Source organism: Wallemia mellicola (genome assembly GCF_000263375.1).
Source record: "Wallemia mellicola CBS 633.66 unplaced genomic scaffold WALSEscaffold_2, whole genome shotgun sequence".
NCBI lineage: Eukaryota > Fungi > Basidiomycota > Wallemiomycetes > Wallemiales > Wallemiaceae > Wallemia > Wallemia mellicola.
Window position 1 is genome coordinate 1 of NW_006531959.1, and position 233,270 is coordinate 233,270.

The 233,270-nt window shown below is 40.2% G+C and overlaps 130 protein-coding genes across 130 annotated transcripts in view; 61 read left to right on the forward strand and 69 right to left on the reverse strand.

Moving 5' to 3' along the window:
• Positions 1-388: 388 nt before the first annotated feature.
• WALSEDRAFT_49907 (amino acid transporter) lies at positions 389-2,046 on the reverse strand (the record flags this gene model as incomplete). The annotated part of the gene is made up of 4 exons (XM_006956085.1): positions 389-509; positions 557-1,230; positions 1,276-1,953; positions 1,987-2,046. The coding sequence occupies 4 exons, from the start codon at positions 2,044-2,046 to the stop codon at positions 389-391; spliced, it is 1,533 nt and encodes a 510-aa protein (XP_006956147.1).
• An 883-nt stretch (positions 2,047-2,929) lies between these two features.
• Positions 2,930-4,110, forward strand: WALSEDRAFT_56093 (Clavaminate synthase-like protein; the record flags this gene model as incomplete). Its single annotated transcript, XM_006956086.1, has 3 exons — positions 2,930-3,200; positions 3,248-3,394; positions 3,440-4,110. The coding sequence occupies 3 exons, from the start codon at positions 2,930-2,932 to the stop codon at positions 4,084-4,086; spliced, it is 1,065 nt and encodes a 354-aa protein (XP_006956148.1). The 3' UTR covers positions 4,087-4,110.
• Positions 4,111-6,310: 2,200 nt separating this feature from the next.
• On the reverse strand, positions 6,311-7,011 carry WALSEDRAFT_59208 (hypothetical protein). The gene is made up of 5 exons (XM_006956087.1): positions 6,762-7,011; positions 6,631-6,715; positions 6,534-6,585; positions 6,376-6,489; positions 6,311-6,318 (listed from the first exon to the last, which is right to left on the reverse strand). The coding sequence occupies exons 1-4, from the start codon at positions 6,901-6,903 to the stop codon at positions 6,388-6,390; spliced, it is 381 nt and encodes a 126-aa protein (XP_006956149.1). The 5' UTR covers positions 6,904-7,011; the 3' UTR covers positions 6,311-6,318; positions 6,376-6,387.
• Positions 7,012-7,208: 197 nt separating this feature from the next.
• Positions 7,209-8,384, reverse strand: WALSEDRAFT_59209 (hypothetical protein). Its single transcript, XM_006956088.1, has 3 exons — positions 7,691-8,384; positions 7,547-7,645; positions 7,209-7,494 (listed from the first exon to the last, which is right to left on the reverse strand). The coding sequence occupies exons 1-3, from the start codon at positions 7,753-7,755 to the stop codon at positions 7,260-7,262; spliced, it is 399 nt and encodes a 132-aa protein (XP_006956150.1). The 5' UTR covers positions 7,756-8,384; the 3' UTR covers positions 7,209-7,259.
• Positions 8,385-9,456: 1,072 nt separating this feature from the next.
• Positions 9,457-10,413, reverse strand: WALSEDRAFT_14767 (inorganic pyrophosphatase; the record flags this gene model as incomplete). Its single annotated transcript, XM_006956078.1, has 3 exons — positions 9,457-9,858; positions 9,903-10,031; positions 10,078-10,413. 3 exons carry the CDS (start codon positions 10,411-10,413, stop codon positions 9,457-9,459), a joined length of 867 nt encoding a protein of 288 aa, XP_006956140.1.
• Positions 10,414-10,451: 38 nt separating this feature from the next.
• WALSEDRAFT_59211 (RNA-binding domain-containing protein) lies at positions 10,452-12,021 on the forward strand. The gene is made up of 8 exons (XM_006956089.1): positions 10,452-10,502; positions 10,550-10,625; positions 10,672-10,864; positions 10,912-11,119; positions 11,166-11,310; positions 11,354-11,392; positions 11,440-11,562; positions 11,609-12,021. Exons 1-8 carry the CDS (start codon positions 10,487-10,489, stop codon positions 11,925-11,927), a joined length of 1,119 nt encoding a protein of 372 aa, XP_006956151.1. The 5' UTR covers positions 10,452-10,486; the 3' UTR covers positions 11,928-12,021.
• A 13-nt stretch (positions 12,022-12,034) lies between these two features.
• On the reverse strand, positions 12,035-15,028 carry WALSEDRAFT_59212 (ras GEF). The gene is made up of 3 exons (XM_006956090.1): positions 14,795-15,028; positions 12,691-14,744; positions 12,035-12,644 (listed from the first exon to the last, which is right to left on the reverse strand). The coding sequence occupies exons 1-3, from the start codon at positions 14,980-14,982 to the stop codon at positions 12,154-12,156; spliced, it is 2,733 nt and encodes a 910-aa protein (XP_006956152.1). The 5' UTR covers positions 14,983-15,028; the 3' UTR covers positions 12,035-12,153.
• Positions 15,029-15,302: 274 nt separating this feature from the next.
• On the reverse strand, positions 15,303-16,885 carry WALSEDRAFT_59213 (cysteine proteinase). The gene is made up of 2 exons (XM_006956091.1): positions 16,754-16,885; positions 15,303-16,703 (listed from the first exon to the last, which is right to left on the reverse strand). Exons 1-2 carry the CDS (start codon positions 16,876-16,878, stop codon positions 15,311-15,313), a joined length of 1,518 nt encoding a protein of 505 aa, XP_006956153.1. The 5' UTR covers positions 16,879-16,885; the 3' UTR covers positions 15,303-15,310.
• A 188-nt stretch (positions 16,886-17,073) lies between these two features.
• WALSEDRAFT_59214 (B-cell receptor-associated 31-like protein) lies at positions 17,074-18,185 on the forward strand. Its single transcript, XM_006956092.1, has 10 exons — positions 17,074-17,118; positions 17,170-17,186; positions 17,236-17,256; positions 17,303-17,461; positions 17,512-17,601; positions 17,652-17,683; positions 17,734-17,755; positions 17,815-17,884; positions 17,934-18,000; positions 18,048-18,185. The coding sequence occupies exons 1-10, from the start codon at positions 17,113-17,115 to the stop codon at positions 18,140-18,142; spliced, it is 579 nt and encodes a 192-aa protein (XP_006956154.1). The 5' UTR covers positions 17,074-17,112; the 3' UTR covers positions 18,143-18,185.
• Positions 18,107-19,602, reverse strand: WALSEDRAFT_31005 (hypothetical protein). Its single transcript, XM_006956093.1, has 6 exons — positions 19,495-19,602; positions 18,979-19,447; positions 18,778-18,933; positions 18,600-18,725; positions 18,381-18,553; positions 18,107-18,336 (listed from the first exon to the last, which is right to left on the reverse strand). Exons 1-6 carry the CDS (start codon positions 19,587-19,589, stop codon positions 18,153-18,155), a joined length of 1,203 nt encoding a protein of 400 aa, XP_006956155.1. The 5' UTR covers positions 19,590-19,602; the 3' UTR covers positions 18,107-18,152.
• Positions 19,603-19,635: 33 nt separating this feature from the next.
• WALSEDRAFT_35025 (farnesyl cysteine-carboxyl methyltransferase, mediates the carboxyl methylation step during C-termin) lies at positions 19,636-20,599 on the reverse strand (the record flags this gene model as incomplete). The annotated part of the gene is made up of 5 exons (XM_006956094.1): positions 19,636-19,735; positions 19,783-19,913; positions 19,959-20,088; positions 20,134-20,253; positions 20,299-20,599. 5 exons carry the CDS (start codon positions 20,597-20,599, stop codon positions 19,647-19,649), a joined length of 771 nt encoding a protein of 256 aa, XP_006956156.1. The 3' UTR covers positions 19,636-19,646.
• Positions 20,551-22,560, forward strand: WALSEDRAFT_59217 (NADH dehydrogenase, alpha subcomplex, subunit 6). Its single transcript, XM_006956095.1, has 8 exons — positions 20,551-20,828; positions 20,881-21,087; positions 21,134-21,140; positions 21,191-21,227; positions 21,277-22,179; positions 22,248-22,334; positions 22,385-22,390; positions 22,435-22,560. The coding sequence occupies exons 1-5, from the start codon at positions 20,724-20,726 to the stop codon at positions 21,296-21,298; spliced, it is 378 nt and encodes a 125-aa protein (XP_006956157.1). The 5' UTR covers positions 20,551-20,723; the 3' UTR covers positions 21,299-22,179; positions 22,248-22,334; positions 22,385-22,390; positions 22,435-22,560.
• On the reverse strand, positions 21,320-22,888 carry WALSEDRAFT_59221 (STE3-domain-containing protein). The gene is made up of 4 exons (XM_006956096.1): positions 22,371-22,888; positions 22,008-22,325; positions 21,544-21,961; positions 21,320-21,498 (listed from the first exon to the last, which is right to left on the reverse strand). Exons 1-4 carry the CDS (start codon positions 22,570-22,572, stop codon positions 21,336-21,338), a joined length of 1,101 nt encoding a protein of 366 aa, XP_006956158.1. The 5' UTR covers positions 22,573-22,888; the 3' UTR covers positions 21,320-21,335.
• Positions 22,889-23,329: 441 nt separating this feature from the next.
• Positions 23,330-24,258, reverse strand: WALSEDRAFT_14687 (ribonuclease CAF1; the record flags this gene model as incomplete). Its single annotated transcript, XM_006956075.1, has 5 exons — positions 23,330-23,449; positions 23,498-23,675; positions 23,720-23,881; positions 23,928-24,118; positions 24,163-24,258. 5 exons carry the CDS (start codon positions 24,256-24,258, stop codon positions 23,330-23,332), a joined length of 747 nt encoding a protein of 248 aa, XP_006956137.1.
• An 18-nt stretch (positions 24,259-24,276) lies between these two features.
• On the forward strand, positions 24,277-25,277 carry WALSEDRAFT_59226 (hypothetical protein). The gene is made up of 4 exons (XM_006956097.1): positions 24,277-24,550; positions 24,595-24,687; positions 24,732-24,962; positions 25,005-25,277. Exons 1-4 carry the CDS (start codon positions 24,313-24,315, stop codon positions 25,256-25,258), a joined length of 816 nt encoding a protein of 271 aa, XP_006956159.1. The 5' UTR covers positions 24,277-24,312; the 3' UTR covers positions 25,259-25,277.
• Positions 24,867-28,039, reverse strand: WALSEDRAFT_59228 (Metallo-dependent phosphatase). The gene is made up of 13 exons (XM_006956098.1): positions 27,727-28,039; positions 27,613-27,680; positions 27,495-27,568; positions 27,369-27,448; positions 27,245-27,323; positions 27,160-27,198; positions 27,021-27,112; positions 26,914-26,975; positions 26,801-26,868; positions 26,676-26,750; positions 26,576-26,627; positions 25,481-26,533; positions 24,867-25,438 (listed from the first exon to the last, which is right to left on the reverse strand). The coding sequence occupies exons 1-12, from the start codon at positions 27,958-27,960 to the stop codon at positions 26,527-26,529; spliced, it is 930 nt and encodes a 309-aa protein (XP_006956160.1). The 5' UTR covers positions 27,961-28,039; the 3' UTR covers positions 24,867-25,438; positions 25,481-26,526.
• Positions 25,382-26,300, reverse strand: WALSEDRAFT_62153 (hypothetical protein; the record flags this gene model as incomplete). Its single annotated transcript, XM_006956099.1, has 5 exons — positions 25,382-25,438; positions 25,481-25,825; positions 25,870-26,042; positions 26,090-26,197; positions 26,243-26,300. The coding sequence occupies 5 exons, from the start codon at positions 26,298-26,300 to the stop codon at positions 25,382-25,384; spliced, it is 741 nt and encodes a 246-aa protein (XP_006956161.1).
• Positions 28,013-29,334, forward strand: WALSEDRAFT_42623 (PEMT-domain-containing protein). The gene is made up of 5 exons (XM_006956100.1): positions 28,013-28,219; positions 28,268-28,280; positions 28,331-28,436; positions 28,480-28,818; positions 28,863-29,334. The coding sequence occupies exons 1-5, from the start codon at positions 28,049-28,051 to the stop codon at positions 29,023-29,025; spliced, it is 792 nt and encodes a 263-aa protein (XP_006956162.1). The 5' UTR covers positions 28,013-28,048; the 3' UTR covers positions 29,026-29,334.
• Positions 28,873-30,388, reverse strand: WALSEDRAFT_35040 (rRNA adenine dimethylase; the record flags this gene model as incomplete). Its single annotated transcript, XM_006956101.1, has 8 exons — positions 28,873-29,160; positions 29,207-29,313; positions 29,362-29,479; positions 29,523-29,822; positions 29,867-29,938; positions 29,982-30,143; positions 30,188-30,241; positions 30,288-30,388. The coding sequence occupies 8 exons, from the start codon at positions 30,386-30,388 to the stop codon at positions 29,118-29,120; spliced, it is 957 nt and encodes a 318-aa protein (XP_006956163.1). The 3' UTR covers positions 28,873-29,117.
• A 267-nt stretch (positions 30,389-30,655) lies between these two features.
• WALSEDRAFT_62157 (Adaptor protein complex beta subunit) lies at positions 30,656-33,164 on the forward strand (the record flags this gene model as incomplete). The annotated part of the gene is made up of 10 exons (XM_006956102.1): positions 30,656-30,670; positions 30,714-30,779; positions 30,823-30,978; positions 31,024-31,269; positions 31,317-31,656; positions 31,702-32,081; positions 32,130-32,321; positions 32,365-32,544; positions 32,586-32,817; positions 32,869-33,164. The coding sequence occupies 10 exons, from the start codon at positions 30,656-30,658 to the stop codon at positions 33,162-33,164; spliced, it is 2,103 nt and encodes a 700-aa protein (XP_006956164.1).
• A 73-nt stretch (positions 33,165-33,237) lies between these two features.
• Positions 33,238-41,304, forward strand: WALSEDRAFT_31019 (hypothetical protein; the record flags this gene model as incomplete). Its single annotated transcript, XM_006956103.1, has 16 exons — positions 33,238-33,419; positions 33,493-33,985; positions 34,031-34,667; positions 34,714-37,702; positions 37,753-38,122; positions 38,169-38,448; positions 38,494-38,887; positions 38,940-39,343; positions 39,390-39,677; positions 39,729-39,866; positions 39,912-40,072; positions 40,120-40,242; positions 40,291-40,407; positions 40,453-41,092; positions 41,140-41,215; positions 41,261-41,304. Coding segments are annotated over exons 1-5 (4,519 nt in total), but the record flags the coding sequence as incomplete, so codon positions are not given.
• Positions 39,608-40,383, reverse strand: WALSEDRAFT_27004 (hypothetical protein; the record flags this gene model as incomplete). Its single annotated transcript, XM_006956104.1, has 5 exons — positions 39,608-39,677; positions 39,729-39,866; positions 39,912-40,072; positions 40,120-40,242; positions 40,291-40,383. 5 exons carry the CDS (start codon positions 40,381-40,383, stop codon positions 39,608-39,610), a joined length of 585 nt encoding a protein of 194 aa, XP_006956166.1.
• Positions 40,698-41,280, forward strand: WALSEDRAFT_62160 (ribosomal protein S12; the record flags this gene model as incomplete). Its single annotated transcript, XM_006956105.1, has 3 exons — positions 40,698-41,092; positions 41,140-41,213; positions 41,258-41,280. 3 exons carry the CDS (start codon positions 40,698-40,700, stop codon positions 41,278-41,280), a joined length of 492 nt encoding a protein of 163 aa, XP_006956167.1.
• A 1,041-nt stretch (positions 41,305-42,345) lies between the features above and the next one.
• Positions 42,346-45,664, reverse strand: WALSEDRAFT_59229 (hypothetical protein). The gene is made up of 6 exons (XM_006956106.1): positions 45,455-45,664; positions 45,405-45,409; positions 45,272-45,356; positions 44,549-45,229; positions 42,476-44,503; positions 42,346-42,428 (listed from the first exon to the last, which is right to left on the reverse strand). The coding sequence occupies exons 1-5, from the start codon at positions 45,648-45,650 to the stop codon at positions 42,666-42,668; spliced, it is 2,805 nt and encodes a 934-aa protein (XP_006956168.1). The 5' UTR covers positions 45,651-45,664; the 3' UTR covers positions 42,346-42,428; positions 42,476-42,665.
• A 56-nt stretch (positions 45,665-45,720) lies between these two features.
• On the forward strand, positions 45,721-46,659 carry WALSEDRAFT_59230 (SFT2-domain-containing protein). The gene is made up of 6 exons (XM_006956107.1): positions 45,721-45,768; positions 45,815-46,043; positions 46,087-46,173; positions 46,222-46,339; positions 46,386-46,427; positions 46,474-46,659. Exons 1-6 carry the CDS (start codon positions 45,747-45,749, stop codon positions 46,582-46,584), a joined length of 609 nt encoding a protein of 202 aa, XP_006956169.1. The 5' UTR covers positions 45,721-45,746; the 3' UTR covers positions 46,585-46,659.
• On the reverse strand, positions 46,621-47,602 carry WALSEDRAFT_67160 (hypothetical protein). The gene is made up of 3 exons (XM_006956108.1): positions 47,426-47,602; positions 46,770-47,371; positions 46,621-46,716 (listed from the first exon to the last, which is right to left on the reverse strand). The coding sequence occupies exons 1-3, from the start codon at positions 47,586-47,588 to the stop codon at positions 46,678-46,680; spliced, it is 804 nt and encodes a 267-aa protein (XP_006956170.1). The 5' UTR covers positions 47,589-47,602; the 3' UTR covers positions 46,621-46,677.
• Positions 47,603-47,836: 234 nt separating this feature from the next.
• WALSEDRAFT_62165 (HlyIII-domain-containing protein) lies at positions 47,837-49,276 on the reverse strand (the record flags this gene model as incomplete). Its single annotated transcript, XM_006956109.1, has 3 exons — positions 47,837-47,971; positions 48,016-48,580; positions 48,624-49,276. 3 exons carry the CDS (start codon positions 49,274-49,276, stop codon positions 47,837-47,839), a joined length of 1,353 nt encoding a protein of 450 aa, XP_006956171.1.
• A 47-nt stretch (positions 49,277-49,323) lies between these two features.
• WALSEDRAFT_59231 (electron transfer flavo protein, alpha subunit) lies at positions 49,324-51,164 on the reverse strand. The gene is made up of 4 exons (XM_006956110.1): positions 49,925-51,164; positions 49,645-49,880; positions 49,512-49,598; positions 49,324-49,465 (listed from the first exon to the last, which is right to left on the reverse strand). The coding sequence occupies exons 1-4, from the start codon at positions 50,544-50,546 to the stop codon at positions 49,370-49,372; spliced, it is 1,041 nt and encodes a 346-aa protein (XP_006956172.1). The 5' UTR covers positions 50,547-51,164; the 3' UTR covers positions 49,324-49,369.
• Positions 51,165-51,505: 341 nt separating this feature from the next.
• On the forward strand, positions 51,506-53,461 carry WALSEDRAFT_31024 (hypothetical protein). The gene is made up of 7 exons (XM_006956111.1): positions 51,506-51,890; positions 51,942-51,991; positions 52,038-52,161; positions 52,214-52,456; positions 52,502-52,545; positions 52,590-52,776; positions 52,825-53,461. The coding sequence occupies exons 1-7, from the start codon at positions 51,528-51,530 to the stop codon at positions 53,332-53,334; spliced, it is 1,521 nt and encodes a 506-aa protein (XP_006956173.1). The 5' UTR covers positions 51,506-51,527; the 3' UTR covers positions 53,335-53,461.
• Positions 53,462-53,465: 4 nt separating this feature from the next.
• On the forward strand, positions 53,466-54,343 carry WALSEDRAFT_59232 (hypothetical protein; the record flags this gene model as incomplete). Its single annotated transcript, XM_006956112.1, has 4 exons — positions 53,466-53,652; positions 53,697-53,933; positions 53,981-54,106; positions 54,155-54,343. Coding segments are annotated over 4 exons (688 nt in total), but the record flags the coding sequence as incomplete, so codon positions are not given.
• A 2,348-nt stretch (positions 54,344-56,691) lies between these two features.
• WALSEDRAFT_31030 (hypothetical protein) lies at positions 56,692-60,058 on the forward strand. The gene is made up of 5 exons (XM_006956113.1): positions 56,692-57,511; positions 57,563-57,742; positions 57,790-58,267; positions 58,316-59,029; positions 59,090-60,058. Exons 1-5 carry the CDS (start codon positions 56,867-56,869, stop codon positions 59,761-59,763), a joined length of 2,691 nt encoding a protein of 896 aa, XP_006956175.1. The 5' UTR covers positions 56,692-56,866; the 3' UTR covers positions 59,764-60,058.
• On the reverse strand, positions 60,028-62,164 carry WALSEDRAFT_59236 (glycyl-tRNA synthetase). Its single transcript, XM_006956114.1, has 3 exons — positions 62,039-62,164; positions 60,521-61,992; positions 60,028-60,473 (listed from the first exon to the last, which is right to left on the reverse strand). Exons 1-3 carry the CDS (start codon positions 62,133-62,135, stop codon positions 60,093-60,095), a joined length of 1,950 nt encoding a protein of 649 aa, XP_006956176.1. The 5' UTR covers positions 62,136-62,164; the 3' UTR covers positions 60,028-60,092.
• Positions 62,165-62,330: 166 nt separating this feature from the next.
• WALSEDRAFT_31032 (acetolactate synthase) lies at positions 62,331-63,537 on the forward strand (the record flags this gene model as incomplete). The annotated part of the gene is made up of 5 exons (XM_006956115.1): positions 62,331-62,537; positions 62,587-62,625; positions 62,671-62,866; positions 62,910-63,330; positions 63,377-63,537. Coding segments are annotated over 5 exons (970 nt in total), but the record flags the coding sequence as incomplete, so codon positions are not given.
• A 211-nt stretch (positions 63,538-63,748) lies between these two features.
• Positions 63,749-68,785, forward strand: WALSEDRAFT_59237 (hypothetical protein). Its single transcript, XM_006956116.1, has 5 exons — positions 63,749-63,859; positions 63,905-65,676; positions 65,725-68,103; positions 68,149-68,242; positions 68,292-68,785. The coding sequence occupies exons 1-5, from the start codon at positions 63,760-63,762 to the stop codon at positions 68,612-68,614; spliced, it is 4,668 nt and encodes a 1,555-aa protein (XP_006956178.1). The 5' UTR covers positions 63,749-63,759; the 3' UTR covers positions 68,615-68,785.
• A 59-nt stretch (positions 68,786-68,844) lies between these two features.
• Positions 68,845-69,453, forward strand: WALSEDRAFT_67165 (putative transthyretin-like protein precursor; the record flags this gene model as incomplete). The annotated part of the gene is made up of 5 exons (XM_006956117.1): positions 68,845-68,875; positions 68,927-69,008; positions 69,056-69,191; positions 69,243-69,281; positions 69,328-69,453. 5 exons carry the CDS (start codon positions 68,845-68,847, stop codon positions 69,376-69,378), a joined length of 339 nt encoding a protein of 112 aa, XP_006956179.1. The 3' UTR covers positions 69,379-69,453.
• A 475-nt stretch (positions 69,454-69,928) lies between these two features.
• Positions 69,929-71,285, reverse strand: WALSEDRAFT_14707 (Pkinase-domain-containing protein; the record flags this gene model as incomplete). Its single annotated transcript, XM_006956076.1, has 4 exons — positions 69,929-70,453; positions 70,499-70,623; positions 70,669-70,717; positions 70,761-71,285. The coding sequence occupies 4 exons, from the start codon at positions 71,283-71,285 to the stop codon at positions 69,929-69,931; spliced, it is 1,224 nt and encodes a 407-aa protein (XP_006956138.1).
• Positions 71,286-71,540: 255 nt separating this feature from the next.
• WALSEDRAFT_67167 (hypothetical protein) lies at positions 71,541-72,047 on the reverse strand (the record flags this gene model as incomplete). Its single annotated transcript, XM_006956118.1, has 4 exons — positions 71,541-71,687; positions 71,735-71,878; positions 71,931-71,971; positions 72,020-72,047. 4 exons carry the CDS (start codon positions 72,045-72,047, stop codon positions 71,631-71,633), a joined length of 270 nt encoding a protein of 89 aa, XP_006956180.1. The 3' UTR covers positions 71,541-71,630.
• On the reverse strand, positions 72,034-73,397 carry WALSEDRAFT_59238 (mitochondrial carrier). Its single transcript, XM_006956119.1, has 7 exons — positions 73,185-73,397; positions 73,125-73,139; positions 72,903-73,071; positions 72,469-72,857; positions 72,305-72,421; positions 72,212-72,255; positions 72,034-72,161 (listed from the first exon to the last, which is right to left on the reverse strand). The coding sequence occupies exons 1-7, from the start codon at positions 73,385-73,387 to the stop codon at positions 72,085-72,087; spliced, it is 1,014 nt and encodes a 337-aa protein (XP_006956181.1). The 5' UTR covers positions 73,388-73,397; the 3' UTR covers positions 72,034-72,084.
• A 43-nt stretch (positions 73,398-73,440) lies between these two features.
• WALSEDRAFT_56116 (hypothetical protein) lies at positions 73,441-74,885 on the reverse strand. The gene is made up of 3 exons (XM_006956120.1): positions 74,760-74,885; positions 74,645-74,709; positions 73,441-74,595 (listed from the first exon to the last, which is right to left on the reverse strand). Exons 1-3 carry the CDS (start codon positions 74,851-74,853, stop codon positions 73,468-73,470), a joined length of 1,287 nt encoding a protein of 428 aa, XP_006956182.1. The 5' UTR covers positions 74,854-74,885; the 3' UTR covers positions 73,441-73,467.
• A 16-nt stretch (positions 74,886-74,901) lies between these two features.
• On the forward strand, positions 74,902-76,257 carry WALSEDRAFT_42666 (structural constituent of cytoskeleton). Its single transcript, XM_006956121.1, has 2 exons — positions 74,902-75,015; positions 75,066-76,257. The coding sequence occupies exons 1-2, from the start codon at positions 74,940-74,942 to the stop codon at positions 76,181-76,183; spliced, it is 1,194 nt and encodes a 397-aa protein (XP_006956183.1). The 5' UTR covers positions 74,902-74,939; the 3' UTR covers positions 76,184-76,257.
• Positions 74,925-77,253, reverse strand: WALSEDRAFT_56118 (hypothetical protein). Its single transcript, XM_006956122.1, has 4 exons — positions 76,763-77,253; positions 76,346-76,716; positions 75,066-76,301; positions 74,925-75,015 (listed from the first exon to the last, which is right to left on the reverse strand). Exons 1-3 carry the CDS (start codon positions 77,202-77,204, stop codon positions 76,263-76,265), a joined length of 852 nt encoding a protein of 283 aa, XP_006956184.1. The 5' UTR covers positions 77,205-77,253; the 3' UTR covers positions 74,925-75,015; positions 75,066-76,262.
• A 270-nt stretch (positions 77,254-77,523) lies between these two features.
• WALSEDRAFT_59241 (hypothetical protein) lies at positions 77,524-78,968 on the forward strand. The gene is made up of 4 exons (XM_006956123.1): positions 77,524-77,577; positions 77,622-77,662; positions 77,706-78,333; positions 78,391-78,968. The coding sequence occupies exons 1-3, from the start codon at positions 77,540-77,542 to the stop codon at positions 77,897-77,899; spliced, it is 273 nt and encodes a 90-aa protein (XP_006956185.1). The 5' UTR covers positions 77,524-77,539; the 3' UTR covers positions 77,900-78,333; positions 78,391-78,968.
• WALSEDRAFT_62181 (ferredoxin reductase-like protein) lies at positions 77,948-78,794 on the reverse strand (the record flags this gene model as incomplete). Its single annotated transcript, XM_006956124.1, has 2 exons — positions 77,948-78,342; positions 78,392-78,794. The coding sequence occupies 2 exons, from the start codon at positions 78,792-78,794 to the stop codon at positions 77,948-77,950; spliced, it is 798 nt and encodes a 265-aa protein (XP_006956186.1).
• A 30-nt stretch (positions 78,969-78,998) lies between the features above and the next one.
• On the forward strand, positions 78,999-80,495 carry WALSEDRAFT_59242 (hypothetical protein). The gene has a single exon (XM_006956125.1). It carries the CDS (start codon positions 79,273-79,275, stop codon positions 79,648-79,650), a length of 378 nt encoding a protein of 125 aa, XP_006956187.1. The 5' UTR covers positions 78,999-79,272; the 3' UTR covers positions 79,651-80,495.
• Positions 79,322-80,474, forward strand: WALSEDRAFT_31038 (hypothetical protein). Its single transcript, XM_006956126.1, has one exon. The coding sequence runs from the start codon at positions 80,022-80,024 to the stop codon at positions 80,373-80,375; it is 354 nt and encodes a 117-aa protein (XP_006956188.1). The 5' UTR covers positions 79,322-80,021; the 3' UTR covers positions 80,376-80,474.
• A 134-nt stretch (positions 80,496-80,629) lies between the features above and the next one.
• Positions 80,630-82,671, forward strand: WALSEDRAFT_49940 (P-loop containing nucleoside triphosphate hydrolase protein; the record flags this gene model as incomplete). Its single annotated transcript, XM_006956127.1, has 4 exons — positions 80,630-81,249; positions 81,294-81,484; positions 81,530-81,612; positions 81,658-82,671. 4 exons carry the CDS (start codon positions 80,630-80,632, stop codon positions 82,669-82,671), a joined length of 1,908 nt encoding a protein of 635 aa, XP_006956189.1.
• A 179-nt stretch (positions 82,672-82,850) lies between these two features.
• On the forward strand, positions 82,851-86,692 carry WALSEDRAFT_27024 (hypothetical protein; the record flags this gene model as incomplete). The annotated part of the gene is made up of 6 exons (XM_006956128.1): positions 82,851-83,651; positions 83,694-83,833; positions 83,878-85,259; positions 85,310-85,497; positions 85,544-86,460; positions 86,512-86,692. The coding sequence occupies 6 exons, from the start codon at positions 82,851-82,853 to the stop codon at positions 86,690-86,692; spliced, it is 3,609 nt and encodes a 1,202-aa protein (XP_006956190.1).
• A 154-nt stretch (positions 86,693-86,846) lies between these two features.
• On the forward strand, positions 86,847-90,862 carry NCA-2_31041 (calcium-translocating P-type ATPase). The gene is made up of 4 exons (XM_006956129.1): positions 86,847-88,177; positions 88,223-88,440; positions 88,488-89,617; positions 89,662-90,862. Exons 1-4 carry the CDS (start codon positions 87,972-87,974, stop codon positions 90,856-90,858), a joined length of 2,751 nt encoding a protein of 916 aa, XP_006956191.1. The 5' UTR covers positions 86,847-87,971; the 3' UTR covers positions 90,859-90,862.
• A 118-nt stretch (positions 90,863-90,980) lies between these two features.
• WALSEDRAFT_27026 (hypothetical protein) lies at positions 90,981-91,902 on the forward strand (the record flags this gene model as incomplete). The annotated part of the gene is made up of 3 exons (XM_006956130.1): positions 90,981-91,032; positions 91,076-91,133; positions 91,182-91,902. 3 exons carry the CDS (start codon positions 90,981-90,983, stop codon positions 91,900-91,902), a joined length of 831 nt encoding a protein of 276 aa, XP_006956192.1.
• A 548-nt stretch (positions 91,903-92,450) lies between these two features.
• Positions 92,451-93,535, forward strand: WALSEDRAFT_59244 (hypothetical protein). Its single transcript, XM_006956131.1, has 3 exons — positions 92,451-92,763; positions 92,810-93,102; positions 93,157-93,535. The coding sequence occupies exons 1-3, from the start codon at positions 92,642-92,644 to the stop codon at positions 93,414-93,416; spliced, it is 675 nt and encodes a 224-aa protein (XP_006956193.1). The 5' UTR covers positions 92,451-92,641; the 3' UTR covers positions 93,417-93,535.
• A 33-nt stretch (positions 93,536-93,568) lies between these two features.
• WALSEDRAFT_31044 (ATP-citrate synthase) lies at positions 93,569-97,428 on the reverse strand. The gene is made up of 5 exons (XM_006956132.1): positions 97,403-97,428; positions 97,278-97,309; positions 96,844-97,144; positions 94,516-96,798; positions 93,569-94,466 (listed from the first exon to the last, which is right to left on the reverse strand). Exons 2-5 carry the CDS (start codon positions 97,301-97,303, stop codon positions 93,639-93,641), a joined length of 3,438 nt encoding a protein of 1,145 aa, XP_006956194.1. The 5' UTR covers positions 97,304-97,309; positions 97,403-97,428; the 3' UTR covers positions 93,569-93,638.
• A 551-nt stretch (positions 97,429-97,979) lies between these two features.
• WALSEDRAFT_67176 (AAA-domain-containing protein) lies at positions 97,980-101,220 on the forward strand (the record flags this gene model as incomplete). Its single annotated transcript, XM_006956133.1, has 6 exons — positions 97,980-98,066; positions 98,112-98,270; positions 98,314-100,271; positions 100,319-100,423; positions 100,470-100,563; positions 100,613-101,220. The coding sequence occupies 6 exons, from the start codon at positions 97,980-97,982 to the stop codon at positions 101,129-101,131; spliced, it is 2,922 nt and encodes a 973-aa protein (XP_006956195.1). The 3' UTR covers positions 101,132-101,220.
• WALSEDRAFT_42674 (phosphoglycerate mutase-like protein) lies at positions 101,191-102,364 on the forward strand. The gene is made up of 4 exons (XM_006956134.1): positions 101,191-101,251; positions 101,299-101,412; positions 101,463-101,623; positions 101,674-102,364. The coding sequence occupies exons 1-4, from the start codon at positions 101,209-101,211 to the stop codon at positions 102,025-102,027; spliced, it is 672 nt and encodes a 223-aa protein (XP_006956196.1). The 5' UTR covers positions 101,191-101,208; the 3' UTR covers positions 102,028-102,364.
• WALSEDRAFT_59245 (hypothetical protein) lies at positions 101,669-103,294 on the reverse strand. Its single transcript, XM_006956135.1, has 2 exons — positions 102,413-103,294; positions 101,669-102,363 (listed from the first exon to the last, which is right to left on the reverse strand). Exons 1-2 carry the CDS (start codon positions 103,287-103,289, stop codon positions 102,131-102,133), a joined length of 1,110 nt encoding a protein of 369 aa, XP_006956197.1. The 5' UTR covers positions 103,290-103,294; the 3' UTR covers positions 101,669-102,130.
• A 573-nt stretch (positions 103,295-103,867) lies between these two features.
• WALSEDRAFT_67179 (pseudouridine synthase) lies at positions 103,868-105,538 on the reverse strand (the record flags this gene model as incomplete). The annotated part of the gene is made up of 2 exons (XM_006956136.1): positions 103,868-105,128; positions 105,176-105,538. The coding sequence occupies 2 exons, from the start codon at positions 105,536-105,538 to the stop codon at positions 103,896-103,898; spliced, it is 1,596 nt and encodes a 531-aa protein (XP_006956198.1). The 3' UTR covers positions 103,868-103,895.
• A 51-nt stretch (positions 105,539-105,589) lies between these two features.
• Positions 105,590-105,930, reverse strand: WALSEDRAFT_67180 (hypothetical protein; the record flags this gene model as incomplete). Its single annotated transcript, XM_006956137.1, has 3 exons — positions 105,590-105,663; positions 105,711-105,793; positions 105,837-105,930. 3 exons carry the CDS (start codon positions 105,928-105,930, stop codon positions 105,607-105,609), a joined length of 234 nt encoding a protein of 77 aa, XP_006956199.1. The 3' UTR covers positions 105,590-105,606.
• A 133-nt stretch (positions 105,931-106,063) lies between these two features.
• Positions 106,064-106,688, forward strand: WALSEDRAFT_62193 (cytoplasm protein; the record flags this gene model as incomplete). Its single annotated transcript, XM_006956138.1, has 2 exons — positions 106,064-106,507; positions 106,554-106,688. The coding sequence occupies 2 exons, from the start codon at positions 106,064-106,066 to the stop codon at positions 106,686-106,688; spliced, it is 579 nt and encodes a 192-aa protein (XP_006956200.1).
• A 31-nt stretch (positions 106,689-106,719) lies between these two features.
• On the forward strand, positions 106,720-107,283 carry WALSEDRAFT_35095 (glutaredoxin). Its single transcript, XM_006956139.1, has 2 exons — positions 106,720-107,109; positions 107,156-107,283. Exons 1-2 carry the CDS (start codon positions 106,725-106,727, stop codon positions 107,224-107,226), a joined length of 456 nt encoding a protein of 151 aa, XP_006956201.1. The 5' UTR covers positions 106,720-106,724; the 3' UTR covers positions 107,227-107,283.
• WALSEDRAFT_59246 (hypothetical protein) lies at positions 107,177-108,364 on the reverse strand. The gene is made up of 3 exons (XM_006956140.1): positions 108,279-108,364; positions 108,188-108,229; positions 107,177-108,135 (listed from the first exon to the last, which is right to left on the reverse strand). Exons 1-3 carry the CDS (start codon positions 108,324-108,326, stop codon positions 107,311-107,313), a joined length of 915 nt encoding a protein of 304 aa, XP_006956202.1. The 5' UTR covers positions 108,327-108,364; the 3' UTR covers positions 107,177-107,310.
• Positions 108,365-108,766: 402 nt separating this feature from the next.
• WALSEDRAFT_59247 (hypothetical protein) lies at positions 108,767-110,253 on the forward strand. The gene is made up of 2 exons (XM_006956141.1): positions 108,767-109,189; positions 109,235-110,253. Exons 1-2 carry the CDS (start codon positions 108,832-108,834, stop codon positions 110,146-110,148), a joined length of 1,272 nt encoding a protein of 423 aa, XP_006956203.1. The 5' UTR covers positions 108,767-108,831; the 3' UTR covers positions 110,149-110,253.
• Positions 110,241-112,135, forward strand: WALSEDRAFT_31048 (hypothetical protein). The gene is made up of 5 exons (XM_006956142.1): positions 110,241-110,322; positions 110,365-110,889; positions 110,939-111,121; positions 111,167-111,846; positions 111,900-112,135. Exons 1-4 carry the CDS (start codon positions 110,251-110,253, stop codon positions 111,518-111,520), a joined length of 1,134 nt encoding a protein of 377 aa, XP_006956204.1. The 5' UTR covers positions 110,241-110,250; the 3' UTR covers positions 111,521-111,846; positions 111,900-112,135.
• Positions 111,578-111,966, reverse strand: WALSEDRAFT_62198 (hypothetical protein; the record flags this gene model as incomplete). The annotated part of the gene is made up of 2 exons (XM_006956143.1): positions 111,578-111,846; positions 111,900-111,966. 2 exons carry the CDS (start codon positions 111,964-111,966, stop codon positions 111,578-111,580), a joined length of 336 nt encoding a protein of 111 aa, XP_006956205.1.
• Positions 112,136-112,145: 10 nt separating the features above from the next.
• On the reverse strand, positions 112,146-114,610 carry WALSEDRAFT_42693 (homocitrate synthase). Its single transcript, XM_006956144.1, has 3 exons — positions 114,452-114,610; positions 112,503-114,403; positions 112,146-112,453 (listed from the first exon to the last, which is right to left on the reverse strand). The coding sequence occupies exons 1-2, from the start codon at positions 114,588-114,590 to the stop codon at positions 113,253-113,255; spliced, it is 1,290 nt and encodes a 429-aa protein (XP_006956206.1). The 5' UTR covers positions 114,591-114,610; the 3' UTR covers positions 112,146-112,453; positions 112,503-113,252.
• Positions 114,611-114,739: 129 nt separating this feature from the next.
• Positions 114,740-116,568, forward strand: WALSEDRAFT_42695 (UPF0061-domain-containing protein). Its single transcript, XM_006956145.1, has 3 exons — positions 114,740-114,988; positions 115,033-116,321; positions 116,372-116,568. Exons 1-3 carry the CDS (start codon positions 114,919-114,921, stop codon positions 116,507-116,509), a joined length of 1,497 nt encoding a protein of 498 aa, XP_006956207.1. The 5' UTR covers positions 114,740-114,918; the 3' UTR covers positions 116,510-116,568.
• WALSEDRAFT_35107 (TFP11-domain-containing protein) lies at positions 116,479-119,250 on the reverse strand. Its single transcript, XM_006956146.1, has 3 exons — positions 119,009-119,250; positions 118,296-118,959; positions 116,479-118,248 (listed from the first exon to the last, which is right to left on the reverse strand). The coding sequence occupies exons 1-3, from the start codon at positions 119,233-119,235 to the stop codon at positions 116,548-116,550; spliced, it is 2,592 nt and encodes an 863-aa protein (XP_006956208.1). The 5' UTR covers positions 119,236-119,250; the 3' UTR covers positions 116,479-116,547.
• Positions 119,251-119,270: 20 nt separating this feature from the next.
• WALSEDRAFT_62202 (hypothetical protein) lies at positions 119,271-122,789 on the forward strand (the record flags this gene model as incomplete). The annotated part of the gene is made up of 11 exons (XM_006956147.1): positions 119,271-119,346; positions 119,394-119,483; positions 119,527-119,589; positions 119,636-119,768; positions 119,816-120,056; positions 120,102-120,290; positions 120,334-120,432; positions 120,478-121,641; positions 121,687-122,248; positions 122,298-122,566; positions 122,613-122,789. 11 exons carry the CDS (start codon positions 119,271-119,273, stop codon positions 122,787-122,789), a joined length of 3,063 nt encoding a protein of 1,020 aa, XP_006956209.1.
• WALSEDRAFT_59248 (hypothetical protein) lies at positions 122,752-127,007 on the reverse strand. The gene is made up of 7 exons (XM_006956148.1): positions 126,969-127,007; positions 126,828-126,924; positions 126,705-126,778; positions 123,831-126,660; positions 123,129-123,784; positions 122,983-123,086; positions 122,752-122,933 (listed from the first exon to the last, which is right to left on the reverse strand). Exons 1-7 carry the CDS (start codon positions 126,994-126,996, stop codon positions 122,895-122,897), a joined length of 3,828 nt encoding a protein of 1,275 aa, XP_006956210.1. The 5' UTR covers positions 126,997-127,007; the 3' UTR covers positions 122,752-122,894.
• Positions 127,008-127,064: 57 nt separating this feature from the next.
• Positions 127,065-127,790, forward strand: WALSEDRAFT_59249 (hypothetical protein). The gene is made up of 6 exons (XM_006956149.1): positions 127,065-127,084; positions 127,131-127,157; positions 127,204-127,312; positions 127,357-127,385; positions 127,433-127,562; positions 127,612-127,790. The coding sequence occupies exons 1-6, from the start codon at positions 127,070-127,072 to the stop codon at positions 127,626-127,628; spliced, it is 327 nt and encodes a 108-aa protein (XP_006956211.1). The 5' UTR covers positions 127,065-127,069; the 3' UTR covers positions 127,629-127,790.
• Positions 127,791-127,794: 4 nt separating this feature from the next.
• WALSEDRAFT_67191 (OPT superfamily oligopeptide transporter) lies at positions 127,795-130,260 on the reverse strand (the record flags this gene model as incomplete). The annotated part of the gene is made up of 6 exons (XM_006956150.1): positions 127,795-129,264; positions 129,309-129,428; positions 129,475-129,634; positions 129,682-129,848; positions 129,952-129,982; positions 130,028-130,260. The coding sequence occupies 6 exons, from the start codon at positions 130,258-130,260 to the stop codon at positions 127,795-127,797; spliced, it is 2,181 nt and encodes a 726-aa protein (XP_006956212.1).
• An 11-nt stretch (positions 130,261-130,271) lies between these two features.
• On the forward strand, positions 130,272-131,677 carry WALSEDRAFT_67192 (hypothetical protein). Its single transcript, XM_006956151.1, has 5 exons — positions 130,272-130,356; positions 130,407-130,454; positions 130,509-130,595; positions 130,641-130,995; positions 131,043-131,677. The coding sequence occupies exons 1-5, from the start codon at positions 130,301-130,303 to the stop codon at positions 131,166-131,168; spliced, it is 672 nt and encodes a 223-aa protein (XP_006956213.1). The 5' UTR covers positions 130,272-130,300; the 3' UTR covers positions 131,169-131,677.
• Positions 131,224-134,727, reverse strand: WALSEDRAFT_62207 (hypothetical protein; the record flags this gene model as incomplete). Its single annotated transcript, XM_006956152.1, has 5 exons — positions 131,224-131,681; positions 131,730-131,964; positions 132,011-134,450; positions 134,493-134,613; positions 134,658-134,727. The coding sequence occupies 5 exons, from the start codon at positions 134,725-134,727 to the stop codon at positions 131,224-131,226; spliced, it is 3,324 nt and encodes a 1,107-aa protein (XP_006956214.1).
• A 63-nt stretch (positions 134,728-134,790) lies between these two features.
• WALSEDRAFT_31052 (hypothetical protein) lies at positions 134,791-136,793 on the reverse strand. The gene is made up of 8 exons (XM_006956153.1): positions 136,650-136,793; positions 136,569-136,604; positions 136,400-136,525; positions 136,149-136,354; positions 135,771-136,104; positions 135,609-135,723; positions 135,020-135,561; positions 134,791-134,971 (listed from the first exon to the last, which is right to left on the reverse strand). Exons 1-8 carry the CDS (start codon positions 136,765-136,767, stop codon positions 134,832-134,834), a joined length of 1,617 nt encoding a protein of 538 aa, XP_006956215.1. The 5' UTR covers positions 136,768-136,793; the 3' UTR covers positions 134,791-134,831.
• Positions 136,794-136,822: 29 nt separating this feature from the next.
• On the forward strand, positions 136,823-137,421 carry WALSEDRAFT_59251 (hypothetical protein). Its single transcript, XM_006956154.1, has 4 exons — positions 136,823-136,846; positions 136,894-137,065; positions 137,106-137,162; positions 137,208-137,421. The coding sequence occupies exons 1-4, from the start codon at positions 136,836-136,838 to the stop codon at positions 137,361-137,363; spliced, it is 396 nt and encodes a 131-aa protein (XP_006956216.1). The 5' UTR covers positions 136,823-136,835; the 3' UTR covers positions 137,364-137,421.
• WALSEDRAFT_59252 (hypothetical protein) lies at positions 137,384-140,785 on the reverse strand. Its single transcript, XM_006956155.1, has 3 exons — positions 140,632-140,785; positions 138,184-140,587; positions 137,384-138,138 (listed from the first exon to the last, which is right to left on the reverse strand). The coding sequence occupies exons 2-3, from the start codon at positions 140,341-140,343 to the stop codon at positions 137,437-137,439; spliced, it is 2,862 nt and encodes a 953-aa protein (XP_006956217.1). The 5' UTR covers positions 140,344-140,587; positions 140,632-140,785; the 3' UTR covers positions 137,384-137,436.
• Positions 140,786-143,432: 2,647 nt separating this feature from the next.
• On the forward strand, positions 143,433-144,256 carry WALSEDRAFT_31055 (translation initiation factor eIF-5A). Its single transcript, XM_006956156.1, has 4 exons — positions 143,433-143,449; positions 143,498-143,536; positions 143,643-143,764; positions 143,819-144,256. Coding segments are annotated over exons 1-4 (480 nt in total). The 5' UTR covers positions 143,433-143,448; the 3' UTR covers positions 144,137-144,256.
• An 817-nt stretch (positions 144,257-145,073) lies between these two features.
• On the forward strand, positions 145,074-145,592 carry WALSEDRAFT_27046 (hypothetical protein; the record flags this gene model as incomplete). The annotated part of the gene is made up of 1 exon (XM_006956157.1): positions 145,074-145,592. The coding sequence occupies one exon, from the start codon at positions 145,074-145,076 to the stop codon at positions 145,590-145,592; it is 519 nt and encodes a 172-aa protein (XP_006956219.1).
• A 364-nt stretch (positions 145,593-145,956) lies between these two features.
• WALSEDRAFT_56136 (hypothetical protein) lies at positions 145,957-147,213 on the forward strand. The gene is made up of 2 exons (XM_006956158.1): positions 145,957-146,905; positions 146,941-147,213. Exons 1-2 carry the CDS (start codon positions 145,991-145,993, stop codon positions 147,190-147,192), a joined length of 1,167 nt encoding a protein of 388 aa, XP_006956220.1. The 5' UTR covers positions 145,957-145,990; the 3' UTR covers positions 147,193-147,213.
• Positions 147,214-148,235: 1,022 nt separating this feature from the next.
• On the forward strand, positions 148,236-153,039 carry WALSEDRAFT_59254 (DEAD-domain-containing protein). The gene is made up of 7 exons (XM_006956159.1): positions 148,236-148,585; positions 148,630-149,245; positions 149,292-149,394; positions 149,437-149,496; positions 149,543-149,565; positions 149,616-150,397; positions 150,446-153,039. The coding sequence occupies exons 2-7, from the start codon at positions 149,128-149,130 to the stop codon at positions 150,542-150,544; spliced, it is 1,185 nt and encodes a 394-aa protein (XP_006956221.1). The 5' UTR covers positions 148,236-148,585; positions 148,630-149,127; the 3' UTR covers positions 150,545-153,039.
• WALSEDRAFT_59257 (hypothetical protein) lies at positions 151,026-153,081 on the reverse strand. The gene is made up of 3 exons (XM_006956160.1): positions 152,919-153,081; positions 151,197-152,870; positions 151,026-151,150 (listed from the first exon to the last, which is right to left on the reverse strand). The coding sequence occupies exons 1-3, from the start codon at positions 153,037-153,039 to the stop codon at positions 151,092-151,094; spliced, it is 1,854 nt and encodes a 617-aa protein (XP_006956222.1). The 5' UTR covers positions 153,040-153,081; the 3' UTR covers positions 151,026-151,091.
• Positions 153,082-155,120: 2,039 nt separating this feature from the next.
• Positions 155,121-155,451, reverse strand: WALSEDRAFT_62217 (hypothetical protein; the record flags this gene model as incomplete). The annotated part of the gene is made up of 4 exons (XM_006956161.1): positions 155,121-155,229; positions 155,277-155,309; positions 155,356-155,361; positions 155,408-155,451. The coding sequence occupies 4 exons, from the start codon at positions 155,449-155,451 to the stop codon at positions 155,121-155,123; spliced, it is 192 nt and encodes a 63-aa protein (XP_006956223.1).
• A 782-nt stretch (positions 155,452-156,233) lies between these two features.
• On the reverse strand, positions 156,234-157,475 carry WALSEDRAFT_59258 (hypothetical protein). The gene is made up of 4 exons (XM_006956162.1): positions 157,381-157,475; positions 156,885-157,332; positions 156,672-156,836; positions 156,234-156,646 (listed from the first exon to the last, which is right to left on the reverse strand). The coding sequence occupies exons 1-4, from the start codon at positions 157,434-157,436 to the stop codon at positions 156,494-156,496; spliced, it is 822 nt and encodes a 273-aa protein (XP_006956224.1). The 5' UTR covers positions 157,437-157,475; the 3' UTR covers positions 156,234-156,493.
• Positions 157,476-158,343: 868 nt separating this feature from the next.
• WALSEDRAFT_67203 (hypothetical protein) lies at positions 158,344-159,829 on the reverse strand (the record flags this gene model as incomplete). Its single annotated transcript, XM_006956163.1, has 3 exons — positions 159,804-159,829; positions 159,422-159,753; positions 158,344-159,375 (listed from the first exon to the last, which is right to left on the reverse strand). Exons 1-3 carry the CDS (start codon positions 159,808-159,810, stop codon positions 158,344-158,346), a joined length of 1,371 nt encoding a protein of 456 aa, XP_006956225.1. The 5' UTR covers positions 159,811-159,829.
• A 506-nt stretch (positions 159,830-160,335) lies between these two features.
• WALSEDRAFT_14923 (hypothetical protein) lies at positions 160,336-164,281 on the reverse strand (the record flags this gene model as incomplete). The annotated part of the gene is made up of 8 exons (XM_006956081.1): positions 160,336-160,378; positions 160,431-160,549; positions 160,602-160,854; positions 160,898-161,034; positions 161,084-161,924; positions 161,972-162,102; positions 162,150-162,275; positions 162,323-164,281. 8 exons carry the CDS (start codon positions 164,279-164,281, stop codon positions 160,336-160,338), a joined length of 3,609 nt encoding a protein of 1,202 aa, XP_006956143.1.
• A 50-nt stretch (positions 164,282-164,331) lies between these two features.
• WALSEDRAFT_59259 (hypothetical protein) lies at positions 164,332-165,076 on the forward strand (the record flags this gene model as incomplete). The annotated part of the gene is made up of 1 exon (XM_006956164.1): positions 164,332-165,076. A coding segment is annotated over one exon (701 nt), but the record flags the coding sequence as incomplete, so codon positions are not given.
• WALSEDRAFT_56141 (hypothetical protein) lies at positions 165,076-166,222 on the reverse strand. Its single transcript, XM_006956165.1, has 5 exons — positions 166,184-166,222; positions 166,074-166,137; positions 165,957-166,028; positions 165,267-165,912; positions 165,076-165,240 (listed from the first exon to the last, which is right to left on the reverse strand). The coding sequence occupies exons 1-5, from the start codon at positions 166,191-166,193 to the stop codon at positions 165,169-165,171; spliced, it is 864 nt and encodes a 287-aa protein (XP_006956227.1). The 5' UTR covers positions 166,194-166,222; the 3' UTR covers positions 165,076-165,168.
• A 103-nt stretch (positions 166,223-166,325) lies between these two features.
• Positions 166,326-169,512, reverse strand: WALSEDRAFT_59260 (hypothetical protein). Its single transcript, XM_006956166.1, has 4 exons — positions 168,535-169,512; positions 167,769-168,488; positions 167,102-167,721; positions 166,326-167,057 (listed from the first exon to the last, which is right to left on the reverse strand). Exons 1-4 carry the CDS (start codon positions 169,502-169,504, stop codon positions 166,422-166,424), a joined length of 2,946 nt encoding a protein of 981 aa, XP_006956228.1. The 5' UTR covers positions 169,505-169,512; the 3' UTR covers positions 166,326-166,421.
• A 9-nt stretch (positions 169,513-169,521) lies between these two features.
• On the forward strand, positions 169,522-170,542 carry WALSEDRAFT_56143 (hypothetical protein; the record flags this gene model as incomplete). Its single annotated transcript, XM_006956167.1, has 5 exons — positions 169,522-169,891; positions 169,936-169,941; positions 169,990-170,027; positions 170,071-170,169; positions 170,214-170,542. The coding sequence occupies exons 1-5, from the start codon at positions 169,821-169,823 to the stop codon at positions 170,540-170,542; spliced, it is 543 nt and encodes a 180-aa protein (XP_006956229.1). The 5' UTR covers positions 169,522-169,820.
• On the forward strand, positions 170,514-171,720 carry WALSEDRAFT_53349 (hypothetical protein). The gene is made up of 3 exons (XM_006956168.1): positions 170,514-170,840; positions 170,883-171,518; positions 171,562-171,720. Exons 1-3 carry the CDS (start codon positions 170,643-170,645, stop codon positions 171,649-171,651), a joined length of 924 nt encoding a protein of 307 aa, XP_006956230.1. The 5' UTR covers positions 170,514-170,642; the 3' UTR covers positions 171,652-171,720.
• Positions 171,721-171,750: 30 nt separating this feature from the next.
• WALSEDRAFT_67209 (hypothetical protein) lies at positions 171,751-176,528 on the forward strand (the record flags this gene model as incomplete). The annotated part of the gene is made up of 6 exons (XM_006956169.1): positions 171,751-171,829; positions 171,876-172,142; positions 172,188-173,064; positions 173,108-175,242; positions 175,291-175,420; positions 175,465-176,528. The coding sequence occupies 6 exons, from the start codon at positions 171,751-171,753 to the stop codon at positions 175,985-175,987; spliced, it is 4,011 nt and encodes a 1,336-aa protein (XP_006956231.1). The 3' UTR covers positions 175,988-176,528.
• Positions 176,068-176,679, reverse strand: WALSEDRAFT_62227 (hypothetical protein; the record flags this gene model as incomplete). The annotated part of the gene is made up of 3 exons (XM_006956170.1): positions 176,068-176,389; positions 176,435-176,534; positions 176,586-176,679. 3 exons carry the CDS (start codon positions 176,677-176,679, stop codon positions 176,068-176,070), a joined length of 516 nt encoding a protein of 171 aa, XP_006956232.1.
• A 946-nt stretch (positions 176,680-177,625) lies between these two features.
• Positions 177,626-178,729, reverse strand: WALSEDRAFT_67211 (hypothetical protein). Its single transcript, XM_006956172.1, has 3 exons — positions 178,427-178,729; positions 178,199-178,373; positions 177,626-178,153 (listed from the first exon to the last, which is right to left on the reverse strand). Exons 1-3 carry the CDS (start codon positions 178,595-178,597, stop codon positions 178,071-178,073), a joined length of 429 nt encoding a protein of 142 aa, XP_006956234.1. The 5' UTR covers positions 178,598-178,729; the 3' UTR covers positions 177,626-178,070.
• WALSEDRAFT_59262 (hypothetical protein) lies at positions 177,626-179,211 on the reverse strand. The gene is made up of 2 exons (XM_006956171.1): positions 178,778-179,211; positions 177,626-178,727 (listed from the first exon to the last, which is right to left on the reverse strand). The coding sequence occupies exons 1-2, from the start codon at positions 178,895-178,897 to the stop codon at positions 178,650-178,652; spliced, it is 198 nt and encodes a 65-aa protein (XP_006956233.1). The 5' UTR covers positions 178,898-179,211; the 3' UTR covers positions 177,626-178,649.
• Positions 179,212-179,316: 105 nt separating this feature from the next.
• On the reverse strand, positions 179,317-179,838 carry WALSEDRAFT_62229 (hypothetical protein; the record flags this gene model as incomplete). The annotated part of the gene is made up of 3 exons (XM_006956173.1): positions 179,317-179,402; positions 179,448-179,622; positions 179,671-179,838. 3 exons carry the CDS (start codon positions 179,836-179,838, stop codon positions 179,317-179,319), a joined length of 429 nt encoding a protein of 142 aa, XP_006956235.1.
• Positions 179,839-181,516: 1,678 nt separating this feature from the next.
• Positions 181,517-182,704, reverse strand: Met22p (3(2),5-bisphosphate nucleotidase HAL2; the record flags this gene model as incomplete). The annotated part of the gene is made up of 4 exons (XM_006956174.1): positions 181,517-181,699; positions 181,743-182,209; positions 182,256-182,531; positions 182,575-182,704. 4 exons carry the CDS (start codon positions 182,702-182,704, stop codon positions 181,517-181,519), a joined length of 1,056 nt encoding a protein of 351 aa, XP_006956236.1.
• A 204-nt stretch (positions 182,705-182,908) lies between these two features.
• Positions 182,909-186,495, forward strand: WALSEDRAFT_27061 (protein transporter; the record flags this gene model as incomplete). Its single annotated transcript, XM_006956175.1, has 12 exons — positions 182,909-183,775; positions 183,821-183,942; positions 183,989-184,260; positions 184,307-184,413; positions 184,456-185,134; positions 185,183-185,271; positions 185,320-185,509; positions 185,555-185,707; positions 185,755-185,951; positions 185,999-186,260; positions 186,307-186,438; positions 186,488-186,495. 12 exons carry the CDS (start codon positions 182,909-182,911, stop codon positions 186,493-186,495), a joined length of 3,078 nt encoding a protein of 1,025 aa, XP_006956237.1.
• A 127-nt stretch (positions 186,496-186,622) lies between these two features.
• On the reverse strand, positions 186,623-188,345 carry WALSEDRAFT_62232 (Sodium/hydrogen exchanger; the record flags this gene model as incomplete). The annotated part of the gene is made up of 6 exons (XM_006956176.1): positions 186,623-186,871; positions 186,919-186,992; positions 187,040-187,716; positions 187,762-187,998; positions 188,050-188,083; positions 188,129-188,345. 6 exons carry the CDS (start codon positions 188,343-188,345, stop codon positions 186,623-186,625), a joined length of 1,488 nt encoding a protein of 495 aa, XP_006956238.1.
• Positions 188,346-189,142: 797 nt separating this feature from the next.
• Positions 189,143-190,871, reverse strand: WALSEDRAFT_59263 (Arp2/3 complex 16 kDa subunit ARPC5). The gene is made up of 4 exons (XM_006956177.1): positions 190,657-190,871; positions 189,927-190,608; positions 189,760-189,877; positions 189,143-189,713 (listed from the first exon to the last, which is right to left on the reverse strand). The coding sequence occupies exons 1-2, from the start codon at positions 190,803-190,805 to the stop codon at positions 190,293-190,295; spliced, it is 465 nt and encodes a 154-aa protein (XP_006956239.1). The 5' UTR covers positions 190,806-190,871; the 3' UTR covers positions 189,143-189,713; positions 189,760-189,877; positions 189,927-190,292.
• On the reverse strand, positions 189,557-190,152 carry WALSEDRAFT_31069 (hypothetical protein). Its single transcript, XM_006956178.1, has 3 exons — positions 189,927-190,152; positions 189,760-189,877; positions 189,557-189,713 (listed from the first exon to the last, which is right to left on the reverse strand). The coding sequence occupies exons 1-3, from the start codon at positions 190,095-190,097 to the stop codon at positions 189,574-189,576; spliced, it is 429 nt and encodes a 142-aa protein (XP_006956240.1). The 5' UTR covers positions 190,098-190,152; the 3' UTR covers positions 189,557-189,573.
• WALSEDRAFT_67214 (hypothetical protein) lies at positions 189,987-191,317 on the forward strand. Its single transcript, XM_006956179.1, has 4 exons — positions 189,987-190,609; positions 190,660-190,836; positions 190,885-191,212; positions 191,259-191,317. Exons 2-4 carry the CDS (start codon positions 190,828-190,830, stop codon positions 191,294-191,296), a joined length of 375 nt encoding a protein of 124 aa, XP_006956241.1. The 5' UTR covers positions 189,987-190,609; positions 190,660-190,827; the 3' UTR covers positions 191,297-191,317.
• WALSEDRAFT_35132 (hypothetical protein) lies at positions 191,279-191,747 on the reverse strand. The gene is made up of 4 exons (XM_006956180.1): positions 191,684-191,747; positions 191,557-191,630; positions 191,423-191,506; positions 191,279-191,373 (listed from the first exon to the last, which is right to left on the reverse strand). The coding sequence occupies exons 1-4, from the start codon at positions 191,715-191,717 to the stop codon at positions 191,308-191,310; spliced, it is 258 nt and encodes an 85-aa protein (XP_006956242.1). The 5' UTR covers positions 191,718-191,747; the 3' UTR covers positions 191,279-191,307.
• Positions 191,744-193,922, forward strand: WALSEDRAFT_42723 (pseudouridine synthase). The gene is made up of 2 exons (XM_006956181.1): positions 191,744-192,140; positions 192,240-193,922. Exons 1-2 carry the CDS (start codon positions 191,759-191,761, stop codon positions 193,160-193,162), a joined length of 1,305 nt encoding a protein of 434 aa, XP_006956243.1. The 5' UTR covers positions 191,744-191,758; the 3' UTR covers positions 193,163-193,922.
• WALSEDRAFT_11260 (hypothetical protein) lies at positions 193,300-193,662 on the reverse strand (the record flags this gene model as incomplete). Its single annotated transcript, XM_006956072.1, has 1 exon — positions 193,300-193,662. A coding segment is annotated over one exon (363 nt), but the record flags the coding sequence as incomplete, so codon positions are not given.
• A 108-nt stretch (positions 193,923-194,030) lies between the features above and the next one.
• Positions 194,031-195,334, reverse strand: WALSEDRAFT_56148 (alpha/beta-hydrolase; the record flags this gene model as incomplete). Its single annotated transcript, XM_006956182.1, has 4 exons — positions 194,031-194,623; positions 194,673-194,893; positions 194,942-195,248; positions 195,292-195,334. The coding sequence occupies 4 exons, from the start codon at positions 195,332-195,334 to the stop codon at positions 194,046-194,048; spliced, it is 1,149 nt and encodes a 382-aa protein (XP_006956244.1). The 3' UTR covers positions 194,031-194,045.
• A 195-nt stretch (positions 195,335-195,529) lies between these two features.
• WALSEDRAFT_62240 (nucleotide-diphospho-sugar transferase) lies at positions 195,530-196,695 on the forward strand (the record flags this gene model as incomplete). The annotated part of the gene is made up of 7 exons (XM_006956183.1): positions 195,530-195,540; positions 195,586-195,616; positions 195,665-195,849; positions 195,896-195,947; positions 196,001-196,149; positions 196,191-196,511; positions 196,557-196,695. 7 exons carry the CDS (start codon positions 195,530-195,532, stop codon positions 196,693-196,695), a joined length of 888 nt encoding a protein of 295 aa, XP_006956245.1.
• WALSEDRAFT_42729 (DUF803-domain-containing protein) lies at positions 196,679-200,042 on the reverse strand. Its single transcript, XM_006956184.1, has 3 exons — positions 197,780-200,042; positions 197,410-197,733; positions 196,679-197,364 (listed from the first exon to the last, which is right to left on the reverse strand). The coding sequence occupies exons 1-3, from the start codon at positions 198,302-198,304 to the stop codon at positions 196,723-196,725; spliced, it is 1,491 nt and encodes a 496-aa protein (XP_006956246.1). The 5' UTR covers positions 198,305-200,042; the 3' UTR covers positions 196,679-196,722.
• Positions 196,736-200,036, forward strand: WALSEDRAFT_31072 (FMN-dependent alpha-hydroxy acid dehydrogenase). The gene is made up of 6 exons (XM_006956185.1): positions 196,736-197,364; positions 197,410-197,733; positions 197,780-198,617; positions 198,662-198,720; positions 198,767-199,512; positions 199,562-200,036. Exons 3-6 carry the CDS (start codon positions 198,502-198,504, stop codon positions 199,955-199,957), a joined length of 1,317 nt encoding a protein of 438 aa, XP_006956247.1. The 5' UTR covers positions 196,736-197,364; positions 197,410-197,733; positions 197,780-198,501; the 3' UTR covers positions 199,958-200,036.
• A 27-nt stretch (positions 200,043-200,069) lies between the features above and the next one.
• WALSEDRAFT_31073 (peptidase A22B, signal peptide peptidase) lies at positions 200,070-201,438 on the forward strand. The gene is made up of 3 exons (XM_006956186.1): positions 200,070-200,169; positions 200,212-200,545; positions 200,592-201,438. The coding sequence occupies exons 1-3, from the start codon at positions 200,077-200,079 to the stop codon at positions 201,341-201,343; spliced, it is 1,179 nt and encodes a 392-aa protein (XP_006956248.1). The 5' UTR covers positions 200,070-200,076; the 3' UTR covers positions 201,344-201,438.
• WALSEDRAFT_62244 (hypothetical protein) lies at positions 201,403-205,225 on the reverse strand (the record flags this gene model as incomplete). Its single annotated transcript, XM_006956187.1, has 6 exons — positions 201,403-202,427; positions 202,478-203,198; positions 203,246-203,342; positions 203,389-204,932; positions 204,975-205,072; positions 205,120-205,225. The coding sequence occupies 6 exons, from the start codon at positions 205,223-205,225 to the stop codon at positions 201,403-201,405; spliced, it is 3,591 nt and encodes a 1,196-aa protein (XP_006956249.1).
• A 39-nt stretch (positions 205,226-205,264) lies between these two features.
• Positions 205,265-205,766, reverse strand: WALSEDRAFT_62245 (hypothetical protein; the record flags this gene model as incomplete). The annotated part of the gene is made up of 2 exons (XM_006956188.1): positions 205,265-205,384; positions 205,428-205,766. The coding sequence occupies 2 exons, from the start codon at positions 205,764-205,766 to the stop codon at positions 205,265-205,267; spliced, it is 459 nt and encodes a 152-aa protein (XP_006956250.1).
• Positions 205,767-205,772: 6 nt separating this feature from the next.
• On the forward strand, positions 205,773-206,454 carry WALSEDRAFT_59268 (hypothetical protein). The gene is made up of 5 exons (XM_006956189.1): positions 205,773-205,852; positions 205,900-205,983; positions 206,030-206,174; positions 206,220-206,307; positions 206,354-206,454. Exons 1-5 carry the CDS (start codon positions 205,785-205,787, stop codon positions 206,431-206,433), a joined length of 465 nt encoding a protein of 154 aa, XP_006956251.1. The 5' UTR covers positions 205,773-205,784; the 3' UTR covers positions 206,434-206,454.
• A 501-nt stretch (positions 206,455-206,955) lies between these two features.
• On the reverse strand, positions 206,956-207,703 carry WALSEDRAFT_14949 (hypothetical protein; the record flags this gene model as incomplete). The annotated part of the gene is made up of 2 exons (XM_006956082.1): positions 206,956-207,106; positions 207,159-207,703. Coding segments are annotated over 2 exons (696 nt in total), but the record flags the coding sequence as incomplete, so codon positions are not given.
• Positions 207,704-207,966: 263 nt separating this feature from the next.
• Positions 207,967-209,871, reverse strand: WALSEDRAFT_31078 (ketol-acid reductoisomerase). Its single transcript, XM_006956190.1, has 4 exons — positions 209,233-209,871; positions 209,118-209,187; positions 208,977-209,067; positions 207,967-208,930 (listed from the first exon to the last, which is right to left on the reverse strand). Exons 1-4 carry the CDS (start codon positions 209,329-209,331, stop codon positions 208,018-208,020), a joined length of 1,173 nt encoding a protein of 390 aa, XP_006956252.1. The 5' UTR covers positions 209,332-209,871; the 3' UTR covers positions 207,967-208,017.
• Positions 209,233-211,824, forward strand: WALSEDRAFT_59270 (uricase). Its single transcript, XM_006956191.1, has 3 exons — positions 209,233-210,124; positions 210,173-211,161; positions 211,210-211,824. The coding sequence occupies exons 1-2, from the start codon at positions 209,953-209,955 to the stop codon at positions 210,931-210,933; spliced, it is 933 nt and encodes a 310-aa protein (XP_006956253.1). The 5' UTR covers positions 209,233-209,952; the 3' UTR covers positions 210,934-211,161; positions 211,210-211,824.
• WALSEDRAFT_59272 (DUF28-domain-containing protein) lies at positions 209,946-211,824 on the reverse strand. Its single transcript, XM_006956192.1, has 3 exons — positions 211,210-211,824; positions 210,170-211,161; positions 209,946-210,121 (listed from the first exon to the last, which is right to left on the reverse strand). Exons 1-2 carry the CDS (start codon positions 211,774-211,776, stop codon positions 210,952-210,954), a joined length of 777 nt encoding a protein of 258 aa, XP_006956254.1. The 5' UTR covers positions 211,777-211,824; the 3' UTR covers positions 209,946-210,121; positions 210,170-210,951.
• A 7-nt stretch (positions 211,825-211,831) lies between these two features.
• Positions 211,832-214,284, forward strand: WALSEDRAFT_56155 (WD40 repeat-like protein; the record flags this gene model as incomplete). The annotated part of the gene is made up of 7 exons (XM_006956193.1): positions 211,832-212,065; positions 212,113-212,570; positions 212,596-212,784; positions 212,830-212,902; positions 212,947-213,085; positions 213,134-213,631; positions 213,677-214,284. The coding sequence occupies 6 exons, from the start codon at positions 211,835-211,837 to the stop codon at positions 213,220-213,222; spliced, it is 1,179 nt and encodes a 392-aa protein (XP_006956255.1). The 3' UTR covers positions 213,223-213,631; positions 213,677-214,284.
• WALSEDRAFT_42742 (RNA-binding domain-containing protein) lies at positions 213,191-214,380 on the reverse strand. The gene is made up of 2 exons (XM_006956194.1): positions 213,673-214,380; positions 213,191-213,603 (listed from the first exon to the last, which is right to left on the reverse strand). The coding sequence occupies exons 1-2, from the start codon at positions 214,122-214,124 to the stop codon at positions 213,264-213,266; spliced, it is 792 nt and encodes a 263-aa protein (XP_006956256.1). The 5' UTR covers positions 214,125-214,380; the 3' UTR covers positions 213,191-213,263.
• On the reverse strand, positions 214,358-216,585 carry WALSEDRAFT_59275 (hypothetical protein). Its single transcript, XM_006956195.1, has 10 exons — positions 216,520-216,585; positions 216,443-216,471; positions 216,356-216,389; positions 216,300-216,309; positions 216,232-216,250; positions 216,070-216,185; positions 215,962-216,027; positions 215,862-215,914; positions 214,628-215,806; positions 214,358-214,575 (listed from the first exon to the last, which is right to left on the reverse strand). The coding sequence occupies exons 1-9, from the start codon at positions 216,540-216,542 to the stop codon at positions 215,566-215,568; spliced, it is 591 nt and encodes a 196-aa protein (XP_006956257.1). The 5' UTR covers positions 216,543-216,585; the 3' UTR covers positions 214,358-214,575; positions 214,628-215,565.
• On the forward strand, positions 214,456-215,514 carry WALSEDRAFT_14675 (PLC-like phosphodiesterase; the record flags this gene model as incomplete). Its single annotated transcript, XM_006956074.1, has 2 exons — positions 214,456-214,552; positions 214,595-215,514. The coding sequence occupies 2 exons, from the start codon at positions 214,456-214,458 to the stop codon at positions 215,512-215,514; spliced, it is 1,017 nt and encodes a 338-aa protein (XP_006956136.1).
• A 35-nt stretch (positions 216,586-216,620) lies between the features above and the next one.
• On the reverse strand, positions 216,621-217,738 carry WALSEDRAFT_62254 (carbohydrate esterase family 1 protein; the record flags this gene model as incomplete). Its single annotated transcript, XM_006956196.1, has 7 exons — positions 216,621-216,674; positions 216,718-216,727; positions 216,774-216,889; positions 216,935-217,349; positions 217,395-217,463; positions 217,510-217,622; positions 217,670-217,738. 7 exons carry the CDS (start codon positions 217,736-217,738, stop codon positions 216,621-216,623), a joined length of 846 nt encoding a protein of 281 aa, XP_006956258.1.
• Positions 217,739-217,777: 39 nt separating this feature from the next.
• WALSEDRAFT_59277 (FAS1 domain-containing protein) lies at positions 217,778-221,984 on the forward strand. The gene is made up of 3 exons (XM_006956197.1): positions 217,778-218,496; positions 218,541-219,395; positions 219,443-221,984. Exons 1-3 carry the CDS (start codon positions 217,791-217,793, stop codon positions 220,771-220,773), a joined length of 2,892 nt encoding a protein of 963 aa, XP_006956259.1. The 5' UTR covers positions 217,778-217,790; the 3' UTR covers positions 220,774-221,984.
• WALSEDRAFT_59278 (Formate/glycerate dehydrogenase catalytic domain-like protein) lies at positions 219,443-222,045 on the reverse strand. The gene is made up of 2 exons (XM_006956198.1): positions 221,839-222,045; positions 219,443-221,793 (listed from the first exon to the last, which is right to left on the reverse strand). The coding sequence occupies exons 1-2, from the start codon at positions 222,003-222,005 to the stop codon at positions 220,839-220,841; spliced, it is 1,122 nt and encodes a 373-aa protein (XP_006956260.1). The 5' UTR covers positions 222,006-222,045; the 3' UTR covers positions 219,443-220,838.
• Positions 222,046-222,736: 691 nt separating this feature from the next.
• WALSEDRAFT_31090 (hypothetical protein) lies at positions 222,737-223,606 on the forward strand. The gene is made up of 2 exons (XM_006956199.1): positions 222,737-223,270; positions 223,321-223,606. Exons 1-2 carry the CDS (start codon positions 222,994-222,996, stop codon positions 223,431-223,433), a joined length of 390 nt encoding a protein of 129 aa, XP_006956261.1. The 5' UTR covers positions 222,737-222,993; the 3' UTR covers positions 223,434-223,606.
• Positions 223,607-225,142: 1,536 nt separating this feature from the next.
• Positions 225,143-225,912, forward strand: WALSEDRAFT_31092 (hypothetical protein). The gene is made up of 2 exons (XM_006956200.1): positions 225,143-225,603; positions 225,654-225,912. Exons 1-2 carry the CDS (start codon positions 225,327-225,329, stop codon positions 225,764-225,766), a joined length of 390 nt encoding a protein of 129 aa, XP_006956262.1. The 5' UTR covers positions 225,143-225,326; the 3' UTR covers positions 225,767-225,912.
• Positions 225,913-225,994: 82 nt separating this feature from the next.
• Positions 225,995-228,151, reverse strand: WALSEDRAFT_42757 (hypothetical protein). The gene is made up of 4 exons (XM_006956201.1): positions 227,964-228,151; positions 227,809-227,919; positions 227,438-227,762; positions 225,995-227,391 (listed from the first exon to the last, which is right to left on the reverse strand). The coding sequence occupies exons 1-3, from the start codon at positions 228,114-228,116 to the stop codon at positions 227,592-227,594; spliced, it is 435 nt and encodes a 144-aa protein (XP_006956263.1). The 5' UTR covers positions 228,117-228,151; the 3' UTR covers positions 225,995-227,391; positions 227,438-227,591.
• Positions 226,018-228,162, forward strand: WALSEDRAFT_31093 (actin-like ATPase domain-containing protein). Its single transcript, XM_006956202.1, has 4 exons — positions 226,018-227,391; positions 227,438-227,762; positions 227,809-227,919; positions 227,964-228,162. Exons 1-2 carry the CDS (start codon positions 226,123-226,125, stop codon positions 227,531-227,533), a joined length of 1,365 nt encoding a protein of 454 aa, XP_006956264.1. The 5' UTR covers positions 226,018-226,122; the 3' UTR covers positions 227,534-227,762; positions 227,809-227,919; positions 227,964-228,162.
• Positions 228,163-228,172: 10 nt separating this feature from the next.
• Positions 228,173-230,741, forward strand: WALSEDRAFT_14803 (terpene synthase; the record flags this gene model as incomplete). Its single annotated transcript, XM_006956079.1, has 10 exons — positions 228,173-228,349; positions 228,393-228,444; positions 228,491-228,683; positions 228,727-228,848; positions 228,892-228,988; positions 229,032-229,089; positions 229,132-229,587; positions 229,633-229,883; positions 229,928-230,582; positions 230,628-230,741. 10 exons carry the CDS (start codon positions 228,173-228,175, stop codon positions 230,739-230,741), a joined length of 2,175 nt encoding a protein of 724 aa, XP_006956141.1.
• Positions 230,742-230,865: 124 nt separating this feature from the next.
• WALSEDRAFT_62262 (hypothetical protein) lies at positions 230,866-231,065 on the reverse strand (the record flags this gene model as incomplete). The annotated part of the gene is made up of 2 exons (XM_006956203.1): positions 230,866-230,974; positions 231,019-231,065. 2 exons carry the CDS (start codon positions 231,063-231,065, stop codon positions 230,866-230,868), a joined length of 156 nt encoding a protein of 51 aa, XP_006956265.1.
• A 63-nt stretch (positions 231,066-231,128) lies between these two features.
• On the forward strand, positions 231,129-231,430 carry WALSEDRAFT_3761 (hypothetical protein; the record flags this gene model as incomplete). The annotated part of the gene is made up of 2 exons (XM_006956068.1): positions 231,129-231,204; positions 231,255-231,430. Coding segments are annotated over 2 exons (252 nt in total), but the record flags the coding sequence as incomplete, so codon positions are not given.
• Positions 231,431-231,743: 313 nt separating this feature from the next.
• On the forward strand, positions 231,744-233,116 carry WALSEDRAFT_31094 (hypothetical protein). The gene is made up of 4 exons (XM_006956204.1): positions 231,744-231,813; positions 231,858-232,010; positions 232,054-232,626; positions 232,674-233,116. The coding sequence occupies exons 2-4, from the start codon at positions 231,892-231,894 to the stop codon at positions 232,897-232,899; spliced, it is 918 nt and encodes a 305-aa protein (XP_006956266.1). The 5' UTR covers positions 231,744-231,813; positions 231,858-231,891; the 3' UTR covers positions 232,900-233,116.
• A 78-nt stretch (positions 233,117-233,194) lies between these two features.
• WALSEDRAFT_67236 (FAD-dependent thiol oxidase) overlaps positions 233,195-233,270 on the reverse strand; it is a 647-nt gene continuing 571 nt past the window's right edge. Inside the window, exon 2 of the mRNA XM_006956205.1 lies at positions 233,195-233,270. This exon is cut by the window's right edge and continues 126 nt beyond it. The gene's annotated coding sequence lies outside the window, so the exon portion shown is untranslated.

The window sequence follows — 233,270 nt, forward strand, 5'->3', positions numbered from 1 at the left end:
CCTAACCTAACCTAACCTAACCTAACCTAACCTAACCTAACCTAACCTAACCTAACCTATGTCCAACAGAAAAGCCATCTGTGTCACTTGGACGTCCATCAGGGCTATATTCAGCTACTTCCGGTCGGCAGATCGACTGACGTCATAGGTGAGCATTTCCATATCTCAGCAACTAGGGCAGCTACAGCCACAAGAATACTACCAGGTTGTTCCTGCACGTCCATTTAGTGGATACCTGCTCTTCTCTCATTTTCGAGGATCACGTTTTTGTGGCCTAGATTCGGACTGTATGCTTGACGATAGCATTTATATTTATTTCAGGCCCAATTTATTTATTCATTTCATTTGTTAAAGTTGATTACATCTCAAACTGTATTATACATTTTAATTAATTAGTAGAAACTTTTTGATATCGCGTCACCCTTGACCCATCAGGTAAGTGTCTTACTTCTGGCACAAGCTCATACTTGAACATTTTTGGAAGTAGAATAAAGCGAACAAGGTAATACCTACAGAATCACTATCAATAGCAATTAAAGAAATTGCATATACTTACGGTATACCGAGAAAAGCTATTGCCAAAGCAACAACACTTGATAGATAATAAGGTATTTTTGAGCTGTTGTGTTCAGGTGGAAGGAAAGGTGCAATAAGAAGAAAGAGACTGGCTATAATGAAAGAAACAATGATTATCAAAGGGCTCTTGAATGGAGGATCCCAATCTTTGTCATAATACCTCAACTTTAGTATTCCCAAGCTACACAGAAAAAACATCAGTGTAGTTGGGTAGCTAGATAGCGAAGTAATGAAATCGAAAGCTTCGTTAGCTGGCGGTGCCACGACAAATATGATTGTGACTATCAAGTGTAGTGCCAGAGCAGCTATCGGTGTGCCATATGGTTTTGATGTTGTAAAAATATTATTAAACAACAAAGCACCCTCTTTTGAAAGTTCCTGAATGATTACTGGGATTGTCTTTGATATACCTATTAGATGTCCTAAGGCCGATAGTGACACCAATGCTGGTAATGCTCTTGTACCTGCGTTTTCGCCGAACACATTACTGAAAAGGCTTCCAGCAACTGTTACACTGGAATTATGGAACTGGTCTAACGACACACCAGAGAAATATGCAACATTGGCCAGTATATTCAATATAGTCACCATTGACATTGCCAGAGGAAGAGCTATTTTAAGGGTTCGAACTGGGTTCTTCACTTCACTCAACACCTGTTAATGTTATTAGCTTATTATAACAAAGGGATGGCAACATACCGCATTAGCATTATCATAGCCTTGATAGGAATAAATTGCACTCAAAAGTGCAGATGATATATTTGACGCATTATTAAGCGTTCCATCAAACAAAGTACTTGTGTTGAAATTGTCAGGTTTATCTACCTTGATGGCCCCTCCAAGAGCAGCAAAACCAGTAGCAATAACAAACAATAACATAAACACCTTGACGACTCCGAGTAGATTGTTGATCTTCATAGCAATTTTGGGAAAGAAAGCAAAAAGTAATATTGCAAATGATATCCCAGCGATTCCAACGCCGCGCAGCTTCCATGTTGTAACCTCAGTTTGCGTAGCGAGGAGTAAATAATTTGAAAACGTAATACAGTTTCCAGCTGAAACCTGCAATATTATGCAGTAGAATACATATAGACATGTTCCAGCTAGGCGACGAGACGGAATGAATCTTTCAAGATAGTTTTTTACCCCACCAGACACAGGCACACCTGTACCCAATTCCAGTAACACAATACTACCACAGGCGGAAATAATACCACCTACCAGCCACAAAATCAAGGCAAGGCCAACGCTACCTGACTTCTTGAGCACCGTTCCAGGTGTAGAGAATATACCTGCGCCTATAATCTTGTTAATTATCAAAAATACTGCACTGGGCACCCCCAATTGGCGTTCAGCGAGTACGTCTGAGCCAGTATCCTCATTAGATTGGGGATTTCCTGTATTTCTTACGTCTGGTATTACTTCCTCAACGGTTTTTCTATCAAACGAGGAAACAGACTCTATAGACATTATTGCTGAGGTAACAGACTAACTCTAGTTTTGCCATTTAATCTTATTGATTCTTAATACAGTTCCTGCGCGAAATGAGTTGCGAATGTCAATAACGTGATATAGTTTGATAATTGTATGAATAATTAGTGCAAATGTTGTATCCGAATACATTTTGAGCTATACTTGGTTAGGTAAGTACAAGATAGATGCTGTATGCTCTAGCTGCTAATTTGGAATGTAATCAGCAAAGTCAAAATATAGAGATATGCTAAGGGCGAAATCTGGTTTGTCAGGAGTGATATTAAGATTTAGTTCTAGCCTATTTTAAATCTCAAATTCACCTTCTTATTGGATATTGTTTTTAGAATTAGTTTGAAATTGTATCTATTTAAATAATTGAACGTCACAATCTCAAGTTCAAACTTTTAGCTGGGGAACTTTTTTTATAGACGATAATGCGGCATTGCGTGAAACAGGCAGTCAATATAAGATTTGAAGTAGGTGTTAGCTTCGACATGAATGGTTAAAGATTTATCGTGACAGCACATGTCTTACATTATTGCAGCTGTATAGGATGAAGGTACAATTAATACTATAATACTACTGAAGTGATTCTAATATGCGCGTTTGGTAAGTGTACTCTAGAGACCTTATTATTAGCCGGTGTCAAAATATTTTCCATTCCTTTTTTCATTCACTCAATTAAGTCTACTAAAATAATTACTTCATTTGATGTAGGGGACCCATATGATGTGATTTTCGTTACAAAAAAAGGGTTTTCAGGCATCTGAGGATTTACTATTGCACAGTGCTATCTAATATGGCGCAATATGGACATCATGATTAAAATTGTACTATTGTCTTAACAAAAACCTTATCAAAATATAACTACACGTCGAGTATGACCAGCGCCAAAAACTTTATTCCTTTACATCTTCAAGAGGCTAGAGACACAAAAATTGGCAAATTACCTTTAACTTTGAAATACACAAAAGATGTGCCATTGGAAATAGCTCTAACTGATTTGAAAGAATTGAATATATATGACCTTCTAACTCGAGGCGGTGGTGGTGTCTTAATTCGTGGTTTACCAACCAAAACGCCTGAAGCAATCAGTAGCGCTATCAAATGTTTGGGTGTTGGTGAGCAATTTTCGCAGCTTGGCGCATCAGGTGAGTAAACTGTATTTTGTAAGTATTTGCAAACTAAAGTACATCAGGCAAACGTTCTACTTTGGCATCAGAGTTGCAAACGAGCAACGAAGGACCCAAGACTCTACGTATGTGGCAGCACAATGAGAGAGCAAGGTATACAACATTTCCTACTCATATTATTTTCTCTGCCTACCGCTTTACACCATTGTCAGGTAAGCTTGATATTTTGAGATAGCAGAAAATTTTAAGGTGGACAGGCGGTAGAACTCCGATTTGTTCCAGTATTGAGGTATTTGAAAGAATTGAGAAGGAGCTCCCGGAATTTCTAGATGAGCTTGTCAAGCGCAAGTTAATAACCAAGCAATACTACCCCCACCCAAGTCGCGTTGGTAAAGACAACCCTTTCTCATGGAGGCAAGCTGACACATTTGGTCACAACATACTTCCAGAGGACGATGACGCTACAGCTCACCAAAAAGCCGAGAGTAAAGCTAAGGAACTCGGAGAAGTTACGTGGGATGAGGATGATGCACTTACTGTAACAATGAAATTACCTGGCGTGAGACGTATCAAAGGCCACGCTACCTTCTTCAATGGTCTGGGTGGAAGATGGGGTATGATCAAACAACGCGGCGCTGTGGATTATCCACATATTGGAAGAGACGGTATGAAGTATTTGCCACCACTTTACGGGGACGGTAGCAGTATCCCAATTGAGTATCTAGATAAAGTGCTGAAGATTCAAGAAGACGTCACCATTTATATCCCTTGGCAAGAAGGAGACATACTGGTTTTAGATAACTTCAGAGTGCAGCACGCGAGAGAGCCTTGGAGTGGTGAGCAGCATGACAGAATTATCTTAGCAAGTCTCCGAGATGATGGAAGTAAAATAGACGACTTCTAGTTATAACAAATGATTGTATAGTTTTGTTATCGAGAAGATGCAGATCCCTATGGTGTATTTATGTATTATAAGGTCATTCTCGCTATGACAAAAGTAGATATTTAGCGGATATTTAGACGCGAGTGTGTTGTGTCAGTAGATAAGAATTGTTTTATTTGTAGACTAGTTTGGATAATGACACTTCCATCCTTGGAATTATCTTCTGTGCACGTCTATAAAAAGACAGAAACGACTAACGAGATATGGGCAAAGACGAACAAATCTCTTTTGATACCCAAAAATTAAATTACATACACGTAGACTTTGGTTTTCATTATTTCTTTATTTCTGGCTCGCGATCTGGATTTCCCATCCTTGCTAGCATTTTCGCTTCTTCTACAAATATCTCGAAAGGCTTCTTGAATTACAGAAGTACGATACGGTAAGTTTAAATGGAATGAAGGTGATATTCTCTTCTTCGATAAATTCAACATGCACGTAAGCAATGGATTGATAAACAAGTGATAAGGTCTTTTTTGCAAGTCAAAGAGACGATGGAACAGAATAAGTGTATATAAGATGTTAACTCAAATTATCAATAAACAATTTGAAGTTGGAATTCCAAATTCCAATTGTTGTTTTTTTAATGATAATGATGAGTACTACTATTTGTGTCGCCAATGTCACTAGACTAGAAATTTCAATATAGCTATTCAACCATAAAAGCTTAGATGCCTATAATGCTTTTTTAAAAAAAAATTTGATGATTTGGCTCTAGAAGCTGTGAAATGTTACTGCAAATCCATTACCTCTGATATTAGTAACAGTATTTAATCAGTATGAACTCCAACTTTGCCTTGTTTTATCCCAAAAATAGATATGTCAATCATGGAAGGTTTAGATATTAAGACATTTTTAATGCGTCTCTGCAGCGACTTCAAATCACCGCGTTTTTTTCCCAATTTTAACTCTGAAAAGCAGGAAGTAGTTTATATCAATATCGTTATGTGACAATAAGTATCTATCTTAAATTCTGTCAACGCAGATAGACTGATGTCTTGCAGTAAACCATGTACCACTCAATGTTTTAATAGAATGCTATATCTCCAATGATTACCGTGGGATCCAATTTCTCTAAGATTTTTTTTAAAAAAAGAAAGGCTCCACTAAATCATGTACGAAGATGCGAATATTAGGAAAAAGCCTAGCTTAACTTACATATTTTTCAAAGCATTTTCGCTTTTTCTTTATAACACAATTGATTTCACAAGTCAACAAAAACTTAGGCGTTAATTTTGCATCAAGCAAAAAGTCTATCACGAATTCAGTATCTGTCGGACCTGGTCTCGCAATTCTACAAGCAGACTGACGTAACTATGTGTCATAATAATCAAGGTAATCAAACGACTTCTATTTTTTTCCAATATTCTATGTCAGCATCACGTGTGACAATCGTTGGCTCTTTTGGGAACTTGTCAGAAAAATACTTGGCTAAGGCTTTATAGATCTGGCTGGCTTTTCGCCCGCGAATGAGCTTCTCGAAAAGATTCCTGGTGTAGGTCCATAAAGTCAAAAATAGTAAGATTGAGCTGTATCTTTAAAGGCTCAAATATCTATATTTGAAGTGCGAAATACTAATGGTGGTGTTTGACAAAATAAAAATAGCCGATAGCCTAAAATGATAACACATTTAGGACTTTCGAACAAGATTTCATAATTTCCAGAGAACTACCGTAACAGCCCTACACGAGAGAATACCCTGGTCGCAAAGAAGATCTACAATACGTCGACGATTTTGCAACTAAACGCGATCTCTGTCATCGAATAATGGTAGAGAAATGCGTTACCAGAGTCAGACGTTCTGTATCAGCCCAACCAGTTAAAGATGCAGTCATGCCCCAACCGCTCGAACATAATGAAGAGGGTATTTGGGAACTAACAGTGGTAGTGGTAGAGTTACATAAAAATGTAGATACTTAGACCTTCACGTCCTAGTCTATTGACGGCATCATGATATTACCAAATATGTTTAAAGATCTCTAGTGCAAAATTACACTGATTACACTGAAACTGTACAGATCAGATCAGCAAAGTAAGTAATAGAGACGATAATAGGCTGTATCTGTACTTCTTAAACGGCAGATTCTTTATGTGACGTATGGCGTAATTGCTTTGGTCGAGATCAGTGTGCAGAGTTTTTCGGAATACTTCAACTGGATTAGAAATAATATGTTAGGCATAAAATGTAACATGCTAGGATTAATGTAAATCGTACTATATCATTATTGTACTATAAAAATTCGAGCGTACTGTTATATATTATTAAGCGACGCAATTGTTTGGATCACAACCACTCGTAATGAAACGATAAGAGTAGCCACCTTTAGGCAGTTTTACGCATCCCGCAGCGTCATACTCTCCACCCTTTTTAGTCGTCAGTGAGAATACAGAACAAAATATCTAACTACGGTTACGAGTGCCCCTAAACACTGAGACTGACAACTGCAACTGTCATGTGGACTGAAAATTCTAAAAATCTGAAATCCAATCTGAATGTATACTCACGTGATAACCAGCGATGTTTGTTCAAAGAATGGGCTACCGGTACCATGAAATTTGATTGATCCACGCCCTGGCTCCTCCAAGCATCCTATGTTCGCCTATAAGTATTTCTAGTAGTAGAAAATGTCACCAACCGGGATTTTCAGCGGAGACAGCAATACCTGGATTGTCTTGACAATTATCGTCATCATAAAACACCGCGTACCCTGTTGATATAACACTTGTTGTTAAGGCAAGTGCCGTTAAAAGTGTGAGGCATGAAACGGATTTTACCATATTGATGAGAAGGTTTCGATTATGTAAAAACAATCTAAAGAATGTTTATTTAATTTACTCAAATAAGCTGTGCGACCATTGTGGAAAGATTTCGATAAGGTATCATTTGAAAATAATCGCGAGACTTATGATCAAGGGTATCTCAAAAGCTAAAAATAAATCTCCTCGTGTCCCTATAGTGAAATGTTCGCGTGATTTTCCGAAAAAGCTATGTCTTTGTGTCATTGACAGGTTTCTCAAATAGAGCATTCTCCATGTTGACGTAGGAGTATTTGCAGCAAAAAAAGATCGCATATAAAGTATCGTATAACTGATTATATATTCATTCAAAATGTTACAATTATAGTGCGAGACATTTATTGGACGCTACCATCACATGTGTTTTCATCAGTACTGCATCCGCCAGCCAAATCTACGTTTACAAATCTGAAAGACTTGAAGTTGTGCAGTGGATCTTTCAAGTCCAAGCAGTCATTTGAAGTTGCTAATGCTTTCACAACGTGTGGATAGCAAAATGCCTGACAACTGCATTGGTCGTTGTTCGTGGCTATCAAGCTCACAGATCCGAAGTTAGTATCATGGAACTTTACACTTTGAGATGGTCTATTAGACTGATTTGCAAATCAATTCGCTTGATACTTACCTTCCACGCCCATTTTCTACCAGGCAAGCTGAATTGTCGACACTAACACTGCCACCGCAACCTTCTTCACAGTTATTGTCATTACAGAATTGGGCATATCTGTTTTGTTTAACTTCGTTTACGTTTGTGTGTGACTCGACTTACGTTGTGGCTACTGCACTATGGAACAAAGCTCCTGAAGCTAAGATGATTGAAGTGACTTTGACCATTGTGATTGTGGAATGGTTAAAACCCCTGTAAACTAGCCTAAAATTAGATTTTGAAGCTGTGCTCCTCTGTCTATAGCTTTTTGATTGATTCAGGGTCGCATATTATCTACTTCCGATTGAATCTGAAGCTTCTTAATACGAAACAAGGCACTCTAGGAAAATGTAGTGCTAGTCTTTGTACCGACGATATCTCTGTAATATTTAGTATTTTTGCCATTCTATGGCACTTACTCGCGATATAGTAAATCACATGTGGTATGACTTGTAACATGTCCATGTTTATTTTTAGACACTTAAACGTTAATTAAAACCTTTTACGTCAAACTAGGCTAATTGCACTGCTATACTTGACCCTGTGGTCATAGCTCAATCACTAAAAAGCCCGATCGAACGCTTCAATATATGTGTCAAGATTAAAACATATATATCATTCAATCTAATAACCCCTTTGAAGCCACATCGATATTAACCTTTGTTGTTCAGGGAGCTTGCTTATTTTCCAGTGGCTGTTGTTTATTTTGCAAAAGCTATAGTTAAAATCTTTGATGATTCATTAGGAGAGATAGAATCGAAATAGTGACCGCAAGAATAACAAGTATTGGACAATTGATGAATTGTGACCCCCCTACTACAGATTTCGTTCGAATACGATTGTATCATTTGGGAATGAAAACGACTGGAAATGATTTGGAATAATTTGTGCATCTCTAGAGCTTGTTGTCCATATCTTTTGTTTCTCTAGGTGTTAATGATGACTGAGCTTTTTGTTCTACGAGTTACGTGTAGCAACGAGAACTATCGAAGAATCTTGATATCCGCAATATAGATCTATTTCCATCAGATGAAAAGCAGCATATATACTTGTTGATAATGAGAACTAAATATAATCCAAGATTCTTACCAGAGAATTAGGAGATACTATTATCGAAGCGATCTAATTACGTCATTTTACATTAACCCGAATAGTAGTAACTCTTTTCCTTGATGAGTGCAAAAAATTACTCCAATGCAGAGAAAACTTTCGCCATTCCTTTAATGGTCCATAGTACCTGTATCACTGAATTCTTAACTGGAGATCAAAGTTATGTTATATCATCTTATGTTGTTTTAATTATTGAATTTTTGAACAATAATCTATCTACCCATCCATTCTATATTGATTTTTTTTGACTCATCGACTAATGTCACATACAATAACAGCTTCACCAATATATTTATAGCCTGTTATTCAAGAGCAACTTTGTATTATCCCCCTATGCTCACCGACAAAGATATTGTTGCCATATCTCTTATGCTACAATGAAGTGAACATTTTGTGTTGATTTTGAGTTAGGAATACAAAGCTACCCATACAATTTACGTTTTGAACCTGCACTGACATGCTGTGTTGCCAGAGAGTACTTCTCGTAGATTTAATGCCTGCGCAATTAAGCGAGTGACACAAATGCTTGCTTCAGTTGCGTGCTATTCCTGAACACCTCTCAAAGATTGTGTCTATCACTCCATCCATAGAACAATCACATAATTTGAAGGATTTTACCGATGGCGAAATAAATATATGTTATCATAAGAATATTATTTTAAATCACTCCATGCAGTCTCCAAATTTGCTTTGAACGTAATAAAATGGATGTACGATAATGTACTATAGATTTTTAAAAGCGATATATTTCAAATTTTTGATCGATATAAGCCATGTATTTAGGCAGCAGAGATGAAGAACCACTTGTCAATGGATGGGTCAACTGGACCATCTGCTTCTGGTGCATGAGCTGGGATTTGTGCATATTGAGCATCACTGGTTGAAATCTTGTCTTGTGATCCTTCAACCGAGACGTTTGCGCATGAGACACCCTCCTTGTTAACCTTTCCGGTCAAAAGACCTCTCCATGCTTCGTGACATTCGTGTACGATCTCAGTAGCGTACTTCTTGTTCTTAGCTTCACCGGAGAAAGCGAATTGGTTCTCTGGCTTGCCGTCTGGGATCTTGTAGATTCTGAACCATTCGTTGGTGGCACGGAGAAGACCTGGAAGGTGACGCTCGACGTCTTCGATGTCGTTGATCTTTGAAGCGAGTGGGTCGTTGACGTCGATGACGATGATCTGTGCGCTTATTAAGCATGTCGATGGAAATAGAATATACCCACCTTCCAGTCAGTTTCACCTTCATCAAGAAGTGCAAGGGTACCTAAAACCTTAACTTGCTTGACTTGTCCAATGTAACCGACAGCTTCACCAATTTCACAGACGTCAATTGGATCACCGTCACCCTTTGCCTATCGGGTGTTAACGGAGAAGACAAGAAAATAAATAAAAACCCACCTTGGTCTCTGGGTGGACGCTGTCTGGGTCCTCGTAGGTTTGTGGGAATGCACCATAGTTCCAGATGTAACCCTTCCATGGGAATGAGTTTCTAACGTAACGGAGCTTGCCCTTCTTGGTGTCTTGTTGGATGGAGTTGAAGTAAGCAGACTTGGAGATCTCCATCTTAGCGTTCGACCACCTTGGGATTTCAACAACCATGTTCAAGATAGTCTTTGAGTCATCTGCGTATAAAGGCAAATCGTGGAATGGGGAGATAACCTTGTTGTCCTTTTCTAAGAAGACTTGGAAGTTGTTAGTGTTCTTAGCGCCAATTTGTCTTGTAGAGAATGACATTTTATTAAATTGATTTGAAAGTTTACTTAAACGGTGAACGATCATTGAAAAGAAACCATCAAAAAAATAAAAAATGTCAGACAACGGTGGTATGTCGTTATTTTGTTTATCTATTACTCTATTAACTCTCAATTAGAATGGTCCACTCATCACGATAGCCAGGATGTTGATTTTGAGAGAACTACTCCACCGAGGGATTTCATCGAAGACGAGTAATTAACTATTTATCAATTGTTCAATATAATAATCGTTCAATAGAAATCACCATCAACAGTCAGACTATCACGATGAACAGCACAGTCGTCAGCCTCATCAATCAGACTACAGTCACGACGACAGCCAGTCTCAATCTTCTGCAGCTTCTAACAAAGGTAATATTGTTCACGTTTCTCACATGCACGTCGGCGTCGATGATCAATTACTTACTGAGCATATGTCTTCATCTGGAAAGGTATCTTTTCATACGTTCAGTCATTCACCCGCTCAATCACAATCTAGGTACTTAAAGTCGTTATCATGTTAGACCCTCACACTAGGGAATCTAGAGGTTTTGGTTTCGTCACTTTCGAACAGCCACAGGAAGCTGATGACGCTATTGAAAAGTTACATTTATCACAAATTTTAGGTAAAACTATCACTGTCGCTAGAGCACGTAGACAACGTCCACGTGAGCCAACTCCAGGACAATACATTGGTCCACCAAAGTGTCAGTAATTCAAACTTTCACTATACACTCTTTAACTTATTCACAGATGACAAGTCAATGTCTGCTCCATATCAGAGACCTCAAAGACCTCGTTACCAACCTTATCCTAGAGAATACAGCTCTTACGACCGTTACGAACGTTATCCTCCACGGTACGCTAGTTATCAACGCCCATACAATTATAGATATGGGTGTGTATATCTTTACAGTTTATCTAATCATCTCAACTCACAGTGATCAAAACAACAGGTCTTACCCACCACCACCACCACGGTGAGAATGATAAAAACTCCACCAACTAATTAACTGATCGATTAAAGTGATTACAGAGAATACGGTCCACCACCAAGGGACTACTATGGCGGTAGTGGCTATAAACCTTACCCACCACGCCCATATAAACCATACAGACCAATGCCTCCACGTGATAGATATGATTATAGGTCTGTTCTAATCTATTTCATGGGTCATATTAACACCCTTCCACAGACCACCTCGTGATGAGTATTCAAGAGGTCCTCCAAGAAATTACCAACAAAGAGACTATGATAGTAGACCACCACGTGATGATTTTGATAGAAGACCTCCTAGGAACTTCCCACCAAGGGATGACTTTAGAGGTCCACCAAGAGAAGATTTCAGAGTACCATCTAGAGATGACTTTAGGGGTCCACCAAGAAATGATTTTAGGGGTCCACCAAGAGATAATTTCAGAGGTCCACCGAGGGATGACTATAATGCCCCACCTAGAGAAGGCTTCAATGGCCCACCACCAGCTGACTTCCCAGCGTCACCAAGAGATTACTGAGGGTTACGAGAAGTATTAAAACTTCCGATGAAGCCAAACGTTTAACTATTTATATATAAATAATTGTACAGAAATTCATGCCTCTTCTTTTCAAATGTTCTTGCCCATCGTAAATCACTCACTTTTCATATGTAAACATCTATCGTATATAACATAAATAATCGTACATGTATTTCAGCGAAGGTGTTAAACCATCGAGTCTCATCCTTATGCGCTTCTCGTCATTCTATTCTATTACTCTACAATCTAGGCGTAACTTAAGACACTTTCTATATAAATCACCATCGAGATACGACCGATGATCAAACTGGTTCGTCGAGTATGTCTGGAATAATTCTATCGTTTTTCTTGTTGAATGTATCAAACGAAGCTTCTGTATATTGACCATAACTTCATTACTATCACGTTCAAGATAATTTGGTGAATTATTCGCTTGTAATAGATCATTCAAAAATATACCTATAAATGGTATACATCCATTTATGTCACCAACTCCACTGCCAGTCACAGAAGACGAGGATCTATCCCTAGTCATCCTCCTCTCCGAAGTGGTTTCTGAAAGATTCTTATTCAGTTGATTTAATGAGGTATGTCTCAACATTGAAAAGTTATCAGCGTTACTACAGAACTTTTTTAACGTTGTTAACATCCTCATAGATTGCTTTGAAACATGTGGCCAAGCGTCTGCCATTCTTTTCACGAGTGGGTGTTCCAAACCTTTTTAATAGCGTAAGTAAATAAATTACAAAAACGTTCTCCTCACCTCTCAGAATCGCCATCAATGTCATAAAGTTATTTTGTTGTTGACACTTAAACGCCAACCTTATGAACTTTCCAATAACAGACGTTCTATCTTCAGTTGACGCGGTGATTAAAATTTCAGACGCTACCCATCTCACTGTCATATTAAATCTGGCTATAATAACTCTAACTGAACATCCATTCGCGTCTCCTATCACCTTTTTGCGTGCGTGCTCTTTCATGAATGATATCCAGCTAATAATTGTATCAAATTTATAATAATCTTCCTTCCAATTGTTGAGGTTCTCAATATGTTCGAACTTAATCTCATTAAATAAATCCCTTTCAATTAGTGTAAATTGTTTAGCAATCATTTCAGTTCTGTATTGTAAAATCCAACTTCTGGTACCATTCTTTTTAGCCTTATCTATAATGACACTAGATCCTTGACTCAAACCTCTCTTTCGATTAGTGTGTTGTGTAGCCCTCGATGGCGTTGTAATAGCAACCGAGTGTGAACGCGGTTTATGTGTTATTACTTCCTTTATCGTATGCACATTGCTATTGCCATTACCAACACCATTCGTACTGCTCTGAAAGACACTCTTTGTTCTGATCAATGGTGATCCTGCAGGCGAAGATGTATTTGAATTTCCACTCTGACTTAACCGTTTCTTCTTCGACCTCTCCATCATTGTTTCAACTTTACGTAATTTCTCTTCTTGTTTTACCTTATCTATTTGTCCTTCTAACGCACGTAAAGCTGCATCAACATCACCGTCTTCTTCTTCATCAGATTCTAAGCCTTCGATCGTAAAATTATTCTGCCAGTTGGCCTCAATTTGAGATTCTGTTGAGTTCATTGATTTTACCGTGCTCCTTGAACTTTTCCCACTATCCCTATCCTGTCTCACATGTGGTAACTTTTTAGCTTTTGCGAATGACTCTTCTTCATCAGTATCACTGCTGCTACTATCATCACTATAGTCTAAGTCATCTAATTGCATTATTTTTGTCATTATTGAATCATTTTCTTTATTTTTTATTTCATTACTTGAATTATCATTATTATTTTCTATTGGTATCTCTTGTAATTGACAAAATTCTTCAAATGTTAAGGAAATTGTATATTCATTCTTCATCGTATCATCCTCTTCAATTGTCTTTTGTGGTCTATTTGATATAATCCTTTTACCAAATTTACCAAACTTATTAAACGTTTTAAAAAATGTTCCTGTAATTGAATCATTTTGGCCAACATTTGCTGTACTAGTTGGATTCGTGTTCATCGTAAATTTACTACTATTACTTGAAGGTAATGTAGTCGGTGGTCCTGGATCAAAATCTAAAGACAATTTACCATCTGTTTGACTCAGATTGCTATCAAATGATGAAATACTCTCGTCTAAACTATACTTTTTGTAATTCTCATAAACGTTTTGTCTTTCTCTAGCAACATTTATCATCTTTTCGATCATTTTTCTTGACTTCTCATTATTTTGCTCTCTCTGATGGTTTATCCATTCGGACAACCTCAGGCGTAATTCTAAATTTGGTACGAAATCATATCCAAAATAGTTACTCAACCATCCTCTAATCATGACGAATGTTCTGACTCTCACTAATTCAAGTTGTGATTCGTCAAATTTATCACTATCTTCAAGCGTCCATTCGAATCTCTTAAACAATATTTCAGCTAATTCCATTTGATTGAGGTATAAACGATAAGTGTTGTAGAATAATTCTAAATCATCGAATAAAAATTCTGAGCTTAATTGTGAAATCCAGCGGTGTATTGATGCAGCTAAAACTGTTTTATCATTAGAAAGGCAAATCTCTTTATCCTTGTTTATTTGATATTCGTCGAATAATTCAAATAATTCCTTCCGATTAGATATATTCGTTATTTCACCATCAAATGCAGTCAACTTGTCATCATTTAATGGTAAACTGCCACCAAAGTAATTTCCACTCGGTGATTCAGATTCAGGTAATAATTCCTCCAAATAATTTTTCAATTGACTGAAGCTATTCGGTAACTGCAATCGCAAATCCATTTTACTCGAATCCTTCGGTCTGAAAAGAAAGATGAGCGAATGACTATCATAAAAGTAAGCTATACCTACTTAACTACATACTCATTTTCACTTTTTATCTGTATAGTCAAGCTAGATGACTTTATCTCCCCATCGACGACAGCCCCGACATTGTACTTCAAATCAAGCATTTTCTTTAACTTTCTCGCGGTATCACCATCTCTCGTTACGCAGTAGTTGCCATCTAGGCTTATTTTTATTTCGTATGTTTCTTCCATTGGCTTTTCAACGAAGACCTCAGTTGGTCTTCACTGGTTGATATCGTCGTCAACAATGAAGAGATGTGGTTTGTAGAAAAAAAGTTAAAAAATTTGTTAAGTTTTTCTATTAAATAGTAGACAATCACTTTCATTACATTCTTCTTATCTGACTCGTATGATAACAACATCATAAGCTACATCTAAACTGATTTATAAGAGCAAAGAAGGTGTTTACTATTGATACAATTCTTGTAAGCCATGTTACCGACTCAAGTCATCCAAAAAATATGACATCATCAGGGACTTTGACTTTTTGGTAGAAGTAAAATAAAAATATACCATTCATCTACATTTTAGCTTTGTATAATAACAAGTAAGCCACACTATCTTCACCTCCACCTTCTAATTGCGCAATTTTCTCCTTTGATATCTTGCTAACCTTGTTATCATCGAATTTATACCAATCATCTTGGTGTTCTTCACCTTTGTGTACATCTCCCCTAACCCAACCGATGTAGTGACCACCATCTGCGTTGACACCTTTGTGTGTAACTATGCCAACCAAATCGTACAATCCACTCTTTGAAGAACCAATGTCATTCTTCAAGTCCTCATCAACTAACTCATCCAGTTCCTTCTTCTCCTTCGCTTGATATACTTCTTCACTGAGTAATTCTGCATCACCAATCTTGTTTTGTTCATCTTTTATCTCATCGATTAACATCTCATCATTGTTCTTTGAATTGTTAGCCTTCTCCTCCAAGTCGTTTCTCGTCTTGATGCGCTTCCTCAATCTTCTTCTTTCTTCTCTATCCTTGTTGATCGAATAAAGTTTCTTATTGACTGGATTGATCTTGGCTTTCAAATCGTCACTAACTAATTCGCTCGCATCGTACTCCATTGGGAATTTTACTTTACGGAGAATCTTGGCTTTTTTACCTAAGTCAGCTCTCCAGTAGAATCTCACCAGATGAACGGTAAGATAGCTTGGTAGACGATTTATTCTGGACTTCTGAACATATTGAGCGTTCCTGTTAAGAGTTCCAGAATATTTCTCAATTTGTTCATCTAAGCCTTCACTCAAGCCTTGTTGGAGGTAATTGGTATTTGAAGAGATATTACAGCCCAGTTTGGTGAATTCCTCGATCGAATAAGTAGGTTCTTCCTCTGGCGCTTCAGGTGTCGACATTTCTTTCACATAGCTACCTCTCATGTACTGATCGACAAATGACTTGCCTTCCATACCAGTGGTGCCTGCTAATGAGCTGAGTATCGCACCCCAGGCTTCTTCTGCATCTTGTTGGGCAAACTGTCCGAATCTGTCTCTCTCTGTGAACTGTTGGTAGTTTGATCTTAACGTTGTCAAGAATGAAGTTGGTGTTATTGCGTCAGTTGAGTTGTTAAGTGAGCTAAAAAGCGCTTCTAAGGATCTACTGAGACCATTGTTCTGTGAGTTGTTTAAGTTGTTTTGTAATTCCGGTATAGCTCTCAGAACCTGAATTGAACTGTTCAAATAACAAGTGTTACCAAGGTTTGTCAAACCAACTGGGTTCTTCAAGGCTTGTGACAACTGCTTATCATCGAGATCTTCCATGAATACGACCTTTTCTGTAGGCGCCGAAGGTAATGGACCTGCTGCACCAATAACCATGAACAAATGACCTGGTTTTATTGTTGATCCGAGCTTCTCCATATCAGTATCATCCTTTAAGATACCGCCTTTTATCATAACTTTTTGTCTAAACTGAGTGTTAAATGAGGTATACTTCACTAAGGTTCTTCTACTTACCTCTCTGGTGCCACGCCAGTTATAGCGTAGATATCATTCTTAAAATCTAAACCAGATGCTTGTGTATTTAAATCTAAATCTAATTTCTTCCCTGCGTGCTTAATTGATACTGGTATTTTAGTCATCTCTTCGTAGTAGTTAATAGAAAAATGACGCGTTCATTTAACTGTCAAATTATGTATTTTTCTGTGTAAAAATAATAACATGGATTTATTTATGCTATATTTAAAATGTAAAAACCAAAATATTCTAATCATCTCTAGATTAAAGACTCATTGAAATACTGACGTCAACATTTCGTTTGAACTCCTCTCTTCTACGAACGTCGATTATCTAAAATAAAAAACTAGAGAAGCAAAATGACAGTGAGTACTATTTTATAGCGTTATAATATTTTACTAACACTCACTCTTTAGCTTTATTACAGCTTAGTGTGGGTAATCAACTATCAATTAGAGATAGATAATTAACAGTTTAAACAGTTTCGGTTTACTCTCTGCTGAGTACGCTTAATTCGTCATAATATTTATCAACTCATCACACTCATAGAATCGTCACTTTCTTGGTATTAGTAGCACCAATGCCATTTGCGTTTAAGCAAAAGTTCTTTAAATTTTTAAGCACAAACCCATTAGTTGCTAAATTACAATACTCCTTGAAGATTTCTCTCATATTCACTTCCATTCTCTTCTTTGATGCTGTACAAAGGTGAGTTTAAGTGTAATAATCAGAAATATCATTACTTACATTATCAATAGAATGCTTAGAGTCGTTAAAGAAGGTCAAACAGCCAAAGAGGAACATGCTTTCACAGATGTACGCTCAGAAACTAACTTTGCCGCACGCAAGTACGTCACTTTTATATTCTAAAGATCTAAATTATTCACACACTTTTTAGGTTTTACTCACAACGTAACGTTTATCTCACCGGTATGTCTCACCTTTCTTTTCGTCATCTTTACAAAACTCATTTTCAAAAGGTTTCACCCTCTTTCTCAGCTTGTGGGTATTACTGCTACGTATTTTAAATTATCCAACTAATTCATTCCTTCTTCCATTAGAATTCTTTCACGCGTATTTGGTATTATCATGGACCTTATTCAATCACAAGAAGAATTGGGTTTGATGAAGGTATTCATTATACAATTATATTTAAACAATTTACTTACATTCTTCATAGAAAGATGGCCAATCATCAGCTGCTCAAAACTTCAAGAAGCAAATTGAAGCTAAAGATCGTGAAATTGGTTAGTATTATTAACAAAACCTTTCAACTTGTTTACAAGCTTTCCAGAAATTCTCAAAAAGCAATCTACACAAAACAACAAAGCTATGAACGAACTCGTTGATAACGCTAATTCTTCATCAGGCTCAAAGAAGGAGAAGTAATAATGATACATTATGCAAATAATTCAGGTGCTTGACTGTTTACATCGACTGCCACATTCTCTACTTTAGATCTCCATTCGTTTAGACGTGAAGCCAATGATTTGACTTGATTTTTATCGAGGACTCTTGGTTGTACCCAATTGATGCTAGCTGAGCTTGAGACTTGGTCAATAGTACCACGGATAAGTTTAAGCCTTCTTATTTTAAGTTGAGACAATTCAGTAAAGAGATTACTCACGATAATGCTTTCATAATTAAGTGTTCTACTTCATCAAGTGGAAGCTTAGTTTCAGCACCGATCGTTGAGAAAGACATGTCACGATCTTTTGATGACCTTTTGAACACGCATTCGATCAATGCCATAAGGCATATCTTTTGACGAAGGAAAGCTTGACTGTCGTGTAAGATTGGCTTATATAATGTTACTTTTAGTGTTCTAAAACGCTATTACACCCACTTCATTTGCCAATTTAGAGGCATTAACCTCAAACTTGGTTATATCACCTTCGTTGAAAATGTAAATAATATCTTTCAACCATTCTAATTCGGTTCCATCAAGAGCATGCAAGATTGGATGAGTCAACTGAGTTTAATTAGAAAACTACTATATATTATTTTAAAGTGAGTAAGCTTACCAATTCACCGAAATTGTAAATTGTATCACCTAATAAGGCAGCGATGGCTAAATCGTGACTTCTTTGGATTTGCTCAGCTTTGTCAAGTTGGTCCATACCAGCACATGAGATATACAGTAATGTTGTACGGTAAAATGCTGCATATTCCGCTTTTGACTGATTTTTGATTAGGTCAATTTCTGAAGAGTTCCAAATACTCACTTTAAAGTAATCACCACTAACGCGTAGCCAAGCACCAGTGACACTGGCTTCTACGCCATCAATTGAATCTAAAACCCGCTCACAAACATCCATAGCTTCTTTAGCTTTGTCTAAGTTACCAAGTAAAAGGTCATAATGTGCTATTGAGATTTTTGCTAAAACGTAAGCCTCAGATTCGGTTTTAGTTGGTGGTTGCTCCTCATCGAACGATTTTGTATTGGTTGGCTTCAGTGCAGGTGGTAATGCAGCTCTTGGAACTGGTAGGGTGTCCAATAAAGATTCTAAGAAGTTTAGAGACTCTTGTGGAATCATCTCCTGTGCTACTCTAACGCCAATTTCCACTAAACGTAGTTGATTCAACTTATCCTTGAATGTTGAGATAAAGTTATTCCACAAGTCAACCAAATACTTAGAAATATCATCCTTCTGTATGATTTCTTGTAGTGTTTTAGTAAGCTGGTGGTATAAACTTTGGTGGCTGGTTAGCAATTATCTGATTCCTCGCGTAAGACGCACCGCTTGCTATAATTAATTTCTAATTTAGTCAAATCTTCTGTTAATGAAGCTGGCGCCTCTGCTTTTACTTTATGAATGAATTCTGTTGGACTCATAATGATAGTCGTGGTCAACGACTTGCACGCACACGTCATTGAGTGTGGATGAAATACTTAAATAACATAAGGGAAGAAAGAGTACACATTATTTTTATAAGATTGATAGTCATTTCCGAAGAACTTTACGAGATAAGTTTCTTCATCTGCGAGAATTAGAAGAATGTCTTAAGTGAGGAAGAGAAAAACTTACGTTTAATTCTATCAGTGAAAAACCTATGCAGAATAATAGCAAAAGCTATGAATGATAAAGGATTTGTCAAAATCATCTGTGTTCCCAATGCCCATAGGTAGAAACCTAAATACGAAGGGTGTCGTACGATTCTGTGGAAGTTTAACGAGAAATATTTTATAACAAAATACTCTTACCTGTAAACGCCATTAGTCACTAACTTATGATCTTTTTGTTTAAAGGATGCGACATGGTGTGAAAAGCTTTCACTCGCGTGTACCATAGCAAGCGTACGCAAGACCTGACCTACGACAACCAAGGCGAGACCTTAATTTATGGTAAGGGTAATTAAATGGTTCATACCACACTTACCTGAGATGATTAAGTAATGATTTTGAGAAATTGAAGGGTAGAACAATATCAAAAGGTAATGAGACACTAGACCGAAAGCGTGTGCAGCAGTGTAGCTATATCCATTGTTTAATAAGTAAGCTGTTAGTTTATTAGATTGCATATTCAATTAAGTATATGACTAACAATCGACTGATGTCTTTGTCATATTCCAACCTGCTGTACTGAGGAATTCCCAAAGATGAAACCAACAAAGTATGACTAAATATAGGGAAACTTGGGTTGAATGTAATGCTGTTGGAATTATAGCACTCAAATTTAAGTTGATAACTGATAAACCGGGAAGTAAGCTCAAACCAAAGACAGCACCTAAGGTAAAAGCAATAAGAGATATAGAAAAGGCAGAGTTCGTTAGACTACCATTGAGTCTTGGTGGGCTTTCAATTTGATTTGCGTATAACGCTGTACTGGGTATCTTAGCGGACATCGAGGACGAAGATGAAGAGATATATCGTATGAATAAATAAATATGAACGATTAATTGAATAAACTATACTATTACAGATTTTATCTATTAGTTCTAGCTTCTTATTATCTCTTGATTCCCGACGATGACTACTATCCCTTCAAGATTGGCACACGTAACAAAATCGTCAACTTCATTCGCAGAAGCTCACGCTAGAGCTAGAACTCTTTATCGTGACTTTTATCGTAGCGTGAGTGATAGAATAGATGATGGTTGATTGCTTTATTAAGATATACTTATAGGCACCAAGTATCTGTGCACTTTATTCATTAAATATTCCACCATCACAGATTAGAGCAAAAATTCGTCAGGAGTTTGAAAAGAACAGAAATCTCGACGATTTGAATGTGATAGACTTAGTTTTATTCAAAGGTAGACAGGAATACCAAGAAACAATGAACGCATGGAAGCAAGAAACTCACATTATGCGCTGGTTTGCATTGGAAGAAGTGAGTAATCTTTCTACTCTCATTCGCTATATCTAACTTTACACAGGCACCACGTCAGTTTGATAACTTTATTATTTATTCAAAACTAACATAATACTCACAGCTAGACCACAAACTTTCCTTGAAAAATTCTACGCTGGGTACGTCTTTACTGTCTATCCTAACTCTTCTCTTACACATCCTACTCAGTCGCGATGAAGATCAAGTATAAATTTAATACATGGCTTTTACATTAATAATGTGATTTTCTATGTTGGTTTTCTGCTTTCTAAATATGAGGCTCTCAGAACAGGAAGCTCGTATTCTTCAGATTGACCCCTACTACAGTCTTTCAGCTTATCAAAGTCATCGTAGTCTTGGCTTGGTGAGGAGGAGATAGTTGACACATGACCATTGTTTGGAATAGTTGATCTTAGTATGCTCAATAAAGTATATCAATCGTATCCCTATACTCACCGTTGAAGTCTTGCTCTGAGGAATGGAAAGCAAAAGAGTAAGCAACGGACGTACTCTTTCCGGGATTCTTCAGCAAATCCGAAGAAAAAAAAGAAAATAATAGCTGTTATGATTGGCAATAACCAGCTTGCTATGTTCGCACCTAACTGATGTTCGTTTAGTTCGGAAAGTTTTACCTGGTAAATCTTTGAAAAATAGACATGAACTTGGTCCCAGCTCTTGTAAGGCAATAGCCGTCCACTGTTTGCTTGAAGGTTGACGACTAATTGTACTACTGCAGCAACGATGGTGAGAATAAAAATCGTCATAGCAAGGCCTATCAGTCTGATAAATTTACTTTTCGTCAACCCGTACTTCTTCATTTTAAACAAGTCCATGAAAGTTTCTCGATATTTGTAGAACGCCCTGAAAGTCTTAACTATTGAGTGTTAAACTAGTTCAACATTAAGTGTGAAAGGACACACATGAATAATAAGCCGCTACTATTGCGCATATGAAAGGAAGGAGGGACGTATGAACAAGAGAAAGCCAGGAAGGCCAAATGACTGGCATACAACCTATACCCTCAATAATGTTAAACCGACGATCTTGAATGACCACATGTAAAGCCATGTAGATGATAGGAACTACTACACCGTAAGTCAGATCAAGATATAATTTTTTTCTCATATCCTTTCGTGAGGTGCTGACAACGGACGCTGTAGCTATACCAGATAAGTTGCGTAGAAGACAAGCGGCGGTAGCCGGAATTGCGATGTTTGCGCCAATAACCAATTTCGTCGCTATGTCAGGTGAGGTTATTGATTCCAAGCAAGTAAATCACTTACTGATATCACACCAGACGGGAGTATGTATGTCCACATTGTCATGCCAGATGATAGAGTTGATGAAGTAGATAAAATTGACGCCAATAATCCATACTGTAAGTATAAGAATGTTGGTATTGCCGACTCGATAATGCCACGAGCAAGGGAGAATCGTTATAATGACTGCTATTATAGATATTATTGGGATTGCTACCAGGGACATTTCTGTTTAAATATGATCAAAATCGTATTTATGGCTTTTTCTGGTTCGATTCATTGTCCTTCAAATATTTCGCCTCAAACAATGAGTTTTAGGCAGGAACGCCATTGTGCGGATAATCATGCATAAAAAACTCATTGTTCTTGTGATAATAAAGAAAATGAATTCGTGAACAATGGGAGATAAACTTGATAAAGTTCTGATAAGAAAATTCTCAGAGTATAAATAGAAAGCAGTTTGCTTGTGCTTCTTCAACAATCAAACAACAAGCATGATTTCGGATCTCGAAGTTCCAACTCTCCAATTCGACCCAGTACACATTGATGTTAAAAGAGAGCCTCCAAACGAAACAGAGAAGGACCCAATTGGTAATATACCTAATTGCGTTATCACATAGAATAGTGAGTTTTCTCAAATATGATATTGAAAATTGAAACAATCTTATCTGCAGCTACTTCATACTCCTACTTCGTCTGATTAAATTGACTTTATATATATATGTACGGAAAATGAATGATACTATACAATAAACTATGTGATTTTACCTTTCTCCAAATCCGACATTTGTTCGATTTGGATAAGGTGCTATGGGTTGAGGACCCACGTAAGGAGTTGGGATAGGATTGCTCATTGGTGTGAAAGGTGCCCCTGGGGTTTGTATAGCAGTTGCTCCAGCTCCCATACCTATACCATAAAGATATCCCATACAATGAGGTCTGATGGTGAAATTAGCAAAGTAATAAGTTTCGGAAAGAATGTCTTACAATTGTCTATCTCTTTCAGATGTACCATCGAAGAATTTTGTACGCATAGAGAAGAAGGAAGCTGATGTGACTAAGGAGTCTGAACCTGCTTGATGTTGAGGGCCTATTCGCATCACCTAATGAAAGTCAGAGCGGCTGATATAATGGAACATGCTTATTATTACCTGTAATTCATCTGCAATATCTTGTAAACCACCCTTTAACAACCTATTGATTTTCATAACGTATTTTATGTCAAAAATGCAAGGGAACCAAATGCGAAGTAGATCAAAGAAGTCGTTTTCATTTGAAGGTAAGGGCAATGAAGTGAGAACTTTGAGTAAGTAACCAAAGTCATAGCCACTATATTGAGTTTGTAAACGAGTTACATCGCGCTTGTTACTCACCTGTGAAACGATATCCAGTGAACGTGATCGAACAGAACAAAACCAGAAGTGACCAGTTTCTCTCCAAATTCTTCAATATCAATACCATTAGCTTCTAGCCTTTTAAAATTAATACCAGATTTTGTGAGTAAATCTATTGAATCTGGTGCATACATATCATCGCTATGTAGATATTAGAATGATGAATGATATGATAAAAGAGGCGTACTTTAAACTGAATTTAAAGTTGAATTGCCAAGTAGGATACTCAGGCATATTGCCGTCTGCGTCAGCGATAGTGATACCTAATTGTATTATCTTCAATAAATCCACGTTGCATCGCAGCGTTTGATAGTGATAATCTGATGAATTCTTAAAATTTCCAATTGGTCTAGCTACAACGCCAGGGAATTCAGTATCCTAAAACCGTCAGTTTGGATGTCAAATACGTCGATTGAATTCACCATAGAAACGTAAGGATATCGATCGACTAATTCACGCAAAATATCTAGCTCTGCGTCTAGATTATCTGCCCAGACTTCACGGATCTGAGTTTGCATTTCTTGACTGTTGCTAACCAAGTCGACGAATTCGTCAAAAAATAAGAAATTTGAATGGTTTTACAAGATAAATATAAAGCTAAAGCTTCAAAAGCATGGAAAGCTTCAAGAGGTTTAAGTACCGCTCCAAAACCCACCACACGACGTCTACAGCCACCAGAAGTAGATAATCAAGCGGAATTCCCTGATTTAAAGAAATCTGATAGCTCAGATGGCAGTGGTAGCGAAAATTATAGCTCAGAAATTAGTCAAAGTGAAGATAAGCTTGCAGTTCCATCTGCTAGTAATAACAGTGAGTTTACAGGGGATACATTTAGATAAAGCTTACTTTATTAGCCACAAGGCGTTCAACGAACCCAAAATACTCTAGGCGGAAATTAGTTGATAACTCCAGTAAATACGATGAACCCGCGACCGAGCAAGAGGAAGGTATGAGAGGGAATATGTAGATCCATTAGACTGACTATACGCAGTTTCATCAGAAGAAGAGCCTGATCTCTCGTCCATCACAATGAAACTTAAGGTAGATGACGATTTTGAACAATATATAAAGCGACCTACAGATGCAGACGATGATGATATAGATTATGATTTGGCTAATAGACACAAGAAGAAAGAACCCCAATTACTTCCTATTGATTCAGAGAGTTCAAAAGCATTGGAGGAGATGCGTAACGATAGGATGAAGGCAGAAGCATCATGGAGTGAGTAACAGCAATCTTTTACATCTTTTGACATCCTTAAAGATCTTAAATCTCGTCTGAGAGGTGATTCAGGTAGACAATACATCCAGCGATACGAATCGTCAAGGAGAGACGTGAATCATTTAGAAGACAACGATTTCTTTGAAAGTGTGGGCGAACCAAAAAGTAGCTCACCAACAAAAACAGCGCATCGCGTTAAAAGTGAAACAGTCGCTATCGAACGCGATAATCAGCCCGTGAATATAAGCACCATAGACACAAGGTCTGATCAAAATTTTTTGGATGAATTAATATAAATATAAATATTAATAGATATACATGATATATAACAAGAACAATTAAAGTTCAAAGATATCACAAACAGCAAAGTAGATATAATTCTCAATGATTTGATAATCACTTAAAGCAAAATCATTGGTTTACTTCTTCAAGAGTTCCTTTTCTACTCTCTCTTTGAGATAAGCTTGTTGGTATGGCTAAAAACGTCAGATTAACACTTTCCATCATTAATGACTAACCTCTTTCTCATCATCAGTAAGCTCATTCCATTGTTTAGATGCAGCTTTCATTGCTTCTTGGGAATTACCAAGCTCACGTGAAAGTGATGGAATGACTTCCTTCATGAATCGGATGCGGCTGTTGGCAATGCCCTTTGGCTTGAGAGACTTCTCAGCTTGACGAGCTTGACGTTCATTTTCACGAATTTCTTTCATGTATTCTTTTGGAAATGAAAGAGGCTTCATACCATACAAGCGACGCTCCTCATTGATGAGACTGATATCGGAATGGGTCTTAGACATCCACCAATCTCTCTCCTTTGGCTTATAAAGCTTGTAGTCGTGCTGATAAGCTTGCTCGAAGGGCTACGCTCAATTAGCAGACATCATCTTCGACAACAAATACTCACTTTCTTGTCACTTTCAAAAAGGCTTTCCCATGAAGGCGCAGCAACTTGTTGACCGAACTTGATAGTATCAATCTTGAGTAGTGGCTTGCCTCTTTTCTCTTTCTGGATGAGATGGTGCATAAAACGTAGATAAGGTGACTTGGGCTTTGCAGGTGGCTGGAGTGCTGGGTCACCTAAATATGATGTTAAAAGTATCTAAGCAGGTTTGAAATTTGCTTACGTTCACGCTCTCTCAACTGGGTAGCTGTGGTGAAGAGTGTGCGCTTGAGTAGCTCAGGTGAAGAGCCAAAGAGACTTCCAAAGGGTGCAAGATTTGCCAAAGCTATTACTATAAGTTATAATTGTATGGCGATAAGTTCATCGTTATACTTACCTTTGGTTGAGTTGGATGCACATAATGCCGTGAACTTTGCGAGGGCTTTGATAAACATCGTTGATGGAAGAAACTAGTCAAGAGCGAAAAGAAACTCGGTTTTGTTTTTAAGGACGTAACTTAAAAACTTAAAAACTCCTTGTCTTTGTCTTTATGCATGAGAGTGACGTCATCTTTCAACATTTCAATCGCCCATTGGCCGAAGCCCCATTCACACATTCTAGAATAAACAATTATGTTATTAGAATAAACATGAATAGTTATCGCATAATTTACAACAGAATTTACAAGCTGGGCATATCAGTGAGATACAAGAAGGTCATGCGTACTTACAAGTATTGAGAAGGAGCGACTCTCGCAACAGCACCTCTGTCCTGATCTGCTACTATAGTAGTTGTAAGTAGCCGTATTATTTCTTCATAGAAATACGTACCTGCATCAAAAATTGCAAAATTGTTTTCTGTGACAGGTTCATTCTCTTTCACTTTAAGAACGCTGGCAACGTTTCCTGGTCATTAATTAGTATGACTGCGGACCAATTTCAGCGTTCCAACTAACCGCATCTATAACAGTAATTAGGTGCTGACCAGACAGTCACAAGGTCATTGTCCGGAAACATGAATTTGCTAAGGCGAGTAAGTAAAATATCAGCTACGATGCTTGGTACATACAAGCCCTCTTGAATAAGCTGATGAGCACGGGCGATCATGTCTAAACCATTTATGTGATTAAACTGCATATAGTTGGAATATGATCATAAAATTAAAGCCAATCTTACTTCTTTTGTAACTTTGCTACCAAATAGCCAGCCAGCCCCTCTGGGACTTATGCTCCAATGTTCTACATCGTCAGGATCCGACCACATGAGGTCTAAATGGTCGCATTAGTGAGAAAACCACAACAAATACCTTTCTTACCACAAAACGGTCCATCATGAGGTATCTCTTGAGCTCGTGCTTAAGGTGTATAAGTTTTAAATTGAGTGCTCCAACTGAAGCTCACCAATTACGCGAATTTGATCTAGAGTTCGTACGTCTGGTGACAAACCTCCATGAACACATAAGATTTTACCATCAATGATCTTTGGCCATTTAGCCTGTGACTAATTGAATGGCGTCAGACTTACAGCAGCTAAATTGAGATAGTCGAAGACTTGACAGCATGCTTTCCATACACTTGCATTGCCATACTTTTGTTGACATTCGTCTAGACTCTCGGTCAATACTATAGCTCGACTATGAAGCCAGCTTACCATAAAATCCGTATACCTGAGTGATCTGCCTAGATTCATGATTACCACGCAGTAGAGTTATCCTATCAGGATACCTTATAGCTGTTAGATGAACCATAATAGAATTATGTCAACCAACCTGGCTTTGAGGGCCATAAGGAGGGTAAAACTCTCTAAACTTTGATGACCCCTATCAACAAAGTCACCCTACCCATAATCAGCATCATATTTATTAATAAGTTTGTCTCCTAACCATGAAAATGTAGTTGGTATCCCTGCAATCACCACCGACCCGCAGAAGCTCCAGTAAATCCCAAAACTGACCGTGTATATCTCCGCAAACGGTGACAGGGCTTGATACGGGTTGTATATTTGATTCCTCTACCAGTAATCCTAGTACTACATCGCATAACATCTTGATTTGGGATTCAGCAAGATACTTTCCCGATAAGATAGTGTCGAGCCATTGTTGAGGGTCGACTGTCATTAATAAAAGACTCTAAGGATACTTATGTTTTTATAAAGTATTTCGTCCTCGTGGTTTGCACAAAACTCTCGCTTTACACGTTACGTCGATGGTCGCTAAGCAACATCCGTTTATTAGAGGGCTTTCTGAGCTGGTTCCACACCCTTCACCGTTGTTATCTGTTTCACAGGACAAGCCAGAAGATTGGTTCGATTTCAAGCAACCTTCACTTTGGATCGTAATCGCATCAATTGTATTCAACCCCTTATTCTGGAATATCGTGAGTATAGAGACACTATTAAGCCTTTGGTTCTGATTCTTTTCATAGGTTGCTCGCCAAGGTTTGTACTATCTCGTTAGACATGAGTTTTGAACTTACACGTTGAAAAAGAATATCACAATAAGCTACTCACAAAGCTCGCTGGTGGTAGACCATATCTTGGCTGTTACCTCCTTGCTGTTACCATTTTCTCATTAGGTATCTTGCGTGATCATCTGTACGTGCAGTATTATAGTAGAACTTCTTTCTCATCTTTCTAGGTTTCAGAGTGCTTTAGCTGAACAACCAAACTTGGCTCCACATCCATACTACCCAACTGCGCATGTATACATTGCTCTCGCTTTGTTCCTCTCTGGCCAAATCTTAGTTATAACTTCTATGCTTGCGTTAGGCGTTACTGGAACCTACTTGGGCGACTACTTTGGTATACTTATGAGCCACCGCGTTACAAGTTTCCCATTCAATGTTGTTGAGGATCCAATGTACATTGGCAGTACACTTTGTTTCTTCGGTACTTCCATTTGGTACAGGTCACCTGCTGGTATCGCAATCAGTGTATTCGTCTTCATCGTATACCAAATAGCTCTCAGATATGAAGGGTGAGTGGTGCTTCTTATAATAATTCTATACTCACAAAATCCAGTCCATTCACTGCTATGATTTACTCAGCTAAGGACAAGAAGACAGAAGAAGCTTCACCAAAAGCAGCGCCAGTGAAAGCCCCAGTAGAGCCAGTAGAGTCTTCTCCAAATAACTCACCTGCTTATAGGACTAGAAGTCGCGCTAGAAAGGTCATTGACGAGTAAAATTTTCAAATGTTTTGGTTTTCTCAACAAAATCGAATAGGATTGTAGTGTATGAATAAAATTAAATATCTATCTAATCATTTATAAATTAATTAACCAAAGTGAATGTTCTCATCGTGGAATGCACTAAGTAATCTGAATCCCAAAGTTAGCATGTATAGGAGGAACGGATCGCACTTACTTAAGGAAATCATCAACGTCCATTTTCGCGGCACGGCTTTCTGCAAAGCCAGTTTGTACTAATATCCTTTCGACTCTGCTCTTAATGTTCTCTGAGTCGTCTATCATCTACATACCAGTCAATTGATTAATATCTCTGGTAGTAATCCAACATACTTCATTTTTCTCAGTCAACCAAGCTTTCCTATTGCTTTCTAGCATATCATAAACTCCAGCAGCGGTAAAATTTGATCTGCATGTCTTGTTCCTTCTTGTGAAAAGCACTCTGGTGAGACTATGAAACAGTTAAATAGTTAAAGTGAAAAAATAAGACGTACCCGTCAAATTCTTCAAACTTGACTGGTGGTGGGGGATCTAAGGGGACAATTCGTACAACGCTACTTTCGACTTGTGGCGGTGGTCTGAAGTTGCCCTTGCTGACTTTCATAATATGATCGATTTTTGAATATAACTGGGCGTTGGCACTGAGGCGACACCACATCTCAGTACCAGGTCTTGCGCATAATCGCAAGGCGAATTCACGCTGAAACATCAGTATCGCGACCCTACAGATAGGTCTATGGGAAAGAATACGAAACACGATGTGTGAAGAGATTGAGTATGGGCAATTGGATATTCTGCCTATGTCAGACATGTGTGCTTTTTAGAGTTCTGAACTCACACTACGTCAAAGAAAGGCAAATCTGCCTTGACAAAATCACCGATGACGATTTCTAATCTACGCTGCTCAGGTCTACTATATTTAGCAAGTATTGATGATTTCCATTGATACTCACTTTCCCTGAAATCTTTTGCTGAGTTCGGCAGCCATTCTAGGATCCATTTCTATTACTTGACAAGACTTTGCTTTTTCAAGTATTCTAGCAGTCAAATTTCCAGTACCTGGACCGATTTCGAATACTTTGTCTGTTGCTCGCAAAGAAGCTTTATCAACGATACTTTTGAGAGTTCAGAAGTGCAGTAATAATCTAATGATACCCACGCTTGAGCTACTAGGGGATTCTTGAGAATATGCTGACCGAATCTGTCTGTGTTACTGTCCTAAATGAGTGATTGTAGATGCTGATAACAGAATTGCCTACAAAAGTGGATTGCTGGTACCGCCTGAATTGCTATCTGATTTAGCAGCAGGCTGATGGCTCCTGGAGAACTTCTCTGTAGCTGATTTCAATGCTTTTGGCATATTTTAGATGACGGCCAAAATTAAAGAGGAGAGCTACGATCTTCTTTCTATCACAGCAACGCAGTAAGAAATCAATTTATTCGCCTGAACTGGCGTTGCAATAAAAAAACTACTTAGCTACAAAATGTAGGTGGCCATATCTCCTTTCCCAGCTTTCCTAACCCAGCGGCAGGAATACGATAAGAAGAAACGTCTTCACAGCGAAGAAAGGTGGGTAGAACAGCTATCCCAAGTAAGCAGCTCTGATCTATTATTTAGGAGAGAACTATGAGCTCCGTGCAGGTATGCTATCACGATATCTCCACACTACCTGCAGTTAACGTAGCCAGACTTAAATAGTGAATACCGCGACAAAAGAAAGGATGCTATTAAGCGTGTTATCGCGAATATGGTTAGTTATTTCTTATAGTGCGTGCATCTCTGATATCTCTCAGACTGTTGGAAAAGACGTATCGGGTTTATTTCCAGACGTACTGAAGAACATGCAGACAGAAGATCTGGAGCAGAAGAAGCTCGTTTATCTTTATCTTATGAATTACGCAAAAACACAGCCAGAGCTCGTTATACTTGCCGTGAACACATTTGTCAAGGTTGGTGAGACAATTGGCTGTGATTTATCGCTTAACAACACTTAGGATGCTTCCGATCCTAATCCATTAGTCCGTGCATTATCTATAAGAACTATGGGATGTCTCAGAGCAGAAAAGATTATCGACTATCTCTCAGATCCACTTGCTGCAGGTCTACAAGATGATAACCCATATGTACGCAAAACAGCTGCTCTATGCGTTGCCAAAATGTACGATCTTAAACCATCACTTGCGATTGATCGAGGATTTGTTGAAACGCTTCAAGAACTTGTTGGTGATCCAAATCCGACTGTAAGAAAATTACTGTCGTATTATTCAATCATCTCATTATTCCCCAGGTTGTTGCAAATGCCGTCACTGCCTTGACTGATATTCATAATTCCCCTCATCCAGATTCACCAGGTTTCATAATTGATAGGGACATACTTAACAAGATCCTAGTTGCTCTTAATGAATGCACCGAATGGGGCAGAATATCAATATTGAGCGCGTTGTGTCGCTATACACCAACAGAGGAGAAAGAAACTGAATACATTTGCGAACGTGTTTTACCACAATTTCAACATGCCAATGGTAGTGTTGTTTTGAGTGCTATTAAAGTCGTTATGATTAATTTACAGCGTTTACAAAGGGAAGACTTTATAAGACAGCTCGTTCGTAAGATGGCACCTCCTCTAGGTAAGTACAATGCATTTACTACTTGGTAATTTGACAATTTTTCAGTCACTCTTGTGGCATCAGAGCCTGAGGTACAATGGGTAGCTCTTAGAAACATAAATTTGATATTACAAGCTCGTCCAGACGTTCTTTCTTCAGAATTGCGCGTCTTTTTTTGCAAGTACTCCGATGCACAATACAACAAAGTTGAAAAATTAGACATATTGGTTAAATTAGCTAATGAGAACAATGTCGACACTCTATTAAACGAGCTTAAGGAATATGCTAGTGAAGTTGATGTTGATTTCGTTCGCAGATCGATAAGAGCTATAGGACGGTGCGCAATCAAAATTGAAGATGCTGCAGAGCGTTGTGTACAAGTTCTCGTTGACTTGATCAACACAAAAGTATCATATGTTGTACAAGAAGCAGTCATAGTCATAAAGGTGAGAAACACCATTCTCGAACTTGGATTTTAGCTGACCTTTATCTAGGATATATTCCGTAAATACCCACACTCATATGAAGCAATTATTCCAACACTTTGTGAAAACCTCGAAGAAATTGATGAACCTGAATCCAAAGCGTCATTGATTTGGATCCTAGGTGAAAATGCAGAGAAAATAGTAAATGTCGAGGAGTTATTAGAGACGTATCTGGATAGCTTTATCGAGGACTCTTACCCAGTGAGTGAATATATTAAAGCATGTGATAAGCTCATAATGTTAGGTTCAATTACAAACCTTAAGTGCGATAGTAAAACTGTTTTTAAAGAAGCCAGAGGGACCTTCTCAGTCATTGGTTCAAAGGGTTTTGACGACAGCTACAAGTGACTGTGATAACTCAGATGTACGTGATCGTGCATTTATTTACTGGAGACTACTTTCAACAGATACTGGAGCAGCAAGAGTGAGTGCTAATTAAGTGCTAGAACTGACTAACGATTATAGTCAATTACTATAGCGGATAGGCCACCTATCGTCATTCCAAACTTAACAGTCTCGCGGGCAATCCTAGAAGAACTAGTCCAAGAAATTTCTTCCCTTGCAGCCGCATATCACAAGCCAGCATCTACTTTCGTTGGTAAAGGTCGTCTTGGTATTGAGTCAATAAAGAAGATTAATCCGAATGAAGAAAATGAAAATATTTCGAAACAAAAAGCATTGAACACGGTGGCACAAGGTAAGTGTCTATGAAATTTGTGATTGCGCATTCTTCTAAACTCTCATGTAGGTGTTAAAGCAGAAAATTTATTAGACCTTGATGAAGATGCCTCACCATCCACGACACAAAGTCCACAAGAAAGCTTCAACAGTTTCACAGCCAATACGGCGACAAGTAATATTAACCATGCACCAAGTCCCGCACAGTCTAATCCTGTCGATGACTTATTAGGCTTATTCGGAAATGCCACCGTTTCGAGTCCTAGTCAGTCCGTCGGCGCAAATAACGACATTTTCGATATGACAACAACAAACAACACACAAGGGCAGAATAAGAATAGTGGTTTAGAAGATCTCCTTTTTTAATGTAATTTTTGTTCTCATACACTTCCTCGCATTTGGCCCTATCTCTAATTTCAACCATCAGGAGTGAATTATTAATTCGAGAGATAAAGAAGAAATAACTCTCGTAAATAAATAAAATTAATATACGTTAAATACAAGTACTCGCATAATCGTACTAGCGACTCGTAAAGCTATATAGGAAGCTTCTTACAATGATTGCGGCAGACGTAGTAGTACATAACGTTTTAAATGAGATCTCAGTAGATGGTGACTGGGGTACGTCACTTTCGTTATCAGGCGCCGTCTGCAGGTGCCGGTGTTCGAATCTCTGGTTGCTAACAAATCATAGGCTCCGATATACAAACTCTTGTGAAATACATCAAAGCACAGTTAGATCCTTCGGTAGATATCAACAATGGTCCGTTACTTGAATTCTTCTGGAGAATTCTCACTCAACAATCCTCATTTCAAATTGGCTTAGCAACAGAACAGTTGAAGCTAGCCTTAAAGGAAAAGGCCCCTCCGATATCTTCTAAAGATGGTAATCAAGTTATCATGTTTGAGCTACTCAACTTCGATGATACACAAACATCTCTGGCCTCCCTTCTTGAACGATACGGTAACGATATTCGCGTTCGTACTGATAGTGACATGAATTGGTTTGTGATAACTGGTCTTAATCATAAACCAGCAAAACTTAGCCAAATGGTATTGAGTGTGCTCACTTTTATCTCTAGAAGTAGAGAAAATGGTATCACCTTTATGCAGATCAGCAAGATGACCGGTTATGACAGCAAAACTGTATTTTATTGTGTCAAAATACTTATAGAATTGGATCTTGTGTAAGTTAACAGTCTGATCTAGCCCTCAATTGACAGTATCATTAGCGTAAAAATGCACACTGTCTACAGAGGTAGCACCACAAATGTTGCTATACATCGTAAATTTTTGGCCAGCTCACCACACTACCGAGCACATGCACTCACAGAAGCGGAACCTGCAAAAAATGATTCCGACAATGAAGCAATAGATTTTGAAGAAACAGTACAAGGTCGTGACGCCTCAGGTCTACCAGAATTCTCAGAATTAAGTAAGGAACATCTCACCAACAACAATTTGTTGAAAGGCCGTATCTTAAAACTTATCAATAGCTGTCCGAACAAGATTATTCAACATAAGTATATATTTAACAAAATAGGATTTAAAACAAATAGTAAACCTATTCAAAGACTCGTTGCACGTCTCATAGGCAGAATGGTTGCAGAGGGTTCACTCGAAAAATGTGCTACCAAAGTTGGAGGTAGGGACACACGTGTTAACTGTTTGCGAATTGCAGATGATGATAACGGATCAAAGTCGTCTGAGAAAGTCATTGAGGAAGATATGATTAAATTAGAATCTGATGATGAAGATGATGATGATGACGTTGTTTCAGATAATTTTGGAGCTGGGATTGCTATCACAGTGGAAAAACAAATATTAAACCTTATACATGAATCAGGTATTGAAGGGATGACTATCTCTGTAAGTTGAAAAGGTAAACAGAATGTATTGTTTAACATCTTGCTAGTCAGTTATTAGCGCGCTTCCTACTATCAATAGGAGAACTGTCGAAAACATCCTTTTGCGTCATGAGACAGATCATGATCCAGCTAGCCTCACCGACCTTGCACTAAAATCAACCACAGAAATGAATGGTCGAGAGCGCAGGCAACGATTTTTTACTCGCAAGAATTATATACTTTTAGCAGAAAAAGAAGGGTTAGATATTCCAGTTGAAGACTTGGTTTCCGATCAATCTGGTTCATTGAACGTTATTAATTCTGCCTTGGGGTGTTCGTCTCGTCAAGAGTACCAGGCGTCAGCAACTCGCATGATAGGATCGATCGGTGGGCAGGTGGCTACTCCTAAAAAACTTGGTAGACCTCCGAAAGCGGAATCATCCAAATCAGCAATGCCTACACCAAAGCCTAAAGGTCGTCCTCGTAAGTCTGAAGCAAGCCAAACACCATCAGAGGTACCGAAGAAGAGAGGCCGTCCACGGAAGTCCGAAATCATCGAAGATCAACCTAAAAAGAAAGGTCGTGCTTCAAAAAATACAATAGAAATAAATGATGATGATGATGATGATGAAAAAACTGTAAAGGACGTGACAAAGAAACATTCTGAATTACAGGAAAATGTATCTGAAAGCATACCATTGAATGCTACGCCAGAAGAAACACAGCCCCCATCTGAAGTGTCTTTAACAACATCACAAACTGCACCTCAAAGAGCTTATCACAATCCTGAACTTGATATGGTCGGTGACGATAATAGTCACATGTCAACGCCTAATAAAAGACAACAACTAAATACACAAGAAGTCGCACATAATACTATCAATGTTACAAACGATGTAGATAAGGATTCATACCTTAAAAAACGCAAACTTAGATCAAGGAAAAGTGGGATCGCTCCTATTTTAATTGATGTCGAAGATGTTAGTCAAGATCATATATCAACAAAACGAAAAAGAGTTCAAAGTCCACAAGATAGTGATGAGTCCGATGCATATGAACCAGGTGAAGACCATGATGAAAAGGAAGACGGGACTTCCGAAAATCAAGGTGTCGAAGATGAGAAGGGTAATATACAGGAGCCTCAACCAAAAGTCATAACTGAGGTTGAAAATCAAGTAAACAAATTACAATATGACACATCTCAACAACAGAACGCATCCGAAATTAACGAGCTAGATGTTAAGAGGGATGTAGATACTGCCATTTCAGATAATCAAATGGAATCAACTATGACATCAACATCAAAATTAGCAAATGGAATCCCTAGAAGCAAGACAACGAAGAAAGCTATTCAACAAATGCGAGCATCAAGAACAGATCTTTCACAACATCGTAGAATTCAAGATTTATACAATGCAATAAAGGGTGCTGGTGGTATGGTGGAAGCGGTGCGCGAATTGTTTGATGTGTATCAGAAGTATGTACATGGCCCCAATCACGAAACTGCTGCACAAATCGATAGGCCAGTTGTTAGAAAAACTCTCAATGTGTTGTTTAATGAAGGTAAATTGAAAGAAACAAAGGTATCCAGTAGAACTTATGGAGGCGCTTCAATGCAGAAAAGACTTATTTACGTATCAGATATTGATACACATTCGGAGGCTTTTCGCAAAAAGAAAGAAGAGTTGGGGCAAGATTTAATGAAGAGATACCAACCTAAAGCGTCTTTCAAAGAAGTAGACACCGAAAATATCGGATATATTAATTTTAGGAGGAAATATGCTGCTGACAATTTACCTGAAAATTGCACTGATCCATCGCAAAAAGAAAATATCAGAAACCTGATCTTGTCTGATGTTAAAGCAATGGCTAGGCTTCATGGTTACATGACCGGAAGGTTTGCAAAAGCACATACTTTGTACTCCCTTCTATCGCAAGAAATGCAGCAGAAGGATCAGTTATCTAGTAAAATGAGCGACGATGAGCCTATCGTATGTATGAACTACTTCAAACGTGACATACCATTGAATATGTACATGAAACTAATTCCTTGGACAACATTCGATGAGATGGCGTTTGAATACAAGAATGATCCTTCAAAGAGTAAACTGAGGATTAAAGACCTTCCAGAGCATTTACAAGAACTTGTCAGTCTATCATTTTCAAAGAGACGTCACTTTATTACTGAATGTGTCCGTATCTTATGGCATTTGAACCTTGTCGAGCTCATGGAGGAGATCGAAGTAACTGATGAAATAGTAACTGATGTTAGTAATCTCAAGGGTGTAAGGGAGTTAAAGACACCAAACAGGCTCCTTTATTTTAGATTGAAGAAAGATGGTCTCTTTCTATCTTTTGAAGATAAACCCGTACTTATCGATGGTATGACGCTCAACACAAACGAAGATATAGATAAGTATTTTGAAAGGTTGAAAGTGCTTGCGTTGAGCAGTCAAGATGCTTCAATGACAGCAAATGAGAAATCGAAGAATCCGGATATGACGAACTTCTCACATTTTGCATCGTATATTCAAAAGCATCAAAGTTGGCAAAATGACATGATGTTATCAGCAATGCAAAAACGCCTCCTTGCTAATTATACTGGGAAGAGAAGTGACATACCACGCCCAGGTACGGAGGAGGAATACAAGGAGATTGCCTATACCTGCGGAGCACCTTTACCACTTGTGAAACGTTATATAGAAGAGGAAACTTCCAAACAAGAAAAACTTAAATTGGGAGTAACTCTTCATAGACCTAAGAAGAACAAAAACACAACGAAAAAGCTTAAAAAGTCTTCGAAGTATAGCAGGTCCATTGATGCGAAAGTAAAAAAAGCGCGTTCTCGACACATGAGAAGCGAAGAATCTGAAAAAGATAGCTTTGAGGATGCTGAAGATGCAGCAATAGTGGAGCAAATACGCGAGTTTAGAAAGAAAAACGAGAAGAAAAAGAAAAGTAAACCAACAAAAGAGAACCCCTATAGGCTTGATCCACCTCTTTCTGAACCACCTGGTAAATCACCTGAGGAGCTTATAGAAGAGCATAAGAGACTTTGTAAGTACTTTCATTTACGTACAGATGATATACTTATTAAACTGTTTAAGTCCCTGAAGGTACAAGTGCACGTCAAACGAAGAATTACAGCTATTGGAACCCTGAGACTGATGAATTATTGCGTGATTCAATTGCTATCATAAAAGCTCGTACTAGGAATCACAAGAATCCATCTTTGTCTGCAGCTTTACACGTTTTCCCGAGATTTAAGACAGGTCAGTTGAGAAATCATGAGAAGACGTTACTAGAGAATCGTGAAGAACATGTCTATATAGAGCGTTTGGCAAACGAATATGAGAGTTTATGCAAAGATCTTGTCAAAGAAAAGAAAATGGAGAAGAACAGGTCATTATCTCTTGATAAAATTGATTTCATTGAGCATTTAAAGCTAATCAGAATCTATATTGATAAAAGAGCATTGTAAGTGCTAGAGGTTTAGTTGAATGTTTTAACTAATGATTGGCAGATATATTAATACAACCTCCACAGGAAAAGGCTCGAGCATTTTGGAAGTACCTGATGATGTACAGAGCTTCTTTGATCAATACGATATTGCTGAAGAAACTCATCACGCTCAGCAATATCAAGATTTACAGTCAGTATTATTTGACACGGCTCAAACTGAAATTGCAAGAGAACATGCTTACTCGAGAATGGTACTCTTCGATTCATATGAGAACTGTATTTCAAGACCAGTGAATACAATTGATGAATTAAATATTAGGCTCAGTGAAGTTGCTATTAAAGTGAGTTTTATGCAATTAATCAATATTTTACTAACACATTTGAAGATGTCAACACATGATAGAAGTGAAGGACACATGGAAAGGTCTCAAGAATTTCTTAAGAAGATACCTGATGAAGCCTTTCAAATTTCATTCAAGAGAATTAAAGATGAAAATATCCTTTATTTACCTGCAAATAAAAGTGGTCCAACGGCTTTATATGCTTTCTCTGATATATACAAACATGATAGTCACGGACCTTGGCAAGCAGAGTTTATGCAAGACTTCTTTGATGATATAATGAGTGTTCAAAAAGGTGATGTTAATAATTGGCCAATAGTTGTTCAGGAGTCGCTTCAAGCAGCGCTTTTAAGTTGTATATCCTCAAATCAAATCAAATGCAGCATCAATATTGAAAACTTTAGTGCCAGAATTGATAGTATTGGTAGTCGTGACGTTCGTAAGTAAAATGATAACCTAATATTGCTGTGACTTACGATAATTAATTACAGAGGATGATGACTATGAAAATATTATCACATTCACTCCCAGCAATGCAGCAGGTATTCAGTTACCATCAGTACCGCAATACGTATACACACCGTCTATGGAAACTGATGAGTGTGATGACATTTTATTGGATCAATGTGGTCCGATTGGTTTACTAAAAGGTGAAAAATTGACAGACAAAGAAGTGAAAAAAATGTTGAACACGTCTTCGGCTTTTATTACAGGTTATGATGCAGCTAGGCTTGTAAAGTCAAAGTTCGAAAAGAATTGGTGTCTAGCTATAGGTGACAAATTGGTTCATCCGCGTCAATGGATTGACTTAAAAGGAAACACTGTGATAGAAATATGGAATAACGTGTTATTCGCAATAATCGGTATCCTGATGATCTACCCTGGTATTTCGATGGTAAGTCATATCCCAAAGATGGCTATCAAACTAACTCGCCATGTAGGTACAGCTAAGAAAGCGGTTCGAAAAAGCTTATGATAGGCTTGAAATTAGCGATGCACTTAATGGCTTATTGAGGAATGGGTTTGTTGAAGGAAGATCTCAAAGCATTCATGAAGGCATACAGTTACGTAGCCTTGAAGATGAGAGTACTACATATTTATTCTTGAGAGAAGCATAATTTAATTAGTTGTACAATATCAATACAGTTCGAATATTTATTTAATTGTCTTCAGCGTCAATTTGATGGTAATGTTCCTCTTCAGCATCTCTACTAGCGATTTGCTGTACTCTTGTGACAAATAATTAAGCGATCGAAAGGGAAAATAAGTAGAAGACACACCTCTTAGCTAATCTATGATCTTCTTTCAGATCACGCATTGCAATGCTACTTCTACAACCACTATAGGGGCATAGCTTTGTTGAACCATTTAGATAGGCTTTAATTGATTCAAATGAGTAGGAGTGATTACATTTCGTGCTAAAGTAGATTTAATGGGTTTGCTTATCATTCAAGTTGACTTACGAAGTATATGGATTCTGGAAAAGACCGAGCGTGATAGGGTCATTGAAATTTTGACGCATACTACCTATCTCGATATCAGAGTCATCGTCATCTGAATCATCATCCTCCCTAGGTATCAGTTTCTTAATATTTGGTACAACCTCGTCAGGTTTGGATACAGCCTTTGCTTTGTTAGACAATTTACAAGACGCGTGCGCTTGAGACATACCCAAATAGCATTGTAATAAGATTGAATTTTACTGTTATTTGTATACTTTTGACGCGCAGTTTTATTATCGTATTGCGCCTGACGACTATCAAACTTCTGTTGGAAGACATTCGCTGGTTTGACCTTGATAAGCAATAAGTTGTAGGTAAAGCGCAACTAGAAGCTGCTCACAATCTTTGCGTCATTTTCTATCTCATTTACTATTTCATTAGCAGTCTCTTGCTTCATTTGAAGGCGATTTTCGAGATCTACGAGAGATCTCATATTATTATCTGCTGTAGTTTCTAGCTAGATAATTGTGAGCTGCAAAAATTAAAATAGTAGAACACAAACATGCTCCCAGCCACCATTTGGGTCATACCGTTTACAGTATTGAATCTGAGTGATGAGATCAACGACGTTCTCAGAGGCTGCGTCTATCGGCACTCTCTTCCAAAGAGAATTTAAACTTCTTATGGAATTTCTATCGTTTCTCCCGATATCTGCGTCTTTATCATAATCTACGCTCATCGTTATCACTTTTAAAGCGCTCTTCTCTCTTGAGAGTAAACGACCATCAATAAATTGAATAGAAGGAAATGTCGGTCATGAATTCCTTCTTAAGATCTTTTACTAGGTTAAACCTACGCACCCAATATCAGCAGCCATCCACTGTTTTCACTCGGCGGTCAATCTCATCAACTCCTACCAACTTTGCTACTTTAAACCAAATTATGAGAGGAGCTCGTAAATCATTCACAAAAGTTTCTAAAGCACCTGCATTAGAGAATAATCCACAAAAGAAGGGCGTTTGTACAAAGGTTTATACCACCAAACCAAAGAAACCAAATTCTGCCATTCGTAAAGTTGCTCGTGTAAAGTTATCAAATGGTAGAGTCGTTAGAGCATACATCCCAGGTGAAGGTCACAATCTGCAGGAACACAGTGTTGTTTTATTACGTGGTGGACGTACTCAAGATCTTCCTGGTGTTCGGTAGGTTGATAATATCTTCCAAAGGATAACTACTTATCATTTATTAGTTACAAAATAATAAGAGGTGCTTTAGATTTCAGTGGTGTCGTCGGTCGTTCATCTGCGAGGTCAAAATATGGGTGTAGGTGCTCCTTTCTTTGACTTACTTTATACTAATTTCAGCAGCTAAAAAACCTAAAGATTTGTAATCGCGTTAAATAGTAGATATAATGAATCATTTTTTTATAGATAAGAGCAGATAGTATTGCAAGGTCATCCAAGTTTCTTTGTTTGTAAGTAAACATCAACATCATGTCATTGCAAATGTACGTAAAGAAGTCATTAGAATCATCCAAGCACAGATTAAATATAGCTTGGATCATTTACTCGTGCTACTTCGAAGACCTATTTTTTCGCAAGTACTTGAATAGAGGGATTTCTTTGGGTCCTTTTATTGAAACTTTTAAGAAATTTAATACAGAGTTCTCTTATGAACTAAATATCGGTAGACTCTCTAGATTTGTTATTGAAATTATCCTTAATCTCATTGTTAGAATTACCCAAACAAGCAAGGCTATACAAGTTGAGAGGTTGACAAACGAAGAAAAGCGGGAATCTTTCAAACCTAATAAAATGGCCAATATTCATCGGATTGAAGCTCAACCAGCCTTTCAGCAACGCAAGTATGCTTTTTGTCAACAGTTTTTCGTTGATAACATAACTTATCCATATCCTGTCGACAAGAATAGTAAGGAGGCAATTGCTATAAAAGATGGTGTAACTATAAAACAGGTGAGTTTGGCCATCACGCATGTACAACATTAAAAATAGTCAGGTTGATCAGTGGTTCAGCAACCATCGCAAGCGATCTGGTTGGAACGACATCTGTAATATCACTGAAAGCAAAGAAAGGGCTTCCACACTTGTCAAAACAGTTCTAATAGGAAACAACGATTTTATTCTGCCACAACCGGTAAGTATGATTGTTGTTGCCTATATTCAGCGTGCAACAAATAACTCGGAAAGTATGCCTAGTGAATGGCTTGCAAAAACACTAGCTCATTTGAGCTATGATTATCCATTTCTAATGAAAAAAAGTAAAACGAACGATAAGACTCCTGAATACCTAGCGAATTTCCAAGATTCGAAGAAAAGTATTCGCTCAGTAAATAATAAATTGATTTCTGTTTAATGTAACTTGCATTGTATTACTTTTAATATTTATATTTTTCTTTAAAAGACTGCTAAGTGAATGGAACAACGATGGGTACAACAAAAAAAGAAAAGAGAATAAGTAATTGCGAAGAGCAGAGGAAATGGGTGCTGTAGGGAGATATTACAAAGCTCTGCTGTGCGACTGAAGTGAATGGTTAGTGGAAATTTGAAATCCAGATATTAACACACTTAGAAGATTAGTTGTTATCCACTTTTGTGAGTCATATCATAGAAATAGAGATGATGAATGCAGTGTTATATATATTTTCTATTGATAAGATGAAGTTTGATTGATGTGTTTTCTTTGTTCATATGCTTCCATATCGTGCGTGTAATTTGTTATATATAAAAAAAGAATCCTTTTTTTTGTGAGTAAAACTCATTTAGTTGATTGTGATGAATTATTTCTTTGATGTTGTTTATCTTTGTTTGACTTCTTTTTAGAATTATTCGACTTATTTTTACTTGTTTCGCTACCAACACTAGCAGACCTACGTTTTTCTTTATGACTCTGTTGTTGCTGTTGTTGCTTCTTCCGTGATGCTTGTAAACTCGCTGAGTAGAGGTTATTCAGGCTTGAAGAAGTCTTGAATTGTCCTTGTGAATTGTTATTACTCAATGCGGGAAAACCTTCTTCTAATCCAGTCGTCAAATTTGGTTTAAACGGTGGTGTATCCTCATCGACATTGGTTGCATCACCAGCTTTATCATCTAACAGAGGTAAAGTTGCGTTTGGAATTATTCTTGAATACGTTCGGCCACCACCTACTGACTTCTCAAACTCTCTACTTGATATTCTAGACGTTTTGTTGGATACTCTCGGAGTTGAAGGTACTGAACGTGATCGAGTAGGTAATTTACGACCCGTTGTAGTTGATGGAGTTGTTGCCGTTGTTGTTGTTGCTTTTGAAGGCGTTTGTGTATTCCTGGCAGTAGCTTGTTTCTGCAATTTAAGCCAACGTCTTGCTGACATCCTTGGTGGTGGTACACGTACATCAGCTGCCAGAGTTAATGCAGACGTAGTTAGACTTTCCGAAGCGACGAAAGTGTTCTGACCGAATGTATAACGTTGTGCTAGTGGGAATGGAGGGAATCCTAATCCTAGTCCTACTGTTTGCTCTTTCTCTTCTCCATTTCTAGAAGGTTGAGCGGTTGATGTTACTGGCGCACTCAATGTAGATGTTGTCGACAAAGGTGGTGAATTTGTAGGTGTACCAGACTCAGACGGTTGAGTGAATGTTGATGGTGTTATTCTAATTTGCTGACCAGCTCCATTTGTAACAAACGTCGGCACTCGTATTTTCATATCACTGTTATTAGCTGCTATTTGTTTTTGGATCAATTGTGAAGGTGAAGCATTCACACTATTAGCGGTTGTTGCTGCTGCAGCTACCGCTGCTGCGCTGCTCGATGCACGTGAATGTAAAGCAGCATTGGCTAATCTCGGAGAATGCCTCAATGGTGCAGGTATTGGTACTGGTGGCCATCCAATTTCAGCTTGAGTTGTTGCATCAGCGTAGGGCCCTGAAACATTAGGAATTGTAGCTTTAAGATGATGTTTTGGTGCATACTTCCTCTCATGTAATCTAGATAACCAAGTTGGTCCCACATTTGCACCTGAACTAGCTCTTCTTGGTATACTACTACTTTGTTCGGTTCTTGTGGATTCATCTGAAACTAAATTTTCTGCTTCCCAGAAAGCACTACCTAATGGTTTAGTATGTGACTGAGGATGTTGATACATCAGATGCTCTTCATGTGCGTTCCTCATCCTTTCATTTTGAGCAACATTTAATGCTATTGATAACGCTTGAGCATGTGATGATGATTGTCTACGTCTATTAAATGTAGCTGGTGGTGATGATATTTGATCGCTGACTTTTCTTGAAGGGAAGATTGAGGATTGCGATTGAGTAGGTGAATATGATTGTTGAGATGCAGTTTGAGTCATATGCGTATTGTGAGAATGCGTTTGTACAATTGGAGGTGGTTGTAAGCTAGGTGGAGGATGTAATGAAGGTCCTAGCGTCGGTCCTAAAGATGGGTTCGTGAGAGGTCTTGGTGTGCGATTTCCAGCGGAGAAAGGAGCAGGTACGAGGGCTTCTTCTCTTTCCTCACATAGATCTACGAGTACTTGTGAAGGTAAAATATCGGTTTTTCCTACAGTTTGTAACATTCTTGAAGCACGCATGAATTCGCCACGGATTGTGTATAAACCTGTGGTTGTTAGGAACGTTTCATTCAAAATTTTCTAAAACCCACCATCAGCTGTTACCGTTCTAGCTACGTTATAGGTAGTATCAAATGGATCCTCTATGCAAAGTCTATTCCTATCACGAGCGAATTCACTGGCACCATCGACTTCTAAATCTTGTACCCAACCTTTAGCGTCCTTAGAGAGAATACCACCTTCAGTTCTAATAGAGATAACATCGTGGGTATAGTTAAAATCTTTTGCGTAGAATCTAAAGAATTCCCATAATAATTCACCGACAGATTGAGTATTAGCGGATGACCATTCCTGACGAAGTAAAGCAACATCATCGAAGAAGTAAATATTTCTACCTTCATAACTTGCTGATTCTGGGCTTACTGGTCGTAATGGAGGTATTCGCTGTAAGTTTGGTAGAACGGGTGGTCGTTTAACGTGAGCCAAGAAGAAGATGACAAGAAGGGTGAATCCGTAACTACTAAGTGTTCCCCTGTATGCGCTGTTAATTTTACGCCTTTTACTCCAAACTTTTATGAAAAGGACGAGGGTTCTCAAACGAGGAGGGTCTATGGAGGCGTAACCAAGAAGTAAGCGAGTATTTTCTAATGCTAGCTGACCACCAAAGCCGATATCACATGCTATACCATACGGCAGAGCAGGAGTGGGTGCCAAGGTGAGCTTTATGATAGGAATACGAGCTTTCGGGAGTGGTTTGACGTGAAAGTTAGTTTCTATGGACTATTAAAAGCGAAATAATAAAATAAAGTGCCTACCATGTCTAATTAATTCGCCAACTATTGTCGTTAGTTCTGAGGATGACAGTGGTTCAGACGCCGGGTCTAGAATGCATTGTAGATCCTGTAAATTGTTATTAGACGAATAAATGGTCGGTAATTAATAAGATACCATATCTGTAGTCGTTAGAAAGCGTCACAACGTCCGCAAAAGACACCTACCTGAATTCCTCAAAGCGAAACCGTTTGCCATAGAACCAAAAGCTATTAGTCTTGCACCGGGACTGACTCTATCTATCAACTTCTCTAATAACAGCCTCGTCTGTTCTTTTATCGCGTACTCTTCTGCAGTCGGGAGAAGAGGCAGTATGAAACTGAATAAGCAGCCAGTTAGGTCCTGTGACAGAGCTTCCCTCATTGAGTTAGAAGCCCAATTATTCGCCATTTTTATTTTCTATGCTGTAGTATGAGTTCAAGAGATGATCCCTACTGTGAGCTACAGTGAGAAATCAAAATGTCTAACCCTCAAGCTGAGTGTGAGTTGTATTTATATGTAATAGCTTCTTATTAATATTACTCTAGCTAACTTTAGACAATCCCTCGGTGCTTTCAGATGGTCACAAACGTCACAGTCTGACCAACAACCTACCAGTATATGGTCTAGAATACAAAACACAGTATCCGATTACGTGCCGCTGAACTCTGAAGAGCGAACCAATGAAGAGGAAGCTTACTTTGCTCTAAACAGATGGGAGAGATTCCTCGGTTTCATAATTTGCTTACTTGGAAGTGCTGCATGCTTCGTATTAGCGTGCGTAGTATCTACATACTCTGGATTATCTAAAAATCTTTAGATTCCTCCTTTTCCTGCCTATTCTCCCAATACGGCCGCATAAGTTCGCATTGGCGTTTAGTATGGGAAGCGTATTAGTTATGGCAGCGTGAGTAGAGGCATAATATTCTACAATATCATTATAACAGCTATACAGCTTTGCGTTACTTGTTGGTCCCTGGAACCACCTCAAACATCTCCTCAGCAAAGAGAGATTGGTTTTCTCTATTTCCTATCTCTCTTCACTCAGTTTGACGATATATTTCGCTGTCTTTGTCGGTATTTTTGTTTCTTTTCCACCATTTACTGACATGGACATAGGCAAAATCATACATTGGAGTATTAGTTGCAGGTCTCGTACAGGTAATTGAGAGCTCTTATAATATACATTGCACTAATAATTTCTCAGGTAGCTGCTCTATTGACTTACATCTTCCAATACTTCCCTGGTGGTCTCACAACACTCAAATTCGGTAGTAGAATGGCTTTCAGAGGTGCTAGCAATCTGCTTCCTATATAGATAAACTAGTAATTATCCTAATCTAATTATATGTAATACATTTGTAAAAATTCATCTTTATGTTGCAATCATGACCCAGGTATCTTATATATCTTACATTTGTTGTCTTCTAGCACCAAGTTTGGCAGGATCCTGAGGTCAGTATTAGAGGAATACAACATGGCTGAATAATAAATATCACTCACAAATCCTAATGCGTATGCTTTAAGGTGCTCATCTTCCTGATAGGCATCTTGCTTATAAGGTTGAAGTTGGCCTCCGGATGAAGTTCGCATATGCATAGCATCTGATGGTGGAGTAAGGATATCGCTCGCGTCGCTTGTAGTCTGACTAATGTGACTCTGACTTGTGTTAGGTGAGAGCGTATCATCGCTATTTTCAATTTCCGCGTCCTCTTCCTGTATTACCTCTCCGACATCCTCAAGTTTCTTCTCATCTCTTCTTGGATTTCTAAATTGCTCTTTCTCTTTGTCTGAGGTTTTGTCTTTCGAATCGCGTCTGCCACGTAGTAAATTAACGAATTTCTTACCAGCGACAACTGCAACATCACCCAAGTCGACTACATTCCTCCCTTGGGATTCTTCAAGTTGTTTCCATTGTTCCGGGGTAAATGTCTTTACCATACTACCATCCGGGTTTTTATGTACGTTGGTGGCACCGCCTGCATTATTGAAGAAGCTAGACCGGGCGGCTACTCCGAGTGTTATCGAGTTCCGCCGAGGCATGGTTGTTGGTCGTTGTGGGAGCGGTGCGAATGAAATGCTATCAACCGACAACTTCCTTGGTGCTAAAAACGAATGAGTTGTGATCTAGGTATTGTATAATATACGGTTAGACTCACACTCTTTCTGATTATAGTCACTAGACCTCTCGTGCGACGGTTTGTACTGTTTTTCAGACGAGTTCTTGAGGATAGAAGGGCCACTAGGTGGACCCAATTGACGTGCTTCTTCAGGCGGTTCTAACTTCTTTGCGAATTCATCCTGTTTGAATAGGTTGCTCATCGACGAATTTAAAGAAGAACCGGCGATATCGTGAGCTGAATGAAACCGATTGATGATATTTCGTTTCAAAGTTTCTATGAAACTACTATAATTGAATTATAGAGTAAATTTATGTATCATCCATTTAGTTATTCTAAACCAGCTTCTATAATTGGATAGCACATGACCATCTCGGATTACTAAGTGGGGTCTCGGTTTTTCTTTTAAGAGGGAAATGTATATGGATATATGATATTGTTTATGACAATTTAACATGCAAAGAGATATCTTGATTCGTACATACTAACAATCGCCTTATAATGCAAGAATATCGCGGCAGCAACTGCTATATGCCATGCATTATGACTCGCGAATGCAAAGTCAAATCTACCTGGAGCGAAGCACTGAGATGGCGTTAGCGTGGAAACCCCATTAAAGTAACACTTACTTCAGGTATTTGGAATGCGTAGATAATTAATCCAACAACGTAGAATAAAAGTGATGGTATGATGGGTGCCAAAAATGTCAGCGTATTGTCCAGCCCATGATATGAAACCATTGCTAATATTGGTGCCAGGCCACAAATAGCCATGTAGACAAAAAATCCAATTCTGAATCCTCTACTTTCTTTCTTATTGAATGAATCCGTGAATGGTAAATAACTTCCAACGAATGCGTTTGAAATTATAAATGTGAGAAGTGTATTTCTGGTAATATTGTCGCAATATAATCCATAGAATGTTACTCCCGTTATACTAGCCGTTATCAAGGATGAAATTCCTACATAGTCTACACAAGCGTAATGTTCGAAATACTTTTTGTCCGCACAGCCTGCGTGGATATGCCATAAACTGGAAAAAATAAGGCACTTTAAAGATGCCAACAGGAAGCTGACCATCACTAGCTTATCTGACCATGTACTATCCTCTGCTATCCAAACAGGGTGTGGTGCTACTACGTGGTAAAGGAGTAGCATTGTGACGCCAACAGCTGCCCATAGGTGTGTTTGAACGCTATTTCTTAGTCAGTAAAATAATATGAAACCATTTCACTCACTTAATCGTCTCATTGTGCCATTTAAACGCCGATAGGAATAAATCACGCTTATTATCAATCGGAATAAAGCGATAACCAGTAAGGATATGCTCGTTGTTCTTCCAAGCATCCGGTAATTCATTAAACTTAATCAATTTCGCACCATTTTGCGCTCTAATTAAGGCTCTTTCTATGGATTTTTTCGCTGAATCAAATGAATGCTCTACTACGCTATCAAATAGCTGAGCTTTATCTTGAAATTCCTCTTCAACTAGTCTTCGTATCTCATCCCACTTATCTAATACGACCTGATCAGGGGATGAAGCCATAACTGACTTTAATTTAACTGTAATGTATTCAATCTGCGACTGAACAGATGGTAGTCGGAGCTTTTCTATGTCCATCGTACGTAAATCAGTCAACATCTTAAGTAAATCTTTACTAATGGACGTTGGATTAGATTCAACAAATGTTTTTACTCTGTTCTCGACGTCAAAGAAACACCTCTGTAGACGCTCTCCCGCGCTCCAGACTGCATCGACAGTACCGTGTAAATCTAGGTAATCAAGTGCAGAACTTGTGGCGGAAGGCAAATGTGACGCTATTTCTGAAGGTAAAAAACTCTTTATATTACTAGAATACGACGCCCTTCGTCTGATACCCCCTTCACTCATTCTGGCATTGATAATTGATTAAAACGTACCTCTCGGCTTAAAAAGACCGTGAAAAAAAAAGAAATTATATCTAAATTACAATGTTTATAGAATTTATGTGTCTATCTTCTTTGTTATTTCTGGTACTGCTTCGAATAAATCTGCGACAAGTCCAACGTCAGCGATTTGGAATATTGGTGCCTCTGGGTCCTATAGGGGTGTTAGGGCCATCAGGTGATTAAAATGATACACCCACCTTGTTGACTGCAACAATCAATTTTGAATCTTTCATACCAGCAAGATGTTGGATGGCACCAGAGATACCAATAGCCATATAAAGTTCCTAACAGTCGTCAGACGGAAGCAATTCATATTACCGTAATACCCACTGGTGCGACAATCTTACCAGTTTGTCCAACTTGCAATGAATTGTCGGCGTATCCACTATCAACGGCAGCTCTAGATGCACCAATAGCAGCGCCAAGCTTATCGGCGAGGGGTTCAATAATTTGGTTGAAGTTCTCAGCTGATTTGAGTGCTCTTCCACCTGAGATTACTCTTGATGCGCTGCCTAAATCAGGGCGAGCAGTAACTGTCATTTCGGAGGAGACATATGGAGCGTGGTCTGGTATATATTAATAAACATACATTTCTAGATGATCTACCCACCTTTTGCATCAACTGCTGCTATTTCTTCAACCGCAACCTCACTTGAACCAGCAACAGCAGCATCAAATGCGGTTCCTCTCACAGTGACGACCTTCTTAGGCTCATCGCTCTTTATAGTGCTGATTGCATTACCAGCATAGATACCTCTTGTGAATTCAGTACCGCCATTTTCCAAGTTAAGGATATCGGCGATGATCGAAGTGTCGAGCAAGGCAGCAGCACGTGGGAGGACATTCTTTCCAACGGCGCTGTGAACAGCGAATAAGTGTGTAATAGCGCTGTCATTCTCGACTATTGATTTAAGTAATGGTGCGAGTGTACTTGGTGAATGATGGTTGTAAATATCCGACTTAGCGAGCAAAAGCTTGTTAACAGGTAATTTCTTAGCTTCTTCTACTACACTATCTACATTCTCGCTGCCTGCTACTAAACCGACTACTTTTCCGTCTACTTTCTGGGCTGCAGTGAGGGCAGATAAAGATCCAGGGTTGATTTTACCATCACGATGTTCGAGGTATACTAAAGCATCTAGCTTTGCTCTGCTAGTGCTGAATGTGCGTCTGCTGGTAGCTGAAAATGCTGATCTGAGTGCTGGGATGTTCATCGTTATGAGGGAAGTCATCTCGTCGTTTCGGACTATCAGATTATCGAGAGTGAGGGTTTATCTTTTAAAACATCGAGGGGTTTTATATCAATAAAGAAAGACTTATACGTTTTTACTCTTATCTAGCTATAAGAGCTGGTTTTGGAGTCATCATTCGGAGATCAGATGAAATAGAACGAATTGAACAACTTTTAAGATAATTACTATAGGTTTATTGTGTGACATACGATGCCTACTTTCTCATACTTATTCCGATGTAGTCGTCATTTCGAAGTAGGGTTAGTATCCCACTATCGAGAGAAATGATCTAATGTATAATATAATACAATCATCTGGATACACTAGAAATAACCCTCACTCTCCATCACCTCCTATTAGAGTTTTACCGATGATGCCATGGCGTGTCAGCTGTCTAAAGCCAAAGCAACCGCGAACGGACTCAAAATGCCTCCACATGGGCCCTCAAGTTCAAACTTTGACAGCTGCTGCTCGGCACGTCACATGTTGAATGAATCTCTACGTCTGAAGAACATTGTTAGCGGAGCATAACTGAATTTTTATAAGACCTCGACTAGCCTTATACTGCTATGAATATACATCACAAACTACTCTAAATGGTAAGAAACGGGACACACGACGATCGATCAATGATTGACGTATGAAACGACTTATAATCTAAATTATTAATAGATAAAAATAAACCATCTCATTCTATACTTAGCCGACCTTGTATCTGAATGCCAACCTTGCGGTGTCAAAAATAACTCAATTTAGCGCGGCGAATGATCAAACTTTAAAATCTAAAACAAATCTGTCTCACTTTGTGAACGAGTTTAGTTGCGAAAGAATGCATGAATAGGATTAACTATTATTCCTTAAATGACACGAGGTATGCATATGCACAGACCACTCCTATGCAGTGCCTTAATTGAAGCCTAAATTGAGAATGCAAACTTGGCAAACCATTCTATCCAATTAACTATCATCAATAATAAAAAGATGGCGGATAAATTAGAGAATAATAATACCGCACAACCAGTTGCTGATGCTTCTTCACCTGCTGAAGATTCGTCGAAGAACGTCAGCTCATCAAATAAGCTAGACACAACTGACACAAGCAAGTCAGTAACTAATGAGCCTTCTACAGAGTCTCCTGTGCAGGATTTGGCAGTAGCCAATCGTATTCAGGGCCTTCCACCTTTCACAATAGAAGATAAGCAAAATAGCACACCTATGCCAAAGCAACAGAGAAACACGAGACGTTTGATCATTTGTTGTGATGGTACCTGGCAAGATGCTATGCAAACGCGCGCTGAGGACGAATATACCAATATTTTGCGTCTCTCTAGAGCGATTAAGCAGGTAAAAAAGCCAGGGATGCCTGTATGAGACGTTGACTGACAATACGACTAGGAGGATAGAAGACAAGATCCACCGATTCCACAAATTTGCCACTACATTAGGTATGTCTTGGTTTATTGCTAATTTTAAATTTTAACAAAATTTCAGTGGTGTAGGAACAGGATGGTCAATTTCCGACAAGATTATTGGTGGTGCTACTGGTAACACCCTTGGTGTTAAGCTTAGAGATGCTTACGCATTCTTGTCTCAAAATTACTGTGACGGTGATGAGGTTAGATAGCTGTTCTCCTTCACGAGAATGTACACTGACACCTCACTTTTAGATATTCTTATTTGGTTTCAGTAGAGGTGCATTTACCGCCAGAACTCTCGGTGCACTCATCAATGACATTGGTATTCTCGACAACAAGGAAATGGAGCATTTCTTCGATATTTTCCAAGCTTATAACGATCGTAACAACAAACTTGACAAGAAGAAGGCTGAAGAGGCTCAAAAATTACTCGATCCATGGCTATTGATTAACGAGAACAATCAACGTCACAAAGGTAGACAATTTATCATAAAGGTAAGACAGCTGGTTTTTTTTTAGTAAAACGCTAATAGTCAATAGTGTATTGGTGTTTTCGATACCGTTGGTGCTTTGGGTGTTCCTACGTGAGTATTAACGATGATTTTGATAATTGCTGACATCGTTTCAGACTTGGCTCTACACTCTTTAAGATGCACAAGGGTGAAAACTACCTTGGTTTCCCTGATACAGTTCTTGGTGACAAGGTCGAGCACTGTTACCATGCTCTTGCTTTACACGAAAACCGTCCTAACTTCATCGACACTCGTTTCGAAGTTAAGAAGAACAACCTTGAAAGAGGTCAACACTGTAAACAAGTGGGTAAACTGTCTAGTTTGGTGAATACTTTCTAATGATCAATATAGGTGTGGTTCACCGGTTGCCATTCTGACATTGGTGGTTCTTACAAAGAACATGAATTGAGTGACTTGACACTCATTTGGATGTGTGCATGTATCGAATCACTCCTCTTACTTGACATCGAGTATATCAAGACCATCCCAGACCCAATGGAAGGCTGGGGTAAGCAAAAGCCACACGACAGCAAGACTGGTATCTTTACATTCAGTATGCCAATCAAGAGAAAGCCAGTATTAGAACTTAGTAGCACTGAAAGACTTCACCCAAGTGTTTTACAAAATGACTGTAAACTTGCTAAGTCAATTCAAGATAAGATTGACGCTGAACCCCACCTTGTCGCACATTTGTTACCACTTGAAGAACAATTCAAGAGCGCTTGGAAGGTTGCTGCTAATGCTCAAAAGCGTAAGGATAGCTCAAAGTACCAAACCAGCAAGGATCAGAAGTCTTTCGACGAGTTGGAAGTTGAGACTCTATTCAGAAAATACTGGAACAAAGCTAAAAGTTTCTTCTAATTTTCTAATCTAAACAAAGGAGCGAAACACGAGACCAATAATAATAACATTAATACTTTATTTAATACGCCGTAAGATAATTTTCTATACTTTATTGTTATACGATGAATTAATATTCCTCTTTTACATACGATGACCACATTATCGGAGTTACTGCCGTCGAGAAGTAGATTGACGATTATTAGAGATGAGCCTGGCTGTTTAGGCCACTTTATCCTAATAGATCAGCTTAAGAATGCACAGATGGCACAATATCCAACTACTATACTAGCAACTGAACACTCGAAGGAGCATTGGATGGCCTGTGTAAAGAAATTAGTGAGTAATTCAGTAAGTTATAGAAGTTTATTTATAAGTCTAAGGGATCTCCCTTCCATGCATCGACTAGCTACATTGATGGCTTGAATAAGTTAGCAGAAGGCAAGGAGAATACACTCAAAGAACTTTTAGAGGAGACTACGAATTCGTTGCGGGCGCACAGGCAGTCTGACACACCTTCTAAGCTCTTGATAGATGATCTAGCCTGCTTAAGCTGGTTAGGCTTCCCAGATAGCGATATTGAATGGTTTGTTAAGAGTTTACTAAAAATGGCTGAGGAAGTGAGTCTCTGTTGTTGTTATATACTAGAAATACTCAGACTAGCCAGATTGATGCAGATATCGTCACGATAGTGCACTCACCACATCATGCTGCCCTCGTCGAGTCATTCTCGAGTATTGCCATCGTCACTGAACCATTATCGACTGGTCCAAGTGCTGAAGTTACTGGTCAAGTGAGTTCCTGCATATGAATGCTCTGAAGTTACTAATCGGTCATTCAGATAAAGGCATATAGAGGTCCGTTATGGGACTATACAGATAGCAAACCTACTGGTTGGATTGGCTGGGAGAAACAGTTCCACCTTGGTGATTCCAGCGTGGATATATTCGCGAAAGGATTAGGCAAGAGTGTAATATAATCTACAGGCTATATAGATTTTGTCGCTGTAATTTTAATTTATTATATTCCGTTATTTTAAGATACCCGCCTCCCGGTTTGCTGGCAATCACTCGTCTTCGTTCATCAATCACCGCGATAAGAGAGCGAAATAGAAATCTCTAACTTTTATGGTGAGGAAACCAAACAGCGCTAGCAATCTCAAGAGGTCAGACAGCGGCGTTATTTTACACTACCGTAGAAGACGTAGTAGCAGTTCATTAAGGAAGTTGAAGTCACTCTCTAGTTTACGCGCAATGGAGAGGTGGGACGATCGCAGCGGCAATTGGGCTATGGGTAGTACAGACGCAGACGGACATTCAACAACCTCAGAGAGTAACTTATCTGTCGGCGATAGCAGCACAAACGTAGATTTGGATAGCGCACCGAAACTTCGTCAGAGCAGGAGATTACTTGATAAACATCGAGACGATAAAAGAACAAGTTCATTATCGGTGCAATACGCAGAGACTATTTTATTATTAATATCTATAATCCTTGCTTCGTACAAGCTTCTTAACGAATTTGCTCAATTCGGCGTTGTTATCCCAGCCGCGGTTGTAGTAGCCTTTTCGGCTGTTATACTCACATTTAACAAAACACAGTATGGGCATATATATGGCACTTCCGCAAATGAGTACAGAGACAACCCCGATCCAGGTTTAGCAGTTGCGTTGCTGCTACTTCCTCTCATGGCCTTGAGCTTACTCTATGGATCGCTATCAAGCAAACGAGATGGTACTACAGCTGAATGGGTTCTCAAATACAGCTTTATTGAGAATCCACAGGATCAACTTATCAATTCGAGGCGATCCCTTGTTGGACTATCTATAATTATGTCATTTGCAACGGCCTTACATATTCTTTTCACCAACGTCGTGAGAACGCAGAGCAAAAGCGGTGGACGTCGTTTCTTGAACTTCTCCTCCTTCTCTATTCTAATCGGTACTTTGATTACGACAGTGGTCAAGCTTGTCAAGGTGTATTCTGATGGAGCTTTCTTCAACGAGCTGGATAGCCTGGAGTGCTTTTCAGCGACTATTTTCTTTCAGTTCACACTATTGGTTATTTCCAAACTCGCGAAGAAGGGATTCACAATGGGTGAACTCGTCGTTAGTAGCGGTTTGGGTACTGGTTTGTTTATCGAAGTACTCAATCTCACGAGGTGGAAGGTGGGTTGTGCACTTTTCAAATCAATTTTTTAACAAGTGACTTAGATTGGCATACTCTCTCCACTCAAGACATACAGACTTCCGACGCCCTTCCTGGTTTTGCAACTGGCGCTTATTCCAGGATCTTTTCTCATTGGCTTTCTACTCTCCCCGCTACTGGTACTAAGTCGTAATATATCCCAAAAACCGCTACACAGACTCAGATGGCCAGAGCAGAAAGACATCCATAGAAAAATACTTTCCGGTTCTTTCTACATTCTCTGTGTAGTACTAGAACTCAGTTTAGTTGGTATGTGGCTCATCTGGGTTCTCAAGTGGAGAAACCCTATCGATCTGATAAAGGAGATAATCTCGAATGATGGAAGATACCTCCGTCGATTCGGACTTATAGGTTATTGGCTAGCATTAATCACTATAAGTATAATAGGTTGGGTGATGCAACTCCGCCGAGTACGAAACCCTATTCAGTTTAAGAATATGCACCCTGAGAGGGTTCGCGAGGGTCGGGAGATCGTCGGTAAATTAGTTACGGCGGCAAATAGAACAGCAGGTGGAATGACATTGAATGCTAGGAGGAAGTACTTTCATTTATTAGTGACGGCTATTATAGTACCCGGAGTGATTGTCGACGTGCGTCTGATGAGCTATTTTTGACATCTGCTGACATAGAATGCCTTAGCCATTATTGACACATTTGGGTGCAAGTGCAGCATTCGGAGTGTTCATATTCATAGAGTATATGCGCTACTTTGCGTTATACCCCTTCTCGGCGAAAATCCATGTTTTCATGAGTGAATTTATTGACGAGAAGGATAGTGGAGCTGCTATTCTAAGCCACTTTTATTTACTCACGGGGTCGATGATGTGTCTCTGGATGGAGAATGGACGAATTGCGGATAATCTCTCTGGCGTGCTAGTTCTCGGTGTGGGTGATGCAATGGCGAGCATAGTGGGGAAGAAGATAGGGAAACGTAAATGGACAAATTTATCAAATAAGAGTATTGAAGGTACTATAGGATTCGCTATAAGCATGATGATTGTCCGGTTGTTCGAGTCGCAGCAGCTAATACCGATATTACTGACAAGTCTGATGGAGGGTTTTAGTCTACAAAATGATAACCTGATAATAGGTTTTATGTTTTATAGTATTTGTATTATTTTTTAAATTGATTTACTGTGCAATCCTGGGTCTGCTTATAACAGTGAGGATGTCGACATCAACGACAACAGCACGAAAGAAATCTATTAATCAACAAGATCATACGCAGATAGAACAGCCAGTTGCATCAAAGTCTCAGATCAACAGGTCACCCTTGCAGACCCAATCTGTCTATCAGAGATGTTTACTCCTGAGATCAAGATTATTGAGAGTTGAAGGTTTTAGTATGTTTTTAGATAGCGTACACTCTACTAATTGCGTTAATCTTCTCTGGGAGTGCTTTAAACTGGGAAATTCGCTCTGCCATCTTTTCAATCAGCTTGGGCTCGAGCAACAGTTGGAAGTTTCAGACAATTACGACATAAATAAGCAATCAATTTGTAAGAAAGGTGTAGCCAGGTTTATTATCAGCTGTAAATTACTGGGGGACACAACCACGGGCTGGACCAGTGATGACCTCTTCACCGTCACAGACTTATATAAGCAAGACACCAGTGGATTCATTAGAGTTTTACATACTGTTAACTTAGTACTCAATGAATTAGATAAAAGAGGTAAATTAATTGAAGTTACGCCCACTCAAACCGACGACGCACCGATCCTCCAATCAACTAATCAATCGAGGGTTAAAATCACTCAAGAGTTAATCGAATCAGAGAGAAAATTTATTATGGACATGGAATTACTTCAATCATTCTCAAATGAAATTAGGCAATCAAATATATTCTCACATGATACACATCATTCCATATTCACTAACCTTCATGCCCTTGTCGATTTCCAAAGAAGAGTTCAAATTAGTCTTGAAGAGGCTTTCGAAGTTGATCAATCCGGTGGTATTGGTTTATGGGGTAAAGCCTTCACCGATCATGTAATCAGGTACTTTTTTAGTCCGTCACCCTGACTAACACCCCTTTTACAGGAACAAGACTGGCTCGTTTATGCCCCTTTTGTTATTAACTACAATCACGCTAATCAAATTGTCTTGGAACAAGCTGATGCTATCCAAAATGGTACTCCTTCCGGACTTTCTCATTATGAAGTTCAAGCGTTACTTATCAAGCCTACTCAACGTGTGTGTAAATACCACATGTTCCTTGATGTGAGTGTTGTTTTTCTTGCGGAATAATTCTAATACGTTCATTTTAGGAAATTAGAAGAAAGACTGACGAAGAATCACCTTCGTATTCAGATTTATCAAATGGTTATGACGCCATGAAGAGAGTCACTGGTGAGATCAATGAACTTCAAAGACAAAAAGAGAACGTTGAGAAATGTCAAATTCTTGTCAATAGAGTTGAAGACTGGAAGGGTCATCATATTGGCTCATTCGGTAATTTGGTAATAGAGGATATGTTTAACGTAAACAAGAATCAAGTTGATAGAGAATATCATGTTTTCTTGTTTGAAAAGATCCTCCTTTGTTGTAAGGAAGTACCAGAGAACAGAAATCAAAATGGCAGTGATAAAGGTGGCAAGGAGAGGAAGCCATCTAAATCTAACAGTTTGCTCAAGAGAAAGGACAGTTCTTTCCATCAATTTGACCCTCTTCGCCGTAATATTCCTTTACAACTGAAAGGTAGAATTTACCTCAACAACGTCACGCATGTCATTCCATATTTCAGAGGTGAGAGATGGTTTACTAAATAGAACTATCTTTTCTAACAATCTTTAGACATTCAACCTGGTTCACATAACCTTGAAGTATGGTGGAGAGGTGACGACGACCTTGAGTCTTTTACCTTAAAATGTAGAACAAGTGAACAGCTTGAGTTATGGAAAGCGGCATTAGATAAACAACTTGGTCAAGTCGCTATCAGAAAGCAAGCAATGGAAGATGCCATTGCTAGAGGTGAAATGCCATCATCAGCTAGAAAACAGTCTGTTTCTTCAGCAGGCTCACACTCATACTCAGCATCTTCAAGAAGACCATCTGGCCAACAATCATCACAATGGCCTCAAACTCCTATCTTGGACACTAATTTGATCTCACCAATGAGTAATGTTAGTATGGAAGATAAAATACCATCACCCATCTATCCAGCTAGCGCAAGACAACAGAGAGCAAAGACAGAAGATTCAAATGCTCACTCATTCCAACAGTGGAAGTTGCAACAACAACAGCAATTCCCACCAAGATCAGTATCACAACAGGGCTTAAACCTCTCAGCTGGCGCCGAACGTGCTTTAAGAAGTCAATCGTCTAAATCTGCATTAAGACAGACACCAGTTGGTGCACCGCCTGTACCTTCAGTTAGTGCTGCTATGGCTAAGGCTGGTAGTCTTGCTTCACCAAGCACTCAACCGCAGTTATCTCCGCATAATAGAAATAGATCATTATCATCACCAAATACTTACACGCAACAAAATCCATTTGATGAACAAAATGGTACGATGCAACCACCACCTTTACCGCATAATCCGATTAGCTCACAATCAATGCATACAGTTTCTTCAAATAGTTCGTTTGTTGGATTATCAAATGCTCATCAACAAATGGTAGCAAAGCAGCAACATATGGCTCAACAGCAAGCACCTCATGAGGATGAGCTTCATGATGGTAGTAAAGTAAGCCTCGGTGCAGGCAGTTACTCTGAAGCACCAACCCAACGGTCATGGGTTTCAAAGAGATTCTCAGAAAGTTCAACATTGACGAATAGTTCACAAGATTCTAGCGCAGGTGATAAGAGAAAGGTTGCACCTATTTCAACGTCAACAAATTCAACATCATCTTCTTTAGCTAGTTCACCAAATAATGACAACCCACCTACTCCAACTACTTATTCAAACGGTGGATTATTGAGTGATAAAATGAAAGTAAAAGTTAGGTACAATGAGGACTTATTCGTTCTGAATTTACCACCGTCAATTGATCATTCATCACTTGTTACACAAATTGCAAGGAAAGTTAGATTGTGTACTGGATTTAGATCACATTTACCGTACTCTGATAATCTAGTTACAAGTGCCAATGATACAGATGATGGACTTATCACTTTTAAACTTAAATGGATCGATGAAGAAGGTGATCAGATTTTGGTTTTAGGTGATGAAGATGTTGGAATGGCTATGGATTGGGCTAAAAATCAAGGTGGTGGTGCTGTTGAACTTATAGTAACATAATTTTCTTTCAAGTAACGACCACTAGATAATTTAGTCATCTTCTTTTATTTCACGGTGATTAATTATTACATAACAACTTTTTAGTAAAACCTTCTTGGATTTTATTTGACTTTTTAGTTTTACAATGCTCACACACTCATTCTCTGGTTTTCACGTTCATCACTTCATTCATTTGCTGCATTATCAATCTGTTCAAGTTAACTTTTACTCTCGTTTGACTTTTTTCCTTTTCACAGAATTTTGACAGTCTTACTTATCATTATTGTTGTATTAAAAAGATTTATATGATTATAGTTTTTTATTTTAATTCTAAGAATATGCGAATAAATTTAGTCAGCATCTTGTACACCTGAGTAAGCTGGGAGGTCAACTTGTGACCATTCAATTTCACTTTTACTAAGTTTAACGAGTGTATCAATAACTTGATCGATGGTACCAATCTTTTGTTCAGTTGTGTCACGTTCACGAAGAGTGATGGTTTTGTTCTTGACAGTTGCAAAGTCGACAGTGATACCGTATGGGGTACCAAGTTCGTCATTTCTTGCGTATCTCTTACCAATAGTTGCAGATGAGTCATCAACTCTAGATGCAACACCATTTTTACGAAGCTGTAATGAAATATCCTTGATAATTGGCTCGAATTCTTTAGAGTTTGAGATTGGTACGACGAGTGCCTTGATTGGAGCGACAAGTGGTGGGAATCCGAGAACCTAATATAATCGTCAGTTAAAGAAGTAATTCGAAAAGAAGTACTAACTGTTCTACTCTCATCTTGCTCACGAGCATAGAACGAGTGTTCAAGCAAGGCGTAGAGAATTCTACCAATACCAAATGATGGTTCAATAACGTTTGGTGTGAATTCTCTCTTGGTTTCCTTGAATGTCTTCTTCTCAATAGTGAGCAATTCTGGTGTGAGTTCATACTTGTTACCGTCAGCTGCTTGTACATCAGACTTTCCTTGCTCATCAAATTCTTTCTTGATACATTCTAAACGTGGTTGATCGAGTGCGAATATGGTGCTTTCAACGATCTTTTGGTTCGCCCTAAAGGTTGGACCGAACTTCTTCTTGTTAATTTCTGGTGCCCATTTCTCCTCAATCTTGATTTCTGGAAGTGGTTCACGAACGACAAGTGGTTGACCTGTACGAACGGCGTGTACAGTCAAATCATAAGCTGATCTGTCAGCGCAACCAACACACTCAATCCATCCATAACTGGTGTGTATTTCAGCATCCCAACAATCTGATGCGTAGTGAGCCATTTCGTTTGACATGTGTTGTCTAAATCTTAATCTATCCTTATTGATACCAATTTTTTGTAAGAAGAGGTTAATTCTTGCTACGAAGTAACCAAGTGTTTGGTTGTCAATGATACCCTTCTTAACCGCTTCACCAACGGTTATAGTAGTTAAGTCAGTTTTACCTTCAACTTGAACTTCCTTTGGTAAAATTTGAAGTTCGACGTTTTCAACTTCTGAAAATCTTGGGTGATCCTTCTTGAGTGGATCAACGTAATGTTCAATTTCAGCCATCAAGAATTCTCTAACTCTAAGTAAACCTTGCTTTGGTGAAATTTCATTACGGAAAGATTTACCAATTTGAGCGGAAGCGAATGGAACTCTACCGTTGTTGAATTCTAAGAGTCTAGCGAAGTTGACAAAGTGACCTTGAGCGGTTTCCGGACGTAAGTAGCCCTTAACTTGACCTGTTGGACCGATTGAAGATTCGAACATCAAGTTGAATTCAACAGGTTTTGTCAAATCATTTTGAGTTTCAGGCGATTTAATAGTGTGCTTAGCAATCAAATCAGCTAAGCCTTCACCGTCGAAGTTGTCAATTTGTGCGAGAATTGTCTCATATTGTTGAACAACAGCGTCATCTAATTTGACAGCGGTTGACTTTACTTTCTTCTTCTTCTTCTTTTCATCCTCCTTTGGTTGTTCGGTTTGTTGTACACCACGAGCTTCTTTGTCACCTTTGAGACGTGCTTCAAGGACAGCCTCTATGAGATGATCTGCTCTGAAAATGTCACCGGTTTTTGTGTCTCTAGTCATCCAATCGGTGAACTTATCAACGTGACCTGATGTTTTGAGTACTTCGCCTAAAGTGACTGCAGTTGTGTCAACTTCCAACATTTCTTCTTCGATAATGAAATGCTTGCGCCAAGCGTCAAGGATGTTAGCTTGAAGAGCAGAGCCAGGTGGACCATAATCGTATAAACCAGCGCAACCTGTGATGTTCTAAGTATAAGATTCGTAGCTCACTAGTTGACTCACCACCGTAGATTTCAAAGGCAGGTGCAAAGAAGAATCTTCTCAAACAAACTGCTTCTAACTTTGCTTTATCAAAACTGTGAGCTACTCTATTTGACATTTTGCTATAAATTCTAAGTCGTTCGTTAGAGAGTAATTTTAAAGAGTAACGCATCCACTGACAGAGATCAAGGTGTAAAATAAAGAAATAACTGGAGTGTAAAAAGAATAAAATTTTTGTATTTAAACAATTATTTTAAATTATATCATCAATTATTGTCTATCGAGTCATCACAGCTCATCTTCTCCCTACGACGATGTCTTTAATTTATAGATCGCTGAAACCTAGGCAGATTAGCAAATTATTAACACGCTCATACTCACAGCAGCCAGCCAACTCTGATCCTGATTCCACTTCGGCTTATCAGTACAAGTTAGAGCACTCACCGAGAAGACCACCACCTTTGCCTGCCCAAGAGCCTCCAAGAAGATGGACAGCAGAGGAGTCCGTAAAGAACATCCTGTACGTTTTTTATTACGTCAATCTATCTCAACTAATCAGCTTCTCTCAGTTATAATACTCCTCCACCTTTGACTCAACCATTTAAGAGGTAACTCTTATCTTTTACTAGCATTTTATTATTAACGCCACCCAGACACATCTTGAATGCACTCGTACAAAATGAACCTGGTGTTCTTAGTCGTGTATCCGGTATTTTAGCCGCAAGAGGTTTTAACATCGACTCATTAGTCGTCTGTCGTACAGAAGTTCGCGATCTTAGTCGGATGTGCATCTGTATCAGAGGTCAAGACGCAGTCGTAGAGCAAGCGAGAAGACAACTCGAAGATTTAGTCCGTCGGCTTATTATTCCGTTACACATCTAACTCGATATAGGTACCTGTATGGGCTGTACTTGATTACACTAACACTAGTGTCATCGAACGTGAACTTTTGTTGGTTAAAGTTTCCCTCCTTGGTCCAGAATACTTTAATGAACATTTCAAACCATCAAGTTCAGATCCCTCATTTAGCTTAGAGTCAGCTAGGACATACGATGAAGCTATCACTCAATTCTCGAACACCCAAAGACCTTCTGAAGTTCAAGAAGATTTGACCAAGATGTCATTATCTGAGGCATTACGCACAAAGCACGCACATTTGTCTGCGTTGAAGAACCTCGCTGAACAATTCAGTGGTAAATTAGTTGACGTTAGCTCAGATAGTGTAATTGTTGAGGTTACCGGTAAAAGCACCAGATTGGACGCTTTCCTCGGTTTAGTTAGAGCTTTCGGTGTACTTGAAGCTTCTAGAACAGGTAAATAACCTTATTTTTAATTATTACTCATCTAACACAGCACTAGGTATGATGGTCATGCCTAGAACACCATTACCAGCTAGCTGGGCGGAGGAGATCGACGCAGCAGCCGAAATTGATGAAGTCGACAGCTCACTCTTACCTCCAGGTTAAAAGTTTCCTATTTACTGCTTTTCTTTTATTTTAAATACATTTCATTGGGATTCCAAATTAGGCAGGCGTGCATAAAATTATTATGACGTAGTTCAGCCGGTCACAGAGTATGTAGTATTAAGTTTATATATCCGTAAAAGATATAAATATATCATTGTTTTAGTTAGGAAATATTTAAGTTTTTATTATTTTACTATTTACATCAGCAACAGACTGTCATCCATCATCTTTCATCTAGACAACGAGGACTACATCATAAAATAATTTTTAGTAGAGATGCCAGGTGGTAGTAGAGATAAGCATAATATCTCTCAATCAATCCACTCTCACACCTCTCCCGCAAGATCTACTAGCGTCGCTGTGGATATTGATAAGCGTGAGTATAAAAACTAAATTACGCGTTTAGCTAAAACTTCAATAGCTTATCTACCCTCGATTTATACTGGAATGAATACATCCACAGATGATGATCATCTCAGCAACCCCGACGAATACGATTGGGCTCTTTTTATGTCTGCATATGCAGCCGGTAGATGGGATCCTTTTGAGATACCTAGGCCACCTTTGAAAACAAACTCTGCTACTTTATCGGTTGATAGTCGCAGGACTTACTCAGCTCATAGAGCTCTTGATAAAATTGATGGATTCACAACAAGCAGGAGGAGGTCCTCAATTAATGAATCATACCTACCATCCAATCCATCTACTTTCTTAGAACCTCAATCACCTTCAAATTCTACACCAGTTTCAGGTCAGAAAACCCGATCAGCTCCAATGTCACATGCATCTTCAGTCTCTGAAGATATAGATGATAACGAAACGTCTCTGTATCCTATCAATTTGTCCTCTACCCAACAAAATCTAGCTTTTGGTCCAGATTTGGCGGTACAAGTAGCGACTCATTCTCTCATACATTCAGATGATATTAATAAAAAGCTTTTCAAAGGAACTGAAGATGCAACTGATAGACCTGCTAGCGCACCGGAAGGTTCAAAGCAACGTGATCTCAAGAGTGCTTTACCCTCACAAACTTATGACGATACAAAGCATTCATCGACAGGTTATATGGATTATGTATCACCTACCCCACAATCAAAAGTAGCTCCTTTAAATACAAACGATCGTCAATTTTCATACGAATCGGAGTTATCAACTGATACTTCAACACCAACGAATACCAGACCACATTTCCTTAACAGAGAGGATAGCGATAGGACGGTTATGAATGATACAACTCCTTCACGACAGCCTGACCAACCTGATTTGGATAAATTAACTGAGGCTTTTGATCATCAACACATCATTGATCCTACGTCACCAGTGACATCAGTGAAAGCCTTACCCATTGAGATGAACTCAATTAAGGATCCTATACCATCAAGATTAAGTTCTGATCGTATACAAAACTTAGCTGAGAAACAATTCAGTGAGCTTTCGTATTTAGTGCCACCTTTGCCTTTAAATGAGGATGCAAGAAGGAAGGAACTTTTCAAGTTTGATTTGTTAAGAGGAACTCCTGATCTATCATTGGATAGGATATTACATCTCGTCAAGTTGGTTTTTCAAACTAAATGTGTCATAATTAGCCTCGTTAATGGAGAAAATGTCGTACTTAAAGCTCATACTGGCTATGAGGAGATGTTTGAAACTGATATAAGGGTCAATGAACCAAGAAAAACTGCATTGAGTTCGCATGCAATTTTACAACAAAATGATGAACCGTTAGTTAGTTTAGATATAACGAAAGATTGGAGATTCTCGAAAAATCCTTCATTTTCACCAAAAGCTAGATTTTATGCAGCTGCTCCAATAAGAACATATAATGGTTACAACATTGGCGCACTTGCTCTTATAGATTCCCAGCCAAGAACCGAATTTACACCTAGACAACGTCATACATTGAAGGAATTTGCATCAATCGTTCTCCGTGAGATGGAACTATGGAGAGATAAATGTCAAATGAGAACTAGGGATTTAATTCAAAGCTCTATGGAACAATTTAATAGAGATATTTTGGAAATGAATTCAGCTGGTAACACAAAATCAAGCAATGTTAGCGATATGCAAAAGGTTTATGATAAAGCTGCAACTTTAATCAAGGATACTCTTGGTGTTGAAGGTGCTTTAGTGCTAGATATCTCGCAGTTTGAGATCGCTGAGAATTTAGGTGACGATAATGAGCTATATATGCCAGTAAGTGTGAACAAAATTGAAGCTTCTTTCTTTATCTAACTGGCTTAGGATCCTATCACACAATCTCAAAGAGAGACGCCCACACGAACTAGCTCGTCTTCCAACCTTAATGCTTTAAAAAGAGAAAATAGGTCACAATCTCAATGGCCACCAATAAACAGATCTGGTTCGGATGATGCATACGCTCGTTCAATACCAATACTCGCAGCAGCTGAAGATGGACCTATTCCATCAAACCGTTTCCAACCAGTTAGCGAAGAGAACTCAGAAAAACTTGCTTGGTTTTTGAAGCGAAACCCTGATGGATACATTTTCGACTATGGCTTAATCCCAGGTGTCTTCAGACAGTTCGTAGGTGTCAAAGAAAAGTATGGTATGGCTATCGTACCGATATTCAATCTCTCAAATGACAAAGACGGTCCTTTTGCATTACTCGTAGCTTATACTGGCGATCGTAAACTTCTTCTTGAAGGTTATGAAATTCAATTCTTACGTGCAATGGGTGTAATAATCTTATCTGCCGTACTTAAAGAAAGAATCTTACTCGCTGATAAAGCAAAGCAAAATTTCATCAGTAATATTTCACATGAATTGAGGACGCCATTACATGGTATTCTTGCGGCTGCTGAATTACTCCAAGATACTGAATTGGATGAGGTACAAGTTGAGTTTTTAGATACAGTCAAAGCATGTGGTAGATCACTTAGTGAAACACTCAATCATGTTCTTGATTTCACAAAACTTTCAGGATCAAATACGAGCGCGGGTGTTGAAAGGGGTATCAAATTATCGAAGGTTAACTTGAAGAATTTAGTTGAGGAAGCGGTTGAAAGCACAATAATTGGTTACAGGGGAAGATTCGCCGCATCAAGCGAAGGTTTAGGTGATATTTACGCACCCCCATCAAGCTCATCCTCTTCTTCACCTTCACTTACTACTCAGAAAGTAGATCAGATTTCTAAATCAATCCCTGTTGAGATATTAGTCGACGTTCAATTTAGATCAAATTGGAATTGTAAATGTGAGAAAGCCGGATTGAGGAGAGTTTTACAAAATTTAGTTGGTAATTCACAAAAGTTCACAAAAAGCGGTTATATTATGGTCATTTTAAGGGAAGCTCCTCATTCACCAGGATCCAAGAAATTACCAATCGAGATAGTTGTTATTGATACCGGTAAGGGAATGTCAAAAAGTTTCTTAGATAGTCAAGTATTCCAGCCATTCAGTCAAGAAGATCCTTTACAAGCCGGTACAGGTTTGGGTTTGGCGATCGTTAGCTCAATTATTAAATCACCTTCCGTTAATGGTCAGATTGACATTAGAAGTCGTGAAGATGTAGGAACAGAGATAAAGATGACTATTCCCGTTGAGATGATAGACAACAAGTCAGAGGAAGAGGAGAAGTCACTTACTCAAGAAAATATAATTGAGAAGCTTGGTTACAGTTCAAATTGGAAACCAAAAGTGACATTACATGGATTCGACACAAATTCAATGGGTGGGGAAGCTTTAATAAACGTTACCAGTAACTACATTCGCAGTTGGCTTGGCTTAGAATGTGCTTTATCAACGCCTCAAAACAACGTCTACGGTGATATATTAGTTATAAATGAAGCACAAGAGATGTTACTTGCGTTGATACAAGAACGTGAATTCAGCAAACCAATAGTTCTGATATCATCATCTCGAGCTGATAAGCAACTCTATAAAGCTAAGGTTGAATATGAAAGGCTTGGTGGAATTGCAAGAATAATATACAAGCCAGCCGGTCCAACGAAATTTGACTCAGTGATGATAGCTTTGATAAACAGTTTAGCTCAAAGGAGTGGTCATGCAAGAACAGAAAAGAGGTCGAATAGCAATTTTGATTTCTTTAGGAATCTACCAATGCCTTCCCCTGCTGAATCATCTGGATCTAATAAATCGGATTACTTTAGTGAAGCTAATCAATCTTATAATAGCTCATCTGGGGGTACACCTGACGATCATTGGCGTGAACAAATGTCAGAATATCTCAGTCCATCTGGTCAAAGAACTAATTCTACCGAGAATCTTATGTCAATTCAGAGAAGAAACTCTGATAAATCAACACAACCATCGGCGAACTTACCAACCAGACCTAGTATGACACCTAGAAGTGTAACTTATCATGTTAGTCCAAGTACTAGTCAGTTGAATCATAATAGATCAGTCTCTGGTACTTGGTCCACCTTTTCAGGTCATTCGAAGGATAACAACAGTGGAACTCATAATGGTAGCTCACCATCAACGCCTGGTTCTACGATAAGTATTTCGGGTGCTGGTGCGATCTTGAAGACCAGCGCTGAGAATGAGCCAGTTAAGGCACATGGTCAACCATTTAGGGTTCTATGCGTTGATGATAATGCTATCAACCTGAATTTATTAACCAAGTTCCTTAAGAAGAAGGTATGTGTCATTTTTAGTGTTGGCATTATTAACGCTTCATAATAGGGTTGCGAATATGTTGAAGCAACGGATGGAAAGCAAGCAGTTGATATTGTTAACTCAACCGGACCAGGTTACTTCTCTGTCATACTAATGGATGGTAGGCATTGCTACACATTGATAAAAAAAAAGCTCATTACGATACCTAGTTTCTATGCCAGTTATGGATGGCTTGCAAGCAACTTCTGAGATCCGCGAAATAGAACACCAAAGAAGGAAGGAAATGCGGGAACAAAAAGACAAATTCGGACAAAAATCATACTTGAATGCGAAATCTGGAGAAGTTACACCTCCTGCTAAGATATTCGCATTGACAGGTTTAGCGGCAAAGGAAGATCGTAGGAGAGCTTTCGCTGCTGGTGTTGACGGTTATCTCATAAAACCTGCTTCATTCAAGTCATTGGATTTACTTCTCTCAAGAATTGGTGTTAGTCATAAAGCGCCAGCGCCTACACCTCCATCTGTGGCTTGAAAATGGAATTACTTGAAGACTTTTATTTTTAACCATTTGCACAAATTTCACGGTTTCCGCGATTTAACGTATTTCTCTATTATTGTACTTTCTGGGCTCCAGTCTGAGGTCAAAACTAATTATTTACCTAACGATTACCTTTCCCTTGCATTCTTATTGTAATTTAATGCCACGAAAATTTCTTATCTATGACATCTTCATCGGAGATAGGCTCTTAACTTAAATCCATCATGAGCGTCAACAGCCAGGTAACAACACATAGTAGGTTATGCGTTTGATCTAAAAGAGTAATGCTGATTAGTTGTACTTAAGTTCTAGACACCAGCTCAGGTAGACCAGCTAGAGATGTAGCAATTGAGCTATTCACCGGACAAGAAAACGACGACTACAAGAGGTGAGCTGTTCGGTGATACTAGATACCATCTAAAAACTAGTATACAGTACGACAAACGAGAAAGGACGTTGCGAGGATATCATACCTAATCGCTCATTATCAAAAGGCAAGTACCAGCTGAGATTTCATACTGGTGAATACTGGGAGAAGCAAGGTATAAGACCATTTCATCCAATTATCGACGTGAGTTATTTTCCTACAACCTTGTCTCAAAACTTATTCGCTTTCTTAAAGGTACATTTTGAGATTTACGACGAGAGTGAACATTATCATGTGGGTTTAGACTCTATAAAAAGTTTAATCTAATATACACCTTTAGATTCCTTTGCTTATCACGCCAGCAAGTTATACAACCTATAGAGGTTCATAATTTAGCAATAATACATATGTTCATTTAACAAATTTGAGAATCCTTTCGAAAATTTAAATTCGCCATTAGAAATATTCCCTTGATGTCATTCTGTTTGTGCATGTCTGAACTCGCCAATAAAAAAATAAACCTACAATTTGGCATTCAAAAATGCCAAATTAGTCTATAATTACAAATATCATCAGCATGCAGTATTAAAGAGTTTAGGATTGACGTTGCCCTACTTCATACATGAAATTTTGATCTGTCTGATACATTCCTTCTCCAATTACCGTTACATCTTAGCAACGTGGCTTATTTGTTAGAATACTCGTATTATAACTCTCTTAGTGGCTTGAATCATGTATCATAGCTCCCAATATACAGTCTGAAGAGTGCTTACGCGAGTATTCTTCAACGTTATAAACTATCTACACCTAAGTGATGAGAGGATGTGGTAATCAAACTATTCTACATCCTTGTAATTAATCTTAGAAGGATGTGTATATATATTACATATGAATTTTCAAATATTTAAAATATATAAATGATTGATGATTACAATGCAATTTTAATTGTAGTTAAGATTGTAAAATGTTTGTTGTTGTTGTTGTTGCTGTTGTGATTGTACTTTATGAGGTTGTTGTTGTCTTACCGGCTGTTGTATTTGGTGGGGCAATGGTTGCCTTCTTTTGATTGGCTTTGCTTGCCTTGGTATACTTGGCATCTCCCATTCCCAAACCTGTGCAAGCCATACTGATAGACGATCAGCTGGGAATTTGTAGCAAGTCTTTTTCACCCAGTTGTCTTGTAATAACTCAGATGGTGATGGCCTAGTAGATGGATCCCTATCAAGACACTTCTTTATAAATCCTTTTATACCGGATGACCATTTAAGTCCAATTTCAGGTTCATCTGATAACTCAGGTGGTTTTGATAGTGTTATCATGTTAATCAATTCTATTGGACCAACTGGTTCTTCATTGACTTCTTGATATGGGTATCTATTCAGAGCAACTTCTAGTAAAGTTAATCCCAATGACCAGACGTCGGAGTTTACTCTATAACCTTGACCCTTAGCGTCCATTCTTTCAGGCTGTTTGCACGTTAGATACGGCTTTTAGTAAGACGTGAAACCCACAGCCATATAAAATTGTGTTCCAGTGAATGTCTCTGCTACGCTTCCTTCTAAGACACCACTAACACCGAAATCACAGAGTTTCACTTGACCATTTCGCGTTATAACTATATTAGATGGTTTTATATCTGTTATATGTCAATAATGGAACTTCGTTATATGATATACCTCACCTCTGTGGATAATTTTCATACTATGAAGGTATTCTAATCCTCGGAGAACCTAATTACATGAGCGACTGTACTCGGCCAAGAAGAAAACTCACACTACCAGCAATATTTCCTAGAGGTTTCTCACCAGTTCTACCTTGCCTCCGACGGATATGCTTGTATATCCTATCAAGACTACCACCTTCTGCGTACTCCATGCAAACATCAACTTCAGTATTCTCATTTGTGAGGAATGCGCCGTAATATTTTATAATAGTTTCATGTTGACATTGTTTAAGGAATTGTAATTCACGTAATAATTGTTTGTGGATAGCTGGATCTGGTGAAGTCGACATTGATTTCTTGGCCATAATCAAACCAGAAGATTTATGCTTGACTTTAACTACTGATCCACCTGCACCTTCACCCAATTTGTCTATAATGATCAGATCACTCTCTTGGATATCACTATTCGACAAATCCAAATCTTGTGGTTTTGGCGGACGTGGTGGTGCTGACGGAGTTCTACCGGATACATAGACAGTTCTATCATTATCTACTGTTGAAGAAGAAGGTGCTGAGGATGACGATGTATCCGAGGGTATGGCGAGTGATAGGCTGGGCTTTTGTTGATTGTCCATTTGGTAGCTCATACCGGGTGCATTCTCGAGCTTTGGTATTTCAAGTTTAGGTAGTAATTTACTCTTTGATGGCTTTCCTGTTGGTAAAAATGCCATCGTCGTTCAAGATATAGAGTGAGTAGGTGTCTAGAGCGTCTATAATGTATTTATATGGTAATTAATATATCTAGATTCTATTAATCACTCTATCAAACAGCCTATTATAAATATTATTCCACTCGGCCTCGGACATCTCAGTGAGTGATATGCATACAGATTATACAAGTACATTATATAGCAATTCGCAAACTCCAAGATATAGCCGATACACTCTGTCGTCCTAGCTAATAGATTCCAACTAGCTTACTATCTTCTTGGTGATGACCGGGCGTGTGCGTAATTGACGCGTATTCTCCTGCCGTCCTAGTTGTAATATGTCAAACAGGATTATATTTTAAGAAAGCGCTCACAAGCTCAACTTCATTCATACTCTCTAGTGCACTAGACGCTTCCCTGTCGTTTGCGTAGGTAACAAAACCAAAACCTCTGGATCTACCCGTTTGTCTGTCTTTCATGACAATGTAGTCGCTTATCTGCCCAAATGGACTAAACGCCTGTAGTATCACTCAATGAGAACGTGTGTATTACCTTCTAGATCCAACTCACACGAGCGAGATCTTCATCGTTTGTGCTCCAACTAAGGTTGGCTATATTTATTTAGGTCGCTCTCATTAATAAGAAGACTCTCAACTAACATATGTAGATTTTACTGTTATCGTTCATCGATGAACACTGTAAAGAAGCATACAATTAGATAATTCTATATATATTCTATTGGTTCTAGCAGCTCTTTTACTAACTCGTATGTGTAGAAACTGACACCGATTGAGGGTGCGACTGTTTTGTATTTTGGTTAGAAAATTTTCATGAAGATGACAGACACTTACCCTTCATCCAGTTAGCTACTATTCCTCTATATAGGCCCTTGAATCTGGTACGTCTATTAGCTTTGAGTAGACCAGTAGAACAATCACACATACCCTTCTGCTCTAACTATCTGCTTTATTGCGTCGATAGATCCATTGTATTTTGGTCCCAATGCATCTGAGCGTATACCATTAACTTGCATTTTCCGTCTAAGAACGTCGCAAGGATAGCTACCTTTTATCAACACACTATCAATATAGATCAAAATAAAACTCACGTTAGGGTTTGAGAAACGGTACCTGACATTGCACCAATAACTAATGCCAACCATTTAGAGCCATCTATAGGTATATAGCTCTTGAGCATCTCGTATGTTGCAAAGTTTATAGCGACATATGGAGCTACACCCACGCTAGTGGGCACTAAACCCCTATATAGACCTCTATAACCACCTTCCTCTCTGTATACTTTCTTACCCATAGCCCACATACTCAATTTTGCATCTTGCCTAGATGATTCCACCCCTAAACTTGCGGTAGCGATTGATAACCTAGACCGTACGAGATCGAGTGGGTATGTAGTAGCGACAGAATTTATACCTGCTAAAGCGCCAGCTGCAAGTTTCTGCCAATTTTCTAATGGACGATTTGAGTCACCGGCGAATAACTACATTTGTTATCGATTATGATATGTTATAAGTAAATTACGCACAATTTTAAGAAATTCGTATGTAGAGAATTGTACAGCGCTATAGGGAGCTATTCTCAGGCAATTTATACCATTACCTCTCATAAAACCCTTAAAGCCTTCCTCTTTGTACATCTTTTTCAAGCTGGACCATAATCCCGTGTATTCTGCTTTACTAAAGCTTTGTACTTGCCTATAATACGTAGATATGAGATCATTGTCGCTTAGATCGGCGATTAAACTTACTGAAGTATCTTCAATCTAGATAGAGTAAGTTAGGGATTTGAATATAGATAAACTATTTACCTCTCTATGGGACTAACTGCCGTACGTGAAGCTACACCGCTTGCACCTCCTGCTATAAACCATTCCATCATTTTCTTACCATCGTAGCTTTTATGGGGACTCTTTTCTTTATTTTCGTCTATGCTTTTATCACCATTCTCATTCACACCAGTTGATACCTTCTTAGCTATACCTTCTACGTCAGAAGTACTCGTACTCTTCATGGTATCACACAAGATAGTAAGAAATCAAAGGTTGAAATTATATTTAACTTTTTCTTTACATCGGTAGTCTATAAATAGTTTTATTCAAGTGAATCCCTCAAACTTCTTGTGAATGCTTTAGGTGAACCACCAGACTCCGTGAACTTGGATAAGAGAAGTTCATCAGACATTGGGTTTGAAATACCTAAGGATTTACCAAACGATTCGAATACACCAACTGCTTCAGCGAATGTGAGTTCTTCCATTTCAATCAACTTCAATCCGTTTGCATTGTTGAGGTGTTTTGTGTTCCATTTCTCAAACGGATTAATTGGCTTCTCAGGTTGCAAACCAAGTTGAGCCAACAACAGGGATGGTATTTGCATAGTAGTTGGTGTGCTTGATGTAGCTCCAAGGATTGCACCCCTGTTGAATTGCTGTCTACCGCTCAAGAAATCTAATATCTTGGCAGTTACTGATAACTCGTATGGGTGTAATTTGTTAAAGTGTTGATCTTTATAGAGTGTTGGTTGATACATCGCTTGAATTGAATCCATGGCTAATAAAACCGGGTGGGCTGTCTGCTTTGACAATTCGTTCATAACAACGTCGAATGTTTCAACAGCTTTGTTTTCATATTTGGTAGCATGTATACAAAGATCATAGATCTTATCACCAGCCTTAAATTGATCGTAATCTTGCGAAATTTTTACGTCATTCAATTTCTCTTTGTTAGTTTCAGCAAAAATTCTGAGAATTTCTGCGGAAAGTGATGGTTGAGTCCAAATACCACCACTCTCTGATGGAGGATTATATGCATAACTGCTATCAACGAGGTGCTGAGACTTTGGAATGTAGAACACCAACCAATTTGATTGTTGGGCATAAATAACACTTTGCAACAAGCTTATTGATCTTCCACTACCAATTTTACCATGTAATACGTATCTGTTATCCTTGCTGGATGTTTTACTAGCGCTATCGAGCTTATTGATAGCATTGATTGAGGATTTGCGTATAACAGTATGTGCTTCTCTCTCAGTAGCAAATTCTCTGGCTAAGGTTGGTGGTATTCCCGTGAACTTTGTGATGTTGAGTGCATCCTTTGTGAATCTAAAAGGTGTGCCGATTGACTTATCAGTTATACGCTCAGGAAGGAATTCAGGCATGAAAGAGAGATCTGGAGGTGTAGCCTGTAACTTTTCATAACGTCCAGAGTGTGATACTGCCTATAAAACGACCAGTCAAAAGGGAAGAAGAAGGTTTCTAGAGACTCACTTCAGTTTTAAGTTTATTACCGCCTTTGTTCTTCTTTGTGAAGCTGTTTGCAGTCTTTTTAATAGCTATAAATTTGTATTTAGAGTGTTATCGCTGTAAAAGTGCCTATACCCACTTTGGCCCTTCTTTGGTGGGAGGTGAGCTACTGCAGAGGTTGTAAACTGCCTAGATGGATAACTGAGGGCTATTCTAGCTGCTCTCGACGCCATTTTTATTTTTTTATTCCTCGTGGACGTTCTCCAAGATATCTCAGTCTCATACAACCAAGAGTAGACTGTTAGTCCTCAGAAATAAAATGTCAAAACCAGAAGTTCTCCCAATCGATTTCGCTGTACCTGTTACAGCTTACGCATTCAACGCAGACAGATCTCGTAGGTCCTCGAGCGCCCGATTTGAGATACAGTACAGCTCACAATCTTAGAACTCGCCGTCTGTCCAAATTCAAACGTATTGCAAATCTACCAGAAGAGTGCAAATACCTGGACACTCTCCGCTGAGTTGAAAGAGCACGACAAACTGATCACCAGCGTTGACTGGGCACCGCAATCAAACAGAATCGTCACTTGCTCACAAGACCGTAACGCATACGTCTGGACATTCCAAGCCGGGCAGTGGAAGCCTACCTTGGTTCTCTTGCGTATCAACAGATCAGCAACTTTCGTTAGATGGTCTCCACTCGAGAACAAGTTCGCAGTCGCATCAGGTGCACGTGCTATCGCCGTCTGCTCATTTGATCCTGAGTCTGATTGGTGGGTAGCTAAACATATCAAGAAACCATTAAGATCGACCGTTTTGTCACTCGATTGGCACCCAAACAACGTCTTGTTGGTCGCAGGTTCAGCGGATTCAAGAGCAAGAGTCTTCTCAGCTTACATTAAGGACGTCGATTCGAAACCTGCCCCAAGTGTTTGGGGTGAGCGTCTCCCATTCAATACCATCTGCGGTGAATATGCATCACCTGCTAGTGGATGGATACACTCAGTAAGCTTCACTCCATCTGGCAATGCTATCGCTTTCGTCAGTCATGATTCCAACCTTAGTATTATATACCCAACTGGTGTCGACAACCCACCATCTGTATTCAATGTCCGTCTGGCTTCACTCCCTCACACTTCTGTTACCTTCCTCACTGAAGACAGTCTTATTGCAGCTGGACATGATTGCCAACCAATGCTGTATCGTCTTATCAATAACAACAGCTGGGAATTCGTAAAATCGCTCGATGACGCGACAGGAGCTAGTCAATCGAACAAGGCAAGCGTAGCTGGTAGACTCAACAACACCGCTTTCAATGCCTTCAAAGCGGCTGATAGTATGGGTGCCACAGGCGGTGTTACTGGTGTTGGAGCTGGTGATACCGTTCTTACAACTGTTCATCAAAACACCATTACATCAGTTCGACCATTTGCAGGTGTTCCTGGTAACATTACACACGTTTCTACTGCTGGTAGAGATGGAAAGATTGTCATCTGGGATATCAACTCAGGTGGTTCTGGTATCGCAGGTCTTGTTAAGGAAACTTCACAAATGGGATTGTAAAATCAGAAATTAACGAATGTTAAATAAATAAAATGTCAATGATGATATATTTCTATGATTATGTTGGCGTAGTAAGAATTTATGATGGTATGACGCTAGAAGGTCTTTCACTGAATTTCTAATGCAAGTTAGTACGTACTTTTTTAGACATTCTTGACTCACGACCGAACGCTTTGATGAGAGTGACGCTTTTTCAGCACTATCTTCGCGACTATGGTTGTGCTTCTCGTCAGAATAGCGAGGAAGAGGCGTCTCACTACTTCTAAATGGCTCGTTGCGCATGCTGTACCTGTCGTACACCTTTTCCATCGTCTTGACAATACTTCCCTTTCTCGATGTGCTATTGTCGGAAGCTGCAGATGCACTTAGGAATGACCAGCGCGTCTTGTCTCGCATCTCCTGTGATACTCTTCTCGACTGAGTGCACTTTGATATCATCTGAACGATCCATGAGAAGGGAGGTGGAAGAACACTACACCATGCTTCCACAGTGCAGAGACTTCTCGCATGCTTGACTCTGATTCCAACCAAACCTGAAGCATGTTTAATCATAACCTCTGAAGTGAAGCTGACACCCACCTAGTAACAAATTGATGCATGCTAGGATAGCTAACGCGTATAAGCTCACCAAAGCGGATTTGCGATAATGATGATGTGACAAACCAGTAAATACCAAGCTAAACTGCCACAATGAAGGGAATAACAAACCATAGTTGCTTCCAATAAGTGGTATGTGATTATCATAAACATTGTCCCTAATCTCAGCAACAACGAGTATGAAACACTGAACGAAAATAGCCAAATGGGAGAAAAGACTCCAAACTGGACCAAAGAAATGCGTAGGTGTGCCGTACCCGTCGACATAGTTATTTGTACCCGACAAATCGTTCACCCATACCTGAGTATGCTTCGATTGTTGTGATGTTTCTATAAGTTGGGTGACAGCTACCATGACCAGCATGCATATTGTGCTTAAGCGCACAAAGTTAAGAAAAAAGCGGATAGGACCTTCGCAAAACATAATTGAATGAATGTCAGCCCGAGTGTGTAAGTTGCTAGGACGAGCCAGCGTCTAACGTGTGTGAAAGAACTATTGATGGCTAAGCACGAAGGAGTTTAAATGCTCGTTTTAATTTGAACACAATGAGAACAATGAGATTTGCGCAGGAACGCAATTTTTAGTTCAAACAAAGAGAATGCACTTTTCTAGAGTTGAAAGACAAATTTAATATCAGCAAATTTATAAGCAACGAAACAATAAACGCACACATCTCCGTTGTTTGTTTTAATTTATTCTGAACTTCCAAAATGTTGTGGAGATGTACGTCATTGTCATCTTCATCACATACTCTCAAGATGTTGAACAGAGGAGTATTCAGAAACACAGCAAGATTGTGAGTATCGTGCCATAAAATGACTTTGTACTTAACTATCTCAGATGCAACGCTAACAAAGACAAATTCGTTGAATCACTCAAAGGTAGGTTTACACTAGATGAGTCAAATTCATCTCACAAGTATAGCCGGCAGTGTGCTAGAAGAACCTACATCTGGAATATCACCCCACGAGAAAGCCCAAGATGCCAGAGAAGCCAAGGATACCGAACAACCAGGACCTACACTAGCAGATCTTGAAAAGCTCTCAGCGGAAGATCTCGGTGGTGGTGAAATAGGTGAAAGAGCATTAGGAGAAAAGGGAGAGCACAAAAAGGATTAGACTACGTCATAATGAACATAATTGTATGCATACATATCTATAAGGCATTTAGAATTTGAATACCTTGTCAGTACCGTAACCGAGTTCTGCAAGTGCGCCTTCGACTTCACCTTGTGAGCCGTCTTCTGCCTTTGTGCCGGAAACAGCTTTCATTTGGCCAGGTGGACCACAGACAAGTATTTTGACATTGGAGTCCTTTGATGGCGCATATTGAGCGATCAAGTCCTTTGTAACGAAACCAGTAAGTCCTTTCCAGCTGTCATCAGCTTGATCTACGGTGTATACCATTGTGAAGCGATCTTTGTAGTTCTTTTCAAACTCATCGAACTCCTTCTTCAAGAGAATGTCTGCTGGTGTTTTGTTGCCGTAGATGAGTGTGAATTTTGTCTTATCTGACGTATCTGGGAGAGAGTGCAAGAGTTGCTGGTAAAGTGGTGTAATTCCTGTATGACGAGAATAAGGGGAGTAATATAAATGATAGATAACACTCACCTGATCCACCACCGATCAATACGACATGATCCCATTGATTTGGAACGTATTCGATCTTTTGGATCTGCTTTCCCATTTCTACGGTATCTCCAACTTGTAATGAGTGTAAATGTGGTGTCATTTTACCACCTTCATATCTTTTGATAGTGAATTCAATTTCACCCTTACGGGTGACCTCTGAAGTTGGTGTGTACGGGCGCAAGTAAGCTGATTTGTTGCCTGGCTTGTGCCATCTAAGCATAGTGATCGCATTGACGTTTAATCCACAGTAGGCGTCTTCTGACTGGAGTGCAAAAGTGAATCTCTTAACGTCATGGTTCACCTGCTCTGTTCTGATTAACCTGTGAGGAGCGAATCCATCAGATTTGATACCAGTAGTCGGTTCAGGGGATCTATAAACCATTCTGAGTATTCTTGTGAACTTAATCTTGGTGGTAAGTTATCAGAACAGTCACGGCAACGCAGTCACAATTTCTCGAGAGATAAATAGTACTGATTTGATGGTAGGATACATGCTATATTCTACATTCAAAATCTACCTGCATCTCTTACTTCAACTCAAAAATTTCACTATAGCAATCTAATCTGACCCTCACGGTACATCTCCCCATCACCATCAAGATTAAGAAAAAGCGCAGAAAACAGCAGCTAAGCGTCAAGATAGATCACTCTAGAAGTTTATATTTTAATAGCATATTAGCCGTTATCAGAGCGTATTCGCCACAGACTTAAAACATCAGTTATACACCAATCTACACTGCTACAATGTACTCAATTCAAGCTGCATCAGCAGCTTTCTAATTCGGTTTATATCTCTCGATTTTGCCCTCGCTTTTTACTGACTCATATCTAAGTCATACTTTAAGCTAGGAATCTTAAAAATGATACAAAATTCTCCTATTAACAACTGGCGCTATGATTCTTCACCAGAAAGTTCATCCACATCCTCAAAGCAGTCACTTCCTTCTCAATATAACACCTCGCCGACTTCATACTCTAACAGCTCAATTGATAATCTCCCAAAACTACAAACTTTATCACTAGATGCACCAAAGGCTCCTGTTGCAGCCCCTCTGCCTACTCCACCAACCTCATCCTCCATTAGAGGCACAAAACGCTGTAGATCATCCTCGCAAGCCTCAGATAGTTCAAGAGGCAGCTTCTCAGCTGCTAGTTCCGACGACATTGGTAGCGTAGAAAGGAAATCCTATGCTGACGGTCTTATCGGTGAGTTTCCTTTTCCTTTGTTAAACAGATAATTGAAGTGGGGTTTTCCTCGTTAGACACATCTGTTTTCACTATTGAAGCCATCTGGAAATGTCCTCTGCCAGAGGATCCATACCCTAGAACGATTGAGGACTCTCAGTTGCCGTTGAAAGATTACATTAGGGAAACCCTTCGTAGATCGAAAACTTCATCACATACACTCCAAGTCGCGCTTTTTTACTTGTTCAAGATAAGAGATAAGGTTAGATCACGTAGAGTTGAGGCAGCTCAGTTGCTCTGCGGTGGTCAAGTTGTAACCTGTCAGGACAGTCTACTTTGTGGTAGAAGGACATTCTTATCATCACTTATCTTAGCCAACAAGTACTTATCCGAGAGAAATTACAGTAATCGCGCATGGTCGAGAATGTCGGGTTTGACAGCTAATGAAATATCCTCGAATGAGAGGGCATTTCTGATCCTAATTAACTACGAATTGTGTGTTTCTGAATCAACTTGGAAGCGTTGGGTTGCATTCTTGCGCACATTAGTTGAAAAGCAAAAGGGACCAGCCACGAATACTCAAGATCAAGCTGTTTCGGATGATGATGACGAGAGAAAATGCAAACGCACATGTTTGCAATCTTCTCCATACGATTCTCATACAGCAACACCAAAGCCATCATGTATCGGACTAAATGAGAGAGTTTCATTCAGTGTCGAATCCTATTCTACTAAAGTTACTTGGGAAGGCGTTCGAGCAACATCAACAACAGCATAGAATATCAACTTTCTCGGTTAAGGTTTAGTATTTTAAGAAGTTTTGACAGCAACTTTTATTTTTACTCTTTATTCTCTTTTACGTGTTGTAAAACGAAATTTATTTTTTATTAAGAAATTCACCGTTTAGCATCTCTACTATCAAGACGCGTTATGAGAAGATCGACGCGTAATAGAACAGAAGAAAGTACACCAGTGAAGAAAAATGAAATTGTTGATATAGAATTACCAAATAATTTAGCAGCAACTGATTCAATGGTTAAATTACGCGCTGATTCTGATGATGAAATGTCAGATGAGAAGCCACCTATTAGGCGATCAAGGAGGAATTCAGTGAAGCAGACGAATAGTAGAGCAACTCCACCGCCGAAGAGTGACAAAGTTAGGAAAACAAACAATAATGATAAGATACCACGAAAGCCAGGAAGACCAAGGAAATCTGAAACTAAAAAGAAACACACCCAGAATCAGGTTTCACGGAGAGTGGGAAGACCTGCCCTTGCTGAAAAGAATAGAGAACGCTCGGTAACGAAGGGAGCAGTGAAGTTGGAGAATAGTAGTACCAACAGCGATAATAGTAGCGACGAGAAAGACCCAATATCAGTAAAAATGGAGGAAGATGCAGAGAGTATGACTAGTGGTAGCAGCAGTACCGAGAAAGACAGTGATGAAGAACGTAGAATGTCTGATTATAGCGGAAGTGACAGCGAAGAAGATGATGATGTTGAGGCTGATAAATCTGACGAAGAAGACGTTATGGAGGTCGATGAACCTTCAAGTGATGAAGAAAGACCTAAAAGGAGATCACGATCTGCGAAACCCCCACGTACACCTAACGCTAAGCGTTATGAACTACATAGGCGCGCAGCTAAAGCGTAAGTTGGCCATACATTACATCGCTAACTAATGATCTTCGTAGTGTCAAACCATTACCTGCACCGGCTATTGAAAGTCTGAATGATACCACAGATAAGGATGCGCGCTCTCTTTCGCGTGCACTACTGCACGTAGGTGCTACACCTGGATACCTCCCTTGTCGTGAAGATGAATACCTGATGATTGAGGGCTGCATAGAGAGTCTCCTAGAGGATGGACAAGGTGGTTGTGTTTGTGAGTTCCGATCTAGGAACTCTAAGTCGATCTGACCAGTGGTAGACATTTCTGGTACTCCTGGAACAGGTAAAACAGCAACAGTACACTCTGTTATTAGGGGATTGATAGAAAGATCTAACAATATGGTGCGCTTCTCCCTGTACAATGATTATAGTTGACTAAAAGTTTAGGAAATTACGCCATTCAAGTACGTGGAGATCAATGGTCTTAGGGTTTCTGAACCAGCAAGAGCTTACCCGATTCTTTGGGACGGTCTTAAAGGGGACCAGATGAGTCTTTCACCAAAAGCTGCGCTCAATGCATTAGAGAACTACTACGCGAAAGGAAGCAATGATGAAGCATGCGTCTTACTAATGGATGAGCTCGATCAGATGGTCACCAACAAGCAAAGCGAGGTTTACAATTTCTTCAACTGGCCGAACATGCCACGATCAAAGCTGATTGTTATCGCTGTTGCAAACACTATGGATCTTCCTGAGCGTGTATTGAGAGGAAAAGTCAAGAGTAGACTTGGTATGGAGCGTATTAACTTTGCGCCATACGATCGTATGCAACTTATCGAGATTGTGCAGTCAAGACTCCGCTACGCGGTTAGCTTGGCTGATGGCAAAGACTACACGCATCTCACGGACGAAGATACCAGAGGGATTTTTGATGAGGATGCTGTTAAAATTGCAGCTGCTAAAACAGCCTCTGTGCAGGGTGATGCTCGAAGAATGCTCGAAGTCTGCAGACAAACACTCGAACGTACGGTCACACTTCCCGTGAAAACAAGTCATGTACAACAGACACTCAAAGCGATGTCACTCTCTCCATTGAGTAGACTGATGTCCAGTCTCAGTCTCAGTGCAAAGATAATGCTAGTCTCGACGATGCGTTGTGCAATAGCCGCTGGTATGGGTACTGGTGAATGTAAATGGGGTGATGTATCCAACCTCCATTCTAAACTTAGCGCTCAAATCATACCGTACAATCCACCTATAGCCCTCAGTAAGACTGATCAGTATGCAATATTGTCGGCTTTGGCTGCGACTAGGATCGTGCTAGCTCACGAACCCGGTGCATCTAACACGGGTCTCAATAAAGGTAGCGACGCTGAACGCATGCTCATCCTTAACATCCCAGAAGCCGATGTCCGTAGAGTACTCGGTGAGGATGCTCGTTTTCAATCTGTTTTAGGCTGATTGGTTGCTGTTTGTTATTTATATTTGTTAGACCTGATTCTTCTCGCGTGTTCTTTTGTGATTACCTGTTGTGATAATACACGCTTTAATAACTGATAAGTGATCAAGTGATATAAATACAGAAGACTAATGCGTAAGAATTCTATGAGGTAGCTTCTTTATCACCAACATTCACCATCATGGGTGACTTCCAGAAGATCCATCGATACTTCAGTCCCCTACTATCAATATTAACGGATAAGGGCGTGAATGAGCTACTAGGTGATACAAATTCAATAAATAACTTGTCAGAACTCCTCAGTCCATTCGACGTATTGCACAATGTACCGTTGCGAACGAGCCAGTTGGAGACACATCACGCACCATCTTTCCATTTACGTTTCAATGAATTAGCTGAATTGGATAGCTCAACTGAAGAACTACACAAGGTCGTTGAGAAATCAGCTGGTGATGCAACCGTTTCAACGAATTCAGACAATATTTACGAGAACTTCCTTTCTGGTATACTCAAACACCACGCTTTAGTGCCATACTGTACTTTCCAGCATCCAGTTGCATTCATATTGGCAACTACAACTAAACATGCAGATCCGGTATCAGAATTAGCTAGGTTAGCTCAGGAGGTTTCATTCCCAGATGCATATGCTAAGAGAGCCTATATGAGTGCCACGCCAAACTATGTTCTAAGATATTACGTTCTCGTACACGATGCGAATGATGGTGATATGGATCATGCAAGGAATTTACTCGAAAAAGCCAAAAGGGCACACGGCATACATTGTGCATTACTCATTATCAACTCAAAGCAATCGAAAGAGGAGAAGGAAGTTGATGAGACTGTTACCAAGACATATGGTCACTCTCGAGCACACAGTTTGGATGCGTCTGATTTAACTGTCATACGCGCTTTTGTGCGCGAGATGGTAGTACAGTCACTTATTCCTTGGATGGAGAAATGTGCACGCGATTGGAATCAATTGGTGGGTGCGATATGTTTTGCTATCTAAGCTAACCTTTGGTAGTTTGTTACTAACAGGAAGGGATTTACAAATAAGCTGTTTTCTTCTTTTGGTGTTTCGAGGAAATGGGCTGCTCAGCAGGCGCCATCTAGGGCTATCAATAGTAGTGCACCAGTGGCATCATTCGTGAGCTCAGAGAAAATGTTAGTTTATTCTTCGAAAATGACTCCTTCTGATAACGCCTTAGATACCCATCTACTACTCACGAAGCTACTTTTAGAAGACTAGCAGATTTCGCTTTCATGATCAGAGATTACAAACTCTCAGCGCAAGTGTACAACCAACTTCGACGGGATACGGCGGAAGAACCAGAGGCATATCTTTATATGGCTTCTGCGAATAAGATGTTAGGACTTTCTCATTTGTTGTCTCCACACTCACCAACTTCTACTCTCGACACTACCGTACAATACCTCGATGAAGCGAGTCTGACGTGGTTTACGACAAAAAATGCAACCGATAGGGCTCAGATGATTCGTGCCACTTTACTCTACATAGAGTCTTTCAGAGCGAGGGGTTCATCTGGTTTGGTAATACCATCATCATTTATTAAGGCTGCCTCAACAGGTAATGGTTTGTCGTCTGCCATAATGCTCGAGCAAGCTGCGAATGCATACAAGAACCATATGAAACCTTACAAACGTAAGGCTTGTTTGTATTTTGCTCAAGCTGCAACTGTGTATGAATCTCATGGTAAGCATGCACTTGCAAGACGTTGTTACGAGAATTGCGATACAGATCGCTTCCCATTCCTCAACCAAGCACTTGGTAGATTGGCAAATGAAGAAGATGCGCCGATACTCATCACCAAATCGCTGCGTTATGGTGGTGATCAGAGATTACTCGATGATTGGCGTGATTGTCTAAGGAAAGACGAGAATCCAAAGGTTACCTTCCCACTCGAGGTATTTGACAAGGGTATGACTTATATCAGAGATCCACACGCACACGTTTATACAAATAAAAAATCTGAACGTATTTTTGACACGCTTGAAAAAGAACTCAAAACTAGTAGTGAAAAAATAGATGATAGAATAGATATCGACATTGATGAGGTATTCCATGCTGTTCTCGTTGCACGTAATCCTTTCAATGCTGGTATACTTATTAATAATTTCCAATTGGAATTTGAAGGCGAAGCAAATATTGAATGTCTCAATAAGGACCTAGAATTAGGTGCTTTGGAAATTAACGAAGTCGTTTTTAAGTGTTCAGTATCCTCAGCTTCCACTGTGAAACTCAATAAAGTGGATTTTATGATAGACAATATCTGCAAAGTTACAGAATCACTCCAGAGAAATGGTGCTAGGTTGAACAACACTAAGGAGCATAGAATGGGAAGATTCTATGCACCTGATCTCTCACTCGAGGTTAGAGTTAATGAGCCAACACCAAGATTGCTCACTAATTTAGAATGTTTCCCTCAAAGGATGGGACTCGGTGAGGGATATCTCGCTCATATCAATATACAGAATATTGGGAAAGTTGACGTTGATGATGTGCGTGTGGTTGTGAATGAACAATCATTCGTGGCCCTGGGCGTTGACGAGAACATCAGCAACGCGCAAGGTGGGTAGATTCTCCAAAACAATGGTGTTGACTTGCTAAATTTACTAAAGATGTATACAAACAATCGTTAGAAACAAGCACAGAACAGTCGCGTATAGAGAATACCTTACGATCTAGCGCTCCTTATGATATTGGTAAAGACTTGAAACCAGGCTATACACACTCTATCCCGGTTTTACTCAGAGGTGATAATGTCGGCAAGAAAGCACTGCATTTAATCGTGGTATACAAACAAAAGGTGTGTCTACATAATTACAACGTCAATTACTGACAAGCCTGAAAAGAGTCATGAAAATCATCACAAAGTTAACAGATTGTTACATGTTGTAGATATCAGACCAGTTGTGGAAGTCAAACTAGCTGCTCAGCCTAGCAAAATGCAGATCGGAAGCTATGATCTGTCGTTGGAGATTGAAAATGTCGTTCCAGATTCTCAAATTGAAATTACTCAAGTGTCCTTTGTTTCACCTGCATGGAAGTGTATCGGTGAGATGAAAGATATGAATCTCGCGTTTGAAGATATTGCTAAGCAAGAGTTCAAAGTAGAGTTTACCGAGGATTTCAACGTGGAGGATAGTCTTCAAACACAAACTTATATGATTGATAAGATGGCTGAATACTTACAAGGTGATAATATAACAGAGAATTATCCACCTCCGGTAAACGTTATCAGTTCACATCTCACACACAGTAAGAAGTATATACCTACAAGTCAAACTGGATTGTTTCATATGATGATGAGTGCTCGACGATACCTCCGTCAGATGACATTTGGTTACGAGTTCAAAAGTATTCCGTGGAATGTCCAGTCGCATTTATTCCCGCTATTTGAGGCTAATGAAGGAGACGTTGTTGTCTGTTGGAAAATGGGCGACAGAGTGGGACACGCGCTCGTGTCAGGGTTAGTCTTAGGGGCAAGAGAGGGTCTCACGAGGAGGATAGGCGAGAAGGTGAAGCAATCGAAGAACATTAAAAGCGTGATGTATGCTTCCAAAGTTAGAGATAGGGAAAGGGCGCTATCCGAATTGACGAAGAGCCGGTATAGTGTCTACGATATGCCGATAATAGTCAACACGTACACGCCTTCTCCGATAAACCACGATTTCGAGCAAAATCCAGAACTGAGGATAAGCGTTGATATCAGCTTATTCAACAATTCGATTTATAGAAACGTCGAAAGTAAATTACAGTTAAGGGATGAGTAAGTCTCGATTATTCTAAATTCCATTGAGAAAGGCTAACGTCAGAGTAGAATAGAAGGAATGATGGTGCCTGTGAGGGAATTTACGGCTGACGTGAGCGCCCATGATACGGTGAATGTGAATATAGCACTGAACATGAGCAAAGCGGGAAGATATAAGTTGAAGCAGCTCCTTCTCACGATTGACGGCCTCAACTACGTTGTGAATTTAAACGAAATTGTACTCTTATGAACTAGAGAATAAAAGAATAGAAGAATAGTATTTTTAATTATTCCTCATGACACAGCCGACTTTAGTCTCGTATTGCTTGGTGTGATTGGAAAGTTCCAAGGAAGATGCATTATTCCTAATAGAGTATTAAGATAATTCTTTCTTTATCTTAAACGCTGATGAAATGGATCTCCCCAAGATAAATATACAGGAGTCCCCTACGAATAATCAGCCAAACTTTAGTAACCATCGTAACTCAGACTCGCTGACGGTCCCACGGATCGACACGACGTCAACGAGTAGAGATCCATTTAGAGATCACACAGAGCCTTCGTCTCCTACATCAACCTCTGATAGAAAAGGCAAGGATGAGAAAAAGTCGAAGAAGTCAAAAAAACCTCTAGAGCCACGGCATATTAACAATCTAGGCGCTTTTAAGTTTCAGCCACACACACTATCAGATTGTGTGGGCTACAAGCAATTCGAAACTCTCAGAGACGACCTCGGTGGCATCGAAGGTCTCACATCCGGCTTAGGCACCCATCCAAAGGACGGTCTCTGCGGTGAAGCATATTCATTAGATGGCAAAATTGAACCCGATGGCCCTCCTGAAGGTAGAGCTGGTCCTGCAAATCAAGCGAATGGTCTTGAAAGGCACCGTGTCTACGATAAGAATGAAATTCCACCCAAAGACACAAAGAACTTCTTCCAGTTAATGTGGATGGCAATGGAAGACAAACTATTACAACTCCTTATCGTCGCTGCTATCGTCGCTCTAGCTTTAGGTATCTATCAGGCTGTCGATTTCCCACCTCCAGAAGTCAGATGTTTCAACGAAGCGACGGGCCGTTATGACGCTTATTGTACTGAACCTCAAGTTGAATGGGTTGAGGGTGTTGCTATTCTTATCGCTATCCTCATCGTCGTTTTAGTCGGTAGTATAAATGATTATCAAAAGGAACTTCAATTCATGAAATTGAACCAGAAGAAAGATGATAGAGAAGTAAAAGTTAAAAGAGATGGTAATGAACAATATATCAACATAAAAAACCTTCTAGTTGGTGATATCCTTCAGATAGAGACAGGAGATATCCTTCCCGTTGATGGTGTTTTCTTGCGAGGTCATAATCTCAAGGCGGATGAATCAGCTGCAACAGGTGAATCGGATGCTATTAAAAAAGTCACTTTCGATGAATACTCTGAATATCTCGATAGTCTTAGTCTACATGATAAAAGCAAGAATTTGAAGAAGGACTGTTTCTTATTGTCAGGATCTAAAATTACTGAAGGTGTCGGTGAGATGGTTATCGTTGCCGTCGGACTTCAATCCTACAATGGTCGCATTCTCGCAAGTCTCAACGAAGAAGAGGATGAGGGAACTCCTCTTCAAACTAAGCTTAATGATTTGGCCGAGTTAATAGCCAAAATTGCTTCAGTTGCTGGTTTACTCTTGTTTATCGCTCTCATGATCAAATTTTTCGTTAATTTGAAGAGGCAGCCAGATAGGTATGAAATTTTCTCCAAAACTAGCACAATCTAATTGAATTACAGGACTCCTCGTGAAAAAGGACAAAACTTTATAGAAGTACTTATTATAGCAGTCACCCTTATCGTTGTTGCCGTACCTGAAGGTCTTCCGCTGGCTGTCACTCTTGCACTTGCTTTCGCGACAAAGCGTATGACAAAGGCAAATCTTCTCGTTCGTCTTTTAGCATCTTGCGAAACAATGGCAAATGCTACTGCTGTTTGTACAGACAAAACAGGAACTCGTGGGTAAAACGTCTAATTTCTTCGCACATTTCTAACGATTCTCTAGTTACACAAAATGTAATGAGTGTTGTTGCAGGTACTATCGGTATCAAAGCTAAATTCGTCACTCGCCTGGATGAAAACTCATCTAGATCAAATGCAGATGAACTGAACAATGATGAGAAATATCCACATGGCAACTTTACAATTGACTCAAATGACCTCTCAAATCATGTGCAAGGTCCCTTACGTAAATTGTTATTCGATAGCATAGCGATCAATTCAACTGCTTTTGAAGACAAAAACAAGGAAACTGATCAGATTGAATTTGTTGGTTCAAAAACTGAAACTGCATTATTACGTTTTGCTAAAGAGCAAGATTGGGATGATTGGAGATCGGTTCGTGAATCTGCTGAAATCGTACAGATGATACCTTTCTCGAGTACACGTAAAGCTATGGGTGTTGTGGTCAAAGTAAATGAAGGTCATTATAGATTATTTGTCAAAGGTGCATCAGAGGTTCTTACAAGCCTTACCAACCAGGTTGTGTCACTCGATGAAGCTAAGTCAGATGAAGTTCCTTGTCATGCTATCGAGGAAGGCGAACGTGCTAGTATCGATGAAACTATCAAGTTTTACGCAAATCAATCGTTACGTACTATCGCTCTCTGTTATAAAGATTTCCAGGAATGGCCACCAAGTAAAGCATCTTTCGACGAGACTGGAGATGTTGAATATGATTCATTGGCTAAGGATTTGACTTTAATTGGTATTACTGCTATTGAAGATCCTCTCAGACCTGGTGTATCAAACGCCGTCAAGCGTGCTCAGAATGCTGGTGTCAAAGTAAAAATGTGCACTGGTGACAATGTCTTAACTGCTCAATCTATCGCAAAACAATGTGGTATTTTGACAGAGGGGGGTATTGTCATGGAAGGTACTGAATTTAGACAACTTGATGAACACGATCGTATTAATGTCGTACAAAATCTTCAAGTTCTCGCTAGATCATCACCAGACGACAAGAAATTGTTAGTACAAACTTTGAGGAACGCTCATTCAGAAACTGTTGGTGTAACTGGTGATGGTACCAATGATGCACCAGCCCTCAAAGCTGCTAACGTCGGTTTCTCAATGGGTATCGCTGGTACGGAAGTAGCAAAAGAAGCATCTTCAATTATCCTCATGGATGACAACGTGGGTTTATTAATTGTGACTAAAACAATCTAACTTTGCTATAGTTTGCTTCAATTGTTTCAGCTATCATGTGGGGTAGATGTGTCAACGACTCTGTCAAGAAGTTCTTGCAATTTCAATTATCCGTCAACGTAACAGCCATAATTATTGTCTTCGTTACAGCTATCGCATCAGATTCAGAAGAATCTGTTTTATCGGCTGTTCAATTGCTCTGGGTTAATTTGATTATGGATACGTTTGCAGCATTGGCTTTAGCGACTGATCCAGCAACTCCAACAGTACTTGACCGTAAACCTGAAACACCTGGATCACCAATCATCAACGCGAATATGTTGAAAGTCATCACTTCACAATCATTATACAAGACAGCTGTCGTTTTCGTATTACATTTCGCTGGTAGACAGATACTCGGTTACAGAATGGATTACTCCAATGATGAAGAGGAAGCTGAGTATAGCGCTCAAGGTAGTCAATTGAAGACATTAGTTTTTAACGCCTTCGTTTGGTGTCAAATATTCAACCAGATCAATTGTCGTAGATTAGACAATAAACTCAATGTCTTTGAAGGTATCCACAGAAACTGGTGGTTCATGATCATGTTTTGTATTATGGTCGGTGGACAAGTTCTCATTGTCTTTGTTGGTGGTGCAGCATTCTCAGTAACGAGGATAGGTGGACGTGATTGGGCAATTTCAATAATTTGCGGATTTTGTTCGTTAATTGTTGGTGCATTGTTCAGATTCATACCAGATGAACCAATTGAAAGAAGACTCATCAAATGGGGTGCATTCCCAGATCCAAATGCTCTTCCAATCTCTAAGAATAAACCATCAAGGAAAGGAGAAGATCCAGTTTACGATTCATTGCAAATACTTTCAATCCTCCGTGGTGGTCGTATAAGAGGATCATCGTTTGTTCAGAAGTCTAGAAGAATTGTTAGACATCCAATCCAACAATTATCGGAGACATTATATTCACATTCAAGGTCAAATTCCGGAACAACAACTCCTGATAATAATAGCACATCACCTTTATCAGCGAAGCATAACCATTTAGATGCACTATCAGTCTTACCTATGATGGTTGCATCTAGTGTAGGTGCGGGGCCTGCCTACAGAAGCTCTAGATCTGGCAGTGTGAATTCAAGAGCTGGACATTCACCTTCAACATCTATATCTAAAGGTGGTATCGACGACGATAATAGTTCGCAGCCACCTCCATCACCTTTATCAAAGCGTTAACGACTAATAATTATTAATTTATTATGTAATGTTCTTATAGATACCATTAATGATTTATTTATTTATTTATTCATTTCTTACTATCAACTATGACCTCAGTGACGACGCGGAGGGATGAAAGAATGCCTCATATTTGGCTGCAATTCGCGTCAATTAGTTTAGAAGAGGGTAGCTGTGCGTGTTTGTATATTTTATAGCGGTCTACTAAGAATAATAGATGATTTAGGATTGAACAACTTTGAGTTTATACGATGTCCTGGATACGTACCATCAGAGTGAGTGATGATGATGTACTCTCTAATACATTTTCGTAACGACAACAGACATTATATCCAGCAATTCGTATACCTGGCCTTAGCTCGAAGACCTACGCAGGAAGAAACAGAAAGACTGGTGAATAGGAAGTTACGTGGTAGATCATCAAAGAAGAAGTCAGCAAATGAATTTGAGAAGAGAGATCACTCAAGTCTAACAGACGAGAAGATGGCGAAGTCTGCACTAAAGTTGTTACACAGATTGCTAGAAATGCAAGCAGATACTAAATTTATTGAAGATGAACAAAAAGATCATTTAGAGTTCATCGTAAACGCCCTACCTTCTTATAGACAACACAGACAGCCGAGAGATGGACAAGTTGGACTAACGACAAAGTTAGCTAAAGGTGCGGCTGAAATTGACGATTGTCAGTCGATCTGGCAGACACTTAGATTGCAAGGCGAACGTGAGGGTGATGATGTTGTAGTAGATGAAAACGCATGGGGATTCTTCGATTTTCTAGTCACACTATGGGAAACACAGGATAGACTAAATGGAAAGCCATATCACCTTCTGGATAACCTGCGGGATTGCAAGCATGACATAAGTGAAGCTGTCGACGCGATCATCGCGGGATTTGAGACTCCGACAGAGCTATCTCCCCTGAGTTGCTCAACAAGCGTCGGATTCAAAGTCCGTCAAGATTCTAACAGCCTATTTGATTCAAAGATCGCGTCGGAATCGCTCCAACGGCGATCAATATCGTCACGCTTATTAAATCTAGTATGATTGTCATCTTAATTACCGAAGTTTGTTCTGACTCAAGTCCTAGTTATTGAAACTCGTCGTATCGAAAATAGTAAGCGTCTCAGCTTTGACGTCCCACTTCGGAAGTGTACTTTCAGAAAAAGAAGTCAGAATGGTTTGTGACGTAATGAACGTGGGTAGTTGTTCTTCAAATATTCAAATAAAGATCACTGACATTCAGCTGACAGGCATTTCCATTGAAATATGCGGATCTACAATTAGATGTCATAATATCGATCGTACAAGCCACAGGTGTAGTTGTTGATCGAAAGGAACCTCCTATTATCCAATTATTGAAAACGCCGAAGAAGGAAGTATACAATCAATTGAAGTTGATCGCTATAAGGGACGCGATCCGCGGTAAGAGTCCATCATTGGGGGTATTACAAGAAAGAAAGTCAGAAATAGAGAAATTGATCAAGATCGGATCAAAAGATAGTAAACATAATAATATTTTTACAAATTTGATTAATTTTACTTGAAGTTTTTGTATCTTATCGCGGAAACTTTCTGAGGTACGGCTTTGGAATGGGAATGTGAGTCATTGATAGAAATTCGGACGCGATTTGATTGGAGATGGCCGCTTTAAGAACTTTGGAGTTTTCTTCATAATTTGTGAGCTATTTGCCAATTTGGCCGGCTGATAAGAAAATCTTGGCTCTGTTAACTATAATAACACCTTTGACCCTATACGTCGATAATTAATTAAAGAGAAACAGTTATGGAAGTGCCAGAACTCGTTAGTGATACATCTTCGGTATATCAATCTTCACCAGAGATACAACCGTTTGATAAATCGCATGATATGGGAACACTCGCCAATGACATGCTTGAATTAGATTAGTAGGTCAATTTATAGTCTATTAATAAGGTTTTTAACAAATAATAGCGCATGTATAAGCTGTAATCCAAACAACACAACTGGATTCGTCTGTCCTACACCCTTCTCAATAATCACTAAAAAGACAAAGAAAAATGTTGAAAACTGGCATACAAATCTAATAAGAGGAGATAAATTTAGAGAAATTGGTATAAGAAATCATGAAGAATGTACAGGTTGCCACAGATTTATACCATCAAAAATACCAAATCTTAATAACTGTAGTTGTTGTGGCTCACACAGTTGCGATTCAATAAATCCAAATGGATGTAGTCGTAATTTCAAGATTACACCCTTAGAATGTAAGAAACGTTCGAAATTTATTCCTAAGACATGAAACTAACAACGCTATTTAGCACCTAAACTACCTCCAAATTCACTCAATTGGATCTTATCAAATCATAACGCAGCTACACTTCTTAAGAAGTATGAAACTGTAGATAGCTTACTCGGAGCTGTAGTGCAAGTTTTACCAAAAAGTGGTGAGAATGCACGCATTTTATCCAATGGAATGGTTAAAAAACTTGATGATAACATCTGTTCAAACTGTGTTTGGAAAGATGTTGTCGTCGATGGTCTTCACCTCCTTTGGAAACATACCAATAGCAGCAAATAAGCTTTCTTTAATCAACCTAGTCACACGCAACTTCAAATCAAACGACAATATCAAAGTAAAGATCTTCATGATTCACTCACTCTTTAGCAACTCTTTTGTAATTCTATTGTTAGCAGCTGTAATACACACATATTTTAAATTATAATAATTGATGCAAAGTGAAATATATTTTAAAACACCGTGAAAGAAGACATAAAAAGGAGATTAAGATATATAATGAAATTAGTTCTTTGGTGCGACTTCAACGCGGTTGAGATCAATGAAGATGTCATCAGCAGGGTGTCTGTAGAGTGGTTGTCTGAGTCTCTTTTGATCCAAGAAGTGACCGATGAAACCGATTGTTCTACCCAAAACGAATAAACCGTTCAATGTACCAATCTTCATGTAGTCTCTTGCTTCTTCTTCATTGAATGCACCTGAGCACTTGAGTAAATCACAGAATGCAGCTGCGATACAACCATCAACGTTAAGAATCAATGAATCCTTCTTTGATGATGTGACGTTTTCAACACCAAGTGCGTAGTCCATAGTTGCGTGTGATGGGAAGTTCTTGATAACGAAGTCCTTAACCAATTCGACACGTAAATCTGGGTTAGTCTTTGACTTGATCTTGTGACCAATACCTGGAATCAATCTGTTGGCCTTTCTCATTGAGTCAACGAATTCTCTTGGTGAGAGACCTGATTCAACACCACGGGTGAATTCAGTAGCAGCACCATCGAGCGCACCACCGAATCTGTCACCAATTGTCAAAAGACCTGAACAGAGTGCGGAGATTAAGTCCTTTCCTGCACGTGCGGTAACGATGGTGTTCATTGCACCAGATACAGCTGGACCGTGATCAGCGGTTAATTGAAGAGCAATTTCAAGGAATTTGCATGCGTAATCTGGTAAACGTCTCTTGAACCAGAGGAGAGACATAACACCACCAATACCAATTTCTTCCTTGAAGACATCACTGATCTTCATACCGTTGTAAAGAAGTTCTTGACCACGTTCATCTGAGATGGTAGAAATGAAAGCAGCTGGTTTACGGATCATACCGAGTTCCTAGGTGCTTTAGTTAGTAAAGATCATAAAAAGTATCTTTTTTACTCACTTGTGCCCACTTGTAGTCCATTGGGATGGTTGGTGGTTGTGGCTCAGACTTTGGAGTGATTTGACCCTTAGCAACGAGATCTTCGTAAGCAGCACGGAGAACATCTGGGAGTTCTTCGAATGTTTCTGGAACAATGAAGCCAGCGTTTCTCATAGCAGTGTTCTTGGCATCAGCGGTTTCAGAGTCTGAGTTAGCCATGGAACCAGCGTGACCGAATTGAACTTCAGTGCTGAACATCTTAGCACATGTACCAATTGACCATGCAACGATTGGCTTCTTGATGATACCCTTCTTGACTGCATCAATGACGCGGTATTCTTCAACACCACCAACTTCACCGAGCAACATGAGTAACTTGCAGTTTGGATCAGCCTCGTAACGCAACAAGTGGTCAATGAAGGTAGAACCTGGGTAACGGTCACCACCAATAGCGATACCTTCGTAAGTACCATCGGTAACGATTGAAAGGATGTTGTTCAATTCGTTTGACATACCACCTGACTTTGAGACGTAACCAACTGAACCAGATCTGTAAAGCTTTGATGAGAGGATGTTGTCCATCATACCACCAGAGTTACCAATACGGAAACAACCTGGCTTGATACCACCAACGGTTGCAGGACCGATGATGAGTGTACCCTTCTTCTCAGCCTTGACGAGGATTTCTCTTGCGAAACGTTCTGGAACACCCTCAGCAATGATGGCAATTGACTTGATTTGTGGGAAGTCAAGGATTTCCATAACTGAGTCGAAAACTGAACGTGATGAAGCAAAGTTAACAACACAGTCAGCGTCTGGGTGCTTAGCGATAGCCTCCTCAACTGAAGTGTAGACAGGAAGCAAAGTTTCCTTAGTACCCCAGTAGAACTTTTGAATGTGGTGACCACCGAATGGGTAGATCATAGCAGCGACAGATGGAGTCTTACGACCACATGAGTAGTCGAAGTCAAGCATACCTTGGATAGCTCTTGGTTGGAGACCGAAAACGAGACATCTGGTGTTTTCGTCGAATGGTCTGAAGTCTGGTCTCTTACCAACTTCCTTGCTGGTGTCGAAGGTAACGATAGCATCCTTTGGTTGAGTGCGCTCTCCGGAGGCAACGTCAACTGAACCGACTGATGGAGCAGCGTTGACGGCGTTTGCTGGTTCACTTGAAGCACCCTTAGCCTTAATTGAAGCTGCGGTTGCGGTGGTTGGTTGAATTTGAGCAGTGGTCTTAGTCAAACCAAGGGCGAGTGGAACAATAGCAGTGATGTGAGTTTCTGGACCATAGACGTTGATGTCAACACCAAGGGATTCACCAAGTAAACGCATAGCCTTAAGACCTTCTTGGTAGTTTGGACCAGCACGACGGACGTAGATCTTGACGTTGTGCTTTTGGAGTGGTTGTTGGAATTCCTTGAGTGCTTGGATGATACCCTTGAAGGTTGCGGCAACGTTTGTGAAGTTGGCAATACCACCACCAATGATGAGTAATTTACCTTCTGGGTGTGGTTCACCGCGGGTGATGAGGTCAATGATAGTCTTTGCGTATTCGTAAGTTTGACCTTGGGTTGGTGCACCGGAGTATTCACCATAGTTTGCAAGTTCGTGAGCGAAACCAGCAGCGGCAATAGCGTCAGAGTAAACGACGGATGCACCACCACCAGCAACCATAGTCCAAATACGACCTTCTGGCTTCAAGACGGTGAGCTTCAATGAAGCACCAGTTGAACCATCGAGCTTCTTGATGTAAGCCTCTTCCTTGGTTGAGTCACGACCGAATGGAGCTGGCCAAACCATTGGTGGACCACGGTCTGATGAGACAGCTTGGCTTGGTGGAGTGTCGTCACGAGCGATAGACCACTTTGGACCACAAATGTAATCAGCTGTTTGATCGATCTTTGCTGCCAAATCGAGGAAGTGCATGGTTGGTGGGGAGGTTGGGGTAGCATCGAGACAAACGAGTGGGTTGATTTCAAGGTAAGCGAAGTGAAGGTCAACGTAGACAGCGTAGAGACGCTCTAAGAATTCAATGAGAACATCTTGCTTGGATGCTTCAACGTCCTTAACGAGACCGCTCTTGAGTTCTTCTCTAGTTGGGAATTTACCGTCAACTGGTGCGATAGTAATCTTTTGTGCCTTTGCGTCAACATCACCGACGTCAACACCACCTTCGTTGGTGAAGAGAATGTTGTCACCTTCACGGGTTGAGTGGATACAAACGTAGTATTCGTCCTTTTGTGGGTGAGGGACGAATGGTTCAGCGATGAAGTTGTTGAGTGTACCGGTAACGCTTTGTACCTATATAAAATGAGAAACGTACTGGATGTATAGCTAAATACCTACTTGTTGTTGCTTACCAGCTCTCTCTACAATCCATTGCTTACCACCTTCTGACCATGTCTTGTTAATACCAAGCAAACCAGCCTTTCCTCTACGCTTGATAAGCTGGTCTGGTTTGACGACGAGCTTTTCAGTGAAAACCCATCCAGGCAATTGGCTGTCAGGTGTGATAGTGTTGCTTGCGGAGTCCCATTTTATTTGTGCAACATTTGCGTCTGGGAAGACAAAGTCCTTTGATGGTTTGATGTCCTCAGATACAGATGGCGATCTTGGAAGCCAGTAGCTGACGATTCTTTTGCCGTCGCTAAACTTTGTTAGTAAATCCTCGGGAAATGATAGTGGGGGCTTCGAAAAAGAACCGCCGAAAGCTGGCGAGAGCATATATTCGATTGATTCTTTCTTTAAAACGACCACTATCACCATGAAAGCAAACTTACTATTCAGAAATAGAAGCAGAGGACATTTTGGTCTGATTACTGTTTAGTACTTGGTGAATAGTTGAAAAGATAATTCTCACATTAGCTGGTGCTGTTAATAAAACTTACATGCCAATGGTGTGCTACTTACTTTTGTTTTATTAGCTCTAGATGGTAAAGAAACAACCCCAGTGGTGGCCTTTTCTCTAGTCACTGAATCTTCCCCAATACGAAAAGAAAAATCATCAAAAATAGCAATAAGAGAGAGATGAAGGGAGATGACAAATGTTAAAGGAATATATTCCCTTTTGCTTCTTACAATCTCTGTTTCTTGTTATTTTCCTGCCGCTTCTCCTGCCGTTGGGGGTGGTCTTTGTTTGTGCGCAGAGATGGCCTGATTTTAATAACTTCCGATAAGAGATATATTATTAATATAGCTTTTACATATACACCAGAGTGTTTCTACGTGAACATCTCTCCTTCTTTATTCACAATACGATAAAGCAATACTGAGTAGATATTTGTAATTCTAGTGACTATAATAGTATCTTCAATACTAAATTAAACTATTCCGAAGGTTTCCGCGGTATACTTCATATCTCGATATAACGGCTATGATGTATACACAAGATGTGACAGAAGCACTTTATAGATCTCTATCATGTGATGTCTATATCGCTGTATTTTCCCTTTAACTCTAACTTCCATCTTGATCGGAGAGATATGCCAGAGATAAAATACAAGCAGCTAAATAGCAGCTTGGTTAACCTACCATCTTCAATCTACTCGCAATTAGTCACAAAGGGGATCGTCAGTATCTTTATTATTTATCTACTCAAACTGAAATGACCTCAGCGACCACAATCACTCGCTGTCATTGTTAGATATGCCGATAAAGAATTCTACTTAGGTTGGACAGGTATGGCATCAGCTATAGCTACACTTGCTATAGAAGATTACCTGGAGATAGATCCTTTAGTAGCAAATGCATACGGTTTAAACGAAGGCTCAAATGTGCGTAGAAATATGTTTAATATATCTGTCTTAGAATCAATAGGTCACAATATCTCTCCATTCTTCCCTTCCGACCGCTAAAACAGTAAGCGTAGTTCCAGATACAGCCGATGATTGGGAATTGCTGGAGGCGCACGCCGAATATGTCGAGGAGAACCTCCTATCGCAAGTCAGAATGACATCAACAACTCAGCCAATGGTCGTTTACCTTCCTTCCTCCTCTTTTTTGACTTTTAGGGTAGAGGCTACAGATCCGGTGACGTCGTCATCCTACAATGGCACACCGGCAGTGCGTTTAGATAGAGATACAGAAGTCGCTTTTGCACCAAAGCTGCGTAGACCTCCTAGTAGCTCACAGTCGACGGTCCGGCCGACACAGACTCCATTAGAGCAGGACGACAGTTCTGTCCAGCAACTCGTTCGATTGCTCCCTGCGAGAGTTATTCCAAGTACGGAAGCTGGAGTTTGTTATGTTTCATCTTCGTTTCTCCAGAAAATTGGCATTGGCCGTAAGACAACGTTCCAACTCACGCGTATAAAGTCGCCCATTACGCGCCATAATGAGATAAAGGAGAAAGGGAAGGCCGATGATAATGGTCTATCACTGGGCGGTATGAGCAACTCACTCAAAAATGCTACAAGTAAACCATACGATGAGACAGACCAATCTCTTGTCTTAAGCGTCGTCCCCGATGATGACATTCTTGATGGACATATAGCCATACCTTTAGGTTCTCACCAGCGACTCCAATGGAAAGAATACGAGCTGTTATCTATCCAGATATCCCAGTCGCAAGTTCAATACCATGAATATGATATCCTCAAACCATTGTTCAACACATCAGATGATAAAATCTTACCAGGTCAAGGAGATTTGTTGCAAAATGCAAGCGAATTTTTGATAAGTTCTTTGGGAATGTCCTTGTCGAAATTGAGTACGAGTAGGCCAACCGATAGGTCGTTAGGGTTGCTAATCAGTGGTGGTTTCAGCTCAGGTAAAACAAGTCTAGTGAAATCGCTCGCTCATCATTTGGGTCAAGATAGCAGAATATTAGCAAACAGTGTCTACGAAGATGTAAGCGGGTGGTCTCAAGAGAAAGTATCCACTATAAGTGATAAATTGTGTCTTTTGATAGAAGAGGCAAACTTGAAAGCGCCATCACTGATTATTTTAGACAATTTGGACATCCTATTAGCTACAGAAGATGAACAAAACAGTAATCAGTCGAGCAGAGCCCGTACACTCTCCGAGATATTCGTCAGATTATTTAGCCCGGGAAGCTGCAATCTTCCGCAGGGTGTTGTACTGGTTGGAGTAGCCAGTAACAGTCTGCATGCCTCAATAGGCGCATCTCATGTATTTGGACGTGAAGTTAAAGTAGGCTCGCCAAATAAACACATTCGAAAAGAGATCCTCGAGATGATATTGGAAAGCTACACGTCGGTTGATTCGTCAGATGTGAACACTGCATTAGTAGCAAGCGAGACAGAGGGATACCTACCTACAGATCTTGTTAGTATCGTCGAAAGGGCACTTCACCATGCATCACTAGCGCACAAGCATTCTGAAGAGATACTAACAATGCGTACATCCCATCTCGAGCGGAGTCTCGAGGGATACAGACCGCATACACTCCGGAATGTTAGCTTGCAAAGTAGCTCGGTAGGATGGAAAGACATAGGCGGTATGCGCTATGTGAAAGGCGTTATCAGAGAAACACTAGAATGGCCAACTAAATATGCCGCTATATTTAAGAATTGTCCATTACGCTTGCGTTCCGGTTTGCTACTCTATGGCTTTCCGGGATGTGGTAAAACGCTAATTGCTAGCGCGGTAGCCAAGGAGTGTAATCTCAACTTCATCTCTGTCAAAGGACCTGAATTGCTGAACAAATATATCGGCCAATCGGAAGCCACAACTAGACACTACTTTGAGCGTGCTCAGGCTGCTAAACCATGTGTATTATTTTTTGACGAGTTCGAGTCAATTGCGCCAAGGAGGTATGTTATATAAATGCATCAAGTGGATATTCTAACCATACATATAGAGGACATGATTCGACAGGTGTGACTGATCGTGTTGTCAATCAGTTCCTCACACAGATGGATGGTGCTGAGGGTCTTGATGGAGTTTATGTACTTGCTGCAACAAGGTATGTAAAGTTCACACAACGATTACTCCAAGCTGAGATAAAGCAGTCGACCAGACCTTATAGACCCTGCTTTACTCCGTCCGGGAAGATTAGACAAATCCTTGCTCTGCGATATGCCCGACACGATCGATAGGTTGGATGTAAGTGTTTCTATGTTTCAAATATGTATTGATGCTCAAAATGACCTAGATCCTGAAAACATTAACAAAAGATATGGATGTTGATTCGGATGTCGATCTTCAAGAGATCGCGTCAAAGTGTGTCGATTACACTGGTGCAGATTTACAAGCATTGATTTATAATGCCCATCTGGAGAGTGTGCATGCCGCGATTGCGACTGACGAAAAGACAGTGAGTTCCGAAGAAGAAAGCCAAACGCCTCCTCGCGAATGGTCAATATCTAGCAAGAGTCCAATGACGCGATCAGAAGAAGCTGAACTTGGCCGGCGCGTCGAGAAGCTATTTAGCTCGACGAAGAAGCATGCGAAAGAGACTTCAAAGGGAGAGAAGCGACAAGAGAATACCTCACGAGCAAGGATTACTGCTGAGAATATACACAAATCGCTTAAAAATACGCCTCCATCGGTGTCCCAAGACGAATTGCGTCGTTTAGATAAATTTTATCACTCATTTACCTCTGGTCGTCCAAGTGATTATAAGGGTGGTAACGAGGGTACAGTTGTAGGCAGCAGGAGTAGTTTAGCTTAGAATAAATGTGTTTTTATTTTTGTTAAACAACCTTATCATTTTTGTAATTAGCTTTGTTCGACCACCATCATTGCGATATGACAGAAAAGCCATTTCCACGTGTATTCCTAATTAGACATGGTAAGTACTCATTTACCGATAAGACTACACACTCAGTAACGAGAAAGGACAAACTGAATGGTCCCAGAATGGACGTCACACTGGTACGAGTGATATACCATTGACAGAGCGTGGTGCACAAATAGTCAAAGAACTTGGACCACGTGTTGTTGGTGAAGGAAGTATGTGAGATGTTTCTCAGTCTATGACCAAGCTAATATACACATCATAGAACTCATTGACCCAAGCCAAATATCTAAAGTATTCTTATCACCACGTCAACGTGCAAAATCTACCTATGAGCTCTTATTTGGTGAACATAAAGTTACTGGCGAAGTAGTAGAAACAAACGACGCTCGCGAATGGACATACGGTGACTATGAAGGTCTCAAGGTGAGTATATTAGCTAATAATTCAATAATAACCTAATAATATACACTCAGCCAGCTGAAATTAAGGCACTCAATCCAAATTTCTGGATATGGACTGATGGTTGTCCAAACGGTGAATCTCCAGAGGAGTTAACAGCCAGAGCTGATAACCTCGTCAAGGAGATTAGGGAGGTTCACAGAAAACATCTTGAAGATAGGAAGAACGGTGTTGAGACACAAGGTTCTGGTGATGTTGTCCTAGTATCACATGGTCATTTTAGCAGAGTTTTCATACCCCGTTTCCTCGGTTTCGAATTACAAACACTCGGTCCAAAACTCGTCGTCGAAGCTGGCGCTGTTCAAGTATTAGGTTATCAGCATAAAAACCTCGATGAGCCTTCAATTTACGCTATGAATTTAGAATAAAGAAATTATAGTTAGTGCTTTTACAAGCGTTTTATTAGAAATGATTGTCTTGGATTTTGTATTTGGTGTTGTCTTTGTTTTCTAGATTTCTGGCATTATGCATTTAATCCCAGATGAGGTCAGAGTCACCCTTACTTGCTAATACCTCCCATGGGTTTCTGCCTGATGGTTTCGCTCCTGCACCATTAGTTTGTCTATGCTGACGCAATCTCTCTTGCCTCTCATTCTCGTTTTGGGTCTTTGAGTCATTCTTCGCTTGTTGCTTCTTTGCATTCTGACGTTGCTTCTTTGTTTGCTCTTGTTCAACTTGTTGTGCGACCTGCTGTGGAGTCTCATCTTAAGACTTTGTCAGAAAAAGGAAATCACGCATAAATCTCTCACTCACCCTTCACAGCTGCCTTCTTTGAGCCGGCCATTGTCCAACCGTCATCAGGTTTTGCAGATTGCTTGGTTTCTTTTGTGATACGCATAACGCGCGCCTTGTTTTCTGGGGTATCGAGCTCCTTGTCGAGCATATCATCAACTGAAGAATTAGTTGTCTTGAGAAGACTGTTCTCTGCGACAGGTGCATTCATGCGGGTGTTAGTTGTAGCTGGGGTGTTTTCAGACCAGGTCCAGTCGCCGTCCTTGTAAATATCAGATGATGGATTAAGCACCGTCTGGCTGTCAACCTTTGGTGCATGATCCCAAGCATCTTCTACGAGTTCTTGGGTGTTTTCTGCTGGCTTCTCTTCAATGAAAGATGGTTTTTCAGTCGATGGCGTCGTCGATTTCTTCTTTGAGCTGACGGCTGTCCATTCACCTGCATCCAAGTCGTTGAACTCTGTGACGTTAAGTTTGGCAGCTGGTTGAGCTTGCTTAGCTGGTTGCTTAGTTGGTTGATGAGCTGGTTGTTGAGATTGTGTCTTCGTCGATTTCGCTGGTTTCTCTGATTTTGTTGCTTTCTTCTGTGTTTCTGCTTTCTGTGCTGGCTTTTCTACTACTTTCTCGACCTTCTCTGCAGCCTTCTTCGCTGGTTGCTCAACTTTGTCGGAAACGTGGGGAACACCGGCGTTTGGCTTATTAGTGGTAGATTTCTTCTTGTTCTTCTTTCCACTAGCGGCTGATGCCTTCTTTGATGATTTCTCTTGGTTGTGACTTTCCACCCGCTTAGCTGTCGATTGTGGTTTAGCCTGAGTAGAGGCGTACAATCCAACTGCTAAACCGATAGCAGCAAGTGCGTATACGACACTGTTATCCATTTCAACGCCTCCAACAATCATGGTAGTTTAGAATAAAGCAGTATACATCAAGATATTACAGATTTTATAATATTATTTATTAACTCATTCATATCATCCTTAGTTTTGCTCTTTTGTAGCTTATTTCTTGGTTTATAGTCGTAGCTCGTTTTTGTCTTCTTTCGACTGCCAGCTGTATTGCTGTTTGTGAGGTAATTCAATAGATTTGGTGAATTAGATTGTATTATTGTACTCATATCCCTCCCTGTATACTTGCTAGACGCTTGGAATAACAACAAAACTAATGCAATAATAAATGACCACTTGAGTACGAATATCACGGTACGTATAACGAATTTCGCGGTATTGTATAAACTTAGTATTGTGGCGTATATCAAAAGTAAAGATATTACTAAAGGTAATACTGTCTCCCAACTTGGCTTGTTGCTAATCACCGTATATCCGTCCTCGATAACAGCATACAATCGCGGCAATAATTCTTTATCCCATATACCAGCAATTTGACGTGGTAATCGACGTATATAAGCCTTTAAAACTGGTGCTATATAATCCATTTCTATATATTCAACGTATTTGATAAGTTTGTTATGAATTAGGAAATATTTACAAAAACTAACAAAAAAATTCTCATCCTTCAAGTTCACCACTCTTGAGTGCTTTCTTATCATAATTATCCTCATCGTCTGATTCGAGTGTCGCTTTCACACCACTGTTATCCGCACCATCAAGTTGTGCATTCTGGCCCCCTTTTACACCCTTCTTGCCTGCCTTGATAGCTGATTCTGTGATCACACCTTCCGGATTGAGATAGTCGAGTTGCTGACCCTCGTGACTGTCTATCATACCTACCCAACGACTGTAGACATTACCAAGTACTTCTTCCTTCCTTAGACGTTTGTAGATGTATTCATGCTTGAATGCTTCTACTTTCTCTTCATATGGTACGAAATCTATGAGTTCTCTCCTATCTCCATTTATTTGCTTTGTTGTCTCACTCTTGATTTGCTCGTCAGACGGATACTCAACATCAGTTTTACCCGCTTCAGCATCCTTGCCCTTCTGCTTGTGTACTTTTTCGACTGCCTTGTTAATTCTCTCGCCGGCGTTTTGGTCAATATGCTCATTGTTTTCTTTAACGCGGCTGTTGTAGACGTTAAAGTGGGGCTTTTCAAGCAAGAGTCCTAATCCTGGTGCTTTTGGTACAACTATTGGTAAATCGGTGTAGGTTGTAGGAATGAGTGATGCTGGTGTGCCCGTTCTAACGACGTTTACTAACATGAAAATCATCTTACGAATTTGATGCAACATGAAACTCTGACCGTAGAATCTGACGCTAATCCACTCATTACCTTCGACTAGGAAGGGGTCTTGTATTGTGAGTTTTTTCATAAACCTCTGTGAACTTCTATCTCTGAATCCTTTCCCTATAGTGTAAGACCAAAAGTTGTGACTGCCTTCAAACTGTGCGAGTGTTTCGCGTGCCCTATCAAGTGTATCGCTATCAATACGGTAGGCCCTTTTACGTGTCATCATTGACGCTATATCCTCTGTCTCATCGACACCTTCCCAGAATGGATGGCTCGATTTAAGCCTCTTGCCGAGATTTGACCATGGTGAGGGTGGAATAAAGACGTAAGAAGGCAATAAATACTCGTATGAGCGACTATCACAACTTGTACGGGCGTCAAATGAGTTCTGTGTGCGCACAAATCCCCAGATTCTTATGTGGTTAGGTAAGTGCTCATTTATCTTCTCGACAATGTCAGGTGTGTCTGGCAAATCGACGATCATTTTGAGTGATATGACGTTAAAAGCTGCGTGTACGCTTGCATCTGTTCTTGCTGCCCTTTGAAGATTTACCTGGCAAAAACATAAGTTGTCTTCTCAGATGAATGATTTGTACGTACTTTACCAGGGTCTGTTGAATTATCTGGACTGATAACACCTGCTTTTATCATAGCCACGAATATATCACCTTCTATTGTTTTCACATTTCCATGTGGTTGAATTTGCATACCATTGTATCCTGTACCGCAAAACCCAATAATGACAGCGCATTTCCTCTTTGGCAACTTAGGACCAGATTGAGTGATATCGCTAGATTTTGGTAAACCAGCCCATTCTCTCGTCCATTCTCTACGATCGTCTAATGGTTGTCCAGGTTGTTTAGTCGCACGCTTATCAGATCTCTGACGTGAATTCTTTGCTCTTTTATTGTTAGGTTTCGCAGCTTGATTGCTGGCTTCTCTTTTCAGATTGTTGGTTGACATTCTAAGGAAGAACCTGGTTGTAAGCATAAAAAAGTATCAAAAAAGTAAAATTTATAAGGAATATACAATTATTGTTGCAGCTTCTCTCTATTATCTATGAGTGTTTGCTTTCTCTCTGAAAGTGCCTATGAGGGTGCGTAAATATGAGTCTAGTGGGGTATAATTAACCTACAGATTGTTGTCTTTCTGATACACCGTGTAAATAGAAGCCTGCTGTTCCAAATGCACCTGCAGCTATCAAATGTCCCCAGAAGTCTACAATCGTCAGACTGATTAGAAAAGTAATAGAAGGACGCACTATCAAAAATATTTCTTCTCTCTATAGCCAATTGCCAACATCTAGTAGCTAAACCAAGTGAAGAAAATCCTAATACGTATGAAGCGAGTGCCATAGTCTTAATAGTAGCGTTGAAAGAAACAACTCGGATGGTTTTATATTTTCAATCGAATGGTTTATAATATAGTTTAATAGGTAATTGTTAACTAATATTATTTACAGTTATCAACCCAGCTGGGTCTATTTATATGGGAAAAGACAAGTTTGAGAATGAGGAGTTAATCAAGTACGCTGATGAAACTGATATTTGGTTTCACGTAGACAAATACTCTTCTGCTCATTTATACTTGAAATTACCTGAAAACTCTGTCTGGGATAGTCTACCACAGCCATTGTTATCGGATATTGGTCAATTGACGAAAGCGAATAGTATACACGCTAATAAATTGGATAATGTTATCATCATCTACACTCCAGTAACTAATCTCAAGAAGACAGGTGACCTTGACACTGGTACAGTTTGCTTCCACAATGATAGGCTCGTTAGAAGGGTCCACATACCAGCCAAAGACAATGCAATAGTAAACAGACTCAATAAAACAAAAGTGGAAAAACAGGTCGATTTCGTACAACAATCAATAGACAAACAAAGAGAACTCGGTCAGCAGAAGAAGAAGATCGCTATCTCGAGGGTTAGTTGATGTAGCAGGTCTCTATAACATTATTGACAACTTCTAGAAACAAGCAGAGCAGGAAGCAAAGGAACAGCACAAGAGGGATAAAGAAGCGAGAAGTTACACGAATATGTGGACAGAGGAGGACTACAACCAGCCTGGACCAGAAGGAAGCGATATGGAAGATGATTTTATGTGAATTTTATCTAAAATACATTGTTCTTTATCTACCGTCATGATGTTTAACTTATTGAGAAACAGCGCATCAACTAGAGCAGCTAAATTGCTTCAACCTGTATACACACCTAGCACACTCACAAGACTAAACAACTTCCGTCAATTATCCACTGAATCCCGTAAACTTATCGACCAAGCCGTAAATGCGCACCCTATCGTTTTATTCATGAAAGGAAAGCCATCTGCACCTCTCTGTGGTTTCTCTAGAGCTGTTGTGCAAATTTTAGACGTACAAGGCGCTGATCCAGAGAAGATAAGAGCCTATGATTGCCTTGAAGATGATGAATTACGTAATGGTATAAAGGAGTACTCAGATTGGCCAACCATACCTCAAGTATATGTAAACGGTGAATTTGTTGGTGGCTGTGATATCCTTTTGTCTAGTGAGTTTCATTTCTTCTTTTTTTTGCCCTTTCTAATGCCTCAAAGTGCACCAGAGTGGCGAATTGTCACAGCTACTCAAGGACAAAAACTTATTGTTAGAATTTGCTAATGAGTAAATTGTTTTATATAGATTATCAAATTAATATAAATTTCGATGAAAGACAATGAGAAAAATTTCATATATACGTTTTTTTATCACTCTACTTTGGTGGGTTGTAGACCAATTTTCTGGTCTTGATTGGTGACCATTTCAATCTCTTAACATAGAGTGAAATAGCTGTCATTGCTGATAAGACGATGACTGCTTGCATACCCATCTTCTTTCTGTCATCGTGTTCCGGTTCGGAAGCCCAGCTTAAGAAAGTGGAAACATCCTTTGCCATTTGTGTGGTAGTTGCTGGTGTACCGTCATCATATTCAACCAAACCATCAAACAAAACTCTACCCATAGCGATTTGACCACCTGGGAAGTATGGGTTGAAGTTCATACCTTCAGCTACTGAAATACCAGCAGGTGGATCTTGGTATCCTGTTAACAAAGCCATGATGTAGTCAGCACCACCGTGTCTTGCTTTAACCATTAAGGAAAGGTCTGGTGGTAAAGCACCACCGTTTGCAGCTCTTGAAGCTTCTTCATTTGGATATGGAGCTGGCATGTAGTCCGCCAATTTACCTGGTCTTTGGAATGACTCTCCTTGGTCGTTTGGACCATCTGTGTATTCGACTTCCTCAGCCATTGCTCTTGCTTCATCTGAAGTGTGTGAGACTGCGACCAAGTTTCTCCAAGCGATTCTATCTAAACTGTGACAGGATGAGCAAACTTCCCTGTAAACTTGGTAACCTCTTCTGATGGAGTTGTGATCAAAACTGTCTAAGTAGCCATTGTGGGACCAAGGGAAGTGAGGAGCGTGGAGACCTTCTTCCAAACCAGATGCAAAAGCCTCGTCGAAAACGCCAAATTGGTAGCTATACAATGCGGCGCTTAAACCAGAAATGGAGGCAGCGATAGCGGCGCCCTTATTTGACTAAAACTGATATTAGAGAGTGGTCTATATTGTATAAATTATATATTCTTACGATATTACTAGCGCTGCCGGCTTGAGTAGACGCTTTGCGGGACTGATAGAGCTGTTAAAATGACTCTATGAACGTTCTATAATGAACCCACGAATGCCTTCATTTGGGCAGATGCCGCTCTGTTAAAGATGCTGAACATTTTTAGTTTTTTTCTATTGCACCTCGCTGTACAAGATCAACTGAATAGAGAAGGCTTCAAAAATTACTAAGGAGGAATATTAATTGGTCAATTCGAATTCTTATAAAGTAAACTCATATTTTATTCTTGTTTTTTTACTCTTTTATAGATTTATATCCTAATTCCTATTTCCTGTCTTCTAATTGGCTGACGTTGTATGACACTATATTGAGAAAGTAAATATTCCACTTAGTTTTACTTTAGATGTATGCACTTAGAAACATACTCTATCATCCTGTAGACCTCACTGTCAATCTACCAAACTCAGGAATTGATCCCGAGACTGTCCCCAAAAGCGAAGAACAGTTTTTAACGCCTATTAAAACTATATAATACACTTACACACACCAACTCTTATATAGAGAAAGGTGAAACAAATCTCAAACAGCATCATGCAACTTACACCAACACTATCATCATCCAAACAGATCCATAGAAGCACGATACCCTAACTAGCATACCAGTTATGAATTTTATAGTAATCATAACACTACTATCCTTACTATCCTATTCCTCATCTTTCAGTTTCAATGTCACCTCAAAAAAACAGTGCGATACATTCGAACTAAACTGGAGTGGTGCAAAGCAAGGCTCTGTTAGTTTTGTAGCCATTCCTAATGGCAACCCCCCAGACGAAAGTAAACCCGATCGCGTTCTTGTGGCCCAAGATATAGGTGACGATGTGTCGGGCACTTACAAGTTCGACAGGTGGCCAATGGCAGAGGGCGTGAACTTTACAGTGACAATGAGCGACGGTACAGGCTTCGGCGCTGGTGGTACAAGTGATATTCTCGTAACTGAACTAGGAGATGCACCTTACTACTGTGTGTTTTATATACTTATCCTTTGTTATTTTCTAACTGATACAGGTGGTTATTCTGGTAATCTCGCGTTCAGCTTTTACGCAGAACCTGAAAAGAACTGGGACAGCTGTCAGACTATTTCTCTTCATCCGATAAACAAGACAACCGACAGTGCATTCGATTATTATGCGATCAGTCCAAATTCCAAACCAGAACATATAGAGCGCGTGACTGACAATTCTGCAATCGTCGATTACAAGTTTACCCAACCTGTTGGTTCACAGGTCATCATTTTCGCAACTAGTGAAGAGGGCGGTGTACAATACAGCTCCGGCGGAAGCTCGCAGATCACGACCTTAGGAAAAGGTGATGATACAAGTTGCGTTAAGGATCTCGAGCCAAGTCCGACAGACCGTGCTGCACCAACTAATACAGGCGGAAGCGGGAGTGGTGATCTCAGCGGTGGAGAAAAAGCAGGTGCTGCTGTGGGAAGCATCCTTGGTGCTGCAGCACTCATAGGTGCCATAGTAGCATTTATTATTTTCCGCAGGAAAAAGTCAGCTGAAAACCATGAACACGCTCAGAAGGTAAAGAATGACCATGGATACAATAGTGAATTCGATGAAGGTCTTGATGGTAGTTATACGCCTTACGTTATGAATCCAGGCAGCCACTACACCTCGAGTCACCACCAGCTCCCAACTGAAACCCAAGGTCTTACTGAGACGGATGTCAACCGTAATAGCTATAGTAACGCTACTATCCCAGCATCGCCAAGCACGGGTGGACTTCTTCTAGGCAGCAACCCTAAGCGTCGTTCCGGACATCAGCAGCAAGAATCGACAATCAGCAAGGAACCGCGGTATCACACTGACGCTGGTCCGTATGTCGTTCACAATGACAATGATGATGATGCCCTCGTTGATGTACCACCAGCTTACAATTTCGATGGGCCTAACAACCATGAACATAGGACATGAGGACACTTTATATTTCTCTAGGATTGTTTCATTTTCTCTTTTTAGATTATATAATTGGAAAAATAACTTTATTCTTTTTTAATACATTATTCGTTGACGATGATGACATCCAATGGTTTGATTCAGAGTGTTAGAGAGAGTGGCAGATATGTTGTAGATAATGGACTACTAAACGTGAGTACAAAAATACCTAAGTACACGAAATAACATGCGTAGATATCAGATGATGCTATAGATATCGTACTGAATAGAATAAACAACGAAACTTTCGAGAAGTTATCAACAAATCATGGATATAAGTTACCACTGAAGTTCTCAAATATCTCGGAGGAACTCTCTGTATTTGGTTTGCTATCTGCCTTGAATTTCGCTAGCGGATATAGAGAGACATTACACAAATACACTGGGAAGGGTGCATTCGATAATATCAAGAGATTTGTACTAGGGTTATTCCTTTCTAAAGACTCCGGGACACTCACTGTCGACGGCTTAGAGGGGTTCACCAATGAGTTTACGATTGAGTTGCTCGATATTAAGCCATTCAACGAGAAGCCACATCCGACATTACCTGGCGTCGTTGTTGGTGAACGTGACGATGTGGCTTTCGAGTTCGTCAATCTCGTTACTAGCACGCTGAATGACATTGGACGCACTTTGAGACAGCTTAATAAAGCATCTTTTGGTGATTACCTATTTGATTTGTTCAGTCAGGCAAGCGGGGCTGATAATATTGTTAACGATGTGAGTGATAATAAAGATACAATCTCTTTACTCACAAAAACACAAACAGCTTGTTACGCGTTTCGAAAGCTTCAGAGATGAACACACTGTCAAGGTTGGTGCGGATAATGTTCAGATTAAGCTATACAAGAAGGCACTTATCCTGGTAGAGACTATATCGATTGAGTTGCGCGGAAGATCGGACGTGCCATTTGAATTGCCTAGTGTTGAACTTCCTATATTCTCAGATAATGTGAGTAAATCTGGACTCTTTGTTCTCTTGTTTACCAGTATCCAGGTCATTCCATCGATGTTGCTCCACTGGGGGATCATAGAGATACCTGAATCAAGCAGCCACTTTGACGAAACCACCAAAAGGGCTTTCAAACATGATGAGGAAGAGTACAAAGCTATCATAGATGGTCTTGAACAGGAGCAGCAGCGTGATTTAGGAGCTGTCGTACAAGGACCTTCACTCTCTTCTTCACAAGCAGCACTCATAAGATCCGCTGCTGTTGAAGCAGTACGTAGAATGGCAACGAAATCTCCACATTCGGAGGTTGAATTCGACGCATATATCTGGTCAGTTAGTAAACAAGATCACTATCGCCGTTTGGTTAGATTCTCAGAACAAAATACTGTATATTATTAAAGAAGATTAGAATATATTACAAGCAGTGTTTTCGTATGCGTTTTCGTTTAAAAAATTCTATGGAGATAAACTCTGGGCTTTCTCGTGGTTCCGTAGAGCTTGTCGCTTATTTTGATACCAGATCCTGACTGAATTCGGAGACATATTGAGCTCAGTTGCTAGTGCTTGCCTTTCGTCATTCGAAGGGAATGGGTTGGCGTCGTAGCAACTCTGTAGCCGTTCAAGTTGATAGGCGTTAGCTCGTTTCCTTTTAGCTTTTATCGGCGCTTGCGCTGTAAGTGATAATGATGTTGATGCGTTGCTGCTACTGCTGCTATCCTCGCGTGCTGTTATATGCAATGAGGAGGAGTTCTTTTTTTTTTATTTATGACTAACTCACAATGTGATGAGAATGGTTTAGGGAGTTCTATAACATTGCTATCCTTTTTGCTAAATGGTAATCGCATGTCTTGTTTTTATAAGTTATGATTTTTTTGATGTAGTTCAGTGACAACAGCGGGAAATTTGATGAGAATAATCAGAACTTTATTACCCAACGTTATATCTTTACCCCTTAAACAGACAACACCAGAATCAGGGTAGTGGCACGAATTTTGAGGTACGACATAGATCCGCGATACCCCATTTATGAAATTATTGAAATTTATATAAATTATAAAAATAAATTTTCAGTTGGTGCAATAAATTTATATTTTGTAATACTTTTCACGGTCATTTCGCGTTAATTTCACGGCTAATTTCGCGTTGAATCACTCATTCGATCAGATTTCCGCCTTCTCGATATGGGACACCAAAACTTTATCTACTTTACCATGCATCCGCCTCTATTATCATCACATAACGTCTGAAATTTTGGCACCAGTTTTCTCTTACTCTGAATCATGAGATGTCTTTGCTATTTGACTAATCGCTATTATTCCTAGTGGTATTCTTTACCTGATAAGACAGTTAGCCACTGGCTAGTTCATTTAACCTATTGCACACGTCGGGGCCATTCCAAATGTCAATTCCAACTTTGGGCTGGATCTGCACGCAGTAAGTCAAGTATTACACCCCCTTCCTCGGGTCTAGTACCTGATTCCAAAGGGAAGCTCAGCGAAGGCCGCCTTGTGGAGTAACCGCTGTGCATTTTACCTGCATTCCAGTTTGCATTATACCACTTGGCATCGAATGTAAGTCTTCTCTTCGGCGATATGCTTCTAGGTATGTACCTTTCGTCATATAAGGGAAACAAACTCCCGTGTATCCGTCCTTTAATGAGTATTTCATCTGAGTTATCTTCATTCCGAAGATTGACTAACGTCGTCCTCGAGCCGTTATTGATATTATAAGGCACAGGTGCCTGGTAGTCCGTACTAAAAAAGCGTCTGAGTGATGCTGGGCGTAAGAATTCTCGAGTCCTCTTAATTGCATCTATCAATATATTTACCCTGTTTCTCAGTCTCATGCGGAACATCAACATACGCATCTTTTCTCTTCCGTAGAACAATTAAAAAAAACCCTTATCGCATTCGGCATTGATGTTTTCCGTTTTACCCTAATTTATCAAAACAAATATTCTAGACTTCTACCCGAAAATTCCTTTTCTGGATAAATAGCAGTTCTTATTTTTACTAGTTATATAATTTATAAGAAGAACAAAGGTACATAGATTTCAATAAGCGAAAAGAGATAAAGAGATCGTATTTTTTGATTGTGTATGCAATTGCGTTTTATCCGAACTTTAACTCACTTACTGTGCTCTCTCTAACAGCTTTTGGAATTCAGGTGATTGACCAGGTTCACCCGCTTCAATTGATGCGTGGTATACACGCAAGATGTTGTCGACATCGTCCATAGACATTTGTGACTTAACGTCAGCCAATTGCTTAATCTTTTGAGTTGCATCCTTAACTTGATCATCTGACAATGGTAAATTGAGTTGATCAACACGAGATTTGACGGCATTCCATCCAGTCAGTCTGTGACCGATTGAAACATATCTTGTCATACCGAAATCTTCCGGCTTGAGAATTTCGTATGTTGTTGGGTTGTTAAGAATGGCCTTGGCGTGAATACCAGCCTTGTGGGTGAATGCTGAGAAACCAGTGATGTAGTTGTTGAATGGAATGTTAACTTCAACTTCCTTTGCGACCAAATTTTCGATTTCACGCAATGCAGGTAAGTTGTATTTAGCCTTGACGTATTCTGGGTCAGAAGCGTACATTCTTGCCATCAAACCACCAAGTGGGGTGATACCATTACGTTCACCGATACCCAAAACAGATGTGTCAATGTGAGTAGCACCAGCTTCCAATGCAGCGTAAGCGTTAGCGATAGCACAACCGGTATCGTTGTGGAAGTGAGTCTCGATATCGCAGCTAACGACACCTCTAAGGGTTCTAACCAAGTCGTAAACTTGACGTGGAGAAGCGCAACCAACTGTGTCAGCAACACCGACTCTGTTGACACCGATTCTGTCAACGGTTCTGTAAATTGATAACAAGTCAACGATATCTGATCTAAATGAGTCTTCTGATGAGAATCTAATTTCAATACCCTTTGACTTTACGAATTCTATAACTTCAATAGCGGATTTGGTGATGTAGGCCATGTCTTTACCATGTGAAAATTCTCTAAGGAAAGATGAGGTACCGATGACAACGTCGACACCATCAACACCAGTCTCTACGGCAACACGAGCGTCGTCCATGTGACATCTAATGTGAGTAAGGATTTTTGACTTGAGACCAAGTTTGCAGATAGCTTCACAATCCTTTCTGGATTGCTCAGAAGCGGTAGGTGAAGTGAGCTCAATGTAGTCGACACCGAAAGCATCCAAAGCCTTAGCGATCTTGATCTTGGTCTCGGTGTCGAAGAAAGCGTTAGCGAATTGTTCACCCTCTAAAGATCCAATCAGATGAAGGAAGAAGACAATGACTCATAACTCACCTCTGAGTGTAGACTCAATAATTTGGAAGTTTGATACGTTTGACAAGAAGCTGTCTACACCAGCGTATGGGTTGTTAGCGTTCTTTTGAGTTAAATTGGTTTGATTCTCTACGACTTGAAATTCTGATTGGTCGGGCATTGATGATGATGGTGTGAGTTAGAGGAGAGGAAGTTGAAAAAAATATTTTTATTCTTTGTTAAGCTTGTATTACTAATTATATCACATTTATCAGCCACCTTCCCTTCATTTCAGTGGATTATCACTTCCCTACTAAAAACACCCATGGCCGGAATTTCAGCGAAAGAAATCCTGCCATATAATCAATTTAAAGGTTTTAAGAGGCTGTTGTTACCATTTGGTTATTCCTTTAATGATTCTGGCCACTCTACAACGAAGCATAGGTACAATCTCATAAAATTGTCGACAGCGGCGCACAAACAGCTTTTACCAAACTTTGAAATAGATTATGATTTATTATCAGGCAATAAAGTTATTGTTAATGATCAATTTCATCCTTATGCGCTTAGATACGCTGGGTATTCTTATCTCTTGGAGTAATGACGTGCGCTTACATACCGCAGGCATCAATTTGGCTTCTTTGCAGGTGAATTGGGGGATGGTAGAGCAATAACTGTGCTCGATACAGTTGATGCAAATGGTCCTGTACAGCTCCAACTTAAAGGTGCCGGTCGAACGCCATTTAGTCGCTTCGGTGATGGATATGCAGTTTTGCGTTCATCAGTACGTGAATTCCTCGCTTCTGAATATATGAGCGTACTCGGTATACCAACTACCCGGGCCCTCTCTTTGATAAGCCTCCCTGATTTGGAAGTAGAAAGGGAAACGGTCGAAACTGGTGCAATTGTCGCACGATTGGCTTCTTCTTGGTTAAGAATCGGTTCTTTCCAGATATGTAACCCTCCACAAGGCTCATATTTTGGTTTAGAGAGAGATTGGTCGACAATGTCTCACCTTACACATCATGTCCGAAATGAGCTATTTGATGGCATCTCTTTCAAGGATGTCATTTTGGAAGTTGCAAAACTTAATGCAAGGACTGTAGCTCAATGGCAAGCTGTTGGATTCTGTCATGGCGTCTTGAACTCCGATAATATCTCGCTATTAGGTTTGACGTTAGACTATGGTCCATATGCGTTCATGGATGTTTACAACTCAGGACATATTTGCAACCACACTGATCAAACGGGCTTTTACAGTTTCAAAATGCAACCAAGCCGAGTGCTCTGGGACTGTCAACAGCTGCTTAACAGCACAGCCGAAGTCGTCGGGGCTGAAGAGGAAGGCGTAGAAATCACACCTAAATTTGCATTTGATGAAAATGGTAAAGAACACTTTGATAATCTCTTCAGATGGAGATCGAAAGGACTGGAAATCAGTGACGAGATTGATGACATTTTTAAGGACACTTTCCAAGAAGAGTATTTAGAACAGATGGGCCTCAAATTAGGTCTCAAGAAACTCACTAAAGCTGACCATTTAGATATTGTCAATGTCTTCCTGACTATAATGCAGGACCAAGAAAACGACTATAGCTCTACTTATCGTGCACTTTCTAGTTCAAACAATCCAGAAGAAATTGCCGACAGGATACTTGCATACAAGCCAGTGACAAGCTTTTTGCAGGATGGTGCAAAGGATGCCTGGTTAGGTTGGCTTACTACCTACTTCGATCGCGTTAATCAGGACATTGAAGCTGGATTGTGGGGTGATAAAGAAAATGCTCACGAAGAACGTCTCAAGAGTATGCGTGCACACAATCCACGCTTCGTATTGAGGCAATGGGTACTGGAAGAGAGCATTGCAAAACTGCAAGCTGGTGATCAATCTACATTTGACAAGGCTTTCGAGGTGAGTAAACTTACATTTATAAGGACATCATTTTAACATTCTCAATCAAGATGTCTCTCAAACCATTCGATAATTACCACGAAAACGTAGCAGATGATCAACTCAATGAGCAGCAACTAGAAGAGAAGCGTTTATGCGGATTAGGTGATGAATCTCTCTTGGGATATCAATGCAGCTGCAGTTCGTAACGATATGATACGTATGATTATATAATTGTATAAATACATTATTCATGACTTATCGCTTTCTGTACGACCATCTCTAAGGTCATCGGAATGAAATCCTGATGGGTTTTGTCTTGCCCACTGACTTCCGGTTCTACCCATACGGCATCGTCATCAATATATACAGTTACACCCCCTTTGCCGATAGCGTTTGAAGACACTTTGTAAAGCATATGTCCCTTCCGGTGCAGCGATCTTGTGGAGACCAAGAGAAGGTTGTGTTCTTCAATGAATTCTTTAGCCACATCAAAGAATGTCGCTTCCTTGTGTTCTCTACGCTCCTTCTTTGGCGCCTTCTTTTTATCACCGATGTTGATGATTGGTTTTATAAGTCTTTTTGGCGCTTCATCACCCAAGCCCATCGCCTGATTAATCAAATCGAGGGCTATCTTGAACCCTTCGCTAAAGTTTGTATCAGCAAGTAGCAAATCGGGAAAATAGCCCTTCCATAATGAGTACCATTGAGCAACTTGCTCGTAATTTGGTTTGGGCGATACAAGCCAGATATAGAGAGTATCGACGAACTTTGGTATAAATATGTTGCTGAAAATACTAGCAAAGACTTTGACTCGTATCGTGTCTTTCCATTCAAGTACTTTCTCAAGTGGTTCGTGGACTTGACTACGAGGATTGATGACAAGCTCTTCGCGAAGATGAGATGAAAGTTTTGGAACTACATGTCTTAACATCAACTCATCCCATTCTTTACTCTTCAAAACACCCTTCCAGATCTGCATATCCTTAGGGAGACCTTGATCAACTTGCCAGCCTTTAAGCCATGAACTTAATTTGCGTTTGCTTAAATCCATAATGTTTGATAGTCTGTCACCTAAATATGGCAACCATGGGAAAACGAGACTGTGCAAAGAGTGCTCAGAGGAAGGTTTCCAATTGTCAATAACTTTCATCACTTTCGGCAACAAAAGTTGATCCATCATGTTGTCGTATATAAATTGAGGTAGGAGATCTGTCCATTCCTCGAGCACTCGTGTTGCTTTTGAAGGTGTGGTTGCTTCCCAATCATTGATAAGACCAGCTCGTAGCCGTGGTAGCCAGCATGTCCAGATGAGTGATTCATAAGGCGTCATCACGAATATAGTCGGCTTTGTCGATACTTGAGGCTTGAAATCATCGTTAAAATCATTTAAACGCACGAGAGATTGCTTGTCAGTGGGAGAATGGTTCATGATTAATCCTTTTTTCCACTTCCTTAGCTCACCAATCCAATTTGTAGAACTGCTTTCATCGTCACTTAGCGGCATCCATCTTCCAATTAATAACTTGAAGGAGGGTGCTATAGCACCAACGACTGCTTCATCTAAACGGTACTCTTCATACTCTTTGCTGTAATTCCTCACTAAATTGACAATTGGCTCTGTGAATAGATCCAAAATTGGCGTTGATAATGTGGATATTTCTTTTGATACTTTCTCTAGACTTTCAATGGCAATCTCAATGGATTTCATCCTTTCTATTCTCATTAGATCATGGTCAACTGTTTTCACAATAACCTTTTCTTGTTCTAATAATGCTTTTCGTCTGTCATTTATAACCTTGGCCTCTCGCGCTAGTCCTTCTAGCTGACCTCGGCTTTCATCAGCAATTAGACGGATATTATGTCGTAGTTCTGGTAGCTTATTGGAATCACTAGTAGGTGTCCATCCAGATAGGTGTGATGCAAGCGAACTTGTGACTTCTTGTGGCTATAAACGATGTTAAGTTTAATATTTGTACATATCTTGGAACTCACTTGTGCACCGGTAAGGTCTAATATAGGCCCAACAGTAGTTTCTACTTGTGGCTGATCACCAAGAGTTTCAAGGACTTCTTCATAAGTCATATGCTGTGTCTTTGTCTTTTGTTTTGGTTGCTTGGTCTTCCATGCGGCTTTCTGTTTCTGCTCACCCTTCTTGCGCCTATCCCTGATAGCTTCCTCATCATCAGAGACCTTCTCACCGCGTCTTTTAGCTTCCATTTTTTGTGCACGGGTACGTTCATTGACTGCACCGACACCAGCACCCTGTGGACGCGCTTTGCTGGCTTCTATAGGGACAGCTATACCTTTACCACCCTCACCGAGACCGTACCCAGCTTTCCAACCCATAGAGGCGAGCATCTTAGCACCGAAGGAGTTCTGTATAGAAGCGAAATGTTTCTCGTCTTCTCTGCTCAATTCTGCCCTCGAGACTTGCTCGGCTGGTTTACTGAAGAGACCTGAGCTTTTCTGCTTATGTTGTGAGCCCATATGTGGCTTTGAAGGTTCCTCGTCAATGTAATCATCTTCTTTCTCCAATTTTGGACGTTCTTCTTCATCTGATGAGGAATATGAAGCTGATGAACCGTCTTCTTGTTCTTCTAGATCGTGTATGACATCGTGAGTTTCTGGTTTGTGTGTGCTAACGAACTGTGGCGCCCTAGGTGGTGAGGTTATAAGCTGGCTTATCTAAGTAGAGATGAACGCACTGTGATATATCCTTCCTATCTCCCTTTACAGGGTTTGTAGCTTTAGGGTATTCATCTCCAAATACACCATACAAAGCTGCCTCTTTATCTGCTTGTTTGTCTGTAGATCTCTTCCTTTTGTAGGGATTGTCGAAGAGATCCAACTCAGCATCAAGATCATTATTCCCTGTATTTATTTTATCATCCTCCATTTCATCAGAAGAAGAATTATAGTCAGATCTTCCCATTCTGAGTTGTGAGATCTTGGTTGTTCCGAACAACGATGATTGATTTACGACGTAGCGTTAGAACACACGTCACTTTAGGAGATGATGAATCTTTGAGAGAGATAGCGGAATGTGAGACTTATTTGATAGTAGATATCCCCTGTTAATAGTGATATCAGCCGTTAGAGATGGTCAACATAGTCTAACAACCTTAATCAAAGATCTCGGCGAGTATTTGATACATGAGGATGATCAAGTTAGATTCAAGGGTATGCTTTATCTTTAATAGCACCACAATTGCTCACTTTACAGGCGCTACTATACTATCGCACACTATCAAATCCATACCGGCTAGCTCAATAAACAGACAAGCTAGTGTGTCTTTTCTTAATATGTATATACAGCCACTTATATATTACAGCTCAAACATTAACAAACTTCTTCATTTCTAAGCTCAGCGATCATACACTTATTGCACCAACGTTAGAAGCTCTATTGTCTTTGGCGGATTTACCTACATTTGGTAGTATGGAAGCAAAGAATGTATGCACATCGTTAGTATTTGGCCCATATTTGAATACACTCGTCTAACGACATCCAGTTTGTTTGGGTGTCTTCAACCACCAAAACCACAATTTGTTCAAGCAGTTCGCTATCTATACTATCAATTACTAGATAAACTTCTCGATAAACACAGAAGTGCTCTTAAGAGCCTCGGAAATGACTTCATCACGGGATATATCCACACAATACAAGGAGAGAAGGATCCACGTAATCTAATGCTCGTATTTGGAATGAATAGGGTCATCTTGATAGAATTTCAAACCGAATCTCACACTGATGTGCGACTTATCTTTCTTATCGCGATCGCAACTAATAATATATAGGCATTTTTTGACGTCGTCTTTTGTTATTTCCCAATCACGTTCAAGCCACCACCTGATGATCCATACGGTATTTCAACAGACGATCTCAGGGTGGCTCTTCGTGATGCTATTAGTGCATCACCTTTCTTTGCAGCACAAGGTATTCCACTTCTCATTGAAAAACTCACAGCTAGTTCAGGAGCTGTAAAGGTAAGTATCGACCCGCTTCTTTGCTTAATCTAATATAATCAAGCGTGATGCGTTGTTAAGTATCGCACAAGCACTCCCTGTCTATGGACCAGGTCAGGTCAGCCTAAAATCACGCAAATTATGGGACGCCATCAGTATTGAAGTGAGTATTTATTACATTTATTTTCTAACTTAACAATACACTCAGATACTCTACTCAACTGACATTGAAACTGAAAATGTTGCACTCAAAGCATTAGAATCACTCATACAAACACTTTATCTACCACAAGACGAACCCTCTGATATAATAGATGCCAGGGAATTACCTGGAATAGCTAACGTAATATTTGATGTTTGTTACGATGCTCTCAAAGAGCCAGAAAAGAGCAAAGCAAACCCGGCTGTAAAGATCATTGGAACGCTCATCGAATCCTGCCCAAGTACTCTTAGTAAACCATTCACACACTCAAGTCTTGTCCCTATCTTGGAGTTATTCGCAGTGCCATCAGATCCTAGCCAACCTGGACCAATTCTTAATCACATACACGCTATTTTGCTGAGCTTGTCAAGAGTATACAGTAGCACTAGCGAAAGATCGTTCCACAAGGACGAGCCTATTACCTCTGCTCTCAAGGAACAATTATCGAGTATATTAACATCAAGCTTGACTAATAAATCACTCAGGGGACCAGCTTTAGCCGCTTTCACTCAGACATTACATATTAAAGGATATTGGGATCTATCTAAAGATGGAGAGGCCATAGCTAACACTTTAGTCGATTTCGTCAGAGATCCATCAGAAGATTCTCATGTTAGATTGGTAGCGATCGAAGGTCTAAACTGCTTAGGTGGTACCGTTTTACAGAACACTGTTTTACCATCTCTTGTTGATTCACTTCCTTCTGTTATTGACAGTGATACAGATTGGAAAACAATTAGAGTTACTCTTGCTTCTTTGACTGGATTAGCCGTTGATGAAACCCTATTCAAATTGTTTGTTGAAGGTATTATCAACAAAATGGAGCAAGTTAAGGATGATAATCTCAGTTTGGCATTTGTTAATGTCTTGTTGACAACTACCCTGGTTTTACTTCAAGAGAAGTTATCTAAGAAACATACTGATATCGCACAGTACTCGCAACTATTCTTGCCAAAATTGTTCAGCTTCTTCGTTGTTTCGCACTCTGAAGCTATCAAAGAGGGTAGAATAGTCAATACGGCTAGTCGGGTTATAATGAGTATAGTAAGATCTCTTGATGTAGTTCAACAGAATGCGTTAGCGAAAGATATTTTCGATGCTCTTCAAATCGGCAATTGGCAGGGATTGCTATTAGCCGACAAGGAGATAGTTCATCAAGCCGCTTTATTTGTGAGTCATAATTGTTGACTACTTACAACCGCTTATATATACCAGGAGAATTCATCTCAGAGAGCTTATTTCCCTCTACTTTCATCTGCACTTATACCAATGAAGAAGGAAGTAAAATTACCACTCGACTCACTGTCCGATTTCGCAGTACATCTAACGAAATGGACTCAAAGCGAAGTCTCAACGGAGATAGAGCAGGTAGCATCTCAGCATCTTCTGAGTAATTTGATCAACAAGCGAGTAGAGGAGTTGTCAGATTACACAAATTTCATACTCTCAGAATGGAACCAGTCAACTTCAAACCAGAGCAGATCGAATGGTATCTTCATAGATATCGTCTTATGGATCGCCAAAGGTTTGGTGTGCCGTGGTGATAATCTTGGCATTGAGATTGTAACAAAGACGCTTGACCTGATTGCTAGCGACTCACCATACGCTAACAAGGTAGCCAGCTTGGTCGGTGAGATTGCAAACGACGAAAATGGAGATGTGCTCGATAAAAAGAAATCGTTTGCAGTTACTAGGGTACTTTTTAAACAGAAGTTCTTCGAAGTTGTCTTTCCAGAAGTGGTTAGTCGCTATGAAAGTGAAAATTCGAGTAAAAATGGTGCGTATTTTTCCTACAGTCGATTCCAAATACTTATCACATAATATAGACGAAGCTTCTCGGAAGTACCTTGCTACATTGGCATCACTTATCCAATACATGCCAAAACCACTCGCTTTAGCAAAACTTCCACAGATATTCCCGATTCTGCTCATAGCTTTGAGTCTTGATGATGCTTCACTCAGATCAAGCGTTATTGAGACTATCACAGTATTGACGCTGACTGAAGATAGTATCGCTCAGACGATACAACAACATATGTCATCCCTCGTCTCATCTTTGCTAAACTTCTCGACTAACGTATCGCAGAACCCACCAGTGAGTTTTGCTTTTCTGTTTGAAAGTGTTCTGACGTCAAATGCAGCGTCTTCGTGGTTCTGCACTTAAATTACTCGGTATTTTCCCTCACGTTATACGTAAAGATATACTAGAACTTTATAAATTACAAGTCGTACGACAATTAGTTCAAGCACTCGACGACCCGATTAAATTGGTCAGAAAGGAAGCTGTGGACGCTAGAGAATTCTGGCTACAGATCTAATTTATAACTTAAATTTCAAATGCATCCATTATATTAATTTGTTTTGATATCGGAGAAAAGAATACTCTTGCTATATGTTTTCGTTTGTTATACTGCTCGGTAAAATTACTCTGCGTTCTGTAGTTGTCTCTCTAAAAGGAACTCCTATATATCGAGTTAGCAAACATACTAATAAGCCAAATTTCTAACATACCTCGTCTCTGACGATTACGTCTAGTCTCTTCACGACAGATATTATTTTGTCTCTTAAGATAAAGGATGATAAAAATGCAATTGTAAGCGGGAATGCGAAGATATCTAATTCTGTCAACTAGAAAGTCAGATAAGAAGTAAACTCACGTATGTAAGCACTGTTGATGATACTTTCACTAATTAATTTCGATGAGTAATTTGCAACAACAGTAGGAACGATGTAGACTATTAAAAATACTTGACTGATTGGTTTAAGTATGCGGCTATTAAATTGACGAACTGTTATGCTATCAAATCCATCAGTTTGAAGCTTATGAATCAGGTTAATTGGTTCATTTATATCTCTAGATTTTGCAAAATATAAGAAAAATCTACTACTGAGTAAACCTAAACACCAAGCTTGAGGAATGTTCAATCTTGGTGGAAATTGTAGATTATTAATTATGTATTTATTTGGAATAATTATTGATAATTCCAAAGTTATACCCAAGAATGTTGGGAAAATGAAACCTAACGCTGATATGAAATAAAGTGATTTCATCAAGCGTACTACCTGATTGTATGTGATGTTCTTAACGTACTTTTTGTACATAATTGGCGGTACCAATACAGCATATAAACCAATGATAAGGCAGTACAAATCGTGCATTTCACGACCTGCCCAATTATCCATTATCAGTCTACCTATTGTGATTGATGGTACTACAATTCCAATCGCTGCTATTACAGTAGTAGCCCATAAGTAAGCAATGAACCAAAGTAAACGACGCTTGAAATTTGGTGGAGCATAGACCACACACCAACTGTATGGATTGTTAATAAACGCAAGGTTATCCATTTATTACTCACTCTTTTGCTGGATCACGCGCGTTAAATGAAGCCTCCCGCAATTGATTGGCAACAGCCTTTTCACCACGTGTATCTATTGGATACCCGTTATCATCAACTGGTACCAACATTGGACATGGTCTTCTTCTATCGAATGACACATTATCCGTTGCTGGGACTCTCATCCAATTACCAAATCTCATATCACGTTTCCTTTGCTTAAAGCCAAACATCGTTTTCCAATTGTATACTCTATACCTAGTTTCCTCGCGTTCATATCTACCTCCAAACATAAAAGAACTCAAACCTAATTGTGAAGAAGCCCATTTCCACCATTTGGCGTAGAATGATTTAGCTAAATCCTTTGGCCCTAATTTACGTATCGTGAATGGCATGACAAATTGAAGGAAGAGAAGGTCTACTGGTACTACACTTATAGGTTCTTGCGCTTTCCATCTGAACGGTAATATACCATTGAATCCAAATCGCAGCATGCAGAATCCAACACCAAAAGTAGACAGAATAAATGTCGAGTATAAGAATGCTGAGAACGCCAACTTGCGAACATGCGTCCATGCACTACGCTCGAGGACATCTCTCATTGGTGCAAAATTTGGATCATTTGGATCGCGAATGAACCAAAGGACACCCGGCCTGAGAAGCTTCCTGATACCTGTGATAAGAACAGATACCAAGAAAAGCAATAGTGTACCGCATAACCACTTAGTGAATAGGCTTGTAACAGGTGAATTAAGCGTATAATCTATCCTTGCTTGAATGTTTATCTCTTGATAGAGTGGTAAAGAACAAAATTCAAGCAATATTCCACAAGCTAATGGAAAGAGAACTAATTCACTTGCAAATAAAACTGCAATCTTCGCTAGTATAACTTGCTGTGCCATGGCGTCTTTGACAACATGAGCTACTTGCAACACATTACTTTGGGTGTTGAGGTAAATTGCAGCAACAGTTGTGATGACTGTATAACCAAGTAAGATTGAAACGACACGCTCAGATGTACCATCATTGAGAGCTAAAGACCAAGATTTGCGTTTGACCCACTCAACGAATCCGGTATATATTCCAGAAGCGACATTCAAGCTATCCAAATGGTTGCGCAAGATAGGTACTTTAGACAATACGTTGTAAGACTTCTCAATGAAGTTGCTTTTGTCTTCGATAGACTCTTTTTGCGACGTTGTTGCAAATAACGCATGCAAAAATGATAGCAATCCTTTAAGTAACTTCAAAAATGGACCTTTAATGGACGCCCAACTTTGTGACTCTTGACTAGCCGCCCAGTTTTCAGCATTAGCGAACGACTGGGCTATGGCGTTTTGAGCGCGAATGTGCATAGGCAACTTCGTTAACTCGTGGATACCAATAGTCCTAGACGATGGGAAGAATAACTTGGAGAAAATGAGGGCAACAAAATCAAAGATTGGATCAGTGAACCAGCGTGTAATTTGAATTGGCAACAGTGGAATATCAATAGGACGTAACTGAGCGAATATCTTTCCAATTGTGTACGGCAGGAAGATGAAACATCCAATACCGACAAAGAAGAGTACGACCATAAGTGCAGAATTTTGGAATAAATTAGCGACTGGTCCGCGTAATCCCACAGCTTCAAACAATCCATCTAGCTCGTCGTCCATTATACCACCATCAATTTCGCCTGCCTCTCCTTCCTCATTTGCATTATCGTCTTCTGCAATCTGGGTTTGCTCGCTCCGCCTGTCATCCTCAATGTTTTGATGTTCATCAGTCTCATCAGGATTGAAGTAATGGTCGAGCTCTCTATGATTAAAGTCCTCCTGATTATTATCGCTACTGTCAAATGTCATAGCTGAAGTTGAAGGTACATTAGTTATTGTAGACAATTTATCATCCCAATTGCCTTCATCGATGTCATCGTCAATTGCTGATGAATTGAATGCAGTATTAGGTGACAAATAGTCCTTATTGTCTGAGTTCGTGACCCAAGCATTTGTGCGATTAGCAGCTGTGTTAGAACGCAAGCTAGATGCTCGACTAACAGCGCTAGGAAGTTCAATCGCAGAGGTTGAACCAACGGCTACCGCTGGTGATTCAGGTAAAGGCAAATTAGCAGCGACATTCACATCATTAGCAAGATGATCCTCTTTAATAATATCACTTATTCTACGCTGCTTTATTTGCACTGATGAAGTTGTGGTTTCAGATGTTTGTGATGAATTGTCACTGATATTGAATGCTGCTGCTGAGTTTGGTATTTGTAATGGATTAAGAAGTTGTCTAGCTTTCTTTTTGCGTTTTAAACGCTCGTTTAGGGGTACTTCAAGGTTCTGAGGTGTTGGTAGTTGAGTTTGCTGCTCGTCAAGTAGTTGTCTAAGCGGTGGTGGCGGTCTTGAGTTGTCAATCTGGCGTGTTGGATCGTTTATTGGACCTTGTTGTATGACCCACTCCCTTAATAAGAAAATGACAACAAAGATGACGACTAATGAGCAAGTGATTGTTTGACCCTGGAAGATGTCGTTTATAATTGTCCAGAGAATTGACTTCAGCAGACTTTGCTCGCTGGTGTTTTCGCCAGTTGACGGTAAGCTCGTTGAATTTGTAGGTGATTGTTGAGTGTTCTCTAATGTAACATTTACCTCTCTTTGGGCTAGCTTTATAGTTGAGATTATCGTATTTCCAAAATAGAAATACCACCGCCAACACCATATGGTAACATAAGGAAGCATTCCGAGCCACACAAACGCGACTAGTAGGAAATGTAAAGCCTGTGTGAACCATTTTCCAACGCAAATAAGAGCTCGCTTGAAGAACAAGAATCTCGGGATTTCGATTGGCATGCTAGGTGAGTAAACTGGAAGATATTAGAGCTACAATAGGAGAATATCTGCCACGGACCTTTTGTAAATCCAAATGGATGTTTGCAAATCTCACAATGTTGCTTCTTCGTAACGTTTAGCCACTCCCTCAGACTGAGAGATAGGTGAATATAGAGTAGATAGCGGAGATATAAGGACCTACCAATCTTGATGTACGAACTTCAAACTACCCGAGCATCTGCAGGGATGATAGAGGGTCCTATCATCTTCTGAGCTACAACGACAGATTCTGCAGACGTCTAGATAGCGTTAGATATTGTATATAAGATAGTAGTAATCCCACCTTCGTCGTCTACGGCAGATTCCTGCATTTTAGATTTTCTAGAATGATGCAGTTCGAGTTTAAGGAGCTATCCTTCTATAATCACAACGTTGAACACAAAAATGTCGAATAAAGATGTGAGTATTCTTTAATATAGCGTTTTATTCTAATACCCTACAAAAGTATTACCAAGCCGGTGGTCCTCAATACGTGAGCTGCATAACATTACTTGGCATTCATTACTCACGCTATACAGCCACCAAACTCATACCAAGGTGGCCCACAATATGGCGGTCCTCCTCAGGGTGGCCAGCAAGGCTACTACCCTCCACCTCCCCAAGGATACGGTCAACCCCAGCAGGGTCGTGAGTACACATGACATTCGCGTCAAAGTCATTAACCTCTCCAGCTTATCCTCCTTACGGACAGCAACCTGGCGTATGTTTATTTTTGCATTTTATACGCGTTTATTAACCTCCTCTTAGTACCAACAACCAATGTATGTTCAGCAAGGTAAACCAGGAAAATTCTCCGGTGGTGGAGGAATGGGAGGAGCAGGTGGATGTTGCGCTGTTCTTACAGCCTGTCTTGCTGGTGTCGCCGGATGCTTATGCCGTTGAGTCGTCTTCTTACCCCTATTTATCTATTTACTAACAGAAGCCAGTCGACGCAATATTCTAAGATATTCATTAAACATGCGATCTTATGTAAATCTAAACTTTTGTAACTTATAGTTATTTGAACTACCTTAATTTAACAGTCCATCGCATTAAAACATCGAAATTAATGAAAACTTTCATAAGAGGTATTTATTATACATAAGTAATCTATTATCTATACAATATTCCTATCGACAATGTTCAGCGTCTCCAGACGGGTTCAAGAACCATGTTGGAACAATAACGAGAATGTAGGGTAAAATTAGATATGCCAATAATGCAGAAATGCTAGTGCCTGCGTCCAATGCAGCACTAAGAATATAATTGTTCGTGTACCATTTTGGAAATTTCTTCTTTATAATCACTTGAGACACATATCCTACTATCAAAAGTGACATTATAACGTTTGCTGGCATCTGCGGTACGAGAGTAGCACCATAGAAAATGAGCGGGAATGAAATATGCTTCAATCCAAATCTTGGGTAGCGTTTATGAATGAGAAATGTAATGATTGGTAAGATGATACCCAAAATGAACCCACTGATGAGCAACACTTTGTATTTGCCAATAAAAAATCTAGCAGGTCCTACCAATCCCCAGATAACAGATGCTGAGAACATAATACGTGGTGATCTACCGGTGTACTGACCGGTTGGATCGACTAACGTACCATCAAGATAAGGCCGTTTAGTGTCTATCACATCTTGTAATACTATAAAGTTGACGATAGCCCCAATCGCAGTTCCAATGTATTGACAAATAAAGACATCCTTTTGTGGACAGTGTATCATCAATCCTAATTTGGAATCTTCGATGAGATCTAATGATTGTGCGAGTGAATTGTAGGCGAATGTTTTGAAAACAGTGTTTGCGACTGGCTTTCCAGGCATTATATAACCAATAACAAGTTCTGATAGGACGTTCAACCCGATACTTTGCCCACTAACAGCTCTGATAATTCCAAGAGGCACGAGACAAACGGCCGCCATTAGAAGGGATAATGCCAGTGCCCAGAAAGGCAACTGAATGATGGGTTGAGCACAAACGATTGCTGCAATAATGAACGTCACCAAGAATGTAACGATGTAGTAACTCTTTGGTACGACCTTTGTTGTCTCTTCATCTGTGAGTCTTTCCTTTCTAGAAGAAAGTAATGCTGCTTTTATATCCCCAGAATACCAGAGCAAGACATGAAAAATGGTCGCTGTGAATGTTGCAAAAGTGAAAAAGTAAAATATACTAAAATATGGTGTCAGCATCAATGGTTTTTGCTCATCCCAGCTGTTCAAATCGAGGTGAAGGTCTGGAGTTAAGACACCCTGGACGTCGAACGTTTGGTGTGTCTTGGTGAACAGACCAGTAGAGAGAGGTGAATTGAATGAAAGGGCGTCCCAGAAGTTGGTGAAGTATATCAAAGGACCGAGTATCCAAACCATACAGACCAAACCGGCGAAAATGTTAAAGAGGGCTTCAGGAGGAGTATAAAGAGGTCCTAATGATGATAGTGATGACCAGTCAAGACTGATATCCAGCATGCCGAACCCTTGATAGCCACTACCTAGTGTGCGCATTATCCAGTTGTTCGAGAAATAGCATAGGAAAGCTATACTTGTAAGTGTTGGTGCGAATATAGAAGGAAGCAGTTGGTATAATATTACCTGTATCTCGTCAGATGTAATCAGGTCGCTCATATGAGACCTACAGCTAGGAAAGAAAAGATGAAAAATCGCAATTTCCTATCGACTTTCGAACGTTTCAGTTGGTTTGTTTCGTGGAGTGTAGTGAGAACACTAATGGTTGGAAGGTTGGCTGGGTATACCATCTTATTCGGTGTTACTTTCTGAGACATAGTGAATGATTCTACCTACGTTTAGAGGTTTAACGAGGATATTGTAGCCCAAGCCGGCGAATGAATAGCCAATAAATTGTGATGTCATGATTAAGGCGATTGCAACCCAGGTTGGGAAGTCAACTTTGAAGTAGAGAGTGCAAATGGCGAGCACGTCGGAAGCATATGCAGCGGTTCCACTTAGGATTGCGTTAACAGGATAGCTGGATCTAAATTTAAATCTCACCCGCTTGTAGCCAGAATACTAATCAAACAGTGCTCCTTGATATTGAAAGGACCAGGGTTGAGATTGACACCCAGCAAACGGCGTTCAGGGAGAGCTCTCTCCATGAGTTTTCCTAGAGGGTAGGAGCTGAGGAGAACAATGAATGGGTTCCACTGAGGCGCGTTATCCTACGAGAAGATCATGTCAGCTTAATAGAGGTAAAACACGGGAGAAACGAACCTAGAATGTAATTAAGCTATTTCGTAGTAAACAGTCTGTGGAACAACTCACCTTGAAGTAAAAGAGTTGAGAGAAAGCGGCACTGTGTCGATGTCAGAAGGATGATGTGCTGTTGAGCTATACACACCCAAGACTGACGAAGAGCGAACCAATAAGAACTACTCTAAAGGTGAGTGTCGGGAGTGTTGGATCGTCTGATTCTGGCACGATAGAAGTGACAGCGTCGATGATAGTACCCTCTGAGTGTTGTCTAGCGTGCGTATTCTTGAGAGTACCACTATCCTCTGTGCCAGCCAAAGGGGACAACTCGAATTCGTTTCCACTATCGCTCTCGTCGTCTCTTACCCTTTCGTAATTCATGAGAGTTGAACAGTAACGACCAGCTGGATTAGGAAATATAATGATTCCGCTGAGATCATCAAGCCATAAGGCGTTGTCTGGGGATTATGACAGCAGGTGAATTATAGCTAATACACCTAATTCTTTCAAATTGACGATTATCGCAGTTCTCGACGCTATGATGAGAACGAATTCTACGCTAAACCTCCAATTCGGTGAGTGTGACTGTCTCTATGAAATGCTAATATCCTTATTTACTCTCGTAATAGCGCCCTGAAGCAAAGACTCGTCCGTGACGCCAATAGATTCGTAGGTCAACAGCGTATCAATTGTTTGTTAGAAGGTGGATGGTTTAAGTGGGTTTACCAATTTGCTAGCTATCCAATCTAACTGAAGCTAAGGAATGCAAAAGAAAGTAGGAATAGATTAGGTGCTTATAAGTTCCTCAGATTGTCACCCAACAGGCGACATTTACACTATTTGGATACATCAGAGAGCTATGAAATCTCACAAGGTTTTGATAACCTCCCAGACTTCATAGATTTAGATACGATAACAACTATACAGTCAAAATTGGGAACATCCACTACAAGCGTAGCATCAACAGTCAATAGTTTAACCTTATTATCAAAGCAGGGCGTCATAGCAGAGCTGATCCCGCTATCACCCTCACAGTACTCAGAATGGTACGACGGGTTGCGATACGTCCTCGATGAGTCTTCCTCTTTGACTGGACAGTCGAATGATTTGGTTAACGTACGTCTTGGTGTTACTTACGTAGATCTTACTAACAGCACACTCAGACGCTCACGGATTTAGGTGTAAAGATCAAATTACTCGACCTCGCGGGTGAGAATGTCGATATACCAAACAACATCCCCACGCCAATGCCACCACGGGATACACAGTTCTTTTTTGCAGATAATTAAAGGGATAATACATATTTCACTTCTTTTTATAAATTAAACAATACTAATCATTATCTTAAGATGCTTGAGCCGACGATTCACGAGAATTTTGTGATGGCGTCGCCGTTGCAGGTGGTAATTCCTCAAATATCTTAAGTATTTGTGATGACTTTGGTGCTTTCCTTAGTATATATTCATGTAATCCTGATCTAAGTGCAGGTTGCTTCTTTATCACATCCCTTAGTGTGTCTTGCGGTAACTGCAGGAGAGCGCCGAATGAAGCAGGTGCTATTGCTCTTGCACACCTTACGAAACCTTCCCACATAACTGGCGTAAGCCATATCTTTCTCGTTATCAACCTTGAGAACAAGTTCGTGGATACGAATGGTACCAATGTCTTATAAGTCGTCACAGCTTGTATAACCGTCCTCATGAAGAGCTTAGGTAGAACCTTGACTTCTGACATTGATTGCATGAAAATTGCGAGAACGTCTGATCTGAATATATCTGTCAAAGAGAAACATATTGCGATTGCTTGAGTGATACATTAGAATTGTTTTTCAAAAACAATAAATTACTCACCTATCATTGTCTCCTTCAAGCCGATCTCCGTTTCACGTTCATGCAAAATAGTGAGTAACTCAGCAGGTGTAATCTTGTCCGGCTTATCCTTATCGACACGAACAACATTAGTGTTGACACTACCAAATGACTGAGGTGGTTCAACAACCGAACTGAAAACGTTCTTGATCAGTTGCTTATTTTCGTCATCCTTGAGTAGCTTGACAATACGAGGCAACTCAGTTATCATTTCATCCTGGGTGTGTCTGTTAGATTAGAACGACCAGAATATAATTACCAACCTTTGTAAGTTCCTGTAAAATTGGTATGACGAACCGTGGATCAACTTCACCACCACGCTCAGCACCCAATTCCCTAATAAAGGTGACGAGCTCAGGACTTGGCTTCTCCTTACCAAAGTCGGTTAATACATTCAAGATCCTGAGTGCTAATGGCTCAGATTCTTGATTAAATGTTTTCAATATAGATAGTAGGCTCTTGTTAGATGAACCCAATCCTCTAATTAATGGCGTTAAAGCTCTTTCAAAGGGTTCTTTTAAATCTAGTGATAATTTTGTATATACAGCGAAAACATCTTTCAAAATATCTGTTGATCGTAGACATAATGAGAATGCTAACTCTGAGCGCTCTAATACTCTCGTGTCGATTGCCTTTGCGCGTTCTTCAGCTGTTATTTCCAAATGTGGAGTTGTGGCTTCCTTGCCATCTTCTTCCATTGGTTGAGACGAATCAGATCGTTCTTTCTTCACGACCCGATCATCTTCCTTTTCCTTTTTCACTTCAATGTCGTCATCCTTCTTCACGACCAGACTAGATAAGAAATCTTCTTGATCCTGATACAAACTATGAAGAGATTTGAGTGCAAATTCAATAACTTTTGGTGACAGTTGTTCATTCTCAGGTACCCATTTTCTTACTGAATTGACTGCCGCTCTTCTAGTCTTTAAATCTGGATGTACGGCCAACATTAACAATATTTCGAGTGATTGTTGTCTGACAGGTAAGCGCATAGAAACCAATTCTCTAAGTATGACAAAACCAATTGGCGCTTTTAAGCTTTCACTATCTAAACAAATCTCTTTAATTTTATTTAGACTATCTTGACTTATTACAGGTAAATCCATAATAAACTTAACAAAAGCTGCACTTGAAATACTTGAACTATTATTCGATAATTGAGATATTTGTCTTTCAACTAGAATTGTTAAGAGTTCGTTATAGCTATCAAGATTTGCTTCACTATCGTCTTTCTTTCTAAGGGTATAATTGTACCATTCTTCATTTAACCATAAAATGGCAATACTAAATCGCCTATCAAAGTCCAAACTAATAAAATCAATAAGTGTATCTTTAGCACGCTTTTCTAATTGTAGTTGTTCATCTTCAGTATCTTTACTGATTGACGATAAACCTCTTGTGAGTAGTCTCACTAAAACTACCGACCAAAGATCTCTACCATAGAATTTTATAGTAGATCTACGTATATCCTCTTCAGCACTATCTGTGAGAACTTTTTGCGGAATTGATTTACATATTCTTGCAATAGCATTTCTTATAACGAGTAGTCTATCATTATTATCGAGAGAAGTTGGATTTTGTACTTTTTGCATTGCGCTGAGTAATGATTGAGCTTTCGATTTAGTACCTGTATTTACGGCGCTTGATTGATTTTGTATAGCTTGTTGAGCTTCTCCAGATGGTGCTACCGTATCATTCAAATTACGATTTATACCATCAACATCGTCATCTAATTCATCATCATCTATCTCAACCTTGAGTGGATCAATAGGCTTAACGTCAACTTCCATCGCTTCTTGTGGTTGTCTAGACGGACCAGCTTCACTAATCGTTTGAGTATGAGATGGTTGTCCTTGTTCAGAAGTACTGGATTTCATTTCCTCCGTTTTGATCCTCTCGCGTGACTTCCTAATGGCAATTTCGAGATCCTGCTCGCTGACATTCTTCAAACTTTCAATAAGACCTTCAACAACCGTTTCAAGTGGTAACTTCGTTACGTCTATGTCAATTTTAGGAGAGCTGCCACCGAATACATGTGGTAATTGATCATTAGTGCGTTGACGCTTGAGATCTAATGATTTGATACTAGGAGCTGCTTCAGCAAGAGAGCGCTTCATCGCCTTCTTCTTAATTTGCTCTTCACGCGATAGTTGTTCTATTCTGTGGGCCTGTTTTGAGAGTGATTCCATGACAGTAGGCGTGCTGTTGCCAGTCAAGCCGACTTTAACGAGATGTTTAAGCACACCATAGAGTAACTTCTCTACTGACTTGAGTTGTGATGGATTATTCACCATCGTCTGTAAAGGTGCTGGTGTCCAAGTTGCCAAGGCTGGCGCGATCGCAGCTGCATACTGAGGCCGCTGTCTGGCAAGTATACCGAGTACGTTGATTGTAGCAGTAACAATTGAGAGCTTTTGAGGCGTGAATATTAGAGTGAGAAGTGCGTGCAACGTCGTAGTGTTCTCCTTCTCGAGACCGGTGGTATCGATGTAGGGGTGATTACCATGGACTAAGATAATACTAGTGTCCTTTGAAGAACCCCTATTCTGTGGTCTTGATTGGAGAGCGACGCAACGTTGAGCAAACTTGATAGCGGAGAGACGTAGACCGAGAGGAGCGGTCTTCTGGTCAATGAGTGGAAGGATAGAAGCTTTGACGCCCTGAAATTTAAACCAGGCTTGGGACTGACCATGATGTTGTACGCTGTGGTCCGTTAGAATAGCTCGTGAGAGGCTGGAAACTCACGAGAACTTGAGGATATGCGGATAAGCAGATGCCAGACAGAGTACAACCTGCTGTTTGTATAGCGCGTCCACGCTTTTATCCCAAAAGAGTTGTATGAGTATATCGAGAGATTGGACAGCAACTGTAGGAGATTAGAGATATTGATATAAGAAGCTATGCGCTCACTAATTGGATCTAAACCAGGGTTATCTAGAGCTTGTTTGAGCGGTGGAAGCAGTTCGTTTGGGTCCACCATTATCGTATGAGATGGTGGTAGTAGAAGAAGGTTAGACAGCAGAAAACAATAACAATCGTATACGAAATGTAATGTAATAGGAAATATAATTAGTCTACAATGTTTTAACCAGGCGTTGAAGGCGAGGATGTCTCTTTGTCTATCTCTGCAGTCAACGCGCCCGCGGCAGACAAGGGCATATTCCCTTGACTAGATCCAGCTTGATTTGCAGAGTTCGTATCACGTGATTTGTTGCTTCCTATATCTGCATTATTCGTGAGCATATCTCCTCGATCAAAAAAGTAGAACTCACACCAAGAAGGAGCCCATCCGCGCTCTCCGTTCGAATCCTTGACTACGTAACACCAATGGTTATGTTTCTTGTATACTCTTAACTTGTCTTCCTTCTGTAATCCACATTCATCTTTCGAATTTGGTTGATAATTCATCAAGGCAGTCGCACCATAACTATTACTTAATATCTGGATTTGATTAGGACTTGAGGTTAGATTTGAGACCTCTAATAAACATCCCGTAGGTACCCATCCAACTTCATTCATAGACTCCCTCCTGACAACCCACCATCCTTTGGCGCGTTGCACAATCTCAAATTGATCACTGACGTTGACATCGAATTCATCCTCTCTGTCGGCTGTGTATGGGTATATTGCTATTGCATAGCCTTCTATATCATCGCTATCGCAAACTTCCGCGAGTGCTTTACCGTTACGGAAGCTTGCTACGTTATTTGTCGTAGGCGAAGACTGCTGTTGACTACTTGAAGGTGGTGGGGTAAGCGAGCTGTTTGCTTCTCGTTTAGCTTGCTGCTTTTGCAAGGCAATCGAAATTGGCGACCTGGGCATTATGTTAGTGTTGTACCCTTGTGAATGCTCTCTACCAACCTCAGTTCTTTGACATGTCTCAGCATAAAGACGGGCTGTTGACCTTGCTCTTTTAGACGTTGGAATAGTTGCAAAGGACGCTCATCATATGATAAACACCTCTCCGTTTTACCATCTAAGATATTGTTAGTGGTATAATCAATCATAATGTTAACTCCATACAGCAAATAAACAATGCGTATTTAGTCCAGTCATCGTCAATCTTGTATTTCCTAAGTGCAGCTGGTAAAACTTTCCAGCAGCTATCATCCAATTTAACTTTAACGTTCGATTTTGCTTTGCCTTCTTGATCTTTGTATGATTTTGCGCGGGATAGACCACCAAGGGATGCTTGCCTAATGAGACCATTGGATGGCTTATCCTCACTATCTTCCTCTTTCGCAGAATCAACCTGCGTATTAGTATTTGCGGGGGCTGAATTTGGAGCTGGTGAGACGGTGATTGCAGTGGGAGATAATTGGTGTTCATAATCAGGTGACTTGAAAGATTGCAAAGCCTGACAGTGTGAGCTGAATAACGAAGGGTATATAAGAGGCTCACATTAGATGTATTCGTATTGACTGAAGTGGTACTCGATAAGGAGGTGTGTTTTATGCTGCTCAACTCATCGTAGGTCGCCTCAAACGTCTTAAATAGCCGCCTGTAATCGCTCTCTAAGGCATTCAGTCTGTCCTCCTGTATCATGACTTTCGATATCAGATTCGTGTACTCGTTTACTTTCGCTTTCGTCTCGTTTATCAATTCCGCTGAAGAGCGATGAGTAGGTGTAGAGATAGCTCGTCCATACCCACACGGTGGTACGTAATGCTCTGGCTCGAGCGATATATCAAAGTATACCTTGAGATGGTAGATTTCCCGCAGTATATTCAAGCGTGTCCCGACTGAATGTATACCGAGGTCTTTGAGTGCCTCATGGTCTACTGCTGTCAGTATTTATGTCATAAAGAAGCATCTACGAACCGAGATGCACGAGAACTTCGCCAGTAATTTCATTTTCTAGGAATTTGTTAGGATGTAGTCGATATATGCACTAGGACATACCTTTAAACATATGGAGATGCTGAGAGTAGTTCAAATGCTGTAGCCAGAGGCTAACGTCAGATTCTGACCAGCTGAGTACGTTCGTCTGCCTCAAATCATCTTGTAGTAACGGCAGCATCTATTTACTCCTATTTTATGTATTTCGACCTTGGATGTACACTTTAACTAACGACAGCGAGGATTGCGATGAATCAAAGGTAAGCATTTCAATAGGAACTTAATATTTTAATTCAATATACACAAGGTTCAAGGCTGATAACCATCTCCGTGATAGAGCGAGCTTATTGGGTCCTTCTGCCCATCAACAACGCTCAGACTCTCCATTCTATGATCATACACGGGCTACACAAGATATGGAAAACCAGAACGACGAACATCTCGACGGTTTGAGCAGCAAAGTCAGGCTTTTGAAGGATGTGAGTCTCGCTACAGCCATAGAACGTCACTAAGCGTTAGATTACATTGAGTATCGGCCAGGAAGCCAGAGACTCAGCTATCGAGATGGGTAGTATGGTACGCTCGTCATTCACTCTATAAGCACCCCACTAATAGCCTTAGAACGATTCGTTTGAATCTACAGGTAGTCTCCTCTCCGGCACGATGTCGAGACTGAAGCACATGTCAAAGAAGCAAGGCGGGAGGTGCTACATCTACACTATCTTCTTTCTCATCATTTTCTGGGTATTTATTATTACCTGGTTCATCAGACGGTGATAAGGATAAGATGTAAAAGAAAATACCCTGTAATTTATTAATCTATACAATTATAAAACTATAAATACTGTCCTTAATCAGAATCGGTGTCTGGTTCACGCTCTTTGATTGTCGAGTCAGATAAGAATCTCAATGTTCTCAATCTTCTTCTCTCCTCTTGAGCTTTAACTTCATTTCTAGACATCTTCTTCTTCTTCTTTGGCTTTGGTACACTTGAAGCACTATCTTCAGTTGCGGATGTTGCTGCGGAGTTAGCTGCTGATGCTGCTGCTGAAGCGGCTCTAGATGCAGCTCTTGAACCTGGTTTTGGTACTTTCTTCTCTTCAACATCCTCAATTTGTGCTGCTTTACCCTCAATTGTCAATACACCAGCATCGACGTTCCAGATTTCTGGACAAACTGCATGTACGAATTCCAAATTGTGAGAAATGACACAAACTGCACCAGTCCAGCTGTTGATTGCTGTTGCTAAACCACCAACTGATTCTCTATCTAAGAAGTTAGTTGGTTCGTCCAAAATCAAGATTTGTGGGTTGTTATACATAGCAGCAGCAACAACGACCTTGACCTTCTGACCACCTGAGAGACCAGAAATTTCGTTGTATTGTGCGATGTCACCATCTAAACCGAGATCCTCAAGCATCTTTCTGATTAATTCTGCTTTGTTTTCACGTTGACCTGCACCTTCTCTTGATGCTTCAAAGTCATCGAATTGTTGAACAAGCTTAGAGAAACCTGCTTCAATCAATTGGTCACGTGGTAACCATACGTTGCTCTAGAACAATGTGAGTAATATTTCGCCATTTCATGTACTACATACCTTGTGAGCAAGGCCCTTCCATTTGATTTCATATTGGTAGGACTTCTTGAGCTTTTGACGACCCATAATTCTTTCAAGGAAACGTTTCTCGCCTGTCTTACCAATGATTGGAGTGTCAAACATCTTTTGGTCTTCTTCAGTAAGCACACGAGTCTCCTTTTCAAGAACTTCACGATCATAACCTTGAGCATAACGCCATTGGATGTATCCGATTGGAGTCTTTTCCAAGTGTTGCTCAATGTGATGGAACGCATGTTGAGCGACATAACCAACACGTAAGTTTGGATGCTTATAGACAGAACCAGATTGTGGAGTCGTCTCACCAGTGATGAGCTTAATGAGAGTTGATTTACCAGCACCGTTTGGACCTAAAATACCAACTCTTGAGCTAAGTGAAAGAGCGCAGCTTACACCATTAAGTTGTGGTCTTGGCGTGTTTGGATAAGCGAAAACACAGTCTTTCAATTTCATAATGGCTCTAGTGTTTGATCTAACACCCATGAGTGAGCCTGGTGGTGGGAATGTGAACTTGATTGTTGTAGCTTCAAGTGTGTAGTAAGCTTGAGCGGCTGGAACTCTAGCAACGAATTGAGATAAGTTACCCTTATAGTAAACCAATCTACGGTCTTCATAGTGAACGATATCGGTACATACTGCATCTAAGAAACCGGAATCGTGGGAAACTGTGAGAATTGTGGTGTTGTTTTCAACCAACCAGTTCTCTAACCATTGAACAGATGGAACATCCAAGTGGTTAGTAGGTTCATCGAGAAGCAAGACATCAGCACCGATCAACATAGCACGACCAAGTTCGAGCTTCATCTTCCAACCACCAGACAATGATCCAACTGGATCTTTTTGCTTTTCAGCTGAGAAACCGACAGATTCAAGTGCTTCAGTTACTCTCTCACGTGATACGTTCTTTAGGTTAGGATCTGAAGCGACGAAATCGCCGATTGGAAGTGAAGCATCTTCACCTTGAAGAGCATGTTCAACCATAATAGTACGAAGTTGATCTTGTGTAGGGTAACCTTCGACTTTACCGTCGCGAAGGGCTTTGAGGAGTGTTGATTTACCCTTACCGTTACCAGCACAAATACCGTATCTACGTCCACGTACAATTCTAAGAGTGGTGTGGTTGAGAAGCAAGAGACCACCGTAAGCGAGTGAGAAATCAGTACGGCAAAGCTCTTCACCATCATCTTCGTACTCGTTAAGTGTGTTGGCGTTGGCCTTCTTGTCAATTTCTAAATAAACTTCAAGTGCTTCTTCAGCAACTTTGTTGGCTTCTTCGCGCTTTCCTTGTAAGTAGTGTTGGATGTATGGTGCGATAGTTAAGTCAACCCATTTTGACTTGTCAAAGTCACGATCGTACGCCAAATCAACGACCATGTCAGAAACGTACTTAAGTGAGGTTGCGATCAAGTCATCTTCTTCGATCTTTGGTGCAGCGACGATGGTTGCGACACCTTCAGCGGCGAGAAGTCTGTTGAAAACCTCACAAGCATGAATAATTTCTTCAGGTCTTGAGCGGTTTGACTCAGGGTTGGATGAAGAAGCACCAGCAGAAACCATGATTTGGTGAGTAGTAGCTGCGAAGGCTCTGACTTCTGGGAAAGCAGCACCTTCTTTAATGTTGGTAACACCTGGGAAGACTTCACCCAAGTATCTGGCAGCAACACGTGGATCTCTGACCAACTTGACAAGGTTGCCAATGACAATAACAGTCATACGGATAGTTTCCATACTCTTCTCCTTCAAGGCTCTTGAAAGAAGTGGGACGAGGACTGCGAGACATGGTCCGTCGACTTCAGCAACAAAGGTAGTTGAACTGAGTTGCTTGATGAGTGCAGATACGGCAGTTGGTGATTGCATAGCGCTAACTAATGCAGGAACGTGTGGTAAAATGTCTGGGTTTTGTAACAAAGAGCATACAGCCAAAGAGCATTTTTTAGCTGCGTTTGCAACTTCACTCTTGGTGTCATGCATAGCTGTCTCTAAATGTGGAACCATTTCACCTAAATGTTCGGAGAATCTAGCTCTCCAGAGTGGACCGCCAGATTTGACCAATTTTGTGATAATTTGCAAGCCGGTAGATTTTGACTTCCATTTTGCAGAGCTGGAGTTTGTGACAGACCAGACGTTCTCTAATAAAGTCATGATAGCGAATGGGTTTAATAAAGCAACGAGATCGTCGATGGCGGTCTGTGCAGCTTCCTTGACGACGTCGCCTTTGTCTGCGACGAGATCGAGGAGGATAGGGAGTGTGTCTATATAGAATACTTCCAAACCTCCATGTAACTTTGCTCTTCTGAAGAGTGATGATAAACCAATGCAAGCTGATTCGCGTTCGTAGCCAGATTTCTTGTTTGTGGCGGCGGTTTGAAGAGTTTGAAGGACAGGTCTAGGGAATGATTAGGAAATCGCAGCTGTGGCTTGAAAACTTACTTCAAACTTCTGACACCTGCCTTGTCAAGGGTCGCAGCCAAAACTTCTGCATGGTGTCTGCAGTCCTCAGCGGACTCAGCTTTTAAGAGAGACTCTAAACTGGTGGTAATCTCCGTAGTATAGTCCTGTAGACTGAGTGTCTCCAAGCTGATCATCTCGTCGCGATAACGAAGGAAGAATTTAAACCGCCTTCGACAGCTACCACGAAAATATAAAAAAATATGAACAGAAATAGTACGGCGAATGTTTGCCATAGCTATTTATCTTTAATTGTATTAAGGATCCTCGCCAGCAATGGCTTCAATAGGTCGTCCCAGCACTCCATAGAGGCACTCACCCACGTTCTAGAGGTCTATATGACAACACTCGCGCAATCCGCCTCCGAATACGCCCAGATTGGTAGAAGAACGGACGTTAGTAGCCACGACGCTGCCCTGGCCGTCCAGGACGCGTTAGGCGATAACTACATCGACAGCTTAGAAGAGTTACTGGAGGATAATAAGAGGCTCCAGGTTAATAAGTCACCCTGGGAAATCGAATGTGAGAAGGCTTTGTCTGGTTAGTTGATCCTCTATCGAACTCCACGCTCTAACCTCAGACAGATCCAGAGTATGTTGGGTATAACCTCCGCCCGAGGGCGGTACGTTACGAGTATGGCGAAGTTCCACACAGCCCTTCTGCACCACTCAGTCGGACCTCTTCCGATATGGATATTGAACAGGACGATGAGCTCTTCGGCGAACCAGACACTCAACCAGATGCTCCACCAGAAGTTATGGACGAAAGCGATGATGTAGAGAATATCATCTCACCACCAAGAAAACGCTTCAAGGACGAACACGAGCTCATTCCGGTTGGTTTCCCAGATCTCCCAGCCCAAACTGCAGCAATCGAGGAGGAGCCAGATGCAGAAGACATACATTTGGCTCCTCAACTGCCAAAACCACGCCAACAAGACCTCAACGACGACATTTACGATCCATACCTCAACCCAATCCCATACAACCAATCGCAATTGTCTTCTTTGCACACCCACAGGCCAATCGAAAGCGAGCCAGCTGTAGAAAAACCCGAGGGTGTCTCTGAGGCCGACTTCCTCGCCCTCCTTCTCAATGCTCACTCAAGTGCTGCTCAAATACCACAACTGAACAAGGCAAACAACAAGAACGTCAGCAGAGAAAGAGTTGGAACTCTGTTATCTGCAGTTACCTTGAGCGATTTCAGTGCATCGGACTCCTTATATGGTGTTTTCCCAGCTGCCGGTCTTAAAAGTCAAGCCACGGCGCCAGGACCATCACATTATCAGGCTAACAAAGAGAAGGACAGTAGTGACAACTATGCGGATAAACTTAGACCAGTTGCTGCTCTGCCTAGCTCGGCTGTGGCCTCAAACGCACTATTCAAAGCAAGATCACCTCTTGCTGCACTTGCTAGAGTCCTCCCTAGTGACTTTAACAAGCGAGTAACGAGAATGAAGCACCCACCGGTCCTCCATGAGGGCTCTCATAAGTTTACATATGGTAGACAACATGTTGTTCCAGGCAAAGAGAAGGACGAGAAGGGGCACTTGATAGCAACCTGGGATCACAAAATAAAAGACTGGGCAAAATAATGTATATTGCATTAATTGATGCATGTAATATAAATATAATTTACATCTAAAAGTAGAACTTTCGTTTCAATGTCATCACAGAGGCCAGATTGAAATGCACAGATAGGATGATTGTTTTCTCAAGTTTCTTCTTTTTATATGTTTGATCGCTTTATCGTGTAGGGAGGCTATGGCACGAGTATATGCTTCTATGTTCCATTCCAAATCTAATCCTTTTTAAATCTAATGTAAGCTACAGTATTTGATCGTTCATATGAATGCCAAATAAACAGTGAGGACAGACGAGACTTATAAGGCAGCGTACTAGTCGATAAACGATTAGCACAAAGATAGCATTCACCAGTTATATATTAGTGGTCTCACCATATAAAAGAAATGAGATCGTTAACACTTTACACGTTACACGTTAGGGTAAGGTTAGTTCTGACCCATGTAACATTTTCAAAGCGAAGACACGAATGACACTAAAATACATCTTAAGTAACATGCAAGATGGACAAATGCGAGTGTCAAGCGTCAATTGTGATACGGGAATGATAGTTTCGTATCACGGATAATATATGAAAGAGAAGATTTTATCGCTATAGTAGTGACGAAGGTCTTACCACATGTGCCATAGAGTAGCGGGTTAAAAATTTGTTTTAGCTTCACGATAACCTCGATCTGATTGAAAATATCGCTAAGACTGGAACTTCCGCAGATATATCCGTGAAATATATTTCATATAAAGTTTGACTTCTCGCTTCTACGCTCTGAAGAAGAGGTATCAGCATTATGACGTGATATCTAATAATGCTGTATCTGCGATTTGCTACCATAGTGAGTACAAGCAGACTATACTGGAGAGGAAATAGGTAGTATACTGGTGAGGGTTTTGGAACTCAAAATTATTAACATGGTCGCTGAGACACCTAGATGTATAACACGATGCTAAGAACAAAAGGAATACTAATAACCATTCCATGAAAACCAGACAAGTGAGAATGTAGGACTAGTCCATGGATTATTATTTCCCCTAATTATGGATGTAACGTAATGCAGTTGAAGCAGTGCAGTATTGCTAGTGACTCAAGTGTACATGCAATATCTGAAATGTACATATCGAAATCAAAGTATCTTCATCGGTATATTTTTTCCTTTTAATTTTTTTTTGTAATTTTCTTGAGCGTCTGAATTCAAATTCTTCTCTTGAACGCCAATTAAAGAGTGAGGATAGTTGAAATTTATAATGCAGTATATTAATATATTATTTAGTGTCAGACAACGAAGAGCAAGTCACTTTCGAATCAGCCGGTTAGTCCGCTCGTTCCCGTCACTATAGGCTTTAGTTTAGCAATTTTGCTAGAGTTGAAAATAGCGACGGAGGTGTTAGAATAATTACTAATATGCTATTCTTTAGATGCTGGTGCCGCCATGACCTACCCAGCTCAATGCTCCGCTTTAAGAAAGAACGGTCACGTTGTTATCAAGGGTAGACCATGCAAGATCGTCGATATGTCCACCTCTAAGACTGGTAAGCACGTAAGTTAAAATGTTTGCTATACTTAAGAATATAAGAGCTAACTAAAATTTTAGGGTCACGCAAAGGTCAACCTTGTCGCTTTAGATATCTTCACTGGTAAGAAGTACGAAGATGTCTCACCATCAACCCACAACATGGATGTTCCAAACGTCAGAAGATCAGAATACCAATTGGTCAACATTGACGACGGTTTCTTAAACTTGTTAAAGAAGGACGGTGACTCAAAGGATGACGTCAAGGTACCAGAAGGCGAATTAGGTGAGAAGATCCAAGCTGACTTCGATGATGGAAAGGACCTCATGATTTCTATCTTGGAGGCTATGGGTGAAGAAACTTGTGTTAGTTACAAGGAAGCTCCACAAGGTGCTTAAAATGGCTGCATGATTGCATTTTTGCATGCATCAATCTTGTCAAATTTGTTATTAATTGAAAATCTTTGAAAAAGTTCAAATTATAAAATTTTTATTACTGTGTTATCCTCTCGATGTTATTGGTTATTGAGATTTACTAGAGAATTGTCACAGTTTGTGTCAATTTCATTTGCAGTCTGTTGAGACATTAGTGATTGTGTTCCCATTTTGTCACGTTAATTAATGTCTATTCTGACAACCTGATATGTCATAATATAGACGAGACATAAATGAGAACTGTCCATCAAATGTGAAACATTCAAATATCTGTCGTAGACGTTACCTCAAATCCTGTCAAATATGGTAGTTCTCGTAATCTTCTTATCGACCTAATTGACATGATACTCGTCTGTGTGACGGCTTCCTTTAGCACACCGCAAGCGCATTCACGCGGGATCAATTTGTTGATTTGCGGGAAGTAGTCTCACCTTCGATATTATTATCAGATTGTATCATCTTTGTGTCTAGATTTGTATGAAATATACACGGATTGTTTTTGAATATGATATAATAATGAGCTCTTGATCAATACAAATACCCTCTTGATCACATAGTCTTGCTACAATGATGTGATATGGATTTTCACTCTACATGATGGACGATTAAGCCTTATGGAGATAATGATGGTATAATATTCCAGTAATACAACCGATACATTTTATAATATTAAAATCACCATGAGATCATTTCATATCTATTATTCGCCGATTAGAAGAAGATAGGAATATCTAAGTACGGAAAATCTGACGAGGTGAGGAATGTTATGCAATATTTTAATGGTGAATAGCCATCGATATAAATAAATTATGCCAAGTTCTCGTGATTTGACTGTACCTCAACTAAACGCAGTTCTTAACAGACGTCATCAATGATAGGTAAAGGTAGACTCGTAGCCGGGATGGCTGTGGCTACTATACTATTCCTGACAATTTACTCTATTAAGTCGATCAAAGAAGTTTATGACAGAGAGCCGAAAACGCTGGTAGATGTATCGTTCGATTTAAGTAGGATATACGAGGGCACCCACGGCAATAGCAGTAGCAACATCACCAATGATTACAGTACAGATAGCATAGATGCAACTTTTGATAGCAGTATGGCTAATATATACCTTCACACACCATATGCATCAATAGATAACGATGTAGATGACTACGATAAGCTTACAGTGGTTTATCTTGTTGATGCCTGGAGTATAGGAGATAGAGAGCGTTTAAGAGCACATTATCCAGTCTCTGCCCCAGTTGATCTCTTATTCGGGCTGAAATGGAGTGAGGATCTAGAGTGGAAATACTTGCAAACTGTTGAAAATGCCAGGTATGGAGATATAGTCGAGCTCGTTGCGGAAAGTTACTGGGTCTATGCGACATATCGCGCACTCGCTAGAAGACAAAATATGAAAGGGTGGATAGTGTAAGTTTACGAAAGTATTTTTATCCGATACATTTGACGCGCAAAAAGATTGTTAGATGATTACGTAGGTTTTGTAACTGGGAATGTGAAAATTGATACTAATAACTGTAAACAGAATGTGATTAACGTAGATAAGACACTACATAATCTACAGAAGATTAACTCTCGTAGCATAATAAACCCATACGGCGATGAAATCACCAGGAACCAATTGATTATACTACCGGAAGCCATACATAGCTCGGAATTGGATAATTTATTACAATTAATAGATAAAGAAGAAGAAATTTCTCATAATTTTGTACAAAATAATTCGGCTATCATATTTGCTTAGATAAATATATAAAACTCGGTCTTGGCTCCCCTTTAGAGGGACTTTTATGAGGACAGCATCCTTATAGGATGAAATACATAAAACTGGCTGTAATAGAAGCTGTGTTAATATCAGCTATATTATTTATTTTATACGATACGCTACCTGCAGCAGAAGAGCCACTGTTTAGACCATATAACATCCTCGAGGCGTATAATCTTCACAACGAAGTGTATAAACAGCCATACACTAACAAGAACCCACCTTCTAGGTCATTCGAAGAGCCTGATTATGGTTTACTCAGCAGTCCACCGCCTAGCAGTCACACATGTAACACTGAGCAAACACCAAAGCTGTTTATTGGTATTTTCAGTACACCAGAAAAATCTGATAGGAGGAGTCTCATACGCACATTAATGTCGAACTACTTCGATAGAATTGATAAGTCTATCCTCGATTACAGCTTTATTGTCGCACAGTCGAGTGATAATACAGAAAATGAAGAAATACTCAAGGAATCAGAGCGCTTTGCTGATATAATGAGTTTGGATATACCAGAGAATATGGACAACGGTAAGACGTTCCATTTTTACAAGCATCTTCATCAATTACACGCAAAGAATGAGACATTCCAGCCACAATTCGTGACTAAATGTGATGATGATACAATGTTGGTCATACCCGCACTGTTGAATTCATTAAAAGAGCTTGATTGCAACCAGAACATTTACTGGGGCACGTCAGCAGGAAGGTCACAGCATTTCCCCGAGTACTTCAGAGGTTTGGCATATATATTATCATGGCCACTGGTGAAATGGATTGGAAACAGTGACATAAGCACACTTCACCAACAGGGTATAGAGGATGCGAGAACTGGACAATGGATGCAGTCTTTAAATTACATCTACCCAAAGCAATCACTTAAGAGAGTTGACAACCTATGGGATATGGGTGACTGGAATCAACTGGCACTGAAGGAGAGCACATTGGCGTTGCATTGGCAAGTAACTTCATGTCTTGTATATTACAACTAACAAAGCATTTCAGGTTGAAGCTCCCAGAATGGTGGGTCAAACAAGCACAGCTCATCGATCAAGCTTGGAAACCCGATTCTGAAATGGGTCAATGGCATTGGCAGGGATCGTACTCGCCAGACGATGAGAAGAAGGAAAGGTATAGACTGGCTATAATGGATAGGAATTCTGCTAGGGAGAAGGCAGAATCTGCCGGCGAAACCTTCGATGAAGAGCTATACAATGAACAGCATCCTGAAGTCAATGACAGTGTTTAAGATATTAATTATTCTCTTTTTTTCTTGGAACATAAGGACACTCAAATGCATGATGTACTTTTAATTAAGATTGGTATTGGTTGTGAGTCTTCGTGTGAGGTATGTTGGTGTTGTAGTCGTGGGTATGAGAGTCTACATGTACCATCTGCGACTATTTCTAGGAGGTCTCCTGCCCGAACACTAAATTTATTATTAGAGATATTTTAGTATGATCTTCCACGACTTACGCAGGGATCCTCACAATATTCATGTAGGGATTTGCACATCAGCCCACAGATATCGCAGCTCCAATGGCAGTTCACATTTGATACGCCTGGATCAGATATTGACTGTGTGCGCTATGCATCCAAATAAGCCTTGACCGTCATACGAGATAGTGAGACGCACCTGTGTACTGGTTGACGTAGACCTTGAGATAGACTCTGAGTGGGGGTTTTGTAGCATTTTTGATATTGCGGAGTGTAAGAAGATAAAAAAAAGTGAAGCTGTCAAGCTTTCCAGATTCGAAATAAAAATGACCGGCCGGCAACGATCACTAAGGTTGAGTAAACTATCAGCCAAATGTTCCTGGACGGTGTCGAGAATATATGATACAAAAGTGTACATTTACTAGTATAATAAAGTATTTAAAGCTTTGCCGGCATTTTGGGAGCTACCCCGCGTTCGTTATTTTTGGCAAGGGTCTCTGCGCACGATCGAATCCTGGCAGATTTGGTTTAAACCGGCAGTATTCCATGGGAAACGTCGGTAATTTTCTATCTATTCCATTATGGACTTCACTTACTGAGCGAACAGTGCTACTTATCTCCGCCCATGCGCTTCTCGGCATGATACGCAGCGAATGAAAATGTGTCCAAACGGAATTTAGTGGATACCTGGGTTTGAGATTTACGGTGACAATAAAAAAAGGAAAATCACAATCAACATAATAAGATCTTAAAATTAAACTATATGCATTTACTTGCTTTATGCTTTTAAACTCACTCATGAACATTGCGTCATATTTTTAATGAAAAGAAAAGAGCAGAGAATTCCTTGTTTTTGTTTGGTTTGCTTTGTTAGATTTTGATAGTTTTTCTAGTCACTTTTGGGTATGCTTGCCGGCGTCGATTACAAAATTAACTCCTCAAGTGGTGGACGTTTACCCCTACAGCTGAAGTGGTTTATACAGAGTTCTTCCTGAATTCTATTAACGTTGAAGCAAAATCCGCATACCTAAATCGTTGTTAGACGTATCTGGGTGACGTGATAGCAAGTCGAGAGCAAGACAGTGAAGCTGACGCTATAATGACGGATATTGACCTCCACTTGTCTTTCTTTCTCGGTGTTTGCTATCATGTGGAGGCATAGGACATACCCAGCAATTAGGCAAAGACAAGTTGACAGGATAATTCTGACTGTGTAAGCTGATAGCATGCGTACTTTTTAAACACATACGATAAGTTTATTGAGAAACATTATGGTAAAAAGGCAAAAGACTTTTGAGTATTTATATTCGGGCCTATTCCCCAAATGAATGTTTAGTGCTCTAGGCGAAGAATTTGTTGGCAGATAGTGACATCTGAATTACCTGTTATAGTAAGTTTACGAGTAACTCACACTATATAAGCTCGCTGTTTCAGGGTATTCTCCTGCTGGCTTCCCAGATAGGCAACTCTCGCAGTTTGTACCTAACTGAGGGCATCTTTTGTGTGAACTGAGTGTGAGTTGAATGTGAATGTGCGTTATGTGCGTTAAGATTATGACATATAGAATGAACGTAGAATTTTATCACATTACAGTGAATGCATAACTTATCTTCCGTCTTGGAATCTTGGATAAACAGCGGAAGTAGATAATCATTCAATAAGCATCGTCATCTGCTTTTATTTTGATTATAATGCTATCTAAATAGACCAAAACTATCAAACTTCTCTCTTACTTACGCTCATCATCATGGATCACGAACGCGATGAGAAATTAGTATTTGAGAGCAGCGAGGAGGTACAGGTAGCCAGCAGCTTTGATAAAATGGGTTTAAAGGAAGATTTGATTAGAGGTATTTACGCATATAGTCCGTACTATCTTTTCTGTTTATGCTACCACTAACAGTGAGCTAGACTTTGAGAAGCCATCAGCTATCCAGCAGAGAGCTATCGTGCCAATTACTAAGGGTAGAGATGTTATCGCTCAATCGCAATCTGGTACAGGTAAAACTGGAAGGTGAGCTTATTGATGATTATCTACATCAGCTAACGATAGCAGCTTTGCTATATCAGCATTACAAACCATCGATACAAACATCAGAGATACTCAAGCTTTAGTGTGAGTAAATGATGCACCCTATATAGGCAAGACTAACATTCATCAGACTGAGTCCTACACGTGAATTAGGTGTGTGATCCATATATAAAATATCGGTAACACGGTTAACACAGTTACAGCCACACAGATTCAATCAGTTGTACTTGCTTTGGGTGATTACATGTCAGTTCAATGTCACGCTTGTATTGGTGGCACCAGCGTTGGAGAAGACATCCGCAAACTCGATTACGGTCAACACGTCGTTTCTGGTACCCCAGGAAGAGTATACGATATGATTAGACGTCGTAACCTCCGTACGAGGAACATCAAAATGCTTATCCTCGATGAAGCTGATGAACTTCTTAACTTGGGTTTCAAAGACCAAATTTATGATATCTACAGATATCTTCCACCAGCAACTCAAGTCGTTTTATTCTCTGCCACATTACCACACGATGTTCTTGAAATGACGACAAAGTTTATGACGGATCCAATTAGAATATTAGTAAAAAGAGATGAAATTACTTTAGAAGGTATCAAACAATTCTTTGTAGCTGTTGAAAAGGAGGAATGGAAATTTGACACTCTTTGCGATCTTTATGATACGCTAACGATCACACAAGCTGTTATTTTCTGTAATACTCGCAAGAAAGTTGATTGGTTAACTGAAAAGATGCGTGAAGCTAACTTTACGGTCTCTTCAATGCATGGTGAAATGCCACAAAAAGAACGTGATGGTATTATGAACGAATTCCGTGGTGGTAACTCAAGGGTTTTGATTACAACTGATGTTTGGGCTAGAGGTATTGATGTTCAACAAGTATCACTCGTTATTAATTACGATTTACCAAGTAATCGTGAGAACTACATTCATAGAATAGGTAGATCAGGTAGATTTGGTAGAAAAGGTGTAGCAATTAATGTGAGTGGTTGCTTTATTTACAAACATAAACCTAATAACTGTGCTCAGTTCGTTACTGTTGAGGATGTCAGAATTCTCAGAGATATTGAACAGTATTACGCTACTCAAATTGACGAAATGCCATTAAACTTGACAGAAATGGTTTGATTAATTTAATTGTAAAAGAATAGGTTTCATTAATTTCATAATTTTAATTATACAGAAAAGAAAGTGTACAGAAAATTTCCCTTTTATTACAACAGAAATTACCAACCATGTAAACTACCAATTGTTTTTGAGCCATCATCATAGAAAGGATCATTAGTAGCCATAGTATTAAGATGTACCTCATGAGGATTTTGATCATCTTCAGGTGCTATACCTAAAAGATTTGCTGGCATCTCATGACTAGCAGCTACACCACCTGTCGACGAGGTTGTGTTAGTCATAAATTGTCCACTCCAATTGTCAAATGTTGGTGTAAAGCTTGGACTGTTTTGTAAATAAGCAGTAGGAACCTCTAAAGTAGATAAAATATTATTAGGATCCCATGGTTGGAGATCAAAGTTATAATCGAGTGATCCAGCTCTATGTTTTACAGGAACAGTTGTGGTCGTGCCGGGTGACTTATCATGACCCGATGCAGCGTGTTTTGGAGTTGTTTGTTGTGATTGACTACCAGGTTGCGATGAAGCAGCAGCCTGTGAACCAGCAGCTACCGCAGCAGCGGCGGCAGCAGCATTATTGTTGCTATGACTACTAAATGAAGCAGATCTGCTATGACTATGTGTCATATGTGAAGGCTCATAAACGTATTTACCTTCTAAAGCCAACAAAATATCCGCCCGATGATATTTTCTCAGTCTCACCATAACGTCTGCAGCTTTCTCGAGTGCCTTATGAACAAGATCCCACTTATAATTTTTTGCTGTACTTTGCAATATTAGAGAGTATTTAGCTAATAATCCCAGCGGAGAAGACTGTGTGTTTTGGCTTATAAAAGGAGTCATTGCGCTTTCTTTGCTGAAGAAACACAACCTGATTAACATTGTGAGAAGCAAAGTGAAATGGTTGGCAGCGTATATCAACCAATATCCTCTAATATCTGATTCTGTCAACGTAGATAAGAAATCAACCATCATATTAACCAACTCCATTGATTGGTTATCTGGCGGAGGAAGCGGTTGTCCATGGTACTGGAATTCCAATGCCTGCTTTCTCAAAAACAATCTCAAGCCCATAATCTCCCATTGGAAAGACAATGTTCCTGGACTCTTTTCAAGTGGTATCGACTCATTATAAAACTTCTCAGCCTCATGTTCCAAAACAAACACAATCTGAAGTTTTTCTTGTCTTGTTTTTTGTCTCTTAGCTCTAACAGTTACCAGTGCTTCATGTGTTCTGACGAGAAGGTGGCAGAGAGCGCACATACCCCTGAACGATCTGGCAGAAGAAGATGGTTGTGGAAGACTGTTGAGTGATGGCAGCGGAACATCAGTATCAGCTGGTGATATATGAGTTGGACGATTCTCATAAACCGCTATAGAAGAGGAATGTATAACACATCCCCACCATAATCTTATTCTCAAATCGCGTTCCCAACTAGGTATTGACCAGTCGGTCGGGTCTAAATGCAAACCAAGTAGCTGCGCCTGAGCAACTGTTCTTGCTAAAACTAAATAATTACCACGTGGGTCCATTGAAGGTCGACCATTAAGATCAAGTAAGTTTGCAGCTATAGTTGATAACTTCGGTTTATCGAAATCAGGATGGGTAGCGACGTGAAGAATGGCCCAAGCGTTGATTGGTATGGACGTCTGGTCAGTTGTGAATATCAATGCAGAGGAATAAATTGCGCCTAGAAGGTATGGTGGTGTAGTTTGATTACCATCTGGCAAGACTGGATATGCTGGGTGAACTATTGACAAATAGTTCTGAATGAGTTGGTCTCTACTACAGTCGCACTGAGCTAAAACCTGATCAACTTGACTTAACAACGCCAAACCGGGATCCAAAGATGATCTATAATGGGGCTTTCTTTCGAAAACCGCAAAAACTGGTCTATTGGGGTCTAAGGACAATTGTCTAACTAATGAGGGACCGGGTGGTAATAAATTACTAATATCATCCGGTGCTGAACTAACTAAATGTGGCTCATGTGATTCAGGCGTGCTCAAATCCAAAGACGCGAATACGTTGGATAAAGAGGACATATCTGAGGGTATATAAGGTGTAAAATTAATCTCGTCAAGTGAACCAGCTGGTTGGTGCGTCTGTGGTTGAGTACCCCGCTTCCTATTCCTGACTGGACCTGCGACGGGTTGTGAAGTAGTAGGCGGACCAGGCTGTATATTTTGATCCTGCTCAGTCTGTGGTGGCTTCCTTTTCCTTTTCGCAGGAGCTTCTTGGAATGTACAAGGCTTGTTGGTTTGCTTGCATTCGTTACATGGCGGACCAGATTCCGTAATAAAGCATCTCGTTTTAGATCTTCTACCTGGATAAACGTAAACGTATGTCTTAAATATCTATCAGCTTGTCTCACATAAATCGCATGGTCTTTGTTTACGTGATCTGAATGGTCGACCACCGGGCGGAACCTGAGGCAACTGCTGAGGAGTTTGTTGACTATAGCTATCTAATTGCTGGCTATAGCTCAGATTCATTTTAAATTTGCCTCCTAATGTTGAACGTAATTCAGAGCTGCCAACTGTCATAAATTAAATTAAAAGTACATTTTATATTTTTTAAATTAATTAGATTTGTCTAGTAATTTATATCTTTAATAAGAATATAATAATTCTATACTACCACTTACCTTCTGGTCTAACGCCTGTGCAACCTGCACCTGATAGTTCACATTTCACATTTTGGATGGGATTGACGAATCTACAGACTGTACATATCCATAATTCAGCAAATGGTTGCTAAAATACGTTAAACCATGTCTGTTTCTTCGCTTTTCCCCCTCTCGGGACTCACCATTATATTCGAACTCTGTCAAACGTGAAGACGATGAGCTGTCAAAATAAAATCAAATGTCATTGTCAAAATTACATTTTAGTTTATCATAAAGTTGGTCTTCGGCCATTGCAGTCAGGTCTGAGGACGCGTCAACTCATGCATACAATTGTCTTGCTATTATTAAACCTACTTTAAGCAACGCAAACAAACTAAAGGTACTTCTGTACCACATTTACCACAAACCCAGATTCTATGTTGATCAACAATGCAGTTCCACTGTCATCATCATCAGTTGATCATCAAGTCCGTATTATGAGTATAACTAACGAGGTATTGCATAATTTTTATAATAGATATGTAAAGTGTAAATAGGAAGTTTAAAATTATATATACATCCCTAATTTTTAGTTGTGATTGATTTGTTGAAATTTGCTTATAAGCCCGACTGTTATCACCAAAGCTACCAAACAAAGAAACAAAGAAGCAAAGAAAGACTTGATGATATTAGGGCTCTCGGGATTTATCTTTACGTTTGTCGCACCTGTTTAGTTGTAATTATATATCTTTACATCAATTGATACCGTCCACACTCACATTGTACACCGATTATATATTACTGGCACTAAATAATTGCAGTTAGTACAACGCCAACATCCTATAGCGCTTAACCTGTCTGCTGTCATCATCGTTCTACTTATGTGTCCTAATTCCGGACTCAATGGAGTTGATTAATGAACGCATAACGAACGAGAACAGCTGACGTTTGTCCTCCATACGAGATAAGCTAGACTTGAAAAGGGCAAAACAAAGATTAAAGTTAAAACGCTTATCTTGATTATTGTAAGTCATTTTCTTCAATATAAACCATAGCTTGGCATATCACTTGGAATAAATTGAATTAAGACATCTAGCACATGGTATCAAGACAAAAAAAAACAAAACCATTCTCTATGAGGGTTCAACAATGACAATCAACTTAAATCAATTTTTAAAATCCGCACAATATAATTATTATACATTATTTTTAAAACACTGACTGAAGCAGGAAATAAAAACCAAAAGCAAAGCATTGGATAATTGAGAAAGAGCAAAAAATAGGTGTTTACACTGTAATATTACACAACTCCTCTTCCTTCCCCGATACATGCGCCATGCACTTTGTTGATTTTCACAGTAAATTTAATGATTACTTGTGAATTTAGATAATAGTTGGCATATAAAAGAACAGATGAGGCAAACATGCTAGAAATGCGGCTTTTCCCTTCGATTATGCCGTCATGTTTCTGTATTATGTCTGATTCCTTTTGATAAACAGGAGCGTCTTTAAAGGGCATCACTGTCTTCACAATCCTATTAATTCCGCCTAATTAATTTTCAAGCACTTAAATGTTATTTAATTAAGATAACGTAAATGATAACCGAGCAAGATGTCAGGCACATTTGCTAAATGCTTACCCGGCCGACGATGCCAACATCGATTATGTCTTGCACGCGCCGCATCACTTAATTAATAGTCTGGGCGAGTCGACTTATGTCCCTTGACTTACCCGATTGACTTACTTTTCGAACATCAGAAACATATAAACGGCAGCGTATTTTGGGTGTTTGTCAGGTAAACAACTTCGATGACACGTATCGCAGATAATTCATCAAACAAAAGGGTCGATTAAATTATATTAGTACATATTATAGATTATTCTTTTAGAGCTTGTTGATCATCTGATATATAAACGAGTTTGGTATGCAAATCGAAGTGATATTAGCCACGATTTCTAAGAGTAACTTAACGACGACGGCCTGAGTAAGTTCCATCTTCCATAGTCCAGTGGGTAGGAACATTAATAATATCTTTGATATCGGTATGCTTCCTTCCGTCGCATTCCCGCATATCACTGTAATAAACATATCAGAATTGCAATAACAAAGGCGACAAACTCACTTTGTGCACCAGAGATATTCAATCTCGTTATACCTGTACGAATAATATAAGCTTGATTCTTTATTAATTATAAACCTACCAAAAGCTGTAAAATAAAGTAAGCTACCCTAAGAGTGATACAGGGAACTCACCATCTCTTGCATATCCAAACTTCTTTACGTGGTACACCGGCCATGGTTTACAAATAAACTTATTGGTATACCTGTAAAGCCAGGTTACACTCTAAATGTTTTATAAGTATTTGTCAATCGATTGATATTGTGAAAGGGAAAATTTTTGATCAACAAATATACAAAGAAAAAAGGTAGAATGAGGTATATTAGTAATTTAGAGCAGCTGAGTATCTTTTCGTATATATAACCATAGCAATATTGTCCGTTATGTCAATTTAAGCGTGAAAAGTTTGTGGGAAATATTAAAATTCAAACGTGAAAATCCGTTAAATTCTATCCAAATAAATAATAAGGGCGCTTAAAATACCCTAAGATGACTAATTTAGTAGAACACCCCGGTTTGTTTGATGTAATGATCATTACGCCTATCTAAAGCTTGCATAAAATTATTTAATGCTAATTCTGATCTTATTGAATAGTTGTCAATTGGATTAATTGATGAACGCGGTATTTTGTTATTTTGATATTCTCTTCCAATTGGTGAACTCTCAACTGAGGATGTGGATAGCATGAGATGTGACGATTCAGGTGAAGATTGTTGAAGGTAGCTGCTATCTGGTGATGAAAGTGATAATCCTAACATAGGACCAGAGAAACCATCATTGGATGAGCTTGATGGGAATAAACCATTGTGTTTCTTATAATCACTGATAGGTGAATATTTAGATAAGTCTGCAAATGGATAGTTGCTTGATGTATAAGTAGTTGCATTTAGTTGTGGTGGATCTGTAGATAATTCTTTTGGTAGATCCCTTGACAAATCTCTTGAATGTAATTGTTGTGGGTAATGTGCGACACTAGCATAGTTGAATGCTGGTGACCTGTTTGGAAGGTTTGCACTATGTTTCAAGGGTGTGGCCTTTACAACTGATTGTTTATAAACTTGCGGAGTATTAAATATGTTGCTGGCAGGATCCGATTTTTGTCGTGGTCTCGTGCCTATGACGCCTACATTTGATGCTCTTTCGAATGTAGTGCTTGGTTTGCTAGTTGAGTTGCTGATACTGTTGAGCGATGGTGATTGGCTCATAAAAGTTGTGATACTCAATTGAGGTTTCTGTGGTTGCGGCTGTGTAACTTCTGGAGGGCTGACAATAGCTGGAGCGGTTGAAGTGCTACTATCAGAGCTACGACTAGAGCCGCCACCATGGCGCGAATTGCGTTGACTTTGTTTCTTGTTCTTGGCCCCTGCCTTGCCTTTTCCTGGTTTGCCATCCAAAACCTCCATTCCTAAGTAAGATCCAGAGAGCGCGAAGACGCGGTTACCCATAGCAAGGCCGGTCTCAACCTCTGGCATACAAATCGCAATATCCTTCTTCACGAACACCATTGGGGTGTCATCCTTGTGTAAATTTGTATGGTGACAGTATGTCCTTTTTGCCCAGCTCTAAACAGTTGTCAGAAAGATGAGACCAAAATTGAGACATAAACTTACCATCATTTTACAGATGTTGCAGAACCAGTCACCAGCTCTACACCAGCCAACCTTTGTGGTTTCAAAGTAGAGTATGCAATGATAAGCCAAATGTGCTTGCAAGAGCTGGATGTACTCGTTCTCCTGGAAAAATGTAATGATTTCACGCGTAGGAGTGACACCAGCTGGTAGAATAACCTTGATAGGGAGGTATGCAAGTGCACATTGGTCTGCTGGTATATCCTTGCCGCGTACATATGGCACTTTATTGAAATCGTCGAGGGAGAAGACCTCAAAATCATCTGAAGGTGGTCCATGGAACTTGTAGAGGACTAAAAATTCCTCTGTATCCTTAATTAAACCCTTGTTGTTCTTGAATTTACGCAGATCCTTGACTGGGATTTGACCATAGCTATGCTTGGATCTCTTACTGAGTGATTTCAGATCGTCTAGTCCTAACACGCCGTTGCTAGATGACATCGTCAACGTTGATGTATAAGGAATGTTTGCAACGTACCGGAGTCTGTCGAGTTCCCCACATTGGACATCCGTGCTCTTTTGGCTTGGTGACATTTAATTAATTGACGAATTAATCTTTTTTTTGTTGATGATAGTTCGAGTCAAAGGATACTCCTGAGCTTATATACTACCAAAGACAAAGGGATGTACAGTCTGACTATTCAATTTGTCTATTTGAAAGCTCTATCGTGTAGGGCAGGGCTTTCTGAATTAGACAACCTAATTAAATTATACACTCCTATTTATCTATCCTGTCTAAGTAAGCGTGTAAGTTATCAGGCTGTGCCTTGCATATATTTCAGACAGACGTCGGCTTAATTTGACAACGAAATGTAGAAAAACAATTATTTTATCTTTTTTGGCGTGTACTTTTTACTACACAGAAACTTATTATACCTCCCCATCTGCTTTACTAGCGGAGATATACGCAAATCCTACAACTTTGAATGTCAACTGGGCATTAAAAGCATCATAGTAGGTAAATAAACACTCTGGAATTACAAAAATGCACAATTCATTCATAATTTCTTTGATTGAATGATTGCATATGACACCACGTAGATCATTAGCGAGTGGGGTGGATCCAGGAAATCCCAAGTCTGATAACAGGAAATCCCAAGTCTGATAACAAGAAAATTATATTTATTTGTTGTCTTCACTCATTATAAGCATCTTCTTCATTAAATGTGCGCTAACGTAGTCAATTCAAACCACGGCCAACGCCGGTATGTGTAATTAAAGAAATTTTAAAGTATGAAGCTAAAATATATGAATAGAGAAGAAGTCCCCGTGTATTTGAACAAAAAAATTGCCACTAAAATTGCCGAACTTTGCCGGACTGAAACCAGCCAATTAATGAACAAATTCACGTGTCAGATTACATGTATTAGACCAGAAAATTGAAATAAATATGTATATTGTTCAAATAATTACATTGATATTTAATAAAGTAGATAGATAATCAGTTTAAGCAAAACTCCACGAGTGCTGTTGATGCTTTGAATAGCGCATCCTCGACGTCTTGCTCAGAAGGAGTTGTTGGTATGTCTTTAGGGTCGTTGAATGGGTCAAACTTGTTAGGTGACGAGTTAGCTGATTGCGGTGGTGACGGTAAGCTCATATTGAATCCTTGCTTTGGCGGTCCAATTGGTTTAACCGTAGTCGATGATGTTGAAGGTCTACGTTCAATAGGCTGCGCATCCATGTGCAGGTCGGCCAAGTTGAAGTTTTCCGATGTGGTAGATATTGGTGAGGAAATTGGTGTAAGTAATCCAGTGCTGCTCTTCAAAGGAGTTGGAGAGAGCGTGCGTTCTTGTTGTGACCAGCCAGACGCGAAAATAGGAAGGAGTGGTGTAGGTGGGTTACGTCTTGAGTTGTTTGCTCTAGAGCGCTGTCTTGATAAGAAACCGTTGTTCTCTGACAAGATGGACGTGTTTGAGTTTGCCGTTGGCATCCAGGTCGTATCGAAACTGGTCGACGTTGGCAGTGGCGAAGTGGATGTGATACGTGGTGGAGGCTTTACAGTTGCAGCAGCCGGAGCAGGGGCATTAGGTGCAGTAGCTGTGGCAGGAGGTTTAGATGTTCCTCCGGCAGAGCCAATGGAAGATCCTGAGCCACTACGCATTGGGAGAGGTGCTGAATGTGGCATTGGTGGTATATTCGAGTGCACCTTGACTGGTGTAATTGGTATTCTCTTCTTGTCAGCCTCTGGGGAGCGTCTGGATGCAGCCGTGCCTGTCTCGATCTTCTCTCCACCGGATATCAACATCACTGTTTCACCTTTACCGAAGGCGTCCAAAGCCTCAACACAAAGAGCATTTCTCAACGCGACTCTGACTGGTGGTTGCTGTGGGCGTGCAGTCTGTACTTGAGACTTGTTGACTGGATCATTTCCACGCGCACCACATTCCCTACACTCGTTTTTGGATGCCCAACATAAGAAACGACACTCTGAACAAACCCAGTCACCCATTTCATACCAGTGTTCGATACCCTAGCAGTTTCATTAGTAGCTATTTTAATTAATATCATCTACTCACAATATCTGGTCTACCTATTTTGCATAAATGCTCTTCTAAGACAGGTGCTTTGTTACCGACACCTCCTTGTGGTAACTTCAATCCGGTTCTGCAGATCTCCTCTGCATCCCATTCCTTATCCGCTGGGACATGGAGCCAGATTGGCATAAAAGCGATTCTTGACATACCAGAGTCCAAATCCAATCCAGGTAATGTGGCTAATTCGCTAACGTGTTGAAACACCTTACAACCCACTGGTGGTCCTAAGAATTGTAGTAATCCGAGTACTTTTTTTCTTGGTATGATATCTTCATTATTTTGTTGTTGAGTACGTTGTTGTTGTTTTGGGGTATCTATTACTCTTTGTATTAGTTTTGTCTTATTATAATTCATTGAAACTTACCAGTCATTGAATCCAGTGTGTTTAATAAATCATAAGAAGAGATAGATTCCTTATTCTAATCAAGAGCTGTTAGCGCATGCTCTAATCAAGGAATTGCTACGTCAATTCAAACTCGCGTTTGACATTTGACAGGTAGCCAAATTAACTGTCTTACATTTTGTAAACTTAAAATTGTTTTATAGAACTTTTTGAATTGTTCGAAAGATTGTAGTTCATTCATCCAGGCTGTGTTGTTTTAATAGAGAGATATGATCTTAAGAGTCCGTGTTGTTATGTCTTTTATGGCGCTGTTCGTAAAACTGCCGTAAAACTATAAAGAGAGTGGGGTTTTTGAAATAAACTTAGAAGTCTTAGTTTAACAAGTAAAATTCCTGAGTTTTAAATTGCCTTCTCCATCTTCATTCCGAGCCTCCTTCATACCGAGATTCAAATCTCGCACTAAAAGCACACGCCAAGTCGTATTCAAACATACCAAACTAAAGATATGAATATTAATTATCGTTTCTTTAAATGTTAACAAACGTCATTCAATTTATTCTAATTTCTTATTTTCTCTACGCTTTTCCCTTCTTTCCCTAAAATCACATGCTTTGTTAGAAATAAATTCCGAGTTATTTCAAGACTTACGATCCTCTGGTTACTAACTCAGGCGGATTAAGGTTTGCGAATAAGTTTTTGCAACCGATCTCAACCGCGTAACATAATACAAAGTCAAGAATCATCGATCCACAAAGCTTGAATTGGAACTATAGTAATTTTGTAAGAATGGGGTCATTTTTCAAATTTTGAAAAACTCACTCCGTAACTCATTTCAACAATTTGTAACCATCTGTTCAATTCAGGTAAGAAGTCCGTGGCACCACAGAAGGAGACAGCGCTTGCACCCATCAATCCATACATCAAAGGTGGATTTTCTCTCAATGACTCTCTGAATGGTCTACCTTGATAGTTGATTGCGAATGTGCTGACTTGTTGTGATAAACCAAGGAGGTAGATAGCTGTATTGAGTAATGATGGCTTGAACTCTGCATCAAGGTCAATTGGTCCACGACTATTTTTTGTTAGTGGAGCTAAACTTTAACGGAAAAACTCACTCCTCCAAGGTGTTTGAAAGGTCAGTGATATAAACCATGAAGAAAATGTGGATAGCAAACTGGAGCAATACTGAAAGGAGGATGTAGAAGTTGAAAATATTTGTCAGAGGTCTCTCCTTTGAGAGTTTTTCAATTGGCTTGGTGATATCGTTAGATATAAACTCTCGTAAAGCGTATCCAACTCACCTTTGCTTTTGAAATACAGAGGAAACAAACAGACATCAACATACCAGAGATAGTCAGTTGATAATCACCAGCTTTGATACCATCGAGATATTGTACTGAAAGAGTATAAGCCGTAATTAAGCAATTCAAAGCCAAAATTTTGTACATCTGGGTGGTAGCAACCAAAGTACATCTACCTTGTCTGATGATATTAGCAATAGCGCTAACGTTTGACAATTTGCTAGTAAATGGTGCTGCACAGCTTGCGTCACCCAATTTAATTTGTGGTGGCTCGTTATCATCTTCCATATCAGCCATCTTCTCAGTAATTGCAGACATATTGAATTGCTGTGGTTGGGTTTGAGTTTGTCTGCTAACTGAGTGCTGAGCAGCCGCCGTTCTTTGGGCTTCAACCATATCTGGATACAAGTGTGCGATTGCCTTAGGAACCGGTGGTGGTGGTTGATTGAATCTTTGGGAGAATTTCAATTGTTGTTCATATACCTTCTTGAATCTTTCAATTTTTGCATGCTCGGCAATCTTCCTAAGATCATCTTCTGTTCCTTGTAATAAGGCGACACCGATTCTGGCTTGTTTGAGTGCACCGACGTCGTTTGTACCGTCACCAGCCATTAATGTAGTGTATCCCAATGTTTTGAATGTAGTAAGAATGGTTTCCTTTTGAGTTGGACTGACTCTAGCGTATACCCAGGTGTGTTGAATAAGTGCATGCCAGTTTTCGGTATTCTTTTCGATTTGACGGAGTGCAGCACCTGTCATACAGATATCATGATCTCTCAAAATTGTTTTATCGATAGGTTTAGTTGGATCGATCGGTATAATGGTCTTTTCGTCAACAGATCTGATCGCTTGTCAGTAAACTGAAATATCTTCGAACAATATACCCACCTAAACACCAAATCAGTTTCATCTTTTGCATCCTCAGCGACGTCAAGAATGAGTGCATCTCTGTCAACAATTTCAACATCATTTGCAACGTGGAGAGCTGTGAGTGGGTTATCACCTGTAATCATAATACACTTAGATTTGTGTTAGTAAACGTATCCTAATTTAATTTCAAACCTACTCTGTGTGAAGAATCATTAAGCATCTTGAGTGTTGCTACGGCGTCAGGCTTGAGTGGACAGTGGAAAACCAAGAAACCAGCAAAGTGAAGATCAGATTCTACATCATTACGATGAAGGTTTGGAATCTGACGGTTGTTAGACTGAAAATTATGACAAAAAGAAATCTACGCACCTCTGTATTGTTAGCCTTGATGTCTTTCCATGCTAAAGCAAGGACACGGCTACCCTTTCTAGTAAACCATTTGTAAGTTTCCTCATAACCTTCCGGTAAATCCTTAAGCATGTTTTTGATAGTTTCAGGTGCACCTTTGACACTAACGAAAGTGCGTTTTTGACCTTGACCATCGACAATATTGCTGACGGTAGACATTCTCTTCAAAGCTGAGCTGAATTGGAATTTCCTTCTAATATTGATAATGTGCTTATGTTTAGATGTCTTATTTGCAGGAGCTACTGTATCACCCTTACCAAGTTTCCAATCTAAAGCTTCAAGAGTAGTCTTTTCCATTGGATCACCGACAACGTCACCTTCATCGAGTAAGACAAGCGCATGGGAGGATGCTAAAGTGAGAGTGGTTTCTTTTGGTGTTACTTGTAATGGCATCAAATCTCTAGGGTTTGAAGCGATACCAGCTACACCTTCAACTACCAAATCTTCACCTGTGATTGTACCAGTCTTATCGAAGCAACATACATCTACACGACCTGCGAATGGAATTCTGAATGGTTCGGTGCAGAATATGGCGAACTTTGAGAGAGCGACGAGTGAGGCGTTAACAGCTAATGACAATTCCATTGGTAATTCAGGTGGTACGACTGAAGTTATGATGAGAATACAGTCAAGAATTAACTTGCTTTTCTTGAGACCACGTTCGTTTCCTTTAATCCATACATATGCTGATGCGGCGATGGCGAAAATCAACAAGAAACCAATAAACAAGAAGCTCTCAAAGTTGTTAGCTGAAACTTTTTCAGATGAGAACAACATTGTGCGAATGAGTTGGCCTTGGGAGGTACCGAAACCAGTCTTGAGAACGATAGCTAAGGCCTTACCATCAGGAGTGAGTAGACCATCGTGAGCAGCAACATCTTCTGGAGATGGTGGGTTAGTTTGAAGAACTTTTGTACCACCGAATAAAACATGAAGATTACGATCGTTTCCGTCTACATCAGATACTTCCTCGTCACCTCTAGCTTCTATTGATTCCTTGAGTAATGGTGTAGATTCACCAGACAACATTGCTTCGTTAACAATAGCTGAGCCTCTTAACATGAGTAAGTCGCATGGTAAAGCCAAGTTCTCTCCTGTACGATCGATCGAAACGATGTCGCCAGGAACGAGTTCGTCTGAGATGAGATCAGACCAGTTACCATTTCTGTATACTGGCATGGTGTAGGGCGTAATTGACATTGTTCTGAATTCGTTAAGGGTACGAAGACGCTGCCAAACGACGGTGCATTCAAAGACTACCAACATGAAGCCGGTGAAGAGGGAATACCAGAAGTACTCGTCCATGCACCAAAGTGCAACGCAAAACATCTGGAAGACGAAGAAAGGCGCTACTGCGTGCTCGGCGAACAAGCTCATAAATGTAGGTACCGGGATGTTGTAGATATTTTTGCCATATTTCTCAACCAAGGTATCTACATCACCACTGGACAAACCCGCGGAGTGTTTAAATGACTTCAATTGTGGCTTGGTGTCGCAAGGGAAGGGTAAACGGGTAAATTCTTCGCCATTGAAGACGTACTTGTCAGATTGATAGATGAAGCTGTAAACGCCGGCTTTGTTGTCGAGCTTGACGAGTTCAGCTTCTCCACGGTGCTCTATAGGGTTGACGCGTACTAACGAAGCGGTCTGAAGAGAGCGTGCGTTGGTGCATTCTGTGAGGGTACGCCAGCCCATACCCCATCTACCACCCAACCAAGAGAGTGCCTGCCCACCGAAAACGAATAAACAAGCCATAAATGTGTATTCCTCCGATTGTAGGTATTTATCATATTCAAAGTAGTATGCGTTTATGAGAAATGGATAAAAACCGAACCATATGAAGTAAATGCGGAAGAATAACGGTAAGCTATTATGCAAGCTTATACTAGAAATAGACTGAGAGCTGATTTTGTGCGTCATCTCTCAATTTTCTAATTTTGATCCTGACTGCAGCTCTTCAACAGCGACGACGATGGCAGCGAAACACAAAACGTTCGACGACTCAGAGGCAGCGCCTACAAACGCGGAGATTGATGCATTCACACCAGCGATCAAGCCAGAATTGCAGTACGAAGATAGCGAGAGCAGCGACGACGACGACGATCAGCCAGTCGAAGCCGTTTCTACTAAGCTATCGTCTATCGACCACCTTCGCCTTTCTAGAGAACATGAAGAGCGCAGGAAGACAGAGCAGCGAAAACTTAAAAATCAGCGCCAGACACTCAGGAAGCAACTTAAAGAAGAGAAGAGACGTAGGGATGATGCTATAGAAGCATCTACCAGTCTGGCCACACAGCAGTCAGACGAGAGCAGCGACGAAGAGCTCCCAGATAGGCTACCAACTGATATTCTCGAAGAAGCAGCCCGTTATGTCCCAAAATCACAAAGAAAAGATGAAGAAGAAGTCTCTCAACCGCGTAAAAAGTCTAGAAAATCACGTAAGGAGCAAATAATCGGCAACAAACTCATCAAATTGACGCAATCTTCGATTTCTACCAACCGAGCTGACGGCTTGCTTGGTGACGGCACAGGGAAGACACTCAAGAAGTACAACAAAGACATGCTAAATCGCAAGCGCAGAGACATCAGGAAACCAGCCCATATCACACACGCCAAGAGCCGTTCTGGTTTCAGACCAGCATTGCAATTTGCAAAATCAGAACAAGAATAAATAGTGTACATTAACAGTCCATATAAATTAATTTAGAGAATCGAAATCGCCAGAATCTGGGAGGCGTATTGAAAATTTGAATGTATGCTTGTCAAATTCCTCTAATTCCTCTTGTGTTGCTGAAGTAGAAGACTTACTAAGTCCTGCGGCTTTCCGTGAGGGCGCACTGAGTGACGAGCTTGACTTCGTAGTTGTTAAACCTGTATTTCTGGTGATCGTGTGAGGTTGCCTTACTGTATTGGATGCTGAAGGTGGATCAGTCGGTGATGGGCTAGATCGTAGTGTACTCTTCCTCGTCTTTCGCGGTGTGTTGTGTGACGGCTGGTGACCATTTGGCAGAGAGGAAGACTGTGAGGTATATTTTCGCCTGTTTGATGATCTCCTAGGAGCGAGGTTGGTGGAATGAGCATGGCCACGCTTGTGCTTGGCTTGGGCGTCCTCATCCTGAGAGTCCTCGTCTGGCTCGTAATCGTCATCGCTCATTTCTTCTCTCCGGTTTCTTTCTAGGACCCATTCAAGTTCAGAACCACCAACATCATGTATTGTTTCCTTTTCGTTAGCTCCAATCGACTTTGTATTCTCCCTATCAAATTCGACTTCTCCCTCAACTTCATCCTGGCTATGATTTTCATCGACATCCTCACTCTCAGTGTCCTCTATAACGATGACTTCTTTTCTAAAGGTTTTATTCTCCGGATTGTTCGTTGATTTCGGTGTCTTCTCTTTGGTCGGTGACATCACCGTTTCTGCACGCCTGAACGTGCCAGTCTTGGATGCAGGCGAGCTAACAGACTTGTCATGAGATACCGATCTACGTTTTTCAACCAAACGGCGCAGTCCCTCGATCTTCTTCCTATCATGATCCGTCAAAGGCTCGTCGCTAGGTTTCCATGAGAAGGAGTGATAATAAGAGACTTAACGTACTTGCGGGAAGGTGCTATAGTTGCCGCTGCTCTTTTCAGTCGTTCTTCAAAATCGTCTTGAGCTGCTGGTTGTCTATCAGGCTACTCAGTAAGGAAAGGAGTGCTATGACAAACTGACGGGGTTTTATTTACTTCTACATTAGTTTCAGTTTGCGGCGTCGCTGGTTGTCTCGCAAAATTGCCTAATTGGATATGAGATAAGACTACGGAAAAGCGCGTATATCTCACCAACGCCCATACTAAATAAGCTCAATATACCACCCTTAGCTTTTTTGGGCCTAGGATGCGCGGGTGATTGCTTAAACGGATTACTCATTATCGCTTATATTGCGTATACCGTATATAGTGATTATTTATTATGATGATCGTTTCGTCAAAGATATAAAATAAATATTGAATTACAATTAGAAGAGATATAAAATAATATATTGTCCGGGATAATAAAACTTAATGGTATAGAAATCTTTCATTTCCTACGATAACTCTGTTGGGCTTTTGGTGTCGTTATACGAGGTGCAGCAAGGTTGCGCCTTCCTACGCCCAATCTCGCAAACGATTCATTTGTTTTATTCGTCGATGTTGACGTGCAAGTTACAACAGAGTGAGCTGATGGGTTAAATCCTGAATTTAGTGCGCTCGTCCCATTAGCGTTTTTTAACATTCCATCAAATGGATGTCTGTGATCGTACGATGGTGCTAATACATTCGCTTGTAATGTCGGTGATTGCGGTTTAGGTGGTGAGTAGAGAATGTTTGATCCATTTACTGCTGTAGTTGGTGGCGATGATGGCGCTGATGTGGGACAAGCAGATGCGATCGAGGATGAACTTGTCGCATATGACGATCTTGTCAAGCTTGGTTCGCGTCCTGTTGATTCTATAGTAGTCGACTGATGGAGCATTATTCCGTTGAGGGATGTCGAACTCGTTGATCTTGTAGAAGGCGTTATCTTGCCAGTTTTACCGTGTGTTGTGGCGTTATCATCAACTATCTCCTCTTCTGTATCTTCGCCGCCACTAGAAGTAGGGAAAGCAGTGTCGTAACAATCATCGCACGCACGAGAAAGTTGATGTTCTCCTGCATCGTTGACGATGAGGAAATTCTACAAATATGTCAGATTAAATCATTTGATAAGGCCAAACTCACCCTCGTTGAACACTCATGACATACGACGTTACCGCACATTCTACAATGATGCTTACGTCGCATCCAATTGAAAGGCTCGGAGCAGCTCATACATACTAACGTTTTGGAATCCGGTACCCAAACTGGTGCAGCGTAATGCTCGAGTACTCTCAATTTAGTCTCAGATGTTGTCGATCTAGGCGACATTGGCTGCTCTTCGCGGACAACTTCCTGTTTATTCCAACGTAATCCATTGACTATAGCAGTAGCAGCTGCAGCTGCTGAAATGTCTCCTGTGAATGCGCTTTTCGTCCGCTCTCTGGATCTTGTTCTTGAGGCATGAGATGTAGGCACCTCCGCATAAGCATGTACTGATCTTCTACGCAACCTGTGCGATGTGTTCGTATCAGTGCTACGATTAGTTGGTGTGCTCGCGCCAGAAAATGGCGTAGAGAATGACAATGATGGTGATTTTAACGAATTCATTGTCGTATTCGTTGAATTTCCTCGACGTCTGATATAAGAATCTGGATCTAATGGAAATTGGTTATCGTCTATTTTTAATGTTCTGAATGCCGACAAGTAGTCATCCTTCGTGGATCTGATAGCATCCAACCAAGCATTGCGTTCCTCTTCAGATTCTAGCATAATTATTAGTTTATCGTAATTATTTTGTAAGGTAACTCACCTGCGTAAACATTGAATGACTTTTGAGAAGAAATAATTTGGAATGTTCTACCGTGTAGTTGTGGGTAGTCGTTGTCAATTGCTACAACAGTGACATCCTCCAGATCAAGCTTTCTATTGAATGTAAAGCATTGATTGAGAGTGGCAATATCGATTGGTCCAACTAAACGAGAATGTATGTTACTAGCTGTCTCTTCCTCGCTTGATATCGATGCAGATAGTGATGGTGGGGGTATGATATTTACAGGCATAGAAGATGAATGCTTATGACCTCTTCTACCGCTTGGTGCGCTGCTCGCCTGTAGATTATCTGACACACCCGTAGGCGTAGAAACTGGGAATACTAAGGATGATAATCTATGTGATGAATTCTGACGAGTACTTGGTCGGAGTGATTGGGTATGACTAAATGGAGAATTTTTAAACTCTGTGATTGAAGGTGTTGATGGCGGGCTAACAGGGTTGACAACATTGACGAGGTCACCCATAACTGAGCCAACACTGGAAGACGTTGGCGATGCGTATATCAAGCAATCATTAAGCAAGAAAAATGCCTTCACTTCCTCCTTTTTTCTTCCGATTTTGACCAGCCATCCAGACTTCACGTGTGTGCGACCTGGAGCTACAATAGGGAATGGGAGGCCAAATATGTTTTTTTGCAAAGTGAGCAATGATAGTGTGTGTTGGTATTGAGCAATGTGAGTCTCAAAAGTATCAGCAACTAGATGGCTTGTTAATTAGAATTATATAAATGAATAAAAACCCACCATCAGATACCAATTTGAGCGCACGCTGCAAGTTCTCAAACTCTTCACTCGTTTCGTCGGTGTATTTGAGAATCTGTGAAAGTAGCAACTTGTATCTAGGTACACGTTGCACAACAGCAAGCAGTTTGGAATTTATCCCAAGTCTGTTCCATTCTGAACCACCCTGGGCTGTTTTAACAATTGTGTATTGAGCATTTCTAATGAATGAACTGAACTCAGGTTTTGTACGCAGCAAGGAATTTATCTGCCGCTGACTATTTTCAAAATTGCGTATAAAAGGCGTGTATAATTTGAGGAATGGTAATAGGTTCAACAGTGTTGGCGCAAGTTGAATGTTAGCGCGTGTTTTTAGGTAATGATCTCTATGGTTATTGTTAGATGAAAGCAAGCTGCTTCCTGAAGGAGATGCAGGGTGTAGAGCCTCTGCGATCGTCGTCGATGTCTTCATCGAGTTGAAAGTAGTGACTGTTGTTGGATTTGTGTCTGTGGTCGTTTGTGCGGGTATCGGTGGTAAGCCGGGTAAAACTGCACATTCTAAACTCCGTAGAAGCTCTTTATTGGTATTGAGAATATGCTGAAAATGCGGGAAAAGCTGAGTCAAGAGCGCGTCATCACCCGACTGCTTCAAAGGTTGAACAAAGTGCGTCCAAATTAGTTCTAAATCCTTGACGTATAACCTCTCAGTCTCTAGTAGTTCGAGTATAGCTCTCCAACGCTTCTCAGCTCGTTCCTTCTTGTATGAGGTATATTTGCCACCTGAATGACGCTTCTGCTTCTGTGCAACAGGAAAAGAATATTGCTGTGGTTTGAAGCTCGCTTGCTCACCCTCGGGTAGAGACTCGAATGAACGGGTGGAACAGCTTGATATTCTGTTCTTATTTTTATAATTTGAAGGTATATATATTCTTGAATAAACGTTAGAAGGTGGTAGGGGGCGCGTCGAGCTCGATGGCGTTGAATCCCAAACCATCAATTTCGTGGTGCAGGCTCAAGCTACAATTGCTTGCGTCAGGGGTACTTGGGCATGATTTTTTAGTTTTATTTGCATAAGCCTTTTTAGGAAAGTTCTCAGTAAAGAATATACGAACTATTTATACAACACTGTCGCTGTCCTCCAAAGCCTGAGCAAATTTGCGAGAGTTGATTCACTTTTCTACATTTCTGAGGTTGTCTCAATTTGGAATATTTAAAGACTGGAATGAGACAAGGGTGATAAGATCGTGGATGTCCGCTAAATATAAGCTTTGAGCTATTTACCCACCAAGACCTTAGTTTCACCACCATAAATGCAAGAAAAGAGGGCCAAAGAGCAGGACGTTATTCAGCCAACTCTGAAACGTGGCCAGGCCTGCCTTTCGTGAGCGATTTTTTCTTGAATTTGACGTTACTGACCCCAGTTAGGTGCCGGTAAGCTGTATGAGCATCGCAATTTAGTATGCTAACCACTGATAACAGTAAGCTCAAGCTTAGGTGCTCTGCTGACAAGCCGACTTGTATGTACCCATGTGGGGGTTGATTTAACTAACGCGTCAAAAGGCAGACACTGCTACAAAACGCGTAGGGAATGCGTTTATGATAGCTCAGAGGCGCAAGAGATTATCAGACTGTTAAAAGCACAGCAACAGACTGAAAATGGTGGGTGAATTCTGATAGTATGAAAGATTTACAATGTTCTGCAGCTGCAGCGACTCAACGAGCTGTGTTCTACAGGCACAATCCGCCTGGAACCTCAATACAGTCATTTATAACGCAAGCACCGCAAACAGCACCAAATGCAGCGATGTCAACTGGTCAAAGCAGGGCATCGCCGAGCTACGCAAACTACGGCCAGCACCATGTGCAGCACTACGGGCAGCAATATCTTCCAGGAGCGCACGTTGGCGATTCTTACGTAATAAGACACGAAGAGGCCACATTGTTTGACCAAAATCTGCAGTACCTCAATCAAGGCTGCCAAAGCGACTATCAAGACGCTTACTATTTCCTTAATAATGCCCATATGCAGTAATATTTTGTACTTATTTAATTTTATTTTCCTCTATTCAGAAATCAGGCCACAATGATTATTATAAGAGAAGGCGTCTGTCGGGTTGGGAAGAACTACCAAGATGGAAGTTCTGCAATCGATTACTAGCAATTTAAATGCCAGCGCACTCATACCCCAAGCAGAGGTGCAAGGTGCAGATCTATACGCTGGACAGGACCTCAGCGGCTTGAACTTGCTTGAGAAAGCTTGGGTGAACTGGTACATCTGGTGGGGAAACCCTGTTATAGCGACGGGTGTTATGAGTTTCCTGATGCACGAAGTATGTTCAACCTCCTCTCTCGATCTTCTCTAACATATCTAGGTCGTTTACTTCGGACGCTCAATCCCATGGATCATTATCGATCATATTCCCTACTTTAGACAGTGGAAGTTACAGCCACACAAGATACCATCAGATTGGGATCAATGGCGCTGCACTTACCTCGTTTTGTTGCAGCATTTTACCATCGAATTGCCACAAATCTGGGGTTTCCATCCGTTAGCGGAGTATTTCGGTATGCTTACCTACCAAGTACCATTCCCATCAGTCTGGCAGATGGCTAAACAGATCGCTATCTTTTTTGTTTTCGAGGATACCTGGCACTTTGTCTTCCATAGAGCGTTACACTGGGGACCACTTTACAAGCGCATACACAAGCAACACCACGAGTTTAGTGCGCCATTTGGATTAGCAGCTGAATACGCACACCCTATCGAAGTTGGTCTCACTGGTTTCGGTACCGTTGGTGCACCTATCCTCTACGCAGCCTTCTTAGGTGAAATCCACATTGTCGGGGTTTACCTATGGATCACTTGTCGTTTATTCCAAGCTATTGACTCACACTCGGGCTACCACTTCCCATGGTCACTTAACAACTTCCTTCCTTTCTGGGCAGGTGCTGAGCATCACGACTACCACCACGAGAAGTTCACAGAGTGCTACTCAAGTAGTTTCAGAGTGAGTGTTTCCCTATCCGATTAACTATCTAACAAGCTTATAGCACTGGGATTGGCTCTTCGGAACCGACAAAAAGTACCACGCCTACAGAGCGAAGCAAGCAGCTCAAAAGAAGGCTAAGAAAGCCCAATAGTTCTGTATTTAAATTTTAGGGATATTGTATAGATCATAAACAGTTTTAATATTTGCATTTATTTATCTTCCTTTGTTTTGCTATCACCTCCATCATCAAATGAGTCTGGCAGCGAACAGATCGAGGCGGAAAACAGCGTCCGTAGATTTATACAACAGCAAGACAGGCGGTACCACGCGTGAGCGCTTATCGCTTCCTAATCCGTACAGCTAACCTTTCTCTAGAGGGTAGCGCGAGGAAATCGAAGAAAAGGAACCTTAACCCTAAGAGGGTATCAATACACGATATAGATTTCAATCAATCACTCATACAATCGCCCGTCGTTGATAGATTACACCATTCGATTATCGAGCAGCGAGTACCAACTCCAACGCTAGCAGAGAGGGCGTCAACCTTGAAGACACTTGCGCAGGATGCATTGAGCTTTTTACTCAGTCCAGTCGCCACGAAGAGTGATTCCCTAGTTCAGAGACGCTGGGAGACGTTTGAGTGTATGTGAAGGCAGCGCAACATTAGTGACACTGACAGATCGTTAGCATTCAAATCTAGCACCTTCACCAGTGGGAATTTCATTTCTATCGACCAGGTCCTCAGAGGACAGAACAGAACATCTGAAACTGCAATGACCATAGCACACGGTATAAGAATGTCAAACATCACGGCTTTCGCTTATATTATCAACCACCAGTCTGCCACAGTCGATTCAAATGGCGAAATAAGTCCATCGATCAACTTGAAAGAAGCTTGGCAGTCGTTCTTACCTTTTATAATTCCAGAAAGCAACAAGGTACACAAAAGACATGTGGATATGCTCATAGAGCTAGGTACACAGGTCTATAACCTTAAGCAGCTTATCGTATCACATACCCAGAAACAATCTGACGCATCCCGTCTTCAAGCTGAATCAGTGAAGGAACTAAAATTAGAATTGTTCAACTTCAAGGCGACTTTCAAGAACGTCGACAAGAAGAAGTTATCGAACAAGATTGAAACACACTTTTTGAAGAAGGCTAAAGATAGAGCCCAGAGTATTCTCCGCCTGCCGGTAGAATCTCTCAATAATGAGTATCCGTATGAGGAATTCAAAGATCTTGTGTTCAACTATGTCAACTCTATTTGGGATCAGGACGGATCAAACATCGCTGGCTCTCCAGGTAACGCTTCGCCTCATGGTAGCAGCGTCGAAGATGAAGAATTGACTGATGTCTTGAATGTGAGCAGGTTGCTCCAGCCGGATCAGTCACAGGGTGCTAAGGAACATCATACTCAACCACATCCCATCGGTGACACCTCAAATATGCCCCATCTTTTATCAGGTGATGATCAGAACTTGCATAACGAGATTGACGTTAATCTAGATCTTGATTCACATATAGATAATGTCAATGGGAGCATCTTCTCCGAACAACAAAGGTACGTCATTACTTCACGTATAACCCTCGTTAATACACCACAGCCAATCGGTAGCGCATTTGAAAGACTTCTTTGATGAACCGCCTCAGGGTGAATCAACATTCTTTTTACACAGCACACCAGACAGGCGTTCTCATCTGGGTGACTTTACTGAAGATCCCCTGAGGGAAGGCAGCATTTCCTTGCGGAGTGAGGGCCGTGGACCCATTAATATTGAACATTTGCTCAACCATCAGCACCATGTCAGCACTGATGCGGTCATAAATGCCAATGACGTTTTTGGTGATAATGCTACAGATGCTCAAACTATACCACATTTGTCTGACGGCTCATCCTCGCATAACAGATCTAGTGATCAGTCGATATCACCGAATAATCAAACGGTGAGCTCTTCGTCTAGTAGCGACACGAGTAATACGAAATTACGAGAGGCGCGAGATGGTGTATTAGGTGATATGGCAGATATTCTCGGGGGCAACATCAAGGACCAGTCTCTTTTATTACAGTCACGCCAAACTGGTAATGATCATGATGGTAATACAGGTGTTTCTACAACCCGGACGAGTTCTTCAATGCCTCCTCCATCAAACTCACAGAAGAACCTTGACAAGAGGATCTCGCTACAGAGTCTCAATACTGCTACACCCACCCTTAAGTATATTAAGGAGAAGATTGGAGGACGTACTAGACAATCTAAACGATTGGCGTTAATCACTGAACAGGCGCAAGATGGAGTTATTGAAGAGGCCGAGTTGAGACATCAACCATTGTCCCAAGTTATAGATGCTCCGTCTCATGTTGACGTTCAACTCAAAGGCACTGAACAGCGAAAGGTAAATCAAGAAGGAATGCAGAAAGAGGTTGAAGAAGCTCAAAGGGGAGAAGCTAATGAGATTCAAAAGAGAAGAGATAACGAAGCTCGCAACAAGGAAATTGAAGAGGAGCAACAGAGACTTAGTAATGAACGTAGGGAAGCTGAAGAAGAAGAAGTGAGACTTCGTCTTGAACAACAACGTCAGTCTGAAGAAGAGCGCATTCGTCATGAAGAACATCATGAGCGTGATCGACAAGCAAAAGATGAGATTCGTCGTCAAGCTGAAGCAGAACAGCTTGGGGTTGCACAAGAATCGGAGCAGGCTAAGATTCAAAATCAGCTTGAGTCTTCAGTTGATAACTCTCCCGTGGACGCATCAGAAGAACCTCATGCAGAACTATTCCCTGAAACAGTTGGTCCTTCTGATTACTGGAACCAGATAAACGAAGATCCATTACCATTTGCTAGTGAAGACTATGCTATAATGGAAGCTGCAGAAGGTTCAGACAATGGCGGTATGGGTAGAAGACCATCCTTAATGAGCTGGGTCGGTGGAAGCAGTGATAATACCCCAACTTCCAGACAACGTACAACAGAGAAACATGGTCGTCCACTTGATGCATCGTCACCATTAGGAACTTACGGCCAGCCTAGGATCATTGCACGTAAGAGTGTAAAGCTCAACAATAACAATCGTAGCCCTACTAGACGTGCTTCTAGACGTAACAAAAAGGCATATGATGGTTCATCTGAGGAGGAGAATAATGTAGTCTTACAATCACCTAATCAGGGTGTCGGTACACAAGACAACCGTGCTTCCGTAACAACTAACCCTGAAGAGAAGCTGATTGTTCGTGATATAACAGCAAAGAAAATAAGTAAGGATATTATCGAAATCTCTAGTGAATCAGATGATGAAGTCTACGAAAAAAGAGGAGAAGAGAAAGAAAATGATAATGATCATGACGCTGATGACAGGAATGCGGTAGAAAGTCAAGCTCCTTCCCAGTATGTCCCCTCATCACCAAGTTCTCGACGTGCGTCATCTGATGTTTCCCAAAACCAACAACGAAAGCAAAAAAATGTTCGGTTGGTCACTGATAGTGAGAGCGACGAAGAGGAAGATGAACAGACAGAAATCGATCAGCATAATAGGGTAAAGGTCCGACAAGCTCGGCAGAGGATTGAGAGAAAGAAGGCTGAATATGGTTTTAGTGCTTTCTCACAAATGGAAAAAGATAACTATGTGAGAACAAAAGGTTTATCGAAGACCAATCGTCCCCAGCTGTCGCAGAGAGAAACTACTAATAGTGGTAGAAGAGTTCGAGTCCCTATGAGAGCTTATGAGTCAGATTTGATTATACGTGAGTGAGCAATTGGATAATGTAAAGCTTTTTTGACTCTCTTCAAAGGATACGTTATCAACGAATACAGACTTGCAAGGAAATACGGCTCACATGCGATGTACGGAATGTACTCGCGTATGATAACTGATCATGGTTGGGGTGGAAGGTACAGTCAGATATTGCAAGACAGACATAAGTGAGTCTACTTTTCTATCCTATTTCTTTGCTAATAAACAAAAGTGTTGATATTAAAGACTATGTTTTTAAATACAGCTCGAATAAACTAAATAATATGGAAAAGCTCCACCCAGCCTTCCGCACAACTTATGGATGTCAAGACGCAGCATCTTATATGTTCTATGATGATACAGATTCAGATGAAGAAGCGGACGGTATGAAAGCAACGAATCAAACTCAGATAAAAAGAGAAGTTCAAAGGAGGTTTGGCAGTGTCGCCGAACTCGTAGAGAGACTTACACCTGGAGCTTCCACGCAACGTATCCCATCCATTCCGCCCCAAACTCATGTCACTGATTCAAATAACGATGTGGATTACGAAGAAGTGGACCAACTTGCGTCGGTTGAGCCTCATGAAAGATCTGATAGATTGCGTACTGTAACGTCGAATGCACGTTCGGGCACAAAGCGTCCTCGTTCGCTCCAAGAGTTTAACGAAACAAATGAAGAATACACAGAAGCACCACCAGTAAGAGGGAAAAGAAGAGCTATACCGGTTGGTAGGAACACAGGGAATGGAGACTAAGGTTAATAAGGTTCATAGAATTCTAGTTGTATATTGTATTATAAGCTATGTTTACTAAGTTAATTGTCTTTATAAATAATCTATGCGCTCTTCTGTGCATATTTCAGCTTGTGCAATTCTCGTGCGTCCCTCTCTGTAGTTCTCATCCAAAGTTCTGTGAGAGCTGAAAACCCCGCTGCGAGGATTGTACGTGTGCTAGCTGTATTACGGTAGAATAGCAAACATAAGACACTTAAGAGTAAGCCAAGTAATGGAGACCTAGGTTCGGGTACATGCCTCAATGCTGGGTGGCTTATCGTAATAAAGTCTCTCCCAGAGAGTGTGTTTAGCAGTGAGGGCACAGGGAAGAGTAGTGCTACGATGTTTAGGATAGTCCCTCTATTTCTGTATTGGAACAACAAACTGAAGGGCATTAGATAATAGAAAATGATATCAGAGCAAACCCACGAAGCAGCCTGTATAGATATGAGTGATAGTGTTATGATCCTATATAATCTATTGGAGTTCAAGTTACTGTCTTCTATTTCTTTGACAATTTGCGACTGTTCTGTCAAAAGTTAGAAAAAGTTAGAAAAACACCGAGAGAAGCAAAACGAACGATCCTCGTCTAATAAATGGCTCCCATCCTGGTCTATCTCTGCATCGAAATCAGGCATTTTGAAGATACTACGGGTGCGACTTCTGAGATTCATCTTGGTGGGAGATAAGAAAGGGATGACGACAGTATTTCTTATAGATACACATCCGTGAATATTTATATTCTTACTTTCCACTAAGAGCTTAGTAACTTTAGTTGAAAGTTTACTAATGACAGTAATAATGCCACTACGTACATCTATATAGAACTCCAGTCAACACGTTTATAGTTAAATGAAACAAATCAATTTTATACTCCCCCGAGGATACATGACATGACTTATTACTTCTTTCGACAATAGCTTTAAGTTCTCAAGGTCGTCATAGATTCAACAATGATCAATATTGCGTATGTCTAGATGTTATATTGTTTGAACAGTCAGATCACAATAGAGTTTGTGGTATACCAACCCTTAGCCTACTTGATAGAAATGTTATCTTATACACGTTTCTTATTGCATCTCCTTTTTTTTTACACAAGCGTGCACCAAGATGAACCTCTAATTGGCATCGTATATTATCTCTGATTATATATCCAATGTATTCTATACTTTGAGAAAGCTTGATCGTCATATTTATCAGAAGATATCTCTTGGTAGAGACAGAGACATCGGTGACGAAGTCCGGAGCAGCTGAAACAGTTATTTTGAGAGACATTGATAGCATTTGCTGAGAAGACTAACAGAAACAGAGAGAAAACATTCCAATTTTCAGCTCATCAGCTTACAGTGTCATTTATTTTGGGCCATTTTGATGCGTGCATTTTGTCTCTTCTGCAGTATTATGCAAAAACATATATAAACTGTTGCTCAATTACATGTAATTAACAAATTTACAAGGTTTTACTCCGCTATGTCGACGCACTTCCGAGAACTTACGTCAATCAGCTTACATCAGATTAGATTATATATCCCTGATGTAAAACACGCTAAAAAGAGAGAATATTATATTTAAAGATCCGAAATATTATTTATATAGGTCTCAATCGTCATTTTACTTCTTGAAATTGAGCGGTCATCACGAATTGACCAAGCTAACTCCAAAGGTGCTTTCACGGATAGGCTAATTCCTACGGAAGCGTATAAGTTAGCTGATATTAATCAGGCGTTACAATCAGGCTCCACGATTATGTGTACAGCCATGTGACTATACAAATCGCTGACATTTATACCAATCTATTATTCAATATATATAAAAACTATTTTGAAAAATATTGAGAGGATAGAAATGATAGGAAGTTCTTAAATATATCCATAGGTTTGTGCATAACAGATTACCATGCCATATCTGTCTTAGTTTACTACGAAGAGGACAGTACCACAGAACTTACCAACCCATTGAGTTATAAAACTTATCGTCTATTATATCTCAATTTCACACGTAATTTATAACTAAAGATGGTATTGATTCAACGCTCCCGCGATTCTTTGACATGAGTATAAAATCATTATGGGTTCTTGAGGATGGTGCAGCGTACGGTTTTGTTGTACTGTTTGATACAGCGCGTGTCGCTTGTTACATCAAGGTGTTCTGCATTAATTAGTTATGGAATTACTTCATATTCTTTATACTCACGGTTAGCATAGTTAATCCAAAGGTTATCCTTGTTCTTTCTGTTACAGAAGTTAGCCCCAAGATGAATTTGTGGTTGGTATGGAAGATCATCTCTAGCTGGAAGTCCAATGTATTGAGTACAATGATCACCGTAGATAGTGAAGGTGTTGTGGGTGCTAAATGGAGTTGTATGTTCCTAATAGCATCGTGATATATATTACATCAAATTTTCTCAAATTAGATACCTACTTTTGTGTTAACACTGACAGCAGCAGTGTTGGCATGATCAAGGCCTGACTTCCATGGGTCTTTGATGATGACTGTGAAGGAATTGTCGTCAACGTCACCATTACCGTCCGACCAGGTAGCGGTAGTACCAGCGATGATTGAGGCGATAGCGAGGAGACCAGTAAATTTCATTCTGATGAGTGGACTATGAAGTTAATGAGAAAAAGAAAGAATTATCTAGCTTTTATGTGCTCTCTTGACTCACAGCTTCGGTGGATTTCAAGGTTTTGAGGTACCGGAGTTCATGATTGTGCGGTGATTCATGTAAGGGACTTATTAAAAGTGACTTTATTTTCTAATAATAAGTTTTAAAGAACGTTCCGCTCCACTTGCTGTATTAACCGTTCCTGTACATCGTGCAACACCGCTCTCCCCGTGTAAAATATCAATTGAGAAATAATTAACCAAGCTCAAAAACGCAGACAGTACCATTGCTGTATTATTAATTGGATCATTTATGAAGTCATATATTCATACAGTAATTTTGACGTATGAACATGTGTACCATAGGGCTTTGGATGTATGTCAGTTTGGCGAAGACTGATGAAGCGTGAAGCAACCTCGTTGCATTAACTACATCCAGCTGATTATTCAGTATGGCTCGTAATTTTGTTAGAGGTCTTGTATTGTGTTCAAACACAATTAGAAACTCACTGCAATTCTCACTTTTTTTTAACTCTTGGAATAAGATAAAAGGCAATGTACAAATCAAAAGTATACTACGAGTTAGAATTCAATATGTGTTAATTATTATTATGGGAGGACGCATACAGTGCGAATAAACACATCTTTGTGGGAAGTAAAAAAAACATTCATTGTAATAACACTCCCGCGTTAGGCTACAATATATTTTATGGTTCGTTTTGAATAACACATCTTGTCTCCTTAATAACGTGGTTGTGGAGACAGCGACTGTCTGAAGTGACATCAAGATGTTCTGATTGGATTAGCCAAACTGTACTGTTAATTTAGATAAACTCACGATTAGCGTAGTTGATCCAGAGATTATCCAAGTTCTTCCTGTTACAGAAATTAGCACCAAGATGAATTTGTGGTTGGTATGGAAGATCATCTCTAGCTGGAAGTCCAACATATTGTGTACATTGATCACCGTAGATAGTGAAAGTGTTGTGACTTGTGAATGGCTGTGAGTTTTCCTAAAATAGAGCGTGAATTATTTTGATGATGTCTCAAAAAATCCTTACAATTGTGTTTACACTGACAGCCGCGGTATTAGCATGGTCAAGTCCGGACTTCCATGGGTCCTTGATTACGACCGAGAATGATTGGTCATCAATTGTGCCAAAAGTGTCTGACCAAGCGGAGACACCGGCGGCGACTGAAGTGAGAGCGAGAGCAGTAGCGAATTTCATTGTAAGGCTTAGTTGTTGATTGAAGTTAGAGAAAAGAAAGACAGTTGGATTAAATATACTTTCGGAGCTCACAGCCTCGGTAGATTTATAGTTTCGAGGTACCGGAGATGTACATCGGGGTCGCTGTGTAATGCAAGGAACAAATTAAAAGTGACCTTCCTAACTAAAAATATCTAAAGCCTTGTTCACGACCAGGCCTATGTTTTGACACAGCGTGAAACACAGCTGACTGATACCAATCAAGCTCCTTAGTGTTAGCAAATGGCTGAGCATGACAAAGGATGTCACAGTTACAGTCTAGTGATTGTACTTTGGATAATAACAACTGAAAGGATTATTATATATCCATATTCGTGGCTTGCTTAATGTCGAAACTTCAACCAAAGTTGTAACATGTTACAGCATTGCATCTGTTTTTAACTTTATGAGGTAGCTTTGTTCTTATCATAAGTCATATCTCAGCAATTGTGTACCACTTTTTGAACCAGCTGGAATTTCTAACGCAGGCATCCTAAGTGTACTTATTTTGAATATCATTGAGTTATTTCTTTACATATAAGTATTAACATTGCCAAAATGACACAACATATAAAAGACCAATCAACCGTTTTTGTCTTAAAATGCTTAATTGATTCCAAGCAAACGTAGTAATCAGCATACTTTCTGAAGCTTCTTTTTCTCATGTTGGGTTTCTAGAAGCATTTATTGTTATTTACAATGTAGCTTTTTATTAAATCGTATAGTTTGTGCCTTTATGGTGAGTGATACGCTGATAATCACCTTATTTGATCCAAAATTCACTTTCGGTTTTTTTTTTGTGACGAATTTGCACTAAAGCGAATTTTTCAATGAGACATTGCATCTGACTATGGACTCAACAAATCTTTCACATTTATCGTTCTTTAAGGTAAATATGCTTCAGTTCATTAAATCAATCTGGATTTTCCTAAACACCTCCTTAAAATGTCTCAGAGGTCGACTTTGGTATAAGCATTGATAGCCCACAATGTAATCACTAGAAATGCTCTTCTGTTTGTATTTTTATGCCTGTTAAAGGATGTTATCAGGATGTTGCCAGTTGTGGTACCCTTTCATAGGCAGAGATACCATCGACGATCATAGTCAGAGTGACAAAAGTTGAGAGTTCCATAGCAAGACTGGGTTTTATGGGAAACAAAAGAGAAAGAAAGTAATAATGATGTGGCCTTCCAATTTTATGGGTTTGGTTTATTTTGAAACAATGTGTTGTAGGGAACTCGGCAGTTGGGCTGTATAATACAAGAGTAAGATAAATATCACAACAGCCTAGCCATGATTGGAACTTGCACAATCTGCTTGTTTCGTTGTGTTCATATGATATTAATTTTAACCTATGTCGATCTAATTCCAATTAGGTGAGATAATATATTACCTAAAATAAATTTGATGAAATAATGTAGTAGTTGTAGAAGCGCCGAATGAAAGTAACCTATCCCATCGTTGTCCTCGATCTAATTCTTTCGACATAACTGATATCGCAACTTGAAAGCCTACTCGGGGAACATCTCAGAATCAGTCAATTCTCATAAGTCATACGAGATAACTTGAGCGAAACTTTTAATAACTAAGCTTGTTAATCGTATGGCAATACAAATCGCTGAAATTATTTTCCATTCTATGATTTAATATACACAACATTTTATGCAACGTTAAGGACCTTCTGTACAGCCTTGATAACATCACCATGGATGGATTCGTGAGCGACAATGACACCCTTGTTGTTCTTTAATGTACGTCCGAGTGAGAAGTCAAGGTCCTTGTTGTGAATGTCAGTAACTTTACCACCTGCTTCAGCAACCAAGAGACGACCTGGAGCATGATCCTATCTAGTGTTAGAATTTAGAAGCTTAACCTTCACAACCTACCCAGATCTTTTCCTCGTATGAGGCACTGACAGGTAAACGGAGGTAAATATCACCATCACCACGTGAAATAGAGCAGTACTTTGCTTGAGAATCCATTCTAACAGGCTCCTTGGTAATGTTTAATTCCTTAGCGATGTTGGCGGAGTCACCTTGTGATGAGTGACCAGATTCGACGGATTCACAGAAAGAAGCTTGCGCAATAGATTCCTTTGTGATGCTGTTCATTGAAATTTTACTAAGTGGACCATTTGTTTCGCTAATAGGGCGTTGGAAAGCACCTTGTCCCTTGATTGCACCAAATACCACGCCTCTTGGACCGTCAGGTTTTGATGGATCAACTGGAAGGTTTGGACAAGCAATAACTCCGAGTTCAACTTTTCCTTCAATGAGGAGAGCGAGACAAACAGCGTATTGACCACCGCGTAAGAAACCCTTTGTACCATCGATAGGATCCAAACACCACATTCCTTGGGATTTGTTAGTGATAAAACATCGAGTGACATAACGACATACTGCCTTTAGCGCTACCTTCGAAAGTACCTCTATCGATAGCGTCGAGTAACTCGGTTTCACTGCGAGTTACGCCAAGTTCGAGGTCATCAGCTTCACCTGCAGCCTGTGGCTTGGATAATTCAGCATTGACCAAATCAACTACGCGGTTCTTGAGTTGCTTTGATTCGTCTGTTGGTTGGCGGAGATCTTTTGCGTCCTCTTCACCAACGATTGGGTCATTTGGGTAAGCTTTTGATAACAATAAGGAAATTAGAGATTGACAGGAGTAATCAGCGACTAGATATTTTTAATATTTGCTAATAAATTGTTAGATACACACCTGTAACTGGTGATTTATCCTTCTTAGTGACAGTTTCAGCGTTTACTAACTTCTTAAAAACACTCTGAGCTAAATTTGCTGCTCTACTAACTACTGTGATAGCTATTTGCTTCTCTTGAACTAAAGACATCCTCCTTGTACTTAAACAACGAGGAGATATGCAATGAATTCCATAAAACTACGTACAATAAAAAATACAGGAAATAGGATGAGAGATATCCATAGAATATCAGAAGATCAACAGCGATTACTCAGCGAAGACCACCGCCATCTCGAGGCTGACGCTGATGACGATGACGGGGAGAATAGCAGCAGAGATGAAGAGACACACGACATGGATGATATCTCTGATAGTGACTATCGTAGAATACAACTAAATAGCCCCAGTAAAACCAAATATTCAGCCAATATAGTGAAAAACCAAAAGTACAACTTGATATCATTCATTCCTTATGTTTTATACGAACAATTTAAGTTCTTCTTCAACCTATACTTTCTCTTAGTTGCATTATCTCAATTTATACCACCTTTGAAGATTGGTTTCATATCAACTTACATCGCACCACTTGCTTTCGTTTTATGCGTTACGATATCTAAGGAGGCCTACGATGACTATTTAAGACAACAGCGTGATAAAGAAGTCAATTCATCACTCTATTCTGTTATCAATCCAAATCCCTCAGCTAGTTTAGAATCAGGAGATACTCAGGCTATCAAACTGACGCCTTCATCACGAATAAAAGTGGGTGACTTACTACTCCTTGAAAAGAACCAGCGCATTCCTGCAGACTTGGTTTTACTGAGGTGTACAGACTCAACTGGTACTTGTTTCGTAAGAACCGATCAGCTGGATGGTGAAACAGATTGGAAATTAAGGGTAGCCGTACCATCAACTCAATCACTCGAAAGCGATTCCGACCTACTTCATGTTAAAGCTGAATTTCTGGCCGGTCCTCCAATTAAAGACATCCACACATTCAAAGGATCAGTTCACCATCACGGCTCTAGTATTTTCGAACAAGCATTACCTACGGAACCTTTATCGGCTGAAAATTGCTTGTGGGCAAACACAGTCCTCGCTGCTGGATCTGCTGTTGGCGTTGTTGTATATACGGGTAAAGAGACACGCGCGGTTATGAATACCAGTAATCCAAAAAGCAAAGTTGGTTTGTTAGATTGGGAGATTAATAGACTTGCCAAGGTGTGTAGTTTTTTGTTTCCTTTCTATCTATTGACTAGATTACAGATTCTCTGTTTGGTTACTTTCCTTCTATCCGTTGCTTTGGTCGCTTTAAATGGTTTCAGAGGTCAATGGTACATCTATATATTCCGTTTCTTGATTCTGTTCTCTTCTATTATTCCCATAAGGTGAGTTTTCACTTGCGTCATTGATAATAATATAACGGAAATACAGTTTGCGTGTCAATTTGGATATGGGTAAAACAGCTTATTCAAAGCAAATAATGAAGGATAAAAATATTCCTGGTACCGTAGTTCGTACATCAACACTTCCAGAGGAGCTTGGTCGTATTTCATATCTTCTTAGTGATAAGACTGGTACACTGACTCAAAATGAAATGATCATGCGTAAATTGCATATGGGGACAATGTCATTCAGTAATGATTCAATGGATGAAATACGCTATCAGTTAGCAACCTTCTATGGAGCAGCAGATGATGACGATTGTGGGAAAGCTTCTTCTGGATTATTCTAATCTAACGTATCCATTAGCCAAAGCCCCTACGCTTGTCACTGGAGTACAATTAGCTAGTCGCGGTCGTCGCGATATGAGTTCACGTGTTAAAGATGTCGTGATGGGTTTGTCTTTATGTCACAATGTAAGTTTAGCCAAATTTTTAGTATCAGCTAACCATGACTAGGTTACGCCCGTATCAAATGATGACGGCTCAGTCTCCTATCAAGCCTCCTCACCGGACGAAGTAGCTATAGTAAATTGGACTGAGAGTGTTGGAATGACTCTTGTGCAAAGAGACAGAAATCAAATTACATTGAGAACACCTTCAAACGCCTTGTTAAAATTTGAAGTACTTCAATTGTTCCCGTTCACATCAGAATCCAAAAGGATGTCTATAATAGTTCGAGATACGGAAACTGGTGAGATCACATTTTACGAGAAGGGTGCGGATGTTGTCATGATTCCTCGAGTTCAACGTCAAGATTGGTTAGAAGAAGAGACGGGTAATATGGCACGCGAGGGTCTTCGTACACTTGTTATGGCGCAGAGAATCCTCACTGAAAATACATACGCGACGTTTGAAAAGGCTTATAATGAAGCCAAGGTTAACTCAAGTATTGGTAGATTAGATGTCACACCTGAAGAGGTTGTAGATAAATATCTCGAGCATGATCTTGAATTATTAGGTTTGACTGGTGTAGAGGATAAACTTCAAGAGGATGTGAAATCTACGCTCGAGTTACTCAGGAATGCCGGACTTAAGATATGGATGTTAACGGGTGACAAGATTGAGACTGCCACATGTATTGCGATATCGAGTAAACTTGTTTATCGTAATCAATATATACATCAAATTGCTAAAGGTAAGCGAAGATATTTCTTTTAGCTTCACGATAATAACACTGCTATAGCCAAAACAGTTGAAGAAATGAAAGATCATCTTGATTTCCTCCAATCTAAACCAGACTCTTGTTTGGTAATTGATGGTGATTCACTTAACGTATGTATATATGCAAGAGAGGAGCATAAACTAATATCATCCTACTAGCTCTGCTTAAACAATCTCAAACCAGAATTCATCCAGGTGGCCACACAATTATCAGTCGTCGTTGCATGTAGATGCTCGCCCACACAGAAGGCTGACATCGCGAAATTGATAAGAGCGCATACAAAGAAGCGTGTGTGCTGTATAGGTGATGGTGGTAATGATGTTAGTATGATTCAAGCGGCAGACGTTGGTGAGTCTGTTTATCTTGACAAGCTCTTAGTTAACTTCTGTTAAGGTGTTGGTATTGTCGGAAAAGAAGGAAAACAAGCCTCACTCGCTGCTGACTTTTCAGTCAATCAGTTCTCATTTTTGACCAGATTGCTGGTGTGGCATGGAAGAAATTCCTATAAGAGATCTGCAAAACTTGCTCAGTTCGTCATCCATAGAGGTATGTTTGACTATTTACCTTCTACAACGACTAACAATAATCGTAAGGTTTGATTATTTCAATCATTCAAGCAGTTTTTAGTGCCATAATGTATTTCGCTCCAATTGCAATCTATCAAGGCTGGCTTATGGTTGGTTATTCAACAATATACACAATGGCACCCGTATTCTCATTAGTATTTGATCGGGATGTCAATGAGGAATTAGCGTTACTATATCCAGAGCTCTATAAGGAATTGACAAAAGTGAGTTGGAATATTAGAAAGTCGCACACAATCTGACTGTTAAATAGGGACGTTCTTTATCTTTCAAAACTTTCTTCACCTGGATGATGGTATCAGTCTATCAAGGTGGTGCTATTATGATAATGAGCTTGCTTCTATTCGAAAATGAGTTTTTGAATATTGTTGCTATATCATTCACGTCCCTGATCGTTAATGAATTAATAATGGTAGCATTAGAAATAACTACATGGCATTTATACATGGTTATTGCAGAAATAGTTACTCTCATCATTTACATTCTTAGTATGGTACTATTACCTGAATATTTTGGTAGGTGAATTTAATTCTATGGACAACTCTAATAACCAAATAATAGACCTTTCATTTGTTTTCTCTTTACGATTTGTTTGGAAGGTTGCAGTTATTGTTGCGGTCTCATCGCTACCATTATATGTTTACAAAGCGGTTAGATCGAGGTTTGCACCTGCAAACTACGCCAAATTGTCATGTGAGTATGATAGTATTATGTGTTCTCTTCTTACTAAAACACACTCAAGATCTCTAGAATGGTCTAATGTATAGACTAATAAAAGCATATTCATTTCTAGTAATAAAATTGAAGATACATACAATCCTTGCATGTTTTAATAAAAGAAAAAGAATAGAGAAAAAGCATAGTAAAAGTTGCGACACTAAACGTCACTCTTGTCTTGAGTTCCTGTACCCTTGACCTTTGTTTCTTGAGTAATGGTAGCCTCTGTGTTAAAAGTTGGGGCAGCATAAATACTCTCTTGTCTCTCGATCCTCAAACGAGCTGTGTCACCCCAATGAGAATCGATAACCCTTTGTCCAAAATACTTGACCATTAAGCCAAATGCGACTGGTCCTATAATGGTGTTCCATGCGACTGCCCATATACCAATCAAGTATGTTTCATTATCCTATTGAGAATGGTTAATTAATGTCAACTAATAATGAGATGGCTCACCATTACGGAAATTGCATTATCAGATCCAGCATTAGACTGTGAAGTTGTTAAACTAACTTGCAGAATAAGAACACCTGATTGGGATTTAGATAATTAAATACGAATTAAGGGATAATCTCACCAATTTCACCTCTTGCAAGCATAGCACTTCCAAGAATGAGACCAGCAATCCAGGAATCTTTGTTAGGTTTACTAGAATGTATTTTAGTTTTATACTTGTCACTCTCCTCGTCGACCTTAAAACGTTCTTTTGTAACCAAATCTCTAATTGGTATCCAAATTCCAACTAAAAGTTTACCGATAAACATAAAGACACTATATACTAGACCTTGCCAGAATCTTTTAGCAGTGAATAGATCTAAAAAGGGAATTGAATAGCCAATTGAAGCAAAGAATAAGCTTGCAAAGTATCTTTTAAGTAGTGGGTCGAAAATTTCTTCAAATATGTGCTTGTAATTAATAACACCTTCACGGTCGGATGGCCATACAGCTAATGTCATACCAGCTAAGAAGGCACCAAGCAACATAGTGGTGTGTATATAAAATGATATTGCTAAATATGCGCATAGGACAAGGAATCCAACGGTGGTTGCACCTCTATAGCCACCGTAACGACTGATTGGAACTTCCAGGAATCTTCTATAGATTGGTCTAAATGCATAAACAACTATTGGAGAAACGATTGATAAAGCTACAGATGCGACTATAGGTTTGCCAACTATCCACCCAAGCGTGCTATTTGATCCACCACCCAGAGATTGAACAACTGTGAGCAAAACTAAAGCAATAACGTCGTCACTATAAATATTTGAGTATGTTAATCTGAAGGATAGTGTAATTTACCTTAGAGCGATGGCAGTGAGTAAAGTACCGACTCGTGTCGCTTGGACATTCAATCCTTTCTTGGTTTGGCTTTGAAGGACGAAGAAGGTAGTTCCCAAACTGGTAGAAGACAGTGCACAGCCTGCAGTAAAAGCGTGAAGGATGGGATATCCAAAAGCCTTCCAAAGGATTGCAAATGAGAAAGCAATTGGAAGTAATACACCCCAGAAAGCAGCGATGAAAGCAATTGGAATGCTCCTATTAGTTGTGATCAGAAGATGATTTTAGCCAAAGGCGAAGGTGGCTCACCTTAAGAATACCTGGGCATCAAAGTCAAGACCACCTGTGGATATATTAGGAAAGCAAATCGCGGAAATCCCCTACCTACCAGAGAATACTATGAGAACTAAACCTAAATATCCTACTGTCAACCAGGTTTCCTCCCATTCGTGAGGTAAAATCCCCGCAAGTGGACCACCAAAGATGATACCAACTGCGATTTCACCTAGTAAACCAGCGGAGAAGACATAATCAGCGATAATTCTAGCAAATTGTAAGAAATAATAAAATCCGATTAGAACCAGCAATGGTCTTTCTTGGACCATTGTCGGTTCTTCATAAGTTGTCGTTATCGAATTAGAGGCCATAACATAGATTTGAGTATTTTATTTGTAGATGTCAACTTTGAGTGAGTTTGTTGTGTCTGAGTTTACTTTTATCACTAAAACAAGCTTCCCGCTGAGTTGGTGATCGACGTTTGACTGAAAGGAGGTTCAAATTCTAATTCCTTGGCAGGCACCTTCTAAATTGACTTCCTAAGATGCCAGACGTAACGAACGTTGCTTACGTTGCGTCAGGGATCAACACTCGGTAATATCACAAATATCTCGTCATAGTCTAACATTTTAAACTTGAAATGGAAGTTATGTAAAACAGACGCCACTAAGATACAAATTAAACTAGATTGTCATAATGCCGTCATAATTTCAGTCAGAACAGTAATAGTCATTTAGTTGAATATATTCACTTATTTCTGGCCAAGTAAGTGGGCGGAACGGATATGATGATTAAAGAACCGAGAAAGACCATACTAGAAATACACGTATAATTATACCCAATTTTATGACTTTTCGCTTATCATCGCCCTACGAGGCATTGGTAGTTAGCTTCATAACCTACTTTAAGCAAGTCTGATTCAATAACATATTAACAGGCAAATATTACTTCTTTAAAGGCAAGGCAAATACTTTATATTTTAGCCTAAACCAATACATTATATCTTAATGAAACCTCATGATGCACTCAATGTGTATTCCCACTATCAAGACACAGTAAAAGAATGAAGAAACTTTCAAAACGTCAATGTATAAGATTTCGGTGCTTCCAATACTAGCAAATAAATGCTAGTAGGTCGATTCAGATTCGTACGCCGTCCCTTTGTATGTAACAAGGTGGTTGGCTGGCCGGACGACTGAAGACATTTAAGCAATACATTATCCGTTAGGATGTACGCCTATTCAGTGCTTTGCCATGGGTGATCATCAACATCGAACTTAGTTTGGAAGGATGGTTTATATCAAGAGCAATTCAGCTTCTTTTATAGTCGAGAAAAATTTGTCATTAGGGTTAAGGTAATGTGGAGAATGAATAAAAATCAAACTAAAAATCAGCGAAAGTAATCGTTAATTATGAATAGCGTATTTACCTTTATTCACAATTAAAAGCAACGCATTCTAAAATATAAAAGGTTATCCATTTCGGACAGTTTGATACGTCCAAAGTCACAGGCAGGCGCAATCAATGAATGTAATCTGAGAATGAAAATGATTCAATTTAAATGGGAATGACACAGCGAACGGATAAATTATCATCATTGACGAGCCGGCAGCGGTCATCCTTACCTACGTTAATAGTGTTTCCCGCGTAGATTATCTGGAGATCGTCGTTATCTTGGTCTCTGCAGTGACCAAGTCCTATGGGAAGTTTAGACCGTGTATAGATATGAATTGGGTTCCATACCGATATTGACGTAAGGGCTCTCTGGGAGGTCATCCCTCGGAGGTAAGCCAACCGATTGATAGCATTGGTTTCCTCTAATCACGAATTTGTTCTTTGGGATGTTCAAAATTGGTGATTTCTGGTGTCGTCAATTAGGAATTTTTCTTTGTTCAAATTATATTACATACCTCTGTCTGTAGGGAAGTGTTTATGCTCTTGTTAAATTCATCGTCCGCGTCGCCAACAGACTTCTCAATCAAGAGTGAAAAAGAGTTTGAGTCAACTTCACTGTTACCGTCGTTCCAAGCGGTTACACCAACAGCGAGAGCTGTGAGAGCGAGAGTAGAGAATAGTTTCATTTCTTTTCTGTTTAGATAGTTGTAGTATAAAAGACAACGGCTACCGCATTTATGCGCTCTATAGAGCACAGCAAAGAAGTGTTTTACATCCGAAATCTAATTTTAGCTAACTGTGTCACACGGAACGCATTTCATAGATGGAATTAGAAGAAGTGCAAGATAAATTTATAACAAAGAGGTATCAAGTGGGGGCTTTTAGATGTGCTTCCGGTCCGTCATCACTCTCACGATTGAACCTGTACCAGCGACCTGTGTGAGCTTCTCATGCCAGCTGAGGAAGACATTACCAATTTGCTCAGCTACAGGAAGAGACATGCACTTGTAGATATATTTCATCAGGTTGTCCTGTTGATTTGGCTGGAGGTTATTGATAACGTTGGATATATCAGATGTTCTGGTAGATGATAGGATCTGGATCACAGTGTCGGTGTTAATCTTCCTCGCTGAATCGACTGTAGGGCCATATGGAGGGTCATCTAGAATGAGACCGAGAGCATTTGTGACGTCTCCGCTGTGATTTAAATTAGATAAATAAGCAGACTATAAAGTAACTACTCACCCGTTCACTAATCCCCGTACTTGTGCTTGTAATGAGGTGAAATAGGATAACGCATCCTGCTCAGATCTTGGATCAATCTCGAGGAGATCATCATCGTTTAGATAATCATCTTCTATTGCATCTATATCGATCTTTCTAAAATTGTTCATCTCTTGGTTGTAGAAATCCAAGATGCCAGCAGTGAGTTGTCGTCAGAGATGCGCAGAGATGAAAATAATAAGAAGATAGAATAAGATGTCCAGAATACAGCTGGGTGTTAGAAATCGTAGATTAATGGTTTATTTAGATTTGGATGGTAAAACGATGGTTAGTCAATTGGGAGATATCTACAGAAATGCTGTAAGGGATTTGATAGGAAATGTACCATCAGATGAAAGAGATATGTATCCTACGATAGATGGCACTCTCGCATTCTACAAAGCGAACAATCTCAACACGGCTGAGTCGAATGACACGCTGGAGTACACACTAATAAAGGAAAGTCAGAAGATAGAAGAGACAGGATTGAGAGATTTGGATTACGTTTTTGTCGGTGTAGATGGAACGCAGCCAGAAGGTGAGTGTGGAGTACTATATCTACACTGACTAACGATATACACCAGCTGAACTACCAATGTTTGAACCAGAAGAAGATGTATAATTAATATTATTTTAAATAACTGCCTCTGTCTGCCAAACTGAGTTTGTAGCAAATTCCGGCGGTGCTATTGGATCAGTCTTGAGGGTGTTAATATGGCGATATATATACATAATACTATATACTCACCCTCTGTCCTCTATTGCTACCCGTCAATCTCTCATCTCTTTTCATCATAACCTGTTCAAATTGGTCGACGTTGTATCTCGTTGGCTGGAGTGTATTGTTAGAGAATAGACTCCATATTATCTATATGAACGCACTTTCCAATCATTTCTAGCGAATTTCATTGAGTTCATACCAACACTGACTACACCGAACATAACAGTGATAAGTCCTTAATAGATAGTGTTATTAGCAACTTATTAGTATAGTCTAACGATTACACACCAACTGGCACCAACGCTTCAAATGGAACTGGCATTTCTCTTGATAGTCACTAATAAACCATCTTTATCCCCTTCAATGATCAAACAATCCAAAAAAAACTCTAGAGATTTCGTTTTTAACGCTTACAGTCAGCGTAAAATTGCTATCAAATTCTCATACGCTGGTTGGGCGTACAATGGTTTAGCTGCCCAGGGTACACCAACTCCGCTACCAACAGTTGAGCAAACACTTTGGGATGCACTAGCAAAAGGTAGACTAGTAGACTCAACAAAATCTTTTGAGAGTGCTGGATGGAGTAGATGTGGTAGAACTGACAAGGGTGTGTCTTCTGCAGGTCAGGTTGTTGCTTTATGGGTCAGATCAGCTTATACACCAGAGAACAAGCCATCCTCAATAGAAGCATTCAAAGGCCCTAGTCAAGCCAAACCTATAAAACTCACAAAAGATCAACAAGCTCGTATAAATAACGCACCGGAAGATCAGAAACAGTCTGTTAAAATGGAAGTTGAACAGCAGGCATCCGCAATGGAAGTGGAAAAGGAAAGCAAAAAGCCAGTCGTTGAATACAACTTCCTCCAGATTCTAAACTCACTTCTTCCACCAACAATTCGTATTCTTGCTTGGTCACCAGTTAAGAACTCCTTTGACGCTAGATTTGACTGCAAAGAGAGACACTATAAGTATTACTTTGATATTAAAGAGTCTCCACTCGGTCCTGGTCTCGATATCCACCTCATGAATGGCGCCTTGGAATTGATTAAAGGTGAACACGATTTTAGAAACTTCTGCAAAGTCGATGCTAGCAAGCAAATTAAGAATTTCCATAGACGTATTAACGACGCTTGGATAGATCCTCCAGAAGCAGGGTCAAACCTTCATTGCGTCAACTTACGTGGAAGTGCTTTCTTATATCACCAAGTGAGATGTATCATGGCCGTTCTCTTCTTAGTTGGATGCGGAAGAGAAAAAGTGGAAATCATAAATGATCTCATGAGGGTTAAACCAGACGATAAAGATCCTTCATTACCTGTCGTCGAAGGAAAACCACTCTATGACATGGCGAATGACCTTCCGTTATGTCTGTATGATTGTGTTTTCGATGAGAGAAGTTTATCATGGCGCACGCAAGCTGGTGACGAACCAACAGATGAGGTTGAAGATAGACGACAAAGGACGAACACTTCAAAGGCAATCGTTGATCAGTTATACGAATTGGAATTACAATCAGCGATGTTGAAGAATGCACTCTCGCAAATCAAACCAATTGATACCAGACCAGTGGGAGATAAAGTGAATGCTATACCGCTTGGTGGTAACAACTTTGTCATATCAAGTAAGCATCTTCCTCTACTCGAGCGTGAAAGAGGTGACACACCGGACGTAATCAACGCTCGTTGGAGGGACTCAGAGAAAGGTAAAAGACGATCGAAAAAGTCAACCTCAGCTTCTGAGAAGATGGATATAAGTGATGCCGAATAAATACATTATAGATAATACATTTGCTAATATAAATGCTAATACTGATTTGATAATGCTGAAATTGATGCGCTATTGGATTGATTACTTTCTGAATGACCATTATTATCCTTAATTGTTGAAGCAGCTTGTATGAGAGTCATAGCAGCACTCTGCTCCCATTTATCGATTTCCTTCTTAAGTGCTGCATTTGTACGTTCTAACCAACGTATAAGCGAGACTGCCTTAGATAGCAAGACTCCTTTACTAGTATTGGCCGATTTGCTTCTAGTTTTACTCCTGCTGCTACTACTGGTTGCCCCCAGATTTGGATTCTCGTCTGCCATTATTGTAGCGAGTGCGTCAAACGCTGCTTTCTGTGCAGAACGACGTTTCTGTTCGCATTGAAGATGATTATTCCGCTTCTGTTCTGCACTTAGAAGTTCTTTCTTCTTCGTGAATTCAGGCTGTTCAGCCAGAGGTGATGGGTGTGCGGGTGCACGGGAGGGAGTCTGTAATGGCACGGGTAAACGCTGTATCAGTTGCTCCATTTCTGATGGATCCATAGGCGCTGCGCCACTCTGAGCGTAGGCTTGTTGCATCAATCCAACGAGATTGTTAGACGTCAAGCAATCAGCAAGTGCAGCGAGAGACTCCATGCTGATGTGTGAGCTATTTGGTGGCTCTGGTTGCTCGAAGGCTTCCCTTTCCGTCTGGCGTGCTAGATCTTCCAAGTCACGGTCTTCGTCAGATTGATCAGAACGTATTCTAGTAGATGATCTCTCCTCATCAAAACTCTCTTCAGCTGGCCTTTTGGATCCAGCTATTTGTTTGCTCATGACAATTTCACGTGATAGTATCTGAACAAAATTCATGTGATTCGTACAAAATAAAAATCTACATTCTATCAGTCTATCTTTTTAGCTGGACTGCCATTATATTTGTCCATCCAGCTTAATGCATCTTTAACAACTGTGTCGCTCAATGCAGTTGGCTTGTCTGCCAACATGACGTGATTGACACCTTCCATTATTTTGAGACTTTTGTCACCTTTACTGTTGTCAGTCCGGCCTATGAAGTTTACAGAAGCGTCACAGAGTGTAACCCTATCAGCGTCGCCGTGACATATACGCAACGGGACATTCAATTTCCCGACGTCTTTGTTTATATTCTCAATACCAGTCAAAAAAGCCAAACCTGTTCCAATACGCAATGCACCTTGGTATACACGAATATCACTCAGGGTTTCCTTGATAATCCGCTGATCATCTGTCTTGAGTGTTCCGTCCGACTTTATGAAAGGAAGGTGTCCGATAAATGAAGCGAGAGTACGTGCAATAGTCTCAATTATCCAAGGTGGTCGCACTTCAGGCGATATACCAAGCATTGGTGAGAGAGCATATACACCTGAAAGTTTAGGTCTATCCTGACTAGTTAACACTTCAGCAGCTGGGTATTGTAATGCATAGCTAATTGCCAAGAATCCTTAAGAACATATGAGTATATTCCATAGTTTAATAGCTAGATATCTCACCGCCTAGCGAATGTCCCATTACGAAGACTTGCTTATTTGGTGGATGGACATCTTTCATAACTGACGCGATAGCTTGTGTAAGAACGTTGCAAGAAGGCACAAAAACGTGAAGACCAGAAGACCGTCCGTGTCCGGGTAGATCGATAGCGATAACACGATAACCTCTAGCAATGAATTTTCTAGCGTTAGCTACCCATTTACCACCATAATCTGCATATCCGCTATAGTAGTATGTAAGAATAACTCAAGTAGCTTTGGCCGCTACATACTGAATCAGTAATAAATCTGCGTCGACGTCATTTGGCTGTCGGCCCGTTTTCTCAAATGTTTGAAATGTAACCCAGTTATCATGCTCTGCTTCAAGTAGTTCACGCTCATGAAGATTTATCGCATGAGAGTCGCCGATCGCGTGACCATTTCTAGTGATGTAGAGTCTTCTTCTCGTCGTTTTTACATCCTTGTAGAGATCACTATGGCTTACTTCATAGGTATGTGACGGGGGGAGAAGATAGCGTCCGAATGTAGGATCCTGTGGCTTGAATAGACCAAGACTCTGAAATGGTGGCGCTAGTATGTCTAAACTGATTAATAATATATCCTGGAGTACTATTCCACACACCTGAGAGCGTTTTGAGGAACATTCTACTTGGGCTAACCCTCATTCTGGATAATTAGAGGTATGAGTCGATAAGAGTCAATCACCAAGACACAAATTGGAGCGAATAAATTGTCATGCATTACGATAAGCAAATAAAATCTCAACAAATGCGTGTATAGTTGTTATTTATAAAACCCTAGTCATTACGTAAGCAATCATTATTGATAACGCAATCAAAGTGTCTTCTTCCTTAACGTCAATGAGCACATCGTGAGTAGGAGGAGAGGATGTCAGGAACGTCTTAATTTCCGATAGTTGGGTGACTGTTGTAACTACTTCGACTTACGTGCGTTCTTATAACTGCAATTTCGCATTTATTCATATCATTTCCTAGATAATCGGTGCAAAAGTCCTAAATGCGAGTTTAAAACAGAGTGGAACTAAATATCCTCTACTAGTCCTCACTACGGATGCTTTATCTGATGCTGAACAACAAGAATGCCGAGATGCTGGTATGGAAGTAAAACTGATCGAGCCACTTTTGTTAGATACAGTGGCAGCTGGAGATTTTAGAGCAGCGTGGGTTTAACTCGAACCTTAAACACATCTAAAACCCTATAAAAAGGTTTGCAGAAGCTGGTAACAAACTTCGGGCTTTTGCTTTAGTGGATTATGATGTGAGAGATATCTATTTATTAGACTATGAATACAACTCTTACAATTTTTCTAGCGATTGGCCTTCCTCGACGCAGACACTCTCGTCTGTCGCAATATTGATTGGTTACTCGATACGGCCGACTTGATCGATGACGACGAATTGGCGATAAGCTTCGCATGTACATGTAACAACCGCAAGAAATCATTCTATCCGGCTTCATGGTGAGTGTTTAGTGCCTTTCGAACTTCATTAAAGACTTCAGGACACCTGAGAATTGCGGTCATAACAACATTACCTATAGTCATTCCATACCACTGACGAAACTCACCGATGACAACGTGGCAGTTAATTCGGGAGTGATGGTATTCAAACCAAGCACACGTATATGTAATCTTATAGAAAACTTCATCTTTAATAACCAAGACCTCGTTCAAACTTATGTGTTCCCCGATCAGCAAATTTTGCAAGATGTTTTCAGACAACGAATACGTATTTTACCTTGGAAGTTCAACTCTTTGAAAGTTCTGAGAGTATGTCACAAGAATTTGTGGTATAATGATGAATCAAATCGTGACGTTCATATGTGAGTTTATGCTTGACATTTGTTTTCTCAGTTAACATCTCACAGCGTCCATTATATCCACGAAAAACCATGGAATAAACGCTGCAAGTCTGTTGCATACCCTAATAACCTCCCCGATTGGCATGAAGTAGATGTCGATCCGACACATGCTTGGTGGTGGCACACACACGATAATTATCTATAGACTAATGATGCTATATATTAAAAAGTATTAAGTGGTAGATGTTGTGCTAAATGTTGGAATATGCTGTTGACGGGGCGTAATCTCACTATCTTCTGGATCACCGAATAAGTTCGATGCTTTGGATCTTGGTGATAATCTACTTGTTTGTGAATTTGAGAAATGGTCCGCTAAACCACTAGAATATGGTGTAGGAGTTTGACTCAAATCGTAAGCATTCATGAGGTCAGTTGTACGCGGTGTAGTACCGTAGTTCACACCGTTGTACGTTTGAGAGTTATTGTTGGAAATTATGGGAGCATTATCGTCTCTAAATGTGCTATTTGGCGAATGACTAGCAAGTAGATACCTTGCAGGCGATAAGCCTATACCAACTTTCGTGAATGATGAGTTTGACCGACTTGTCCGAATGCGTTCAGGTGCACTACCGAGAAGGGGTGTTAGTGTCGTATCTGTTGATTGATTTCTTTGCGGACCATCCTCAATACCAGCGGATAAGTTCGAAAAGTGGTCACTTTGAGGGGCGCAACTAAGGAAGTATACACCACAGAAAGATACTGTTAAGCCAGATAACAAAATCAAGTAAGGGAATGTTTGAATATCTTTGAAAAGCATGGATGAGCCCAGTATAACGGATATAGTGAAAAAGATATATTGTATTGGTATGACGATCTGTGTCTGATTAAGATCTGTAAATCACGTCCACACTGAACTTACCTTTGAATCAAATTTGTTTAATGCCTTATTAAGGAAATGTACCTGAGCTGCTGCTGTGATTAGGAGAACCGATAAAGCCAGGTATGCGACTTTATGGCGGAACGCATCTGCAAAGTTATGCACTAGTAAGCTACTCAGAGCTTTAGTAGATATAACAGTGAGACCACCAAAGAGCGCGCAAATGGATACATCAATAGTCACACTCTTTTGTCCTATTGGCTTGTTTGATAAACTAATAAGACCTATGATCGCGATGAGCAAAGATACTACGTAAATTTGGAAAGTTGGATGGGTGATCCCCTCTAGTAGTTCCTCATAGTCAATCTTGTACTTTGTCAATCGTGATTATTGAGTTTAAGATCAAACTCACTTGTCCGTCTCTATTTTTATTTGACGCAATCAAAACAAACGCGCCGATGATGCACAAACTTGATCCTAGTATTTCTTGCAGTCCAAAGTGTTCTTTTAAAAGTAATGGAGAGAAAAGACAGTTGGCTACAAGTGCAACACTACCAAGTGGTGCAACAAGCGGCGCAGGCGATAATCCATATGCTATAAAGTTACTAGACTCTCCCAAAGTGGTAAGCCCTAATCCAATCCAAAATGTACCACTTTTGAGATACTTCGCGTCATTCTTAATAGCTTTTACGACTGAATCCCTCAAGTTTAACAGTAATAGTTTTAGAGAATTGTCAGATGTAGGTTTAATTGTCGCTCTATCATCATCTTCAGCAGGCAGGACTTCATCATCTCCAGTTCTATTAACAAATGTAGTACCAGATTCAATTTCAGAAGACGTTATCTGCAAATGCGATAATTTCTGAAAGTTCAGCCCTAACGCTATGACGATGTTTCCCAATAGTGCCAAAGTTACTCCTATTAAATTGCCTTGCATATCATCACCGTTGATTAGAAGAACTACAAAAAGGCAATAGCAGGAAAGGGAAATATCATAGTACGATCTCTATACACTTAACTATATATAACTATCGGAGCACACATAACGGATCGCCGTCGGAAAGAAGTCACCCGCATATAAATTTTTCCGTTTACTATTAATTGGTGTGGCTACTTCCGTTTAATATCACTATCATGGATCCATACAACAAGCCACAAGGACCTTCACCACATTATTCACTTTACCAACGTGAATTGTTCGCCAATGGCCCTGAAGGCAAATTGCCGTCAATTAGTTCACACCCCGAGAAGTAAGTCAATAAAGTTGTCGCGATAGACTTCTTACGTTGATTAGATTGCAACACGATGCGAGAAAGAACTTAACTGACAAGGGTTACTGGTATAGCTCTTCTAGTGAGTGATATCATCGTCTGAGCGATAACACAACTAATTTTTATAGACGCTGGACTAGGTTGGACACATCATGCTAACAGGGAAGCTTTCTACAAACATAAAATTATCCCTAAAACGCTCCAAGACACAAACACCAGAGATCTTACAACTGAAATTTTTGGTCACAAGATTCCTGCGCCTATTATGTTCGCTCCTATTGGTATAAATAAGATTTATCACCCTAAAGGTGAGCTCGCGGCTGCTACAGTTGCGGGTGAACTCGGTCTTCCATATTGCTTGTCAACAGCTGCGAGCTACTCAATTGAGGAAGTTGCAGAGGCACATGAGAAATCTGCCTCTAAAAAGAATGAATCAAACTCTGTTAATTCATATAGCGGTAGCAAACGAGAACTTGAGACATCTGGTCCACGTTTCTTCCAATTGTACGCAAGTCAAGATAGTGATGTTACTGAGTCCCTCCTCCGCCGTGCTTGGGCGTCAGGATTTGATTCGGTGATGATCACTACAGACACGCCTCAGTTGGGATTGAGAATGACCGACACAGATATAGCTAACTACGCCTTTTATTATGGTGACTTGGGTAATGAAATGGGTCTCAGCGATCCTGTATTTATGAAGAAGTACGGCGATGATCTTAAGAAAGACTCATCACGCTGGATTGATCATTCAGTTTGGCACGGTAAACCATTAACGTGGGAAAAGGTTAAAGATATATGCAAATTCTGGCACGAATTGTCTGGTGGAAGACCATTTGTTTTGAAAGGTATTCAATCGGTAGAAGATGCTGAAACTGTTAGTTTGGATGTTCTTATGTGAAAATTTTGACTTAATTTCATCATAGGCGTTGTCAATCGGTTGTGACGGTATCGTCGTAACGAATCATGCTGGTAGACAAGTTGAAGGTGCAGTTTCTAGTCTAGAAGTCCTCCCAGACATAGCCAAGGCTGTCGGTGATAAATGCACAATTCTTTTCGATTCAGGTATCAGAACAGGTAGCGACATCATGAAGGCGATTGCATTGGGTGCACATGCTGTCATGATTGGCAGAATGTGGGTTTGGGGCTTGTCTGCTGGAGAAGCTGGTTGCAGACACGTAGTCAGATCACTATTAGCAGATCTAGATATCAACATGACAGTTAGTGGATATAGGAGCTTGAGAGATCTAAAGCCAACCATGCTTAAATATGATCCAAATGGCCAGCTGCCAGCAGGGTTAGCTGAACCATCGATCATGTAATGAAATATAACAAGATTAATAAAAGGGAGAACAAATGAATGTTGTAAAATCAACTGTAATTAATGAATTTTCTACTTGTTTTGATAATTGTTTACTTGCTGTCTCGAACCGTCAGGAGGATGTCAGAACATAACTTGCTATTTTACGCTTATGCAGCGCTTGGTGTACAAGCTGTAGGCAGTGTATACACAGGCAGCTGGGGAGCACTTAAGGTTCGTCTTATTTCTACAGATCGCTCAACTGACGACACGTAGACACCAAAAGCTACAAAGAAAGCAATCAGGGAAGCCAAAGGCGAGGAAGAAGATGACGAGGACGAGAAAGATGAAGAAGTCGCAGAGAAGTTAAACGCTGGCGATGCGAAGATGTTCCCTATTATCGGCAGTGCAGTACTCGGATCACTCTTCCTGATAGTGAAGTACGTAAGCAAAGAGTACTTGAATTTGTTATTAGGCTGCTATTTCTCCCTTATTGGTGGATTCGCAGGTGCAAAATACCTCGACAGCGCATTCTACAACCTTATCGGAACCAGTTTGTACAACAAGCTGTTCCCAAAGTGGAGACTTCTCCTCGTTAAAGGAAAAGAAGGTAAGTAATGATGTATTGTTAGTCTTTAATACTTAAGATATCTCAGAGGAAGCACGTTTCCCATTCACAGCCTCCTCCATTGGTTTCCTCGTCGTTTCACTAGCAGCGTCACTTTCATACCTCTACTTTGAAAGACCATGGTACTTAAACAATTTCCTTGGCTTGTCCTTCGCCTGGACAGGTATCAAGTTGATAGAATTGGATAGTCTCAAGACAGGCGCTATCCTCCTCTCAGGATTGTTCTTCTACGATATATTCTGGGTATTCTTCACACCAGTTATGGTTTCAGTAGCCAAAGGTTTAGACGCACCAATTAAGTTGTTGTGGCCAAAAGACGCTGGTTTATCATTTATCGCTGAATTAGCACAAAAAGCAGGATACGAATGTGAATGTCTCTCAAAGTACCTCTCAGGTGATGCTCCTGGATTCACTTTATTAGGTCTTGGTGATATCGTCTTACCAGGTGTTTTTGTTGCACTTTGTTTAAGATTGGATTTACATTTAGCAACAGTAAGACATCATCAACAACAGAAGCAAGGTTTCCCACCAACTGCATCTGATAAATTCTGCAAACCATACTTTACAACTTGTTTAGTTGCTTACTTTTTAGGTTTGTTAACAACTGTCGTTGTTATGCACAACTTCAAAGCTGCACAACCTGCATTATTATACCTTAGTCCTGCATGTATAGGATCAGTAGCTATTGCTTCCTACATCCGTGGAGAATTCAAGGAAGTTTGGACATGGACAGCTGAGGAGGACAAAGAAGATAAAGCGGAAGATAAGAAAAGCAAGTGAATGTAAATAGAGATATAATAAATTATTAAAATTATATAACAAGGATAATTACACGACGCTTATGATTCGTCCATCTCTTGTTCTTGTTCATCTTTTGCTACTTGATATTTTGGATGATCTTCTGAATGTAATCTTAAAACCTCTTTGTACCAATTATCGAGATTATTGTTCTTAATTAGTGATTCCAATCTTGCATTTTCTTCCTGAAGATCACTCAAAATAGCAGCAACTTCATCTTGTGGTAATGAGGGGAAGCGGGCGCTGAGATCTTTCTCGCTTAACTTGTTAAATGACTTCTTTGGTGAAAGGAAAAGTGCTTCTGGGTGATCATTCTCGGATGCCAACTGAATAGTAGCATATAAAGCAGATTGGCGGAGGTTATCTCCCAACTCGTTATCATTCATACCAGTGGTGTTGTTAAGCATTGGCCAATCATCACGCAAGTAAACCCTTCTCCAAATTGACTTGAGTGATGAATGTGCTCTCCTATCCGGTACATCTTTTGCTCTCACGCATACATCAATCGCTGATGCATAATCTGTCACTTGCTCCAAGAAGTTATCCTTCAATGTTAATAAATCGACCAAATCTTCAGCATTGAGAGCTTTGCCATTATATAAACCTCTAATTAAATTGTGGAAATGGTTGATCAAATTTGGTAAATTCAATCTAGATGCTACCACATCTGTAATCTTTGCTACTTTTTCTTCTAAGTCCAACATGTCGATGTTTTCACCTGTTTCTGATAACTGAGTGCCAAACAATTCGAGGAGCTTTCCATGTATACTTATCAAATCAAGTTTATCGTCAGTCGCTTCAATATCTTGCTGAGCTTGAGTGCTCTCGAACGTATCAAGGTCTAATTGTGCAATATGTGAAAGCTTGCCCAAACTGAGTATGAGATGCTTTGGTGCCAATTCAGTTTCTTTTGATGACTCTTTGATTAAGGTTTGTGAAGCATCGATGTATTTGCCAGCAGACAAATCATGCATCCAAGCAAAACGTCCATTATCACTTTGCTTGAAGAAAGCTTGTAATAGATCACCATATGGCTGTTCATGTTGGAAAAGAGTCCATAATTTGCCTTTATTAAGTTGTTAGGTATTATGGATTGTAATTATACTAGAAACTCACCATTCTCAACATACCACTTGTACAACTCGAAGCCGAATTGCTCTTTGTACATGTCAAGGTAGTACTTTATACGCTCCATACTGCCGACATTAACATCTGTGCATAGTTCAGTGAGTATACTAAATGCACGATGGTTCTCTGCTAAATCAAACGCGAAATCAGCTTTACCGATAGTGACTAATGGGTGGATCAAAGATGGACGAAGATTGCCATTGAACTTCTCTAACAATACCGCCAATTCTTTTTCGGTTTTGCTTGATGCTTTGAGATATTCGATACGATCTTCGTACGATTCGATAGTAAGTTCAGCAATTGAACAGAGTTGTTGGCGTAATTCTTCTTGTTCTGATTGTCTAGTGAGTAACTTCTGGGTTGTCTTAGTGTTTGGTGCATTTTGATAGTCTTCTGGATTATCATCAATACTTGATCCCAACTCTCTTGATCTATCCCTTAACAATTTCTTTGTGCGATCGTATGTGGTTTCTAATACGTTCAACATTACAGATTTCGCCATCCAAGATTCAAATCCTCTCGTTGACTTATCCAACCCGTAAATTTCAGATTGCTGCTGACGTAGCTTGAATGATGGTGAAAGTGTTGCAAGAATATATCTGTTTGATTCTATAATAGTCTTGGATCTCTTTTCGATACCTGGGTTTGATTCGAGATATTCAATTACCAATGCATTCATTCTATCTATAAGTACGCCAATATCCTTAACCTTAGTGATTTTAGAATTATCATTCTCCGTAAAATATACCAACTCACCTTCGTTCTGAAGAATAATCTGACAATGTCTTCATTTACTTCTTTTGAACCACTCATGTACGCTTCTACGGAAGCCAATAGCAATCCTTCAGTACCACTTAGGAGTATATTAGTCGTCGTCTGTTACTTCAATTCAAACCTACGCTTCTTCTGAGTTTTCATGTAACCATAATTCGTTAGCAGCTACCAATTTCTCTGCATCATCGCAAAGTTGTCTACGAGTGCTAGGAGCGAGCTTGCCCAGTAAACCATTCTCACTGATAAATTGAATAAGTTTGTAGCATCTTACTGCTCTATCATTGATTTGAGCTCTTAGGTCCAAAATAACCGGCATATTTGTTGATCTACTAGCGAGAATATCCTTACTGACAGATTTAGTAGCTTCTTGCAAGTCACCTTCAACGTGTCCATTAGGAATAGCAAATGAGATTGGATTATCTTGCTTATCACCATAGAAAATGGCTTGTTCAAGTCTGCTCTTCAGCCTACTGGTTAATCTCGTAGTTGGATCGATTTGTTTTTTAATATCAGCTTCCAACTTCTCCAAGTCAAGTTGAGTTGAAATTATACCACCATAAACAGCGAATGTATAAATAGATGCTTTCGTTGATTCTAACACTTGAGAATTAGATGGTGAAGCCAATGCACGTGTTGGATCATTGGTTATACCAAAGCCAATAAATTTGTTATTGAGTGGGTATTGAAGTGGTAACAACATTGAGTATTTCAAACTTTCAACTAATGTTGAGATCAAGATCGCGTCAGAGAAGACAACAAAGAAAGCAGGTCCACCTTCATAAACTACCAATTTTGGTATAGAATAAGGACGTGGATCTAAGTGAGCTTGGTAGTTCAATTCTTGAATCTTTTCAACACTCCAAGGTTGTGTAGGATCTTGCGTATGAACAAGCAAACAGAGAGCATACGATTGAAGTTGGTCGCTATCGTTCGTTTCCTTATTTGGTGTGATGTACGATACCAAGACAGCCAATTTACCATCCTTGGTGACTGCACCGTCTAACATTGATACTGATAGTCTGGCTTTATGAATATCAAAACCGCTACCAGGTATAATTCTATCGGCTATGGCGTCACGAATATGGTATTGGCCAACAAATTTAGAGGCATTGCTAGAAGATGCGGCTGCAGATGCGTAACCGATTGACCAAACTTGAACAGATCTTTCTCCGATAGCAAACAAGTCCCTTGAACCGAATGAATCAGGTTGTGAGAGTGTGAGTGCAGCAAATTGTTCAGATGTAGAGTAAGCGCCTGATGAGAACAATCTTGCAAAGACACCCCTCGTGCGTGGAAATGGTCTGATAATTGGATATAAACGACCTTGAGAAGGAGCCAAAACGACATGCTTTAGATTCGTTAATGAAGTCGTTAAGATGTAATGTGAGGGATCAGATTCAAATAATCCAGTTACAGTTTCACCATCGGATAAGTCGTTGAGTTGACCTTCTATGAACTTGTCTACACCTGAGAGAGCCATACCGACGTGTTCCCAAAATCTATAAACACCATTTGGAGATATAAGTAGGAGTCCTGGCTCGCGACTGGTAGCGGGTGAAGTGAGTATCGCTGCAGGGAGCGTATAAGAGGATCCTAAGTTTGCTTCTCCAGAACTGTGGATTGCGGATGGACACGGGAATACATAAGCTGTAGGGCTAAACAAAGCACGCTGTAATTGTTAGATTGTATAAAAGGTTCATGAAATACTCACTTTGGCGTAATTCCATACGAAGCATTCACGCTGTGTTAAAACATACGCAAATCCAGACGCAGAGTCTATGTATGAGTTCACAGCGTCTGTGTATAAATCTATATCTATCGTTCAGGAGATATCCTAATATTCTGATACTACTGACCTGTATTGACGAGTGCCTGGCTAACTTGGGCTGGTAAACTAGCGTATACACTCAAATCGACGTGGTCATCTCTCGCCAGCGTCGCTCCTGGTGGAATATTCGTCATACGTCGTCGTAAGAAGTCAAGAAGGAAGATAGCGATAAATTACAAAAAGCGTCTATATAATTGCTTAACGGATATTTTAAATGCAGGGTAGAGAAGGGATAGTTGTGATTTCCACCATTCTTTTGACCAGTTGAGGTATCTCGCTTTGTTAGCTTCTGACTGGGGTTTGTTAGGGGGAGGTATAGACAGTGAAGTTACTCACCCAATCCATCCAAAACTTCTGCAGCAGCACCTGTCGCTCCTCGCCCTGTGCATCTCCTACGTAGGCTTTCATAGCTTGCTCGCAGCGTATGTTGTTATCTGACCAAAACCGCTCGTTGAAATTATCTAGCCTACGCCTAGAGAGATCAAATGATAGCTCCTCTGCGCTATATTCATAGAAATTGTTCGTCGGCTCATATGGATGATGATTAGGTTTGCTATCTTCATTGGTGGCGTATCTAACAGGTCTAAGATGGGAATGTACAGACGACGGTCCTACTAATGTTGTTGGAATTCCTGCTTTTGTGGTTATACCCCTTCTAATAACGGTGAAGTTCATCGTTCTACCGAAACAACCATGGCATCCCTTACGCCTGCTAGCCAATCGCCGCTGAACGTCAATAATTTCCTGAAGCAATTAAAATGGTGTGTATACTGCTCTATACATTACATAGTCTGTTAACAACAATAAGGGTCGTCACAGGTTCGTTCCTTGCCTATATCACTGATCTACGGGTGAATTTGTATGCATTGTTGATATCTCATGGCTGGCCATCGTAAGTCTTATCCTATACACATGCTAGCCGTCTAAACCGGCGATAGAACACTCAGCAAGGTCTCAATTGCTTTGTTAGGATTAACGACATTGTTGTTCTTATATCTACTAATATGGTTACCGTATATTAGAAATACACTCCCTGATTACCAGCATTGGAGCAGCGAGGCTCATACGAAGTCAATTATACCTGTAAATTAAACGCGTCATTAGATCTACAAAACTAACCTATCTTAGATACTAACCTTATCGATTTTGATCGGATGGTCCAGCTTATTTATTGCATTTGCATCCGTGCATTCCATCATATTCTCTTTCTTCATTAGTAAGTCTCATCTAACGAATATAAACTTACTTAATCCGTTCCGCAGCTTGTTCAGTTTATTTACTTGTATTCGGTAGCGTCGGTCTTATTCCTACAAAAAGAAGACTTCCTAGTAAAGAAATGTAGTTGTTTTCATTCATAGATATGAGAAGTATGTTTTATTTGTGCATACGCTTTTAATATGTCAAATAACATCATGACATTGTGTTCTTAGTGAGACATTACTTGTTGAATCTTCTTCCAAGAAGATTTTAGTCCCGTTAAATAATATGAGGACGCCGAGTCTTCTGTCTACTATCACAATATGAGCGGAACCACTTTACCCACAACAGAAGTAATACCAATACAGCCGACACTTGTCCGAAGACGCACCGAAATTTGATCCAGATTCCACTGCAATAGTGTGTGAAACTCTAATATAAAGACATCTGATTGAAGCAGGCAAACAGGCAGGTACAAAACTAGTTGTGAAGCCAACTGGATTGATTATTTTGTGCTCTCTGCTCTTCTTCGCGATCTTTATAGTAGGATACGCAACATATGAACGTAGAAAGTACAGAAAACAATACAATAGGCGTATAAAGTTATCTCTTAGGAGAACTTAGTTGGTTCAGCAGAATTTATCGCTGTATTATTAGTTAGCATTCCTTATGACAGCATGTAACATATCTGAACATACCTCTTGGTTTTGCTTCGTTTGTCTAGCAGCGCCTCGTTGAGTTTACCCTCTTGTTTGGCTTTGGAAAGATTCTTCCTATCACTTGCTGTTGTCTCCGCTGCTTTTCCGTAAGCTTGGAATCTACTTCTATTGGACTATTAGAGACGATTGGAGGAAACATTATGAAGCTTACGTATGTTGCTCCTCGTCATCTAAGCTGATATCAATACCGCCAGCATCACTCAATTTCTTAGCTTGCCTGAGTTTCTCGCGTTCACCTTCATATTTGTATTTGGCTTGTACCTTCACAGACCATGTTTCTCCAAATCCTACAGTATCGCTATCTGCTCTGAGTACAATGTTACCACCAGCGACCTCATCCAAGGAGAGGAATTTATCGTATATTGACATCCAAGCTATACTACTATCTTGTTGTATAATTGGTCTCCACTGCTCATTTGGACCTCTAGCTTCATTCATGGCTGATACACTACCGTGCTTATCTGCAGCCAAGAACTTCCCATCCGGTGATCTAAGTGTTATGGTGTCTGTACCACTCAATCTAGATGCTACCCATACACTGGCAACATCGGATGGCGTGAAGCCCTCAATTGATTCGTTAAGTGAGTGCATATGCGGTTTAGAGAGCGTTGAGTGGAAATTCAGAACAGAAGGCCCTTGGCTATGTAGTAGTACAGTTGGACCATTTATATGCGTCGAGTCTGTTGCTCTAACCCAGGCTATTGTGTTCTTAGACTACATTATAGAAGCAGCTGATGACGCACCAGTAGAATCAGTCGGTTCGCTTAGAGAAACACTTTCCTCCTTCTTCACACCCCCAGTAGTAGCCTTCTTCTTCTTCTTAACGGGATCACCTTTAAAGTGCAACTTTTTGACCATCGGTGTCGCTGATAAAGACGAAAGAAGATATAAAACACAAAATATACGACAAAATATACAATACAATACATCACAATACACACCACAAACATAATAAAAGCTGCAAATTGTTCCAAATGTGAATAAAAACAGATTTATAACGAGGAATACATTTATTCTTGGTAGTCTGGACGAAGCTTACGAACTTCCTTACCAGCTCTCCATACTTCTTGGTTGTTGATGATTTCCAATTCCTTTTGAAGGTCTTCTCTGTAAGTTGAACGACCGTTGAATTCCAATGAACGTCTAGTTTCAGTACCATCTCTAACGGATTCGTAGAGGGCTTCAAATACTGGCTTGTTAGCTTCGTAGAATCTTGGTGCCCAGTCCAATGCACCTCTACGTGCGGTTGTTGAGCATGCGTTGTACATGTAGTCCATACCATATTTACCGATCAATGGGAACAATGATTGAGTTGCCTCTTCGACAGTTTCGTTGAATGCTTCTGATGGTGAGTGACCGTTCTTTCTCAAAACTTCGTATTGTGCTAAGAACATTCCTTGGATACCACCCATCAAGACACCACGTTCACCGTACAAGTCAGAGTAGACTTCCTTTTCGAATGTGGTCTCGTAGAGGTAACCTGAACCGACGGCAATACCGAGGGCCTTTGCCTTTTCGAATGCCTTACCGGTGACATCTTGGAAGACAGCAATTGATGAGTTGATACCTCTGCCTTCCTTGAAGAGAGTTCTGACGGTTCTACCTGAACCCTTTGGTGCAACGAGGATGACGTCGACATCCTTTGGTGGAATAACACCGGTGTCTTCCTTGTAGACAACGGAGAAACCGTGTGAGAAGTAGAGGGTCTTTCCTGGCTTGATGAGTGGAGCAATATCCTTCCATGTTTGTGATTGTGCTGCGTCTGAGAGCAAGTTCATGATGATGGTACCTCTGTCGATAGCTTCTTCAATTGGGAAGAGTGATTCACCTGGAACAAAGCCATCTTCGATAGCTTCCTTCCATGATTGACCATCCTTACGTACACCAACGATGACCTTGATACCTTGGTCTCTTGCGTTAAGGCTGTACATAGTCAGAAACCGTCGAATACGGAGAATAGAAGACTCACGCTTGACCGTGTCCTTGTGAACCGTAACCAATCATAGCGAGGGTTTCGTTACCGAGGATTTCTTGGAGTTTGCTACCTTGGTAGTCGCTACCTGTTTATTGAATTGTGAGCGACGTAAGACGGACTAAGGAAGTATCTCACGTTCGTAGACTCTTTCTACACCACCTTCCTTGGCGAAAACGATGTCTTTTATACCACGGGTAGCTGCTGGCTGAGTGTGTTGTCAGTTTTGTCTATGAGTCAACTGCGAACCCACGATAGCAACGCGTTGTGCGACAGCTGGTGCAGCTCTGTTGATAGTGCTAATAGCACGTGTTTGGCGTGAAGCAGCTCTTAAAGCTTGTCTGGCGATCATTGTATGATGATTGTAGGTGGAAGAGAAGACTATGACTTGGAAAAATTAAATATTCTTAGAAGAAGTTTAAATTGTAAGATAAACTATAAAATTGATCTATCAATTAGGAATAGTTTAATATACTACATTTGTATTCCCTTCAAGCCAATTGGATGGTCTACTCTCCATTAGTTTGGTCCTTTCGGCTTCGTCGAGCGAACACCCAATATGATAGCTCAGAGAGTGATATGAGACGTGTGCAAACAATACCACTATCAAAATATATTCCGAAAAGTTAATCCCAGGAATCCTGTTATAGCGTCTTCCTTAGTGTCAGAGCTGGAATGTCCAGAAATGATGACTATACAAGGCACATTTGATTTTATTACTAACTCAAAGGCTGTTATGCCATCAAGTGCTTTAAATTTACTATCGTAGCTATTTCCTTATTGTAGTGCCTAAAACGAAATAATAAACATCGGCAACGGTGTTAGGAGCTAAGGAATATAATTCATCCAACATTTTCTGATTGCGGAATACCGACGACCTCCTGACATATCGTCGTACGGAGTTAAGATTACGTTAGCGAGAACGTTATCTAACATTTATAAAGTCATCGGATTTCAACCTTTAACTACAACAATGACTCTTAAATTACAGAAATCAACATTAACGACAGCAAAGTACGGAAAAGACGGTGTGAAAATACTGCGTATTGTGCGAAATGATCAATGGCACGAAATTGCAGAGTACACTATTACAGTTCTATTAGAAGGTGATATATCCGCTTCATACACAGAAGCAGATAACTCAGGTATGTCGCAATTTCTATTGATAAACATAGAATTTAGTATGACAACAGTAATCGTTACTACGGACTCAATAAAGAATACGATAAATGTATTTGCACAAAATTCTCAACATGTACTCCAACCGGAGACATTTGCTTTAGAATTAGGCTTACATTTCGTCACAAAATATTCACATATTAAGAAGGCGCACGTTGATCTTTTGAAACATCGCTGGACACGTATTTGTCCGACGAGCGAGAATGGTCAACCACATGGACATAGTTTCAGGCGAGATGGAGATGACAAGAGAGTCGTAAACGCAATCGTCGATGCAAGCGGGGGTGTAGATAATATCACGATAGATTTGAAAGCTGGTTTGAAAGATGTATTCTTGCTCAAATCGACGGGGTCTTCCTTTAATAACTTCATTAATGATGAGTTCACAACTCTTCGAGAGACAGACGATAGAGTCTTCAGTACCATCGTCGATTGCAGTTATTCGCTGGTAATTCCACAAGCCAACAGCAGGTGTTTCACAATTGCAGATGTAGCTAAGACTCCGTTAGACGATATCGCAGAGAGCGTTCGCAACGTCACGCTCGACACTTTCGCTGTTGATTTTAGTGAAAGCGTGCAAACGACACTCTATACCATGGCAGAGAGAATAATAGAGCAGAATGACTTAGTCAAAGATGTCAGCTACAAATTGCCAAACAAGCATTACATTCCAATCGATTTGACATTCTATCAGGAGAAAGGAGCAACGAATGACGTTCTCCTTCCTACTGAATTCCCATCTGGTTTGATAACCGCTACTGTATCTAGGGTCTAATGCATTTATTTTCTATGGTTACAGAGTGGAGTTAGTGTGCACATCTACAGCATCACTGTCCTCTTCTAGTGTATCTATCAAGTTCGTTAGTGTTTCCCTAATCTCATCGTCTATTTCCTGCCGTTCCCCAGATACAGGAATATATGCAAGATCATAGGAGCTTAGTGTATATCCTTTTTCAATGAGGCTCTCAGCCACGCGAGTTAGTTGAGATGGATCCGTGATTATCTGTGTGACTCTTTAACAAGAATAATATCGACAAAGGTATCAACCTACTTCAACAAGATTGTGATCCTTCTGTACTATATCTTCACCACCTGCGTCAATAGAATCTTCAAAGAGTGTATCAAAGGAAGCACTATCTTGTAGTTCGAGATTGATAACGCCTTTTCGAGAGAATAAATAACCACAGGACGCCATTCTACCACCGTGTTTGGCTAGTATTGTCTTGACTGAATGATTACATCGCGTTACGTTCGCAGTTTGACATTCAATGATAAGACCAACGTCGGCTAATAAAGCCTCATAAGTGACGCTATGGCCTTTATCGACTGCACCAGCGTCACCTCTCTTTATCGCAGCTTCTATGTTATCTTTTGGGACGGACAAGCTTCTAGCTTTAGCGAGTGCATTCGATAGTCTTGCGTTAAGTGCAGGATCTGTAGCGCCACCGCCTAGTTTGACAGCAGCTGAGATATCCAAAGCCATTTTTGCGAAGACTTTCGAACGAGCTTTATCAGCCGCGCCTTTATGATGTCTGATTTTGCTCCATTTGTTGTGTCCACTTGGGAGTGCATTTGTGCTAGAGAATGATCTAGTTTGTCTAAATATTCTCGATATCATCACCGTTCGAGTAGAAGCTATCTTCTTGACACTCAACTGTCAAGTTTCTAGTAGAAAAATGCCACGCGTACCCCATAAATCTCATCCTATAGGATTTCCAATTTATTCTATGGCATTTATATCTCCTCAGAGGATCGTATTAGGCGGTGGTGGTGGATCATCATCAAAGACAGGCGTAAAGAACAAGCTAGTGACGTATGATATAACATCTGAGGATATTTCTACCCATTCGACTTATGAATTGCAATCTGGAGAGGATTGTCCAATGTCGATTTCTGTACCATTCACAGTGAGCAATACCCAGTAATAGCGGTTTAATACTCAATTGGCCTACAGAATAAGAAATATTTACTAGCTGGTATAAACTCATCACAAAAACCAAACAACAATTGTAGATTATTCCAAATCACACAGGACAAACTCGAACAAATCGTCGCGAAACAGACAATTGAAGGCGATAACATCGAAGATTACCAGCGCATCGCTGAGATATCACCATCTTCTCAGGTCGTCGTCGTCGATGGTAAAACTTCAGAAAAGAAGACCTCCTTACATGCCTTCAGCTATCCGGAGATGGAAACACTCTTTGATAAAGCTATCATAGTTGATGGCGACATTCTCAGCGTTAGCTTTAGCAACGATGGCGCTCTTCTCGCAGTAACGACATCGAAGAGTGTCTTGATGTACTCTTTCGTATATGACGAGAAGAAGAACAAAGTTACAACTAAAGTTCTGCAAACTATTAGTGACCCACTTGTTCAGAAAACTTCCGGAGCTAGCTTCAGATTTGCAAAGTAAGTGCTAACATCGTTCATACAGTATTCTAACGCAGTCTAGATTTGGAAAGGGAATACACGTCGGTAGACTCTACACGGTCACTAATAGCGGACCTCCACAGAAGAAGAAGGGTGCAAGACCTGGTTTTCTCACTGTTTGGGATACAAACACCTGGAAGGTCATCAGGACTGTCACGCTAGCAGACAAGCCAGTCACAGCATGTGATTTATCGTGGGTAATCTGAGGTAAATTTATTCTAGCTAATACCGTTGAAAGAGAAGACGGTCAATTAATCGCATTTGCGAGTGCGGATTTGAGTGTCGGAATAGTGTCAGCTAAGACGTTAGCAGTGAGTGTACAAGTTTTTAAGTAATCCTTTTGACACAAAATTAGCCACTCGTTCGCATTCTCTCAGCACACTCATTCCCAGTAACTTGTCTCTCGTTCGACCCTACTGCAACGGTATTGGCATCCGGTAGTCCAGATAACAGTCTGCGCCTGGTACAAGTACCGCAGGACTTGGCTGCAAGTGGTAAGTGTACCATTGATATGAATAAAACATTTCTAAAGACATTAATAGATTCAGCTCGCGCATTCGTCCAAGCGCTGGTTATAGCAATATTAATCGGCTTACTAGCGGTACTGTTACAACTATACCAAACAAAGTGATACCAAAATCGTAAAATTCTGTTAATAAATTACAAACTAGTCTACTGTCTCGCAAATGTGACCTTAATCGGCTTATCAGATTCAATTTGATAGTTATTGAGAGCGTCTTTAGCGACTGATGAGCTCGATTCATCCATGTATTCAACGAAAGCAATGTCTGGTCTGGCGGGGATGACACGCACTTCTGCCAAATTTGGATACTGACCGAAAATCTCCTCGAGCTTTTCTTTTGAGGTACCACTTGGGAGGTTTTGGATGAAGAGGATGACGTTTGGTGGAAGATACTCGTCTGGCATTTGTTGTTGTTTTTGTTGGGCTGCTTTTGTTCCTTCATCTCTTTCAGCTGGCTGACCGGCTTTGACCCTATTAGATTTCATCAACCTTATGTAATTCTCCTTGCGTTTGAGTGCTATAATGGTGTGAGTGATATAACAATTAGTAAGCCACTACCCACGCTTAGCTTCCTTACGCTGCTGAAGATGCTTCTCCAGCTCCTCGGTGCGCTTCTGGCGACGGAAGACAGCGTCTGCGTTACACTTCGCAAAATCAACTTTAAGAGGCTGGCCGTAAAGTGGAAAATTCTGCGTATCTGTAAGAGCCCTTTTGGCTACATGTTTGTTATTGAAAGCTATAAACGCTTGTCCACGCATCCGTATGTTTTTGTGAGCGACGACATCCAAAACTTCGCCAAAATTGCTATACAAATTCCTTAGTGATTCTTTCATAGTCGCTAATTTAACGGTTTCATTCAAATTTCTTACGTAAATCGTTTCATTCTCGCTACCATCGAGTTTCGCTTGAAGTGCTGGTTGAGGTACGTCGACTTTGTTTATTTGAGTACTCGTTTCTGACGGCTGTTCTATTTGCGTATCTGTCGTTGATATTTCTGCTTTTTCTGACATAATCTGATGATCGTTCGAGAGAAGCAGTGATAGAAGGGAAATAGAGATTGTTATAGTTATTAAATGATTGTCTAATGTATTACTTTTAATGATATCCAACTACAACTTCTTATATATAACCGTATATGGAAAACACCTCATACGATCTATTATCATGCATAGTTTAGATAGTCAACCTATAACACTACACGGCGATAGTTAGGAATGTACGTCCCCTCAATGTCCATGTGTTTAATATCTAGGAAAGCCTAGACAATCTCGACAGACGCGCAGATTTCTTTCCAAAAATGGTTGACTTATGATTATCACTATGAAAGTAATAGCGGCCTTGATGATATTATCAACGGCCATAGCTGCCACTATAGAGTCTACCTGTAATGGACATGCTGAGCTCTGCGAGAGGAAATACTCGAACGTAACATTCATAGGTGAGTTTACCGTATGAGTAAATCTAAATTCTAACCAGTTAGGCGCTCACGACTCTGCTTTCATTGGTAACTCACCTATGACAAACCAAGATTGGAACGTCACATCGCAGCTCAACCACGGTACCCGTCTCCTTCAAAGTCAAATACACAGAAAGGGTAGCGCCTTGCAGCTCTGTCACACCAGTTGTATTATATACGATGGTGGATCTGTATTAGATTACCTCAAGGAGGTTAAGACCTGGCTTGATAACAATCCACGCGAGGTCCTCTCAATGTTGTTCACGAATAGCGAGTCTATTGATGTTGAAACTATCAGCAAACCATTCAAGGATTCAGGCTTGTTGGATATGGCTTATATGCCATCATCATCAAAATTATCACTTGAACAATGGCCTAGACTTGGTGAACTCATAGAGCAGAACCAACGTGTTGTCATATTTATGGATTATCATGCTGATCACTCTAAAGTCCCTGCGATTATTGATGAATTCGACAATATATGGGAAGATCAATATAATGCGGTCAACGCTAGCTGGACTTGCGAGATGGATAGAGGCAATGACCTTAGTTCTATGTATATCCATAACCATTTCCTTGATAAGAAGGACTCTTTCTTAGGAACTGAATATTTTACACCCGATAAAGATAAATTAACAACAACAAATGCAGCTACCGGCGAAGGATCATTAGGACAGGCGATGGTCAATTGCATAGATGCACATTCAAGGGCACCGAACTTCGTTCTTGTTGATTATGAATCCTATGGAAACGGTAGCGTTTATAAGGTAGCTGCAGAAGCCAACTCAGTTGCATACAACGATAGAGGAGACATACATCCACCTACAGCAGCCGAAATGGGTGAAAACAATAGTAGCGCATCCACATCAAAATCAATCACCTCAATCACATCAATCACAGCGGGAAGCTTTGTATTTGTAATATTAGCAACGCTTTTGACATAATAAATGATTTAAAAGAGAACATTACAATAAGGGAAGGAGAATGATTAGTTTCTATGCAATAACGCAACCTTTGTTCTTCTTTGAGTGTCTTGCAGGTGGCATTAAAACGACTCTGATTGCTTCATCGAAGACAGCTTTCAAACCTAACTGGGATTTCGCTGAACATTCTAAATAACGGACAGCTGAAATTTCCTTTGCAAGCTTTGAACCTTCTGACCAGCTAATAGGGTTCATACCCCTGTCTGCTAATCTTTGAATGGTCAATCTGTCATTACGAAGATCTACTTTTGTACTAAATTAAGTCTCATATTAGAGGACGAAAATCTGAGACAAATTGTTTAACTCACGCTACTAGAATTATTGGTACATTTGGTGCATGATGTTTGAGTTCAGGTACCCACTGTGGGTATATGAGATGATAATGTAACTATATAACATCCCACTCACTTTGTATTTTACATTTTCAAGTGAAGTTGGGCTAGCGATTGAGAAAGCGATGAGGAATACATCCGTCTGGGTGCGTCAGCGTACATTCGGAGGATATTAGTTACCCACTTGAGGATATGAAAGTGGTCTCAATCTGTCGTAATCTTCTTGACCTGCTGTATCCCACAAGCCGAGTGTAATAGGATCACCGTCGACGATCACATTAGCGCTGTAGTTGTCGAATACTAAGGGGTAGTTATAGTAATTAGTATATCATGTAAAGTACCTTACCAGTTGGTACATATTCTCCCTTTTAGTTATTTCAGCATTATAGCTTATAGTTTGATTATCCAACTTACAGGGAATGCACTTTATTGGCTGTGAGTGGATAAAAATCGCAGAAATGAATACCTACTTCGTGGTATATGAAATTAATAGACAAGTTTTACCTATAGGTGTACCGTTAGATAATGTACACTGACCCATTAGATTCTCGACCAACCAACTGCACCATCACCAACAACGACGCATCTTGATAAACTATTTAGATAATACAGGCATTAATACGCTCAGACTTACTTCATAGATCGACCTCCTGGCATTATTGAATGTTATGCCTCTATGTGATGTTAAGCGTTAAAGACCAACAAGTCGAGTGCATTTATTATTATTTACAATAGTCAATTCAAATACTTGGCGTGGAAGCGTACATGCTCTGGTGCGAAAGTTGAAATCTAGGAGTCGTTAATCGCGTTTTTAGTTGTTCTGATGACTTACAAAGTAGTAGCTGTCATATGATTTAGTTGATTAGATATGGGTTATAATGCACCTACCTGTGATCGTAACCATCTTCCAATCTGTAATCAACATTGATTCCTGCCTCTTTTGCTGCCGATACAAAATTCTCCGGCAAAAGTTGACCTTGCTTGTAGAAATTGTCTCCGGAACCCTATCTCATCATTTAGATAAGCTAAACAGATATGAATTAACAGACCTGTACTAGTAAGATCTTAGGATCCTTTCCTTGTGCTTGCTTGATGAGGTGAGTTGCGTCATGTTCCTTGCCGGCATCCAAACTACCAAAGTAACCATTGAATGCTTTCTCACCCCATGGGCAAGCGGTTGGGTTGAGAATCGCTGAAAATCCTGAGGCTGATTTGTACTTTCCGAATTCTCGGAGGTAGATAGTGATGGCACCATGACCACCCATTGAGTGACCGCTAATTGAAGCGTTGTCTACGTTGAGTGGCAAACCGCTAAGCTTCAACTTCCCTGGTAACTCTTTTGTAATATAAGTGTACATGTTGTAGTGCTTACTAAACTCAGGTGTGGTAGCGTCGACGTAGAATCCTGCACCTGTACCAAAATCGTAGGAATCATCCTCACCCGGTGCGCCTGCACCCCTTGGACTATGTTTTGTGAGAAATGAACGTCATAGCAAGACATAGACTAACCTCGTATCTGGGAACACAAGGGCGATACCTTGTTTAGCTGCTTCCTCAAAGAATGCACCTTTTTGTGCGCTGTTGAAGCTATTTAGCTATCCATAAAGCACGAAAGAATACTCACGCATTGTCCTCGGTACAGGTCAAGCCAGAGAGGTAGTAAAGTACAGGTGCATTCTTAGCATTCGGTGGTAAGTAGACGTTTATCTGAGTGTCTAAACCGCCGAGGCTGTCGCTCTAGGGTGCATTGTTAGCGTGAATAAGGTTCTATACGGACTGCTAACTTTAAACTTGTATTTATCTAACCAGCCGCCGTTTACTTTGTTAGAACTCAATTTCTCAAAATTGCTCATCGTCGTTTAGAAAAAAGAAAGGCTCTTTAATTGAAACCACAATCATAAGAGAATGACGTATAGCTATCGGCCAAATAAATCGACGATATCGGTGATATTTATAATTTTAAGTACGCTATTAAATTATATTAAAGCAGCAGATTCTTTCCCATGGCCTGGTAGAGGTAAACCTGTGTCATCCACTTTCACACCTATCAATCCTACTTCACCAGCCGAGTTGACAGTTATCGATGTACTAAGCAGTGATGAACAGTATAGCGATTTATTGCGAATAATACAACGCTTGAAGTTAGTCCCAGCCATTAATAAACTCGGCGATATCACTCTCTACGCCCCCACGAACGACGCCATTAGGGAGGCACAACATGCTATGACTGATAACATCAACGACGAAGCTAGAGAGACAATATTTTATCATATGCTAAATTATACTATCACTTCTCAATCGGATCAAATATTACATCAGACATTATTACATCCAGACAGCGAACACGTTAAACCAAAGAAACCACATTCCCCTTGGTTTCCTGAACCAGGCGATGGAAAACCTCTATCTGGTGCCGGTCAACAAGTCCGTATTGGTCGAGCAAACTCGACAGATATTTGCTATGGTCTGCCCGACTTACCAGTTGGGGAGAAGTATCATGGCAATTGCCATGAGAATGGCGCTGCTACAGTTTTATCAAAGGAACCAAAACATGCTCGTAACGGTGTTGTCTATCCAATTGACAAGGTCATCAGCCCGCCCGGAGATTTAGGTGGGTGTCTCCACCACGTAATCAGTTTATTAACACAAATGTAGCTACTCAGATACGCAATCATCCATCGCTCTCCACTCTGCTTGAACTCATCCCTGCACAAGCAATCTCTGCTCTCGAGCAACGTGCAGCAAATGGCTTCACACTCTTTTTACCGACAAATGAAGCATTCAAAACGCTGGATAAGACTGTATACTCATACCTTCATAATCAAATATACGCAAGTTCAGATCTTCTCGATTTGATGTCCGGTCATATTGCTGTTGGGAAGGGTGTAGGTTGGAGCACGACTTGGGACACTCAGAAAGAATACGATACAAACCTTAAAACAAAACTACAGGTTAACGACAAAAATACTGTTAAATTAGATTCACATACATCGGCACAAATCAACACATTTGATATATTAGCCTCTAATGGCGTCATACATCTTATTGACTCATTCGTGACGCCACCTCAACTTCTTTTACTGGATTCTGAAAAGATCTTGATTGGCTTGAATGCCACTCGGTTTGTGGATTTGTTCAGATCGGCGAAGCTTTCAAACAAATATCTGAAAAATGACCAAGACAATATGACTCTTTTAGTATTCCATAATGATGTCTTCGAGGGCACAAACGATATTAAAGAAGTAGATGCTCTGGCTACAGCTTCAGATGATCAGAATGAAATGGCTATGACACTCAAGTATCACATTATCCCTGGTAATATCCGCAAAGATGATGTTAAGACTGGCGAGCTAATTGAGACTGAGTTAAGGACAAGACTGCTTGGAGATAAGGGACAGCGTGTCGTTGTATCAAAAACTAAAACACCAAGCGACAAATCCAGTAAAACAAATAAGTCTGAAAAGCACACCGGTTGGAGTTTCAACCATGCTAGCGTTCTTAGCGATGAACGTGAGTTCTTACATCAAATCACAGAGTTGCAACTAACAACGCAATAGACAAAGTAGGAAACAAAACTATCTACTTCATTTCATCGGTTTTGGAACCACCAAGAGATGTCATGAGCGTAGCAGTCTCAGACCTTCGTTTATCAACTTTCGTCGCATCAGTATATGCAGCTGGAATGGACGAATATTTGAAACATATACCAGCAACAACCCTTGTCATTCCAACAAATGACGCATTCGAAGAATTGGGTTACGCAATGAAGTATTTTCTCAAATCTCAAGCAAAAGCTGAATTAAAACAGCTGATTAATTACCATATCATTGATGATATTGTCTACACCAAAAGCCTCTCAAATGGAACTTACAAAACTCTTTCGGATGTTCCCTTAGATGTCAATGTACACAATAAGGGCAATACAACTGAGATGGCTCTAGGTTCACCAAGAAATGTCGCAGGTTATCCTCTAAATGGCGAAGAAAGAAAAGCAATCATTAGTGAAGGAGATATATTGACGTCTAGTGGTGTTATTCATGTTATTGATCAGGTGGAACGTTCTCCAATGGTGGACATCACATTAAGAAAGTTATTCAAAGGTAGCAACGCTAATACTATGTTAGATCTTTTCCAAAAGGCCGGTTATCAATGGTTACTCGATGGAAAAGCTCCACCAATGGAAGATGACAGTAATCCCTATGAGAAACATAACTCATCTACTGGACATCCGGTTAAACCATATACAGTTTTAACGCCTACAGATGCGGCATTCACGCATATAAACCTCACCCACTACCTTGATGATAGAGCTGCATTGGAAGCCTTAGTGAGAATGCATATTTTACCTGCACCTCCGGATTACCTCGACGAAGATTACAGCTATGCTCTTGAGGAAGATCGTACAACTGATAACGGCCAACCACTTTACATTAGTGATGATATGGCATACCCTTCTCTACTATCTTACACCGAAGGTGGTCCATCACGTTATGGCGACGTTGCATTCAAGAAATCTCAAAATGGTTGGACTGTCGGTATAAGAGGCGCTCGTGGCGTTAATGGCCCGGAAGATTTCGCAAGTGTATTAGGATTTGGTCGAGCTTCACCTCATTTCTACAACAGCACCAGCGATTTTGAGATCAATAGAAACAATGATCTAGACAATGATGACCCACACGCTATGTCAATTGGTGGTGGGATTGTTGTATTGGACTCCGTACTCATCCCCTACGAGCCATCGTGGATATACAGATGGGGTTGGATAGTCTTCACCGCAATCACAGGAACTGGTGTGCTTGGTGCAGGTGGGTACGCCTCTTACGTTACGTACCAGCGGAGGAAAGAGATAAGAGCAGGTTATCAATCACTAGAAGGTGAAGAAGATTAAACGACATAGTGAAATCTGATTGTATTTGTCAAACAATTTTGTACTACTAGAAATAAATTAAATTTTTAAGCTTTAAGTGATTCCAAAGCTTGTGACTTGAATTTGACGAATAAGTCCTTAGCTTCAGTCCAAACGCGAGCAGATTCACGGTTCGTCAGTTCGAAGAGTGATGGGAGAAGATCGTGAGAGAAAGCGTCAGAAGACTCTCTTGGAAGGAGAGTAGGAAGGTGGTCAATTGAGACGACTTGCATTGGTGCAAGACCCTCCTTAAGTTCGACTGGTACTGTTGGCTTGTCGAATGTTGTGTTGACATTGTAGATTGGGATTGGGTTGTTAGGGTTGGTAGTATCACAGCTGACATCGACAACGGTTGATAGGCGACGGTCATTGCCGCTAGCTTCGATAAATTGTCTGTCGATGAAGTTTGGAATCTTTGAGCTGAGGTAAATACAGTTAACGAAGATATCAACATCCAAAATTTCCTTAAATGGACCACCCTTGGCGGTTTCATTCATATCCCACTTGATGATGTTCTCATCAGCCAATCCAGCCTTTTGGAAGAGGGAGACAGCACCTCTACCGCATCTACCGAGTGCACCAATAACGAGGGCCTTTACTGGCTTATCAGATTTTGCAGATTGAATCTTTTGCTTGAGGTCTTTGATCAATTCATCTTCATTTGGGTATGGCTCAAGGTGACCGAGTTCTTTGCCTTCTTGTTGGGCGATATGTGCGAGTAAACCTACTGCTGCACCAGCGAAACCGGCATGGAAACCGAAAGCAGCGACACGACGTCCACTGTCGTCTGTGAGGAATTCCAAATCGTAGAGACTGCCATTTCCATCAGCGAAACGCTTCAATACGTCAGCCCATCCAGCTTGTTGCTTGTAGCAGTGTGCGAATTGAATGTGAGTGTGCTCTAATGGTGTATCCTCAACTGGCAATTCCTTTAATCCAACGATGAGGGTGTCCTTTGGTGCTGTTGGCCATGAGCTGTGTGGTGCGAGCTTTGCGCCAACTCTTGGGTATCGTTAGGAAATATAATGCAGCAGGCATTTATCCTACCTTTCATATTCCTCGTCGTCGAAAATACGCTGTGGGTCTCTCTCCACCGTAACGTCAAAACCTCTATCGAGGAGGGCCTTAGTTGTGGCTGGAGTGAGAGCTGCTCTCTTCTCAAATTCCTTAGTTTCGCATCTTAACCAGAGTTTTGGTGGTGTTTGTGTAGTCATTTTTATTGTGATAGTGAAGGAAGAAGACGGTTGAGTCAAGAAACTCACGAATGACTCAATCTCGAATTATTAGAAACTGACTCATTTTCCGTAATAGAAGCTCTTAAATGTGGTTTCCATATTATTATTAGTGTACTATATGATAAAATGGTTATATTTCGACAAGTCATAACTCTAGTTGATAAAGATATCCATGACTTATATAAGTATCTATTTACATATATGATTAGTTTTTAATACTTACTTAGCTTATACAAAGCTGTGTTACTGTCTCATTCTCTATCAGGGTATTCACTAGCAACGTTACTAGCGCATTTATTATACTATTATACAGCAGCAATTTCTATTACCGTAATTTTAAAACTAGAAGCAATAAGAACGATTTTGCTCTCTCTGCCACATCCTACTCTTCTTTGTTTTACCGTTGCGCTATGGCTCACCACTCGGTTCGATTCCCAGACATATCTAACCTTGGCTCAAAATTTTTCTTGAACCTGACTTAGAGACTTTCGCACCTGATTCTTAAACGATCGAAATATTAGTCTATATATACAGAGTACATTAGCCGTAATGTATTCGAATCACATGGTGCTATTCATAGTATATATTTTTTATTGCATTCGTCCTTTCTAGACGCCTGTCATGCCGTCATCAAGCGGACGACTGCATAAACTCATGAGAAATTTTGTTTAGCTATCAACTATACATGAAATACTTCTTAGTCTTGTCTACATCATCGACAACTATACTTGGTTGACTCAGATTATAGTTGTGAGACACCTTTGTCTAGGATCGATCACTCTGATAATACGTCATTACCGCGAGAATTTACATTGTGCCTTCATGTTCCTTTAAGTTCCTAAAATCGACTACTCTCGATTGTCTGTCTGGAAATATAAATTTCAGACGAATTTTATAATCATTCTTTACCAAACACTTCACACTTCTAAACACGAGTCCGGCACTCACATTCTTTTATAAAGTAAACATGTTCTCAAAGACTCTCATCGTTGCTGCTATTGCTTCCCTCGTCGCTGCTGCCCCAACTCCAGCAGGTGCACCAGCCTCAAAGCGCTCAAACGACAGCTATGGTAACATGGCTACCTACTACGATGCTGAAACCGGTGCTGCTGGTGCTTGTGGTAACATGCTCTCCAACAACGATAGATTCGTTGCTGTTGGCTTCAACTCACCATTGGAATGTGGCCAATGGTTAGGTTTCAACGTTAACGGCAAGACCAGCTACGGTTACGTCGCTGACAAATGTGAGTCTTTGTCCAACTTTTTTAATTTGGCATATCTGACAATATTACAGGTGCCGCATGTGCAGACAACCACTACGACATGTCTCCAACACTCTTCAACGAATTCGCCGACCAAAGTGCAGGTGTCGTTAACAACATCTGGGCTTGGGAATTGGACTTCTAAGAAGCTTCAGCTCATCAAATAATTACTGCATAGATTGCAAGGCTTTCTGGTATAGCCGTCTATAAGTATTATTATAATCCATTGTGCAGTGCACTTGTTGTACACTCTTTGTTAGTTTAACATTCGTTTTGTATAGATCCATTGTATAGATTCAAGCATTGTGATACACTAAAAAAATGAAAGCTATGCTGTGAAGAACACTTGAATTTTATTTTTAGACTTCAGTGAGAGCTACGTTTCATATTTTTATCGTCAATCCTGAAATAAGGAAGAAATTTTATCCAGTAGAGCAGCTTTGTAGCGACAAACTAAAGGAAGCGATGCTTTTAAACTAACTTTTAGTAGTAACCTCATTGTGAATTTCGTCCCATTTCTCCAAAGGACATACTTTATAACTAAAACAATTCCTGTCAGCTGCTGTATTTTCTCAAGTTTGTATTGCAGCTATACATATAACAATCATTTGAATGTCTACTTTACTCTAAAAGGATAATAAATCAGTATCTATGGTCAAATGTTCCACAAATGGATGCTAGAGGCAGAACAACCTCTAGGTGAAAGCTTATAGATTTAACGAATTCTATTTATATTATTAAGCTATGCATGTGTTTGGGGTATTGACAATGTACGTTAATCGCCGCTGTCATCTGTATGCTCTACGGCGGACACTCCGAGATGACACAAATTAGAATACAGGTCGAAAAGCACGTATGCAAAAACTAATCATACTTATACAAAAGCTTTTTTTCAGAAACCATTTCGGATGCTACCTCTCCGATGAGTATTATGATGTCTGGCTCGAAAATTAGGGCGCTAAACAGTTATATTTGGCCACATTTTATGCATCATATAGCTTAGTTAATGTTAAATTTATTTACTGTTCTGCTAGCTCCCATACGTATTTTTACTTTCATGTATCGAAAATTCTATTCGGACTGGAACTGACGTTTCAGTCGGAAATAAATTCATACATTTTGAAATATTTGAGCGGTCCATATCCGCAATGATCTTCTGAAACATGGTTTTGAGACTTTACCTCTCTGATCTAGATACTTTCATATGTGTTTGTTTTACGCAAGTTGACCTGCTAAGCTACACAAGCGAACGATAGTCAGACCTCTGTCATCTCACTAAGTTTCGAAAACGACAATGCCCGAGACAAAAGGATGGAGGTGATATCATTCGACAGCCGATGATGGATGACATTGATAATCACATTAATGAGTTCATATTCTGTCAGAAGATAACAGGTTATATTGGAAAGCATAATATCTATTGTTTAGATATAATTAAGAATATATCATTGTTTATTGCAGTATAGATCACAAATACGCGGTCAAGTTTATGAAACCAAAACACTTGAAGAAACATTAAGGAGTACGATGCAGAGAACAGCTCAAACTTCCAGCTTGCTTGTTTCAAGTTTCACAAACATTAATTATAAGTTTTCACTTTGTCCTCTAAGAAAGAATGCAGCAGGTGCCAAGAGCATCAAGATAATGATATCATCGTAAACAAGTGCATATAAAACTCGTCATGATGAGTAAAAGATATTTCCATAACGATAGGCTGTGTATTTTGTTCACGTTCCTAGGTTCACATCCATATATTTATGTACTATTTAAAGCCATTTATGCAATCTATTATTAGCATAACAAACATACTTGACATTCCATTACCAATATAATCTTTGGCATATTCCTACCAATGCGGCTTTTAGAAATATTAGTAATTCTCAAGACATCGTGCCTTTGCGTTCCTATCAGTTCCTCCCATTAGTGCCTCGGATCGACCACTCTCGCCATGCTTCTAAGAGTATAAATTCAGAACCTGAATTTAATACTTGTCTTGCATCTAAACCTCGGACAGGCTCCTACATCTACTTTCTTTAAAATGTTCTCAAAGACCGTTATCGTTGCTGCTATTGCCTCACTCGTCGCTGCTGCCCCAACTCCAGCAGGTGCACCAGCCGCTAAGCGTTCAAGCGACACTTATGGTAACATGGCTACCTACTACGACGCTGAAACAGGCAACGCTGGCGCTTGTGGTAACTACCTCTCCAACAACGATAGATTCCTTGCTGTCAGCATGAACTCCGATATTCCATGCGGGAAATGGATGGGTTTCAACGTTAACGGCAAGACCAGCTACGGTTACGTTGCCGACAAGTGTAAGATCCTTTGTTCGACTTGTTATTGAGATATTCTGACAAATAATCAGGCGCTTCATGTGCAGACAACCACTACGACATGTCAATGACGCTCTTCAATGAATTCGCTGACTACAGTCAAGGTGTCGTCAATGATATCTGGGCATGGGAGTTGGACTTCTAAAAAGCTCCCAGATCAAGAATAACTACTGGATAGATTTAAAGGCTCTCTGGTATAGCCATCTATAGAAGTATTATTATTAAAGCACGTGCTGTGCACTCTTGTACACTCTTTGAACGCTCATTTGTATAGAAACGAGGTATATTGCGGATGTGAGATTGTGAAGTGAAAATATAAATTCCGATAACGCCTATCAAACTGAATAAATAATAAAATACCGTAATAATATCTAATCGACTCTTCTATCGTCTTTCATCCTGACGTTCACAATATGAGAGTAAGGAAATCGCTAATGTCGTGATAAGATACTCAAAATTCTTCAGGAGAGCAATATAATAGTCATAGAGACAGGCAGGACGATGCTCGCGGGTAAGCCGCTTGGTGAGATATTCCACAAACCTCAGCTGTATTTTGAAGCCAAAGTCGGCATAAAGAGAACCACCTTAGAGAGTATATCGAAGGGAGAGATGGACGATAACATGGATGTCGATGAAAGGAAGCCAATGCGTCTGAGGCCATCGAGCTATCTCGTCGGCCAGCAACTCGAAGACGCGATACAAGCGGGAGAAGATCTCGAGATTAGCTATCCATGGAAATTTGGTCGTATACGTGATTGGGTTGGCGCAGAAGCTCTATGGAAACACGCATTAAAGCAGTTGTTAGGAAACCCTCGTGCAGCTACCGCATTAGTTTTGGTTACCGTTCCACATGGCTTATCGAAAGACGAGAATGAAAGAATAACTCAGATATTCTTTGAAAGGTTCAACGTACCGGTTTTTGCACTAGTTGAGCGTCCAGTACTTGGTTTATATGCTTCTGGTAGTGTGACTGGCTTGTTTATAGATGTCGGTCACGATTCAACAGATATTGTGCCGGTTTTGGACACTATTCCCCAATACACTGCTGCTACACAATGGAAGTTCGGTTTGCGGGAGTTGTCAATATATCTTGCAGGTTTACTCAAGAACGATACACACTTGCTCGGTCATGAGAAGCTTAGCGGTTTGAGCGAGGACGAGAGATTTGATGCTTTGGTTGAAATTTCTCAGGAGTTATTCAAACACCCTGAATCGCTTTCGCTCCTCCCTGAGGAAGAGGAAAAGGACAAAAAGAAGAAAGGTGAAGAATTTGACATTGCTGCTGCTTTAGTCAATGGACAGGAGAAGAACCTAATTGATGAAAAGAATGCGAAAGAAAATAACGCTGCTGCTGCACAGGGTCGATTCCAATTAGAATGGCGTGGTAGTACAATATCAATTGGAAAGATTAGACAGAGGTTTTGGGAGCCACTATTCAATATCGACTTATTGAAAGGTCTGAAAGGTATTGAAGAGGAGCAAACATTGGTCGGTCTTCCAGAAGCAATCTTGAGCACTGTTGAACAGTGTGAGATTGAGACGAGATCACAGATATACAACGGCTTAGTCCTGGCTGGTCCACTAGCTGGTGCCAAAGGATTCACTCAACTTCTTGCACCACACATTGGTCCATACTTAAGTAAAGGAGAGAACAATGAATTGCAACCATCTGCTTCCATATTGAAAGTGCTCAGAGTGCCTGACTACTTTGCAGATTTCAAAGGACGGGACGACCTCAACACATTCTTGGGTGCCGGTATCGTGGCTAAGGTTAGTATGTTTCATTAGTTTAGACTTATATTGACATAGTTTGTAGATAACTTCCGCAGACCACTCTAGTTTTGCGATCACGAAGGCAGACTACAACACCCGAGGACCTGCTGTCATCACAGTCGCACCATACCTTGTATAATAAGACGAAAATGTACTGAAGATATTAAATTAATCCTACTTCTAACACCTTGGGTATCTTATAATTCATTGTGAACTGCTTTACCTGGACCTGAGGCGCCATCAAGTAGCTCTATGTCAAAGACAAGAGTTGATTCAGCTGGGATAGGACCTATAGCTCTGCTACCGTATCCGAGAGATGGTGGAATCGTTACTTTACGTCTTTCACCGACACACATACCTAAGACACCCTGAGGAGGTGATTTAGAGAAAATAAGACAATGACAGACCACCAACCTTCTCCCAGCCGGAAATGACTTGACCTGCACCGAGTTTAAATGTAAATGGTTGTCTTCCTGGGTTCCTTGAGCTGTCAAATTGGCTTCCATCATCGAAGAGGTAGCCAGACTGCTGTAATATTAGTTGAGACTAGCTATAGTCGTGATACTCGCATAATGCATTGTCAAGTTGTCACCATTCTGAGCTGTCGCTACGCAAGGGTCTGCTTTCTCTTTGATACCGATCTGGAGAGAGGAAGGAGGAGTCTTTGTAGTAGCTGCTACAGCACCAATAACGCCTAACACTAATGCGCTGATTTTAACCATTTTTCTTTTGTTTCGATAACGAAGTGGTATGATACAAAGAATCGTACGATAAAACAATGAAGACATCACCTCAATTTGTGGACGAAGTACCGCATAAGCCGGCGACAGATTATAGCAGATGGCGACTACAGGTTACAGACGTTGGTAGACACCAGTGGAAATATCTCAGCCCTGAGCAATCCGCTGCTTCTCCCCAGACAATAGAAGACAAATTTTGGCTCGGTTTGGAAACTGTAAGGTGTTCCTTTAGTGCTATTCCCCTATTAAACCTCATAGTCACTTCCTCAACTTCCTGAACCGAGAAACCCTTTCGATGCAGCTCGAAATGGTGAGTTTACCGGTATACCACAACAATAAACGCTAAATGAATCAAGGATTTAAATTCTACAAGCAGATCCAATCAGTAGACGGTCATTGGGCTGGTGAATACGGTGGTCCAATGTTTTTACTTCCCGGACTTGTTATCTCAAATTACATATCAGGAGTGAAGTTAGCAGAGGAACAGAGAGTGGAGATTATTAGATATCTATTCAATAGAGCCCATGCTGATGATGGTGGTTGGGGAATGTGCGCGTTTTCTTTCATACTCGCTGCTCTAACATTATCATAGACATATAGAAAGCCTTTCAACTGTCTTTGGTACAGCTCTCAATTACACCGCACTCAGGCTACTAGGTGTGGAAGCTGATCATCCTATCATGACTAAAGCTAGAGGAACACTGCACAAATTCGGTGAGGTCATACTTTTGATAGGGGATAAATTTAACAATATTAGGCGGTGCAACTGGTGCACCTGCTTGGGGGAAGTTCTGGCTTGCCTGTTTAGGCGTATATGACTGGGATGGTGTCAACCCTGTCCCTCCTGAACTTTGGTGAGTATTTTCCCTTTGTCCTTGAGTCTGCTGACACGCTCAGGTTACTTCCAGATTGGTTACCAATTCACCCGACAAGGTGGTGGATCCACTGCAGACAGGTGAGAGCCTTCCATTGTCCGATTCGATCTAACGCTTCGAAGATATACCTACCAATGTCGTACTTATATGGAAAGAGGTTCACAGGACCATCCACCAAACTTACAGAAGAGCTCAAGGAGGAGCTTTATGTGGAACCATACGCCAGTATCAATTGGCCTGCACAACGCAATAACGTGAACAAGATTGATCTCTTTCAACCACACTCGGCAATTATGGATGCCTTGAATGCGATATTATACTATGGATACGAATCCTGTGCTATACCACCACTCAGACAAGCTGCTTTGAGGAAGGCATACGAACATATTGTACATGAAGACGAGAACACATCATATCAAGGTTTGGCACCGATCAACAAGGCATTTAACCAATTGTGTAGACTAGACGCTGAGGGAGCTGACTCTGAAGCTGTCAAGAAGCATGTCGAGAAGTCAGATGACTTCCTCTGGCTTGGACCTGATGGTTTGCGTGAGACTGGTACAAATGGATCTCAATTGGTGTGTTTAATCGTGATGCTAAAACATACTGACAGTCGGATGTAGTGGGATGCAGCTTTCATTGCTCAAGCACTCGTCGAAACTGGTTTAGGTGAGGAAGAAGAGAACAAAGGAGCCACAGAGAAACTTCTTGATTGGCTTGATAAATGTCAGATTAGACAAGATCCTCCATACCCAGCATACCGTCAACCTACTAAGGGTGCTTGGCCATTCAGTACAGCAGAGCAAGGCTACACCGTTAGTGATTGTACAGCCGAGGGCATCAAGTCTGTTATATTTTTACAGGAGCATTTGAAGTGGGTTTGATTATTTATGTTAAGCCACGTCTAAACTTTAGTAGACATACTAAACAACTCGTCTCGTATGAGCGTTTACAAGAATCTGTAGATTTGCTCCTCGGAATGCAGAATGCCGATGGAGGTTTCGCGTCGTACGAGCTTACGAGAGGCTCGAAACATCTTGAACTTCTCAATCCTGCTGAAGTATTTGGTAAGATTATGGTCGAGTATTCATACCCGGAATGCACAACATCAGTAGTCACAGCCTTGTCACTCTTCAAGAGATATCAGCCAAACTATCGCAGAGAGGAGATAGAAAAGACAACAGCTGCGGCTATCAAATATATACATGCAGCACAGAGACAAGATGGTAGTTGGTATGGTAGTTGGGCGATATGTTTCACTTATGCTGCTATGTTTGCACTTGAATCATTGTCGTCAGTTGGTGAACATTACGATAACAGCGAGAAAGTCAAAAAAGCATGTGAATTTCTCCTCAGTAAGCAGAAAGAAGACGGCGGTTGGGGTGAATCATACCTCAGCTGTGAATTGGAAGAATACACACATCATGAAAACAGCCAGGTTGTTCAGACTTCTTGGGTTATACTCGCGTTGCTGCACGCAAAATACCCACATAAAGAGCCAATCAAGCGTGCTGTTAGGCTTATCATGAGTAGACAAAACAAAGACGGTAGCTGGACGCAGGAAGCGATTGAAGTGAGTTAGATTATCTAGATTATACCACTTTAACGAACGATATAGGGTATTTTCAACAAGAATTGTGCTATTTCATATCCTAATTACAAGTTCTCGTTCACGATTTGGGCATTAGGTAAGGCGTATCGCGAATTTGGTGATATAGATTGGCTGTCGTAATGAATTATGCTTTCCCTTCCCGTCTAGCTTTAAGCTGAGGCATGTGAGTGTGATAATAGTATAGCGAGAGTGTACCTACCCAGAAAGCCTTGCAATCTAAAGAACTTAGATGATACAAGATAACCTAAAGAGACTCACTCCTGTAATTCTCGAAAGCTTCCCTGCAGTTGTCCTTTTGGTAGTAGTTGTCCTCTAAACACTCGAAACTCTTCTTAGCAGCATCAGCGCATGGACTGTGGGTGCATAAGAGAGTAAAATGATAGATGGAGTAACTCACTCATTATATTTTGTTACTTTATCCTTATTTTGTCGTTCTGAAGTCATAATAGTCCTTGTCAGAGAACTACAATGGCTTCTCAACCACCAATCCCACCACCAGCGCCAAAACCGCTACCACTTGGGTATGAATCGCCTAAAGATAAGGCTTATAGGAAGTTTGTAGAGCAGCCCTTAGTGCCGATCGGTGAGTGATATGATAGACTATGATGGTGTGGCATACTAACAATAAACTAGGAATTGGCGCTACTATAATAGCATTAACACGTGCAGCTATGGAGATAAGGAGAGGAAATAGCAGAGCGGCTAACAAGTTCTTCAGATACAGAGTCTACGCTCAAGGTGCAACCGTTGTAGCTGCAGTAGGCGGTATGTGGTATTACGGTACAGCCCAGGAGCAAAAAGGTGCCCGTATAGAGCGTGATCGGATAGCTCAAAAGGAGGAGTTTGAAAGAAGACTATCTGAGCTTGACCAAGAGAGTGTTAGCGAACAAGCACATAAGGGCTTCAAGAAACATTCCGAGGCACCATCGGCCAAAGCCAGCATTGCCGATTTGGATCTGAGTGGAACTTCCTGGGAGAAGTTGCCAGCTGCAAGCCCACCAATGCCTAATAGTGGCAGGTTTACACAAAAAGATCCACTAGCATCTAATAGAGTTGCTACATCTGAATAATTTGTATACATTCTACCTTTCTTGATAACAATCATGAGTAAATTTCCATTCTCAGCTCTGAAAGCGAGTAAAGAGGGATATATCGCGGTAGCATCTAACTACCAGATCACTTTAGTTAATGGGTGTGTTCTCTCCTGTCTATTTGGGCCATCTGATTGTGTCTTAGCGAGAAAGTAGTGAAAACGACAGAAGGACACAACATGCCTATAAGATTGCTAGAATTCACCCCAGGTAGTAAACAACTAGTCAGTACAGGTGATGATAAACAGCTCAACTTGTGGGATATCCAAGAAGACAAACTGAAGTTGAAGGATACGATGTGGGTAGAAACTGATTAATCATTCCCTCCTAAACCGCTTTAGTTTACTCAGTAAACGCGCCAACTCACTCAAGTTGCTCGACGAGCATACAATTCTCGTTGGTGACAAGTTCGGTGATATATTCGCCTACAAACTGAACAGAACTGAAGAGGATAAGGAGAAAGACAAAGAGGTTAAGAACAAAGATAAAGAACCATTACTTGGGCACGTCTCAATGGTTAACGACTTCACCGTTACACCTTCACATATCATCTCCGCAGATAGAGACGCTCATATACGCGTATCTAGAAACCCATTAGGATACGTTATCGATAACTTCTGTTTAGGACACTCTAAGTTTGTCACTGCTATTGGTTTATTAAACGAAGACATTCTTTTGTCCGGTGGTGGTGACGACTTTATCATACTCTGGGATTGGAAGAACGGCAAAGAAATCAAGAGATTCGACATTAGAGAAGCTGTTTTGTCACACGCTTCTGTCAGAGCTATTAGAATTAATGATAAGATGCTCAAGAGTGATAATATTCCAGCTGATTATGGTGAGCATATCATCTGCATTGATCGTATTCTCGTTGGTAGTGGTGAAGACCCACTTGTTGCCTTCACTTCATGCGGGTGAGGTTGCTCTGTAGTGGAGATGTGTGCGCTAACCCTACGTTCAGTGCTACAGGTGTATTCTACGCTAGACGATCATCTTTCCTCGATGCAGACAAGGAGTTCAATATCCAAGCAGTCGATTTACAACATCCAATCATCGACCTTGCCGAAGTTAGCGGAAAGTATGTTGCAACCCTCGATACCTCAAGAGGTGCAAATGACGCTGTAGCAGTTTTAACACTTAACTCTGACGGGGAGGTGAGTAAAAATAGCTCGAATGATTCAGACTAAGAGAGATTAGTTGCAAAGTAGCCAAGATGATGGACTCGTCAACACATTAAACAGCTTGACTGTAGAAGGTGATACTCGATTCAACTAATAGTCCATTGACTAACAAAGCTCCAATAGGTTCAGAGAAGTATGTCAAGCAACTCGATTTATACTCCCAACTGGCCCTCCAACCAAAAGTAGAAGGCGAGGATGATCTTAATGAGAAGGCAGAACATCCAGACAAGAGTGGTAGGACCGGTGAGAAGCGTAGAGCTAGAGAGGCCACCAAACAATCGAACCAAGCAAAAAAGACCAAGACAGAGGAGCCTGTTAACTAAAATAAGTAATGTAATACAGCAAAATAAGTTATGATTTATAGATTTACAACTGTT

Coding starts and splice junctions, on each gene's coding strand:
- WALSEDRAFT_59208 (XM_006956087.1), bottom strand. CDS start 6,903: ATGGTAAAATCCGTTTCATGCCTCACACTTTTAACGGCACTTGCCTTA. Junction 6,716..6,761: donor TGTCTCCGCTGAAAATCCCG/GTTGGTGACATT, acceptor AGGCGAACATAG/GATGCTTGGAGGAGCCAGGG. Junction 6,490..6,533: donor GTTTAGGGGCACTCGTAACC/GTAGTTAGATAT, acceptor ACGACTAAAAAG/GGTGGAGAGTATGACGCTGC.
- WALSEDRAFT_59209 (XM_006956088.1), bottom strand. CDS start 7,755: ATGGTCAAAGTCACTTCAATCATCTTAGCTTCAGGAGCTTTGTTCCAT. Junction 7,646..7,690: donor CATAGTGCAGTAGCCACAAC/GTAAGTCGAGTC, acceptor TAAACAAAACAG/ATATGCCCAATTCTGTAATG. Junction 7,495..7,546: donor GTAGAAAATGGGCGTGGAAG/GTAAGTATCAAG, acceptor ACCATCTCAAAG/TGTAAAGTTCCATGATACTA.
- WALSEDRAFT_59211 (XM_006956089.1), top strand. Junction 10,626..10,671: donor AGGGATTTCATCGAAGACGA/GTAATTAACTAT, acceptor ATCGTTCAATAG/AAATCACCATCAACAGTCAG. Junction 11,393..11,439: donor TACCCACCACCACCACCACG/GTGAGAATGATA, acceptor GATCGATTAAAG/TGATTACAGAGAATACGGTC.
- WALSEDRAFT_59212 (XM_006956090.1), bottom strand. CDS start 14,982: ATGGAAGAAACATACGAAATAAAAATAAGCCTAGATGGCAACTACTGC. Junction 14,745..14,794: donor GAAAATGAGTATGTAGTTAA/GTAGGTATAGCT, acceptor CTTTCTTTTCAG/ACCGAAGGATTCGAGTAAAA. Junction 12,645..12,690: donor ATTGATGGCGATTCTGAGAG/GTGAGGAGAACG, acceptor GCTATTAAAAAG/GTTTGGAACACCCACTCGTG.
- WALSEDRAFT_59213 (XM_006956091.1), bottom strand. CDS start 16,878: ATGACTAAAATACCAGTATCAATTAAGCACGCAGGGAAGAAATTAGAT. Junction 16,704..16,753: donor ACTGGCGTGGCACCAGAGAG/GTAAGTAGAAGA, acceptor CACTCAGTTTAG/ACAAAAAGTTATGATAAAAG.
- WALSEDRAFT_59214 (XM_006956092.1), top strand. Junction 17,756..17,814: donor TTCACCCTCTTTCTCAGCTT/GTGGGTATTACT, acceptor TTCTTCCATTAG/AATTCTTTCACGCGTATTTG. Junction 17,885..17,933: donor AAGAATTGGGTTTGATGAAG/GTATTCATTATA, acceptor CATTCTTCATAG/AAAGATGGCCAATCATCAGC.
- WALSEDRAFT_31005 (XM_006956093.1), bottom strand. CDS start 19,589: ATGAGTCCAACAGAATTCATTCATAAAGTAAAAGCAGAGGCGCCAGCT. Junction 18,726..18,777: donor TTTACAATTTCGGTGAATTG/GTAAGCTTACTC, acceptor AATTAAACTCAG/TTGACTCATCCAATCTTGCA. Junction 18,337..18,380: donor TTAATTATGAAAGCATTATC/GTGAGTAATCTC, acceptor TAAAATAAGAAG/GCTTAAACTTATCCGTGGTA.
- WALSEDRAFT_59217 (XM_006956095.1), top strand. CDS start 20,724: ATGACTACTATCCCTTCAAGATTGGCACACGTAACAAAATCGTCAACT. Junction 20,829..20,880: donor ATCGTGACTTTTATCGTAGC/GTGAGTGATAGA, acceptor ATATACTTATAG/GCACCAAGTATCTGTGCACT. Junction 21,228..21,276: donor CTTGAAAAATTCTACGCTGG/GTACGTCTTTAC, acceptor CATCCTACTCAG/TCGCGATGAAGATCAAGTAT.
- WALSEDRAFT_59221 (XM_006956096.1), bottom strand. CDS start 22,572: ATGTCCCTGGTAGCAATCCCAATAATATCTATAATAGCAGTCATTATA. Junction 22,326..22,370: donor TCCCGTCTGGTGTGATATCA/GTAAGTGATTTA, acceptor CACCTGACATAG/CGACGAAATTGGTTATTGGC. Junction 21,962..22,007: donor AGTAGCGGCTTATTATTCAT/GTGTGTCCTTTC, acceptor AACACTCAATAG/TTAAGACTTTCAGGGCGTTC.
- WALSEDRAFT_59226 (XM_006956097.1), top strand. CDS start 24,313: ATGGTTTTACAAGATAAATATAAAGCTAAAGCTTCAAAAGCATGGAAA. Junction 24,551..24,594: donor TCCATCTGCTAGTAATAACA/GTGAGTTTACAG, acceptor TTACTTTATTAG/CCACAAGGCGTTCAACGAAC. Junction 24,688..24,731: donor CGCGACCGAGCAAGAGGAAG/GTATGAGAGGGA, acceptor GACTATACGCAG/TTTCATCAGAAGAAGAGCCT.
- WALSEDRAFT_59228 (XM_006956098.1), bottom strand. CDS start 27,960: ATGACAGTCGACCCTCAACAATGGCTCGACACTATCTTATCGGGAAAG. Junction 27,449..27,494: donor TCAGGTATACGGATTTTATG/GTAAGCTGGCTT, acceptor CCGAGAGTCTAG/ACGAATGTCAACAAAAGTAT. Junction 26,869..26,913: donor CAGCTTATTCAAGAGGGCTT/GTATGTACCAAG, acceptor TACTCGCCTTAG/CAAATTCATGTTTCCGGACA.
- WALSEDRAFT_42623 (XM_006956100.1), top strand. CDS start 28,049: ATGGTCGCTAAGCAACATCCGTTTATTAGAGGGCTTTCTGAGCTGGTT. Junction 28,437..28,479: donor GGTATCTTGCGTGATCATCT/GTACGTGCAGTA, acceptor TCATCTTTCTAG/GTTTCAGAGTGCTTTAGCTG. Junction 28,819..28,862: donor ATAGCTCTCAGATATGAAGG/GTGAGTGGTGCT, acceptor CACAAAATCCAG/TCCATTCACTGCTATGATTT.
- WALSEDRAFT_59229 (XM_006956106.1), bottom strand. CDS start 45,650: ATGAGGGAAGCTCTGTCACAGGACCTAACTGGCTGCTTATTCAGTTTC. Junction 45,230..45,271: donor TGGCGAATTAATTAGACATG/GTAGGCACTTTA, acceptor AATAGTCCATAG/AAACTAACTTTCACGTCAAA. Junction 44,504..44,548: donor TAGAACGGTAACAGCTGATG/GTGGGTTTTAGA, acceptor TAACAACCACAG/GTTTATACACAATCCGTGGC.
- WALSEDRAFT_59230 (XM_006956107.1), top strand. CDS start 45,747: ATGTCTAACCCTCAAGCTGAGT. Junction 46,174..46,221: donor AGCGTATTAGTTATGGCAGC/GTGAGTAGAGGC, acceptor ACAGCTATACAG/CTTTGCGTTACTTGTTGGTC. Junction 46,340..46,385: donor CGATATATTTCGCTGTCTTT/GTCGGTATTTTT, acceptor ACATGGACATAG/GCAAAATCATACATTGGAGT.
- WALSEDRAFT_67160 (XM_006956108.1), bottom strand. CDS start 47,588: ATGAGCAACCTATTCAAACAGGATGAATTCGCAAAGAAGTTAGAACCG. Junction 47,372..47,425: donor TGACTATAATCAGAAAGAGT/GTGAGTCTAACC, acceptor ATTCGTTTTTAG/CACCAAGGAAGTTGTCGGTT. Junction 46,717..46,769: donor AAGCATACGCATTAGGATTT/GTGAGTGATATT, acceptor TACTGACCTCAG/GATCCTGCCAAACTTGGTGC.
- WALSEDRAFT_59231 (XM_006956110.1), bottom strand. CDS start 50,546: ATGACTTCCCTCATAACGATGAACATCCCAGCACTCAGATCAGCATTT. Junction 49,881..49,924: donor AGCAGCAGTTGATGCAAAAG/GTGGGTAGATCA, acceptor AATATATACCAG/ACCACGCTCCATATGTCTCC. Junction 49,599..49,644: donor CTGGTAAGATTGTCGCACCA/GTGGGTATTACG, acceptor GACGACTGTTAG/GAACTTTATATGGCTATTGG.
- WALSEDRAFT_31024 (XM_006956111.1), top strand. CDS start 51,528: ATGGCGGATAAATTAGAGAATAATAATACCGCACAACCAGTTGCTGAT. Junction 51,992..52,037: donor CAAATTTGCCACTACATTAG/GTATGTCTTGGT, acceptor ACAAAATTTCAG/TGGTGTAGGAACAGGATGGT. Junction 52,457..52,501: donor GTAGACAATTTATCATAAAG/GTAAGACAGCTG, acceptor AATAGTCAATAG/TGTATTGGTGTTTTCGATAC.
- WALSEDRAFT_31030 (XM_006956113.1), top strand. CDS start 56,867: ATGTTTTTAGATAGCGTACACTCTACTAATTGCGTTAATCTTCTCTGG. Junction 57,512..57,562: donor GTAAAGCCTTCACCGATCAT/GTAATCAGGTAC, acceptor CCCCTTTTACAG/GAACAAGACTGGCTCGTTTA. Junction 59,030..59,089: donor TCCATTTGATGAACAAAATG/GTACGATGCAAC, acceptor CAATGCATACAG/TTTCTTCAAATAGTTCGTTT.
- WALSEDRAFT_59236 (XM_006956114.1), bottom strand. CDS start 62,135: ATGTCAAATAGAGTAGCTCACAGTTTTGATAAAGCAAAGTTAGAAGCA. Junction 61,993..62,038: donor TGCCTTTGAAATCTACGGTG/GTGAGTCAACTA, acceptor AGAACATCACAG/GTTGCGCTGGTTTATACGAT. Junction 60,474..60,520: donor AGCAAGATGAGAGTAGAACA/GTTAGTACTTCT, acceptor CGATTATATTAG/GTTCTCGGATTCCCACCACT.
- WALSEDRAFT_59237 (XM_006956116.1), top strand. CDS start 63,760: ATGCCAGGTGGTAGTAGAGATAAGCATAATATCTCTCAATCAATCCAC. Junction 65,677..65,724: donor ATAATGAGCTATATATGCCA/GTAAGTGTGAAC, acceptor TAACTGGCTTAG/GATCCTATCACACAATCTCA. Junction 68,243..68,291: donor CTCTGTCATACTAATGGATG/GTAGGCATTGCT, acceptor TACGATACCTAG/TTTCTATGCCAGTTATGGAT.
- WALSEDRAFT_59238 (XM_006956119.1), bottom strand. CDS start 73,387: ATGAAGAGTACGAGTACTTCTGACGTAGAAGGTATAGCTAAGAAGGTA. Junction 72,858..72,902: donor CATACGAATTTCTTAAAATT/GTGCGTAATTTA, acceptor TAACAAATGTAG/TTATTCGCCGGTGACTCAAA. Junction 72,422..72,468: donor ACCGTTTCTCAAACCCTAAC/GTGAGTTTTATT, acceptor GATAAAAGGTAG/CTATCCTTGCGACGTTCTTA.
- WALSEDRAFT_56116 (XM_006956120.1), bottom strand. CDS start 74,853: ATGGCGTCGAGAGCAGCTAGAATAGCCCTCAGTTATCCATCTAGGCAG. Junction 74,710..74,759: donor CCCACCAAAGAAGGGCCAAA/GTGGGTATAGGC, acceptor ACAAATTTATAG/CTATTAAAAAGACTGCAAAC. Junction 74,596..74,644: donor GTAATAAACTTAAAACTGAA/GTGAGTCTCTAG, acceptor GTCGTTTTATAG/GCAGTATCACACTCTGGACG.
- WALSEDRAFT_42666 (XM_006956121.1), top strand. CDS start 74,940: ATGTCAAAACCAGAAGTTCTCCCAATCGATTTCGCTGTACCTGTTACA. Junction 75,016..75,065: donor ATTCAACGCAGACAGATCTC/GTAGGTCCTCGA, acceptor TCACAATCTTAG/AACTCGCCGTCTGTCCAAAT.
- WALSEDRAFT_56118 (XM_006956122.1), bottom strand. CDS start 77,204: ATGTTTTGCGAAGGTCCTATCCGCTTTTTTCTTAACTTTGTGCGCTTA. Junction 76,717..76,762: donor ATGCATCAATTTGTTACTAG/GTGGGTGTCAGC, acceptor AACATGCTTCAG/GTTTGGTTGGAATCAGAGTC. Junction 76,302..76,345: donor TCTCATCAAAGCGTTCGGTC/GTGAGTCAAGAA, acceptor AACTTGCATTAG/AAATTCAGTGAAAGACCTTC.
- WALSEDRAFT_59241 (XM_006956123.1), top strand. CDS start 77,540: ATGTTGAACAGAGGAGTATTCAGAAACACAGCAAGATT. Junction 77,578..77,621: donor TTCAGAAACACAGCAAGATT/GTGAGTATCGTG, acceptor TAACTATCTCAG/ATGCAACGCTAACAAAGACA. Junction 77,663..77,705: donor ATTCGTTGAATCACTCAAAG/GTAGGTTTACAC, acceptor TCACAAGTATAG/CCGGCAGTGTGCTAGAAGAA.
- WALSEDRAFT_59242 (XM_006956125.1), top strand. CDS start 79,273: ATGATACAAAATTCTCCTATTAACAACTGGCGCTATGATTCTTCACCA.
- WALSEDRAFT_31038 (XM_006956126.1), top strand. CDS start 80,022: ATGTCGGGTTTGACAGCTAATGAAATATCCTCGAATGAGAGGGCATTT.
- NCA-2_31041 (XM_006956129.1), top strand. CDS start 87,972: ATGGTTATCGTTGCCGTCGGACTTCAATCCTACAATGGTCGCATTCTC. Junction 88,178..88,222: donor TTGAAGAGGCAGCCAGATAG/GTATGAAATTTT, acceptor ATTGAATTACAG/GACTCCTCGTGAAAAAGGAC. Junction 88,441..88,487: donor TACAGACAAAACAGGAACTC/GTGGGTAAAACG, acceptor ACGATTCTCTAG/TTACACAAAATGTAATGAGT.
- WALSEDRAFT_59244 (XM_006956131.1), top strand. CDS start 92,642: ATGGAAGTGCCAGAACTCGTTAGTGATACATCTTCGGTATATCAATCT. Junction 92,764..92,809: donor GACATGCTTGAATTAGATTA/GTAGGTCAATTT, acceptor AACAAATAATAG/CGCATGTATAAGCTGTAATC. Junction 93,103..93,156: donor CAAGATTACACCCTTAGAAT/GTAAGAAACGTT, acceptor AACGCTATTTAG/CACCTAAACTACCTCCAAAT.
- WALSEDRAFT_31044 (XM_006956132.1), bottom strand. CDS start 97,303: ATGTCCTCTGCTTCTATTTCTGAATA. Junction 97,145..97,277: donor TCTGCTTCTATTTCTGAATA/GTAAGTTTGCTT, acceptor AACAAAGTTTAG/CGACGGCAAAAGAATCGTCA. Junction 94,467..94,515: donor TGGACTACAAGTGGGCACAA/GTGAGTAAAAAA, acceptor TAAAGCACCTAG/GAACTCGGTATGATCCGTAA.
- WALSEDRAFT_42674 (XM_006956134.1), top strand. CDS start 101,209: ATGACAGAAAAGCCATTTCCACGTGTATTCCTAATTAGACATG. Junction 101,413..101,462: donor ACGTGTTGTTGGTGAAGGAA/GTATGTGAGATG, acceptor TACACATCATAG/AACTCATTGACCCAAGCCAA. Junction 101,624..101,673: donor GTGACTATGAAGGTCTCAAG/GTGAGTATATTA, acceptor ATATACACTCAG/CCAGCTGAAATTAAGGCACT.
- WALSEDRAFT_59245 (XM_006956135.1), bottom strand. CDS start 103,289: ATGATTGTTGGAGGCGTTGAAATGGATAACAGTGTCGTATACGCACTT. Junction 102,364..102,412: donor AAAGAAGGCAGCTGTGAAGG/GTGAGTGAGAGA, acceptor CAAAGTCTTAAG/ATGAGACTCCACAGCAGGTC.
- WALSEDRAFT_35095 (XM_006956139.1), top strand. CDS start 106,725: ATGATGTTTAACTTATTGAGAAACAGCGCATCAACTAGAGCAGCTAAA. Junction 107,110..107,155: donor CTGTGATATCCTTTTGTCTA/GTGAGTTTCATT, acceptor AATGCCTCAAAG/TGCACCAGAGTGGCGAATTG.
- WALSEDRAFT_59246 (XM_006956140.1), bottom strand. CDS start 108,326: ATGTTCAGCATCTTTAACAGAGCGGCATCTGCCCAAATGAAGGCATTC. Junction 108,230..108,278: donor CTGCCCAAATGAAGGCATTC/GTGGGTTCATTA, acceptor CAGCTCTATCAG/TCCCGCAAAGCGTCTACTCA. Junction 108,136..108,187: donor CCGGCAGCGCTAGTAATATC/GTAAGAATATAT, acceptor TATCAGTTTTAG/TCAAATAAGGGCGCCGCTAT.
- WALSEDRAFT_59247 (XM_006956141.1), top strand. CDS start 108,832: ATGAATTTTATAGTAATCATAACACTACTATCCTTACTATCCTATTCC. Junction 109,190..109,234: donor AGGAGATGCACCTTACTACT/GTGTGTTTTATA, acceptor TAACTGATACAG/GTGGTTATTCTGGTAATCTC.
- WALSEDRAFT_31048 (XM_006956142.1), top strand. CDS start 110,251: ATGACATCCAATGGTTTGATTCAGAGTGTTAGAGAGAGTGGCAGATAT. Junction 110,890..110,938: donor CTGATAATATTGTTAACGAT/GTGAGTGATAAT, acceptor AAACACAAACAG/CTTGTTACGCGTTTCGAAAG. Junction 111,122..111,166: donor TTCCTATATTCTCAGATAAT/GTGAGTAAATCT, acceptor ACCAGTATCCAG/GTCATTCCATCGATGTTGCT.
- WALSEDRAFT_42693 (XM_006956144.1), bottom strand. CDS start 114,590: ATGCCCGACCAATCAGAATTTCAAGTCGTAGAGAATCAAACCAATTTA. Junction 114,404..114,451: donor TATTGAGTCTACACTCAGAG/GTGAGTTATGAG, acceptor TTGGATCTTTAG/AGGGTGAACAATTCGCTAAC.
- WALSEDRAFT_42695 (XM_006956145.1), top strand. CDS start 114,919: ATGATTTATTATCAGGCAATAAAGTTATTGTTAATGATCAATTTCATC. Junction 114,989..115,032: donor TATGCGCTTAGATACGCTGG/GTATTCTTATCT, acceptor TTACATACCGCA/GGCATCAATTTGGCTTCTTT. Junction 116,322..116,371: donor CATTTGACAAGGCTTTCGAG/GTGAGTAAACTT, acceptor TTCTCAATCAAG/ATGTCTCTCAAACCATTCGA.
- WALSEDRAFT_35107 (XM_006956146.1), bottom strand. CDS start 119,235: ATGGGAAGATCTGACTATAATTCTTCTTCTGATGAAATGGAGGATGAT. Junction 118,960..119,008: donor GATAGGAAGGATATATCACA/GTGCGTTCATCT, acceptor CTCACCACCTAG/GGCGCCACAGTTCGTTAGCA. Junction 118,249..118,295: donor TAGACCTTACCGGTGCACAA/GTGAGTTCCAAG, acceptor CATCGTTTATAG/CCACAAGAAGTCACAAGTTC.
- WALSEDRAFT_59248 (XM_006956148.1), bottom strand. CDS start 126,996: ATGCAGGAATCTGCCGTAGACGACGAAG. Junction 126,661..126,704: donor TCCATTTGGATTTACAAAAG/GTCCGTGGCAGA, acceptor AATATCTTCCAG/TTTACTCACCTAGCATGCCA. Junction 122,934..122,982: donor ACGTAATCGTCAGAGACGAG/GTATGTTAGAAA, acceptor CTCGATATATAG/GAGTTCCTTTTAGAGAGACA.
- WALSEDRAFT_59249 (XM_006956149.1), top strand. Junction 127,158..127,203: donor AAGCCGGTGGTCCTCAATAC/GTGAGCTGCATA, acceptor CACGCTATACAG/CCACCAAACTCATACCAAGG. Junction 127,313..127,356: donor CGGTCAACCCCAGCAGGGTC/GTGAGTACACAT, acceptor TAACCTCTCCAG/CTTATCCTCCTTACGGACAG.
- WALSEDRAFT_67192 (XM_006956151.1), top strand. CDS start 130,301: ATGATTCCGCTGAGATCATCAAGCCATAAGGCGTTGTCTGGGGATTAT. Junction 130,357..130,406: donor TCTGGGGATTATGACAGCAG/GTGAATTATAGC, acceptor CGATTATCGCAG/TTCTCGACGCTATGATGAGA. Junction 130,596..130,640: donor TTAGAAGGTGGATGGTTTAA/GTGGGTTTACCA, acceptor ACTGAAGCTAAG/GAATGCAAAAGAAAGTAGGA.
- WALSEDRAFT_31052 (XM_006956153.1), bottom strand. CDS start 136,767: ATGCTGCCGTTACTACAAGATGATTTGAGGCAGACGAACGTACTCAGC. Junction 136,526..136,568: donor CGAAGTTCTCGTGCATCTCG/GTTCGTAGATGC, acceptor TGACAGCAGTAG/ACCATGAGGCACTCAAAGAC. Junction 136,105..136,148: donor TCAATACGAATACATCTAAT/GTGAGCCTCTTA, acceptor TCACACTGTCAG/GCTTTGCAATCTTTCAAGTC.
- WALSEDRAFT_59251 (XM_006956154.1), top strand. Junction 137,066..137,105: donor AAGTCAGGCTTTTGAAGGAT/GTGAGTCTCGCT, acceptor ACTAAGCGTTAG/ATTACATTGAGTATCGGCCA. Junction 137,163..137,207: donor CTATCGAGATGGGTAGTATG/GTACGCTCGTCA, acceptor TAATAGCCTTAG/AACGATTCGTTTGAATCTAC.
- WALSEDRAFT_59252 (XM_006956155.1), bottom strand. CDS start 140,343: ATGACTTTATTAGAGAACGTCTGGTCTGTCACAAACTCCAGCTCTGCA. Junction 138,139..138,183: donor GGAAGGGCCTTGCTCACAAG/GTATGTAGTACA, acceptor ACATTGTTCTAG/AGCAACGTATGGTTACCACG.
- WALSEDRAFT_31055 (XM_006956156.1), top strand. Junction 143,537..143,642: donor AGTCACTTTCGAATCAGCCG/GTTAGTCCGCTC, acceptor GCTATTCTTTAG/ATGCTGGTGCCGCCATGACC. Junction 143,765..143,818: donor CCTCTAAGACTGGTAAGCAC/GTAAGTTAAAAT, acceptor CTAAAATTTTAG/GGTCACGCAAAGGTCAACCT.
- WALSEDRAFT_56136 (XM_006956158.1), top strand. CDS start 145,991: ATGAAATACATAAAACTGGCTGTAATAGAAGCTGTGTTAATATCAGCT. Junction 146,906..146,940: donor CATTGGCGTTGCATTGGCAA/GTAACTTCATGT, acceptor CAACTAACAAAG/CATTTCAGGTTGAAGCTCCC.
- WALSEDRAFT_59254 (XM_006956159.1), top strand. CDS start 149,128: ATGGATCACGAACGCGATGAGAAATTAGTATTTGAGAGCAGCGAGGAG. Junction 149,395..149,436: donor GGTACAGGTAAAACTGGAAG/GTGAGCTTATTG, acceptor TAACGATAGCAG/CTTTGCTATATCAGCATTAC. Junction 149,497..149,542: donor AGAGATACTCAAGCTTTAGT/GTGAGTAAATGA, acceptor AACATTCATCAG/ACTGAGTCCTACACGTGAAT.
- WALSEDRAFT_59257 (XM_006956160.1), bottom strand. CDS start 153,039: ATGAATCTGAGCTATAGCCAGCAATTAGATAGCTATAGTCAACAAACT. Junction 152,871..152,918: donor ACAAAGACCATGCGATTTAT/GTGAGACAAGCT, acceptor ACGTTTATCCAG/GTAGAAGATCTAAAACGAGA. Junction 151,151..151,196: donor TATTTTGTTGGCTTTAGAAG/GTAAATACGTTT, acceptor TAGTCATAGCAG/ATCTGCTTCATTTAGTAGTC.
- WALSEDRAFT_59258 (XM_006956162.1), bottom strand. CDS start 157,436: ATGTCACCAAGCCAAAAGAGCACGGATGTCCAATGTGGGGAACTCGAC. Junction 157,333..157,380: donor GGGGAACTCGACAGACTCCG/GTACGTTGCAAA, acceptor GATGTCATCTAG/CAACGGCGTGTTAGGACTAG. Junction 156,647..156,671: donor GATCTTACTTAGGAATGGAG/GTTTTGGATGGC, acceptor AACCAGGAAAAG/GCAAGGCAGGGGCCAAGAAC.
- WALSEDRAFT_56141 (XM_006956165.1), bottom strand. Junction 165,913..165,956: donor ACTATAGCACCTTCCCGCAA/GTACGTTAAGTC, acceptor ATGGAAACCTAG/CGACGAGCCTTTGACGGATC. Junction 165,241..165,266: donor CACCTTCAGCATCCAATACA/GTAAGGCAACCT, acceptor CACGATCACCAG/AAATACAGGTTTAACAACTA.
- WALSEDRAFT_59260 (XM_006956166.1), bottom strand. CDS start 169,504: ATGGTTTGGGATTCAACGCCATCGAGCTCGACGCGCCCCCTACCACCT. Junction 168,489..168,534: donor GCTCAAATTGGTATCTGATG/GTGGGTTTTTAT, acceptor CAAGCCATCTAG/TTGCTGATACTTTTGAGACT. Junction 167,722..167,768: donor GTCATTCAATGTTTACGCAG/GTGAGTTACCTT, acceptor TAATTATGCTAG/AATCTGAAGAGGAACGCAAT.
- WALSEDRAFT_53349 (XM_006956168.1), top strand. CDS start 170,643: ATGGAAGTTCTGCAATCGATTACTAGCAATTTAAATGCCAGCGCACTC. Junction 170,841..170,882: donor TGAGTTTCCTGATGCACGAA/GTATGTTCAACC, acceptor TAACATATCTAG/GTCGTTTACTTCGGACGCTC. Junction 171,519..171,561: donor GCTACTCAAGTAGTTTCAGA/GTGAGTGTTTCC, acceptor ACAAGCTTATAG/CACTGGGATTGGCTCTTCGG.
- WALSEDRAFT_67211 (XM_006956172.1), bottom strand. CDS start 178,597: ATGAAATTTACTGGTCTCCTCGCTATCGCCTCAATCATCGCTGGTACT. Junction 178,374..178,426: donor CTGTCAGTGTTAACACAAAA/GTAGGTATCTAA, acceptor CGATGCTATTAG/GAACATACAACTCCATTTAG. Junction 178,154..178,198: donor TTGGATTAACTATGCTAACC/GTGAGTATAAAG, acceptor TAATTAATGCAG/AACACCTTGATGTAACAAGC.
- WALSEDRAFT_59262 (XM_006956171.1), bottom strand. CDS start 178,897: ATGGTACTGTCTGCGTTTTTGAGCTTGGTTAATTATTTCTCAATTGAT. Junction 178,728..178,777: donor CAAGTGGAGCGGAACGTTCT/TTAAAACTTATT, acceptor AGTCCCTTACAT/GAATCACCGCACAATCATGA.
- WALSEDRAFT_31069 (XM_006956178.1), bottom strand. CDS start 190,097: ATGAAACTATTCTCTACTCTCGCTCTCACAGCTCTCGCTGTTGGTGTA. Junction 189,878..189,926: donor ACACTTCCCTACAGACAGAG/GTATGTAATATA, acceptor TGACGACACCAG/AAATCACCAATTTTGAACAT. Junction 189,714..189,759: donor GAGCCCTTACGTCAATATCG/GTATGGAACCCA, acceptor AACTTCCCATAG/GACTTGGTCACTGCAGAGAC.
- WALSEDRAFT_59263 (XM_006956177.1), bottom strand. CDS start 190,805: ATGAACAATTTTAGAAAGATCGATATAGATGCAATAGAAGATGATTAT. Junction 190,609..190,656: donor GTACGGGGATTAGTGAACGG/GTGAGTAGTTAC, acceptor TTTAAATCACAG/CGGAGACGTCACAAATGCTC.
- WALSEDRAFT_67214 (XM_006956179.1), top strand. Junction 191,213..191,258: donor AGATGGAACGCAGCCAGAAG/GTGAGTGTGGAG, acceptor GATATACACCAG/CTGAACTACCAATGTTTGAA.
- WALSEDRAFT_35132 (XM_006956180.1), bottom strand. CDS start 191,717: ATGCCAGTTCCATTTGAAGCGTTGGTGCCAGTTG. Junction 191,631..191,683: donor TGAAGCGTTGGTGCCAGTTG/GTGTGTAATCGT, acceptor CTATCTATTAAG/GACTTATCACTGTTATGTTC. Junction 191,507..191,556: donor TCGCTAGAAATGATTGGAAA/GTGCGTTCATAT, acceptor AATACACTCCAG/CCAACGAGATACAACGTCGA.
- WALSEDRAFT_42723 (XM_006956181.1), top strand. CDS start 191,759: ATGATCAAACAATCCAAAAAAAACTCTAGAGATTTCGTTTTTAACGCT. Junction 192,141..192,239: donor CACAAAAGATCAACAAGCTC/GTATAAATAACG, acceptor GCAAAAAGCCAG/TCGTTGAATACAACTTCCTC.
- WALSEDRAFT_42729 (XM_006956184.1), bottom strand. CDS start 198,304: ATGCAAGGCAATTTAATAGGAGTAACTTTGGCACTATTGGGAAACATC. Junction 197,734..197,779: donor ATAAAAATAGAGACGGACAA/GTGAGTTTGATC, acceptor ACAAAGTACAAG/ATTGACTATGAGGAACTACT. Junction 197,365..197,409: donor TAAACAAATTTGATTCAAAG/GTAAGTTCAGTG, acceptor AATCAGACACAG/ATCGTCATACCAATACAATA.
- WALSEDRAFT_31072 (XM_006956185.1), top strand. CDS start 198,502: ATGGATCCATACAACAAGCCACAAGGACCTTCACCACATTATTCACTT. Junction 198,618..198,661: donor ATTAGTTCACACCCCGAGAA/GTAAGTCAATAA, acceptor TACGTTGATTAG/ATTGCAACACGATGCGAGAA. Junction 198,721..198,766: donor TTACTGGTATAGCTCTTCTA/GTGAGTGATATC, acceptor TAATTTTTATAG/ACGCTGGACTAGGTTGGACA.
- WALSEDRAFT_31073 (XM_006956186.1), top strand. CDS start 200,077: ATGTCAGAACATAACTTGCTATTTTACGCTTATGCAGCGCTTGGTGTA. Junction 200,170..200,211: donor GCAGCTGGGGAGCACTTAAG/GTTCGTCTTATT, acceptor GACGACACGTAG/ACACCAAAAGCTACAAAGAA. Junction 200,546..200,591: donor CCTCGTTAAAGGAAAAGAAG/GTAAGTAATGAT, acceptor AAGATATCTCAG/AGGAAGCACGTTTCCCATTC.
- WALSEDRAFT_59268 (XM_006956189.1), top strand. CDS start 205,785: ATGGCATCCCTTACGCCTGCTAGCCAATCGCCGCTGAACGTCAATAAT. Junction 205,984..206,029: donor ATATCTCATGGCTGGCCATC/GTAAGTCTTATC, acceptor AACCGGCGATAG/AACACTCAGCAAGGTCTCAA. Junction 206,308..206,353: donor CATATTCTCTTTCTTCATTA/GTAAGTCTCATC, acceptor TCCGTTCCGCAG/CTTGTTCAGTTTATTTACTT.
- WALSEDRAFT_31078 (XM_006956190.1), bottom strand. CDS start 209,331: ATGATCGCCAGACAAGCTTTAAGAGCTGCTTCACGCCAAACACGTGCT. Junction 209,068..209,117: donor TGTAGAAAGAGTCTACGAAC/GTGAGATACTTC, acceptor TTCAATAAACAG/GTAGCGACTACCAAGGTAGC. Junction 208,931..208,976: donor TCACAAGGACACGGTCAAGC/GTGAGTCTTCTA, acceptor GACTATGTACAG/CCTTAACGCAAGAGACCAAG.
- WALSEDRAFT_59270 (XM_006956191.1), top strand. CDS start 209,953: ATGACTCTTAAATTACAGAAATCAACATTAACGACAGCAAAGTACGGA. Junction 210,125..210,172: donor CACAGAAGCAGATAACTCAG/GTATGTCGCAAT, acceptor GTATGACAACAG/TAATCGTTACTACGGACTCA.
- WALSEDRAFT_59272 (XM_006956192.1), bottom strand. CDS start 211,776: ATGATATCGAGAATATTTAGACAAACTAGATCATTCTCTAGCACAAAT. Junction 211,162..211,209: donor AGGATCACAATCTTGTTGAA/GTAGGTTGATAC, acceptor AGAGTCACACAG/ATAATCACGGATCCATCTCA.
- WALSEDRAFT_42742 (XM_006956194.1), bottom strand. CDS start 214,124: ATGTCAGAAAAAGCAGAAATATCAACGACAGATACGCAAATAGAACAG. Junction 213,604..213,672: donor CGTAAGGAAGCTAAGCGTGG/GTAGTGGCTTAC, acceptor GAATTACATAAG/GTTGATGAAATCTAATAGGG.
- WALSEDRAFT_59275 (XM_006956195.1), bottom strand. CDS start 216,542: ATGCCAGGAGGTCGATCTATGAA. Junction 216,028..216,069: donor GACCACTTTCATATCCTCAA/GTGGGTAACTAA, acceptor TGACGCACCCAG/ACGGATGTATTCCTCATCGC. Junction 215,807..215,861: donor GTACCAATAATTCTAGTAGC/GTGAGTTAAACA, acceptor GACTTAATTTAG/TACAAAAGTAGATCTTCGTA.
- WALSEDRAFT_59277 (XM_006956197.1), top strand. CDS start 217,791: ATGACGTATAGCTATCGGCCAAATAAATCGACGATATCGGTGATATTT. Junction 218,497..218,540: donor CAGCCCGCCCGGAGATTTAG/GTGGGTGTCTCC, acceptor ACACAAATGTAG/CTACTCAGATACGCAATCAT. Junction 219,396..219,442: donor TAGCGTTCTTAGCGATGAAC/GTGAGTTCTTAC, acceptor ACAACGCAATAG/ACAAAGTAGGAAACAAAACT.
- WALSEDRAFT_59278 (XM_006956198.1), bottom strand. CDS start 222,005: ATGACTACACAAACACCACCAAAACTCTGGTTAAGATGCGAAACTAAG. Junction 221,794..221,838: donor GACGACGAGGAATATGAAAG/GTAGGATAAATG, acceptor ACGATACCCAAG/AGTTGGCGCAAAGCTCGCAC.
- WALSEDRAFT_31090 (XM_006956199.1), top strand. CDS start 222,994: ATGTTCTCAAAGACTCTCATCGTTGCTGCTATTGCTTCCCTCGTCGCT. Junction 223,271..223,320: donor CGGTTACGTCGCTGACAAAT/GTGAGTCTTTGT, acceptor ACAATATTACAG/GTGCCGCATGTGCAGACAAC.
- WALSEDRAFT_31092 (XM_006956200.1), top strand. CDS start 225,327: ATGTTCTCAAAGACCGTTATCGTTGCTGCTATTGCCTCACTCGTCGCT. Junction 225,604..225,653: donor CGGTTACGTTGCCGACAAGT/GTAAGATCCTTT, acceptor ACAAATAATCAG/GCGCTTCATGTGCAGACAAC.
- WALSEDRAFT_31093 (XM_006956202.1), top strand. CDS start 226,123: ATGCTCGCGGGTAAGCCGCTTGGTGAGATATTCCACAAACCTCAGCTG. Junction 227,392..227,437: donor GTGCCGGTATCGTGGCTAAG/GTTAGTATGTTT, acceptor CATAGTTTGTAG/ATAACTTCCGCAGACCACTC.
- WALSEDRAFT_42757 (XM_006956201.1), bottom strand. CDS start 228,116: ATGGTTAAAATCAGCGCATTAGTGTTAGGCGTTATTGGTGCTGTAGCA. Junction 227,920..227,963: donor ACAACTTGACAATGCATTAT/GCGAGTATCACG, acceptor ATATTACAGCAG/TCTGGCTACCTCTTCGATGA. Junction 227,763..227,808: donor TCATTTCCGGCTGGGAGAAG/GTTGGTGGTCTG, acceptor TCACCTCCTCAG/GGTGTCTTAGGTATGTGTGT.
- WALSEDRAFT_31094 (XM_006956204.1), top strand. CDS start 231,892: ATGCCTATAAGATTGCTAGAATTCACCCCAGGTAGTAAACAACTAGTC. Junction 232,011..232,053: donor CTGAAGTTGAAGGATACGAT/GTGGGTAGAAAC, acceptor AAACCGCTTTAG/TTTACTCAGTAAACGCGCCA. Junction 232,627..232,673: donor GTTGCCTTCACTTCATGCGG/GTGAGGTTGCTC, acceptor CCCTACGTTCAG/TGCTACAGGTGTATTCTACG.